General features: G+C 37.1%; 12 protein-coding genes across 28 annotated transcripts; 6 read left to right on the top strand and 6 right to left on the bottom strand.

The window, feature by feature from the left end:
• Positions 1–4,188: 4,188 nt before the first annotated feature.
• Positions 4,189–17,215, bottom strand: marchf9 (membrane-associated ring finger (C3HC4) 9). Its single transcript, XM_077218728.1, has 4 exons — positions 15,720–17,215; positions 7,789–7,944; positions 7,478–7,670; positions 4,189–5,217 (listed from the first exon to the last, which is right to left on the bottom strand). The coding sequence occupies exons 1-4, from the start codon at positions 16,062–16,064 to the stop codon at positions 4,883–4,885; spliced, it is 1,029 nt and encodes a 342-aa protein (XP_077074843.1). The 5' UTR covers positions 16,065–17,215; the 3' UTR covers positions 4,189–4,882.
• Positions 17,216–23,218: 6,003 nt separating this feature from the next.
• tspan31 (tetraspanin 31) lies at positions 23,219–32,127 on the bottom strand. The gene is made up of 6 exons (XM_077219046.1): positions 31,912–32,127; positions 28,265–28,432; positions 28,049–28,129; positions 27,804–27,944; positions 25,658–25,768; positions 23,219–24,881 (listed from the first exon to the last, which is right to left on the bottom strand). Exons 1-6 carry the CDS (start codon positions 31,972–31,974, stop codon positions 24,807–24,809), a joined length of 639 nt encoding a protein of 212 aa, XP_077075161.1. The 5' UTR covers positions 31,975–32,127; the 3' UTR covers positions 23,219–24,806.
• Positions 32,128–33,875: 1,748 nt separating this feature from the next.
• agap2 (ArfGAP with GTPase domain, ankyrin repeat and PH domain 2) lies at positions 33,876–56,966 on the top strand. Of its 9 annotated transcripts, XM_077218563.1 has the most exons (19): positions 37,217–39,174; positions 42,533–42,591; positions 43,200–43,287; positions 43,386–43,471; positions 46,260–46,401; positions 46,490–46,624; positions 46,715–46,830; positions 48,014–48,157; positions 48,617–48,697; positions 49,159–49,263; positions 50,626–50,809; positions 50,894–51,001; positions 51,630–51,767; positions 51,994–52,053; positions 52,307–52,455; positions 53,450–53,540; positions 53,646–53,868; positions 53,959–54,226; positions 56,199–56,966. In XM_077218563.1, the coding sequence occupies exons 1-19, from the start codon at positions 38,154–38,156 to the stop codon at positions 56,403–56,405; spliced, it is 3,405 nt and encodes a 1,134-aa protein (XP_077074678.1). In that variant the 5' UTR covers positions 37,217–38,153; the 3' UTR covers positions 56,406–56,966. The 9 variants fall into 9 exon arrangements, with proteins under 9 accessions (XP_077074684.1, XP_077074685.1, XP_077074686.1 ...); XM_077218569.1 differs by lacking the exons at positions 37,217–39,174; positions 51,994–52,053 and adding an exon at positions 33,876–34,388; XM_077218570.1 differs by lacking the exons at positions 37,217–39,174; positions 51,994–52,053 and adding an exon at positions 34,024–34,388 and having other exon boundaries at positions 50,638–50,809.
• An 814-nt stretch (positions 56,967–57,780) lies between these two features.
• zbtb39 (zinc finger and BTB domain containing 39) lies at positions 57,781–66,134 on the top strand. 2 transcript variants are annotated; one of them, XM_077218712.1, is made up of 3 exons: positions 57,781–58,079; positions 60,935–62,449; positions 63,351–66,134. In XM_077218712.1, exons 2-3 carry the CDS (start codon positions 60,968–60,970, stop codon positions 64,242–64,244), a joined length of 2,376 nt encoding a protein of 791 aa, XP_077074827.1. In that variant the 5' UTR covers positions 57,781–58,079; positions 60,935–60,967; the 3' UTR covers positions 64,245–66,134. The 2 variants fall into 2 exon arrangements, with proteins under 2 accessions (XP_077074827.1, XP_077074828.1); XM_077218713.1 differs by having other exon boundaries at positions 57,791–57,960.
• A 72-nt stretch (positions 66,135–66,206) lies between these two features.
• ackr5 (atypical chemokine receptor 5) lies at positions 66,207–69,494 on the bottom strand. Its single transcript, XM_077218726.1, has 2 exons — positions 68,406–69,494; positions 66,207–67,849 (listed from the first exon to the last, which is right to left on the bottom strand). The coding sequence occupies exon 2, from the start codon at positions 67,844–67,846 to the stop codon at positions 66,770–66,772; it is 1,077 nt and encodes a 358-aa protein (XP_077074841.1). The 5' UTR covers positions 67,847–67,849; positions 68,406–69,494; the 3' UTR covers positions 66,207–66,769.
• Positions 69,495–71,284: 1,790 nt separating this feature from the next.
• pip4k2ca (phosphatidylinositol-5-phosphate 4-kinase, type II, gamma a) lies at positions 71,285–85,278 on the bottom strand. 2 transcript variants are annotated; one of them, XR_013198357.1, is made up of 11 exons: positions 84,873–85,278; positions 83,596–83,693; positions 83,241–83,337; positions 82,003–82,149; positions 79,759–79,905; positions 74,945–74,983; positions 74,745–74,858; positions 73,285–73,549; positions 73,060–73,163; positions 72,813–72,963; positions 71,285–72,315 (listed from the first exon to the last, which is right to left on the bottom strand). XR_013198357.1 is itself a non-coding variant. In XM_077218725.1 (11 exons), exons 1-10 carry the CDS (start codon positions 85,032–85,034, stop codon positions 72,883–72,885), a joined length of 1,254 nt encoding a protein of 417 aa, XP_077074840.1. In that variant the 5' UTR covers positions 85,035–85,276; the 3' UTR covers positions 71,285–72,315; positions 72,847–72,882. The 2 variants fall into 2 exon arrangements, 1 of the variants encoding a protein (XP_077074840.1); XM_077218725.1 differs by having other exon boundaries at positions 72,847–72,963; positions 84,873–85,276.
• Positions 85,279–89,158: 3,880 nt separating this feature from the next.
• igfbp6b (insulin-like growth factor binding protein 6b) lies at positions 89,159–92,578 on the bottom strand. Its single transcript, XM_077218735.1, has 4 exons — positions 92,060–92,578; positions 91,227–91,261; positions 90,635–90,754; positions 89,159–89,857 (listed from the first exon to the last, which is right to left on the bottom strand). The coding sequence occupies exons 1-4, from the start codon at positions 92,427–92,429 to the stop codon at positions 89,744–89,746; spliced, it is 639 nt and encodes a 212-aa protein (XP_077074850.1). The 5' UTR covers positions 92,430–92,578; the 3' UTR covers positions 89,159–89,743.
• On the top strand, positions 90,656–148,182 carry spryd3 (SPRY domain containing 3). 2 transcript variants are annotated; one of them, XM_077218724.1, is made up of 11 exons: positions 90,656–90,757; positions 96,983–97,119; positions 104,269–104,344; positions 110,817–110,941; positions 111,583–111,718; positions 113,356–113,544; positions 127,544–127,693; positions 136,856–136,913; positions 144,158–144,277; positions 144,438–144,571; positions 145,863–148,182. In XM_077218724.1, the coding sequence occupies exons 2-11, from the start codon at positions 96,992–96,994 to the stop codon at positions 145,995–145,997; spliced, it is 1,251 nt and encodes a 416-aa protein (XP_077074839.1). In that variant the 5' UTR covers positions 90,656–90,757; positions 96,983–96,991; the 3' UTR covers positions 145,998–148,182. The 2 variants fall into 2 exon arrangements, with proteins under 2 accessions (XP_077074839.1, XP_077074838.1); XM_077218723.1 differs by lacking the exon at positions 90,656–90,757 and adding an exon at positions 95,637–95,779.
• Positions 148,183–148,420: 238 nt separating this feature from the next.
• lima1a (LIM domain and actin binding 1a) lies at positions 148,421–169,325 on the bottom strand. 4 transcript variants are annotated; one of them, XM_077218716.1, is made up of 11 exons: positions 169,046–169,325; positions 167,241–167,392; positions 165,500–165,542; positions 163,353–163,658; positions 156,537–156,600; positions 156,148–156,254; positions 155,419–155,496; positions 153,547–153,592; positions 151,483–151,526; positions 151,204–151,337; positions 148,421–149,991 (listed from the first exon to the last, which is right to left on the bottom strand). In XM_077218716.1, exons 2-11 carry the CDS (start codon positions 167,360–167,362, stop codon positions 149,040–149,042), a joined length of 1,896 nt encoding a protein of 631 aa, XP_077074831.1. In that variant the 5' UTR covers positions 167,363–167,392; positions 169,046–169,325; the 3' UTR covers positions 148,421–149,039. The 4 variants fall into 4 exon arrangements, with proteins under 4 accessions (XP_077074831.1, XP_077074832.1, XP_077074835.1 ...); XM_077218717.1 differs by having other exon boundaries at positions 169,052–169,303; XM_077218720.1 differs by lacking the exons at positions 165,500–165,542; positions 167,241–167,392; positions 169,046–169,325 and adding exons at positions 163,923–163,940; positions 165,076–165,197.
• A 1,351-nt stretch (positions 169,326–170,676) lies between these two features.
• On the top strand, positions 170,677–176,024 carry LOC143725670 (uncharacterized). Of its 2 annotated transcripts, none has more exons than XM_077218251.1 (4): positions 170,677–170,866; positions 173,182–173,563; positions 174,498–174,566; positions 174,653–176,024. In XM_077218251.1, the coding sequence occupies exons 2-4, from the start codon at positions 173,239–173,241 to the stop codon at positions 174,931–174,933; spliced, it is 675 nt and encodes a 224-aa protein (XP_077074366.1). In that variant the 5' UTR covers positions 170,677–170,866; positions 173,182–173,238; the 3' UTR covers positions 174,934–176,024. The 2 variants fall into 2 exon arrangements, with proteins under 2 accessions (XP_077074366.1, XP_077074368.1); XM_077218253.1 differs by lacking the exon at positions 170,677–170,866 and adding an exon at positions 172,417–172,577 and having other exon boundaries at positions 173,207–173,563.
• A 1,019-nt stretch (positions 176,025–177,043) lies between these two features.
• On the top strand, positions 177,044–187,188 carry csad (cysteine sulfinic acid decarboxylase). Its single transcript, XM_077218240.1, has 14 exons — positions 177,044–177,189; positions 178,822–178,952; positions 179,353–179,479; positions 179,639–179,729; positions 182,102–182,324; positions 182,416–182,495; positions 182,578–182,632; positions 183,422–183,538; positions 183,697–183,761; positions 183,865–183,946; positions 184,132–184,331; positions 184,945–184,996; positions 185,098–185,187; positions 185,276–187,188. The coding sequence occupies exons 1-14, from the start codon at positions 177,174–177,176 to the stop codon at positions 185,447–185,449; spliced, it is 1,503 nt and encodes a 500-aa protein (XP_077074355.1). The 5' UTR covers positions 177,044–177,173; the 3' UTR covers positions 185,450–187,188.
• Positions 187,189–187,229: 41 nt separating this feature from the next.
• Positions 187,230–195,950, top strand: znf740b (zinc finger protein 740b). 2 transcript variants are annotated; one of them, XM_077218245.1, is made up of 7 exons: positions 187,256–187,363; positions 189,876–190,030; positions 191,217–191,426; positions 192,106–192,240; positions 192,362–192,491; positions 192,584–192,702; positions 194,599–195,950. In XM_077218245.1, exons 2-7 carry the CDS (start codon positions 189,986–189,988, stop codon positions 194,767–194,769), a joined length of 810 nt encoding a protein of 269 aa, XP_077074360.1. In that variant the 5' UTR covers positions 187,256–187,363; positions 189,876–189,985; the 3' UTR covers positions 194,770–195,950. The 2 variants fall into 2 exon arrangements, with proteins under 2 accessions (XP_077074361.1, XP_077074360.1); XM_077218246.1 differs by lacking the exon at positions 189,876–190,030 and having other exon boundaries at positions 187,230–187,363.
• The last annotated feature ends 17,047 nt before the right edge of the window (positions 195,951–212,997 follow it).

The following is a 212,997-nucleotide window of genomic DNA, read 5'->3' as shown; positions in this document are numbered from 1 at the left end:
GTAGAGCGGTTCCTAAGATGCCCTTCTCCATTAGGGATGATAGGAGGATCTGGTGGTTAAAGGGATAGTCCACCCAAAAATGAAAATTCTGTCAGTATTTCCCTACAGCATTCAAGCAGGCTCGGGTAACTCCACTGCTTAAAAAAACAACATTAGACATCACTTTTAGAGAATTACAGACCTGTCTCTCTCCTACCATTCATTGCGAAAACACTTGAACGAGTTGCTTTCAACCAAGTGTCATCTTTCCTTTCACTGACCAACCAGCTAGATGTCAACCAATCTGGCTTCAAGAAAGGCCATTCAACCGAAACTGCACTACTGTCGGTGCGGATCGCAAAAGCTGCTTCCAAATCTTTAGTTCTCATTCTGCTGGATCTTTCTGCTGCCTTCGACACTGTGAATCATCAGATCCTGTCCACCCTCTCATCACTGGGCATCAAAGGAACTTCCCTCCACTGGTTTGAGTCCAATCTCACAGGTAGGTCCTTCAGGGTTACATGGAGAGGCGAGGTATCCAAAGCACATCAACTGAACACAGGGGTTCCTCAGGGTTCAGTTCTTGGACCACTCCTCTTCTCCATCTACACCACATCATTGGGACCCATCATACAGGCACATGGATTCTCTTACCATTGCTATGCTGATGACACACAGCTCCACCTCTCATTTCAACCAGATGATCCCACAGTAGCTGCACGTATCTCAAGCTGTCTGGCGGACATCTCGGCATGGATGAAGGAACATCACCTGCAGCTCAACCTGGCAAATACTGAGCTTCTCATTCTCCCTGCCAAACCGTCTCTACAGCACGACTTTACTATCCAGCTAGAGTCATCCTCAATCACCCCATCAAGGTCGGTCAGAAATCTTGGAGTAATATTTGATGACCAGCTGACCTTCACAGACCACATTACAAAGACAGCTCGATCATGCAGGTTTGCAATGTATAACATCAGGAAGATCAGGCCTTTCCTAACTGAGCATGCAACACAACTTCTCGTCCAGGCCTTGGTTATTTCTAGGCTTGATTACTGCAATGCTCTTCTGGCTGGACTTCCATCATGTGTTACTAAACCTCTACAAATGATCCAGAATGCTGCAGCCCGCCTTGTCTTCAACGAGCCCAAAAGGGCTCACGTAACTCCTCTGTTCATCTCACTGCATTGGCTACCACTCGCTGCTCGCATCAAATTCAAAGCTTTGACGCTTGCTTACAGATCTACCACAGACTCAGCTCCGTCCTACTTTCACTCCCTACTACAAGTCTACGTCCCTACCAGAAGCCTACGATCGGCCAAGGAGCGACGGCTCGTGGTGCCATCACAGCGAGGCACTAAATCACTCTCCAGAACATTCTCATCCACGGTTCCATGCTGGTGGAATGATCTCCCCACCCTCGTCCGTAATGCAGAATCCCTGACATCATTCAAAAGACAACTGAAAACTCATCTCTTCCGTGAGTACTTAACATAAGAAAAAAAGAAAGAAAAAAAAATTAAGAAAAAAAAAACTTCCCTTTTAAATCTTTCCTTCCCTTTTAAATCTTCCCTTGTCTGGCTTTTGCTACTCTGAGCAATGCCTGAACTTTGTATTTTGAGCACTTCTTGCGTTGTTCTTCCCTCTTCACGATGACTCGCTTGCTTTAGTCCTCAGATGTAAGTCGCTTTGGATAAAAGCGTCTGCTAAATGACTAAATGTAAATGTAAAATGTAAATTTACTCACCCTCATGTTGTTCCAACCTCATAAGACCTTCGTTCATCTTCGGAACACGAATTAAGATATTTTTGATGAAATCTGAGAGCTGGATCACTCCTCCATAGGCTACTAAGGGATTGAAACTTGCCAGCCCCGAAAAGTTATTAAAGACATCGTTAAAATAGTCCAAGTGACTACAGTGGCTCAATCTTAAGTTTATCAAGCGACGAGAATACTTTTTGTGCGCAAAAAAATAAAATAAAAAACGACTTTATTTCAACTTTTCATTTCCTTCTCTGTGGGCCTCGAGTCAGTTCACTAGTGTAATAGCGCAGTTCTTCTGTGTTGTACGTCACACACATCACTCACATGACCAGCGTCGGCCAATAGTGAGCCTACGTGCGACGTAGCACTACGCTATTACACTACGACGTGAACTGAATGGAGGCCCACAGAGAAGGAAATTAATAGTACAAAATTATTCTCGTCGCTTGATAACCTTAAGATTGAGCCACTGTAGTCACTTGGACTATTTTAACAATGTCTTCAATAACTTTTTGGGGCTGGCAAGTGTCAATCCCTTAGAAGCCTATGGAGGAGTGATCCAGCTCTCAGATTTAATCGAAAATATCTTAATTTGTGTTCCGAAGATGAAAGAAGGTCTTACGGGGATGGAACAACATGAGGGTGAGTAATTACTGACAGAATTTTCATTTTTGGGTGAACTATCCCTTTAACTGTGTCAAAACAGCAGACAGATCCAGCAAGATGAGTACTGATGATTTGGAAGCTGTTCTTGCCACTCTCAGAGATTCAATAACCGAGTGCAGGGCAGTCTCAGTTAAGTGGCTGCTTTTGAAACCAGACTGGTTATTATCCAGGTGGTTGTTCTATGTAAGAAAGGAAGACACTTGGTTGAACGTGACTCGTTCAAGTTTCTTAGCAATTAATGAAAGAAGGGATCTGTAGTTTTTTAAAAGTGCTGGATTTAGAGTGGGTTTCTGGAGCAATTGGGTTATCTGAGCCTGCTTAAATGCTGTGGGAAATGTACCAGAGTAAAGAGAGGTGTAGATTATTTGAGTGAGTGCAGGTACAAATGAAGAAGAAATGGGATCAAGCGGACAGGTAGTAGTGGGATTAGAAAGGATGAGCTGGGAGACTTCTGCCTCCGAGAGCGGAGAGGAGGAGGGGGGAATGTGTGTTAGCTGTAAAGATGTGTGTGTCAGTTTGTGGTGTGTAAAATTGGCCGCTGATGGTTATTTTATTTATAAAGAATGTGGCAAAGTCGTCAGCTGTTAGAGTTGATGATGGAGGGGGACGAGGAATAAGAGAGGAAAAGGTTTTGAACAGCGTGTAAGAGTCACAATTCTAAGGTAAAAGGACAGAATATTGAGTTTGTAGCTTTCAATTCTGATATTCTTCTCAGAATACCTCGAAATTACTTTTTTATTATTTTATGCCATGGCTTCCATAGACTGCTACATCAGAACTGTCATTTTCTACCACTGTTTGAAAACACCCAAATGGTAGAAGCCGTCACTTTAGAAAAATTTCGTAGGAAATAAATAGTGTAGCGATGAACAAAGCACAGCTCACACAAAAGTCACTTTCAAACCAAGTAGATTTATGTTGGTCAACGCAAGTAGATTTATGTTGGTCAACGCAACAAATCTGTATGACCAACTTGAACCCGGTGCGAAATCTTCATGGGAAAAGCTTTCACCCTGTGTGGATTCCTATTGAAATTACTGGATTTTCCTTTAATGTCGGCAAGAAACAGAAGTTGTGATAGTGTTTTCCTCCCTATTGTAATATCGTAAATCTGAGTAAAACGGCTTCTCTGAACTTGATTTTGTCCATGGGGAATTGATTGGATGGTTGTGGTTTGCTATTGGTCGAACTCATGTGAGTGACAGGTTGCCCCGCCCTCATGGCAGTAAACACGTCATCAGAGAAAGAAAAGAGGGAGGGGAAGTTATTATAAAGATTATGAGGGCACATTAATTTATAATAAAATAATATAGTAATCAACATTATGAAACACATTTTGTCAATTGAGCTCCTGGAATTTCTTTTACAAGGTAAGTTTTAATGAATCTCTAACCGCTTTATAAAATAAATCATACAATTATATTCTTTAGAATCCTCCACAAAATGTCCGCATTTACTTCCATTGTTGTTGGTTTTTGTTGTTGTAGTTTGTTTTTTAAGAAGTGGTAATTAACATGATTCTAAATCCTGCTCAACTCATTGCATTTTGAATACTAAGGCTAATCAAATGTCCTTTCAAATCGAGGTGCATTTAGCACCTTGTTGTGCGTTATGATAAAAATGTTTGGAATTCACTGGTGTTCATATTGAAATGAAAGCTCTGTATGCGAATCTTCCAAACCGCAAACAAAAAAGTAGTGTACTGTAGGTGTGTGTCTGTAAGAGTAACCCACTTAAACCAACAAAAAGCCTGTGTGTGATGATGCATTTCACAAACAGCAGATGAATAGTAGTGTTTATTCAAACGAGCACCATTCTGAATAAAACAAATTCATCATGTCCATGTGTCGAGGAGGCATAAAACTCTACCCTCATGCAAAGGTCACTGTAAAATGTACAGGTATCTTTATTGCAAAGAAGATCAAATTATTTTAAATGTTTGTCTTTTTATTCTCTGTTTAATCTTATTATGTCTTATTGCACCCTCCCCTTTGATATATTTTAGTATGTAACAATTCGTATCTCATTTCCCTGGTTATTGTGTCGTGATCGTTTGGTTATGGTTGGCTTTCTTGCTGTGTCAGAAGCATCCGTAAACATCATATACAATAGGTCCATATGAGTCGACATATACATCACATGTCGGTGTCACTTCATGTACCATTCTCCCTTAGAAAATCAAAACGTTTTAAAAACCGCATTGATAAAAAAACAACACCAGCGAGGAAATCGAACTAAAAATGCAATAGTGTGCTAGATCATGAGAGTCTCGCCAATAGAAACTCCAGGTATTAATGGCGCCAATGTCTTACGCATTGTTCGTTGCGCTCCCGTCCGTTTAAAAAGTCGAAGTGAGACGTTATGCAAGGAAAAATCGCGATCATCCTGGCATCGCGAAACTGTCTTTTCCAGGAAAAGGCGCTTGGAGCCTGAAACGCGGTGGCATCTTTTTCCCCCCTCTCCGGTCCGACCTCATACGGTCGTGACCCGCATGACCACCTCGCGGTTGGTGGCGGTGCCGAGCCGCGGGTCGCTGGGCCGCAGTTGACTGAGGATGTGGAGGATGGTGTATCCGCAGTGGTGGTTGAGGATAGTCCTTAACCTGCGCACTCGCTGGCCCCCCCTGCTGCCGCTGGCCAGGCCGTGCGTGTTGCTGCGTGAGCCGCGGTTGCCCGCCTTACTGCTGGAGCTCAACGGGTCTCCCAGGTCCTTCGCCTTCTCATAGTTCAATACTTTCCACTGCTGGTTTACAGCTTGCCATCGCTTGAAGATTCTGTACACGGATGAGCCCTCGTGGATTATTAGGCCTGTGTGGAATTATAGATTAGGGGATGTTACTTATTGATTCGACAACACTTTACAAAAAAGTTCAATTGTTTAGGCTACATGAGAAAATGCACTATCATGAACTAACAATGAACACGATTTCTAACATCATTTATTCAACTAGGACTAGGTTAATAATATTTTATAATATATATCACATAAATTAACCTGAGTTCATGTTATTGATAGTATATTAAGATTAGTGTAGTATATAAAAAATATATAGTTTAATTATTTTATATGCATACATAGTAACATTACATAACCTTTATGTTATGTAATGTTACTATATATCATACATGTAACATGCGTTACATAAATTATATATAACAAAACAAAAATTAATTACTTTTTTAAATATTACAATTATGTTTATATAAATTAAACTTTATATACTATTGTAATATATTTTTATGTAAATGATTATTTACATGATTTATTTAAATATTTAATTTAATTATTTTGTATTAATTTGAATATTACTATCAATAACTTAACTGATGTTCATTCACAATATAGGCCTACTCAAACTTGTAATATTATTAATATAACATATTAAAGTGTAGCCTATTAGTGTTTTGAAATTATCACCAAACCAAGATTAATAAATGCTTAAAAGTATAGTTCATTGTTAGTTCAAGATACCTAATGCTTTACTATATTAAAATTATTACAAATTATATATACATATATAAGTGTGCATATAAAATTCTATGAACATAATTTTTAATAATATAAAAACAATTTTACATAATATATTGCATAAATAAACATCAGTATCATCAGTCCATTTATTGTTAACGAAAGTATCATGAACGTTATTAACAATAGTATATTATATTTATACTATTTATTGTTAAAAAAATACATATTGTTTCATTGTAATGTTAAAATATATCAACATGTGTAGAAATTAACAACCATCTAAACATGGTAACCATATATCATTCATTGTTAGTTCAAGATACCTAATGCATTAACTGTTAGCAAACCTTATCGTAAAGAGTTCCCTTAATTTTCCCATAACAAATTTACATTTACACATATCCAGTCATATGCAAATGTATGTATATATTCAGGGGTGCACATTACTGGTACGCAGGTACGCATGCGCGACAAAAATCAGGAATGCGTAATGCCACTTGTGTTACTACGCGCCTTGGCGTACTTAAAGGGTAACTGCCGCCAAAATGCAACCTAGGGTCTTTTTGTTAATCTACTCTAGGCAAACTTTCGTTTAAAAGCATAATTAGAATGGAAATGCCACTTTAAAGTTTGACCGTATTTTTGTTTTCGGTCAATTTGCCTTTTGAATGGGAGAGCTAGGGGCACGTATATGATAGCATCAAAAATCGCTATATTTAAAACACTAAGAAGGCTCGACACAACGTGAAACTTTGCTCGAAGAATCACCAGGGGCTCTACACATGAACTTGATCATTGAGAACATTGTTTGTGGACACAGAGTTTACTAAAAAGAAAGAATTTGAACAACTCACTGTAGCTGTGTGCGCTGGCATTTTGTCAGTCAAAAATAGTCGATCTCCGAATGCGAATGAACTGACTCAGAATTTTAGTCTTGTTTCTTATACGAGGATCCTTTTTCAAATACAAGGTCAATATTGTTTTTCACTTATGACAAAACAACAAATTATCCGTGAATTTATATGGAACTAAGCTTTAGGAGCTTTCCGTCTTTACTCTCCTCCCTTTTAAGTTGCATTCGGAGATCGACTATTTTTGACTGACAAAATCGCATACCGGTTGACAGCTACAGGTTGTTCAAAATTCTCCCCATGAAGTCTAAACAACACGATGGAAACTAAACAATCAAATTACACTTCAAATACATTTTTCCAAAGATGTTTTCTGTATTTTAGGTAGTTTTTTCACGCTGATGTAAATTTAAGTGCTCGTATAAAAAAAAAAAGTTTGGTTTTTAGTTAGTTATAAGCTATAAAAACGGGAATGTGACGTCATGATTGACAGCTGTGATTGACAGCTTCTACACTGATGAGGAGGACAGTGAGGAAGAATGCACTTATTAACACCACATTACATGGGGTGAGTACCAAACACCATCTCCTGGTACTCACCCGAGTAACTCACTGAAAAAGTTATGTGCACCCCTGTATATATTAGTCTATATTTAGTATATATACGGAGTCAAAAAGAGGTCCTAAACGTTATAAAAACAAACATGTGTTTGCACTGATCTATCCATGGGGTTGTGTTTCCCACCTATGCACACGATGTCCATGAAGCCGTACATGCCGTAGCAGATCTGGAAGAGCAGGTCCTGGCGCTGCCACTTGGCAGACGGGCTGAGCGAAGACCACACCAGCCACGAGATACTGGCGATGAGGAAGAGTGAGCCCAGGATAATGGCGGCAATCTGCACCTTCTCGATCACCGTCAGGGAAATCGCCTGCCACTGAAACACAAACATTAAAAAAAACACTATAAGATGACATTTTCTTGCTTCGCTAGTAGAAGCCTATAAATAGAGATGCCCTGACCCAGATACTTCACAAACGGTGATGAGCAGATACCTGCAGCGGGTTCTTGGTGCTGATGGCCAGGACTTGGTACTTGAAGTAGCAGAGCTCACAGCTCCAGGATCCTCTCTCACTGATCCAGCGGATGAGGCAGGGCTGGTGTGTGCAGCGCACGGAGCCGTCGCAGCGGCATGGGCTCAACAGCTCCCCCTGCAGGCAGGACAGAACACAATCAATACTATTGTGATTAATCTTCCTGGACCTTATGCACCAGAGAAACAACAGCGCCGCCATTTTTAGAATTTTGTCTTTGAACTTCCGTTTTTGCGGTAGCTCTGTTTATTTCTATGGCATCGCTGTTGAAGAGTGATCCAACAGCTGGTGAAGTGGGTTTACTTATTGTAGAGTTAAAGGTGCATTGTGTACTATTTCTGAGGATCTATTGACAGAAAGGCAATATAAGATCCATAACTATGTTTTCAGTGGTGTATAAAGACCTTAATACACCATAATGAACCGTTATGTTTTTATTACCGTAACTTTTGTTGGTTGCAATTCGTAACCTCACCACTAGATGCCGCTAAAATCACACACTGCACCTTTAACTATAGTTATCATGAGCTTTGTAATGTTTGAAGCGGATGTCATAACAAATGTCAGTAAGACCGGGAAGATTTTAAAAACGAGCGGTTCTTTCATAAATCTGTAAGATCTTGCCTTCATGCTGTGGAAATACAAACCCGGAAGACAGAACACAGCGAGCAGCGCTGAAAAGAGGCGGAGCTACATCAGGTCTATTGTGGCAGGAAAATATGTTTTGTCAGTCATAATAACTTTCTCTGCTTCTGAAATAGCCTCTTTTCTGCTGGTGTCACCAAGGGCTGTGAGTAGGAAGAAATATAATTAGCCAAAAATATCATAGCCTAGCTATTATGATCCAGTCAAATCCCGATCAACACAATTAAGTCCAGACCTGCATTATTTCCAGCTGCATATTCAGTTTTACTTGGAAATGTAGACGTGAATTTAACTGGAAATGCTATGGTAACACTTTATTTAACAGGCGTCCTCGTTACATATGTTACATGTAGTAATAATTATAAATTATGCATAATTACATGTAACTAACCCTATTCCTAACCCTATAGTAAGTACATGTAGGTAATTATTATTACACAGTACTTAAAATTATAATTGCACTGTTAAACGGACACCTTAAAATAAAGTGCAACCAATGCTATTATATTTTTTATTTACTATTTTTCAATAATTAAAAAATATGGTCACACTTTAGTTTAGGGTCCAATTCTCACTATTAAATAACTAGGTAAACTCCTAATTACTGCTTATTAATAGTCAGTACGGTAGTTGTTAAGTTTAGATATTGTTATTATTAAGGGATGTAGAATATGGTCATGCAGAATAAGGCATTAATATGTGCTTTATAAGTAGTAGCCTACTAATAAACAGCCTAGGATAAATATCCTAGTAATATGCATGCTAATAAGCAACTAGTTAATAGTGAGAATTGGACCCTAAACTAAAGTGTTACCAAAATATGAACACTCTAACATTCAAAAGTTTGAGGTTGGTAAGCATTTTTTTAATGTTTTTAAGAAAAATTCTTATGCTTACATTTATTTGATCAAAAATACAGTAAAAACAGTAATATTATGAAATATTATTACAATGTAAAATATCCATTTTCTGTATAAATATATTTTAAAATATAATTTATTCCTGCTATAGCAATGCTGAATTTTCAGAATTTCCAATCTTCGGTGTCACATGATCCTTCAGAAATCACTCTAATAGGCTGATTTGCTGCTCAAGAAACCTTTCTGATTATTATCAATGTTGAAAACAAGTGACCTGTTCAACTGACCAATCAGAATCAAGTAACCAAGACATTTGTGTAACAAAACATTACAGATGAAACTTTTTTTCCTGTTTTATATTCCGGCATATGCCTAACATAAACAATCATTCTGATTTAATTTCGTCCAGTGCTTCCAAACAAAGATTGTTTGGTTTCCAGAGTCTCAGATAATCATGTGAGCGTCCAGTGGGATCACAACACAACACATCTGCTGAAAGCCTCTATGTGTTTTACATTCCTGACATCGGTTGCCTTCTAAAGCTGCATTACAGCCGCAGAACCAACAATCCTCATGACTGGACTGCCCTCCAGGACAGTGCTGTGGTCCAGTTGATTTACGTAAATGAGATATTACTCATGAACCTGTCCGCCGTTACAAATGATAAATCGATCCCGGACACAGTGTGCATGCGGCTGCTGACGTGAGCTTTGGACTTCAGACTTATGAGCGTGTGGAGGATCTGAAGAGTGTGCAGTTAAAAGACGGGTGAGTTATTCTCTCCTCTACTTCTCCAGACACTCAATCAATACACACCTCGGAGAGTCCTGCAGCTCCAGGATTGCTGGGGAAAAAGCTTTTGAGAAATTTCATTGGGAAAGCAGCAGCTTTTGCAAACTGTCACTCTGGTGCATTCTGTGGTTGCTATGCGGTTGCTAGGCTGTTGTCAACAAAGGAAAAGCTTTCCCTGCAGTTTTCCAGCAAAATAAAAGCTTGATGGTTTAATGTTTGAAAAATAATTAAGACAGCTATAAATATGTTGTTATTATTATTATTATTAAATACAAATATTAAACAAAATAATAAATATTAATGTTGAAATATTTAACTGTAAAATAAGTATGTACCTTATTTTAGTATGTATATTATACTATTATTATTTATTATTTTTGCTGTCATTATTTTTATTACTATTCTTTTATTGCCATATTGATAAAAATATTAAACAAAATGATAAATACTATAATATTTCACTGTGAAATAAAATTGAGTATATAAAAAATATTTATAAATATACTGAGTGTATATTATTACTACTAATAATAATAATAATTATTATTATTATTATGTTGATATAAAAATAAAAAAAATTATAAATATTACTAATGTAATATTTTACAGTAAAATAAATATACAGAATATATAATACGCATAATAACACAAATAATTATTATATTATTATTGCTGTTATTATTATTAATATTATTATTGTCATATTGATATAAAATATTAAACAAAATAATACATAGCCTATTACTATTATAATACTTTACTGTAAAATAAAAATATATAATAATAACAATAATTATATTATTAATATTGTCATTATTATTACTATTTTGTTTTCAATGATATAATAATATTATTCAAAATAATAAATATTACTATTGTAATATTTCACTGTAAAATATAATGGGGTATTTAAAAAAAGTTGAGTATTATATAACTATTAATATTATTATATTTTCATATTGATATGCAAATTGTGCAGCCCTACAAACAAGCACAGCAAACCTGTAGCCTTTTATTGCATTTGTAATTTTTTATCAGAAAAAAAAAATGTACCCAGACTTTGCAGCCCTAACTAGCATGTGCAATTTTCTAGAAAAATAATATCTAAGATTAGGGGTTTGTTCAAATCCTCAACCCTAAGTATGAGCAAGAACCACTAATAATACAGCATCCAGCAAAACCACTGAAAATGAAGAAACCATGAATCAACTAACATTACAGATGTAAGAGCAGCATTTAGAGAGATGCCAAGAGAGCATTCAATAGATCCAATGTGAATAACAAGTGGAGGATAAAGAACAGGATGTCCAACTGTCTGTGGGGCAGAGATAAAGGACTGTAAGAATGATATAATCTTTAGAGAAAGACTGAATGGCTTCTAAAGTACTCAGGTACTGCGGCATAAAAGAAGAAAAAGGAGGAAAGCAATCTGTGGTCATTAATTGCATCGATTCTTTAACTGTGGTTCCAGCGTGTCTAAATGCAATTTTGAGGTGGGACTAGAATGAGAACTACTTTAAGCTTAATAATCACTATTGATTCTGAGAAGAAACACAGATTTATAATGTGTTCATCTCAATTTGTCTGATAAACACAGAAGCAGGCCAGTAAAGAGATCAGGCTTTTACTAGTCGGCCCCGTACGTGAAAAACAAACAGTTGGATCTACTGTGTCCACAATAAAAATCTGAAATATATATATATATATATATATATATATATATATATATATATATATATATATATAATTAATTAAAAGTTTATTATTATGAGTCAATTAAAATGTATAAAAAAAAATTAATTTATATATATATATATATATATATATATTTTTTTTTTAATTTCATTAATTACATTTAAACTTAAATGAATAAAAATAATAATAATTTCAATTTTAATAAAATAAATAAATGTAATTAATTTGATTGTGGAAATAAATATTTAGTTTGAACATTTGAATGTTAATCACATAAAATGAATACGAAATATTTAATTTATGGGTTGTTTTCTTGCTTCCATTAAGGCACAATCACACTGGAGAAAATGGTCATCAGGTCTGGATCATATTAACTTGTTGCTGACAATCAAATGGTAATTAATGTATTATTTTCTCAACCTTTCACTTCTATTCTAATTCAAAATCTCAAGTTATGCATCTAATTAAGAATGCAAAAACAGAAGCATTTTCACCCTTGAACCCAACGGTATCTCTCCCGCACATTTCCCGTCAAGTTCTCCCGTACAGTTGACATCACGAGTCTGTCCAGTCTGATCAATGTGAGCGTTACGATACGTGGACCTAGATGAGTCACACTGTGCTTTTAAAGTACAGCCTGTCGTCCTCTTGTTGTTTCGGTGTATCTAGCTGTTATCAGAGATCCGAGGCCAGATTTGGTTCAGCCAAAATCAAGCAGAAGCTCTCAGAACAACCAGCCTAACGTCTCTACATCTGTAAGTAGCGCTCAAATCATTCTCTCCACATAGTAATCATGAACAAAGAGCTTTGTTTCATGTGTGAAAAGAGACGCCATCATCATGGCAGATCACGATCAGTGAAATATTATTAAAAATCCCTCTCAGCTTCATCTGATTAGAGGCCGTATCAAGCACAAACACATCAAAACAAATCATTTTTACATGTTCCAGAAGCTCTGAGTAATGAGGACTGATATCACACGTCCCCCTTTCATGTTTAAAGCAAGGTCTATCATTCCTGGAGCTATATATTTGCATTATCATCCATCTATACAGCAGTGTGCGATTTGAAACGTGACATCATTATGCAGTCGGGTCGTGAGCCAATAACCTTAACCGCAAATGCTGACTAATCACTAAATAGAGATGTGAAGTCAAAGGCAGCAAACAAGGAACAAATATTATAATCAAATTATGTATGTACGAGTTCATTTAATGGTCATAAGAAAAAAAAGAAGAAAACACAGCATTGTAAAATAATATTGAGTATTTACGAAAAAAATTACATGGTTATTATGATTTTGTTGTCATATGGATATATAATCACACATTTTTGGCCGAGCACAGCAAACTTTTTAGTCCATTTTTAATCACAATTGCAATTTTTATCTGAAAAACTGCAATTAAATTTTTTCCCCCTAAATCGTACAAAATAGCACGTGCAATTTTCTAGAAAATTATCTTGAGCTGTGATGTCAAAGGGTGCAAACAGGGAAAAAATATTCTAAAATATTGTATTCTATTAAATATTGTTTATAAATTATATAATAGTGCATTTAATTTTTTAAGAACCTCCCAAAACAGAATTATGCATTGGTAAAATATCTACAATAATATAGTACAAATATTTTAATACAATTAAAAATTCAGAAAAATATACAGCTAATTTTAACTCGACACCAATGTAGAAATATTTGTTTTTATTCGTTTTTTTTTTTTTTTCAATGAAAGTCAATGGGGTCCAATGTTGTTTTAGAGTACAATATTCCTAAAAAAACAAAAAAAAAATCTTTTTTTTTTTGGCACAAAGTCATGTAGGTTTGGAACAGCTTAAGAGTAAGTACATGATAGAATTGCCATTTTTGGTTGAACTATCGCCAAATGGTCCAGTTTGGACCATGACCATCTAAACAATAACACTGAATGGCAGACTCACACAGACCCTAAAATCCTGACAGTGAACTCCTTATGTCTTTATTCTAGTGTCTGTTTTTCTTCTGTCAGGCCGGCACTTTCAACAGCTCATTAAACACTCTACCTGAGAGGCAGGCTTACACACTCAAATGCATCTCGCATTGAAAAAAGACACCGAGGCTGACATAATCAGATGGACTGCCAGATGGATTGTGTTGGTACATCACTAACATCTCTCCATATTAGCTAATGACTTCGGCTAACTTGCAGCAGACGAGCTTTACAGGTTTCGCACATCTGTTGTTTCGAAGCTTGGCTGCTGACTAAACATCCATCCCGTGTTCCGCCTATACGATCCAAATAAAAACGCACGCTGATTTATCCATGAGAATCTGATTACACTCATACAGACGTTCAGCATATCGGATGTCAAATCACGCAGGTCATCCATCATGCGATATAAAACATCGCTCATATATGACCAACATCCTTTTTGCTCCAGAACATCTTTACCATTAAAAAAAAATTAAGCAAGATGTACTTATTATTGTTTTTCCAAACATTTCAGTCTTCAGAGCATGTGAATCCAGCTTATATGCTGTGTGAACAACTGTCTTTGCATTGCAAATGAATCAGCCTCTTTAACACGCACACTAGGATCGATACATTTCCACACAGAGACGTCTATTGCTCATAAAAAAGCAATCGAGAGGTTAATTGTGTGGACATATTGAACCTGTAAATCGACACGCTCCAGTGGCATACCTGTATCCCATCAAAAGAGAAATGCATTGTGGTCATGTGTTGCCGGCGGTCTTTGTTCCGTGAGCTAAACATGTTGCCGATACTTCACCAACAATTTCTTGCAACTTTCAGACTATTTACATGTTTTATATTTATTGTAAGCAAGCAATACTACAGAACAATATTAATAAACACAATATTATGCATACTTTGTGGAACTAAATGCATATTTGCAGAAATAGTTAAGCCGTGTTCCAGTTAAAGTTCTCGTGATAAAACTATTAGACTGCACATATTTAATACCAAAATATTTTTCTGCGTATAATCATTTTTTATTATTATTATTATTATTGTAACAAATCATATTAAAGTGTTCGGTTACACTTCGTTTTAAGGTGTCTTTGTTAATTATACATTTAAGTACTGAATAATATTAAGTAACTACACATACTTACTATAGGGTTAGGATTAGGCTTTGGTTTGTTTTAGGGTTAGTTGCATGTAATTCTGCATCATTTTTATTTTTACTACTGTAACTGCATGTAACATATGTAACAATGACACTGTAAAATAAAGTGTTACCAAGTGTTCATGTACATAAAAATATATATATTTTGGACAAGTGCATAATGCAAGGAGATATTTTGGAGTGCATAATTATATTTAAATTATATGTCAGTGCATTGACAAAAAATGAGGGTAACATTTAATTTTACAGTGTCCTTGTTACACGTGTTACACGTAGTTACAGTAATGACTATATTATGAATAAATACATGCAACTAACCCTAAAACAAACCCCAATCCTAATCATAACCCTATAGTAAGTACATGTAGTTAATTATTATCACACAGTAGGCTACTTAAATGCATAATTACACTGTAAGATGGACACCTTAAAATAGTGTATCATGTTACATGCTTTTACTGTAGTAATAACTATAAATCATGTATAATTACATGCAACTAACCATAAACCAAACCCCAGTCCTAACCCTATAGTAAGTAGGCCTACATGTAGTTACTTATTATCACACACACAGTACTTAAATGCATAAGTACACTGTAACAAGGACACCTTAAAATAAAGTGTAACCAAAATGAGCGATGCTGATGAACATGTACTTTGTGGAGCTGTAGTGATTTACAGTAACAAAGAAACAAGTAACAAAATAGCAAATATGGCCATAATAAACTAAAGCAAGTACACACACATGCCTTGTTATTGTGGGAATAAAGGTACCTGCTCGGGCCCTTGGAAGCAGATTCGACACTGGGGTGTCCTCATGCCGCTGGCCGTGCTGCTGGTTAGGCTGACCGCGTCCAGGCCCGCCTGCAGCTTCGGGTCTTTCTCCTCAAACGCCAGGCTCCTGGGCCTGGGGTCGCTCCCGTAGTATTCTTCCTCATCATCGCGGCTGGAGCAGTCAACGAAGGGCGGCCATCCGCAGCCGCCCATCCCGAGCCCCCTCATTCTGTCCGAGCGTCTGGTCGGCTCTGCGTCACTGTCGGAGCGTCGAGAAGAACCGGATCGCATGAAAACCAGCACCTTCAGTTCGTTAAAAAACATGCGGATCCGGTTCTTGAACATGTTTGACTACATGTGTGTGTTATATGGGTGAAACGAAATTGTTTAATTGTTAACAGAAAAATATGATTGTATATGATGATTATTATTGTTGTTGATGTTATTTTTATATATTGTTATTAGTATGCATTATTGTTTTGATTTGTATTGTTGTTGCTATTGATTCGTTTAGGCCTGTTATTAATATTTTATTCGGCAGAAATGCAGTTGCTACCCTAAAGCCTCAGAGGAAAGTGTCCAAACCAAAGGTAATTGGTCAGAAAAATCTCTGTGCTTGTTGTTTTCCGTCTGATGGCATGTATGTGCTTGTTAGGGCCGATGTTGTTTCTCTAAATGTTGTTACAATCATCACAGGTCGACAATAATAAGCCTATGGTATTGCAGTGAATAGCCAGCAACGCATTGTTTCAGCTCTAAAGAGATGTAATTTTCATAAACTCCCAGCAACCCAAAGCCTGGATGCACGGATGAGAGACGAGGAAGATGCAAAATGGCATTTCAGAGCATCACTGCCACATACAGTCATCGTCGCGGATGCTTCAGCATAAAAACATAATCCAAAAGAGCTGGAAGTGGGATTCAGGTGCAATCCTATAGTTTTGTTTATTGTTCATCAGAGGCATCATGACGAAGCTTTCACATCATTTCCTTGTGCATCTCCCCATTGACATATTCCAACGCCACCTCCCATCCCGAACACTGAGCTCAGAAGAATCCATTAGGTTGGTGTTTTAAAAACAGCAATAATAATAATGGGAGTGTTGGCTGAGGAGCAGTGTGGAAATGCCAGCATCTCGTCTCCATTTGAAGTTCATCACCATCCCCCTCCCGGCCCGATATGGTTCCTCGCCACGTTCACGTTCAAAGGAAGATGGAGCTTCCAGAAAGGGGAAAATAAAAGGCACCGTGCGCAGATTCGCCTATTTTCCTTCTTCGCGGGGTGTAATAGTCAGTCGGAGCGGCTGATGCTGTGGATCGTAATGTGATGGGGATGCTGAAGCTGATGCTGCTCCCCTCTGATTCATCCTCGAAATGGACGTTCTGCCGTGCGCATCAACACACGGCCCTTGTTTCCAAGGCGCGCTCTCGCCCAATCAAAATGATTCATTTACAAGCGCCTCTCTGCCGTGCGCGCTCCTGCTCGAGTCTCCCGTGGGAGAATCCAAGTGTGCAGATTTTTGCCGGGCGCCGCTGTCCAAGGTGCTGATCTCTAGCCGTGACGTTTCCCCTACGTGTCAAAGAGACGCGGGAAATATAGATGAGTTTAATGGGTCATTCATTCCTGCTATGCAACACAAAGTGGAAGAATATTTATAAAGATCAAACTATAATTACTCAAGCTCAGGCAACTTTACGCGAGATAAAAGAAAACTAACATATGAAAGGGTCATAAAAAATGCTCTGCATAGCAGGATTGACACATGACATAAAGTTAGGCTTTAGCTGAAGGGTCAGCTCTCTAATGCAGTTTATTGATTGAGATTCTTGTCAATTTTTGCCTTACCAGGGCAGCCCTAAAAATTGATCTTTCACACTCCGCCATTACATTTATTGCATACTGTGTTAAGCTAGGACCTAGAAGAATGAAATGGCAATTGTTTCTTTCATTACTGCCTATTTGATGTACTGATACTGATACAGATTTACAGCTACTGTGATTCGTAAATTTACAAATATCAAAATTAGTCATCTAACATAAAAGTTTGATATCAGTTTTGTCGAATCGATTAATCGCGATTAATCACATCTAACAAAAGTTTGCGCTTATATATGTGTTAGAGTGTCATTTAGATTAATCGTGATTGTTTACATCTAAAAAAAGTTTTATATAATATATGTGTTAGTGCTGTCAAATTGATTAATCGTGATTAATCACATCTAACATAAAAGTTTGTTTATATGATATATTTATAATTATATTTGTGTATGTGTATATATATATATATATATATGTGTGTATAAAATGTGTTTTATATATATTATATAAAAACAAACTTTTATGGTAGATGCGATTAATCACGATTACTTGATTTAACAGCCCTATCAAAATGCAGTAAATAGCTATTATTAAACAGCTGAATATAAAAACAAGTTGCATTTATTTTAAAGACATTATTTTAAAGCACATAAACACTTAAAAAAACATTGTCATTTGTTGTTATAAATTCTTAAAAAGTTTAAAATAACAGGTTTAACTACGGAACAAACAAAGAAACTGACTTCATCCACTAAAAATCACTGCCACAGTTAATTTAAAGCCAAAATAAATAAAAAACGTAAGTATAAGGTTAGTTGACTAAGATGTCACTTGGTTTGATATTATGTAATTTAATAAAATGACATTCAAACATTTAAAAAAAAGAAAATTCTGTCATTTACTCACCTTCATGTCGTTCAAAACCTATATGACTTTCTTCTTTGGAACACAAATACTTATGGGGCTATACTGTACATAAACATACTTACATAATTTTGATTAATCCTCATCAGTTATAATGGACAGTGAGTCAGACTGAGCTGTCCTCTCTGGAAGCAGATCAATCTCAAGCAAATCAGCACAGACATATTGTTGATTTATTGTTATGGCATTAATATGCTGCACAGAGGCATATAGTGTGTCCGTTTTGCACATCAATAATTGAACTGGAACCAAGTGAGTGGACGCACACACGTTTTAATACAGACAGATACGTCCTGGGAAATATTTATATGATAAAGTTTTAATACCTTGTTCTCACTGGTGAACACTAAAGAGACACTAAAGATGCAAGGCAACTGATGGGCTTTTCACTAGCGAAACTATTACATACGTGGTATACTAAACATGCAAATTATTTATGTTTTGAATAATAATAATAATAAAAAACTTTTAAATAATACAGTAAAATAAAATTGATTCAAATTGTATTATATTTAACCATTTATTACAATTTAGGGGAAGTAGGGTGTGTGATGCCATTTCTTTTGCATATATGTTTATTCTATGTTTTGGTTTAAGGAGTTAGGGAAGTTGCGTTGTATTTTTCTTTTAATGTGATTTTTTAAAACATTTTTAGGGAATTTAGAGGGTACTAAACTAGTTATTTTTGTTTATTATTTTGGCCTTGTCCACTCCTGAACTGAACCCCTTTGTTTCTGGTTTTCACTTTATTTTTGTTAATAAATGTATACTTGTTTGAACATTATCTTTGTGAGAAGGCGAACATTCATTTATGTTACGACTGGCCCTAGATGGTCGTAACAAAATCACGCGTGATTGTGCATCATATGGATGTAACAGATTTAATCATGTAAATCCAACATCCTTTTTTAGTGTATACACTAAAAAGGGTGTATTGGATTAACATGAATTAATAATGTACATTGGTCCCACATGAAGCAATTAAGTTTAACAAACATAATTTGTTTCACATAATTTCAGCATCAAGGAATTAAGACATTTTAAGTGACTCAATTAAGAATCTTATGATCTTAAGTGATCTTTGTTTCCCTGACAGGATTTAATAATTCATTTAATTTTTTTTTCATTTAAGCTGTTAGCTTACTACAATCATTAAGTACCAAGCAAAGCATGCTGGGAACTACAGTTTCATTAAAAAATATTTTCGAGTACATGATTGGTTTACGTTCAAAATAATTGAATCTAATAGACTGGACATTTTTAGAGAATTACATTAATCAAACGCAGATAGATAGATGGATGGATAGATAGACTGAAAGATGGATGGATAGACTGAACGATAGATATATAGATGGACAGATAGACTGTACGATGGATGGATGGATAGACTGAACGATAGATAGATAGATAGACTGATAGATAGATAGACTGAAATAGAGATAGATTGAATGATAGAGATAGATACTTACAATGGAAGTATCCAATTATTATTGGATCCAAGGATCCAATTCATAAAGACTAAAATACTCAATATATAGCCACAAGATATAAACAATATGTGTGCTATAATTTCAGTTTGGGGAAAAAACACTAAGCCTTTGTGTAAAATATCCAATTTTACAACTTTGCAGCTATGTCAAATTTTTTTTTTTAAAGGAGGTACAAGTCTTTTTTTCTTTGTAGTAATCAATATTATGCCATATATGCTGTCGGTTGAGCTTAACTTGTATTGAACCTGGAATGTAAATTTAGAAAGAGTTTATAAAGTGCACAGGTTGGCTTGTTGGCCTCCAAACACTGTCCTACGACCGTCCTCTCCAAAAAGGTCATGCTGACCAATCAGTGTCCAGTACACACTCAATGCTGGTCACGCCGAGCAGGTCCGTCTTCATTTGTACTAACAATATGCATCTAGTGCGTTCCATTATTTATGCTGCTATTGACCCGCTTGCCTCCCCGTTCTGATGGGAGAGATTACTCTTCCTGTTTGTCCGACTGGATCTGCATGAGTCGTCACGATCAGCTCCATCATCTGTCCGGATCAAACTCAGCCACCAAATATTGCATTGGTCATAGCAGACAACACCAGGTCAGGATGCAGAGATGTTTTCCCATTACTAGTCATAACACTCTATATGTTGCGCTACTACATTTAGGTCCTTGCTTCTCAAACATCTCATAGACCTTTTGCTATATCTGTCTCTTGACAGGTGGTCAGACTGGTTTGTGCATATGGACACTCATGGAGAGGAGGGAGAACTGGCACGTGTCCCAAACTGAAGCCTGAGTGTGCTGACAAGATAGGGGTTCGCTTTGCTGAGCATGACCTAAGTCCTGTTGACCGGAAACTCGAGGAAACCGGACACCTTACAGTGCACATTTTACTAACATAAGCACCCAGCAGCACAGAAACACAAAAAAATAAGCAGTAACATTACCATTTAAAATATAAGACCAGCTGCATAAATTGTACATTTTGCATATAAAACGAACACAAAACTTGTCCAACTCTAACATTAAAATGCACCGTTCTTCCATTTTAAATCCAGCTCATGTGCTTATGGTTTGAGCTGTGAAGCGTTCGATCTATTTGTTGTGGCCACTGGCAACATTTATTGATGCGCTGAAGCTCATCAGTGCAAATGATTCAAAGATTGAACAAGTACTGGAAGGCTTTGCATAGATGATACTGCAGACATTTATTTGACCTTTGTATCTTTCCCCACCAGCATTTTTGAAAACATATGTGAAGCTTTTACATATTAGACCAGTCTTTGCTTTTTTGGTCATATATATATATAGGGTTTGTTGCTTTTGGTTAATGTTCCAGTGGGCACCACATGAGGGCAGTGTATTTTGAGATACAAAGACACTTGCCTTATAAACCGCCTTATAATGACTTCAAAATCACAGAGCATGGGCACAATATAAATCAGCAGACACACAGCAGGAAGTTTGTTGTTGATGCTGAGAGTTGAAGTGGAGTATTACACAAAGAAATGGTTTGTCTCTGAGAGACATTGCAACAAGAAAATACCTCTACAGCAAACTAACAGTGTTTTGTCTCTCACTAGGGGAACATTTTGTAAGATAACAACATGAAATATTTTTTCAGGCCCTGTATGAATCATTTTACGCACTCATCCTACACAAGTTGCATAATCTATATATAACAGCTTAGTGTAAGTTGTTTGCAAGAAAATAAGCAGCTTAACACTGAAAACAAAGGAAGTGATCTCACACAGACTGAGCTGGAGAAAAAAAAAAAGTATTTTTTGTCATAACGGATTATTAGTCGTGGAAATAAAATGCTGTAACACTAATGCATATAAAGTCGATATGAACTGTAACTGCTGTTTTTGTGTGATTTCCAGCTAAAGTAAATGACAACAAATGGCAGTTTGCCTTGATATTCTAATCCAGTGGTTGTCAACTGATAAGTTGCAACCCATTTTTTGCTGTTGGGGGTGAGACAAAGATAAATACAAATAATAAAATGTCACAATGCACATTAATCTTGTTCAATTCAAATGCAAAATAAAATCAGCATATCAACTTTTAAAATGGAGAAGAAACTCTTCCCATGTTTTTTTGCGGTTGACCTCAAAGGCTGTGTGTCCCATCAAACTCAAATTCACTTTGTAAAAGTAGGACCACAACAAAAACACTTAGATTTAAGCCTTTAAACTATTATTAAAGAAAATCGACGAGTCAAAGCAATGTATAACTCAGCTTCGTTTTTTAGAAATGCGACTTTGAAAGTATAATTTAAACACTATAAGATAAATATAGTCATAATTCATCAACAGTTGATCATAAGACTTCGCTTATTCATTGAGTGCAAACTGCTCTGAAACTAAGGTTTATAGAATGCACAACAGCGCTGGTTTTGATTTAAATCGCCTTTTTAGGATTCAGAAATCCGTGTTATATTAGCGACACCGGTGGCTGTTAAGTGAACTGCAGCCAGCAACTTATGGCTCATGCTCGCACTCAAAATGTACAAGAGACTGAATGTGATTCAATAACCTAATATACTCATGGAATATTTTTCGTTCTTCGCTTACAAGTAAAAGAATTTGAAAATACCTTTGCAGCAATAAACGTCGTCCACACTGCTGAGAGTGAAGTTTAGATGAATATGTAACTATGTTCTGCACGCTTTTCTTTCAACTACATCAAAAGCGATATCAGTGAGAAAATAGCAGGTTAAATGATCATAGCGATGTGGATTTGCACCAGCTCTGCAATTCACAGGCATCATGTCGACAGATGAGGTAATTCAAATTACACTATTATAGTAGTTTGGTTATAAAGTGGGTTTGAGACTGTAGATAGACTATAGTTTGAATTAATATCCTTTCTTTGCACGACACATTGACATGACAGAGCAGAATAGCTCTTTCGGCATTATCCTGGACATTGTATAAGCATTCGTTTCATATGTCATAGAACGGAAAAGAGGCTCTCTGGAGCGTAAACTTCACATAAAAATCAGGTAGGTCTTGTTTTGTTACAAGCTGTTCACACATCGGCAACAAAGAAGTGATTAATACAGGAAAATTATTACATATAGGCCATTTAAATTTGATACAACTGAATTTAAGATGTTTAAAAGGGCCTTAAAAACAGGTTTGGTCTTATGTTCGGTCGTCAATTGGTCAATGTAAAATCTAGGATTTGGAAGCAAAATCAGTTGAGAAACACAACTCACGATGAATGCATGAAGAAGAAGAAAAAAAGAATTGCACAGGTATTGATCTTAGAATATTTAATTGGAAAAGTCAGTTTCAAAAATACAAGGCAAATCCAGGGAAAAGGGTGCTTACAGCTCACTGAGTCGGGTACTGTGGCCTTCTCATAATGGCAATAAATAACTATTATAGCGCAGACATTGATTTCACCTCTTCAAAATCCATCTGAGAAACACTCATAATACCATGACCAACTGAAGCAGAACACATTTGAGCTGTACTGAGTGATGGTTCAGTGTTCCCATTTTCTCGATCATGCGGGGTGGAAACCAAAGTGGTTAAGACTGAGTATTAGCCAATATGTTCCTCTATTAATATGAGTAAGCAAATTAACAAGAACATATTGGACATATGGAATCAACATATGCACGTGCACATAAGCGGTTACAAATGATCTATCTATTACAATAACAATGTTCAACAAGGCAAAAATTTGAAACGCAACAAAAAACGAGAGAAAGATTTGGCAAAACACAAAATAAGAAGGATTTGAATTGAAATGGCACATTCAGTGCTAAAATTATGGACCCAGTGCTGTTAGTACTTTTTTTTAAAACAGCTGAAAAGAAGCGTTACATGATTGCAAATAAATGGCACGCCGAGATTATTTCAACAAACATCCACAAAACAATGAATACGATCTTAAAACATTATATCCTTGAGTAATACTAAGCTTCAAAAGGACATGGAGAACTTAAAAAGTCCAGTGAGAATGGCGAGACTCGGCTGAGGCGGTAGCGTCTCTGTTTTAAATAAGGATGGAAAAGATGCGGTAAATCGGTGAACGTCGACCCTGTCACTGTAAAGACTATGTACAACAGGAAGGCTGCAGTCCGTCGGCAGGGTAAATCCTCCTATTCACATGGCTCAGTTACACAAGTTTTTATTTTATTTTTTTAAATATTCACGTTCTACGTCTAATATTCCTAAACTAACGCCCCATAGGCTGGACAGGTCACCTCATTGAGACGGATTCCATAAAGCATTGCACAAAACACTGATGTTTATCAGGTCTGCACTCATTCAAGGCAGACCTGGATGCTGTTTTCCTGGGAGATACGCGACAGAATTTCACCCTAACTGATACTAAACATTAATATAGTTTATGTGGGATAACTTTCTGAAACTATTTCAGCACTACGTACCTGGTTATGTGTCCATAAGTGAGCTGACCATGTCACAGGAAACCATTCTGAGGCTATGAACATGCAGATATCGATGGCTTTTACATTGCAGATTTTCGGTTTGCATACACAGAACAGGAAGAGCTTCTCACATCAAGGATGGGGGGAGTGCCAGAACGAACATCCTATCATACATGATCCCTCCTCCTGCAGGTTTAAATTAGCCCTCTGCAGACCTTGTGTGGAAAATGGGTCAGATCTACCATCAAAATGGATGTGTTTGTATGTGGTATGTGGAGTGTGGTGCGTTAGCTCATGTGTTCTGAACGCGGTGTCGGGGATCTGCGGTTGTGTTCGGTGATTAATGCTTGAAATGTCTCTTGGTGCGCTCCACTCTACCTGTGCAAAAGGGAACTGGAATAGCTGGACTACACTAAACGTAGTTTAGGACAGACGGTCTGAGAGACTATAAGAAAGCACTGGGGTTCGCTCTCGGGTCCTTTTGGTTCCTGTAGCGCATGGCCAGCCAAACTCCTAAGATCTGAGAAAAAAACGGTGGAAAAAATATTATGAATACAGTACTGGAGTATAATATATAGCTATAATGTGATAAAATTATTTTATTATTACAGGCAAATGAACACCAAAGCATGACTGGAAGTGACATTTATATATCAGAAATATTATAAAAGACATCAGTGTTCAATGAATATATATAATCAGTAATATTATATATATTCTAACATTATTTAAATGTGTGTGTATATATGTATATATAATGTACAGTATATATATACACACACATACATATATACATACATTCAGTACCATATGTGTATGTTTGTGTGTTAGTATTGTTAACTAAAACTATTTTAAAAATTCGTTATTAGAAATATAGAAACAATTTTGTTATAAAAATAAAGATAAAAATAAAGCCGAAATAAAATAAAAAAAATATTAGATGAATACGAAAAAGTTGAGATACAATTAAATTACTAGGAAAAATTATAAAAAATAGAAAATAAACTAAAATGAAGGATGAGCTTTAGAATTTAGATGTGTGATTAATACTTTATGTATTTTACCATTCTAATGAAGATGTAGTTTGTAAATTTATTTTTTGTAGGATTTCACTTTCAGGATCACTTTCTTAATTACAACTTATTTCTGATCAATAACAATTTATTTCACCCTTTATTCTCTAACTAACATGCCCAGACCTCGGAAAGACAGGACACATAAGTAGTCCAGATCTCCAGTTTCCAACTTTTTTGTGGCATTCACATGCGGCCCACACATCATGTGATCTGAACTAACCTCTGTGAAGCTGAAAAAGAGGCCGACTCCTCCGAGAATCTTCAGAGCTTCTGATGAATGTTGGAGCATCTTTTCACCGCAGGTGAGGCAGGATTTCTTTCCTACACAAGGCTGCGGGAAAAGAAAGCAGGGGGTTAATCTCTCATTTTTCACGTTTGGTTAACTCAACATCCATCATCCAGGCTACAGGTTATCATCAGATATAAATGGTCCATTCACTGTTCATCTTAGCACAAAATAAACGGTAGTTGGACCCTTTACCTGTTGGGTCAGACAATTTCTTCCTGTCTAAAGGCCCGGGTTCACTTCATTTTGTCTTGCGAACGGTCGTGTCCAAACAGTTTACTCAACCATAGATGAGTGCGGACGGACAAGTTCTACACGTATGCGAAGTACAATTGCTTTTTTATACTCTACCAGAGGTCAGAGTCGTGTAAGGATGGATAGAAGTAAAGTAGCGGATCCTTCACTGAATGCAAAGTTTAGAACAAGAACCAAAACAAAAACAGAAGGATATGCTGTGTTTACTGTTTTGTATCACTCTTTGTACCGCACTCTTTTTCGGCTACTGCACAGTACATCACAACTGTGCATATTGTCACCTAGTGGACACTTCTGTTTCAACATTTACCTTGTGCAAGTCCTGTCGTACAAAAACTGGGCTGCATGTGGACGGTGTGCGCCGCGGGCATGTCCGCGGACACTGCCAATGACTTGTCACAAATTATGTCGTGTGGACCGTCGCGGAACGCCAAAACTTAAGTGACAGTTCTTTGCTAGAATAATAGTGCGTTCAAGTCCTCATGGGAAGTTCATATTTACGAGGTGGGAAGTTGTGTTTACGACGCCAGGTGCGTTCAAGTCATTTCAAGTCGGAGTAAGATGGCGTGTACACTCTTTTAATTAACTACACAAAAATACAGCAAGGTTGCTCAATACTTCGAGAAAATAAAGAGCAAGAATGTGCATCACATGTGTTTTGCTTTTTTATGTTTTTAATTAACTTATGAAGCCACTGTAAACTTTATCGTTACATATTCTGTTGTTAAATTACAATGCTCTCATATTTTATGTAGGTAATTAGCTTACATCGTTGTACATAGAAAAGCCTGACATTAACAATGCTAAACCCAAGAATGATTCCATGATTTAGTGACCTGCAAGCCATCTTAGGTGTATATGACTTTCTTAATAAAGGCCCTTTGAAGCAAAGCGATGCAAGAACAATATCCATATTTAAATCTTTATAAAGTAAAATAACTAGCTTCCGGCAGACAACCTACTTAAATAGACTTACGCCAAAGGAGTAACCTCTGACAAGCGCAGAGGATAGAGCAAAACAAAACACCGGTCACGAGTTAGATGTCTAAAACGAGAATTATTAAAGATTAATATCAGAGGATTTTGATGTAAGAGAAGAGGCGCTTGAGTTTGTTGCCCAACCCTATTTGTTTGAACGGTGTCAAAGCTTACGCTACTTCTACATCGCATCAGAAGTTACTCTTTTGGCACACGTCGACTAGCGTAGGCCGTCTGCCGGAAGCTAGTTATTTTTCTTTATAATATATATGTTGCTTACAAAATCGCATTGTTTCTCATCAGAAGGCCTTTATTAACCCCTTGGAGCTATATGGATTACTTTTATGATGGATGGATGCACTGTTTTCGATTTCAAAATCAAGAGCACCATTCACTACCATTATAAAGCTTGAAAGAGCAAGGATATTTTTTTTTATATAACTCCAATTGTATTTGTCTGAAAGTAGAAAGTCATATACACCTAGGAAGACTAGAGGGGGAGTAAATTATGGGATCATTTTAATTTTTGGGTGCACTCTTTTAAGTATTGTGGAATTCCATCATGTTTCTCACTGACTCGCCCCCAACCCGTAAACATCGGTGCTTAAAGAAAATCATGAGCTTCCCGCTCGTATTAACGACATTGTGGTGGCGTTCATGCGCATTCAACTCGTAAATACAATCTTTCTGACATGACTTGAACGCACCCTAAAATCAAACAACATTTTTTTGGGAACTCATGATCATTGTATCTCCCTTTTCTCAAAATCCTGTCCTCTCTCAAATTCTCAAATGTATCTATCCAATAAGAAAACAAAAAAGGAAAAGACAAAGAAGGTATTCTTACAGCTTCACAGAGGCTTAGGTCAGACACAAACTCTGTCTGGGGATGAGTGTTGTTGAACAGGCCACAGCAGTCCAGTTTTTTCTCAAGACTAATTCTTGTGTTGTTACTCATTATTCCCCAGGACGAGTTTAGCAGCTTCTCCTGTTTTGGTAATGGGACATGACAAAAACCAGGAATCACTTTCAGTTTCTCAACAAACAATTGTGCAACAACAACAAGTGTGCTTTAAAATGAATTAGGTCTACCTGCTGACCCTGGTTCATGGCCAGGCAAGAACAAGAAACTCCAAACTGGAAGAGGAAGACAATGAAGAGAATGACCATGTACTGTAAAAAAGCATTTGTGGTCAAGGACTTAACAACATTCGGATGGGAGCACTATTAAAATATTTACAATTATAACACCATTTTTATGGGCATAGAACTACAAAAAGCATGCAGAACAAGGTTACTAAAGGATACAAAGAAAAGCATGACTTGGTGATGGTGGACGGCTCCAATGAGCCCCACAATGGAGATCAGTAGCAGAAAGAAGCCCACGGCAATCACGCCGCCAATGATGTGGATGCTGGAGACGATGCCAAAGCCTTTCCCCCACGCGGCTACTACAATCAAAAGAAGACCCACCAGCTGAGGATGAAACAAGAGACCAATCAGAAACATGTCACAACAGTACAAACCATTTACAATATGTTGGAAATAACACTATATTGTGCTTAAAGTCAACATGAAATGACATTCACAACCCATTTTACTTACATAATGTGACATATTATCAAGTTGAACAGAGTAATTAATGAGAGAAAAAAAGGGACTTGATTTTATCAATAGATTTATTTTTTTAAATAAAACTAAATAAAACAAAACTAAATAAAATACAATACAATAAAAATAGTACACTGGCAAGACATAAAACAAAATGTTACAATTTCATTTTAATTCAGGTATTTTATTTAATTTTGTATTCATTTTTTATTTAACTTACCTCGAGTTAGTTCACTAGTGTAACAGTGCAGTGCTTCTGTTGTTGTACGTCACACGCATCACACACATGGCCAGCGTCGGCCAATAGTGAGCCTATGTGTGACGTAGCTCTATGCAATCACACTAGGTGAACTGACTCGAGGCCCACAGAGAAGGAAATAAATAGTTGAAATAAAGTCGTTATTTTTGTTTGTTTTTGCGCACAAAAAGTATTCTCGTCGCTTGATAAACTTAAGATTGAGCCACTGTTGTCACTTGGACTATTTTAATGATGTCTTTAATAAATTTTCGGGGCTGGCAAGTTTCAAATCCCGAAGAAGCCTATGGAGGAGTGATCCAGCTCTCAGATTTCATCAAAAATATCTTAATTTGTGTTCCGAAGATGAACGAAGGTCTTACGGGGTTGGAATAACATGAGGGTGAGTCAATACTGACAGAATTTTCATTTTTGGGTGAACTATCCCTTTAACCTACAATCGATTAAATATAATAAATAAAACCAGACTAAATAAAAAGTATAACCAAATAAAAAATAGTATACTGGCAAGACATTAATCAAATAAATTACAATTCATTTGTTGCTTGCAAAAATTATTTGGCAAGAACTGATGGCAACTTATGAAGGTCATCAATGGAAAAAGATGCTTTTTGTCCACAGATAGTGTAGTTATGACTACCAGCAGCGCTAACCATATTATCATGTTAATCGAATGCTAGCTGGGCGTGGACTCCATATGACAGGTAGTTGGAGAGGAGGATTTAAAAAAAAAAAAAAGATGACAAACATTTTACTCCGTAATGCTCCGATAATGCATTCACAATCAGACCAGTAAATATGGTCAAAGTTGATTTCTATGTTGACTTTAAGTGATGTCTGCAGTTTTCTATGCCTCAAGATCACTACTTAATATTGTGTTTCAATTCATTACTGTGACAGCAACATAAAACAAGTCAAATGCTGTTACGCTTCTAAAGCGTGCATTTGTAATTCACTTGACTAGTGGCAATCTACAGTTCAAGGGTTTGTCTGGAATCTATATAACCCGAATAAAAGGGCAGCAGGATAAAGATTGCAGGTCCAGAGAGCAACATATTTACCAAACAGCAGCACATGGGTAGCAAATCACGGGCCAAACCCAAACCCGAACAATGTACACAGTGTACACAGACACACAGTCCTTCATTAAATGCCAGCATGAGGGGTACGATTATGACACCATGGAGAACCAAGCCAAATACACAACAAAATGGTCTGAGTAATGGCTTCTGTGCAAACTGCATATTTAATTAATCATTTTGCTTTATTGTAAAGTGATTTACAGAAGGGTGTTCAAACTGGGGTCCGCAATGGAATTCTAGGGAGCCCGTGGAAGACTTAAAGAGTAAAACTGTAAAAAAAAAAAAAAGAAAAAGAAAAAGACAATAAGATTAAAAAATATATATTGATTATTAATATAAGTAAATATTAATAAATACATTTAAATAAATTAAATATTGCAGTACTATGAGTAGATACAATTTGAAATGTAACAATGGAAATTATATTCTAAATATATATATATATATATTGTTTTTTTGTTTTTTTACAGTATAAATTGGGTTTGCTAGGCTAGTAAATACTAAATGTAAAAATGTAAAACAACAAATGAATACATAAAAATAAGATTATACAAAATAAATAAATGAGTAAAACAAATAAAAGAAAGAAAGAATGAAAGAAAGAAAGAACAAAATAAAGGAAGGAGAAAGAACAGAATGTACATAATCTAACAGCACAGTACTAGTAGTAAGCAGAATTTTTTTAAATAATGTAACATAATAGAAATGAATTTGTCAAAATAATATTTCACAATTTTATAATATTAATTTTCACAGTATAAATTGGGTCTGCTAGGAAAAAAAGATAAAAAGTAAAATAAAAAATAATATAAGCATTTTACAATTATACAAAATATACAAACAAATTAAACAATAAATTTAAAGAAAGAGAAACGTAAATGATCTAAAAGTACAGTATTATAGTGAATAGAAAAAAGTAATAATGTAACAATAATATTTGTTATAAATAGTATTTTACACATATTTCTATTTTTTTTCACAGTATAAATTGGTTCTTTTATACATGAAAATATATAACTGTCTTTTAAAATTTAGAATGGGCATTTCTAGCACAAGGATGATCATATTTGGGGCTCTGTGACATCTAAAAGACTAGAAAACCCTTAACGTACAGTACACTACCAAAAGCAGCCCCTGTGGTGTAACCTGAGGTTAAGTGTCTTTAAGGGTTTTAACCTTTGGGTTACTAGCACAGATATTGAACAACTACGCTACACCACCCAAAGTCATTTAGCACTTCTCATTTACAGCTCTGGCTGAATGCAAAGTCCTTTATTTTTGGCTGAGTGTGAGTGTGACTGTGCCACTGTGATCTTAACCCAGTATTGTCATCACATGTGAGTCAGAGGCATTATAGATACATGACCAGTGACTCAGTACTGTGTGTATCAAGCATGAATATTAGCCTAACTCAACAAAATCTGAAATGACATTTGAGTTTTGACAGATACATGCATGAAGCTGCCAGACCAAAGTCTTTCAAAGCAATCAGGCTAATCAGTCGTGAAATAGACATAAATACACAAATGTTTTACATACCTTAAAAATACACTTTATCCATAGAGTAAACAAAACGAGTTAATGAAAAACAGATTACACAAACAAACCTAGGGACGATTATGCAACACTGCATGGCGAAACATCAAGGAGATTCTACAAAAAATAAACTAAAAAATAATTTTAATATTAACAGTTAAAACCGATGTTTTCTTTCACTAATAACACTAAAACAAGAAGATGTTATTTAAGTTAGTACAACCTATGACGATAAGTAACGTTAGCTAGCTGATTCATCTAACGTTTCTGTTAGCAATAAATAAAATACCTCACCAACGACCAAGCAATAATAGAGACCAAGAGAGTAAATATTAAGGAATAAAGTCCATAACACGCCTTATATCCAGTATAAATGTAGAACAAAATCTTAAGTAATTTTTACAGGATTAGCCGTTGCTAACAGGCTAGCTGCTAGCTAAGCTATATATATTCATGTATGTGCGACTCACCATATAAACTACATTTAGCGAACAGAGGGCGTTTTTCGAGCACGTAAATCCTCCGCAAACCATGTTGAATCTTCAGGCATTTACCGGTGAGATGAAATGATGTGCTGCTGCTGATGTTTTCGCTTATGTGAGTATGCTATAAACTGCTCTTCTTCTCTTGTGGTGAGCAGAAACGATGTCCGATTCGTAAACGAATCGTTCATTTCACTCGAATGTTTTTGATGAATCAATTAAACCGGTTCACAAAACCGACTGAACTGAATCATTCGCGGTACCAAACGCGAGTCAGCGACTGAATTAATCTTGTTTAATTTGGTAATAATAAATAACTATGTTTCATGAGTTGAATCACAGCTGCAACAAACTGAACTAAGACACATTAATTCAAAATAAATTGCCTTGTTAATGAACCTCAAATAAAACGTAAAAAGCAGAAACGTTTTGGAATGAACGTCTACGTGAAGATGACGATTTTGGGTCATGAACTAAATGAATTGCTGAATCGTTTTAATTGATTCTTTGTAATGACTTTTCAAAAGAACTGATTCGCGGAAATCGGTTCCCGTCACCTGGGCTGAGCTAACCGTTGACGTCACCGGAGCCGCAGACCCTCTAGCGGCAGACCTTTCACTCATGTGCTTTGTTTGTAGGAATTTCCTAAGCATACAATTTAAACATGTTTTTTTTATTGAAATAAAACCTGCTAAATTAAGATTTTTACAAACAACAGCCAGAGTGAAAAAAAGACCTCAAAATCTTACTTCCATTTTTAATCTTAACATATTTTTAAATAAAGGAAGTTACTAAAATGTAATTGTCATTTATATATTTTTTTATATCACACAATTAAGTTATTAATTTAATTATGAATTCAGTTAATATTTTAAGCACGAAATTATCATCCCACTAAATTATCATTAAATCTAACGATAGCAAATACCACGCGCATGTTTTCATACTGTAATTCCAAGTTAATTAGCCTAGAGCGGTCAACATACTCAGTTAAAGACATTTAATTGAAAACCTTAATCGTATTAAGAGACATGATCAGGGACAATTTTATAGTACATTTGCTCTCCTGTCTGCACACATGCGTGCTTCATGAAAGGCAAGTATTTTACACAAAGCTACCATTTTCATGTTTAACGAGAATTTGTTTATAACGCTTCTGAATATTACTGTTTCTGATGTGATAATAAGGGGGCGCTGATTTAATGATTACAGTAAATACTGAACCTTGTGGACTGATATTTAAACCAGCGCTGAAGCGTCACGTGTGTGCTGCTTGAGCTTCATTGGCTGAGCAGAGTAGCAACAAACAACGTCACACTTCGCCCCACCCTCTATCGTCACGGCCGTGTTAGACCTATGTGTTAGACACAGGATGGTGCATTGAGGACTGATGATGGCCCTTTCTACATCAGACACAAGGCCTCAAGACACTACGACATTTATGTTTATGTATGTATTCTCATCTCGTGCAACAAATTCCCGTAAATGCCAAATATCTTAAATTTCCATATTTTATGGAACTGTATGGGTGAGGCTGAGACTAATTGTCGCACTTTTTTTTAGTTCAGACAATATCTCTCAGGATAGGTTTATTTTTGAATGTCAATTTATGTTTAGGCACATACATTAAAAAATTTGTTACAAAATGAACACATGTTGACACTTAATGAGAACATTATATTAAAAAGCCTGTAATATGAAATCAAAATAAAAATCTAAGCATTATTAGGATAACAACATTTATTATACTTAATTAATTGTATGAAATTACTTTTTTTATATAAAAAAAATCCTGCAAACACTTGCCCCCAGTATTAATGTGACAAAATGTGGCATTTATGAAAAATTCACTTCTGTCCAACAGCATGTGGCAACTAGCCCCAATTTCCTCATAATGTATTTATTTTTCATTATCAGTGCTTAGGTTTTACCATTCCAGCTCTAAATCTGATAATACATTTGAGCCTGCCTTTTTGAAACCCTATTTTTTTAAACGGTTGTCTTGAATTTACCACAAAATCCTGTTTGCGAGAGAGCAGCCTATGAGATGGTGACACTTTTTAAAATCAGGAAGTGAATTCGAATAGAAAGAGAAAAAGTGAAAGAGACAGAGAGAGAGAGAGAGAGAGAGAGAGAGAGGAAATTCATGCGAGCAAAACTACTTCTGCTCTGAGCTGCATGCTTGAGAGTTTGAACAACTTTTTGCTGCTGTTCGTGACATTGACATGAAAGAACGGGCAGGAAATGCTGATGGGTTACAGGAGAAACTCCACGCGTTTTAAGCAGTCACATTGGTTTAAATATGAATAGCACAAATAAAGTTGTTAATTCGACTGCAATTAGAGCTGAGGTGAGAAGACATGAAAGCTTGCAGAAAACTTTAAACAAATTTCTCAAACAGCTGGAGAGGGTTGAGGACCAGCAGCTCAGGATAGGACTAAAGGTTTTCCTTCACAGCATACAAGGTGAGCCTTAATTGAAATTAACTTATTTGAGTTCATTGGAAAAGTCTCATAAATATCATGAGATTGTTTATTTTGTCCCCTAGAAAACTTGCTGATAGATTCCTGTGTCATTTTGCAAAGTGTGATGTTTACCTCATGTCCTTAGGGGCCCTTTACTTACCGAGGAGACTGACTGGCACGTAAACAGCATGTTGTTCGAGTTGAAAATCTATTTGATAGAAAGGCATATCTAAATTATTCTCAAAGAGAACAAGTTTACTAATCATTCTGGAAATGAGTTAATCACAGCTCCTTGTGTGAGATAAAAATTCAAGGAATAAGGCTTTTTTACATGGTTTGACTGCTATTGATTGTTCCACTTTTGTAGTATTATGTGCATTATCTTGAGCTTTAAAATAATATCAAATTCTAAAATGTCCCAACTGTATATTTTAGAGAAGGCAGACATATAAAAAGGAATATAAATGCTTTAACTCGTGTTAAATTGAATTATATAACCAGCAGACGTCTGCAAATGCAAATGCTCCACCAATAGACTGTGATGATGAACTGTTACTACAGTCCGGATGTTGAATCAGAATGGTGGATGTTAGTTTAAAGAGGCCCAGGTTGAAACATTAGCACCATCTTAGAGACGTCGCCATGGTGGCAGTCTTTTGAACACGAAGTGCTGGTCCATTTCCTGTCTGACGCTCTCTTGCGACCCACGAAAGCCACATCCTCTTCATCTCAGTCACCACCTGTCTACAGTGCTACTCTTAATCTCCATATCTGACCCCATTATTTTTAGTTTTCCATAATATTCCGTTTTTTTTTTTGTTTGACTTTAAATAATATTGCATCCACTGAAGCGCTAGCCAAATGGGCCGGCTGTAAAGTTTAAGCAGTTATTTTAACATGCAACTTTTATAAATCGTTTTAGCAGAAAACATCCGCGCTGTGCATATTTTTAGGTTGAAACTTATGGTAACAGTTAACTCTTTAATATAGTGTTTGTCAATGCTCCTTATAATTTACTTCCTCCTCACACTTCCTCTTGTGAGCGTTAATGCATCAGTCACTCAATCCGTCAGCTCAATATGAAGACGCTATCATTTAGCATAATCTCACCGACATTTTGTCTCTTTAAACCAAAACCAAAATCAAACAAGATTTTTATGGTACTTACCCATGCAAAACTTGGCACAATGATGCTTCAGTATTATGGATGATTGCTAGGGTATTCTGGTTGATTACTGTGGCATTCTGGATGCTTATTATATGGATTTCTTGTTTCTTTGATATTGCAGTGCCTAGATATTGCTCGAATTTTTTCACCCATTTGATCATTTTCCAGGAGAAAGTTGTTCTCTTGCATTAACCTGAATCACTAATGATGTTCTGTAAACAAAGTTGCAGAACAGACCAGATGAAATAGTATGGATGATCTTTGAATATATTAATTTAGCCCACACAGTCATATGATGATTCAAATGATGCTTGATGGGAATAAAATAAAAGGAAAGGAAACTGTAAAGGGGAAGTCATTGCTGTTGGCTTCTGAGCATTGGGATTTGCGAATAGGACTGACACATTTAAATGTTGATTACTGCAGGGAGCCAAGAGAGTGGGAGACAGGCGAAGTGACAGCGATTTAGGGGAGAGAGAGAGAGAGAAAGGGGAACATATATTTATGAGTGCAAGTTCTCTAGGAAAGAGAACAAGGTCTTCTGGTTGGTTGCTTTGGGTAATTTCTGTCATCATTTACTCATGCCATTCCAAACCTGTTTGCATTTTGTTCTTCTGTGTAACACAAAATAAGATTTTAAAAAATCTTATGCTGAAAGGGTTTCTATGTTATTTGGTTCCAGATGTTCTTCAAAATATATTATTTTGTGTTCCACAGAAGATAGTAATGTTTGGAAGGACATGAAGGTGAGTAAAAGATGAAGGAATTGAACATATTGAGTGTAAATAATTAGCAAATAATTTGAATCCTAAATATTGCTGAATTGTGTTCTGTATGACACCTGTCTTCATGAGTGATAGCAATCAATGTAATATATTATTGATTTGTGAACTGAATGCTAATTAACATTTTAAACATTAAACTCCTCCATTTACAAAATTATTTTTTGTAATATATGTCCTACACAAGACTATATATATGTATATATATATATATATATATATATATATATATATATATATTCTTGCGTTTTGTGTAGGACACTTTTTTTTTTTTACTCTCATCCTAGTTATTGAATGAATTCGAGTGTAGTATTGACGCCAATCAAGCATATTTGAACAGATCAATCAATAAATTGTCAATAATATTGCATGCCCTCACTCAATCACCTACTCATTCATAGACACCTTCGCAAGGACAGTTGGTGCACATAGCAGGTGGTTAGATATGGAGATAGCGAACGGGAGACTAGATAGAATCAGTGCATGAAGGAGGAGGAGTTTAGCCTCGGAATACCTTGGTAACAAGCAAGCTCAGTGTCTAGGACAGGAAAGGTGGGGGGACACGGCGGCTCTTGAATCACTGTACTGACTGTGACTGTGATATGTGGCACATTGCTGCCTGATACAGCACTGGATCGAGTGAAAAATGTGCCTCATTGATGTGTCAGTCTTGATTAGCTTTGCACGTAACCAATTATATTTGTGTTTTTCTTATGCTGCGTTGACCTCTTTTCCTTGTCAGAACCTTGCAAGCTTTACAGTCTGTCTTTATTCCTCAACACATCACTGATTCTCGCTTTTTAAGCAGGAGAGAGCGTGCAAGCGAGAGAAAAGAGAGGGAGAAGGCGAGGGAGGGAGGGAGAACGAGAGGAGGGGGTAGCAGGCTGTGGAAAGCAGGGGCTGGGAGCTGTCTGGCTGGTGACAAGGGCAGAGAGAGAGAGAGAGAGAGAGAGAGAAGCAGGAGATGGAGAGAAAAGCAGGGTATTCCTGCACGGTGCCGTTCTGCGTGGGTTTGAAGAAGACCTTCCACTGGAGAGATCTGAGAGATCCTTGTTCATGATGCGTGACTCGTCGAAACCTTTAGCGTGAGATGCACCTTCTTCTCTAGAATGAAGCATGATTGTCTCGCGCATTTGCATTATTGACATCCCTGATTACTTGACGCACCGATCACCGGAGGCGTGATGGATAGACTCTGTTTGGGGACACTAGGATCTCTCTCTGTGGACTTGCTGTAAACGTTTCCACCGATCCATGTGGCATGTAGACTGACTCCTCAGTTCGACTCTTCGGTCTGTCAGCGTCTCCTCCACACACTGTGGAGCAGGTTGGTGAAACGATGTGCCTTGATCTGAGGTTAACAGCTCTGCATGTCTCACAGATGTAATTTTACTCTTTGTCGTCCTTGAAGGAATTTTCGATCCTGTTTCCATCTTGTGCATTGTCATTTTTGCCATTGAATCTGCCTCTTGTTGAATGTAGTCAATGGAATCGGGAGAATGCTTTTCATGCAGGTGTGGAGAGCTGGGCACATGTCTGCATGCTTAAAATAGGTGTGAGAGGACCAGAGAACAGCAATACGAAGTCTGGGAAGAAAACATGAAGGTGTGAAAGAGCACAAAGGACATTAGCTAATTTTTTTCCCCACTTTAGGGAACAAGGTCACGGTTTACTTCTTTTTGTCACACTTGCTTGAACTGTCTTTTTTTCTATGAATTCCGTGATTTTTTCTGCTGTGGAAGCCATTGAACAAGTGAATAACAAGATTATTTGATTAATTTTCTGTCCTTGATCTGCTGAGAAATTCTGGACCACATGAACCGAAGCGGGACGTCACAGTCAAAAACCACCTACCTTATCTCCCTCACCTTGGTGAAGGTAGAAACCACTGAGGAAAATGAGTTGGAGAAGTCCAGGCCAGCTGTGGAGGGAGCGGTGTACGATGCTGATGGAGCGAAACATCTCAAGCACCCTGGATCCAATAATGAGGGCCAGGAACGCCAGAAAATGGGTGAGGCTGTGGAGCTGGAAGCTGGAGAATCTGTCAAATTCTCGGTGGAACAGGAAATACTCCAAAGCCCAAGGGAGGACAAGGCACTTTTTGCAGATGGTGTTCACCCTGGGGATAGGCAAAAATCAATGATCTCACCCAGCACAGAGAATGGAAGAGCAAGAGAATCCACCGGAATGTCCCAAACCTCGTTTCCCCGAGATATAGCCAGACATCTGGGTGACATCCCGGTCCGTGCAACCCAGCGTCCCGTGTCTCTCCTTAAAGCTCATGGCGGTGGTCGTGAATTTAAGGAGTCTAGGGAGAGCATCCATGCCTCCTCAAAGAGCCTTGACCGTAAGGACAGTCGGACCAGGATTCAGTCCCCAACCAGCCCGACTCCTGGATCTTTCCGGGCATCATGGGCTGTAAGTGAGGTGAAAACTTGCGATGAAGACCTCAAAGGGGGTATTGGGATGAAGAGGCCCACTGAAGGGGACATCATAGCCATGCGAACCCAGAGCCCTCGAGCCGAGAGATTAAAGGCAGGATCTACATCTCTTCCGACCCCTATCGCCTTGATTACCAAGCCTCAACGCAAAGGAAAGAGTCGCACCCTGGACAACAGCGACTTGAATTGTCTGTCTGAGGACCTCCTTAAGTGCAAAGGTGGTCAAATGGTATCTGACTTTAGAACAGCTCAGTCCCAGGGGGCTTCAGCACGTGACCGCAAGATGCTAAGATTTATTAGTGGCATTTTTACCAAGAGCACTCCAGTTGCAACCAGTGCAACCATTGTGACCCCAGTCTATAGCACCATTCAGAGGGAATCCAGTGAAGAGGAAGGTAGGAGAACATGGCTTATTCACCCATACACTCAAACTCTCAGATAAGTAGAAGCAGGATGGTTTCTGAAAATGGGAGGGGAGCACACTATAGGTAGATTGCACATTTTGAAAATGAGGGATTCTTTGCATAAAGAATGTGTAATGTTTTCTAAATGTTATTTTTATTTTAAAGGGATTGTTCACCCAAAATTATGTTTTCATCATTTACTCACCCTTCATGTAATTCCAAACCTGAATGACTTACGTTCTTCTTTTGAAAAATGTTTTAACCATCTTTTTTTGTCTATGCAATGAAAGCCATTGACTTTTCTTGTCTGAAAAAAAGAAGAAGAAATTTTTGAAAGCATATTTGTGTTCCACAGAAGATTGAAATACATACATGTTTGGAACAAATTGAGTCTAAGTAAATGGTGACAGTTTTCAGTATTTGGTGAACAATCCTTTTTAAGTAAAGTATCTTGATGTTTTAGTTTGCATTAATTTAAAAAATTGAGTCTATACACAAATTTAATGAATTCTGGTAATTAATTCTAATGCCTAGGGTTGTAGAGTTAAGATGCTGAAAGCATACTGGTCTTTTATTTACAACCACCCCCTACTGTTTCTGTTTCTGCCCTGGAAAAATTGAAATGGGAACTAAATTTGATAATACCCATGCCACAGGCAGCATAATTTTGCCCAACATCCTAATCCCATCTTTGATGTTCCGCCCACTTCCTGTATTCTGGTCTCATTCTTTCACGGAAGCTTCAATCCTTTCATCACCAGTCTCTTCATATAAAGCCATATCCAGCCAATTCTAGCACTCTAAACTGAAGGGAAAGCACTGATTTCTGTAGTGAAGAAACTTTTTATATTACATAAAGCAGTAACTGAATCAACAGGCAATTGAATGGATGAGCTTACATTTTGCCACATGCTTTTTAAATACACCCAAGCAAAGTAAGTCTGTTTTTCTTCAAATGATCTACTATGATATTGCAGATATGCCTTCAAGTTCAACTAATTTATACGCAGAGCTTGTTGAACAAAGGCTTCTTTTCAAACGTCTGTATTTCTCGACACAATATAGATTTGATAATTAGGTTTCCTATTTTGTAGGATGCGATTGATAATTGCACAAGTGGAACTCGATATAGGTGTGTGTGTGGTCAACATGCTACGAGCAAAAGGTCTGATGTGTCTGCACACACGACGCATGCGCACACAAAATATTTACGTATGTGTTCTCCGACTGAACAGAAGCAGCGGCTGGAGGTGGGGTTGTCATGGCAACAGGGAGGGCTGAGAGAGTTGCCTGTTGTGTGGCTGTGTTATGCGAGGGAACGAGCCACACATGAAATGAATGGGAGTGAGGGTATGCGAGGAGGGGTCCTTTTGAAAAAGAGAGAGGCCAGAATGTGTCACATAGAGCGTCCGTTTAGATGGAGGGGGTGGCGTGTTGTATATGGCACATAAGGATCACACTGTCTAACCGCACTGGCTCGACTCCTGATGTGCCCCGCCGTACAATGACCTCATAGAATTACGCTGAAATCGGAGGGGGTTAAACCTCTTCCGTTTGTGTCGTGGGTGGCGTGTGAGAGAGGAAACTGCAAACGGCATGAGTGCCAACTCAGATCGTACGCCGATCTCCTGCATCTGTGTGTCGTGAGCTGCTTTAATCAGTCCACGCCAGTCACAAGGGTGTATCGCACCGATCCTCCCCCCTGAACAAAAGCATCTTTGCCTCTCATCCGCCGCTTGATGCACCCACAGCTGTGCAGCTACACAAAAAACAAGGTGACATGCCCGTCTATCACTGGGTGCCGGGTCTGAGGCGCTGGTGAAAAATAGTGAGAGTGTGCTAAGACTTCCAATATAAAGCAGAGAGGGGTGTGGGTGCTCCATGCTGCTCGGATACACCTGCAGTCCTTCACGCCCTGTGAATTACCAGAGATTTATAACACCTCCAGATGAACTGTCATCCGAAGCGAAGGTGCAATCAAATTTCACTTTGATGCAGAATAGAAATGTGCAACAAAAGGGTAACGCATGATCTGTGTTTAAATGGTCACAGATTGGCGTAAGAAACAGACAGCATCATTGCGCCTGTACTGACTTTAGATAATGTGGCTTGACGTGAAGGCAGGTGATAATGTTATTAACTCTGCTGCTCAGTGCTTGGAGGTTCTGAATGTTGTGACCACTGTATGATCATTCAATCGTGTCAAACTCGCTCTTCCTGTAAGTGAGTCATCTGAAGTTTCACGTCACTGACATCAAGGGTCAGAACGAGGGGATTTAAGCTGTAGATCAATATGAGAGATCTTTTTTTAGAAAACAAATTCAGTAGCTGGCCCACCCATACATTTTTTTTTTGCTAAGTATACTGCAAATACATTCACACATACACATACTTATAAATACCCTGCAATTGTACTGTTGGTATACTAAATTGGTATACTTAAAATCTGCTAAACTGGAAAAACTAATTTTGTCCTTAATGCACTTTAGTTATCCGGAAATAGTGCTGAGGTCCAACTAAAGATATACATAAGTATATTTGATTGTGCTAAAGTGGAACTATTGCAAGTATACTTTATGTACACTTTAAATATCTGATATTATAGAGAGATCAAACTATCCTTATCCTTACTAAAAGTGATATTAAAACACATTTTTGGCTTAATATTAAGAAATGTGCATTGTTCAATAAAGAAGTCCTCCAAATAAATTTTAAATATAAAATTTATATCTGTAAGTGTCAGTAAATATGTTAATGGGTTTTAGTATACTTAGTATGAATAAATGTGTTTTAAATATTAATATATCAGCACATATTCCATCTCTTTTTTTGTTATGTGATTGATTCATCTATTTTTCTGTTGACAAAGTTTGATGATGATCACATGAATCCCATTGGAGAAGTATTAAAAAAAAAACTCATTAAAAAAATCCACATTCAATCCAAAATATTTGACCTCCTGTTGGGTGGGAGCTAATGAATGTAATTTAGAAAGTTTGTTGAGTTCAGTATATGTATCGAATTTGGTAACACTAACCCCACCACTTCAGTTAAAAGGGGGAAGATTTTTTTATATAAAATATCGAACTCGGGGACTGGCTCTTTTAACTAGGGCAAACACTTAAAAGACCCTAGCAACTGCATAGCAACACATCAAAAGCCATTTAAAAGACCCTTGCAACTGGATAGCTAGCAACACATTAATAGCCACTCAAAATATCTTAGCTACTGCATAGCAATGCCCTGGAAACCTACAAGGCAATAGAATACAGTAGGATGGCTTGTTTTGTGCAAAAATTGTCTTCATTGTTTTGAAGTTAATACTTAACTTTGTCTTTTCTTTTTTCAGCATCATGTTCCAATAGCCAGGAATGGACCTTAACTCGCGCTATTCCAGAACTGCGATTGGTGAGAACACCTTAACAGTTTTTTTATTCCTGAAGGATATTAACAATTTTTTTTAGGCATACATCTATAAAAACAATATTTAATCTGGTTAAGGTTGCTAAAAAGAAGATGGTTGCACTTTATTTTAAGGTTTCCTTGTTACAGTGTAATTATACATTTAAGTACTGAGTAATGTTAATATTAATTAATTTATATTAATTACATGTACTTACTATAGGGTTAGGATTGGGATTAGGTTTGGTTTAGCGTTTGTTGCATGTAATTGTGCATAATTTATAGTAATTACTATAGAAACTACATGTGATGTGTAACAAGGACAATATAAAATAAAATGTTTTCATAAAACTCATAAAATTAAGATTTATTTTGAATTTTTGTCATGCTGATGAGTAAGCATACATATTTGACTGTAGGAAGAAAAAAAGAAGAAAAGATCTGAAATTATTTCTAAACATTAACAAAAATTAAAAGAGCACAAATAAAGACTTTTGCTTAAATTTCAATTAAGTCTCAGATGTGTCTCCTCAGGAGTTTCAGATGAGATCTCAACAGTGTCAGATCATGATTAAAAGTGATGATTAAAAATATATTCTTTCTGCCGCATGCAGGGGGTTCTGGGTAGCCTTCGCAGTGGAAAAACTGCTCTGGTAAACAGATTCATCACAGGAAGTTACCTTCCACTTGAATCGCATGAGGGTGAGAACTTTGTTCTTTCTCATCTCCTTTTCGAAGACTGTCATTTTAACCATTTAGAGGCATTATAATTGTTCTCTTTTCTTTTTCTTCTCTGGAAGGAGGAAGATATAAAAAAGAAGTGTTGGTGGAGGGACAGAGTCAGTTATTGCTGATTCGAGAGGAATCTGGTCCACCAAGTGCACAGGTGTGTGAATGTTTCCCTATGAACACTTAAGTCAGGAACATACGGATTTTTTTGTTTCATCTGACCATAGAACCCGTCCCGTTTGAAGTACTAGTAGTGTCAGTTACTTTTCAAACGTTCTATGGACAGATGAAACAAAACAAAAAAAGAGCCAATGCACAACAAAAATATTTAGCCAATGCATGATGTGTGCATCTCCTGCTTTTAAATACTTAACATTAGTGTGGCAGTAACAAACCTACAGCAAGTTGTCCATGCCATTCATTCCGTTTTTAGACTTTTGAACTTCAGAAAGCATTTCCCCTTTGGGGGAATCCCCACCTCTACTTTAAAAAGTGTGTCCAACTTCGTTCAAAAGTCAGGGGAAGTTTATTTGGACAGACCCTCGACTTCTTGATTTTGACCGAGAGAGTGAGTCTCAATATGTACACTTCAGGCAGATCCATAGACCAAAATGCAAAATGATTGTGACGCCAAAGCAGATCACACTTAAAGGGATAGTTTACCCCAAAATTAAAATTGTGTCATCATTTACTCACCCTTAAGTCGTTCCAAACCCGCAAGACAGTAAGTTCATCTTCAGAACACGAAAAAAGATATTTTTGATGAAATCGGAGAGCTCTCTCCCTTCATTAACAGCTACGCAACTACCACTTTGTCGCTTTAAAAACTTCATAAAGAGATCGTAAAACTAATCTGTATGAATTGAGCGGTTTAGTCCAACATTTCTGAAGAGACTTGATCGCTTTATATGATTGAATTTAGGCACTTTTTTTCACATAAACATGAACGGAAACATGTTCAAGCATGTTCGCTTAACCTGCGAGAACCATTAAGGTTTATTCTCGTCACGAGTTTGGAGAACACCTGACCAGAGATCAGAGACCATTCCTCTATACAGAATCTCTCTAGATTCCCAGATCCATGTTGGTGCTTCTTCTCTTCAGTTCAGCCCACTCATTTTCTATAGGGTTCAGGTCAGGGACTGGGATGGCCATTGCAGATGCTTGGTTTTGTGCTCAGTGACACATTTTTGTTTTGATTTTGATGGATCACTCTCCTGTTGGAAGATCCAAACATGGCCCGTTATAAGATTTCTAGCACAGGCTGTCAGGTTTTGATTTTTTATCTGTTGTATTTGATCAAATACATGATGCCATGTATCTGAACAAGATGTCCAAGACCTCCAGAAGAAAATTAGGAAATCCACATTAAAAATGCAGCAGTGTATTTAATTTTACACATAAGGTACTTTTTTATCCCTGTGGCACCAAACCCATCTTAAGTGTTTGCTGCCAAAAAAGCTAATTTTTTTGTTTCATCTGACCATAGAACCAGTCCCGTTTGAAGTACTAGTAGTGTCAGTTACTTTTCAAACGTTCCATGGACAGATGAAACAAAAAAGAAAGAGCTTTTTGGCAGCAAACACTTAATATGGGTTTGGTTCATACTGCGATAAAAAAGTACCCCATGTGTAAAATGAAATACTCTTCTGTATCTTTAATGCTGTGGGCCTAATTTTCTGCCAGAGGTCCTGGACATTTTGTTCAGATACATGGCATCATGGATTCGATCAAATACGAACAGATAAAAAATCAAAACCTGACAGCATCAAAATCATTTATTTCATAATGTGATTTTCCCCCCACTTTCAATTCTTTTAATTCAATAAAATGTTACATTTTTGCATTTTTTAAAAATAAAATATCAAAAGGATAAACAATGTAGATTTATTTTTACAGCCGTCTTTGATCATATTAACCAAGGGGGCAAATAATTCTGACCAGCACTGTGCATGCCTATAGAATGGTGCTTATGGAAAAAAAATGTATATTTAAATTTTTTTTATAATAAATCAGCTTCAAAGCGGATTCTAAGTGATCATGGCGTTCCATTTAAACACATTGCAAGGGTTCTGCCAGTAATGGGCACTTGTGCAAGGAAGCAATGACGTATGTACAAGTGAACCAGACAGAGGAAAGTTAGCGAGGGAAGTGCATAAAAAATGGATTTAAATGCAACCACAGATGTGGTTAACTAACTTTAACTAGAAACTGAAGAAGAAGACAGTTCATGCAATTACGCTATAGTGCCCATTGTGGAAAGATTGAGAATGCTGCTTTCTCTCGTTGTGTTATGAATTGCTTCTTACACATTTTGTAATGATGTGTGCAATTGAGCTCGTGTAACAGGAAGCACTTGCCTGCACCCACTTGCGAAGAGTATATTTGTATGTACACTACCATTCAAAAGTTTGGGGTCTGTAAAAAAATTTTACATTATTGAAAGCAGCCATCAAGGCTGCATTATTGTGCTCAAAAATACAGTAAAAACAATAATACTGTGAAATCTTATAAAAATTTAACATAACTGTTTGAATATATTTTAAAATGTAATTTATTCCTCTCATCAAAGCTGAATTTTCAGCATCATTACTCCAGTCTTCAGTGTCACGTTATCCTTCAGAAATCATTCTATTATGCTGATTTGCTGCTCAAGAAACATTTATTATTATCAAAGTTGAAAATAGTTGTGCCGGTTAATATTTTTTGTAGAAACTATGATAATTTTTTAGCCTTCTTTGATGAAATAGAACATTTAAAAGAACTACTTTTATTTGATATATAATTTTTATGTAACATTATAAATATATTTTCTTTCACATTTGATAAATTCCAAAATTATTAGTTTCTTTTAAAAAAAATACTGACCCCAAACCTTCGAACAATAGTGTATTCTGCATTATATCCTTCCGCCCTGTTTTTCATTCCTAAATTTGTGATTGTAGATCTGCAACTGGCTCGATGGTGTCATCCTGGTTTTTAGTCTGGAAAATGAAGCAAGTTTCCAGGATGTGTACAAGAACTACAGTGAGCTAAGTGCAAATCGTAACATAGCAGAAATCCCCATTATAGCGGTTGGAACGCAAGGTAAGAGATACACTCTTCTTGGTTTCAGGGATGTTTAATTGAGCTATATGGTGTTGCGTACCAACTCTGAGTGTTTTTCTTCCTGCAGATAAGATTAGTAGCACTAACGCCCGTGTGATTGAGGACAAGAGGGTCCAGCAGCTGTGTATAGATGTGCGTCGCTGCACTTACTATGAGACCTGTGCCACCTATGGACTTAATGTGGACAGAGTATTTAATGAAAGTGAGTTTCATCTCAAAATAGGGGCTAAAATAGCATGTTACTTCCAAACAGGATGACAGTTTTGATTGGACAAACTTGTTTCCCTCTTAGTGACTCACAAGATTGTTGTTGCCAAGAAGCAAGCCGCTCTTCTGGCATCCTGTAAATCACTCCCAAACTCCCCGAGTCACTCAGGGGCCTCGACTCCAGTGTCAGGGCCCGGACAGGTATCTCAATGCTTATGAGTCTCTCTGCTGCATGGATGAATCTCATAAAAGACATGTCTGGGTCAATTCTGGGTCATAGAAAATCTCATTTTCATTACTATAATGCAAAAAAAAGTACATTTGTGAAGTGCAGTTGTAAGTCATCATTATTTATTGCCATGAATTGAATTTAAAAATTGATAACACTTTACAATAAGGTTTCATTCATTAACTACATTAGTTAACATGAACTAATAATAAACTGCACTTCTACAGCATTAATGTATCTTTTATCAAATACATTATTAAAATCAAAAGTTGTATTTGTTAACATTAGTTAATGCACTGTGAAGTAACATAAACAACAAACAATGAACGGCAGTATTTTTTTATTAGTTAACGTTAACAGACTAACAACTACAGTAACAAATGTATGGCTCATGGTTAGGTCATGTTAGTTAATACATTACCTAATGTTAACAAATGAGACCTTATTGTAAAGTGTAACCAAAAATAGTTTTTTTTTTCATTACAATATTGTGAATTTGGGGAGAAAATTGTGATGAGAATAATTGTCACAATGAAACATCTTAATGGCCCTACTGAATATATATATATATATATGTATATATATATGTATGATTATAAAATATTTTAATTTAATAAAATATTATTAAATATAATATACCTATTTTCTTTATTCAAATTTGATTTTGTTTTGTTTTGTTTTGACCTAGACATTTCTTTATCATTATAATTCTTGTGAAATATTTGAAGGAATTAAATACCATCATGGTGTTGTTCTTTTCAATATTCTTGAGTATTGTTAGGGTGTAAAATATTACTTTGACAAAATTTCCGGATCTAATTAGTTTCATATTCTTTGCTTACTTATGTGCTGTGCATTACACAATAGTATTAATATTATTTCAACATTATTTACAAATGTAATCATTATAATAAAATTAATAAGAGTTAAAATGACATGCTTATATTTTATTGTAGATGAATTATAAATGATAAAATTCCATATCAATACATACATTTTAATTTTAGATTGATGCATTACACATTGTTATACCCCTGTTGTTGAGTATTTGACTGTTTTAAATGATTATGAAAAATGTCATCAATCTGTCTGCACCATTCACCATTCCACCAACCTCTGTCTCAGTCTTCTTAATGTCCCATCATCCTCTCTTAGGCCAGTAATGGGGGTCAAAGTAGTGATTACCCCTCCTCTTTGCCTTCTACCCCTGTGATAAGTCACAAAGACATACGGGGTGGGGCAAGTGGAGACGGGGGCTCGCAACGAAATCCGCCCCGACGACGGACCTCTTTATTTGCGGTTAGTTCTTTGAGCTCATTACAAAGAGTGTCAAATCTTGCCAGTTACATTATGTGCAACACCAGTGAAACTGTGTGTGGAAAATGTTTTATTGTATTATTTATATTTTAAAGTATAGTTGGTCTTATATCTAAATGATTATAGTAATCTGAGGTGATGTGTGTAATATTTTTATAGTAAAATAATTTCTTCCATCCAAATTTAATATGTGACGATTACTATTAATCGTGGCAGATGGGGAAACTTCTTCGAAAAAGTTTTAGTGATACTATTGAAATTACATACGTCACCTTTAAATGTTGTTACAAAAAAAAAACAGAAGTATGACAGCAGCCTGAGATTCTGTTTGTGAACTCTCTATCACACTCACTTCATCTCATGAGTCACATCTGTCTTCCTTCCTTTACGTGTTTCGCCTTCCCCTCATCTGTACTTTATCTAACATGTTTGTGATTTTAGAACCGTCGTGGAAGTGACTCTGAGAAAAGAGCTTCAGATACCAGAAGTGACATGAGCGGTCGGTCGGTTCCTATTAAACAGGTACGTGTGAGATCTCAGCTTTGAGGATGTGTCGTGGGGCTTCTGTGGAAGTAAAACAATGACAAATGTTTTTGAAACAAAAAAACTTGTTGAATTGCACTACTTGGAAAAAAAATGCATTGTATTTTTTTCTTGGTTATATATGGAAATGTTTTGAATTGAAATATTCACAGTTTAAATATACAACCCATATTGAATTTCATCCCATAAAAATGCAAGCCTTAAATACAATGCATTCAAATACAAGCAGGGTTAATGCAATGCATATTTTTACAAGTAGTGCAAATCAACAAATTTTTTTGTTACAAAAACATTTGTCATTGTTTTACTTCCATAGGCTTCTGTGAACTGAAGTGGCCCCGAACAGTGTTTTGGACACGTAGAAGGTGCTTGGAAAATGTATGAATCTCATTGCATTAGAAGAATAATTAAAATAAATCGCAGTTTTTTTTCTTTGTTAGGGAACTTTGTGGAAACGCAGTGAACGTTCTTTAAATAAGGAGTGGAAGAAGAAGTATGTGACGCTGTCAAACAACGGCATGCTGACGTATCATTCAAATTTAAACGTGAGTAATCCTCTCTTGTAATCCATTCTGTTTTCATCAGAGCAGTAGTGTTTTACACATCCTTCATTAACAAATACTTATATGCTTCTGTTTTTATAATCACATTTTGTGTTTTTTCCTTTTTTGTACGAAAATGAATACTGCTGTTCATCACTGTGTTTTTGACTTAGTATTTCTTAGATTTATTAGTTTATTATAAAATAGTGTTTTCAGATGTGATGCTGTAACTGTATTTAATAATATTGCCTTTTGCCAGGAAAATAACTCATACACTGCAAAAAATTATTTTCTTACTCTGTATTTTCATCTTGCTTTCCAGTACAAATATATAAACATTCTTAAATCAAGATATTTAGTAGAGAAGCAAAATGACTTAAGGTATTAAGTCTTGTTTACAGAAGTTAAGCGTGTTTATGCCCAACACAAGACAAATATTCAGTTAAGTACGATAAATAATCTTGTATTCCCTTTGAATTAAGTTGATTTTTCTGACCCCACTGGCAGATTTTTTTTAAAGCATAAACTCACTTAATTTTGAAGATTAAAAAAAATGTTCTCAAGTAAATGTACCTTGATTTAAGAATTTTAGACATTTGTAATGAAAATATTTTTTGCAGAGTATAAATATATTAAATATAGTGTATAATATACAGTATACATATACATTGTGTGTGTGTGTGTGTGTGTGTGTGTGTGTGTGTGTGTGTGTGTGTGTGTGTGTGTGTGTGTGTGTGTGTGTGTGTGTGTGTGTGTGTGTGTGTGTGTGTGTGTGTGTGTGTGTGTGTGTGTGTGTACAAACAACACACACACACACACATATACATATTATATAAACGAAAACTTTTAGGTTAGATGTGATTAATCGATTTGACTGCAGTAATGAAATATTTAAATATCATATTATATAAGTAAATTATAATTAAACAATATATTAAACCAGACAATTTTAATTGTCAATATTATTATATTATATAATAATATTATATAGTAATCAATATGATTATATTTTTTACAAATTAATACAAATTATATCATTATATTTTGGGTGTGGATTTACAGCTAATCTGTGTTGTAATGATTCAAATCCAGTGCAGAAAATGTTTTGGCCGACGCAGGACTGGGTTGTTAGGTATAAAAAAAATCAATGACACTTTGATGAAATTGCCTGATAAATTTACGACAACCTAAAAGCTTGAATGTTTTGCTATTTTTGGCTGTAGAAGAGAAATGGCGTATTTGTGAGTTAGGTCCATGGATTGTATTACTCATAATAATAGTGTTGACATACTATATTATGAGCAATACAATCCATGGACCTAACTCACAAATACGCCAGTATTATGCATATATTTATGATTTTAGGAGTTTATGCAGAATGCTCAAGGGAAAGAGATGGACTTATTGCGAGTAACAGTAAAGGTGCCAGGAAAGCGTCTTCATCGCGCTGTCACTCCCGGTGGGCCGTCCTCTGGCCCGGCTCTTGTCCCTGTGCCAGGTGTAAATGGACTTAGTAAAGACAAGCAGTCATCTGAAGGGGGCGCTGCATGTAAGTGATATCTTTAAAATGTACTCACAAATGAAATAAAATAATTTGAACGATTTCTCACTGTCATGGTTTCTTTCTTTCCAGCAAATCTTCTGACTGTAGAAGAGGCATCCAGAACTGGCTTGTCATTTCATAATGATCAAAGGGTGAAACGTTGCCCGTCGTCTGTGTCTAATAAAGGCTTCAGTGTGGGTGCGTAAATATGTTGTTTACACCTTCCATTCATTCCTTCTATAACAGTTTTGGAGAATAATAAATTAAAAGTAGCAATGTTACTAACCTGGAAATGAAGGTAGCTTAGCATTGTTTTCTAACTGCAAAGTGTAGTGATTCATTTCAGTTCATATCAAGTTCATATGCAAATCTGATCATTTTGACAGTTCATTTTAAAGATTCATATCACTTAGTGGTGTTACCTTTTCTATTTACTTGGCCTTTTTTGCACTGAAATATTTTGTTAAATAAATACACCAGTCCATGACTGCTTCGATTCAGTATTTTTCTGTCTGATTCAATATTTTTGACTAGTTACATTCTTTTTTATTACAGGAAAATACTTAATATAATGATATTAGAAAATTATATTAGAAAACAAATGCAATATTATATAATTATATTATTACAAAATAAATATATATATATATATATATATATATATTAATAAAATTACATTATATAATAGTATTATATTAATTATATAATAATATGTTCAAATATACTCAATATATTTAATACATATTTAATTATTTTGAATATTTAATTGTTAATACAGGAAATGTTTTGACAATATTCTGTCCTCTTTTTTGTATTATCTTAATAGACTCAAGCATTGAAGGGGCTACAAGTCCTCCCTTAGGAAAAGAACACATCCCGTCTTCTCCAATGACTGACAGGAAGAAGAAAAAACGAAACAGAAGTATCAACCTGAAAGGAGACGCAGCGGCTGGACAGGCTGAAGGTAAGAAATCAGATTTATGAAAGATTAACAGACGTCACTGACAAAGCAATCAGATGTATTATTGCGAAGAGTTTGCAAATTTTCTTTCCTCTCTTTTCCTTTATGATTCCAGTATGGACCTGATTAATTGCTTTCTGTTAGGTCCTCTTACAATCTCTTTTACTTCTTCCTTTCTTCTTCTTCCTCTTATCCTCTGCTGCCCTGGACTAATTTCTTGCACCGCAAGCCAAGCGCAAAATGTGGAAATTAAAAAGCTTTGGTAGCTTGAGAAACATTAATAAAACAGGTAACCTGAATGTATGAAATGTATGAGTGGCTGAGCTGACTCCATCTTGCTGTCTTTTCTGCAGTATGTGTCTCTATGTCCATCTCTTGTCACATCATTGGATTACAGCAAATGGATCTGAGTCTATCTGTCTGAGTTCCTGTCTCCTGAAACACATAATTATACTGAGACGATACATTAGACTGAGGACACAGTGGATGTTTTTATTGATCCCTTCCTCTTGTGTAAATAACTGTTGCTCTCGCCCATACAGAAGAAGAGAGCGCGGACTTCATCATCATATCGAGCACAGGACAGAGCTGGCATTTTGAAGCCCAAAGTCAAGAGGACAGGGACGCCTGGGTTCAGGCCATCGAAAGCCAGATCCTTGCAAGTCTACAGAGCTGTGAGAGCAGAAATAAGGTAAAGAGGGCAATAAATATGTATCTATAACAAGCAGTCTGTCATTATTAGGAACATCTTTTAAAGTTTTAATTTTTGAGAACACTTTTATGTTCACTTATATGCATCAAAAAATGCATTACATATTTTTTTTTGCCAGGAGGTTTTTAAGTGCCCCTAATATATATATATATATATATATTTTGATATTACCTTTCATGTAGCGTTTGTGAGTGTAAACATCTGCAAAGTTTCACAGATCAAAGTTCACAATAAATGGAGTTATTGTCTCCCAAAATAAAGAACCGATTCTGAACTGCCTGAACAAGGTCTACTTTGACCCGCCCTCAAACGCTGTAGTTGTAGCTGAGAGTGGAAGAGTTTAGTTGGTGTTGTCGACATGTCGAAAAGATTATGTTTTCTGCGCTGCGAAAGCAAATCCACTTTGCTGCCAAAAGATGAGAACTCACACTGGAATTGATATAGTAAAACTGACGCCATTGTTACTGTTTATATCACTGTATCAAGTGCTGAAGAAGATCCGGAGCTTAAATTCAGATATGGGAATGGAAATTTTGTTTCCGACAAGTGCTGTAAGCGGTAGACCAATCAAAATAGACTGGGTCATCTGACCAATCAGAGCAGAGTAGACTCTCGAAAAGGAGGAGTTTAGAGAAACCGAATCCTTTATCAAACACTGTGAGAAAAAAGGTGATGATGCAATGTATATTATGAGAAAATGAAAGTGTTTTCTGTTGTTGTTGTTGTTGTTTTTTACCTTGAATGCATGTAAACCTATTGTAGGAGACCTCAAAACAAAATTAGGAACCTTTAAAATAGCATAATAGGGGCACTTTAACATTTCCATATCCCTAAAATCGATTGGTTAATAGAATCAATAAAGGACACTGATTCCTTCTATATACGTAAATCATGATAAGAAACAATATACTATACATATTAACAGTTTGCTCTGTAATATCACAAAATAATGGACTTAATTTTTAACTCTCAGGCTCGAAGGAACAGCCAAAGTGAAGCTGTTGCCTTGCAGGCCATTCGAAATGCCAAAGGGAACGACCTCTGTGTGGACTGTGCAGCACCAAGTAAGTGTCCTGGAATTATGCCTTATGAAAATATAAACCACAAAATGTAAATGTTGAGATCTCTGTCATTGTTCAGTATATGAGAAAAGTACGCTCTCCTTGCAGATCCAACATGGGCGAGTCTTAATCTTGGTGCTCTGATCTGCATCGAGTGTTCGGGGATACACAGGAACCTGGGGACGCACCTGTCCCGTGTGCGCTCGCTAGACCTGGACGACTGGCCCAGTGAACTTACAAAAGTGCTTTCGGCTATAGGCAATCATATGGCCAACAGCATTTGGGAGACCTGTACCCAAGGGTGCCAGAAGTTGACACCTGAGGCAACAAGGTGAGCTGGCTTTGACCGTGAATGTCATTGTGGACAATGGTTCAGAGCCACTATGGTAATAATTTGGCCTTTGCTTGGTGTTTGTTTCAGAGAGCAGAGGGAGTCGTGGATCCGTGCCAAATACGAACAGCGGGCATTTGTGTCGCCCTTGCCCGCTCAGTGTTCAGAGGACACAATGTCGACTTGGTTGCTAAAAGCAGTAATCGACAGGGACCTTCCCAGACTTCTGCTGCTTCTCGCGCACAGCACCAAGGAACTGATCAACATCCCGCCTGAAGGAGCAGCGCAGCAGCATCACAGCGCATTACATGCGGCCTGCCAGCTGGGCGACGTGGTCATGACACAGCTGCTGGTCTGGGTGAGTTATTGAGCCTGACATGTGATATAAAAAGCCCAAAACATTTTTTTGAATAAGAGATATTAATTAGACAACATATTTTTAATCCTCTCCTCGCGTTCTGTAACAAATCCTTCCCTAGTGGGTCAAAATGACCCAAAGCCCTAGAATTATACTTTTTTTTTTTTTTTAAGAAAGCTTGTATCATTTCATTTTGATAATATTTTTTCTATTTTTATTGCAATGTTTTTATATTTTTATTTTTACAAGTATCCTTTAAATTACTAGATTTTATCAATAAATAATAGAATTCAATTCAACTCTCCAATACATGCATAACCAGCTCAAATCAGCTCACAATATTTCACATTGGGTCAATTTGGGTGTCTCTACCGACCTCTTGTGGAAAAAAAAATAACATGATATTCATGACTCTTGCCACTAGATGGCCTTATAGCTTTCTGGAGCAAATTAGTTTTCCCCTGGGTCCTAAAGTCCTTCCTTGAGTCTGTCTCTTATCTCTTTTTTTGTATATTCGTGATTCAACGATTCAAAGGTCTTGGACCACTCAGATAAACATTACATTAAAAAAAAATATGGAATATATATATATATATATATATATATATATATATATATATATATATATATATTTTTTTTTTTTTTTATATTAGTTCCGGGTCAAAATGACCTGAGGGAAGGATGAGGGTGTGTTTTTGTTGAGTATCATACTTGATACATCAGGCTTTTATGGCTCAGATAGTATGATATAATATGGATATAAGATAAAAAAAAAAAAAAAAACCTATATTTTATCCAGAGGCCCAAACTCAGCATAACATTTAATGCAATCCAATGATTGAGAGAAATAAATGTTCCTCAGAAGCCTGATAGATCATATTTGAGACTCAAATTTTAACATGATTTTTCTGAACAAAAATACATTTGGGTAATCAAGCAAACCTAAGTTGCTTCTGTCCAGTAAATGTTCATCTTAAAATACTGATAACAATGTAATAGTCATGCTTACGTTTACTTTATAAAAATCATTTGATTTCACAGCAGAAAGTCACACCTTTTACTTGCTAAAAATAGAATCTATCAATCGAACGACAGAAGGCATGTTGTTTGTGTACGACAGTATTTTTTTTAGCAAAGGTCTAATCATGTTGATAATTAGAAATGTGCATATCAAAATTGAGATACTGTAGGCTTATAGTGTTAAAGGGGTGGTTAATTATGATTTCACTTTTCTAACTTTAGTTAGTGTGTAATACCGCTGTTTGAGCATAAACAACATCTGCACAGTTACAACGCTCAAAGTTTAAAGCAAAGGGAGATATTTGCTCTTAAAGAAATCGTTTTTTTAAGGACTAACAAACGGCTGGTAGGGACTACACGACATTCCTCCCGGGTTGATGACATCACAAACCCTATAATTTAAATAAACCCCGCCCCCGGAACACGATTTATAGATTATCATGACAGAATATATGTGAATCAATGACTAGAAGATAACTACAGATAAGCTACATAAATTCATCATCTAACCATTCAGAAACGTCCCGTTGCTTCTACATGTTGTCACTTCTTCTTAAGTCTCTCCATCATTGTCCGACTCCGGTTTGAACATAAAAGGCTAAAGGTTTTTGAAATTTCCAGTGCATATCTGTGAGAGCGAGCTCTTGAAGCTCCGCCCTCTGTGCCGGGAGCAGCAGCTCATTTGCATTTAAAGGGACACAAAAACATGCTATAAAAAAAAATCTGTGGGGTATTTTAAGTCAAAATTTCACATACACACTCTGGGGACATCAGAGACTTATTTTACATCTTGTGAAAAGGGCATTATACCAGCCCTTTAAATGACAAGTTTTTATAGACTTTTCTTTTTTGTGTGAACCATTCCTTGTAGCTTTTTCACTTTCAGTACTGCCTTGTTTGCGCATTTCTAACAGGTACTTTCTTTTTGTTTTTGCTTAATTGTACTCTACAGTACAGCAGTGATGTGAAGTCAAAGGATCCACAAGGTCGAACCGCACTGACGTTGGCGCGCCAAGCCGGGAGCAAAGAGTGTGCTGAGATTCTTGTCCAGCACGGCTGTCCCAGTGAGACGTCACCCACCTCCCCGACTCCTGTTCTCTCCCGCAAAAGTAGCATCACGAGTGTTGGACGTGTCAATTCCAGGAGGAGGGTCTCGTAACCCATGAACGTTCATGATCACATAAACATTTTCAACAGGGCCATTTTTATTTCTTCATAGAGTTGTGTGTTCTGTGCGTCTGTGAACCCCCCAGAACCCCCACCCTCCCCCGCCGCCCCCCAGAATATCGCCTACAACGCTGTATTTATATACTGTACGTATATCCTTGCGGATTCCTCAGAAAAGGGAAAAGGAAAAAAAGAAACTCTTAATTGTCCTTATTAGAAGGCTTAGAGTGACAGCTACAAAATTTCAACATGCCTTTTGAAAGAAAATGGAAACTGTTTTACCAACTAAAAAGCAATATTATTTATAATATGCTGATAAATATGTATTATAGATGCATTACATGGAAAATGTAGCTTGAGAGTTTCCCAAAGCAATCTGAGGGAATGTATTTACCATTATGACTGTCATTACCATTGTTCTTTAAAATAGAAATCATGGCTGAGGGTAATGTAATGTAAGAACATGTTTATATTCAGACTCCAGAAGAAATAGTATTTGTCATTGTGCATCATTTCTAAATACTATAGACAATAAACTCTGATCTTCAACCTCTCTTTGGTACTGCTTGTTAAGTTTATATCTGTTTTTTTATCAAAAATCTAATGTTTCCACATTATAATGCCTCAAAACTTTGCTGTCATTGAAGGCCTGTTTGATTTCAGAGAATTCCGCTGGTTAAAATAAATCGTGCTATTATATGTGTCAGAGCAAGTGACAGAGCTCATGCTATAAATGCAAGATTGCCTTCATAGACTAATGTTTCTTGGTCTTATTATCTCATATTTGCATTTTGATTTAATTTACACATCTGATAATCTTCATGAACATAGTTTGCTTAGCTGCAGCCACTCTTCCAAAATGTTTCTAAATTGACCACTTCTTAAATTAGACCACTCCTTCAAATGACCACATTAAAATGTGGCTGTTACTTCAACATGAAACCTGGATGACAACAGAAGACTGGATGCCTTTAATTACATCTGAACAAGTTTGTGCAGTATTGTTTTTAAATTTTTATTTGTGTGGGTGTGTGTGTGTGGTTCGGGTATTCCCTAAATTATAGGGACAAATATGTCCATCGATCTGTCGCCATAATACATTATACTTAAAATCCAGTATCAATTCCTATTTGGGCCAAATAGATTTTATAAATAGCTATATTTTTCTTAATGAGACCAAAAAATGTCCCCCCAATGACAAGGATTTCAGACATTGTTATATCTTCGTGATCTTCGATGTTATGGTTAAATACATTCATGATATTACAAAAATATGAACGTAAAACCAGCCAGTTTAATAACTGCTAAACGCAATTTTGAACACAAACAAACATGTTTGCTCAGGGAATGTGGACGTGTTTTACAGTAGCACGCGAAAGCAAGATCCATGGATTTCCATGGGGGGCGCTCCTTCTTAGTGTTCGTTGTTGAATTTGTTCAGTCCTTTATGGCACAATGGCCGTGTATTAAAAAATATAGTGAGCACTTTACCTTGGACAGTAGTTTTGGGCATCACAGATACGCCCTGACACAACCGAGTGATCTAGGTAAGTTAGGCAGCTTACTAGGCTTTGAAACACCGCCTTGTCAATGCAGGGACGACTGTCTGGGCTAACAGGATCCGAGTTGGATTATTTATCTATCGCAACCTAGGAGCTCTCTCTGGGTTAGCAAACATTTGAGTTGTTATATGGTTTCTGAATACTAGTTAGTGGCACATCGGTCTGTTTTATTGCCACTGCGAGAGATGATGCTTACGTGCTACTTAGCCACACATGCTAATGGAATCCAACGGTAACCGGTTAGCTACGACTAAACGAATGTACTTAATAAATATGCATTGAGCAGTATTATTACACCCTAGATTGTGTTCTGCACATATTTAAATATACATTTTCGTTACGGAGGGATGGCACATGTTGTGTTAACCCCCTAAACACAAATCCTATTTGTGTGTGGACTGTCTTTGTTAGGACACCAGTTGTTCAGTATCGTTCATGTGTGAATTTTATTTTTTACATTTGTGTATTTATGAATTGTGTGTTTGTGTATTGGTTTTTAATTACACATACATCAAACATATCTAAAGCTATCCTGACTTTCTGTGTTGAAACTAGTTGGTGATAAATGTAAACTTAAGTTAAGTGTGTAATTTCATGTGTAACGTTAGTGGAAAAAATATATTTTATTAAACGTTAGTTAGTTTTTAGGGGGATATTGGCAATGTTTTATAAGACGTGCACTTTATTTCAAAGAATGTTTGACTTCATAATCTTTCATCACAATAATTGAACTAATTGAAATAATTGAATCAGTAATAACTTACTCTGAAACGACATTACATTTGGCTGACGTCACCAAGCCCTCTTATTTTTCAAGCACCGGTCATATCGGCGATTATCTTAATACAATAGGGCTTCTACTTAACTAATTCTGTGCAGCATATACTAATAATAACAGATACTGTTTAAAAATAAATAAATAAATTAAATAGTAGACATTATTCTACGCTAAATGTTTCAAACATAAATCGGACGGGCTGAGTGATTAGGTCATATGACAACAATGTAGTGTAACGTTACTACCCATAAATACCACGGCCTTTGCCTTTCCAAATACCCACACTTGCGGTCTTTGTACTTTTAGACCATTTGTCTACTTACATGACGTATTTCCTGTATTTGGCAAAGTGTTCAAGTAGGCTCGAAGACCGCAAGTGTCTGTAGAACGTTTTATTACCCGATGGGACACACTTATAGTGTTGCAAAAATGCAAGTGTTTACAGAGCATAATTTTGATTTTCAATCGTTTTAAAATAAACTTCTAAATGTCTGGTCAGTAGTCCCTGTGTAACATAAGACACCATTTCAAATTGTGGTGCTTCTAGTGATAAAAAGCAGTTGCAAATGTTGTACAAAATACACACAGCCTACTCCTCTTTGCACCCATAAAATTGACACTTTTACAATTTGTTTTACTACCAAATTACATGTAATATCTAATTAATTTAACTTGCAGTGGAATGTCTTCCTCTTTATCTGGCGATTTCGGGGCACGTGATTTCCCGAACGTAATGCATGATGGTATACGGTTAGCCTTGAATACCACTCTGATGCAGCATTAGTGTGAGTTTAGTGTGCATTAAGGGCACTGCACTTTGGCATTTTTTAGACATGGGACAGTCTTGCGCACTTACTTCCTGTCGTGTGCATGCGCTCTCAAGTGGCCAAGACCACAAGTGTTGGTATTTGGAAAGGCCCTACCTATACCGTACTATAGGTGTGTTCATGCCATGTCATAATTACATAATTCAGAAATCACTACACTTAGCTTCATTGCTTTCCATTCATATGCAAAAAGTCTTGCATTTCACTGTGTAAAAAAATTGAAAAGTTTTGCATTTCGCTGTGTTCCAAAGCTGTCAATTCACATCACGTGAACGTGTGACCAGTAGAAGATCGATACGTCATGGCGTGACCTCTTGGCTGAATTGATAGAACAACATTTTTGTAAAGTCGAGTAGATTGTGTATTTTTTTACATTTTGAGTGTATCACTATTTGATATATATAAATTCATGTTTATAAAAAAGATGCCATATCACGACCGTTGCAGCATCCAAACAAATTTTGCATGCTCAAAGTCTAGTGTAACCGGCGCTTTATACGTTTCTCTTGCACTATTAACTCCAAAATAAATTTGCAGTTGTTCTCTGGTACAAGGCATAGTTTTCAGATATTGTATTCTGAAAAATTTCTTAAAACTACGCCTTGTACCACAGAACAACTGCAAATGTATTTTGGAGTTAATAGTGCAAGAGAAACGTATAAAGCGGCGGTTACACTAGACTTTGAGCATGCAAAATTTGTAGTTTTCAGAAATTGTATTCTGAAAAATTTCTGAAAACTACGCCTTGTACCACAGAACAACTGCAAATTTATTTTGGAGTTAATAGTGCAAGAGAAACGTATAAAGCGCCGCTTACACTAGACTTTGAGCATGCAAAATTTGTTCGGATGCTGCAACGGTCGTGATATGGCTTCTTTTTTATAAACATGAATTTATATATATCAAATAGTGATACACTGTAAAAAAATACACTATCTACTCGACTTTACAAAAATGTTGTTCTATTAATTCAGCCAAGAGGTCACGCCATGACGTATCGATCTTCTACTGGTCACACGTTCACGTGATGTGAATTGGCAGCTTTGGAACACAGCGAAATGCAAAAGTTTTCCATTTTTTTACACAGTGAAATGCAAGACTTTTCGCATGACACATTCACATGCATATGAATGGAAAGCAATGAAGCTAAGTGTAGTGATCGAATCCAAGGACGTGTCGCGAACAGCTCCAAGTACACTGTCATGTGTTGTCATCTCTTATTAACGGTAATTACGGTGAAAGCAGCATAGTGATATTTCGCTCTTAAAGTACTGAATATAAGTGCATCTTACTATTATAATTTCATCTGAATCTTATGTCATAACCCTTTTTGATTCACTTCTCTTTGTTTCAGTCCAAATCCTGGCTTTGGTCATTATTGCCAGGCATGCGGATCAGGCTGCAGGGCTCTGGCCACGCGGCCCGTCTCCTCTCCGAGCTCAACCGCTGCCGTCTGTCTCGCCTCCTGTGTGACGTCATCCTCCAGGTTGGGGGCCGTTCCTTCCCGGCCCATCGTGTAGTACTGGCGTGCTCTTGCACGCACTTTAACAGCCTCTTCTCCAGAGGTTCCCGCAACCAGGATGGCGTTCCCACCACCTTCTCTCTGGACTTTGTCTCTGCCGCCAATCTCGAGAAGGTGTTGACTTTTATCTACACGGGTGAGATTTTCACGGATTTGATCAATGTGGGTGTGCTGTATGAGTTGGCGGAAAAGCTCGGCGTGAGGGAGTTGGTGAGCGCATGCCATGCCACCTTTCCTGACCTGCAGAGCTCCAGCTCTAGAGACCCGGTGGCCGATGGGGATACGGAAAGTGACATGGTGTCCGCCAACGCCGTGGCTGTGTCCGTTTGCTCATCCTCCGCAACATCCTGTTCCTCGCTCTCCTCTTCAGCCGCTCCTACGCCTGTAACTCCATCTCCGGTTTCTCAAGGCAAGAACGGCAGGTTGAATCGCTCCCACTTGGCCACCCAGTCACCTAAAAACGAAGACTTGCAGGTGCATTTGGGTTACAACCAGCAAGTGACCAAAAAACTGAGTCCTTCGGACAGTAACCATTCTGCAGATGCTCTTCCTTGTCTTGCTTTGCAGCTCAAGACTGAGCAGGAGGATGAAGAAGAAAATGCAGGAAGCACCTCAGTGGACCAGCTTGTTGTTAATGGTAGCAAGTCAACGTTTGGGTCTCAGGAACCATGTTCCATTCCTGATTCTTCAGCCCAGCTTGGAGGTGAAACCTGCGTCCCTTCGTCATCCTCCAGTGACCCCTTGGACAGTTTGCAGCTTGGGGCTGTTACAGGACCAATCAAAGATTCCGATCTTTTTGAGGAAGATGATGCTAGAAAGAGGCACTGCCTACAGGAAGAGCATACGGAAAGTGGCGATCAGTGGCGAGCACTTTCAGAGGACATTATTGAACTGAGCGACGAGGAGGAGCACTTCATCGTGGAGGATGAGGACGACGAGGACTTGATGTGCATTGAGAACGGTGAAAACGGGGCATCTCTTGGCCAGTTGGCGTCATCGCAGCCATGCAAATCATGCGGGATGCTGCTTCCGGTGGAAAACGACATCATACGAACTCACGCTGAGACGCACCTCTCGGAAACGGGTTCGTGTCTAGTTTGTGGCGCCTCCATCTCGGACCGTTCTGCTGGTGTTGCACACGCCCTCACACACGTGGGCATCTTGCTCTTTTCCTGCGACGTTTGTGAGGACCAATTCCGGACCGAGTCCGCATTGATTCTCCATAGACGTCAATCAGCAGCCAAATGCATCCCTCAAAATCCCGACCAACTGAACGGAGCCTCCCAAGGGCAAGCAGGGGAACTGCAGTGCACCATTTGTGCTAAATCCATGGCAAATGATTTCAAAGTTAGTGGAGCATAATTTTTTTATGTTTATAAGCCTTATACCGTGTCCTAATCAAGTGCAACGTGACAACTTTGAATCATAATGCTTGCGCCTTAATCATTAATTGAAATAAAACTGAAATTGAATAATATATAATTTAAATATAGAAAAATATGAATATATATATATATAACTTATATTTTTATATAAAAAAAACTTATTTACTAAATTAACTAAACCTAAATTAAATAAATTGCAGCTAAATAGAAATATAAAAACTAATACAAAATGACAAAAGCACCCAAAAAAATTATTAAAACAAACTAAAATGAGAATATAAAATAAAAGCTAATTCAAAAAATTGATAAATACTCAAATAGTTTAGTAACATATTTTAAAAAGGTACATTTTATAACTATTTATAAATTAAACATGATATTTATGTTTTATATACATATAATTAATCATTATGAAATGTCTATATATATATATATATTAATTATATTATTAATATTAAATATATAAATATTCTAAGTAAACATTGCTTCAAAGTTTTTCAGCTACTCAACAGACAGTAAACAGATAAAACAGCTGTATCAAATCATAGAGTAAATATTACAGCAACCAAACTATTTATTTTTATTTCATATTATTTCATATAGCATATGAGCTACCACTCTGTTGGTTGAATACTGCTAACTAACTTGTATGGAAGAAAATTACTTCAGTGAGATTCACAACTATCAAATTTTTGTAGATTAGTGTGTAATATTGCAATATTTTTATGACTGTAGAAAAATTATATTGTTTACAATTTTACTCCAGAAATCAGTTTCTTTAACTTTAATATGTCAATGAATTTTATTGATTTGTCTATATTGTCTATTGATTTGTCTATACTGGATTTGTTCATTTTCTTCAGGCGGTGAGGGACCACGTTCAGAGCCACGCATGCTTGAGGACATTACGCTGTGGAGTATGCCAGCTGTCTCAGCCCTCTCGATGCGCCCTCCTGTGGCACACACTAACACACCTTTTTCCAATTTACACTTGTCCAAAATGCGCCAATCCCTTCCTGGAGAGTGCACTGCTGGAGAGACACCTGTCTGTACACACAGAGGAAGGAGCGTCAGCGAAACGGGGCGACGGCAGTCCGGAAACCAGCGGTGAAGGCCAGGCCGAGCTGCGCTGCTTCCTGTGCCCGCAGACCTTCCCCTCCGAAACCGCGTTTCATTACCATCTCAGTGTGCATTCCAACGAGCTCCAGGGCAGCCAGATTTGGCCGGCCAAGCGCAAGGCAGACCAGCTCATCGAATACTCCTCATCCTCCTCCTCGCCTTTGGAGGCGAGCGGCTCGGGTAAAGCAGGTTTCAACTTGAGCATGGGCTTCAACCTGCAGGACAAAATGGCTCACGGGGGCGTCCCGTTTCCAGCCGGACTCGTACTGAACGGCAACTCCGGTGCTGGCACGGGGCTTAGGGAAAAAGTGTATCGCTGCCGGTATTGCGGCAAGCATTTCGCACATTCGGGTGAGTTCACCTACCACCTCCGCATCCACACAGGTGAAAAGCCCTACCAGTGCAAAGTATGCCTGCGCTTTTTCCGTGGCCGATCCACCATGATCTGCCACCTAAAGACGCACTCGGGCGCCCTCATGTACCGCTGCACCGTCTGCGGATTGTTTTTCTCCACGCTTAAAATGGTTTCCTCACACATGGAGGTCCATAAAGACCAGCTGCCGCCCGATTTTAACATCGAGGAGACCTTCATGTATAACGACCACTCTAAAGAGCCTGTCCCAAACCTGGACACCTGAACAACGTCGCCCTCCAAACGCTCCGTCACACTGTGTGCCCACGTTTACTTATTCAGTAAGTTGTCGAGGACAAGTGACCGTAGACCTAGAATGTAATGAAGTGTTTAATGTGATCGTCTTTGTGTTGCTGTATACAGAATGAGATTGATTCTTGTTTTTTAAAGACTAAATTAAGGGTAAAACTTTATTTTAAAAATGTAGTGCTGATTCTTGACCACTTGATGGCAAGAGAGACTGAGCAAAGTTACACGGCCGATCAAACGTTTGGACACACCTCTTCATTTTTAATTCTTATTTCCATTCTTTTTTTTACATTTTAGAATAATAATAAAGTCATAAAAGGTATGGAATAAAATGTTTTAAAAAACATATCAAACTATCTTATATTGTAGCTTTTTCAGACGTATGCCAAGAACGTCATGAGGTGCAGTGTTTGAACACTGTTGAAGGAGTTTACATGTGTGCTGAGCAGTGTTTGACACTTTTCTGGTAAAAGTTGTTCATTTAAAATGACCAATTAACAAAGAAATGCTGTTTTGAAGAACCATGTATAAACACATTATTATTTTCAGCCATTTAAAGGGATAGTTCACCCAAAAATGAAAATGTTGTCATAATTTACTTTCCCTCAAGTTGTTCCAAACCTGTATGAGTATCATTCTGCTGTTGAACATAAAGAAAGAAATTTAAAGATTGACGATAATCAAACAGTTGATGGACCCATTGGCTTCCATAGTAAGAAAAAAAACATTTGATTTGTAGTGTTTTAATAACAGTCATTTTTAACAGGATGTTGTTCCAAGTGCTGATGTGCGATTACCTCTATATACTCTTCCGGCAACTCTATCACAATAAGCTAAATGTCTCTGGTTATTCTAAAAAAAAGCACAAAGTAACCTTTGTGCTTACACGACGTACGCGCAAGTTGAGAATAAACCAAGACTTTGTTTTTACGTTTTCTGATAAATAAAAAGCAGTTCTCTAGGTCAAGAATATGAATAAATAGGTCCTTTTTTAAAAATAAAATAAAGGTACTTTTCTTTTACAGAATAGTTGTTATTTTTATAGTTGTGCAGTGTATCACTTGACGTTGACTAAATTAGAAATAGTTATGAGATGCAGTATCATATAGTTCGTATGTTGGGCATAAAGCAAAACACTTTGTTCACGTTGTTCATTTATTTCATTCGGAAAATTAAGAAAAGAGAAGTGAGTCAGACTGAGGTGCTAATATATCAGTCGGTTCACATGGCAGTGTTCACCTCCTTCACTCGGCACATATAAGTATTTTGTGCAAATGGTATTGTCATGAATAAAAAACAAATATTTTCTGAAAGCTGCAATGTTCTTCAGTATCGTTTTCCCAGCAGTTATATGCCCATTTTGTTAAGTACACTTCTTTCTTATATGGAACACTTTTAAATGTTTGTTTAAATATTTTTTTTGTTCACATCAAAATTGATTTGGTACCACAGTCCATTGATAATTGATGTTATTGATGAAACCACAAAGTATGTATTCAAAGCTGCTGGGACGTTGTGTTTGTTATTACCTTATTTGCAATGCACCACAGAAAAATAATGGCTGAAGAGAATGGCCTTATAAATTGCCTAGTTTTATCAACTATTTCACCTTTATCAATCAGTTTTATTTTTAGGAAGAAAATGCATATTATCAGTGCTTTCTTTGCAACTCTCTTTGATGTTGAACGTGTGATAGGAATGTCATGTTCATGCTACATTTTATTTTCAACATGAAACAATTGCCTTATATAACTTCAGTGTTATTTATATAATTTATATATGTTCAGTGTCATGATCAGAAAACTGTTAACTTTTACTACAGCTGCTGTTCTTGTCTTCTGAATAAAAACGGTACTTACAAAAACTAGTCAGGGAGTCTTGTCTTTTTTTAACAGTGAAGTTTGGTCATGTTCACAGAATTTAAACACAAGACCACAGATTATCAATGGTAAAAGCATTTATAGGGTATTTATACTCAAACATTACTATGATGGATAATGATTTTCCAGACATCGGTGCAGGACATGCTCAAAAACAAAATGACATTAACCTCCACGATTTGCTCCTCCTTTAACTCAAACATGAGTTTTAAAATAAATTTTATAAAATTTTTGTGACATCACATCCATTACAATATGTACAAACAAGTTGCTGAGCTCAAAAAAAGTAATTTAATCATCACTATAGGTGTTGTGATTGAGCGTATGGACAGCTAAGTGAAAGTTTCTGTCGAGTAGAACAATCAAAACAGTCTTTGAACAAACACTGGCATGTTGTTAGGGTTTTTATTACTAAGTTCCCAGATGTGACAAAAGGAACCGGTGGAAATAAAGGTTACGAAAGGTTGACAATATTTCCTTCCTTGCACTGTTAACAATACTGGCGTGAGAAAAACAGGAGACAATATGGCTAGTTACAAAGCAAATGACCAAAAACATTTGCCTCAACAAGGCCATTTCATGTGCTTTAATTCACAAAATCGTCATTTAGGAGTTTCCCTCTTCACGCGCCAATGTTGGAGTGGCTCGTGCTGGTGTTGCTGAGCTTCCGCTCTTTCACCGCAGCCGTCTCTGTGTTGTCGGCTACGGCATTAGCTGGCGTGCTGGCTGGCGGTGAAGAGAGGCGGCTGATCACTGTATTTATTAGATTGTTGCGGAAGCTCTTGCTGAGAAAGTTGTAGAGGATTGGGTTGGCGATGCAGTGAAAGAGCGACAAGCATTGCACGAGGCTAAACGAGAAGTACAGCACCCCGACTGTGTTGCAGGAGAACAGGTGCGGATCCAGGTCGTCGATTGTCAACAAGAACAACACCAAATGGTACGGTAGCCAGCAGGCCACAAAGACCAGGGAGTACACGTGCACCAACCACACGTCCCGGCGATTCTGGATGTCCGGGGATGAGTGGACGGCTCGGGCGATCAAGACGTTGCAGGTGACGATGACTGATGCCGGGCCCAGGAACTGGAATATCAGGCAAAGGAAGGAAACTGAGACGAACCACTCTGTGTAGTACTGCTCGGGAACCATATAGCAGCCCGGTTCATCCCACTCCAAAAGGTCAACGTGGACGTTCTCCAGCAAGGCCAGCACAAGCGACACGAGCCAGATCCCGGCGCAGAGCAACCAGCGGCGTTTTTGGTTTGGGGGAAAGCAGGCGGGTGAGTTAGGACGTGCCAAGGACAAGTATCTCTCAAGGGTCATGAAGGCCAGGAAAAGGGAGCTGCTGTAGAAGTTAATGACGTACACGAGGTGCGTGACCTTGCAAAGGAAGCGGCCCCACAGCCAAACCTTGTTCATGGTCACTTCCAGCATGAAGAAGGGCATGGTGAAGATCACCATTAAGTCGGATAAGCTGACATTGATGACGCAGAACAGCACGCCATTCGCTGAATGCCGCCTACGCCAATTCACCCACACCACCACAGTGTTCTCGGCCAACCCTACCATGAACAGCATCAGGTAAAGGAGGAAAAGAGCAATCCGTCGGCCATCCTCGTCAAGGTGGATGGTGCACTCGTTGACAAACCAGAGCGTGCCGTTGTAGAAGTCGTACGACGAGTTGTGTGGATCGAAGCTCATGTTCTGCAGACAGAAACAGACAGTTGTTCACTTGACCTACTGTACGGGTAAAAATTGCTACGCATGGAAAGGGCAAGAGGGACAGATTTTAGTGGAAACATTTTGTCACACAATCGTCTTAAAGCAGGGCCAAACAACTTTGGCCCACAATATATGCTGTCCTGCAGAGTTTAGCTCTAACTTTTATTGAACATACATGTCTGTAATTTTCAAGCAATCCTGAAGACTCTGCCTAGATTTTTGGGTTGCAGCTAAACCCTAAATTGGACCTCGAGGGCCAGAGTTGCCTGTCCCTTCTTTTAGAGAATTGTGTCTCAGATATTTTTTCCTAAAATCTGTCCCTTTTGCCCTTTCCCTGATCAGCCAGTTTTTAACAAGCAAGGTCCAGAGTTGCCCACCCCTGCTCTAAAAGTATTTTGGCACCAAAAATATAAAAGATTACCTAAGTTTTTGTTCCCCAATTAAAACATTCAAGCCAACCTATCCCGAGCAACTACATCGGGGATCAATGCTAATCAAATTATTATAGTTTCTTAAATGACAAGGCTAGGCGACCTACCTTGCTGTGTAGTTGCTGCCGCTGATGCTCTCAGGTTCGACCCCTATGTAGAAGCAGTCCTGGAGAAATATCACTGGAGGCTTTGCTTGACTGGAATGTTGTGTGGGATCTAGCCATACATTGGCCTGTGGGGCAAAATAAGCTCTTCCCTCTCACGTGCCTGGTTGCTCCACCGTCACACTGACAGTACATCCTCACAGGACAGGAGGGGGCTGAATCTGACAGGAAGAACTCCGAGAATCTCTTCATAGCAGATAGTATCATCCATATAACCGGAGAGAATATTTGTTTTTCTGTGAGGTATTGGTCTGAACAACGTGTGGAGCCCAGATGGAATTAAAGTGGTTGCAGGAGGGTGTGGCGCAACAACAAAATGAGGATTATGCACAAGCCCCAGGGTGTATATGTTACACGTTACCCTAAGCACAGCAAATCTGTACTAATAAGCAGGCACATGATACTCTTATTGGTCGCTAAACACATTATGAATTATGCCTGCTAATGTGTTTGAAGCGAGATTCACTGTTTTAAACAATTGCAGTACATCTCTTGCATTTTCTTCTCAATAACCAAAATTTTGCACATATCATTAATTAGTATTTTTTATACAAAGTGGAAACTGTATGTGTATAAAATAAGCTTTTACATGTGCTAATTAGCATATTAATGAGATCTACATGCAAATTAGGCAAAACCAAGCAATTTATAATTAAGATGCAAAATTCGCAATACTACAATACACATTTTTGAAACATAATTAACGTTAAAACTTTATATGTTGCATGATTATTATAGCAGAAATCGGTTGTTCGTGTGTCTAAATGAGCTCAGTCCAATTTTATTAACGAAAAAGTGCTTTTTATGATTATGAATTTAGGTGCTTGCTGCAGGGTGTCTCTACACAAATTAATAAATTAATTAAATAAAAAGAAATTTACAGTGTCCAATTGCTGCACACCATAATAAACACCACAGTTCAACTGTGAATTATTTAGATATGCTTGACTATTTTGTTCTAATCTGAACACAAGTTAAATCTGTAGGGGCCTCTGGGAGTTTTCCAGATGATCTTTTCACAGTTCTGAAAGTCTAGAAGGAAAAAGAAATATTAGCTGGTTTGTGCCTGATATGCTGAAAAAACAGAGCCCTCAGCAAGACAATACCAGGAAATGCTTTGGTGTTCGAGTGGCAGGCAGAGCAAGAGAGAGGTAGGAAGCCAGCCGTACATCAAACCCCATCACAACACCCCCGGCATACCCCACTGACCATTTCAGCAACTGCTACTGAGGTTGAGAACACTACAGAACGATCACTTATCTAATCTGACTTAAAGGGATAACTCACTCAAAAATGAAAATCTTGTTATTTACTCAACCTAATGTTGTTCCAAACATGTATGTTTCTTTCTTCTGTTGAACACAAAAGAAGATTTTTTTTTAAGTCATGTTGGGAACAAGACAGTTGACGGTAGACATTGACATCCATAGTATTTTTTTTTCCTACTATGGAAGCCAATGGCTATCGACAACTAATTGGTTCCCAACATGACTTAAAAAAATCTTCTTTTGTGTTCAACAGAACAAAGAAACTCATACAGGTTTGGAACAACATTAGGGTGAGTAAATGATGACAGAATTTTAATTTTTGGGTGAGCTATCCCTTTAAAGACACCCATTTCTGCCTAACAGTTTATGGCTTCAAAGAACAAATGTCTGAAATGTTGTGGTTGGGTTGACTTTAGCGTTTAGACATTTCTGTTTAAATAATACTTTGAAAATGTTAATTTATAACAAGTCCATCAGCAAAAAATGGATTACTGCTTACTGAATATTATGCAGTATACACTGCAGACTACTTACTACTAAAACGTTTTTTTTTTTCCTAAAACACATAGAGATTAACATTTGAAACAGTTGTATGCTACAATATCATCATACAGGTGACACTGCTACTGTAGGTTGCATTTAATTGTCAGTGGAAGCCAGTTTTAATAAATCCATTATTGTTTTTAACCCTTAAATATTAACCCTCAATTTTACTTGTATATTTACTTTATGATGGCCTTTTACAGGGCTTTAACCCAAATCTGTATGAGCTTCTTTCTTCTGCTGAACACAAAAGAAGATATTTTGAAGAATAGTTGACGGTAGCCATTGACTTTCATATGAAAAAAAAAAAAAAACTATGAAAGTCAAAAATTCTTCAAAATATTTTCTTTTGTGTTCAACAAAGAAATTCAGAAAGGTTTGGAACAACATGAGGATGAGTAAATGACAAATCATTTTTGGGTGAACTATTCTTTTAAACGAGGGTTAAAAATTGGCCTTAACCCAGCACAGTATGAAAAGCCTTTAGGAGAATAATGTGACGCTCTGAACTCCGTGTCCCAGCTACTCTTACGACCACAAGAATCCGTCAGCAGTTTGTTAGACGATTAGCTTTCCCCCCTGCATGCTCCCCATTGTTTAGAGTACATATTTTTGTCAGTGAGACAGGAAAGAGTTTGTCAGCAAAATCACAGCTCCTGGAAAGGCCTATAGGTGGATCCTATCCTTGACCCTCTTCATATGCGGGTCCAGATATCACGGAGGCCCCGGTTAAACTACAACGACCTTATTTTAGTTCTAAAATGATGTGTTATTTTAACATACTGTATACAGTATATACATGCACACACACACACATATATATATATATATATATATATATAAATATAAAAAAGCAAATACTTCTATTTGTTATTTTATAAATATATACTATTATTTTAAAATGTAGAAAATATAAATAATTAATGAATAGTTAGTCCAAACGGTTGACTAAAACTGTATACAAATCTAGTATATGTCAATGTGGACTCAATTTCTGTTTCATCCAATACATAGCAAAAAAAAAAACATTTTTATTGTAATTACAGTCGTTATGTGCATTATGTGAGCACAATGTAACATCATCTTAAGGTGTTAAAACAGCTCTAAAAATACAGTTTACAATTACAACTGTTATGGATATAATTGTGCCATACAAACCTAAAATGAATAAATAACAGAAACCATGTTTTTGGAAATTTCTGAAAAATATATTTGGTCCAAACACTGATTTGCAAATAAATAAAATGCAACAATAAGGCATTTTTTTATACTAAATCAGCTCTGTGTTGCTAAAGTATTTCTACTACAAAATACCTCTTTTCGACATTAAGGCTAACTGCGTAAAATAGCTCAAATAAGAGAAAATAATAGTGTGTGCTCCATCCGTTCATACAAACAGTCAGCATTCAATTCATAATATTACTTTAATCTAGACCCTTACTGTACACTTAGGGTCCCCAGCTGGTCTTTTTTATTTTTATTTGTTATTTTTTTACAAAGTATCTTGTTTCCCTCCTCACAACATTCTTGTGCTGCATATCAAGTGAAGCTAGCATGCACTTAAAGCATCAGACAACATGAGTTTCTGCTATTCCTCCAGAATCGGTTCAGCAAATGGTTAAGGCGGTGGATTCTCTCTCTGCCAATCCAAAGTCCAAAGAGAGAGAGGGAGAGAGCACACCAAGAACAAGTTATGTCACTGCTACAGGTTTTGGAGTCATATCTCCTTAAAAGATTAGGCAATGTTCCCATGTTTGTGGGTTGTCTCACATGGGTTACGATTCGTGTGAATCTAGTTCTATTAATTTGTGAAGATGCACTTAATGAATGTAGATGTAGTGTGGATGAGAATGTGAAGTTCCCATCAACATATCATGCTTAAATATTGTGCTATGAAACTATATGAAAATATGACAGCACAGCCAACAGGCGCTAAAAGATATCAACTAATCAATATGACGACAGTAGATAGAAACTGCAGAAAAATGTTGAGTGAATCTGACAAAGCCTGTGAAGTACATGTGTCCGGTGCATATTTCATCCTAAAATTCAAAAGAAAGAAATAAGATATTATATTTTGATTAAAAATTAAGCCTGTTAAGTCCATTAGTTTTTTGTATTCACAAATTATTTTCATTACAATTAAGCACATTTCTCCTCCAAATTCTCATTATAATGAAAAAAAAAAAAATTGTATATCTGAATAAAAATAATTGAACATGCACTGTATTATTGTAATTAGTATGTGTGTTTGTATTATATATATATATATATATATATATATATATATATATATATATATGCATATTCATAGCAGTAACAGTATTTTTTATAAAAAGTATGTGTACTTGTGTGTCTGTGTACGAATGCATGCAATGAGATTCTCAAAAAATAAAATAAAAACATCTGGCCATATTACAGTAATGACAATTTTGGGGAGGGGGAAAATGTGTTTTATTGTCATAAAAATAATGTTCCAATTAAATATAACTTGATGGATCTAAATAGGCCTAATTTCTGCAATGCAAAATATAATTACATTTTTTTATTTTGATTTTGGGGTAAAATGTGACCTTGTGATAAATGTGGATAAGGACACCCAGAGTTGGTTACGCAAAAATGTTGGAGATGAATTCCCGGAATCGTTTGGCATACTGCTCTGGGTGAACCGTAGATATTTCAGCACCAGCCTGAAAGGAAGGAAAAGAAAGAGTCATGTATACTTTAACCTCCCATATATCTGAATTATATTGGACAAGTGTGCATTAAAAGTGTTTTTCCCTTACGCCATGTTTAACGGTCTTTGCTGCGTGGGCAGCTTTCTTCTTAGTGTCATACTGTGTCAGCACGTCAATGAGGCCCATGAAATACACCTCCCTGCGTGGCGCTCCTGGAATCCAACACAAACACACGTAACATACTTTTCCCATTTCCCTCTTTCATACATGCTTAACACAGGGTGGGTTTCGATGGGTCCCTCCCCACCCTCCGTTTTACAGGCCAGAACTTACCTGTTGCACTTTTGACAGCGTATACGTCAACGTAAGGGTCAAATTCTCCAGGGCCCAGGGGTTTGAAGGAGTTCATGTAACCAGCGATGCCCTCCGGCGACGTGCCGTAAGAGCCGACCTGTGCAGCCGGAGCAAGGCCGTTCTCGGGATCAGTGTCATCTTCACAGCAGGGCTCCTCTGCATCTTCATCGTCCCGCTCGCCACGGACAACGTCATGGATGCCCAGCAACAGGCTGTAGTCCATTATCTTCAGCTTCACCAGGAACTATCATCATGGAAAGATAAATGGAAATATTAACATCACCATTTTATAACCTCTTTGCGGTTCATGCTCCAGTAGTTAGTTTGGTAACACTTTACTGTAGTTTAGGGTCCAATTCTCACTATTAACTAGTTGCTTATTAGCATGCATATTACTAGGGTATTGGCTGTTTATTAGTACTTATAAAGCACATATTAATGCCTTATTCTGCTAACCATATTCTACATCCCTTAATTCTACCAATACCTAAATATAACAACAACTTTACTTACTATTAATAAACAGTAATTGGGGAGTTTATTAAGGCAGTAGTCATAGTTAACAGTTAATTAATCGTGAGAATTTGACCCTAATTTAAAGTGCGTTTATATGCACTAATTTTCATCAATTGGAAGGAATCCAATTTTTATAAACCAAAGACTTTAGGTATGCAAAGACGGTGCACTCATATTACTATGAATGGGAGAAAGTGCAACGTGTAATATGGTGAAATAAGCCCCGCCTTCTAAATAAGAGAACCAATCGTCAAACGCAAACTGCAGTGACGCACATTGGCTGGACCAATCATGAAAATGCAGATTTCTGTCACGATTTGAGCGTTTAGAAACAAAATGTAACAAAAATGTAATTGGAAGCTTTGTGAACAGCTTTGGAGAATTTAATGTTTCCCAATTCAAAGAGATAGAAGCTGCACTTGCATGACTGAAAAAGCTGCTCAAGAAGCGCTTCAAAGATGACCTCCGAGTGAAACGACTTGCCTTAAAGCGACTTTGTAAGGAACCCCAAAGCCTGGTTTCACAAACAGGCCTTAGATTATGCCAGGATTAGGCCTTAGTTCAATTAGGACATTTAAGTAGTTCTAATAAATGTGCCTTAGAAAAAAAACATTACTGGTGTGCATCTTGAGACAAAACAATGGCTCTGTATGACGTAGAATGTAGGTAAACAAATGCATCATGGCACTGCACATGTCCGATTGAGACAAGAGTCCGATTCAAGCTTTTGCATCCTTAATTTTTTCCTGTTGAATGGATTATTTCAGGTGCACACCACCCCTTACGATCTGATTAAAATTTCAGTTGGATCGATCAAGGTGTTTACACGAAGTCTGTTCAGTCCCATCAATCCAATTACTAACAGATTATCTGAGTGCATGTAAACATGGCTAGAGTAAAATACACATTTTTAAAAAGTTTACCTCTACATCTCGGTTTAGCTTCTCCATAATCTTCTCTTTCTGTTCCTCTGTCACATACACCTTCTGCATGTTATTTCTGAAATCCACATCTTTAAAAGTGGGCAGCTCTTTTACCTGCATTAGAAGAAGCAAGAATGTCAAGACCGAAGAGTTTGTGTCTGATTTTGTATCAGGTAACTTTACCTGGACTGATGTCCTACCTTCTCTTTGTCACTGGCCTCACGATCTACCAGGGATCCCTGAAGAACACACAAAGTTAGACACTTCATGACAGTCTTGAGTGTCTCTTTCGTTAAATGCATCAGATGCTCTAACTAACAGACAGTTGATGTGGAGTTTTAGTCTGTTGTACATCATAAGTGCAATCAGGATCAACATAGCAATAAACAAGGTAGTGGGTGTTAAATGTAGGGTAGGCAACTTGTTATAATACACTTTTTGTTATACTGGATGAAACTCTCTTCACATTGCTTCACATGATAGCAATCAATAATAGAAGTGGTAAATATTAAAACATATTATCTTCTTTGGAAGTCTCAGAATCAAATATTTTTACAGTTCCTCCTCAACCAAAAACAACAAGCTTATGTTGCAATCACGCCATGTTGTAACCGTAATTGTACGAGATGGCAACCCCTGACACTCTACCCGGATCTGTTTACGTCCTTGAACTCGGATTTATGTAGGGCCGAAACTAGCGATTATTTTTTCAATGGATTAATCTGTTGATTATTTTTTATGGTTAATCTATTTCCTGAATGGTCAATTAATCCTTTAGTTAATTTACCCAAAAAATAGCCAATAATTTCTATTCAATCTCTTTAAGAACTTTTATCTAATGATATTATTTATCACAAAAGATAAGGTTTATGCAGTGTAGGCCTAATTAGGAAAGGTGTTTACTATGGCTGGTTCACGGTCACTTTTTGGGATTTACAGCAGCAACTGCTTACAAGTGTGAATCCTGAAATGTTTTGTTAATTCAGGAGATTAAATGGGAACTTGGCAACCCTAGCCATTTCTTCGCTGATTTTCACTTTTGTTGTCGCATGTTGTCACCCCCTACAGCTGTGGGGCGTATATTTCACAAAACTGTCGTAAAAAAAAACTCACTTGCGGCCCCTCCTCCTGCTTTCTACCGCTGCTCATGTGCATTTGTTATTATCGGAGCCGGCCAACTTTATCGTGTGGAGCGGTGTCTACCGAGGTGGGTAATACATCATGCACATTGAGGGGGCCGCGTGTGTTTGTCGAATTGCCGTAAAGCAGTTTGTGTTTCTCGCTCGTTCTCGCTTCTCACGAGACTTCCTATTTCCAACTTACCGGGACGTTAGTCCCCATGTTGTAAGGTTGGTTTTCCACCTGGGAGTGCTGGGGGGAGCGGGAAAAGTCATCATTTTCACCAGAACAGGTTATTTAACCATCCAAATGATTTCTAAACGGTTTTATTAAGTTGAAATAGTTGCCAAGTTCCCCTTTAAATTAGCTGATTCAGGTATGACATCACTTTGTAGGCCAAAACATGGAAACGAGTTAGCATTTTAGCACTTCCGGTTCCATTGTCCCGAAGTCAATGGGTTTTTTTAATGGGATTTTTGTAAATGGCAAAAAAAGGTCTGTGGTTAACTCAACCTCAAGACACTTTCATGTTTTATTCTACTACATAAAATACATCAGTATTACCCCACTCTGGACTTTTTTAAGCGGTTACATAATTGTAATGAAAAAGGTGGTTGCTAACAAGTGGCTAAATGGGACTACAGAGGCGAGGAGAGAAAACATCACGGCGAACATGTAAACTCAGTCCGCTTTTACAGCCTTGTTATGCTTATAATTGTGCTCTTATAAACTATTCTAACTCAAACTTTCTGCTAAAATGTTTTCAGATAGAAACTGAAAGAGTTGTCAGAAGCTTTGTGATAGTGAGGTTGAAGTCGTGGGATCGTGGTGTAGTTAGTTTATAGCCTAACATTTAGCTTTTTACTTCTGGGGACTGCATTTAGGCTTCAAAATTCATGAAAGTTGTGTTCATATTCATAGCTAGCTTAATATTTGTTAGCCTCTCTGGAATTGCCTACCCTACCTTTAAGGTCTGTTCACACAAGGTGCAAAAACAAAGATACTCCTGCCATTCACATACTTGATAATAGTTATAGCATTATTATTATTATTATTTGGGGTCAGTCAAATTTTACTCATGAAAATAATACTTTTATTTAGTAATATTGATTTAAAAAAGTGACAGTAATATTTAAAATGTTACTAAGGATTTCTATTTAAAATAGATGCTGTTATTTTTTTTTATATTCATCAAAGAATCCTGAAATCACGGTTTCCACAAAAATATCCATTGAAATTAATTGAACTTATCAAATAAAATAATAATAATAATAATTTACTAATATATATATATACATATATATATATATATATATATATATATTCCATTTAGGCGTTTGTGGAAGAAGCCTATTTGGTGGTAGAAAGTGACAGTTCTGCAGTAAAAGTTTATGGAAGCCACTATGAAATAGTAAAGGAAGTAATTTTCGAGTTTATATCTTATTCTGATGCCCCCCCCATCCCGAGATATGAACTCTTTTTTCTCTCAGAATTGTGATATAAACTCACCATTGCGAGCTATAAAGTCAGAGTTGTAAAAAAAATATGTTTTAGGTTTAGATCTTATCTATGTAAAATGTTAAAGGTATTGTAGGTAGAAATCCCCAAAAATACTTTTTTCCAAATTATTTCAAACTGTCTTTATATATCAATGCATAATTAAAATGTAAGTACTCTGGAAAAGAAATTATAAAAATCGAGTGTCTGTAGTCCTCTCAGGACTGTAATAAACACATCTCATTATTCCATTCGGGACGATGATTGGCTGGGGCGACTGTCCCTCTCCCTCGCTACCATGGATACCACCTCTGCTGATACAGGAGCAGCCCAAATGCGCGCACCCGTTTGAAGAGGCACGGAAGCTAATAATAACAATTATGGCAGAGAAAGAACAGTCAAAATTCTCAGTACCTGCAATGAATGCATATAGAGGCAGCGAAGTCAAACAACTTAAAAAAAGGAAGACAGTATTTGAAAAGGCTATGAACAAAAAGTCTTTGGATAAATAAAGAAATCATACGAGAGTCAATATCGGCGGGCTTTTCCAGCGGTGGCGACAACTGAGGGTTCTCAAGGGGCTGAAAAATGACTCCATGATGGCTCTATTTCTGCTGGACAGGTAATCTTGCTGTTTTCATTTTGATTGCATTTATTTTTTCATGAAGCATGTCTCACTAGCACACGTAGCTACCTAATATAGCTACCTAACGTTACGTAGCATAACTAACATTACACTGGCTCAGCTATGACAGTGTAACTTTGGTGTCGACTGGTATAACGTTACTGTAAGTGAGCCAGGGTTGAGACGATAAATAAGCAATAGGCCTATCTGCAGTTGAAAGCTGTTTTGTTTAATTTCGCCAAATCTAACTTTAGGTTACAAAGTTTAGGGGATCTATTTTTATACCTAGCTTTACCCTCTGCCTAAACTTTGTTCCTATTTTCACCGTGAACTCTACCTGCTCCGTTTTTTCACGTTTGGTTTGTTGTTATATGCTCTACATATGTTTACCTATGTCTTTATGTTGTATCTGTATGTGCTATACAATATATGTTGTGTGTGTGTGTTATATTATCTTGGGTCTGCAATGCAGTTGTGAGAAGGTGTTTGAGTGTATGTTACTCAGTTTATCTGTAAACAATCTTATGTTATGAATCTTACAAATTCACCTTCATCACAGTGTAACTTATAGTAACGGCAAACGTGTATCAATGAAGCTATTTATAGCTTTGCCTTATATTGAGTTTGATTCCGTTACAAGCTAGTACAATATTTTAAACTTTACCAGTAGCCTATCGATATGCAAGCTTGATGGTGAGTACTAACAGCCATGTTAATTGTTTATATTCATACTGATACAGTTAGTTATTTTATTACTTGTGATTCTGACATGATGTCACTACATCTTGTAAAGCTGGTAAACGCGTCCGACTCTTCCAGCTGAGCGAACTGCCGGGATCGCGCGTTCATTTGTTTTGGGGGCGTGGCTTTGGAAGGAGCCGAGAAGGGAGGGGGTGGGAGTTAATGGAATAATGAGCTGTGTTTATTGCAGTCCTGAGAGGACTACAGACACTCAATTTTTATAATTTCTTTTCCAGAGTACTTACATTTTAATTATGCATTGATATATATAAAGATAGTTTAAACAAATTTGGACAAAAAGTATTTTTGTGGATGTCTACCTACAATACCTTTAAAGAGTAACTAAACCCTAAACAAACTTTTTTTAGTTAATGATCTGTAAGAATGGGGCTTTATTAGTACTGTTCATTGATTCGAGTAACTTTTTTGACATTTGTGTATAAAGTGTTTTAATTCTACAATATATGGTGTAAAAACGTCTGAGTGCTGCCCTCTTCAGGTTGAACGGTGGCTACTGCAGTTTAATTTTCCTATTGGATGTTTGGGGTGGTTCGTGACGTAAGGGGTTGTTGGTGAGGTGCACGCCCCCCTCCGCTGGGCTCTGCCCACTTTACCAGCATTTTTCAAATATTGCCAGTGGGTGGAGTCAGGCTCTGATCAGGGGTTTAGTTACCCTTTAAGGGTTCAATATATGCACATTTTTTTTGTCCTTTTTTTTGTTGAATTTCCTCCACAGGAATGTACTGTTTCAATTTACAGCTTTGACAGTGAAACCCAGCAGTCAGTTCATCAATGACAGGTACATCTGAGATACTATTCATGAACTACTCATCAATCATGTCCACCTAAATCTCTTAAACCAGGTCTAAGGGGATGTGACGCATGATGTAAGTGCTGTTTGCTTATTGCTCAAGAAGTTAATGATTTGCAACGACAAATATCAATCATGCTATGAAAAGTTAAGTCCCACAGCATCAGTCATAAACATCCTGATGAATCAGCAACATCTCAGCTGCGAGGAACTGCCCCTACCTTCAGATCGTATTTCCTGTGGACAACGAGTCTGTGGCTGAACATGTTCCTCATGACGATCAGGTACGTGTCCTCACTCTCCACCGTAACACGGTACATGCCCAGAAACTGAGGGAGAAGTGTACTGCCATGACACTTCACTATATGCTGTGAGACACAACACAAAACACAAAGAATTACATTTCGTGAGCTTTACCCATAGAGTTTATGGTTAAAATGTTCATGCAATGGCACATAGTTCATAAACAATGAACTTTGGATAGCATATGGTATCCAGTACTAAAACATACCCACAGGCAAAATAAATTAATGTTTTTCTCTGTCTGCATCATTGACCAACTAAACTAACTTGATATCAGCGCAGTGCTGCACTAAAGCTGCATGGAATATGAAGGGAAATATTCCATGCAGCATGTCAATAGCACTTAAAAGCAAATATCAGCTTATAATTTAATAACAATTTTGTTGAGACGTGAAACGTGTGCACCCTCAGGACATGTCGTGTATATAAAGGCAGTGCAAATGCGGAAGCACAGTCTAGATTAAAATCTACTCATTCAGCTACAATGGAAACTGTTAAACAAATTCACACATACTTTTCTCATGGCTGACATGGCACTGTAAACAAGCCAGAAGCACACAAACGCTAAACTAACCTATAATTCACATGAACGCAGCCACACTGCGTTAACGTCTTAAAGAACTCTTAAAATGTTTTATATATATATATATATATATATATATATATATATTAAAAACATAAGTCCCCTTATTTTTAAGACAATTCATGACAAACACACCTAAGAATTTAATTATACAATGGTAACCCAGAACTTTATCATGATGCCATATGCGTCATTATACACATCGCTGTATCCACTATAAACATGACATACTGCACCTACTACACCTTTAAATAAGCACCCAGAACAACAAAGCTCATTGTCAATCATAAAAAAGGAAATTTACCTAAATCAAGGAAGTGCGATGGAACATGAAAATGATTTCAGTGACTGAACAAGTTTGGATGACAATGTAAAGAGGAAATGAACGAAAGGGCGTGTGGATCACAACTGGGAAAAACAAAACATAAAAATAGCTGGAGTCTGAATTCTTTGATGGATTATTTCTCCAACACAAGCACAATTGTGTAATAAGTAAACTACACTGCCCAGCCAAAAACAGAAAAGTCGCTGTTTGGATTTAAATAGGACTTAAGAGTCTTTGATTGGATCATTATTTCAGTGATAATTATGTTTCTAGCATGGTATATGTTTGGCAACAGTTCTTCTAACCCTAATTGAGTAAGTGTGTAGCTTTTCATTTCGTAGACAACCATTTAGGAAGACACATCATGGCCAAATTCCAGGATGACAATGTCAAGATTCATCAGGCTCAAACTGTGAAAGAATGGTTGGGAGGGAGCATGAAGAATCATTTTCACACATGAATTACCACCTCTGAGTTCAGACCTTACATTTATTTAAAGTCTTTGGGATGTTGATCTTTACCAAATAAATCACCTCTTGATGGAAATAACATAACATTTATTTCCATCAAAAGATGCATCAGGTTTTGGTAAAGGTCTTGTATTGACAATGCAAGAGTCCAGCACTCTGTAGAGTCTCCTCCAGCACATCCCAAAGACTTTCAATGAATTTAAGGTCTGGACTCAAAAGTGACAATTCATTTGTGAAAATGACTCTTCATGCTGCCTCACACTCCATCAATTAGGGTAAGAAGAACTGTTGCCAAACATATAACATGCTAGAAACATAATCATCACTGCAATAACGATCCAGCTATAGACTCTTAAGCATTTGCCTATTTAAATCCTTTTTTTTTGGCCGGGCAGGGTATAATGACATACAAATAAGTATAAGAAAGTGGACAGCAAAAAAAAGTTCAAAGTATAATACAAATGCAATACAATGTGTCTGTATTTTTTACAACCAGCTTTTAATTTTTGAAGCTAAAGCTTAATAAATAAGACAAAGCCTCCTGACAGTTTTGTTGGCATACTTGTTTTTGTTGGAAAAGATATCAATTTCATTTAAACAGATGATTGGACTGTAGCAGTCTTACCTGACCTGATCTGATAACTCCCTACATAAATACCAATGTTTTTAAGACACTCAGCTATCACATTTTCATGAAAGATACAGCTATTGAGCAGATATTAATTATCTGCATATGTTGGAATAATGATTCATGACCTGTCCTGACCAGAACATTGTGAGATACCTGGTGATACTCGGACAGAATGTTGTGCATGTCGGCTACTTCTTCGCTGGAGATGTGCTTCACTATCAGCGTACGGTCATAGGACGTGAAGAGAAGACCTTCTCCCTGTCCATCGCCTTTCATGGGCGCACTGCGGGCCAGGGATACCTGATGGAAAACATCCATGCACACATGAAAACTTCAGACCAAATTTATCAGTAGTATTAAGAAGAAAATAAATAATAAAATACTTTTGAGAAATGACAACAACTGCTTGTATATATTTGAGAAGTTTAAAATGTCCAAATACAAGCTGATTTATCAATAGGGGCTTTTGTACCGGGTAGTTCTAGGAACTTAGTTCAAGGATCTAGCCACCAGGGTGTTTCCCCGAGAACGAATGGTTCACCCTAGGAACATTTTCTTGGTTGAATTCGCACCGCCAGTAGGAACTCTGAAGTGACGCAAGCCACGCTTGTTGTTGTGACTTATTTTGACGGCGATGAGAACGCCACAGCCTGAGAACACACATGCTCGCAATCTCCGTGTTCATTAGTTTACGATCTGTCTGACCGTCCTGTCTAATACGTTATTAGATAGATCTGTTATACGTAGGAAACAGACAGTATATGAAAAAAGGTATTAGCGTATGCTGTGTGGTTCATGTCCAGTGTTGCTAGCTGAACAGAAATACATAATCATGTGTCGCTGGGTCCCCTCAAAGTTGTGTTGGATTTTCTCCTCAGTATAAAAGTTAAGAGGCCCATCTATCACTGTTTTCCATGTTCATAGAGTTAGTTTCTGTAGTAAATATATAGGCTATAATCTGTGATTACACAGTTTTTTTTTTTTTTTTAATGGCGGGTGCAAGTGTTTCTCGGGCGTTTGGCCAATCAGCGTACATTAACGTCACTGGTAGTTCATATCGTGCGGGTTTAGACCCTAATCTGAAATAGGAACTAAATTAATTCCTCCAAAAGGAGTTCCTAAAACTAAAATCGTTCCTAATTCCTGCGGTGTGAACATGCCAACAAACGTGTACTTCGGCCAATAGTTCTAGGAACTATCAAAAGGTTCCTCTGGTGCGAAAGCCCCTAATGGCTGCATTGCATCATATTTTTTAAAAAGTTTCACCCTAGTTACGAGAATATTAAAGTGTTTTTTGGATGCATGTAATGTAAACGAATAGTAGGAGACCTCCAAAATAAAACTAGGAAAATAACATACTTGGGCACTTTAAATAAAGGAAAAAAGGTCACCTGGTAATCAAGATCTTCAATTCCAAATCGCTCCCTGAGGTTCCTGAAAACTTGTGGACAGTACTCCTTAAATTTAAAATGGCCTGGAAGATTCTCCCTGTAAGGCACAGAATGGTCATTTTACACTTGCATTGAAAGCCTTTTCAGTATACTGCATTTCACACTCTGCATTTCCCATCATCTGAAGGTAAAATGCTGCATTAATGTGGCTGTTTTGCAGAAAAGCTGCCAATTACAACCTTTCAATGTCATTACATCAAAATAAGGGTAAACATGTTCCTACTGCAGGTGTAGGCACAGCACACACTGTGCAATGACAATGTGTATAAAATAATGATGTGCTTTTGATAAATACTTGTTGAAGAGATGGTTGTTCACTTTAATTTTGGTGTTGGCTTTGAAGTCGTCAGGGAGCAGCATGACGGGCACTGGAACTTGATTTAAATCATTTATCTGGAAAATGAATTTAAAAACATTATCTGAAATGAATTTTGCACTGGCAGATTTGAGATCCATAACCCAACACTGAATGGCTCAATGTATGTATATGCCCTCTTCTGACAAGTCACTGCATGAAGATTTCCCAGGCTTCTAATTATGTAACATCCAAATGCTTCATAACACAAACTTGCAACTAAAGGCAATTACTTCCCAATACCTCGAAAGTCTTAAAGGAATGTGTACAGGATTCCTGTTGGAATTTCAATCATAATTTGAACTGCATTTAAATCATTTGGATTGACTGCATGGTTAGTGTATTTTGATTAAATTGTTTCTAAACATGTATATGATCATATGTATATATACATATATAAATAGGGAAAAGTATTATATGGAAAAGAAAATTTAAGATTATAAATGTATATTTTTACAATATTGACTTTCTCTGAAACAGTTAGTGATGAAAATTCGGAGTCTAGTCAAACGGTTCTTTCGAACAGTGACAATGAACCGTTCAAAGCAACGATTCAGTGATTCGTTTACCTCGTGACATTATTATTACATTACGTAGTCCCTGTCATTCCAGAGTGGCATATTACATCCTCTAAAACGTCACAATAAAGTCATATATGGGCACATATGTTTAATACGTTTAGTAATATGGGTGATTTTTGTAATTAGGATATACGTGTGCCATTTCAATGAAGCCGCGATTCAGATAACAAAAAAACCCGTTTCAGAATCTAACAGTAAATTGTATTTCAATTAAACTTTACTAAAATTAACAATACGAGTCAGACATGTCATAAACAGCCGACTACAATCGGTTGAACGTGTCGGACTAGGACCAATTCAGTCTGTGATTCGTTCAGGAAACGGCGAGACTGTTAGCTGATGCTTTCAAAGATTCGACTCAAAAGAACGATTCCTTTACAAATCGGACATCGCTCGCTAGCAACAGTTGCAAATCCGCCGCGTGCATTGAAACAATGTATATCCGGTTTGCGCGTGACCTCATATGTCAATACCATATCAATAACAGTGCACACTAATCTTGCATTTTATTAATATTACTATAGACAATGCTTTAAATATCTCATATCCCCAATATACGTGATCGCAGCTAACTGTTAGCTTATAAAATGGCAGTTGTGTGATGTAGGATGTAAAGTGAATCAAAAACCACCTTACCGAATGATTAACGCCCCACATGAACACGCTGAGCATCGGGTCGCTCGCCCGGAACACTTTCACCTTCTGCTGCACGAAATGTTTCTTTTTGGTCTTGGTTTTGGGGGCGAGCATGACCATCGGGCTGGAGGCGCTGCCGGTGTTACCGAGCGACGCCATCATCACTGTCGGTCACTCCCCTGTAACGCAGCAGCAGCGGTCTGATTTCCTCTCGGATCTCCCTTGGTTCCTGCTCCGGTTCCTCTAACTGACAATCAAGGGTCGAACAGCACAAGCGCTAAGCTAATCCGCGGGGGCCGGTTTTCCGCTGTGTTTTGCAGGCCCAGATGGACCGATTCTCCATGGAAGTGAACAACACTAGGTTGCTGAAGTGTGGCAGTGATCCAGATGCTCCTCCCACAAGTTCAGAGGAACAAATCTTGATGTATTGTGACAGCTGGAATGTGTGTCAGGCAGGATCTCACCTGTGTGTACGTCACGGGTTTTACAGGTGAGATGAGACAGTGAAAAATATAAGTATTTATCTAAACATAACTATTGAACTCGTTCTTGCTAGTGACATGAATGACATATTATTTAAACAAACCGTTCATTTTGAATTGGATCTTTTCATTGATTCAGTTGAACCGATTCACAATATCGGTTCGTTCACGAATTGGACTGGATCGAACCTTATTTATATTATATTAAAAAAGGGATTCATGTGTCTTTCTTGATTTTTGGTTTCGAATGTCATTCTAAGCAAATGTCTGTTTATGAACTTTTTAAAAGATGGCTTCCCTGTCAAAACATACAATTATGGGAATATAGGCCTACTGGAAAATAAAATGCTATACATTAAATAACACATTTCCATATGGAAATAATAACAAACGGAGCAATTCCAATAGGGTCCTCACACCACCTATTGCTTGTACTTCAATATACAATATACTGCAATATATGCATGAATGAACCATGTATGGCTATACTATATATATATATACTACAGGGCCGTTGAATGCTTGAATCTGATTGGTTGACGAACGTTCTGGTGTGTAATTATTTTCAAGAAAACGCAGGGCTAAAGTAGTTCCAGGCAGGTCTTGACCGCATTACAGTTCCATATCTCTTCGCGTTATTTATCACAATAAATAAAATATGTAGTCCTTTCTATAATCAATAAAAAAATTAAACTGAATATATAAATAAATTGATAGTCCTGCTGCACGGGTTTTCGTAATTATTGCAGATAATATAACAAATAAATAATTATTATAGGCCTACCTATTAAAATGGCTTTGTGTTTCATTTATTAGACTAGTCTACTGTCAATAATAGAAAAAAAGAATGAACGAATTGAAACGAATTGAATAAATAAATTAATAATAATATTGACGCACATGCTTTTCTGTCTCATTAACATCTCTCTCTCTCTCTCTCTCTCTCTCTCTCTCTCTCTCTCTCTCTCTCATAACTACATTAATAATAGCGCGTTCAGTCTGTGTTCATAGTCGTGTTTAAAATCTGCTACTGTCGATGGAAACAGTCAGTCTTCGAAGGTTTCAGCAAGTCGTTATAAGTGCGCCCCACTGATAGGGCTCAAACCTCTGTTAATTACTCCAAAATGATGCGTTTTGGAATTAGCAACGGAGGCATGTGATTAGATGCGTAAGAAATTAGTCCTACATAAAAGAGTGTTTTAATGACAAAAACCTGACAAACGTCTTGAAATACATCATCTGAACAATGCTTCGAGGTGTGGTAACTGTAGAATAAGCGGAATAATTGACTCCGGGCCGTTGAATTATTAGAAAAATAATGCCAGCCGAGGTGGTAATGCAGTCACGACGCGGAGGATGTTGTCAAAGGATGTCGCCTTAAATATAAAATGAAGACAAAAACTGTACTAGAATTTTAAATTAATTAATTTATCTTTCATGACTTAATGCTTAAAGCTAAACACATATTCATACACTTTTATCTCACTTTATTGATTAGATATATAGTTACACATTTCATAATGTCATATTTTTCAATATACCAAACGTGGCGATTCCTTATGTATTATTAAACATATTGTAATATATTAATACAGTATATTATTCTGAATATTCAATATAGCCTATTAAAAATAAAATTGGATATTGGTTGTTAATCATATAGGCCCGCAGGAAATATATTTTGGCGCATAGCTAAGGCGCAGCTTTAGTCCATTTTCTCACATTAATATGATACTTCCCGAGACAAAAACATTTTATGACAAAATAAATAATAGACTACTGTTGCAATTAATGTTTAGAGCATGTAATATATGCCAATATGTCAGTTGCTGTGTAATGACATCAAGAATAAACGATTTGTTCGAAGGAACCGGAATTCGTGGAATTGAGGACTTCCAGTCACTGGAAAGAAAACTCAAATCGAAGGGCGATTTGTCATGATTTATGGAGGAACTCGAGGCGTTCGGAGATCAGTATAGAGACTTGGGGTTTGACTTTTGACTCAGGCCAGTAAGCAACTACCCAAAACCTGCATAACAACGCCCGAAATGTCACTCAGAGGGCTGTTTGAAATACTCGTATAGCAACGCCCTGACAACCTGCCATGCCATCTTGACTTTAATGCATCGTTTGCACAGGTAAGCACTATTCACTTTTTCATAAAAGCTGTCGAAATCATTTCTAATTAATCGAAATCAGGTCTTTTTTGTTTTTGTCACTCAAATACACTCAAAGTGTATTTCCCTTACCTTTCCCTTGCAATAACATACAGTTGGGGTTGTCTTTTGAAAAGTCATTATCCCGTTTGATGCCTCTAGTGGCGCAGGAATCTTAAATTTTAAGAATTAAGGAACTTTTGTGTTTTTGAGTTACTGACCTTATCAAATGTCGTGAATATGTGTGGGTAAAAATGTCATATAGGCCTATATTTTTTGCCCATATCACCCTTGCCCCGAATAATACATGCATACATACACAGTGTACATCCAAGTCACAGTGAAAGAAAGTAGGACATGATGAAAGCACAAACATATGCTATATTCTGCTATAGGCTATGTTGTTACCTTGGAAACAAGCATATGGATTGCTGTGTGAGTATACATGTGCATGAATCTGTCTTGGCTCAAAAGCTCCAGCACTCAAAAAATTTACTCTTTCATTTTTATGATAATTGAACTGTATAAATAACATTATATGTATCTACTTGGCTGATATAACACGATATTATACCCTGATACAGCATACAGACATTCTTAGTAAGCAAAATCTGCTCTAGGCTCACAGAAATGCACAGTCACCATAGCTCAATATGCACAAGGCAATATTTAAATGATGACATTTTCATGACCATATGGCTGTATTTTTGCTGCCAACAGCAGCATCTGCTCTTTCTTGTTGCTTTTGCTAATTCATCGCTTTCTATCATCTATTTCAGTGGTGCACGTATATGGTTTGATAGTAGTTTTCACATTCAATTTCATGCATGTGAGTTTCTAAATGAGATTCTGCAAAGAGTCAGTTTTTATATTAACATATGCATTTATTTTTCTCTGTATCCGTTTTTTTTCCTCTTTTTTTTCATAGTTCTTGCACACGTTATAATTTTTGCAATGGGCTCCTTTTCAAGGGCCCACAACTACTGGCACATATATTGATACAACAAAATCATTGTGAGGTACATTGATCAGACATTATTTTGTGCACTTTTTTTCTCAATGCATTGTGGAAATGAGAAAACACAGCGTTCTGAACAAATTACCCAGAATACAATCTGAAATATTGAAAATTAAGCGATATAGTAACACTTTCCAATACTGAAGGATCAACATAAATAATGAAACAACTGACAAGAAATAATAATAATAATATAAAAAACACATGTACAGCAGTAAATGCTCTCTAAAGTGTATGTTTGAATTGTGTTTTGTTTTTAATCCCTTTGTACGGTGTCACCAACATATGGCACTCATTCACTTAGCGAATAAAATAAGCTCTGTTTTGACAAAGAAAAACTGCTGACAATATAAAAATACATGGCATCGTAGTTCATTAAATAAATCCACAATTTATATATATTTATATATATATATAAAATAGCATATTGAAATATATAAAAATATGCCTAACAACTTCTCAAAAAGGTAACAGCCATCAGCATTCAAGAATATTCCACCTCATGACACAACCAACCACAATAAACTCACTTATGTACAAATAATCCACGATGTGTGTTTGCAGTCAGTGTCATATGAATGAAAAAAAGAGTACTTTTCCGAATGTGCACATTATGATAGTTTTTAGATGTCGATTACATGACAATGTGTACAGATCCTCAAGGAAAGTATTCAAGGAAATTTAGTAATACTCCAGAATAAATTAGACGAGAAGGTATATTCCGTTTTCTTAAGTATACTTTAGTCAGTGTATCGTTGGAGAAGGGGAGAGAGGATGGTTTTAACAGTATAACAGCCCATTGAGAAACAAACATAGCTATCACACACACACACACACACACACACACACACACACACACACACACACACACACACACACACACACACACACACACACACACACACACTCACACTCACAAGAAGTTCTACTGTAGGACAAGGAATTAAAGATCTCTCTGTAAATGCTGACCTATCTCAACTTAAGCTCATGTGGTGTAGTGGTCATTATTTGTGTTCTGATGCTGATGCTCATGATGGTCGAGTTTATGGCAGTGAACGTGCTCTGGACGTTCTGAGTTAGGGCCCGTTCCCATGTGAAGTGGTTTATCCCTGGTGTGTCCTGGTCAGGCAGTGTCTTGCACCGAGCTGAAGTCATCCCCTCTCCCTGTACCCCTCCTCTTCCTCCAGGCTCAGAGCTGTGGGACCGTCGCTCCCCTCACTCTCCATCACATGGTAAAATGCCATCCTCCCCGGCACGTGACGGCACGGTGTTGCCCTGCTCATCCACGCACCAGCAGTGCCCGCGCTGCATGCCCTTAGAGGACCGACACTGCAAAACCACAGGAGAATGTTCTTTTTTTCTGATATGTCATTTTTCTGTGCTTTACTACCCTTTTATCTGCTTGACATCACACTGACATTCGCAATACAAAGCGTCTCATAACAGTGACCTTCAGATATCAAAAATCAAAAAAAGAAGGAAAAAAAGTATTACTAATATTGATAATTATGGTTAAGATTTATACAAAATAGTATATATGACCACTAGTGAATGAAAATAATAATAGTTATAGTTAAACTTTATACAAAATTATATATGACAACTAGTGAATAACAATAGTTATAGTTAAACTTTATACAAAATTACAAATGACCAGTAGTAAATATAATAATAGTTATGGTTAAACTTTAAACACAATTATATATAACCACTAGTGAAAAAAATAGTTATGTTAAACTTAAATAAATTTTATATATATATATATATATAGTGAACAAAAAATAATAGTTATGGTTCAACTTTATACTAAATTAAATGACCACTAGTGAATGAAAATAAATGTAATCAACTTGGAATACAAATGTTATACTAAACAATTAATCTCAACAAACATACAGGAAACATGACGGTCTTAATTCTTCACTGAGTCTCTTAGGATGTATAAAATTCATAGAATAAATACATTTAGCTTCACAAAAGTCTCTTTGATAACCATCAGATATCAAAACCTCCTCCTCAGTTCATTTATTAGAACTGAAGAGGCAAAACCAGCTGCTAAACTTCCGCAAGGTCAAACAATACCTGCCTAATTTATTCAACCAATACCTGCTTTTTCCTGTAGAACCCACGCGTGTCACAGTTCGGGATGTAGATGTCGCGATCAGACTGGAAAATGGTGAGCTCAAGACCTCGTAAGACAGTGTTGAGCAGCTTACGACATGGAGCCTGGTGAGGAAATGTTGAAAACTACATATTGGAATACTGCATATCATACCTTTGAATTTGTATTATGGATAATTCTAAGAGACATTTTGATCATTCCATTCTATTTTGGCAATGATTTTTTTCCATAACACAACCCAGAGATACACAAAAGAGTTTGGTGTAATAAAATCATAAAATAAGATTTGGATTTTCAGTATTATAGAATGTTTTAGAAGCATTTAAGTTCCATTTAAATAATACAGCCACAATCTGACCTTTCTTGTACATTTATAAATTTATAAATGCAATATTGCAATGCTTAGAATAAATTATGAAATGTTTTTATCAGAATGTTTTGAGCATAAATCATATAAAACAAAATTAATAATAAAACACAATCAACCCTATTCCAGTATGTATTATTTTTTTGGTCTTTTGAGATTGAGATAGTAAGAATTAATTATAGAAGTCAAAAACCAAAGGATAGACTCACCTTTTCTATTTCACCACCGTTTGAAGGATGTGAACCTGTGAGAAAAAGGAACATCAAAACTGAAAAATGACTGCATTTTTGAGAAAAAGACATTGCAGACAGCGATTTGACTGCATTAATATATTTGGCTGTATTTTTTAGAGTATATGTTGTAATATATACAGTAAACCCCCTACATTTTTAGGGAATAAATACTCAAATTATTCTCATGAATTGACAATATAGGCTCTCTTAAATTGTAATGACCTAAAGTAAACAGTAGATGGAGACATGAAATGACACTGTCAGAATGTGGGTGACACTCACATATACTCAAGATCACACACACTACTCTCGCTCTTTATTTCCTCTGTTGCTCTTCTCAATAGTTCTGATGCCCATATGCATGACCTACGTGCACAATTGCAAATACATACACGCACACAGACACACATCTGTACTTGCATACTAGCCTTGCACATTCATACCCATGACCAATCTTACAAGTGATCTTAATCATGCACATTTATGATGTGTGAAAGCCTCAAATCACAGAAATGCCTTTACACCCTTCAGGAATTTACAGCCATCACATGCAAACCCGGCACTTTATGCACATGTCCTTGGTTCAGTTACAGTTTTGTCATCCTACCAAGCATCTGATATGGATACTGCAGCACAGCGGCTTGCAGCACATCCGTGGAACCTGAAATGCATCCTCGAGCTATCTTGCTTTGGCACTTAAAGCAGATTACCGTTCACCGCATGCGGCACAGCGCGACGCCGCTGAAAAAGAGCACGCCGAGAACACGGAGGAAGGAACCGCAAAGGCATCCGTTGGCTGAAACTCTTACCTGTGGGGCGGGGCTTCTCGGTGGGACTCGTCCTGCTCTGTTTGGCGCAGGAGCCTCTGCCCTGCAACAGAGCCTGAAGAGGGCTGTGTTCACGCGGAGGGGGCACGCAGCGAAGACCCCTGGCGCAGCTCAGGGTGTACACCCCACAGGGCTCCCCCGACGTCAACACGGTCGTGCTGGCCGTCCCGGCCGGGTCCCTGGAGGCCCGGCCCACGCCCGAGGAGTGCCCGTCTTTACAGGTCAGGCAGTTTTTGTGGGGGCCCAAGCGACCCGCCAGGGACCAGGATCCACAGTGGACGATCAGCAACAGGACAACGGGTGTCAAGTTGGAAAGGAAAGACATCTTGCGTCTGGGTCTCAGGTTCTCCATGCTCGGTTCTGTCGTACGTGGCTGATGCTATTTCTGGAAGTCTGTTTCTTTTTCTTCCCCTCTCTGTTTCTTTGCTCGCTTTTCAGCTTTGCTTGGTGAGGCTGCAAGCCGGGAGTCCCCTGCAGTGCCAGAGGATACAAACAGAGAACGAGTGAGAAACGGCAAGCAGCGGCTTTTAAAGATCTGAAAGGCGGTGATAGAGAGCGAGAGGGAGAGAGCACAGTTATGACACCTTCAGGGGCTGGGACTGAGAGAGAGAGAGAGAGAGAGTGAGAGTGTGTGTGTGTGTGTGTGTGTGTGTGTAAGGGGGGGTGGAAAGAAAGAGAGAGAGATTATTTTTCCTTTTAGAAATCATCAAGCACTGATCCAGCTTTCCCTCACCCATTATTGTATCTGGAAACATTCCTTTGCCCAGGATACTTACTCTGGCTATGATGGTTACTTTTTCTGCATCATCTGTGAAAATCATGGTAATCTTTTCCATGGTAACAATGAAGATTCCATTTTTCTGGTCATTACACGCGACTACGTTCATTTGCTTGTGGGAGAGTTGCTCCATTAACCCTGTTGCTTCTAAGAATGCTAAAAAGCTCAGCCACTTCTTAGAAGTCAAGCTTTTTAATGTAGCATCGTAGTATTAGTAACTTTTTGAATGGTTTTATGATATTTCAGATCCAGAAAAAGGTCTTTTTAAAGTCGTGATGAAACTTAATTAGCAACAGGTCTTTTCTTCCATATTGCACCGTATTATCATAATGAAGGGCGTGGACTTGGTTCAATGAATGGGTTTTTGGCTTGTGATGAATGTGATCTTGCTGGGGCGGGTTTTATTCAGAGTAAATGATTGGCATACGTCACCAGAGAGAAATCTACCGTTTTTACTGGAAGGTTATAACATTTTGATTAAACATGGCCAAAAAGTAAAAAAAATAATAAAAAAAATGAAACATTTTCATGGATCAAACGTTCACAATCTGCTTTTTAAGCCTGACACCGTTTCCAGGTCCAATCTCTCTATCAGGTGCCAAAAGCAAAGAACAAACAAAGCTAATATACACTCACGTGTGCTGTAAAACTTACTGAAAAATCATGATCTAACTTTATCTCAATGCCGAAATGTCACATGTCCTTTGTTTCATCTGTAATGAATGGACGCGTGAGCCTGGAGACAGTAGTACACTCTGAGTTTCAAAAACTTGTGATATGAATAAATAGGGAATAAACGGCTGTTGAGATTGTACTCTCAACTGAAACGAGTAGAGGCTTGGACCTTGAAACAGTATTCCTTATGTCATGACTTAACAAGTGGATAAGATCAATAACATGCATCTAGAAAATATATAGAATTTTCATTTTACGTGACTTTAAGTGAATGTGAACTCAGAAAGGTACCTGCGTTGACCTAACTGAATGAGCGCCTGCATTGCATGGAGAAAGTTGTCTTATGATGGAGTGATTCAACCAAGGGAGATTCTGCCACTTAATAGTTTATTTTGGAGAAGGGACCATCTGGATAATTGGAGCAGTGATTTCACTGGAATGTACAAAAGACGGTAAATGCCAGCAACTAATAATGCAAGCCATCAGCCCACTCAACCAGATAAATCTGATCTCTTTGGAGGACTTCATAAAGTTTTAGTTGTCCTTTGGCCCAGAGACCGTTAATCGAGAGTTTAGTTGTCTTTTAGTGCAAAGATGTCACAGAGTGCTTTTGTAGAAGACAATAAAAATTCCATACAGTTGCCAAGGGGCTTTATACTAACTATTTATACCATCAGGATGCACCAAACAGATGTGTCTGATGGGGTCTCTGCAAACGGCTGCTTTTTAGGTCACACCCAGCTGCAGGGGTCCCATAAGGACAGAGCTGTGTTTATTTGTTGTTGGCATGAAGCATGATGGAAGTTAAGATGTCAAAGATGGGCTGGTATGAGTGCAGAGGAAAACAGGATTTAGATGATTATCTTATGGTATTGACATGTGTGGTCATAGTTCTTTTTAAAACAAACATGTTTGCCTTCAGAGTCTATGTTTGTGCTGTGGAATAGTTTTCTTTATCGGTTACAAATAGCATTGAACGGTCCCGATATGATAGGCCTACTAGTTATTCAACTTCTGCAGACCACAAAAGGTTGGAGCATTCCTTGTTAGGATTGATGTCGACTGGCTGATGTTCTCTTATTAGAGTTGATTACTCTTGGCAAAGAATGCAAAAATCACCTGCCGTCTGACATTCCCATCCGCACCACAGCACGGCCTGTTCTTTGCTTCCACATGTTCTGGCTGGAGAATATTCCAAGATGTGTGCCAAACCGATGGGATATCTCCATTTTCAAATTCACCAGATTACACGGTTTTCCTCCTCATCTCTGTCTACAAGTCAGACTAGATGCTTCCAACGCAGTGTTTCTTTTTAAACCTTGCTGCATTCGTTCGTCAGCATTTTCTCAATTTAACTTAAACCAAAAATAAGATGCATGCATCATCTTGTCTTGCTGGTGTTATGCTCCATATACGCTTACAGTATTCTACTGCATTCATTATGAGTCATGATTATAAGGGGGCCCTTAGATTGTGCCAAATGTTCTGTAACCCATTTTTCAACTATTTGTGGTGATGGAATGCCACATCGTTATAGTGAATAGAAAATGGAAATAGTTGTGTCAACACTTCATAATGCTACCTCATTACGCTGCTCTCTGGAATACTTGATTCTGATTGGTCAATCACTGTATTCAATGGTCAAATATCTAAGAATAATGACAGTATAACTGGCCACTTCTCCAGGATGGATGTCTCTCTGATGTCTATAAGTAAAATAATCAAATAAATTCAACTCAAATCAGTGTTTTCTGTCTATTTATTTATGTTGTTAATTAGCTATGAAATAATGTAGTCTACAGTCTGGTTTTTATTTAACAAATATGATTGTGGCAGTATTTAAGAGATGATGTATTTTAAACCCTGATTATTTGCGATAATGACCATCTGACTGTATATTTTCCCATACATATTTCCACAATCACAGTCTTTTAAAATAAAAAACAGGATGATTCTGTGATGATACTGTAGCCTACTGTGTATGTAAGTTGTGTTGTGCTCATTTCTCGGCATTTTTCCGAGGAACGCCGACACGCTGCGAAGTTTCTCATTGGCTAAGCGCCTGTCAATCAACAGTGTGACGCATTTCATTGGTGCGCTGCGTTCATTCCTCCACTGACGCCATCCAGGAAGATACGCTCTCACTTCTGCGAAGTTTATCAGGTAGCTTAGCTAATGAAGTCGATAGCTAAAAGTAAACAGAAGTGGCCTTAGAATGTTATAACGTCTTACCTGCTGATGTACATAAGGTACGTATGTGACGTCATTATATTTAGATACGTTACTCTTTAGAGACTGTGGGCATGTAACGTTAGCGGTTGTGTTTTTGTATTTTATTTCGAGAAGGCCTCTTGTTAAGTAGCTAACGTTTATAATTTGTTAGCTATGCAAGGTGATTAGCAGTGATTGAAACTCCTGCTAACGTTACAGCTAGTGTGAGTTATTTAATCTCTTACTTAGTAATTATTTCGTTTCTGAATTTTCTTTAAACATACAAATATAATTGTAATATTATGCGGTTATAATAGAAGTTATATAATACTTTATTTCATCATTTATGTAGTCAGTCTTTACATGTTTAACGTTAAATACTTTGTATTTTGTATTTTCCCTGTAGTTTACTGTCGAAGATGACTGTAAACTGATTATGAAAAATGAATAATATATGTGATCTGTTGCTAAATGACACGACATTTAACGACAATCTAGAATTTTTCTCTGTCATGTCCTGGATGCATGAATGACAGCTGACACGTAAAATTATCTATTGAGGCCTTTGAGACTCTTAGATAACTTCTCAAAGAAGGAATTTATTGCATGCTCGTAAAGCTCAAATATGAAAATGAGGCCTTACAATACTTAGGGGGCATGCCTCCCATTTTTTTTAAACCATTGCATTCTCCAGAGTAGGTATTCCCAAACTTTTTTATTTTTTTGTCAGCTCAAGGATGCAAAAGTTCCTGGAGGGCCACCTTACTGTAGAGTTTAGCTATGTTGGAAATTATGTGACTGTAATTAAAGTTAACATAATGTACATTGTTCCCAAATGCACATTTAACTCGCAACACATACAGGGATTGAGCTTTTGAGAACCAGCATTTACTGTGGACCCATTTGATGATAGCGACTTCATTTATTTTCCGATTAACTGTGCAACCCTATTTGTTCACTTTAATTGTATATTTGATTGAATTAATTTAATATTTTTATATTTAATAACCTCATGTGGTTTCCACACAAACCCAAGTTTGGGAAACCTTGCTCTAAAGATTAAAAAACTAAAAATGAAAACATAACAATGTGGAGGGGTTAAAATGGGCACAGGCATTAACGCAATTTGTGAACAGCAAGTCCATTATTACTTATTCTTCTCATGTCTTGAATAAATTGCCTATCTCAGCTCCTCAATCTTAAACCTTTAAACCTTACGCCATCTGTTTTCTGCTCCACAGCCCTCTGAGATGGATGACATCAATTTACACTACAGATTTCTGAACTGGCGGCGGAGGATCAGAGAAATCAGGGAACTCCGGGCTGTTCGTTATCAAGAGCGATCCAAACGAATGTTGAAGAATGGAGACACGCTAAGGTAGATTTGCCCAGTGCTTGACCCTTTCAGTGCGTAAACCACTGTGAGTGCGTGTATCTGAGTCATAAGTCTGTGCTAAAGACGTAATCAGCCTTGACCTCACTTATTGAAACAATTATAATTTCTGAGAAAGTCAGTGGCTACTTGTTTTTATTTGATCAGAAAAAAATGAAAAGAAAACTTGATCCATCGGAAAAATAAATAGTTCTCCCACATGTGATGTTGTAATTCTTTTTTTTATATTGGAAGTCTCCAGCTTTTTCAGAATTAATTCGTTTAACTATGTTTGTCCAGTTTGAGGAGTCAAACAGTGCAAAACATGTGTTCAGTGACTTCAAACGAACAGTTCACCCAAAAATATTAAGGGGTTTGTTTGATTTTTAAATTTTTTTTTTAAAGAATTCTCTTAAGCTCAACAAGGCTGCATTTATATGATCAGAAATACAGTACAAAAAAAAAGCAATATTCTGAAATATTATTACAATTTAAAATACCTGTTTTACATTAAAATGAAAAATGTAATTTTTCTAGTGATGGATTTTTAGCATCATTACTACAATCTCACATGATCCTTCAGAAATCATTCTAATATGCTGATTTGCTGCTCAAGAAACATTATTATTATCACTGTTCAGTTATCAATTCTGCTGCATAATAATTTTTAAAAAATAATTTTTCTTTTATGATTTCTTGATCAATACAAATTTCAAAAGAACAGCATTTAATTGAAATATAATTATATTTTGTGTGACCACCAGGTTATTGCTCTGTTGCAGGACGTATACAGGTGCTGGTCACATAATTAGAATATCATCAAAAAGTTGATTTATTTCAGTAATTCCATTCAAAAAGTGAAATTTGGATATTATATTCATTCATTACACACAGACTGATATATTTCAAATGTTTATTTCATTTAATTGTGATGATTAAAACTGACAACTAATGAAAATCCCAAATTCAGTATCTCAAAAAATTTGAATACTACTTAAGACCAATACAAAAAAAGGATTTTTAGAAATGTTGGCCAACTGAAAAGTATGAACATGAAAAGTATGAGCATGTACAGCACTCAATACTTAGTTGGGGCTCCTTTTGCCTGAATTACTGCAGAAATGCGGCGTGGCATGGAGTCGATCAGTCTGTGGCACTGCTCAGGTGTTATGAGAGCCCAGGTTGCTCTGATAGTGGCCTTCAGCTCTTCTGCATTGTTTGGTCTGGCGTATTGCATCTTCCTCTTCACAATACCCCATAGATTTTCTATAGTGTTAAGGTCAGGCGAGTTTGCTGGCCAATTAAGAACAGCGATACCATGGTCCTTAAACCAGGTTCTGGTAGCTTTGGCTCTGTGTGCTGGTGCCAAGTCCTGTTGGAAAATGAAATCTGCATCTCCATAAAGTTGGTCAGCAGGAGGAAGCATTAAGTGCTCTAAAACCTCCTGGTAGATGGCTGCGTTGACCTTGGACCTCAAACAACACAGTGGACCGACACCAGCAGATGAAATTGCACCCCAAACCATCACTGACTGTGGAAACTTTACACGGGACTTCAAGCAACGTGGATTCTGTGCCTCTCCTCTCTTCCTCCAGACTCTGGGACCTTGATTTCCAAAGGAAATGCAAAATTTACTTTCATCAGAGAACATAACTTTGGACCACTCAGCAGCAGTTCAGTCCTCTTTGTCTTTAGCCCAGGTGAGATGCTTCTGACGCTGTGTCTTGTTCAAGAGTGGCTTGACACAAGGAATGCGACAGCTGAAACCCATGTCTTGCATACGTCTGTGCGTGGTAGTTCTTTAAACACTGACTCCAGCTGCAGTCCACTCTTTGTGAATCTCCCCCACATTTTTGAATGGGTTTTGTTTCACAATCCTCTCCAGGGTGCGGTTATCCCTATTGCTTGTACACCTTTTTCTACCACATCTTTTCCTTCCCTTCGCCTCTCTATTAATGTGCTTGGTCACAGAGCTCTGTGAACAGCCATCCTCTTTAGTAATGAACTTTTGTGTCTCTCCCTCCTTGTGCAATATGCCAATGGTCGTCTTTTGGGCAGCTGTCAAGTCAGCAGTCTTCCCCATGATTGTGTAGCCTACAGAACTAGACTGAGAGAGCATTTAAAGATGCAGTGTGTGACTTTTAGCGACATCTAGCGGTTCGGTTGCGAGTTTACACTAAGGGCTCAGCCCACCACTCACCCCTCCCTTCCGAAGAAGCTACGGTGGCTAAAACGGGACAAACATCGTTGTCTGAGACGGCAGAGAATAGCCAGAGTAAACCAAGTTTCTGTACCACAGTCCATTATAAACCACATCATGGATAAAGTTTACAAAGCCATAGTCAGGTGAGGATCAAGGGTCTTAATATATAATATAATAATAGTAATTAGTTGATTGTCTCACGAACGTAACCAGCACATTTCTACCCACATAGCAAACCCATAATACAGCGAGGGAGAAGAACCACATGAAACTATGAAACTATATATTTTTTCTAACAGGTTAGTAAAAGTTTAGCTGGCTAATATGAGCTGTTACTGTGGCTGAGCTGGTTAAAGCGTTAAGCCTTGTTTATACTGGTCGCGTCCGCATGAGCCCAAAGGTGCGTGCGGCAAAAATAGCGTGATTGTAACAGCGCGCGCGCCTCCGCATCCCCTAGACACCATTTACTACAAACAATAGGCTTTTTTTCTCTGATTTTGGAAACTCGATCGACTTAAAATGCTTCCAAGATCGACGGGTTGGTGATTCCTGTAACTGTTTTACGGTCAATGACAAGAGTACTAATCAGCTGTCTCACGAACGTAACCAGCACATTTATCCCCACATAGCAAAGCCATAACACAGCGAGGGAGAAGAATTAAGTTACATGAAACAATCCAACTACATATTTTACACCACTGACAAGGGAAAAGTCACTACTCACGGTGTTTATGGCTAGCTTCTAGCTTTCTGCGGCTTCTCTTTCAAGGTAGTGACGAAACGCGCTCTGTAACGCTGTTTGTTCGCTGTCGGCTACGGTAGAAACATGACGTCACAATATGGCGACCTTCATAGGAGGGGATTCCCGCGCCTATGTAGATATAAATGCCTCATTCTAAGGTAATAAAAACATTACGGTTTATTAAGTAAGTTCTTTATACACCACTGAACACATAGTTATGGATGTCATATTGCATTTCTGTTAATAGATACTCAAAATATTTACACATTGCACCTTAAAGGCCTTTGCAGGTGTTTTGAGTTAATTAGCTGATTAAAGTGTGGCACCAGGTGTCTTCAATATTGAACCTTTTCACAATATTCTAATTTTCTGAGATACTGATTTTGGGGTTTTCATTAGTTGTCAGTTATAATCATCAAAATGAAAAGGAATGAACACTTGAAATATATCAGTCTGTGTGTAATGAATGAATATAATATCCAAATTTCACTTTATGAATTGAATTACTGAAATAAATCAACTTTTTGATGATATTCTAATTCTATGACCAGCACCTGTATGTGATTTTGTGAGACAAAATGCGGGACACGCGTGAGAGAGATACATTTGCTAATATTATACTATGCAAATATTGTTTTACACTCTTTGGAAAGCCTATTTGCCATTACATTGGATGATAACATGTTTGCGAGATGATCAGATTCATATTTCACAATACGAGTCATTTTAAATATCTGAAATTTCACAATAACCGATACTTCAGCAAAAGGTCCTCAAAAATCATAACATAAGACAAGTAAACAGTCAGCAATATAATAAGAACAAAGAAACTAATTACAAACAAAACAGACAAATAAATACAACAGAATGAAAATACAAATTAAATAATGTGTTTTAAGTTTTACAGGAAGATACTAACAGTGGTATTCAAGTAAGTAATAGCCTACAACAAAAATGTAGTAATCATATGTAAAATAACACTGCATAGTCTTACTGTACAAATATACTGTAGATTAATCCTTATTAAAGCCACTTAAAGGGCACCTATTATGCCCCTTTTCACAAGATGTAAAATAAGTCTCTGATGTCCGCAGAGTATGTATGTGAAGTTTTAGCTCAAAATACCCAACAAATACATTTTTACAGCATGTTTAAATTGTCACTTTTTGGAGCTCAGAAAAACGCGCCGTTTTAGTGTGTATCCCTTTAAAAGCTGTTGCTGCCGGCCCAGAGGGCGGAGCCTCAGGTGCTCGCACTCCGTCAGGACAATCTCATCTCACGGAATAATAATATCAAAACAGAAACTAGGGCTGCTCGATTATGGAAAAAATCATAATCACGATTATTTTGGTCAGTATTGAAATCACGATTATGTAACACGATTATTTCACATGACTTTGGGAACGTGTTGCATTTATTAAAAGACACCTTTCAACAATTCTTAAAAAAATCTAAATTTGAACATTTATTGTAATTTTTGAAATATTAAACAGACCTGCAAACTCACGAGTGGTGAAAAAGTTGACATGTTTACAAAGTAATTTGTTGTAGGTCACCAGGGCGTTATTTGCCTTTATAAAGGACAATTTATTAAACCTTACTAAATATATGTTTCATGTCAAATTCTTACATTTGATCAAATTCAGTTTTAATAAAAAGGGCTGTTATCCATTAAATTAATTTACACTGCAAAATCACAACTGTAAAAATATTATGAGATTAATGTTTAAACAAATAATAAAATAAAAAATAAAATCAATGATGCCTTTGCCTTTAAACAATAAATCAATAGATGGCGACAAGTGACAGTCTTAATAAATGAATCATTGAGTCATTCATTAAAACGATTTGTTCAAATGAATCATACAGTAACAAAACACAGTGCTTAGTGATGCTTTTCTTTTGTAACTATTTTCGTCGGTGAAATGGAGCAAAACCAGTCAATATTGCGTCTAAAATGTAAGTTACTACATATAAACTAGGCTACTTGTTAACAAAACTATAAATTCAGTGTAACATTTGCAATCGTGATATTATAGAACAGCCCTTAGTCGTGTTATGTTACTTAACTATCATATAGCCTATTATAAATAAATAAAAACTCAACATTTCTACCTCAGTATGTTTCTTCTGTAAGTTTTTGTGTGAGCTGTTAGGCTCATTTGTTTTGATTTGTCCACTAATGTCTCTCTCACAAAGGCAGCGCAGCTTCCAGAAACTATCCATTACCAATCTTTGTTTACACTGACTCTACAAGATCAAAATCATCTCGCATATCGATCGGTCGGGCAAGTAAAACTCTCTTTCACTTGAAACTTAAAAATCCCCTTCTCCCGTACAAGCAGACACGTTTTAATGTCGCTCCCTGTGTTCATTCTCGATTTGTTTCGTGCTGTAAAGCGGAACAGATGATCAGGTCACGTGCGCTCGCTGCTGTTCGCTTGAACTGAGGCGCTACAGTGATCGAGTAGAAAGAAATCGCGACAGCTCGAGAGACGTCTATGGTCTCTCTCCAGTCTATATTAAATAAGCCAATTGTATTGAAGTTTATTGTGCTTGCAGTTTATGACTGTATAGGCTGAGAGTGTTTATGGCTACGGGAGGGGCGGATGTGGGCGTGCGCGAGTCTTTCAGAACACAAGACAAAATAACATGACAAAATAATCGTTTTTACTCGATTGTACTATTTTGGAGATCGTTGGGAGCCAAAATCGAAATTGAAATCAAAATTCGATTAATTGCACAGCCCTAACAGAAACTCTCAGTAGCGGTTAGGGACGCTCTGATCCGATATTTTGGCACCGATATGGAATAAAATTGTAGATCGGGTATCGGTGACAACGGGCCTGATCTGTAGGGACATTAAATTACAGTTAGAACGATTCAAAAGCTTACAAAGCAGTCACTCTCTAAACGCTCTCGCGCAAGTGTGTGACATCATGCGCTAACAACATGCATGCAACATGCACGCAGACGGCAGGTAAACAGTTTCCAATTCAAACAAGCTAACATGCACGGAGCATACCTGTCAACACTCTAGTTTTCCCGGGAGCCAAAATGTCCGTTTTGTCGAGTATCCTCATGAGCAGACTGAGCAGTCTTAAATGAGTTAAATAAAGTCTTAAATGAACATATAGAGTTGTGAGAGAATGAGGCGCGTGTGAGATCCGTGTTTCTGTCAGCAGCGGCTGCTCTTAAAGGGCCAGCAGCCAATAAAGCTGTCTGTCAGTAAAGTTAAACAAAGAACAAAGGGAACAGAGAAAATTACTCGTTGCTCTTGACTAAAGTAACTTTTGTAACTTTAATAAGGAGTAATCTATATATAATTTCAAATGTATGCAGTGCAAACTGTCTGATAACTTTATTAAATTTCTATATATTTCCTACCTGTTAGAAAAATATTTTAAATATACTTTCTTTGTTTCTACATTAATTTGGAGATTAACTGTGAAACTATTACATTATAAAATATTTTAAAAACGTAACTTTTTTTAATGGTGATTAATCGTGAATAATGACAGAACTCTCAAAAATAATACTCTAAAAAATGGCATTTTGACATTTATGTGTGTACGAGTTTAGGCGAAAATCCGAAGCCTGTTTGATGATCCGTGTTCGACTCCGACTCTGAGCACGCACACAGAAAGCCGCCTGGGGAACAGTGTCTCTTTTGCGGCTTAATGCGCTTTTAATAACACTGTTTAATATCAAACGTCCTGCAGTTTTACAAAACTCACTTATTTGGCTGATTTTAATGTTAAGTTTGGGCTTTAAGGGAGAAAATGTGGAATGCTGCAGTGGCACAATAATCGTTTTACCTTGATTATGTTGTTTTCATAATCGTTGGAAGCCAAAATCAAAAATCAGTTACGATTAATCCCACAGCCATACAATGTAATTTATTATATTTAAATGGTAAAGACATAATTGAAATGCTTACATTATCCCACTGCTTGCCAAGTTCCCAAGAGGTCAGGTGACAGGGACAGGTGGTCACCTTAATATTATTTTGATTTAAATTAAGATGTGGAAGAGGTTATAACCGTCTCCAAAAGAAGCTCTCATCCATATCAGTGTGAAACATGTAGAAACACAACTGAACCTGATTTCAGCAGCTAGTCCACTAATCACTGGCCATTTTAATAACGTACCTATAGCAACAGTGCTCTGGTTATTAAAGATTAAGCTCTTTATTACTTCCCTGCTGTAGTTACCAAGGGAACTCTGATGAAGTTGGCTGCTACGTGGCTCCACGCCCCTTATCAAAAGGAAACTGTTACTTCGAGGTAAGACGCACACCTATGTTGTCGGGTTGCTAAAAACATTAGAATCATTTCAACACCCTTTCTGTTGCCTTTGTTAAAAACAAAACAGTATCTTATCAGTGTCTTATGCTGTAGTCAGTTCTAGAATTTTTGGTTTGTTTTTAATTTTTCAAATGTTTGTCTTGCATCTGGTTTTTGTTTATCTGCCTTTTTCACATGACATTAATAATAATGAAGATCTAATATCACACATTGACACTTTTATGTCTTTTTGTTTCTGAATTTGTAAATAGTGCACATTCACTATTGTAAATCACTTCAGACAGGATTAGTTTTCTAAATTACATTTAAGCTTTTACACTGGATGATTTCATTATCTGATTTGGACAGGATTTATAAACTGGGAGTCAAGCAAGGTTGTGTGTGTGCTTGAATGAGTTAAAAATCACTTACAAATTCATAGTTGTCAACAACAAATTTCAAGAGCTGCTAGTCGTTTAGACGGCTCACTGACTAGTCTGTTTTTATAATGTGTAATGTTTCCTGTGTCCCTCCACGTCAAAATAGACAGTGCTTTTTGAGTTGATGTAATCCGATATAACTGTTACCTCTCTAGCAACTTTGCTATAAAAAGCAGTTTGAAAAAGAAGCTCCCAGGTGATTTAGTACCGGAAAACTTGCAGGGATTGGGCTATAAATTAGTCTTTGGGAGGGGGCAAGCGTGATTTAATTTATGGAGCTCAGTAGAAGCCGTCTAGTTGTGTATCTGAGGAGGGAGACAGCTCTGATGGGTTTTCTGCTGCTGGCAGATTGAGATGGTGTGATGAACTTCCTCTCTGGGGGATTGGAGCGGGAAAGGAACACCCTGTACGTTACCCTGATGAGCCCTTTATACAGCCAATGTTTTTTGTGTCATAGTTTGAATTTTGTAAATATTTTGTCATGTCATATTGAATCTTTTTTGTCCTTTTTAGGCCATTTAAAATGCATATAATTCTAATTTCTGAAAATAATAAATTACTATGTATTAATTTAAACTTGTACTAAACATATTTTTATCAACATAAACAAGTATTAGCTACTTTAAAATGTTCTCAGTTTTAGAGACCATTTATATATCTTATTATATTTATCATGCAATGTTGTGGGAGTGACTCCACTACGAGAGGTGTGCATTTAGACTCATTCTCTGTGCAGATGTGAGTGTTTGTTCACCCAAAAATGAAATTTCTGTCATAATTTTCTCACGCCGTTGTCGTTCCATCCAAACCTTTAAAGGGGACATATGCTTTTAAATCGTTCCTTTTTACATATAAATCATACATTTGTGGTCTATATAAAGCGGAACTGCAATGCTTGGGTCTGAATTCCTCATTATTATAGCTCCACAGGCCCCTTTTCTACCCCTTTTCTGATGTGCGTCTGAGAGCAACTCGTTTGGGTGTGGTCTCTTTAAATGCAAATGAGACACTTCATACCCCGCCCCCTCTCCAGGTTGCAGAGGTGACACTCGTTTCAACTTCACCCCGTTCGGCCATTTTTGTAGTTTGATAGCAGAGATACGATTATCTAGCGGAACAGAAACTTTTTATTCACACGTTATTAACAAAATATGGATGTATTGCAATGATATGTTACTGTATTTAGAGTAACTTATCCATCCATGCCCACTACTACAATACTGCATGTTCTACAACGACTATTTAACACTATTTAAAACAAAATATAAGTTATATTATAAACAATTAAAGAAAAGCACGTTATTATTGCACGTAAAAACATTATTTACAGGCTCAGCTTACCGAAGTGCTCTGTTCGTCCTCTCCAAAGATAGAAGGAACTGACCCCTAAATCTGACAAACTCTATCCTTCTTTATACTGGTGGAGGTTGCTGAAGTAGTTATCCTTGAAGTGCTTCGTTCGTGGACACAAAAATGATTTTACCCATAGATGTGGGTACATTTCCATGAAAAATAAAACTCAACCAGGCACTTGGAAGAGGTTCTGATCCTGGGAGACGGTGTAATCAAGCGTGTGGGTTACTACATCCAACAACCGAACATTTTGACTTACCCTCTCGTAACTTCTGGATCCTTGAGCTTGTAGGCTACTATTAAATCGCAGCGAGAAATAAAAATGGCGGATTGCTTGAAGTGTTGGGCCGGGAGTCGATTGTCCTTATTTGGCAGTTCTGCTGCAAATACTGTGACGTAATTGTTCAAAAAACGTCATAGAGAATAGAAAAATCGGAACAGGTTGCAAAATATAACCAAAACAGAATATAAAGTTATCAACGAAGCACCTGAAGAGACTAATTTCAACTTTTCTGTACTTATAAACACTCTAAATATACAACAAAATGCATTTACGGGATAAAAAGTGGATTTAGCATGATATGTCCCCTGTAAGACTTTCGTTCATCATCGGAAACTCAAATGAAGATAATTTTAATGAAATTGAGAGATTTCGGTCCCTCCATTGTCAGCTACGCTACCACTTTGATGCTTCAAAGAGTTCATAAAGAGATAATAAATGAATTGAGAGGTTTAGTCAAAATTTTCGGAAGAGACTCGATCACTTTATACACTGAACAGATTGAATTTTGGCTTTTATTCACATATTAAAGGGGTAGTAAAAACACGATTTCACTTTTCTAACTTTAGCTAGCGTGTAATGTTGCTGTTTGAGCATAAACAACATCTGCAAAGTTACAACGCTCAGAGTTCAAAGCAAAAGGAGATATTAGCTTTTTAAGAAATCAATTTATAAGGACTACAGCAAACGGCCGGCAGGGACTACACAACATTCCTCCCGGCTTGCTGACATCACTAACCCCAATAAACCCCTCCCCCGAGAATACTAAATAAGGGGGACGAGGCCATTTTATATTGCTTTGGAGAAGAGCTAAACAAGTTGTTGTGGTATAGTAGGCTGGAGTGTTGTTGCCACAATGCTGTCAAAACATTGTTATTTTCATCCGGATTGCAGGTCCACTTTGTTCAGCCTTCCTAGGGAGGGGGGAGTTAGGGATCAATGGTTAAAATTGATTTTTAACTCTGTCCCTCATAATTATTACCCAAATCTCGCTCTCTCTGCTGCACACGGAGGAAAGCTTCCACAATCGTGGCAAGCTCAATGCAGGATTCGCACATCGGCTTGTCCTGAAAGATGGAGCAGTTCCAACTTTAAGAACTAAAGCTGTTGTTTACGTGCCACAACCTGTAAGTATGATTTATTTTTCGTCGATGTGTTTTCCTGTAATAGTTCGTATTGTTAATTGTACGTTGTAGCAAGGAAGTAAACAAATGACAACGCTGTTTGGCTCTGCAAACCAGTTTGTTAAATGCTCATTCATACTTAACGTTATCCAACAAACACCTAATGTTACAAACTTTTTTTTAATCTCAACAGCGAACTTGGAATTAGTGTAAATTATTCTTTGATTAGAGCTTTTATGTATTGTTTATCTACATGCTTGTTTATCTACAGGCATGCTAAACATGGTTCTGTGTTTGATTTGGCTACTGTAGTAAAGCCAATGTTTTGCGTTCGTTTTGGGTTAATAGTTCTGGCGACAGATATTTGGCTACAATCGTTCTAAAAATACAAAAGTAACGGTGCCAAACAGCCAGTAACGATCAATATAGATCCGCAGTCTTTACTAAAAAAAAATCCCTTTGAGGACTGTAGTATAATTTGTTAGAACGATTATATGAAATTCTTGTTTATCTAGCTTTTTTTTTGTGGTCTAATGATTATTTTCCAGTAATTAATTTTTTTGTTATAAATTAAACATCAAGTATAATAATTAGTACAATTAAATAACAGCGTATCTAAAAAGTAATGAGACAACAACAACAACAAAAAACAAACCATTCTGAAACGTCGTTTAACAGCCGTTCTTGAACAGGTTCTGCTCGATCATCTTCACTAACATTCTCTGGGTCCAATTCGGCTCACCAAAGCAAAAACTACCGGTAAAGGTACGGGGCGTTACGTTTCCGAAAAAAGTGCACTAGGCGGTAAGAGAATCACAACACACTGGGCCAGCTAATCAATCTGAGTCCATTGCGTATTTTTGAGGGACTGTGTTCATAGAACCCGGAAACCATCAGACTGTTTTTACAAGGAGGGACAGAGCAGTGTAGAATAAAGGTAAAATATATGAAAAATAATGCTTTTTTTTTTTAAACGAAGCATGAACACGTTACAGTGCACCCCACAAGCCTTCGAAAAAATGTGTTTTACCACCCCTTTAACATTGATCAGCGAACATGAACAGAAGCTCAACCGAACCTGCTTGATACGTGAGAACAAACCTCATTGGTTCTTGCTGAAGATCAGACGTGCTGTGTAACACAAGAATGAACCTCATTGGTTCTCGCACGTCAAGCGAACATGCTTGAGCTTCTGTTTACCACAACTGGTGTGTGTTGGTGAAAGTTTACATGTCAATAAAAGCCCTAAATTCAGTCTGTTCATCATATAAAGCGATCGAGTCTCTTCAGGAAATTTGGACTAAACCGCTCAATTCATATGGATTAGTTTTACGATCTCTATGAATTTTTTGAAGCGTCTAAGTGGTAGTTGCGTATACTGTCAATGGAGGGACAGAAATCTCTCAGATTTCTTCAAAAAGTTCTTCATTTGTGTTCCGAAGATGAACGAAAGTCTTGCGGGTTTGGAATGACACAAGGGTGAGTGATTAATGACAAAATTTTCATTTTTGGGTGAACTATCCCATTTAGTCAAATTAATTTCATTACACTTTAAAGTAAAATCAATTTAGTCACATTGCTTTTTTCCCTGGTCTTCATTATCAAATATAATCAAAGAGCTCATTTTCATTAGTTAAATACAGTCCATCCATGACTGGTTGATTTTGAAAATATGTATTTTTGCACATCCTCCTTGTTGTCTCCTAAATCTAGGACTGTTTAGTTTGGTTCTGCCCAGCTTTGAAGGAATTATTGAGACTGTAACATTTATTCTAATTTAATAATCTAATTTAAAAAACATTGGCTTGTAAAAAAGGCTATTTCTTAAAGCAGATGTCTTATACTGAACTGTATTGCAATCTTATTGACCAAAAGCGTCACTCCATGCGTGAGTGTGCACCCTGGGAATATCTGCAGCCAGTGGAAATGAATGTGACATCTGCAGCAGTGAGCTATGAGTAATTAATAAAGAACTCAACATACACTCAACATCAACTGATAGTGACTTAGAATCATTCAGATTTGCAAAGTCTGGGAACTTTTTTTTTCATCTCCATAAAGGTCATCTGCCAGTCGGGATATGCGTCAGCGTCTTGCTCATGTTTCCTTTTTTCGCTTTCACAGGGGTTTCATTTTAGCCCCTGTGGGCAGAGAGGCCAACGCTCCATCACAATTGGACTGTGTTGATGCACCTTCAACGCCTATTTCAACATTGAAGTGCCATACAGTGATTAACCCCTGCTTTGTTTTCTCAGTGTGCTCACATGTGCATGTGCAAATCAATTTTGTCCTTAGTCAAGTGGAAATATCTCTATTAGTGTAATTGATTATTTTGCCTGGAGCTTCGACGTGGAATTTTGTAGCCACAAGGTTCATGGCACGGTTCTTTGTTGAAGTTGCGGTAATATAATTGTGTGCCCTTAAATTAATCATTGTGCAGCATTGAATTTACAGCAGAAAAGGCTTGGAACCAGCAGCAAGCATTCGTATATAGGCTTATCAGGATTTACGCTAGCATTATAAAGCTTGGAAAGCAAATCCGCGAAAGAAACGACAAGGAAGATGAGGAAACTTAGACTTAAACCTCTTGGAAGTGGTGCGGTCGCTTTCTAAGTCCGTTTGTGGTTTTAGATGAGTGTGCAGAGTTAAGTTTAGTTTGTGGTGCAATAACTGGATTAATTTGTCTATGCTTGCCCCTTCCAAGGGTACGGCTACAACAGTTGAGTCATGTGTGGCTGGAATAATCCATCTTTTTTGCATGGTAGTCCTGCAAAATCAACAAATCCTATTCCATGTTGAATTTCCAATAAAACTAATCGCATGGTCTGTCTGAACTTGATGAATGAGCACGAGAAAATTATCAAATGGGCTTTGGCAGTTATTTCTACATTTCATAGCTGTATGTTGGAAATTTACTGGCTTTGAGGAGGTTGCCGAGGAGAGGGTGTGGAAGTTGTTCGGAGATGCTTTGCATACAAGGGAGACATAAGTAGTAGCCGAGACGTTAAAATTCTTAATAACAGGTTACCTGACATTTCCATCCTGTGACTCAGCCGAACGCTCCTTGTTAACTCTTGATTCCTATACCGTCTGTTATTTTGGAATCAGTGCTGCTTGTGACGCACGTAACCGTTGGCATTTGCTTAGAAGTCCCTGAAAGACATCTTTTGCCCTTTAGTCATTTAAAAATAAACTCATAAAAAACAGAATTGCTCAGCTGTACGGCACATATACTGAAGCTCATGTGTTTTTAATTGTTTTTATGATATTTCAAGGTGACCATTATGGATACTGGAGTGAGAGGGACAATTGCTGTCGGGCTGGTTCCTCAATATTACAAACTTGACCATCAGCCTGGCTGGCTTCCGCACTCAATTGCTTACCATGCTGATGATGGAAAGTAAGTTCACATTAAGAGTTGGTACTAATTTATTTTATTTACTACTTCTACCTACTTTTGCTGTTTATTGTCTAAACCCTTGGGTTTAAATATTTATTTTGATATATTATATTTTAATATATTTCAATATTTATTATTAATACATTTGTCTTTAACCAACTGCGTAAACTTTGTTTTGTTGGTTACCTTGTGGAATTTTTTATTAAAGGTGCTCTAAGGGATGTCACGTGTTTTTTAGGCTAAAACATTTTTTGTCACATACAGCAAACATCTCCTCACTATCCGCTAGCTGCCTGTCCCCTGAACACACTGTAAAAAAAACGCGGTCTCTGAGGACACCTCAGGCTCCACAAACGGAAAAAAAAACAAACTGGCTAACCCGCACCACGAATCATAATAACACATAAAACATAATCCAGCCAATAACAAACTAGAAGGATTTGGGATGGGGTTTGGGGGGTTAGTTTGCAGATGAGGAGGAGGGAGGGTCTATCTAGCCTCCGTTTGTTTGACAATACTTTAAACGGCAACAAGAAGTGACGTCACCCAACATCACTTAGAGCACCTTTAAATATCACTTCCTCTTTCCATGAACCTTTGCAGTTACGAGTCATAAATGACTATATCTCTCCCTTTCACAGGCTGTACAACGGCAACCCTGTCGGTCAGCAATTCGGTCCTAAATGTAACCGGGGTGACCGAATCGGTTGCGGAATCTATGCAGACACTTTGGATGCCGGACTCATCACTGTGTTCTTCACAAAGAATGGAAAAGAGGTGAGTCTCCATGCCTTGGTACTGAAGTCACTGAACAGTAATGTTGTCAAAAATATAGATTTTTCGACACATATCGATCCTTAAATATCTGGTTCCAATACTCATTTCCAGCAGTATCGATACACCGATACCAGCTGTGCATTCTCGCTCTCCTCTTTTTTCTATAGAGTTAATTCTCTGTTGCGCATAATTTTTTTCATTATCAAAATGTGTACCATATTAAATACTTTTCCCCGGCTTATTGCACTTAAACGGTCAAATACACACAAAATTATGTGCCAATCTTTGTGAATATTTATGTAAACACAACCAGTTATCTTAAGTGAATGTAAACAAATGCAAACAAAGAAAACATGTATAACAGTACAGTCTTAAAGTGACAGCAGCCTAATAATACTGCTTCAGTTTGTGTCATTAATGTTAATCAAACAACAAAAGAAAAAGAAAGGATTGTATTTAATTTTTACAAAGAAGGCTATCCAATGTTATTTTACATTTAATTACTTTTTGCAATGTCCTGCTACAGAAACTAAATATACTTTTTGAGGGTCAGTGGCCCAAACAAAAAAAAAAAGGGGGGGGGGGGGTGATGGGGGTATTTGTTCTTATTTTTACCACGTTATTGATATTCATTTGAAGCTTAATATTGATTTCCTAGACTTTCAATGGTTGGACAAATTAGATGATATTTAAAATATTTATATGGCAGTATATAGGGTAGTTTTCCCCCATGGTATCAAAAATGTAATTTAATATCGATATTTTTTAAGGTATTGAAGTTAGAACACTACACAGTCACTCTGATGCACATTACTGTTCAAAAGTTTGGTTCAATAATTTTTTTTTTGTGCAAGAAATTATTACACTTTCTGTTCATCAAAGAATCCTGGAAAATGTATCATGTTTCCGCAAAAAAAAAATTAGCAGCACAACTGTTTTCAGCTGATAACAATAAGAAGTGTTTTTCAAAAAGCAGCAAATCAGCATATTAAAATGATTTCTGAAGGATCATGTGACACTGAAGACTGGAACAATGATGCTGCAAATTCAGCTTTGATCACAGGAATAAATTAGATCTCGTAATATTTTAGAAAACAGTTATTCTTTACTGTATTTTTGATCAAATAAATACATTAAAATTCATACTGACATATCACCATGTATGTATGTGTGTGATATATGTATAGGCTATATATCATAAACTGTCAAGAAAGTTAAGTAAATGCATTTACAGTGTTAAACACAGTTAATTAATTACTAGTGTAAACATTAACAGCACTATGTAAATATAATCAGACACCATATAGTTATGAATTCTTTCACTAATTACATAACATCTACATCAAACTATGAATTCTATGGACCATTGTGTGTAATGGTTTTGTTTATTACTCCATTATAGTGGTTACAAGAATCTGTAGAGCTAAAGTCTTTGAACACACAGTAGTCTAGTCTTCTAATTGAGGGTTGTTTTCTGATGACTGGTTTTCCTGCAGGCCAGATAGAAGGACCAGGAGTGATACAGACATAATTTCAATGAGCAGTCTTTATTCTCAGTTATAATGTGCTGTAAAATAGTGGTTGACTTTATGGAATGCTTTAACAGAGCTCTCTTTATGTGTATGTGTGAATGGAAGGTGGGGTCAGTGGTGGTGCCGGTGGCTCCAGATGGGCTTTTCCCTGCCATTGGCATGCACTCCCTCGGCGAAGAGGTACGGTTGGACCTGCAGGCGGAATGGGGTTCAGAGGAGGAGGACAGCGTCATGATGGTGGACAGCCATGAGGATGAATGGGCACGCCTGTATGATGTCAGAGTCAGCGGCACGGTGAGTGTGGGGGGGCTATAGAAAACCAGACCAAATGTGAAGCCAATTAGTTTCAGAATCATTTTTTAATCTACAGGCCCTTGGAAAGTGTGACGGGTTGAGTGCAAGCATGGTGAAAGACTCTAAAGTAAACCATATTTTACACTGGGTTAATGGGAAGTCATATATGTTAGGTATTAGTGGTGCTTCCTAAGTTATTGCTGTTGCCATATTGAGGGTTAGGGTTTGTAACAGGCCTCAAATCTCAAGTATTGAACCTTGGTGCAGGACTCGACAATAAGGACTGCCCGATGGCCTGGGGTCAACGTGAAAGACGCTCGAGCCAGTTGACGGAACAGTCACTTGCCCGATCAGGCCAGTTTAACTTGCCAATTTAAATATTCATGTGCATGTAGATGCGAAAGTACCTGGCTCTCTGTTTCGTATTCGCGCGCCGTATGATAAGTTTTGTGTGCGCAGCATCACGCATCCAAAGTGTGCGCCCAGAACACTGTGTGACGCACCTCACAGAATATTCTTTCAACATTCAACGTTAACATGTAAGATAAGATGCATGTGTGACGGTATATTGGGTCCGTGCAGCTCTTAAATTGACAGCAGCCTATATTCCTGATGCTGTCTGCTTTTATACGTTAATCAAACAAAAGACAGAAAAAAAACGCTCACTGCTCTTGACTGAATAACTGTAATTAGGGTTAATCTATATTTATACAGTGAAGAAGACTGCAATGATATTTTACCTTTGTTTACCATTTCTGTACCTGAAAATCTAGTTTAGACCTACATGAAAAACCTGTAAAGAACTGTTTATTTAATTTGTATATGTTTTTTCTGTTGTATTTATTCGTGCTATTGCTCGTAATTTGATTATTTGTTCTTATTTTATTATTGACCACATGTAACAATATTTAAAATTTTGTCTAGTTGTGTTTGGCTAGTAGTTTTTAGTGTCATAACCTTATTTATTAAGGTTACATGGATCAAAAACAACTAAAACAATTAACAACTAGGCCTATTTTATTTTATGTATTTATTTTTGTGGTGGGGCCTGGTCAGTAGAAAAAAATTCCTTTGCGTTGAGCCCTGTTTGTTGTGGAACTAATCCTCCGATATTTGCATGGATATGAATGATGACGTTTTGCGATTAGTTTCTAAGCAGTTGAATGTACAGTTTCTGCCTGGTGTATGATGAAACTGGTTCATTGATTTGCACTGAAAGAGGAACATGAGCCACATCTAGAGACTTTTTGGTGGCATGTTTTGCACAGGGAACTACCAGCCACATTTGCAATACCATGTTACTGCACTATATCCACAGTTCCTAATAAAATGTCCCAAAATAGCTTATTTCTTAGCGCCAATTACATGGCATTGCACTCCACCACATATTTACATGGCAGTGAAGTCAACCAGAGAATCATGACCTGTTTTCCTGGTAAGAGAGGATGATAGCCATTGCCATAGAATTCTGATTACCACCCACATTTGCTTTGACTTGTAAAATCAAGTCCTGCTATTTTTGTTCAGATTTTCCTTAAAAGTTTGGGGTCAGTCATTTTTTACCCACGATTTCACAGACAAGGCTTAAACATAGTCCCAGACTAAAATGTAAGTTTGAGCTGTTTTGTTTTAAGATGGACACCAGTAATGTTTTTTTCTAAGGCATGTTTATTAAAGCTACTTAAATGCCCTATTCAAACTAAGGCCTAATCCCGGCTTTATCCCTGTCTGTGAAAACCGGGCCTTAATATTAAGTCTCATATGCTTTTGATAAATGTAGTGAAATGTTGTTACAAATAACTGTTTTATTTTAATGTATTTCAATTTATTTAAAAAAATATATTTTTCAGCTGTTATTACTCCACTCTTCAGTGTCACGTGATCCTTTAGAAAATGTCTTATCAATTTTGAAAACAGTCATAAGCTTTTGACAGAGCTGCTTAATATTTTTGTTGAAACCATGAAAATGGAAATCTTTTAAAACATTATAAATGTCTTCACTCTCACTTTTGATTAATTTGAATGTATCTTTGTTAAACAAAAGTATACATTTCTTTAAAAAAAAAAAATCTTACTGACCCCAGACTTTTGAACGATAGTGTTATTGCGATAAATAAGGTCTCTGTTCTCAGCACTCAAGCCTTTTAGTGTTACTTTGATGTAATCCTTGCTTGAAGTATTTTGAATCATCACAGGTTTGCCCCAATAAATTCTGACATGAATGATGTGAATCCAAAAACCACACATTACTTTACTTCCTGTCAGCCATTCTCTAAGTTGACATTATCATTCTTAGAAAAAACACCTGGAGGAACACAGTGATAGAAGAGTCTGCCGAACTCAAGCGTGTGTGCCGTTGTGACTGAGTGGAGGGAATTGCTTGCTGGAGGCAATGCTTTTTCACCCATAATTCCTCAGAGTAGTGTTTAGATAAAGTTGAAAGGAACAAGCAGTCTTGTGTTTGGGTTGGTTATGGAGCAAAGACCTCTCAATAGAGTGAGACTCCGGATCCAAGAGACCAAAAAGTGCAGGGTACAGATGTTCTTCTAGGAAAGGATTGTGCGCCCATCAGGCTCACCTTCCCATCTGATGCCTTGGACCTTCTGAGGCCTATTAATGCTATATGGGGTCATGAAAGCATACAGCATGAAGTGCCGCACTGTCGTTATGCTTTACTGGGCTGATGGCACGAACCGGGCAGCGCAGACCAGAACTGGCACTAGACCAGCTTGTAAAAACTCAATAAGAGGACTTACGGGGTGCCAATGAATCTTTTTGCCTGTTTAAAATGTGGTTGAAGGTATGTGTGCCTTCTCTGTGAGTCCTGTTGGCTTGGCGAGAAGGTGTCCCAAGACTTATAGATTCTACTGATAAGGGCATGTTTCGACAAGATGGAACCAAGTCCTAATGCCACATGGTTTAGTTTCCACATTAGTCAGCATCAAGTAAGTTTCTTTGAGATTGACGATCTCCCTACAAGATTGATTTTGTGCAAAGCACTCCTCGCCATCAGCGGTATGCTAATAGTAAAATGTAGGTTTAATAGCTGAGGTTCGTCAGGCAGCTTTTGATGATACTCATCTCCTAGTTTTAAGGCACGATCTAATGTAAACCAAAACTTAGAGTTCTTTAGCAATCTGTCACAAGAGTCAGAGTCATTTTGTGGTCTGTCTCTGATGGATCCAACATACTGTCTGCGTTTTTCAGAAGTCCTCCAGTCATTCCCTCCATATATATACAGTTCTTGTCTTTCAGTGATAGTTTCTAGTAGGAACACATTCTCATTCTGTGGTAAAATTAATTAGAAATGTCTGTCTTTCAGTAAGCCTTTGGAAAAACAAGTATATCAGTATAGATCTCAACATCAGTATCTTTGTTAAACCATCTTTGTTTATTTATCAAACAACGCCAGCTGATTTTTACGGAACTTTTACGTGATGTCACCATAGAACTATGCAGTGAATTTATTACAAGGACAAACCTTAAACGACCTGGGGAAAGGTAAAGGAGAAATTCACCCAATGATGGAAGCTCTGTCATCATTTAATCTCTTTGGAATACAAAATGAGACATTAGCACATTTGCTCATTTATACTTGGTGAGTCATCCTGGGATTGACGTCAATGGCACCAAACCCTATTGGTCCTATTGGTGATCGGACATGGTAAGAATCGACATGCAAAACTGGAAATTAGCATTTTAGGACATCACCTTAAAAAAAGAAAGTCATACTGGTTTGGAATAACACAAGGGTGAGTAAATGATGACAGAGTTTTCATTTATAGGGGAATCATCCCTTTAAGTGCTCTTGCGTAAGTGCCGGCAGATCTGATTACAGTTGCACTAATTTGCTCTGTTCTTCTACTGTTCATGTTAACATTCATTACAATCACAGGCCCACCCCTGTTTAGATAAGCAAATATCACATTCTGACACGCTGCTAACCGCCATCAATAGCGTTCACACACTCCCTGACTTTTTTTTTTTTTTTTTTTTTTACTGTCTATGGTTTGTCATCCGTCTTCTTGCATGTGATAACATGGAAATATTTTGATGTGTGATTCACTGTTATAATAGGTTGTGTGAGATGTCTCTTACAACAGCTCATCATGGCCTTCCCTTCTTCTGAGCGCCCACATAGCTACAATAAACTTTATAACCTGTAGTTGATGAAAATGTAATGCAATGCACTTACTGTCTCAGATGCAGCCGTTCTAATGACGAACTGGTCAAAAACCTTGTAACTTAACTTTTGGTAAAATGTTAGTAATATGATGACTCATGCAAATGTCTGACCATATATAAAGCCACAACATCAACTCTGGCAACACAGGGTTAAAACATTTTTAAAGCATTTTTTCCATTTCCTGAAAATTAGCATTTTTGGATATATACAAGGTTTATGAAGCGACAATATATAGAAGATGTTCCTAGAACTAAAATCGTTCCCAGTTCCTGCACAGAACACGCCAAAAAGCAGATATTTCCGCGATTAGTTCTAGGAACTTTGAGAAGGTTCCTCTGGTGCGAAAGTCCCTTTTGTGAGCATAAGAGACTTCTTTCAAAAACATTATTATTTTTTCTTTGCACGATCTGGGATATCACACAGATCAGTGCTGTCCAGATGAGATTATTGTTTTCAGTGGAAGATCCCTTTCAAAGATGAACTGTGGGAAACTGAAGAATTGCTGACTCCTTCACTTCTCTTTCCAGTTAGCCAGTGTAAAGCCACTAATTAGCCTATTCCCATCTCATTTAAGTGGTCTATCTGGGTTATTCTGGAAATTCTGGGTTAAATTTAGCATTAGTTTTACTGGATCTGGCAACTTTAAACAGTACCATGTCTGCCGCCGTTTCTGGTTACAATTAATGCATGAAAACAATCATCAGAAAGAGATAATTGCAATCAAATGATATGAAAATGGTGGATTAGTATTATTTACTCAGACCCATAAATCTTTAGATTAGCCCTGATATGTGTAGCCAACATCTACAGCATGCAATCTCGCATTGAGCAAAATTGAGCAATGAATTGTCACACATAGGTCACCCCTGCCTTTGTATGTGTGTTTGTGTTATGAGGAGGCGGTTGGCTGGCGCCGCTGTGTACGTGCGGTTTTATGCGAACGCAGGGCAGAGATCAGTTTAGCTGTTACTACAGCAGAGCCTCTGCCCACCGACTGATCTCCCTACGGCTCTGTGGCCGCTAGACAGCAACCTGGACAACTGCTCGCTTTACCCGGCATACACATCCACACCAATGCTAGCTTACACATACTCACTTCCAGGGCCTTACATACTGTTTTATACTCATGCATACACATCCACTGACTCACACGCACGCTTATGAGCTGGTTGGGAGTGATAAAGTCTGAGAATCTGGCTTCAGAGCAAAGATTTATGGTTATAGCCTCTTTGGCCCTTTGTCTTTTTTTAAAAAACGCTTCAGCTCAGAGTTATTGTGGTTTCATCAGGCCTGGCAGTGTTGCTGAGTGTCTGAAACTGAAGGGGTGACTCAAAGGGTTCAGCCCATTACTGTACATTCCCCCGTCCCAGTCAGAGAAATGATTTAATCTTAATGTTGTACACAAGAATGAATGAGAGTCCTCAAGCCTTCTGGCGCGTTAGATGTGACTGTGGCCTGGATAATTCTGGTTAGGCTTTTGGAGACACACTCATTCAATTAAGTCTGGATGGGAATACATTATTCATTATCTCTATGGCCACTTTAATTGTATTACTGTAACACTAACCACTGTCAGACGTGTTTCATAGTTTCATCTTGAATAATCTACCAGGGGAATCTGTTCTTTTCTTTTTTTTTACACAATATCCCTACAGGGAAGTTGGTTACAGTTTTCTGTATTTCCATTCGGTTTTGAGTTCATCTGATAAACCTTTAGTGTCCATATCAATGAACAGTCTTTTTGGTTAGCCTGAGTTCATCTGTTTCCCACAACAGGACGGTTTCAATTGAACTCAATGTGTGAGAACACTGGATCATCACTTCAACCCTTAAACGGAACTTGAAAGTGTGAGAAAAAAGGAAATACTGACTTATCTGTAGCAGGGAGAGGCTGTTAACCTTCTTTAACATGTAATATCTGTTTGGTTTCCATCCTTTTTGATATAAAAAAAAGATATGACTGTCAAATGACATGTAAGGCAAAAGGAAAAGGGCTAACTGCCTAATATGGCATCAAAAATAGTTTTAGCATGATTTGAGCCAAATAATCACAATTTATGGGACCATTGTTATTTTATTGGTCATTTGATTTCATGTTATTGAAGCATAGCCGTTTTGGAGATTTGTGAGTAGATAAGAGCTGCCTGCATATGTAAGTAGTGAACTGACCTGGTAATACAGACGTCACTTGCACACGTTTTGCATGATTTGTGTCATGTGATTTGAAGTCTATGGAGTGATGTGTCAAGCTGCTGCGTCATCCCTGGTGCTGTTTTGTGTGAAGGTCAAGTCTGCAGCTTAAAGTTCAAACTAAGATTTTTTTAGAGTCCCTTGATTGGTTCTGGTTGTTCTTGAAACTTAGCAGGTGGAAATATAACTGTTAGCCTGCAGCTGTTGGCAGTTATGGACCAAATTCAGAAAGCATTCAGGGGTAGTAAGTAACCAGAGGCTTCTGGTTCAATACCCATAAGATCCATCACCATTGTGTTTTTGAGCAAGGCGTTTAACCCCAGGTTAACCCTAAGTTCTCAGCACCATTCTGTTGTGAAATCGCATGAAAATTGCAAAAATAAATTCCAGACCTTGTCAGAAATCCAACAGTGATCCTCATTGCAGCAGATCTTTGGGAAAGTAAATATTTGTAATTACTGGCTTTATGGGTGGTTTTGATTCTAACTTCTGTTAACTTTACAACAAGGTCTGATTTTTACAGCCAACATGAACTAACCATGACAAATATATTTTTTTACAGCATGCAATTAATCTTTGAAATGTTAGTTGATTAAAATAGTTGTTCATTATCAATTTGTTAGGTCACAGTACATTAACTAATGTTAACAGATGCAACGTTTGATTTTCAAAATGTATTAGCAACTTTTGAAATTGATGTTATTTCATGTCAACTAATATAATCTTAAAAGAAAGGGTTACCAACTAAAATGTCATTAAGAAAAGTTTAATCATCGATGACCCCTGTTTAGTTTTGGGGTCTCTTTTTTTTTTTTTTTTTTTTTGAATATTTCTCACCATCTGGTTAAAAGTGACTATGAAAAACATTTTTACATTTTTGCATTTTTTTTCTTCAGTGAGCCATTGCCGTTTCGGGTTTTGACAGAAAAGTCAAATATGTAGCAGACAGGGCTCCAGACTGCAACCAAATGCATTTTGTTACCGTTTTTTTCCTTCCTGTGCGACTAATTTTGTTCGAGGTCGCACTGGTGCCATCCACCACATTGTCCAACTGATAAGACCTGCCATTTCTTCTTGAGAAACATCAAAAGGCAAACGGACCGTTTATCATTTTGGAGCAATAATAATGCAGCACTAGCTCAGAACAGGTTTTACATTTAGTCATTTTTTACTTGCGTACCGATCTCGATCACACAACACTGTTACTAAACTGTGCTGTAAGATCCTGTGAGAAAGCTTTTACATTTTCTGCAGAATTAATAACATGCTGCGAGATCTAGTGGGAATCATGATCTATAACACTATGGGGTGATAGACCATAGATATTAGATCAAAAAGGGCTGACGTGGAAACCAGGAGAAACATTGTCGCTTGAACAAACAATTTATAGAAGGCTTTTCAATCGACAAATCACCAACGTTCACCATGGATTTAATGTAACATTTCTGACTGTAACCATGGTATTGTGACAGAAATAGTAGAATTTTTTTTTTTTTTACATTATTCATATCAGGGTTTGTACAACCTTTTAAGAGTGAAATTCAAGCACTTTTCAAGGGCTTTCAAATGCTTCACACTTTTTCCACCACTTCAAAGCTCTAAATAACATCCACTTTTATCTTTATTTATAATGTGATGATTTGTAAAACTAAAAGTTTAAAGATGTAGGAAAACTAACACTTAGGGCCAGATTTACTTACATCTTGCGCCAGCACAAACCCTCTTTTGGTGTTAAAAAACTACTGTCAGGATTTACTAAAGACACGCAGTGAAATATTAGCGCTGAAAAGGCGTGGACACAGTAATTTTTGCGGCTGACCTTATTGCATATGCATTTGTAGGAGTTTCCCTTTCAGGCACAAAATTTATGGGAGGAGAGTATTTAAATGAATCCGCGAGGGGATTTACTAAAGTTTGCACTCATCAATCTCCTGTTGTTTGCGCCATTATTTACCGTCCAAAAAAGCACGTCTTAAACCAGACACTACCTGGTAGATTGCGTCATTATGGAAATGATATGACTGCGTCTGTGTTCTTTAATTTGCGCATCGTCAGTAGATCACGCACAGAACTTTCCACTCCCATCGGTGCTGTTTTGCAATTGTGCTCTCACGTTAAATTGCCCTGTTTAGTAAATCTGCCCCTTAGTGGGAAACAATTAATTTTATTTAAAAACAAAAAGACATGAAATTGCCACCACCATCTACTGGTTATACTGATAGAGTAGCACTTATTTTCTATACATAGAAATTTACATACAAGCTTTACTTGCTTTCTATGTAAAAAAAAAAAAGTGTGATACTATAGATTAGAAGAACAATAGTACATTTAATAAGAGTATAATAATACAATTTTTATGAAAAAATATTTAAAAAAAATTTAATAATTTGTTTTTGCACGTTACAGTTAATAAAACTTAATTTCATCTGCATCTCAATTGAAGCTCAGTGCTTTACTATCAAATTTCCAATAAAAAACATGTAATATTAGTATTAGCTGCACTTATTAATGTGAAACAATAGTTATTTTATTATTTACATCATCTTTATGATTAAAAATCCACCAAGCGCTACCGAACAGGTGTTGGCACCACCATCTGTAGAACTTAGTGGCACCGGTGCTACTGCTCTCAAATGTTAGTCTGCAGCCCTGGTAGCAGTTTATTTTTAACTCCTCCGTCATTTCAGCATGAACTAATCAAAAGGAAACTAAAAGAATTTTGTGGTTGATATTGTTTTTCAGGGTTTTTTTTTGTGTGGGGATTTGCAGAGCCATCTAATTATGTAAAGTCTTTAATCACGCCATGTCCAACAGCATCAGTTGCAGCAGTACTTTGGCAGGAGTGAATGATTATGGTTGTGCAACATCTTCCCTCCTGCAATAACTGGTAGTGATAGCTGGATCTATTAAAAGGTGATGAAAGACAACACAGACCAGGCCACCGTTGAGATTTCCAGCTAAACACTAGTTTTCCTTTGAAGAAATGCATGGGGCTCAGTTTTGATTACATAATATTCTGAGCTCTTTTTTATAATCAAAAAAAAATTATAATAATAATTTTGAGGAATACCGAATCTGTTTTTGTGAAGTGAGATGAGTTAAAGCATGCTAACATTTAGTCTAAAACGAATCATGTTTACTTCAGCGCTCACAATGCCTCTGCACTTACTCCCGATTTCTCTCAACATTGGGACAGGAGAGCTGTTGTTCAATAAATAAGAAAACAAAATAACTTGTCCTTATTTAAAAAAAGTAACTAAGATATTTTGTTGTAATGCATTACTCGTTTCATGAAAAAGTAATCTAATTATATAACTAACATTTCTTTTAATGCTGGCAGTGAATACATTTTTCACTCTGTCTCTATCAATTTAAACGTGTGGCTTCGGTGCTGCTAAAACACCCACTGTTATGATTGGCTAATATCTTTGCATAGGAAATTAGTATGCTGTCAACATTTAAAATTATCCAGTCAAATGGTGAAGGGTTTATAAATCTGTATGTAGCTGTTTATCTAGCCCAGGTAGTTTTACTGCACCTTAAGTCATTAATATTAAATATCCATCAACAGGTGCTTTTCATTACATTATAGCTTGGCTGCTGGCAGTCCCTTTTAAGGAAAGTCGATTCACTCTGTGGCCATAATTGCAACACTATCCAAGACCAAGTCCTATCTACTTGAATGGGGGGAATCCTGAAATCTTATGAGTCTCCTTCGGAAAGTCATGCTGGTTTACACAGCCAGCAGCGGCAAATTTATCTTAATCTCTAAACTTGTCTTTGCATCTTAAAAACGTGCTAGCGAGGCACACAGTAATGGTCAAAAACATCCGTCAAGTGCATATTTATATAGAAAAATAATTAAAAACAGTGCTGACTGACATGTTTTTGCTTTCTCGCAGCTAGACACTGCAGCGTGGACGTGACATGCTGAACTTCTTTTAACTTGAAAATTTGTGTCATATCTGAACTAACTGTAACTTTTTGTATGTAGAAACAGTGGCTGTTCTACTGCTCATTTATTATTTGACCTGCTGAGTACCAGTGAACATGATGATGATGATGTGAATGTAGACATTGATGTGTCCTTTATCTAAAAATAAATGAATCCTGCCACATCTTGTCCTAAAAACATTTAAGAATTGTACTGAGATAGCATTATGTAAACATACCAAATACTTTTCTATCATAGATCATATGAAATCATTTTGTTTTGCTTTTTAGGACCGTCTTTGGAAAGTGACAGGAATTCCCAGCACTCCACAAAATGGAGTCTGCATGTTTAGGCTTTTAATATATTGTTGTGTCAATTAGACCAGCAGCTGAATGCCAAGTTCAGCTTAACACTATGAAGAAGTAAGGATAAATTGTGTTTAGACTGACTGTTAGTAACTGCTAGCCGACAGACAACTTGTAACGACATCATCTGATGCTGTCAAAATATTGATCTTATTTTAAAGGCTGAAGACAAGTGATGAACGAGACAAACATCTCAGTGGCTCCAATTGTAGGCGTCTCCCTCTTTCTGTCCTCCACCTTTTCCACATTCTCCGTACTCTGACAGGAAGTTGTGGGGCTTGCTCGCAATGTTGCACCTGTTGCCGGGGCAGCGGGTCAACAAAACAAGCTGCCGCCTCAACGCAGATCTGGGGATGGTGACGTTCGAGAGCATATCAGATCTGTCAGCGCTGTCATTCAAGCATGCTGGGAGCTGTCGAGAGCCGTTAGGAGTGGTATAAAGGTAGACAACCTCCCCATTACTCAGCATCAAGGAGGCAGGAATGTGTGACTAGGTGCAATTTTGCCTCCATCTTCAACTGAGCTGGCAACTGTCCTGGCACGAAAACTTGAAGATGTTGATGTTGAAAAGAAGAGTCGGGTGTTGGCAGAAAAAAAAGCACCACTTTGCGTCTATAAAAAGCAACACATGATTAATACTGATTAATGGATTTCAGCCCTTCGGTGGGTGCATTCTCCAGTGAGCATCAGGAGATGAGAAGAGAATAACTTCTGTTTGAGAAACACACATTCTTCCATATTGAACACTGATCAGTTTAGTTGTAATGATCAAGCCTGCTTTGATCAAAGTGTTGCCTGATTGTGCGTCTTACTTTCTGTAGTTCATCAGTGTTTTTGATTTCAGTTTGGGATATTCTTGGACAACTCACAGCAATCTGTTCCTGCCAGTTTAGTGGCTGCGTTTGCCTATTGCACGCACTTTTCTGTGTTTTATAAAACGTGTGGTCATAACCAGCATGTTGCTGCTCCTTCTGACCTGCAGTCATTTACCGGTGTAAACAAAAATAGCAAAGATTGTTGTAGATGGCATCAAAGGAATCTTTCCATTGCACCAACAAAGTGCTGATTCTGTCATTGCAAATGGAAATTTTTAAGTAATTAATGACAACCAGTTGTAATCTGAAAGTAATCATGATGCTGTGTTGTGAGTTTAGAAGCTGTGTGGCCAGAAACAGAACATGAGAGAAAGGCAGTAGCATTTTTAGGCATCATAGGCATGTGATTCCCAAAAGTGCTGTCTAGGTTGTCAGCTCATTAGGCTTAACTTTGTGTCCTTTTTGATCATCCAGAAGTCATATAACGGGCAAAAATATTATCTAGGTTTTAATCTGAAGATGAGATTAAGCTGACGTTTAAGTTGAACCTTTGAATGTGCACATGATGCCCAAAAATGATGTCTATAATGGTAACTTTCTAATTCGAACTGTAGAAGTTCGAGCACTCATATCATGCCAAAAAAATGTTGTTTAGGTTATAATCTGAGGTGTCAAAGTTTAAATTGAACACTTGTGCATATGATGGCCAAAAATGTTGCCTGGGTTCTTAAGGTATTCTTAAGTTTAATGATGTCTATGTTGGCAGCTCACTAGTGTTCTTCTTTTTGACCATTTAAACAATTATATCATGCCCAAAATTGCTGTTCATGTTGTAACCCGAGTTAAAAAGTTAATTTAATGTCCAATAATACAGTCTTAAGTAGGCAACTCACTAGGTTTTAACTTGTTGAAGTTTTGGCTGTTCAAGAATGCATTTGATAACTAGTCTAGTTTTGGGCTTTAAATTGAATGTTCCAGAAGTGCATATGTTGTCCAAAGAAGCCATTTGGGTTGGCAGTTCATTAGGTTTAGCCACATTTTTGTCCTTTTGATCATTTGAACAGACATATGATCCCTAAAAGTGTCATCTAGTAGGCAGTGTTGAAGATTTGGCCTTTGAATTGAATGTTTGTGCCTGCATTAGGCTAGGCCAGGTTGAGATGGTCTATAGGAGATGGCTCAACCTTGCATTAATAGTAGTTTCACAATCTTAAAATCCAGTTACAAAAGTAAAAAAGACCTTCATGCATGCAAGTGATGAAATGTTTTCCATCTGTATTTCATAATATCACATATGTGACCATGGATCACAAAACCAGTCACAAGTAGCACGGGTATATTTGTAGCAATAGCCAACAATACATTGTATGGGTCAAAATTATCGATTTTTCTTTTATGCCAAAAATCATTAGGGTATTAAGTAAAGATCATGTTCCATAAAGATATTTTGTAAATTTCCTTCAGTAAATATATAAAACATTTATTTTAGTGAGTGAATGCAGCACAATCGCGAATATAAATGAACAACTTTAAAGGCGATTTTCTCAATGTTTCGATTTTTTTGCACCCTCAGATTCCAGATTTTCAAACAGTTGTATATCAGCCAAATATTGTCCCATCCATCAATGAAAAGCTTCTAATTTATTCACCTTTCAGATGATGTACAAATCTCAATTTCAAACAATTGACCCATGTGACTGGTTTTGTGGTCCAGGGTCACATATATGACAGAAATTTGACCTCTTGCCATGTCAAAATATTTCCATTGGTGAATTTCTTTTCGTAGGTTGGGCTGTCGATACCTCTCACATGTCTGTAATTGAAACACCTTGCCCCACCCTCTGTATTCCATGAACTTATTGAAGACATGTCAACCTTTTTGTCTTCTCTAATAATCTTATTACACCTTTCCTAACACACCTGTTGGAAAAAATCAGTCAGAATATGTGTCATCACTCCTGTGTTTGAGTTTGCCCATACTTGTAATTTATCGTAAATTATTTTTCTAAATATTATTCTCTAAGTGCCTTGAGCTCAAAACACCACTCAAGGGTTTGTTTTTCTTTATATATATATATATATAATTTTTTATTTTATTTTTTTGCAGCCTTACTCTCACCAAGGCTGCATTTATTAGATTTTAAAAATACAGTAAAACGGTAATATTGTGATTTTAACATAAGTGTTTTCTATTTTAATATGTTTTAAACTGTACTTTTATTCCTGTGTTGGCAAAGCTGAATTTTGGACTGTTTTGAAAAGCTGGGCCTCGGGTAAACGTCTCCACCGCAGGACTACTCACAGCCAGGCTGACTATTTTTGTAGATTAATTTGGGTTATGCCAAGTTAACCCTTTAAACTGACCAGATAATCCACCCAACAAGATCCTGTTTACCTCTATTTGAGCAAACAGTGGAAATCTCGAGGTTACAACATTTGTAATAATGTCTAATATGCTATAATGTAGCTAAATTAAGTCTGATTAAGGCTATAATATGTTCTGCCACAGCTTCTGGAATATGTTGGGAAAGGGAAGAGCATCATGGACGTGGGTCTGGCCCAGGCCCGGCAGCCCCTCACAACACGAAGTCACTACTTTGAAGTGGAGATTGTGGATTCTGGAGAGAAGTGCTATATCGCCCTGGGCCTGGCAAGAAGAGTAAGTCAACTGTGTTATTATTCCTCATTTAAAAGTTACTTCTGATAAAAGTGTTCGCAAAATCGATTAATGTAGGGAAGTGCATGCACACATGCATAATATTTCTCATCCTTTGTTATATTCTCCTAAATGCTCTGTAATACATGTCACATTTCATCATGCATTGCAAATGCCATTTAGTTTAGTTGTTTTTTTTAAGTTATTTTTGGCAATGGTAAAGTATTTTGATCAAATTCCCAGTGGTTTTGGCCTGAACAAGAATGAATGTGGGTACAGTTAGCTCTAGATATACACCAATATTGCAAATGCGGCTCCACAACAGTGCAACCTCCTAACAGATACAGTTTGACAGGACCTGAGGCACAGTATGCAAATAAAACCGTGGTTTGAGAGAATCACCTTGCTGTCACCTCAAATGAATAACTCGCTCCTCTGTCATCATTTACTCATCCTCTAGTTTTTCTCATTAAATTTTTTCTGTCATAACTTTTCCATAACTTTGTTTCTTCTGTCAAATGAGGGGCTTTCGCAGCACAGGAACTTTTCACAGTTTCTGTAACTAATAGCTGAATGTACGTCACGATGACGCTCTTGAATCAAAACAATAGTTCCCTATGGAGCTATTCAGACCTGGTGCGATCAATCGCAGCACATTCAGTGTGTCGATTTCAGAGAGCTTGTCTACTCTAGAGCCGTCAATCATATGATCATAATTCCTGCCCTTCCGAATGATGACGTTGTTTTAATTTCTGCATGGTTCCTTTCATAAACAATTTAGAGATATGTTTCTACAGATGAAACATGAAGCCAAATAAATATATGATTACGGCGATATTTGTTCTGTATGTTTTTCCATGCGGCTCGGAGTATTTTTATAACAATGAATGAGAAATGCTTTCATGAGAAATGCTAAGCAGGTGTAGCATTGTTTATTATAAAACAATAATGCATGTATGCCCATTATTTAATTAAAATCCACTTTATTGCACGCACGCACTCGATGATGGTTTCTGACTGTGTAGTACCAAACTTTACTTTAATTTAAATCGTATGTTGTGCAGCAGACAAGGTTAAAGCTAAATGGGAAAACCTAAGCGATGCATACTTGAGGAATCCTCAGCGCCATCTATCGTCCAGGCATGAAATATCTGAAGGCAATCCGTGTTTTCCTGTTCAGTCTAATAAAAAACTCTGTTCGTCGGTGATTCGCTTTATCACGCCATGCTCAGTGTGAAAGGGCCTGTATTCCCTCCTTTTTTAATCTTTCAATCGCAGAACTTTAACGACTACATTCCATCTCAGTTATCACGAAACCCACGACACACAACAAAAACACAGCTCTGATCACAGCGTCCTACATCCTACAGTTGTTTATGTTGTTAATGTCGCGCTTAAATGACGCCGCTGTCGTTAGCTTACGTCACTTTAGAGTTCCTACTGGCGGTGCGAATACAACCAGGAAAATGGCTCTAGGGGAAATGCAGTTTCCTTGGGGACCACCCTGGTGGCTACCATCCTGTTTGAAAGCCCCTATGGTGACCAGTGGCTGTCAAACTCCAGAAATGCATTATGAATGGAGTCCAGATTGCTCAATGTGTAAAGTCTTTGTTAAAGTCATATATGAGCAAGAGACATGAATTCTTAGTCATTATTTACTAAAAATTTCCCTTCTGGCATAGCTCTCAAATCTCAGAATATAATTTAAGTCATTTTACTACCTTTTTAAGGTGTTTTTAAGTCACTTTTTGCTATTTTTGGTCATTCATTTTTGTTGTATGGAAAAGAGCAGCTTTGTGAAAGAATCTCATACAGGGATCATGACAGTATTATTTACAGTATATACCATTGTAGTTTTATTAATACTTTTATTTTTATATTTTTAGTTTTTCATTTAATTTTAGTAATTTTATGAGCTTTGTAATTTTTATTAGATTTTATATCTTATTTAGGTTTAAATTATTTTTTATTCCATATTCATTTGTTTAGATTTAGTTCTTATTTCCAGTTAGTACATTTAATGCTTTAACTTAAAAGAATTAAGTTTTTAATGTTCTATTTATATTTTATTTCAGGGTTATTTCAATGACCAAAAAAATGTTTTTAATAGTTAACAATAATAACCCTTGTTCATGAGCAAATGATTTTTGTGTGAACTTTTCCTTTAGTCAGTAAAAGTCATGTAGTGATCATGCAGGGTTGGAACAGGAAGACTGCACTGTGGTGTTCTCTCTTCCTGACGTTCTGTACAAGAAAGTGAAGGGGTGATTAGTCTCCGGCTGGGAACTGCAGACAGTAGACAAGTCTGCTGTGTCGAATCGTGGAAAGGCCTTTGGTTGCTCACAGAAACAGAGAGATCCAACTCATCCCCAACCCCCACCCCCCTAATTTTGACTTTTTCTGGAACTTTTCATCTGTCTATCATTACATATCAAATATCAGGTAAAGCATAGCTGCCTAATTACTGTTTACTCTCATTAGATGTGTACCCTGTGTTCCCTCCATCCTGTGTCTGGAGAGATGTTTGCAAACAATGTGGTTGTTAATTGTTAGAACATCAAGTGCGCCTATCACCTCTGCCGTATGAGGAACAACAACAAAATGGTGACCAACCTTGTTAATGACTTAATCTCTACTGCTGTGGGAACATCAGATGGGCCGAATTATAAGCTAGTCTGCTCTCTGATAGTCCCGGTTTCGGTCTGAGGATGATGGCGGATATGGAGAGGAAGAGCCAAGCTCTTATCTGCGATCAGTGAACTCTGACCCCCTGTGAACGGGGACTGGACCTGGCCGTACAAACTTTTGCGCATACATCCGGAATATACACTGGGTTGCTAGGATGCAAGACAAAGATTTTCTGGGTTTTAACAAGGGGCGGAGGTGCGCACCGGAGCCTCGGCGGCCACGTCTACGTGAATGGGTCCAACCCTTATCACCTCCTGACCTTCCCTTCTTTCACCAGCCCTTTCCTCTGCTCTCATCCGGCACCGCGGCTTCGGTTTCAGCTAGCTCTCTAGCACTTCCCATGGAGCAATTGAGGGAGTGTGTGTTCCTGACCCTGGTGTCCTCATTTATTTTGGAAACATTCACAAGTGGAGATCAACTTTTGAAGTGTTCGGCAGGGAACGCAATCTGTCTATTTGTCACCAATCCATCTGACCTATTCCAGTGCTTACAGTATTTACTTTAAAGCACTTAAATACATAATTATTAAGGCCAATCAGATACAAGGACTTGAACTAACTGTTTTGTGTGTATATATATATATATTTCACTTGTGATGAATTTAATGCGTCCTTGTTGAATGAAATTGAGAAAACTGAACAGAATTTTATTGTCATTTCTGGCCAATCTGTAATTTTATATTAAAAAAAAAATGTTGAATGTCATTTCCACTACCATCATTTCTATCACAGATTATTGAAACAAAAGACATTTCCAATACCATCATTTCCATCACCGATTATTGAAACAAAAGACATTTCCACTACCATAATTTCCATCACCGATTATTGAAACAAAAGACATGTAAAATTTAAAGTGCGGTGGAAATGACAATTGTCCCGTGATGTATGAATATACACTGTCAGAGGTCAAATTAAAAGTGTTTTAAGAGTTAATTTTCTAAAAGTGCTCATAGTTCATTGTTTCGTGATGACAGGAGCTTGCACAGATGCCATTCCAGCGCCCGTATTGTGGTGTTTGGGGGCAGGTACCCTCTTGGCCTAATCTCTGCTCTGTATGTCATGTGCAGATGTGCATCTGCCTCCACCGGCACCCTCTCTGCTACTTGTTGTCTTTGCCACAGTGTGGAAATGCAGGCAGCTCGAGTATCGCACATAAAAGCCCCGGGTGGATCTGATATGGCTCTGCCACGGATACATATGCTACTGTTTGTGTTTCTTGGAAGCTCGATGCTTCTCTGTAATGGCTTTTGCAGTCTCCTCGGGGGGCCAAAACACTATATGCGTGAATAGCTCCTCTTCTCAAACAGGAGTATGTGGTATATAATTTCATTTGACAGATTTAAAAAAAAAACTGTTATGTGGGTCGCTTGGGCGAGCGAGGTGATTGATGGCTTGTGTGCTTTGCGTGGCATGTTGAAGTGTCTGTTTGCTTGTGTGTTTATACATGGTACTTGATATAGAGCACAGATGTAATCTTACGAATACACGGAATGCACTATCATTTTTCACCTTGTCAGGGAGCAGATGTAAACTCAATTGAAATTAAGTAATGTTTGCAAACAGTTTACTTTCTCATGTGTTGTTCCAGAGAACGCCACTCGATTGTCTCTACATGTTTAGATCTGTTTGTCAGATTCGCCTAAGGTATCATCATCATCCTCGCGCGCTCTGTTGCACAACTTCATTGCGCTGGAGCCGATATAGCGCTTCACAACACTAGTGGGGTGGAAAGTGACCAAGGGATGTTAAACACGTCACCTTATTGTGGCTCTCATTTAAATCATCTGTCTGTTTTGGGTCCGAGCTTAGATCACGAATAAATCAGTTTTAAGTGGTCTGTTTACTCCTCTTACTTATTAGATAAACAGATTAAAACATCCGAGCCATAACACAACCCTCTATCAGCCTTAACCAAAACAGATCCCCATGTAATCCTCTGGACCAGATTACAGAAATGCCAGCACACGGAGACAGTAAAGACATTTCTAATATTACAAAATATTTATTTATTTCGAATTTACACTAAATCATAAATGGATTTAGCAAATAAAAAAAAAATCTTACTGACTTTTGAACTGTGCATATGGAACGAATTACCTATTGTTACATAATATTTATTACACAATATCTTAATGTATATAATGTTTTACTCGTAATTCAGTTAAGAATTAATGACAAATGTTTCAGCAACACTTTAAAAGACTTTACAAAACTTTATACGGTTCAATTCATTAACGGTACTTAATGCATTAGGTATGGACTAGCAATTAAAAATACTGTATAATGTCGTCTACAATATTATAGATATTGGTTAATGTTAATTATTACATATGCATTTTTAACCTTTTAAGTTATATAAATAAATTTGAATGTATTATAATCAAACATGAATTAACATTAACATAGGATTAATTCTGTAAAATATTGTTTATTCATGATACAAATCGGCATGAAATGGAAGTAAGGATAGTGTTTTCTTCTCGAACAAGAAAAGATTTTAGGGTGGGACTTGTTTTTGTCTGTCAGGAATTGAAAATTGATGGTTTGATGGTTGTGATATTGTTATCGCTGGATCTCAGTAAACAGTTATTTTAATTAAAGATTACAAGGTCACATGAATTTAAAAAAAAAATAATGATATGCACAAATAAATCATTTATAATTAATACTGCAATATTACATTTAAAAAAATAACAATTGTCAATTTTAATTTAATTGTGACTAACAATTTGGATCTTTTGAAGATTTTATGGTGTATTATGAATGCATTAAAATGCTTTTTAGAGTACATTACATATACAGGCTTCAAGGGAATTGTTGCTACAATTTTTTTATGTAAATAGGCTTTAATAGTCTCTTCAAATGACAACAGAGAAATACCAAAAATATCTTTTTGCATGTTAATTGCATCTCAGATCTTATCAAAATATTGTCTTCTCCTCGTGTTTGTGCTGGCATGATGTATCTGTATATATAAAAAACATAACCTTTGCTGCTATGTGACTGCAATTCTTAAACCTAAAACAATGAGCTGTGTTGCTGTAATCGTTTTCTGGCTATACACGGGTTTCTTATATACAAACAATACCGGATGCGCGCGCATCCAGGGGCAAAAAAAACGCTATCTGTTATGCCGGGTTCTGTAAAAGAACATTGTAATTAACATAGATTTCCCATTGTTTGTAATTTCTTGTTGACTCAATAATAAATTGCAATTTCAGAGTTGGATCTGTTTGTTTGTGTTTCATATTAATATAACATTATGTAAAACGTCCAACTGTTTACGAATCAAAATCCGGACATACTGTGATGCATGTATGAATTATCATGTTAGACTAAGTTAGTAATGTAATAGCCTCTATAGAGCCCGAATTTGCTTTTATATAAGTTAACCTTGTTTACGTTACTTTACGACCTGCAACATATCATGACTGCACACATATAACGTTACTTTACTGTAAATCAAAGATTTGACGATTGATTATGTGGGAAGTAGTACCTCCGACCGTGACGATTATATTAAAAAACTTACTCTCAGCAATGGTGAGATCTTGCCGGATCCCTACCCAATACCTGACGATCTTTGGATTGTGGATGACAAGAAGTGGCCAGCAATTGTATGGCCTGATATATATATAATTGTCTAATTCAGACACCAAGTGTGTATACAAGAGAAATGATTAGAGCGTACAAATCCCTTGATGCATACAACTACGTGCTATGTGGTCATGTGCAGCTTGTCAAATACTTTGATGCTGCACTGGATTTCTGTGTGTTGAGGTCAGATGTGCTCCCTAGTCAAAGGCAAGGCATTAAAGCCAAGCCTTGTGATGCCTGGGTGTATGTCCATAAGGGCCTTGGTCACATCCTTACGGCTAACTGCAAATGCATGGCATGGTACGTCTATCAAAATGTATCTGCCATCAGAAACCCTTTACTCCGGTATGAAGACCGCGGGTCTTTTGCCCCCTGGCTGCGTGCGCAAGCAGTGATGACGTCGCAGAGAAATCCATGTATAGAGCTCAATTGTCTCTCCACCACATTAAAGGGATAGTTCACCCAAAAATGAAAATTCTGTCAGTATTGACTCACCCTCATGTTGTTCCAACCACGTAAGACCTTCGTTCATCTTCGGAACACGAATTAAGATATTTTTGATGAAATCTGAGAGCTGGATCACTCCTCCATAGGCTTCTTCAGGGATTGAAACTTGCCAGTCCCGAAAAGTTATTAAAGACATCGTTAAAATAGTCCAAGTGACGCATCAGTGCCATATTAAGGGGCAATGCCAATCTGTTTTATAATGTTTGGCAACCTTTTCTTGACTACCTTCCTGGTGATCTTGCTGGTTTGCTGCAGGATGGGAGACCACATTTTGTCTTCACCAATAAGTCATAAATTCTTTTGAAATTTCCCTTTTTTTTTTTTTACTTTTTTTTTTTTTATGTATGTGTTTTGTTGTAAACAATAATGTAGATTATGTGACGTAACATGTGATGTGCAATTTGTGTGTGAAAATTATTATTTTTCTTTTTTTTTTTTTTTTTTTTTTTTTTTTTTTTTCTCCCTGTTTTGTATGTTGGTAATAGCTGGGCTTGTTTGTTTATTGTTTGTGTAAAATCAATAAAATATATTTAAAAAAAAAAAAAAAAAAAATTAGTCCAAGTGACTACAGCGCCTCAATCCTAAGTTTATCAAACGACGAGAATACTTTTTGTGCACAAAAACAAACATAAATAACGACTTTATTTCAACTATTAATTTCCTTCTCTTTGGGCCTCTAGTCAGTTAAACTAGTGTAATTGCGTAGAGCTACGTCACACGTAGGCTTACTATTGGCCGAAGCCGGTCATGTTGGTGATGCGTGTGACGTACAACAACAGATCATACGCTGTTAAATAAAGGTGTCACGATTTTCGATTTTAAATCGAAATCGATCGAAATTAATTCACAATCTCAAAAATCGAAATAAAAAATGGAATCATCGATGCTGCCACGCCCCCATGTTGCGCCCGTGATGGAAAGTTTTACTGACTCTATTGTTCAATCTCGTTCATCAAAATTAACAAATCTTTTTTCTAGTCATTTCAGGGGCTTTAAATGTTATACTTTTAACAGGCAAATTCCCCGAACACATCCACCTACGCAATCTTGATCATATTCTGAATTAAGAAATCATTATGATGCAGTCAAAAATAATTTACAGGGAACATTAATAATTACTCGATCTTCCGAGTCTTTTGTTCATTTGTCACGTGACAGAGGCAATGAACGGATCGTTCATGAACGACTCATCACGTCGCGGAAAAAAAACACACGTGTTGAAAGGCTGTCTACACTAACTTAGATTCTATGCCCGAGGCCCCGAGCCCGAACTAGGCCCGACCCGGGACGATATTTCCCGTCACTATCCTCTACCCTCGGGCCGGGCTCTTGATCTACAGACGTGCACTCCCAACGCAATAGAGTACGGCGTGGGACTAGATTTGATGGCCGAGTGCGAGCACGGGCGATAATGCACTCACTCTGTGTGTGCAGGAGAATAAAACATATAAAACTAATACATTTTTATTTATCTGTTGCAGAAATGCAACAAGAACAACTAAAACAAAATAGAAACTATTTACAGGCCAGAGTTTCTATTTAAAACATGTTTGCAGCGTTGAGCGATTTAGCTAGACTCCTCACCGCTCAAAACTGACTTTTTGTTCAGTGCTGAATTCTGCAAGCTGGCAAATCCTCTAATTATAACAAACAAAGTGTAGGCTATATATTATGAAAGATTCATTGTGCAGTCAGCTTCATTGATAATAACAGAGATGTGTGAGATCGCGATGAACTGATGTCAGCTTTTTAGGAGCAACAGCAACCTGTGCTTAAAAAAAAAAGTAAAAATCGAGAATCGAATCGAACCGTGACCTTAGAATCGAAAATGTAATCGAATCGAGGATTTGGAGAATCGTGACACCCCTACTGTTAAACTAGTAACCTGACTTAAGGCCCAGAGAGAAGGAAATGAATAGTTTAAATAAACTTGTTATTTTTGCTTTTTTTTGCGCACAAAAGGTGTTCTCGTCGTTTGATAAACTTAATATTGAGCCACTGTAGTCACTTGGACTATTTTAACGATGTCTTTAGTAACTTTTCGAGGCCGGCAAGTTCAATCCCTCAAGAAGCCTATGGACTAGTATGGAGGAATGATCCAGCTCTCAGATTCCATCAAAAATATCTTAATTCGTGTTCCGAAGATGAACGAAGGTCTTACGGGGTTGGAACAACATGAGGGTGAGTAAATACTGACAGAAATTTCATTTTTGGGTGAACTATCCCTTTAATATGAAAGTGTTGAGTGAGATTGTTGAAAGTGAAAGCTTCGCAAGTTCGTGTTTGCAGTAAATCCATCATTGGTATCTATAAAACCAGACTGTTGTCTAATTATTAGAATTTGTGTTTTATTCTTCCTCTCTTTTGTCAGGATTACCCAAAGAACAGGCATCCGGGCTGGAGTCGAGGTTCTGTTGCATATCACGCAGGTGAGTTGTTGATCATTTTCAAAGATCTTGTCGTTAGAACAGTCAGAATGTTTACATGAACCGTTATTTTCGAGCTACAGTATTTTGTTTGTGTAGCCAATCTAGTCTAAATGCATAATACAATGCATAATCAAATAGTTTGAAGGATTGAATGCACATAGTGCTTAAACTTTTTTGTCACATACGCACTATTGGTGTGTTCAAGACCTTGACATTTTCGGATATATGAGTTAGGAAGTCGTAATTACGACATCAGATGAGTTCAAGTCACTTGGTTGGAGGAGGATGGCAATGTACTACCTTTTCTACAAAGATCAGCAAGATTTTTAACTCCACAAAATGACGAATAATGAATGCACATAAGCAGTGTTTTTAATTTATGTTTTACTAATTTATGAAGGTGCAGTAAATTTATCACAGCATCATAATTTTACAGTACTTTCGCATTTTTACATGAAACTTAGCTAGCTTTATTAATTTAATTAATTCCAACAAATTTACAATCAATACAGATGCAGCATCTGTTAGGGAACATGGGGTAATGGCAGTTTCTTTCAGTTTTTTCTCCTCTGATTGGCCTAAAACAGAGGTTTTTCAGATTTTCCATATCTGTGTTATTTACGATAATAATTTTATTTACGACTCTTTGCAGCCTTTTGCCACTGCCTGTTACGTTCTGGATCCTTCACTAAACGTTTACTCTTTGAATTTTTGTACCTGAACAATACAGGTTGACATGGTTATGACAAAGTTTGCTACAAAGTATTTCCTACTAAAGCAAAGCGATATTTGACTATGGTAAGCGTATCCATAGCAGACTGGTGGGAGTGGCCTTGGACGGCAACAGTAACCAGTGCATTAAGGGTGTTGGAAGTTTTCCTTCCTATTTGGCAAGGTAGCACTAGTCAGGTAGCACCGATTTTAAAAAAAAAATCTGCTTTTCTACTGCTTAGGCAGCCAAGTTTTATTGAAAACCCATTTTGCCAGTGAAGTACCCAATTAAAGAAAGTTCCACTCTCCAAAGTTGTGGCGTTATAAATATGATCTATCTGTCACGACTTGAACACATCTTAAGCCCAGGCCAATTGTAGCCTGATGAACATGAACACATGCTGGACACCGTGATCTTAAAACACGTTTGTTCACTAATGAATAAAAGTACAAACAGTAGAGCAATGTATTCAAACCATCTGAATGGTGCTATTATTGCTCATTTGCCAGGTTACAATCACATTCTGTAGATCTGTTAGCCCGACATCGCAAAAATTCCATTGCCATGATTTAATTCCGACTAAGGACATATAAAAAAATATATACATATATCTGTTTTAGTCCGAAATCTAAAATTAAACTTTCATGTAATGTAGAAGTCCCATATAAAATTATTTTTATACACACATCCATATCCTGTTTACATAAAGTTTGTTTTGTTTTCTCCATTTTGTCATCTCTGGTTGTATTCCTATCACAGGTTACGCATGGATTACCCAGGATTCCTGCAGGTGGTGACTTTTTTTTATGCTTTATTATTTGGCTCCTCTTCTCTTTTCAAGCCTACACATCTATGGGCACCATCTCTACCTTGTGTGGAGGTCCTGGATGATGATAAGAGGAGTGTAGAGATGAGATCAGTGTGTTGATTAGAAGAAAATCCTCTTGAAAATGGCATGAGGATAAATAGCCCTATCTCACTCCACAGGTCCCATCTTTCAAAACAGCTCAAAGGAAGTCAATATCGGATAAGATTGCCTCTCAATGTAAAGATGGCAATCTTTATACTCAACCCCTTCATGCCTTCATGCCACTCCACATAACAGATTAGTCACTGAGTATCATCCTGAATGAAACTGTGCTTCTGTGGTGACTCAGAGCCTATTGTTTAAGGGTGAGGGATTTTGCCTGTAAGCCAGATAAACAGTGACGGTTCAGATTGTTTGATATATATATATAATGTAATGTGGCAACGTTACTTCCTTTAGTGTGTTATTTGGGTTGTTGCTGCAACAATAGAGATGTTATAATGCACTCATTAATCTTTTCTGATAGACTGGACATTGATAGATCTGTTTTCCAATACACTACTACCAGATCAGTGAAAATCGCTGTGCAATTCTTGTGACTTTAACTACTTCAATTTGACATTAACATACCGTTGGATATACTTGAAGTTTTTGTATGTGTTTATTTATTTATAACAACCGATACTCAATGTTTAATTGTGCATTACTATTCCTTACATTTTTACGTTTAGATTACATTAGGGATGTGGCCGAAGCCGAATACTGTGTTCGGTAAGGAAATTACTCATTCTACGGAGCTCCTAAAGGAACAGGGTGATGGGAGAAAATATGAGATGGGAAGAAAAATTATATTTCAATGCTTTTGCGGTTTCTCGCAATGATATAGTTGGGTATATTGTATATAATTTGCGGGAATCAGGGCGTCACTATCAATAAGCAGGATATTGAAATTGCTTTTGAATGCGCGCTTGCTTTTTTACTTTTACTTTCAAATTCGGGATCAACCATACTCTGAGTATAGGGAGCGGCAGTACTGACCACACTTAGAAAATATTTCTCAATGACGCTCAGGATCTGCTGCACATTATATCCTCCAACAACATCCTGTCAGTCATCTCTCCTTACTGTCTTCACGTGATAAGTGAAATCTGATGTACTGTAATGTAGCAAGCCTAACCATGTGCCTTCAGGGGCTTCGTAGAGTGTTACTCATTTTCTGTGCCTTTCTGAATTCGCAATTAGGCTTAGAGCACATCCGTATTTGCCATCATCTAATGCTTACTTAAACTTCAATAACTCTAATAATATAAAAACATTGTTAAATACAGTATATAATATGAAGCAAATCTCAAAATAAATATCCAGTTTCATAGCACATTGTATTTCATGATGATAAATTCATTGAATTCATTTAGTTTAAAATACATTTTAAATTTGGAGATATATATATTTGTAAATATATGTATATATACATAATATGCATACATTTATAGCTATGTGCTTTTTAGACAAATTGTTGAATTACATTTTTTTATTAATTTTAAATATATATATATATATATATATATATTCATTTATAGATCTTAAAATATAAATATTTATATATGTTTGTGTTAGATATAGATAGATAAAAATATATAAACTTGAAATACAAATATTATATTTTATATCAAAATAACTATATATATACTTTTTCTTTTCTTTTTTTAAAGCACATATATGTATATATGTATGTGTATTTATAAATGTATGTGTATTTTTCTTAGCATTAGTATCCTCTATTTAATGGTTGACCATAACGTGACAATAATTATTCTATCGATCCAAATTTTGTGCATCCAACGGTGCATCCATAGTGATGGAAGTTTGTTTATTTCCTAGTGAATTCACCCAGGTCTTGTGTTCTTCTTGACTGTGAAGAATTCAGCCATATCATCACTCGCATCAGGGCGATTTAGTTTGTCAAGCCCTCTTGTCAGCTTTTGCGGAGCTGCATTTATGGGGCATATCTTTTCTGCGCCTCATTGCGGCACCCGCTGATGGAGGTCTGACATTGCCACAGAAGCGGGTCAGATTAGGGGGGCATGACTCATTGTCTTGCCCTGATCTATAAGAGGCCCGCATCTATGACTCATAATCCAGTTAGTCATCACGTAGAGACGCGTTACGGCCACTGATATGTCGCTCTGAGGGTCAGTGTCCTCACGCGCATCATAGCCAAGGACAGAGGGGCTATTATAATCTCATTTGGATTGAGAAATGAAGTCGGAAGTCGTGTGATACGTCTTTTTTTTTTAAAGTTTTGAACACAGATTTTATGCCGTATACGATCCCCTTTCCTGTTATAATTCATCTTCTGACTGTGCGAAGTGTGCCAAAATAGTTGACAGAGTGATAAAAATAGTGATTTGGGGTAAAGCGACTATGTTCAGTTCACGTTTGGTAATGCAATAGGGTACGTGACCTTTCCCTGTTTAGGTTACTTTAAAATGTTGACGACAAGCAAATAGTTTTTCCTTTCTGAGCGCCCAGGCTCATAAAACTGCCTTCTTGTTTGCGGAAGCAAGTCTACATTCCCGGTCTTTTCCAGAAAACAGCTCTGACATTCGAGGAAAGCCCTCTCTGCACTCCGGTGTAGCGTTTCCTGCCAGAGAGCCTGAAAGCTCAGGCTTGGTGAAAGCGTGTGCCCAAGCCCCCGTCTATTTTTAGTCGCCTTCCTCTCCCACAGTGGTCGTGGAGTGTGGTGTTGGGACAGAGGCCCACATGGGAATCATAATGATGCAGTGTTTTCATCTCCCTCCGCGTGTTCAGATAGGGATTGTTTAAACAGTATCCTGAGCTGGGAACGGGTCCCATGACAACTCGACAAATATTTACCAGCCACACACTGCAATAAGTTTTTTTTGTCTGCAGGTTACCTTTCCGTGTTTTTCTTAAACTTGCTCTTGATTGTTGTTGTCTCTTTGTTTTGTTATCTTCTTATATAAGGAGAATTTCGACTTAGGAAAAAAGAATTGTACAGAGGCATGAAAGCACATCTCCTTTCATCCTGTCAGTTTCTGGATGAAGAGTATAAGTCTTCTCTGGATCATTAAGAGCAAATGTGTGAGGAATGCAGCATTAGTGCTTGCTTATTCAGGTTCACTTCAGGTCTTCACAGTGCTCTGATGCCAAGCACTAACTTTATCATTGCTTCTTTATGTCCTAAAATTCATTCAGATGATGAGTTGTTACCTCCGTCATTGTACTATAAATGAATCACCCAAAAAAGAGGCTTTAAAAAGATAATCAGATTAGATACAGAAACGCATATTATGAAATATGAGCTCTAGCACTCATTTTACCTACAGTGATACTGTCCAACAGCGACACCAGCAGATTATGATTCTGGTGGAGGTGAGACTCAAATTAATAGGGCACCTTTGGTCCTGTGACTCATGACATCTGTGTTTACCATGGATTTGCTGATTTAATGGTCTGAAAAGAGATATACAGGTGCTGGTCATATAATTAGAATATCATCAAAAAGTTGATTTATTTCAGTAATTCCATTCAAAAAGTGAAATTTGGATATTATATTCATTCATTACACACAGACTGATATATTTCAAGTGTTCGTTCCTTTTAATTTTGATGATTATAACTGACGACAAATGAAAACCCCCAAATCAGTATCTCAGAAAATTAGAATATTGTGAAAAGGTTCAATATTGAAGACACCTGGTGCCACACTCTAATCAGCTAATTAACTCAAAACACCCGCAGAGGCTTTTAAATGGTCTCTCAGTCTAGTTCTGTAGGCTACACAATCATGGGGAAGACTGCTGACTTGACAGCTGCCCAAAAGACGACCATTGACATCTTGCACAAGGAGGGCAAGAGACAAAAGGTCATTACTAAAGAGGCTGGGTGTTCACAGAGCTCTGTGTCCGAGCACATTAATAGAGAGGCGAAGGGAAGGAAAAGATGTGGTAGAAAAAGTGTACAAGCAATAGGGATAACCGCACCCTGGAGAGGATTGTGAAACAAAACCCATACAAAAATGTGGGGGAGATTCACAAAGAGTGGACTGCAGCTGGAGTCAGTGTTTAAAGAACTACCACGCACAGACGTTTGCAAGACATGGGTTTCAGCTGTCGCATTACTTGTGTCAAGCCACTCTTGAACAAAACACAGCGTCAGAAGCGTCTCGCCTGGGCTAAAGACAAAAAGGACTGGACTGCTGCTGAGTGGTCCAAAGTTATGTTCTCTGATGAAAGTAAATTTTGCATTTCCTTTGGAAATCAAGGTCCCAGAGTCTGGAGGATGAGAGGAGAGGCACAGAATCCACGTTGCTTGAAGTCCAGTGTAAAGTTTCCACAGTCAGTGATGGTTTGGGGTGCCATGTCATCTGCTGGTGTTGGTCCACTGTGTTTTCTGAGGTCAACGCAGCCGTCTACCAGGAAGTTTTAGAGCACTTCATGCTTCCTCCTGCTGACCAACTTTATGGAGATGCAGATTTCATTTTCCAACAGGACTTGGCACCAGCACACAGTGCCAAAGCTACCAGAACCTGGTTTAAGGACCATGGTAACCCTGTTCCTAATTGGCCAGCAAACTCGCCTGACCTTAACCCTATGGAAAATCTATGGGGTATTGTGAAGAGGAAGATGCAATACGCTAGACCCAACAATGCAGAAGAGCTGAAGGCCACTATCAGAGCAACCTAGGCTCTCATAACACCTGAGCAGTGCCACAGACTGATCGAGTCCATGCCACGCCGCATTGCTGCAGTAATTCAGGCAAAAGGAGCCCCAACTAAGTATCGAGTGCTATACATGCTCCTACTTTTCATGTTCATACTTTTCAGTCTGCCAACATTTCTAAAAGTCCTTTTTTTGTATTGGTCTTAAAGGGTAACTTAACACTGAAACAACTTTTTTTAGTTAATGATCTGTAAGAATGGAGCTTAATAAATGCTGTTCTTTGATTTGAGTAATTTTTTTTACATTTGTGTATAAAGTGTTTTAATTTTCAAATATATGATTTAAAAACGTCTGAGTGCTGCCCTCTTCAGGTTAAACGGAAAGCTCCTGTAGTAGGGGTACTCTGTGATGTAGGGTACTCTATGACTGAACTCTGTCACGCGAGCTAACCTCGCCCTTGGCAGCCCCTGGTATAAAAGCATCTGGTTCCGTCAAAACTACTGTAGCGAGTCAGGAGTTGGAATTACGAGTATTTAAAACGATCGTCATGATGTGAGTGAGCATATATTTTTAATCACAATTTATGTTCCTTAGGCTAAAGTTAACACTGCCAGTGATTTCCCAGAATCTAAAGTGAAACTAAGTGCGTTCACACACTTCCTGTAAAGATCCCGTGAAGACACGTGAGGTCAGGATGTGACGTGTAACATACGCGTTGAAAACATGTACACTAATGCATCGCGTACCATTCCGACACACCCCTTACGGCATTGGGCCTGGCTTTTGTTCACACAGGGTGCATTCCGGGACTGATCCCGGCAATGTTACTAGGTCCCTATCCCGGCATCGATCCCGACATCAATCCCGGAACGTGTTTGCGTTCACACAGAAGGCACTCTAGCAATTTTACAGCAATTTGCCAGGATCAACGAGCCGTTTGAAAGGGGCTTATTCGAAATCTTGTGTATTTTGTTTTAATCTGTTGTATAAGAATTGTTTTTCTCCAAATATTCATAGTATATTCATATCTGCTCCATAGATGATGGGAAGATCTTCCATGGAAGTGGAGTAGGTGACCAGTTTGGCCCTCGCTGTTTCGAAGGAGACATCATGGGCTGTGGAATTATGTTTCCTCGCGACTACGTGCTGGACCATGAAGGTGAGAATACACATGTGGTCCTCAATAAAGGAGATGAGAAGAAGTTTCCTATTTTGCTCATTCTACTGCCAATACATACTTTGATCCATTTAGCATGCTTGTCAAGACTGTAGTCCAGGTTTTTTAGATGTCCATCCAGCTCAACATGTTTCTCTGTTAGATGAAATTGACGACTGGGATGCTGCTGATGTACTACCAAAGCAGGGGCGTGTCGAAAACTTACTGTATTTGAATGATGAAGAGGAGGAAGAGGGAGATGACCTAGAACAAGAACATGAGGGCCGGAAGGTTATGGTGAGTATTTTATATATATATATTATTCCGTTGATGGCAAAGCTGAATTTTCAGCAGGGTCATATGATCCTTCAGAAATTCTTATATTCTGATTTGGTGCTCAATTATCGTCAGTGTTTTAAACTCGAAGAAGATTAATGAATCAAGGGCTCTGTTTACATCTGGTATTAAGAAGCATTTTCATCAATCCGATCACAAGTGTATGGAGCTAAATACACTTCCACTTCCAGAAGTAGTCAAAAACACATTTGACCGGATTATACTTTCGTAGTGTAAACGGTCATGTGGTCGAATGCGTTCGAACAGCCACAAAAGATGCCAACTCTCTGCCTATTGACCTAATGCGTAAACATTATGGGAAGTGCGCTAGTCAGACGGGATTTAGACTTTGTCGGCTAGAGACCCAAGTTTGGTTTGAAGATGAAAAACGTACCAAACTCAATGTTCTCTCACCATTCCTGATTTCTAACACACACCTCACAGCATTCGGCTGGTCTTGTGGCTGTCAGAGCAGAAACTAAAGGTGCTTCTCTCCGTATATTTTTCTGTCGTCTCTGGGCGCATTCAAATGTAAATTGCACAAGCTTATTTTGCCCTTTAGATCGAAAGATCTGACGGAGCCCATACATTTGTCCGCCCATAGACCCTCCCTTCGAAGAAATCAAGACAGAAGTGTTTGAAAGTGGACAAAAAAGACCGATTAAAACACCAGGTGTAAACAGGAATGTGTCTCCCTCATCTACTTGTGATCCGATCGACCAAAACATCTTAATACCAGGTGTAAACAGGGCCAAGGTCTCCCAGTGGGACGTTACACGATCAGGATCGCTAGGTGCCAAAAATTGCACTGCATGACTCTGTAAATACCCAGTTTCCGGCCGTAGTCTGGTCAGTTTTCACCCCACTGGATAAGGCTTGCTTACAACTTGTGCAAGATTATGGATGACCTCGATGTGAAACTCTCTCATGAGAGGTGTCTTTTTAGGGTACAGTATATCCCAGATGGGGTCAAGACGAATTAGCATGCAGATATTTCAGTCACTCGTCTGGAAAGGCTTATTGGAAATAAAAGAACACAGTATACCCTCGGTGCTCAAAAAACAGATGTTTGCAAAGTGTTTTCTTGTGCTCATCTCGTGTCCTGAAGTAGCCTGGAGTTTTTGGCACTAGTGTGTACTAGGACTGTCTGATACCCTGTCTCAGCCCTGTATCTATGGAAATGCTGATTCACTCTCTTCCCTCTCCAGCTGTGGAAATGCTGACTCACTGTCGCCCCTCTGTGCTCATCTAGGTGTTCTTCACCCGGAACGGCAAGATAATCGGCAGGAGGGAGGTGGTGGTCCCGGTCGGAGGGTTCTACCCCACTATCGGGATGCTCAGCAGTGGGGAAAAGGTGAAGGTGGACCTCCATCCACTCAGCGGATAAAACAACCAGGAAAAGAGCTAGAAACTTGTGCTGAGATTTCTGTTATTTCTTTATCTCTGAAGGCACTTCAAAAAAGTTGAATCTGTCTAACACGTTCACTCCAGTGCATGTCTCGCGGTAGATCATATCTACAGCGTTCACCTCGGCTTAAAAACGGTTCACTGTGAAACCACAAATGTTTAATATTAGGCCTCAAAAGAACTGTTTCAATGGTGACTTAAATAATGTTGTACGAAGATACATTTAGTTTATTAAAAATGCATAGAAAATATTGAATTCTATATTTTTAATGTACTTGTACAAATGTAAATGTATGTATTGGCTGCTACACAAACATTTATTTTGCTAAATCAATCATGAATATTAATAAACAGACAGACACCCTAGAGAAAGTTAAAGATTAGGCATGAGGGGGTTGAATTATTATAATATTGTTAAAGTAACTTAACAGCTTTCCACAAGCACTCCCTCTCACAAATGACTTGTGAAGTTGGTGAAAGCATATTATGTTTGTTTTTGTTTTTTTCTTATTATTGTGATTTGTCTGAATGTCATATTTAATCAAGTGCCATTTTTTGCTGTAATTTTTTGTCTGAAAATGAGCGGTCGACGGGAATGTGCTTGCCAGTGAATAGCATGAATTAATTGCGATGTCAGCTGAGGCAAGTTGTATTGTCTCCGGTTGTACATCTTACACCGTCATCAGGAAAAGCCATACAGAAGCTCCAGACCAGAGTGGAAGACGACATCGCATCGGCTACTTTTTGTTTATTTGTCTATGAATGCATCTTTACAAATCAATTGAAGTTAATTTAGCCTTCATTCAGTAAATGTAAAATATTACTTTAGTTTGTGGACGTTTTATCAGATATTTCAGTGCAGCCGCCACTTTGGAGTCAGGTTTAAAACAATGGAGCTGTTTATTCAGGCATTGTCCACTGTAATGTGAACTCGTCCGGTTCACAAATGCCACAAGCACTTTAGAGATGCCTCAACTTACAGCTGGTAGTCGGATGGGCGAGCGGCCGTGATGCTGCCCTCCACACTTTTTGCATTTTGCACACCTCGCTGTTGCAATAATGCGCTTCCTATTCTGTTCTGTTACATATCACTTATGGAACAAAAAGCTTTCATATTACATGCGTTGCCAAATTTAATATCTAATTTTGTCCCTTTCAGTATGGTTTATCCTTCTTGTTTTATATAAATGGAATCTTTCAGTGATATTAAACGTTTCTCTATATTGCCCTGATTTAGGTGCCTCAGTTTCTTGAGTTGCATCCTAAAGTTTACTAGCCTAATATCAGGACATTGGTTATGTTTGTTTACTGCAGTGTATACTCTGTTTATAATTAAGTGATTTGTGCTCATTGGCTGCAGGAAATGCAAGGTCAAGATGAGTGCATTGCATTATGGGTCACCGCACCCAGTGCAGTGTGCACGTTTTGCCATTTTTAGGTGTGTTCTATGCATAAATGTTAATGCTATGCACAGTATTCTGCAGAAATGGAAATAGTATGCTATTCTGAATTTGCCATAATCTTATTTGACACATTAGTTTTCAAAGGGCATCATTGAATAATGGGCTTTGGTTTATTCATTTGAAAGATTATCAGTGGTTTATAATCCTGCATGTTTATCATAGACTGTTCTGCAACATTTGTTTTGAAATATATTCTGTGAGAATCATGAGGTTGTTAATGAAAAAAAGAGTCTCTTTAGAGAGAGGAATGGAAATCGGAGTAAACTAAAGCGCTTCAATTTAGTGGTGAAATGAATATTCCAGATCAGATCATTTAACATAAAGAATTGCTTGTGTTCCAGACATAAATTGACAGCATAGGGAAGCCAAAACCAAATACCTCTATCAGTTAAGCTTATTCAAAAAGCCAAGTGGTTGTCCTCTCCAAGATCATCTGAATTCTTCGACTGGAATGTGGTTGCTTGGCGCATAAATGGGTGATGATCGTTTCGTTTTGGGTTCACACAGTCTTACTAAATGTCGATTTGCATTGAAGATGTTGATACGTTGTTTTACTTGTAGCATGCACTCTTTTGCTAATGAGTATATAATGAAGAAATAGTTGTTTCCACACAAACTGTACTTGGGTTGCAGTGAAATTCCTTTTTATACATTTTCATGTAAGCACATTTCAAATAAACTTTAACCCATTTGATCCCACCAGATAAATGGTATGTATTGTGTACATATATACACACATATACTACATTTAATATCATGCAATGTTATGTATATATGCAATTTTATGAGTTTATGAGACTGATTTTTCACTGTAGTTCCCCCATTTCTTACAATTGCTACCAAAAAAAATCTTTATAGCTTTATAAGAACTTTTAAAAAGGGCTTGCCATTGAATTAATTGTGGGGACATTTTGAGAAAACAAAGCTCACTTGCTCAAGATTTTGTAATAGTATATTTATTTGAAAACAAAAGTATTTCAGGATATTTGGTCCCATGATAAAAAAAGGTGACATTTAAAATAGTTAAATACAATTTTGCAATAAAACATTCAAAGGTTGCCAATTCAATCAAATGTGGTACAGCCAGGGTGTTTAACATAAAGTACATCCAAGTGCATTACAGTAGTGATAAAAAAAATATATATATTGGTGATTGAACTAAACGTACTAAGATTGGCCTAAGAATCCAATTTAAACTCAAAGCAATATAAAAAAATATTTCAATTGCTTTGAAATAAGATTATTTTGAAATTGAACAGCATCAGAATAAAATATTCCAAGTCTATTAAAATATAGAAAAAGTACCAAACTATTTAAAATATAACCCTAGGCTTGAAATGACTGTAAGAGCTCTAGTGTATTGTCTAAACTAGAGAAGCCTTCTGAATAACCTGACAACTACTTGGTTTTTAGTTCATTTACATTTGTAGGCACATGTAAAAGCTGAAGACATGAAAAATTGCACAAAAGACAGACGGAGACCCACAACGCAGACTACATGAAAATACGCTGGTGCTTCTGGGAAACGAAAGTCCACGGACATCTAATCTATCGCTCAGTCAGACCACATCATCTTCATCCTCGTCCTCAACGTCGTAATGCCGGTTCCTCTTAATGAGGTCCTCCACGGACACATCAGCTCCATCTTCCTCAGCTTCTTCTCCATCCCAGAAGCCCACATCTTGTGAGGCCTTGTTCTCCTCGGGATCCAACCCGGACTCGCTGTCGGGCGACGATGGAGGACTGATATCCGGTGAGCTGCATTTCAGAGAAGAAAGTTCCTCTTCCTGGACATCCACTTTCTCCTCCTGTTCCATCCTTTCCTCATTGGTCTCACCCTGTTCCTCCTCCTCCTCCTCTTCTTCTGATTGGTTGTGTTCAGTCATGTCCTCGGAAGAGATCAGCGTGTCTGTGGTGGAAGAGACGGGTGACATCTCCTCAGTGGAGTCTGGCTTCTCACTTGAAGGAGATCTTTGGCTCTTGTTGGGTTGAGTGACCGGTGCAGAGCTGAAGATGGAAAACGGTTTGCTTCTTTCCTTGAGAGAGACGCTCCTGCGAAGCTTTGGGAAATCAGATTGGTCCGAGTTGCTTGATACAGAGTCGCCCTCTGGAGGCCATTTCGGGCGGATGGGTTTGATGCCACTGCCATCAGTGGCTCCACACACATGGGTCCCGCTATCATCCCCTTCTGACTGTGGAGGCCAGGATATCTTGAGTCGTCCCGTCTCCAGCGGCTTCTCCACCCTCTCAGAGGCGACCTGCTTTCGGGTCTCTAAAGTGGCCGCAAGCACATTAACCTTTACCAGTGGAGACTCCTCCACTGTTGGGCTGGAGGTTGTTTCTTGAGGTGAGAGCTTCACTTGCTCCTCGGCTCCTTCTCCTCGAGTCTCCCAAAGCTCCTTATGGGGTCGGTGGCCGAAACCCTCGTCATAGTTGCCCTTGGCTTTAAACAGCTGGCAGTAGTGTGGCTTGCAGTAGACGTTGTTGTGCAAAGAAGCATAGTTCACCAAACTGTCCAAAAGAGGGCGGCAAAACAGAGTGAGAGATTAGAAACAAACCAAACTGAGCATCAATCCTGTTCTAAATGCCATAAATGTCCTAAATTAAACCATCTTAGTACTGCAGGAATGACGTATTTTTGTAGGCCAAAACCAGGAAATGAGTTAGCATTTTAGCACTTCTGGTTCCATTGTCCTGAAGTCAATGTGACTTTGAATGGGTATTTGGTTAAATGACTGAAAAATGGCTGGTGGTATAAAACAAGTTAAAGATATTTTCATTTTTATTCCACAACTTAATGTACAAAAGCTATGCACCCTTGGGATTTTTTAAGCTTGTCTTGAAGGTGGCGACCAACAAACTAAATGAGTCTACAGAGGTCATCGGGAAATTTCATCACACTGAACAGGCAAACTCATCTACTCACTCATTGTCATTCATTACAAGAGGTTAAATGCTGTATTGAGCCTCCACAGTAACCGACGTCAACCCTTTTTTATTCTCACACTAAGCGAGAAGTGTAAGTCAGTAAGTTACTGAACACACATGAAATAAACATAGGCCCACTAGAAGTGGCTGTCTCGTAGTCTCAGACAACCAAGTGGTCCTGTTCTGTTCACACAGCAGGAGTTCGCTGAAAATGTATGGTTGTGAGTTTGGTTGCAGAATACGGTTACTGTATGTTGACTCAATTTCGTAATAATTGTATCTCATATATAGCTGTAACTTTATGTCAACGTATTAAGCACTTAAATACATAACTGACAACCGTATTCTGATGTTATGGACGTAACCTAGGCTGGCTAGCCTATTATTGCTTCAAATAATTAAATTTATTCATTAAAAAATATTAAACTAAACAGTAAAACAATTTGTTAGCATGTTAATTAGCCTAATTAACCAAACACGCATTATATTTATATATATATATATATATATATATTTATTTGATTTAATTCAGCATCTCATCAACTAAAATGTTACTTATGCGCATTCAAATTTGATACCATTATAAAAAGAAGACTAAAATAAATTAATATGATGAAACCAACTAAATTTCTGCAGTAGAAAAAAAACAGTAAAAAGTAACATTGGCTGTTGAGCAAGCAAATAGGGGACACTGAGCACCCCAAAAATTTACAAATGAGAGACCCAACAGTCTTGTGTACTACTGCTAGTCCACATCAAGTGTGGATCAGAGCCATGGTAGTCTCTTGCCCTCACCTGAGTTTAGTGTTGCAGTAGGCACAGCGGAAGCAGGTGTTGTGGAAAATCTGCTGATTCGCTACAAGTTTCTCTAGCGGGTACACAGTCTTAAGGCACGTCACACAGGTTTCACGGACAGGCAAACGGAACTTCTACAAGTGCACAAAAATCTTTTAGCCAAAGTGACAAGCCATGTCTGTATTTTTCAATGACACTTCACAAAATACAAAAACAGATATAAAACTATATGGTAAATAAATAAATGGATATTTATTTATTTATTAACAGAATACTCACCCTAGCAGTTTTAGACTGGTTTTGTTCTGGACTTATAACAGAGCCTGTAAATGGAGAGAACAGTAATTTTTGACATTGCAGCAAAATAACCACTAGAGGGCGCTGGGATTCAAAGTAACTAACTGTACACACTGTGTCAAAATACTTTAAGTGCCCCTATTATTCTATTTTATAATTTCCTAATGTTGCTTTGGTGTCTTCTTCAACAGGTATACATGCATCAAAGGTAAAAAAAAAAAACGGTTTAATTTTCTCATAAAATACATTTGCACATAACCACTTTTCAATGATTCTCAAACAACTCATCAGATGTATCAAACTCTAAATCCCTCCTTTCCTCGAGCTACTCTGCTCCGATTGGCCAGACAGCTCAGTCCGTTGTTATTGGTCTACCGCGTGCAACGCGCGTCAAAAACAAAAAACGCCCATTGCCATAAGTCAGCTCTGCTTGTCCTGAGGCTTCCTACACCGTAACTAAACACAGTAACGAACAATGATGTCGATTTTATCATATCAATCTGAGCGCGAGAACATTGGAACAACTATTCATTCAACTTGAACCTCCATCGCAAGGACAACTCAACCAGGAGGTTTCTCAGTGATACACTAATTTACTCATGGTGAGGAATTACAGTTGCAACATCTCATAATTTACCTCAAACTAAGCATTAACAAGTGCATTTCCATCAACAAAACGATTTTTAGGGGCCAAGCACAGAAGGTGTGGAGGCACCTATTGAAATCGTTAGCGTTCTTATTATTCTTTCTTTCTTCCTTCTTCCGCTCTGGAAGTCTATGGCAGCCCTTAGAACTGCTTATGGGAAAGTTATGATTTGGCACACTGATAGAGGACAGTCTGAACTGTCACCATAGAAAATTTGGAGTCTCTAACTCAATCCCTCTAGGGCCACCAACTGTCCAAAGTTTCCTTCATGTTCATGCTAATAATTTTTTAACCATAAGGACTAAAAACAAAAGTCTTGTTTCCTCTGGTTCCTTAGCTCAAGGCAATTCAACTGCACCCTATGACGTCATTTTCCGCCTGACGAAGACCCTTTGGGTCGAAACGTTGTTCATATGAATAAATCCTTGGGAGCAGAAGTGGCAGTGTGCCGATTCTTGTTTATTTTTTATTTGATGCTTCATTTGATCGAGCACCTGCCAAAAGTTTTTTGGATGTGCGCACAATTTCTTCTTTTTGAAGTAATTTTCCATCATGACAATTTGTCCGCCATTTTGAATTCAACGGAAAAAACTACTTTTTCTAACCCCTCCTAGACCATTTATCCGATTTTCACCAAAATCGAACCCAATCATCTCCAGACAGTGCAGACTAACAGTTATGGATTTCGCGTCGATAGACAAAACTGTTTTTTGAGGCATGATGCCAAAATGACTATTCATTTTGGCATCTGGCTTTATCTTTATCTGACTTTATTCATTTGGCTTTATGTCTGCAATGCCTTGACATATTGACACCAAACTTTGTATGTTTCATTGTCACCTCACTCTCACCACACCAAACACCACATCAATTTCGTCGCAACGCCACTTATTGGTCGAAAGTGATAATTCATTAAGTCATACTTTTAGTTACTGTATATATGACTATTCAGCTATTTTGCCTTTAATCATCTTAAAATATATTTTATTGCTCGTTGCTGCAGTTGGTCTGAGACTCCCAGCCATGTTGGCATGTCTTCTTGCGCTTTGCGCTTCGATACAATCTGTATTGTAAAAATCGCTGTATAAATAAAGGTGACTTGACGGTAAAACAAATCTTGTCAAATCTTGATTTTTCCCTGGTGTCTGGATGTCAACTTTAAAAGGATACTTCAAACCAAAATGAAAATTCTGTCATTAATTACTCGTCCCCATTTTGTTCCAAAGACTTTCATTCAAAAAGATATTTATTTGTGTTCCGAAGATGAACAAAAGTCCTGCGTGTTTGGAACGACATGAGGGTAATTAATGAAAGAATTTTCATTTTCAAAAGTACAAATTTTTCACTCATGATTTGTAAAGTTTCATTATGGATACAAGAGACCACAAGCAGAAACTCACCATTCTTGTCTGTAGTGGGACTTTTCATAGTGTTGGATTCAGAGCCCTGCAGATACAAAGAGTAAGGCAAGTGCCAGTTTTTTACTACTTAAAAAAAAAAAAAAAAAAAAAAAAAAAAAAACTGTATACATCCCTTTTTGCTTTCATAATGTGACATCACAGTGAAAGGGAATTTTAAAAGGTAAAAAGGATGAGAATTGATTTTGTCGACAGAAAAATTGATTGAATCATGAATAGTGAGTGAAGGAGACAGGTTGAAAAATAAAAGGCATTTAGGAAGTCAGCCAGAAATAAAAAAGTTTATGTGGAGCAAGTTATTCGATGAAAGATTATAGAGACAAACATTTTTTTGTGCACAATACAATAATCATGTATTCAAGTGCCCCTTTATGCTATTTTAAACATTCCTAATTTTGTTCTGGACCTCTCCTAAAATAGGTTTACATGTATCCAGGGTCAAAATAATAATACTTTTTTTTTTTCATATAAACTCCTCCTTTCCATGCCCCTGCTCTGCTCTGATTGGTCTACTGCTTACAGTACGTTTCGGAAACAAAACTCCAATTAGCATATCTGAATTTCAGCTCTGGATCTTCCTCAGAACTTGATTCATGGCTTGATACATAATGGCGTCGGTTTTACCACATCAATTCCAGCGTGAGTTCTCATCTTTTGGAAGTGCAAACAAAGTGGATTCGCAGCACAGAAAATACTAGGGGTGTGCACAAATATTTAAATTTCGATCTGAAATTATTATTTGAAAAATAAAATACTATTCGAATTTTACTTTTTCTTTATTTTTTTTCACAGTTATAATTAAATAGACCGGGTGGCGCTGTGGAGCGTGTTTAACAAGTGGACTGTATTTGATCACAATGTCGTTGTCTGCCTTGCGAAGTTTGGAATTAATTCATTTCATTAATAATTGATTAAAAGTAATTTCATTTCGTAATATAATTTTTCATCTGAGTTATCATAATATCACCACCACAATGACAAATCACATGAAATCCATTTCATGGATATGCTACCTTTAAGTTTCGTTGAGGGAGACAGGTTTAAGACCAGAAAATGCAAAGTGCTGTAACTTCACTTTGCACACTGTGTCTCCGCAAATTGCATTTTCTCACTCGAGCATGTGGATATTATTGTGTTTCTCAACATGAACGTGAAACAATATAAACATGATAATGCTGACTCGAGTGCATGTACGTTCAGTATAATAACTGCGCAGTCTGCTTTATTAGCGTTCTTTTCCGTTGCTTGAGCTTAAATGCTTTTGTTCTTTATATTTTTTGTATAAACATATTCTTAAATGTTTTCAACTAAAATAAAACCTTAAGATATAGTAAGCTTGTTGTGTTTATTGCCTAATGTAAGTTTGTTCAGAAATGGTGACTAAAACAAACAACAACAAAAAACTTTAACTTATTTCTCGTTAAACAATATTTAAATAAACCAATATTCGATTTTTATGAACCCGAATACAAGTTTTTTTGAAAAATGCCCATCCCTAGAAAATACCATCTTCTCCATTTCGATAACATGACATGTTGCTTCTCAGTTCTTTGACCTTCCCTCAAACACTGTAGTTGTAGCTAAGTAGGCTGTTTGTTACAAACTTACGTAGATATGTTACAAAAGTGAGACTGGAATTGGAGACGACTCGTTTCAGCAATTAAGAATTGATACTTTGTTTGTCGTGCACATTGATCTTTAAAACATTGCAGACCTTTTACATTCCCAAATAGCCATTACACACTGCATGAAAGGTAATATTTGAAAAAGCATAGTTGGGGCACTTTAAAAATGTAAACGTTTTGTCAATTAATTCACAGGATTTCACGTTACAAAGAGCCTAACAGTTCTTACCACATCAGCACACACTGGTGGCACATTTTCCTTCTGCTTCCCACTCTGACTCCGGACTTCATTGTCTGCTGGTTCACTCTACCAAAACCAGGAACACAAAAAGGGAAAAGGTTATCAGTGAGCATTTGCTCCCTTAAAGGAACAGTTCACCCTAGAATGAACATCTATCTTAATTTATGCATCTTGAAGTCATTCCAAACACATGACTTGATCGGCATGCAACATGAAAGACATTTTTTTATTAATGAGGACTAAAGACATCAAACCTCAGAAAAGTATGCAAAATTATTACTATTAAAATATCATGAAATGGTAAAGTCATATGGCAGATGTAAATGGGCTGAAATGTACGTCATTATTCTCTGATGATCATGACATCCTCCCCTCCCTCTCTCAAACCAGATCACCCCAATTCATGAATAAATTATTCAGATGGGATTTGTGAACATTCATTTATTCATTCTTTCCAGCTTAATTTTTTCCATTAACATACTGGACGTCCCCTACTTGTAACACAGTGTTTTCCACTGAAATAAGCATTAAAGTCATATTGGTTTGGAACTAAATCAGAGCGAGTTAATGACATCCGTTTCATGTTTTGGGCGATCTATGCCTTTAAACATGAAACAGAGTGTCAGGTCAGCAGACATATTGCATCTGATGAAATCATAAGAAGTGACAGTAATTGAGGGAGTGTTTTATTGTGAAAGGGGTGAGGGTGAAACTCACGGTGGGGGAGGAAGGGAAATCGTGCTTAGTCACAGCTGCCTGGTACTTGGCCATTCTGTCCCTGAGAGGGGTTGACTCCACCATTTTTACTCCCGAGTCAAGACTTTCTGTGAATTAAGAAAGAAAAGAGAGTCAGTGGGGTCTCTGATAAATCATACAATGAAAAAGAAAAGAAAAAAGAGCAAGAGAAAATGAGAGCCACAAGGTCAAAGTGGGAATGGGAAACGGGAATTTCCACAGAACTGCTATCAGCACTTTCCAGAAAGATCATTCTTACAGTGTTGCAAAAAGGAAGCAGGATGTTCAAGATGTGAAATCATTTAACTGAAAACATATTGCACAAACTATTAGACTGGTGTGTTTGTGTTGTGTTGTGTTTGATTCTGTACCTTTGTCTCCTGGTTCCATATTCTCAGATCCACTGTCTCCTGTCTTCCCTGGTTCTCTGGACACCTAAACAGACAAAGAAACGTGTGTTAATGAGGAGTTCTAAACACAAAGAGAGCATTAAAAAGTCCTAGTTTTTTTTTAAAGTTAACATGAATGGCAATTCACCACCTATTTTACTACTTTACTGTGATGCATTTCATTTCAGAAGAAAACAGGATATTTACTGAGAAACATAACGGATTTCATATAGAGCCAATGAAGATTTGATCCCATTCCCCCTTCTCTCTCCCCAATAATTTCAAGTCTAATAATTGACTTTATTAAAATTAGGGATGCACCGATATGAAATTTTTGGCCTATACGATTACTAATAATTTTTTATATTTGAAAGCCGATAACCCACATGTTGGCCGATAAATTTAAATCCAAATTTTTATATCATTTTGAGAGCCTGGTTACAAAAACAAAGGTCTCACCATTAAAAGCCATGTCCCAAACACACATCCATTATTTATCGGCCAAATTTTCTTATCAGGCCGATGATGGTAACATTAAAACCGAGGATATATCGGCCGATACCGATATGGTGCATCCCTAATTAAAATATAACGTTTATTAAATATTTAAAAAGATTATTCATAGCAAATTGGCTCATGCTTCCATCTTCAATGTATATAAACAATTATTAAATGTTATTTACAAAAGTCAAAGAATGCTATATGATTGAGATGTCAATATTTTATTGGCAGTCATACACAAATTCTGTGTGGGATGAGTTACGCTCCAGAGTTTAATACTCTGGGACGGGTAAGGGGTTTGTTCAAATCCCCTAACCCTAAGTATGAGCTAAAGTAATAATGATGCTTACTTTAGCAAACAGCACTAATTAGTAAGGTGACGAGACATTTAAAGCCATGACAGCAGTGTTTAAACATGTCCCCTGCCCTGGCTGGCCAGATCCTCCACTGCCTTCAATAATCCTCTAATGAGCTCTGAGAGAGCTGTGGACAGACACCAGCGTCTGGCTTTACTGCCACAACAACTCCAGCACACACACAGCACAACAGCTCTCATGCAATTCAATACACCCGCTGGACAGACACATGGAGACCAGAACAAACCAGTGGACAACACCACCGTTACTACACTAACCCAACAATTTGGTGCCCTGTTGATACAGCTGAATTGTATTACCTGTAATTAAACAAATAACAATTCAATAAAAAGAGCTGCTTTTGTCACAATGTTTGGTCCATAAACTTTCCTGTAAGATTATTAATTGTAAACATATTAGTCTCTATATAAAGTTCGTGCACCATATTGCATTTTTTAATTGTAGTGGTATTACTTACTTCTCCGCTTTTGTTTCAGAAAATAACACGCACAAAAAACACATTTACTCTTCAAGAAGTGCCTGGCACATATTGTCCAACAACACTGCAATCAATCCCAGCACAAACACATCCTCCAAAAAGTCTGCTGTATCCATTGTTCTCAGGAAGGCAGTACAACAGGAACTAAAACTGACATCATCCCACCGAACAGAGAGTTTCCACACGTAACAATATCAGTATCGATCTGAAAGCCCCGCGTCTTACCTATTTAAAATCAGACAGGCAGCAACGGGAGGTCCGCAGTGATTCCTGGAGATTTACAGAGCCGAGTCTCTCTAACTAAAAGCCGGCAGTGCTCTGAGAGCAGATTAAAGACGGTGAGCATGCCAGTGTTTTGCTGGCAGCCGCGGGAGAGATGGAGAGGGGGAGGGCTGAGAGGGTGGGGTGGGGTAGGCAGCTGGCTGAACCTCCAAATCCAAACAGGGCGCTGAAACCAGCCCACCCCCCCAGTCATGGATTAGCCATCAGCGGGGCTGTAAGGGGATCCAGCCGGCCAGGCATCAGTGCAGCGTCTCCAGGGTGGTGTGCGGACACAAGGGGAGCGCCAAATAAACACAGTACAAAAGGCAAAGGCAGCGAAGCCACTGGGGGCATTAGCCCAGACAAAAGACCCTTTATTAATTCAAAACACACAAAAGATGGGAACATTGAGCCACGGCCTGCCAAAATGAGGAGCGTCCTTTCCTTAGATTTTATTCTCTGATAACATGTCACAAAAGATGAAATATATGCCTACTATATCTTTTAGGGATGCACGATATATCGGCCACCATATCGGTCGATAAATGTTAATTTTTAATATTATCGGTCCGTTAAGAGGATTTGCCCGATATTTTAAAGCCGATAAATAATGGATTATTTCCTTCAACGGAGACATGATTTTCTGATTTTGAGAAGAAAGGTTAGCCAGAGGAGTGTAAAATTAATTGTAAAATTTACACCGGTTCAAACTAGCCAACTGTGTTTTTTTTGTTTGCTTGGGACATGTATTTTAATGGTGGAAATTTTGTTTTTGTAATCAAGCTCTCAAAAATGATACATTTGGATTTAGATTTATCGGCCAATATATCAGATATCAGCTTTCAAATATAAAGAATTATTTATCGGTTATCGATGTCGGCGCATAGCTAATATCCGTCACATTTATATATAATCTTTGTCTTCATAATTTTGTTTCAGTATGCTTTCATTTTATTTTTATCCTTGAAATAATGTCAACTATAAAAACTATCAGTATTAATAATAATTAGTAGGATTATTAGTATTATTATGACACAAAATTGCTAATAAATGTATAACAGACATAATATTATAGTCTGATTATTCATTCTGCCTCTTCTTTCTACAACTAATGACGTATCCCGGATGGCAAAACATCTACGAAAGTTTAGCTTCTTACGAAATGTGTCCTCCCTACAGACACTGTACATAACGTCTGATCTTATCTAGAACTTTTCTTTATGAACTGCTTTTTACAGTCAGTTCAACTCTCTAAGCACCCCAAATTCAATATCCACCCTCATTTATAAAACAAATCTCTGCAGGAGATGTTTTTTTGAAAAATGCTGGAGGAGGTAGATGATGAGTTCATTTAATTTCAGTCTCTCTCTCTCTCCCTCGTGACTATCCCCCAGGTTAAAGGAGAGAAGTTTGGCTTTGATGAGAGCAGAGAGCTCGAACCCCGCAGTGATCATGTGGATGTTCCTCTCATGACATCAGCCCCCCCAGTGAGAACAGCAGACTTTACATGAGAGCAACCTCATCCCTGTCTAATGATGGAAATGTCTTTTGAGAGGTAGAGAGGTTTAACCCAAACATGAAACTATGTGGCTTTGCGTGAGAAAAAAAAAAAGTAGATTAATTTGAGAACTGCTGCAACCAAATCATTGAGTCAGTGAGCTGAAGAACCAAATCTGTGACCAGTGTTCTTTGGAGACATTTCTTTTCCATGAACTGGCTGATCAGACCAAACAATTAAATGATTCACAAGCAGTATTGGGTGTAATGCATTACTTAGTAATTCATTACTGTAATTTAATTACTTTTCCCTTGATAAAAGTTAAGGGATTACTCTTAATTTTACTGTAATTTAATTAGTTACTTCTGATTTAATTGCATTAAATACGGTGTAGAATAACTCTATATAAACCAATTTAACATCTAATGTTAAAATGTATGTTTTTAATGTAACCACCTCCCTTTAAATACTTTGGTTAGTTCAAATAAATAATATAAAATTTCATAAATTATCCTTGAATTCATTAAAAGTGCATGCGCTTTCATGTCTGTCTTGAATTGTTCAAATAGTTGTGGTTGATATAGGATCTAGAAAGTAATTACTTAGTAATTCGACACTTTTTAGAGAGAGTAATTAGTACAGTAATTGGATTACACTGTTGAATATGTAATTAGTAGCTAGTAATTAATTACTTTTTCAGAGTAACTTACCTAATCACAAGTTCTAATCACTGATTCAGTCATTAAAATCACAGCAGCTGAAAGTATAATGCTCTGGATTGGGGAAGTGAAAAGCCCCTAGTATGAGCAATGATGTTTGTCTTTAGAAGAAGCACCACATATGGTGTGGATCAAAACATTGTTCATTTCATGCTGGGCCGTTTTGAACCACTGGTGACAGTAAATTTAATTCAGTTTCAGTCTTTTCCTCTCCTCCACCCACGCTCTTTTAGCTTACTTTTTTCCAGATAAAATATTGGGCACGATTCCCTTTGCAGTCCGCAAAACAAGAGAAACCATTGTGTATGGTGAAGTCCCGGTTTATTTTAAACGCATAACCTTCGACTGTTCCAATTTTTTTTTTAAGAATAAACAATGTCAGATGAAGACGAGGTGTGTCTAAAAAGACACCACAAGAATGTTCATTTTATCTTTGACCACACAGACTAGTAGAGAACAATAGATGAGAGATTCAAGACAGTGAAGTACAATGGATCTTGTTTAAAAAGAAGCTTTAGAAGAACTGATTTTTACATCTTCTGACAGAAATGTGAGTGGTTTTTGGCATTTAAAACATCACAACTATGCTAGGGAGTTGTGAGTTTTGCTATGTGGTGGCTAATATTTTCTGACTAAGTGATTTTTAGTTGCACTGCTATGCAGTTACTAAGGTGTTCTGATTGGTTGCCTGCATGCCCAAGTCAAAAGAAGCCACTCCCATTTCTCTATGCACTGATTTTAAGTCAGTTTAGTGTAATTTGAAGTTGCAATGACTTAAATTAAGTACAATCAACTTAAACTCGGTTTAAGGCAGCAACTTTTTTACAGTGTGATGTTCTATTCAGTAAACAGTTTTTGGCCATTTTACTGTCTGTCAGGCAAAAATCATAAGTCTAATCACTTAGAAAAGCACTGTAATATTTCCATTTACATGGCATGCCAACGTTTAATACTCAGGGATAGCCGTTTAAACAAATCACTAACTCAAAGTAACATTTTATACAAAGTTAGAGAGCACAAACTGACAATAGTTGAACCTGCAGGCTGTTTAGAAGAGCAGTGAACCTACTGAGACCTCAGAACCCAGAGAGAGAAGCACACTGGTGTCTTCATGACCACAGACCATGTGACTCACAGCATGACCAATCTCTTGAATGTTTTCAATATAAGCAGATATCCAGCAAGCAGAACAGACAGATACTGTTTGATCAAGTCCTCTTGATGACTGCGAATAATCAAACTCTTACATACAGTAAGGAGACGACATATGATGGAAAACAGAACTTCAATATTTTACTATTAATAATTTACTATTATAGATCTAATATGTACACATAATACAACCCTCACAATGCAAAGCATCCTTCCCAGTCCACTTACAATTTATTCAGACACCTTCAACATTTCTCACATTATCACTGTTTATTTGCTATAGTTTAGAAAATGGTAATAAAATAATGACAAGAACTTACCTCAACAAATTACCCTGCAATGCATAATTTTGTTCAGTCTGTAGTGTAATAACGTTGTATTCGCAATTAAAGAAAAAAACACTTAAGCAAAACATGGTCAGGTCAAAGTGTCTGAATAATTTTTGGTCCCAAATGTTTTATTTTTACACGGAAGTCCACTGTATAAAGAATTACGGGGTATAATATGTCACAGTTTACTTTATTTTGCTATACATAATTAACTATAGTGTCCTGCACCCACTAGTAAAAAAAAATATTAAAAATTCTGAAATAATTTTTGGTTTAACTGTACAATATTTATGAATGTGAACTAAGCAAAAACATTCCGTTCAGAAGTTTAAGGTTGGAATGACTTTTAAAAAAAAGTCGCTTTTGCTCACCAAGGCTGCATTTATTAAATGAAAAATACAGTAACAGGATCAATGTGAAAAATTATTTCTTGTATATCTTCTTTCTATTTTAATATATTTTAACGTTTAATATGTTCCTGTGGTTTCAAAGCTAATTTTTTTCCATCATTGCTCCAGTCTTTAGTGTCACATCATCCTTCAAGAAATATTTATCATTAATGTTGAAAACAGTTTTGCTACTTAATATTTTTCTGGAAACGGTGTACAGGATGCTTTGATTAATAGAAAGTTCACAGCATTTATTTGAAATAGAAATCTTCAACATTATAAATGTCTTTACTGTCAATTTTGATCAGTTTAATGCATCCCTGCTAAATTAAAGTATTAGTTTTTCAAATAATAATAATACTGACCCCAAACTTTTTTTGACATTATTGTCTGTACAAAACCAGCAGTTCATTAACATACAGAAGGACCACCATAATTTACATATCAACACCTCCATGTTTGCAAAGGTTAGCCAACCATAACAAAGGTCATTTACATCGTGAAGTCCTAAAACTACAATAGTCAAAAAGGGTTTTTATTCTGAGGGTCAGAGAACAGGTAAAACTGGTCATGTAAAACTATATATTGACTGGTCATGTAAAACTATATATTGACTGTCAATGAACCTTTTTTATAAGAGGAAACGATATGAAAAGTAGGAACAATTATGTAAAATGTAAAAAAATACATAAATAAAAAACAGATTGCACACGCAAAATTCCTTCATACACACCAAAGACTGTTGGTCAATGTGATTTCACCTAGTGCAACATGTTCCTGAATAAACATCTTGTTGATCCTGGAACAACATTTCAATCAACCAATCAGATTTGAGAGCTTATGTCAAGTATAGGCTTACAATCAGGTTTATGTGCTTCTACATCAGTGTCATTCACCTATCATTTCTCTCTGATTTTAGGGATAAGTTATGGTAGGATTAGCTTTAGGACAACATTTATGGACAGGAACAAAATATGTTGATCCGGGAACATGTCTTACTTAGTAAAACCACGGTAACCGAGAGGTGTTATCTACTAAACCGACAAAATACCATAAGATAATATGTACCATTTTAGATGATTAGTTGTACTTACATTATTGTGAAGGGTCTCTCCTTTCTCAAACATCATCTTCAGGCTGTTGAGAGGCACAGTGGGAGTCTCCACATCTCTTGGCGTCCACTTCTCCATTGGCTGGTCACTGTCGCTCAACAGCTGGACGTCTGTGGATTCCAGTGGAGTGTCAACACTGAGATCTAAAGGCTGCTGCTGATGGTTCTCCGTCTGTCGGGAGTGCGTTTTGGGTTCTGGAGATCTAGGCGTCTCGGCTGGTTGTTCCCAGAGCTGCTTTAGGACTCTCAGATTGCCGTTGCGCATGGAAGGAGTCGACTTCTCCAGAGACTGTATCAGAACAAAGAGAATTTCAGAAGAGCGTTCACACCCTGGGTTTCTCAACTTCTTATCTTTAATCTTGGGACAAGACGATCAAGACAGTGGACTCTTAACTGTATTGATACATTCCTAAAATCTAAAACATAAAACAACACATACAGATTTAGCCATTTCATTGTTGAGAATTGAATAAGAAATAAACTTAAATTCTGATTAAAAGTCAAAATAAAAAGTACTAATAAAAATATTCATGATTAAAATTACATTACTCACTGATCAAGTCTTTGAAGCCTTCAAACAAGGAAAAGCAGTAAACAGATTGAAATGATTGAGTATCTTGTCATTAGTTGGTAGATTAGTAGTAGTTTGTTAGAAAAGGTTGACTACAAAAGCTTCAGAAACCCTGCAAATGGAAGGAGTGGCTCCCTCAGTCTGTTCTGGTGGAAATGAGGGGGGAAACGCAGCACCAGATGCTAGTCTTTTAAAACTATCAGCATGAGGGAATTAGGCCAACCCCCTTACAACGGGACGGACAAACCAGGAAGAACATAAATAGAGGAAGTAGTGACAGGATACGGGAAAAAGGAAAGTTTGTGAAAGACATTACATGCGTAGTCATTTGTCCAGGTTGTGTGAAACAATTAACATATAAGCTTTTTATTACCCAACATTTTATATATATATATATATATATATATATATATATATATATATATATATATATATACACACACACACACACACACACGTTTTAACCATTAATGAAATATAAACAGACAACAACAGACTATAAAATTAGTGTTAAAGTATTTAGAATTCTGAAAACAGGCATAAATTACTTTTAAAACAAGTCATTGATAGCTTAATCTCAGAATACTAATGACTGGAAAAAAGTATGTGATGTTTCCTTCATTTTTTAAAGTAGCGCATACTGGCACAATATGACATTATGCACACTACACTATTATATTCAACAGAGTCATTTGACATCATATTATATTCATGTATATGCATTTACCACTTTTCATGCGTAAATGTCAACTACACAAAATACAAATCTAGAACGTTTCAATAAAAAACTAGTTTCTAGAAGAAGAAAAAACAATCAGCTAGGGATTTGAATATAAATCTATTATTTAGCAAAAAAATCTATCAAGCACTAAATGTAATCCATATTTCTTGTGTGCTCACATACTAAAGCAACTAAAGCATGCTATTTTGACCCTAGTTTTGACCCTGCATGCTACAACAGCTCAAATACTTCTGGCTCAAATTCCAGGCCTGACACAAAAACTCTGAACTGTCTGCTAAAAACAATGCAAGGCCCTCACAATAGTGCAGAAATCAAAACCTTTCATTTAATTTATCATTTAATAAGTTTAACAAAACATGACGTCTCTTTCAAATCCACTCAGATAGCTCATACCTACATCCTTCATCCTGCGCATCATCATTTCTGCAACTCCTTCATCTTGACAAACACTACAAACACACAGTTTACTGAAGTTTCCTCACAGTATTTATGAACACACACACACACACTCTTACACATTCAGGAGGGCACAGATTGACTGAACCAGTTATGTAAAGCGCATGGGAATTACCTGCAGATTAAGACTTCTAAATAAGGATTAAGATGACTGGACACTGAATGTGTGTGTCTAAACAGCAGTAGCTCAGAGTAGTGTTACAGACAGATTTATATAGACAGGCAGATAGATAGATAGATAGGCAGACAGATAGATAGATAGACAGGCTGACAGATAGACAGACAGACAGACAGATAGATAGACAGATAGATGATGAGTCATTATAGCAATGGAATGAACAACAAGATGGTGAGAACTCACTTTTTTCTTGTCTGAACTTGTTTCTTCTGCTGCTTTCTGGTACCTGGAAAGAAATAAAGTGGAAAAATTGTTCATTCAACTGTTTTCTAGTCCTCAATGAAGAGTAGCTAGTTTCTGTGCATTTTAAACACCATAATATAAATCCGGCCGATCAACAGATGGTGTTTTTATTGTTTGGCTTATGCTAGTCTGTGTCTCCTTTTATCTGCCTAAAAACGAAGAGATTACTTTTGATCATTGATGACCTCTCCTGGTCATACGTAGCAGTGCAAACAACTGTCTTGATTTTAATTCGTTTTAATTGTATGAACAGTCAAAAAAAATAAAGCTATGGGCTTTCTACAATTACTGATTTGCTTCAAGGAGACACTCAACAATTCAGCAAATGCTGTATGCACTTGTGTTTAAACGACAGGAGAACAAAAAGAGGGTCAATGAAGCAGAAACATCACACTCGTGTCACATCAACACTTCAGCATGCTCAGACAAGTCTCCCAGAAGTTATCCTCAACTCACAAAAAGGCAAACGCAATGTCTACCTAGTCTATAAATACTGTTCCGTGTTTAAAGGTTGTATCTCCTTTTATCTGCCTAAATAAAAACTAAAATATCACTTTTGATCATCGGTGGCCTCTAGTGGTCACATCTAGCAGTGCAAACAACTGGACTGTCTTGATTTCACTTCTAGTTTTATTTTTATGACATGTTAAAAAGGAAACTTGAAAGCTAGCCTGAAGGATTTCCTGATACACCAACCATCTGTTGGAGGGACTTTAAAAAAAAATTCCCAACCACTGAAAGCAGGAAGTTCAATCTGATTTTCAAAGGAAATCTACGGCATACCGATTCAAACTAAAGGCTGGCTCTGAATGAAGGTTAGCTGGAAAGATACGCAGATAAAGACAATAATCATAGCCCTGCATGTACTGCAAATACAACAGTTGAACAGTTTAAAACACCCAAACGCTAAATGCACGATTTATATTTGCCCACATCTGTGATCATCAGATTAAAAACTATTTAATCTTTCACTTTGATGCTCACTATTTCAGCGGGCAAATCTACAGTTTTGAGAATGTGGAAGTCATTGATGTATGTATAGAGAGGAAGCCTGAGGCAGAACCCTGGAAAAGACATCAGAAAATCTGACAGGAGATGCACTGGAAAAACTCCTGATGCTTGGAGAAATTCCTCTGCACAGGAAACACACTGACTGAGAGCCAACAAAGATGCTTATAATGAGTCGGGCAGCAGACATTCAGCTGTAAATCAAACATGTTTCAATGAGAGAATTCAATATGGAACTTGCATTTAGAAAGCTTTAGGATTCTGAAAATTTCAAAATAAGAAATGAAGAAGAACTTAACACTTGTTTTACGTCACTATACTTAAAAGTGGTATTAAATTACATTAAAAATACAAAATGGATACATTTTTATCAGTGGTCTCAGACTTTTGGACCCCACTATACCTCTGTGTCTGACTCCATTAAAAGATTTGACGCCACTTTCATGCTGAATAAAAGAATGAAGAGAAAGGGAAAACCTCCCAATAATGTTGGAGCAGAGTTTTGAACATAAACCAATTTAGAACAAAACGGCAGCATTTAAAACAGAAGTGCCTTGTTAAAAAAGTTGTGCAACACTGTTTAAAGAGCACTAAAAGGGATGCTAAAGTGAAAGCAAATAATAGAGGTCAATTGAGATCAGCTTAAGATATACAAATCCTGTAATTTGCTTACTTGGAAAATCGCTCCGCAATGGCTGTGCTTTTGCCTCGCACACCAACAATGGAGAGCTCCTTTGCCGTAACTCTCAAGGACTGTGAGGCCCATTGCCCACGATGAAATGAACTGACTGCCATCTTGGTATCTTGATGTCTTCAGTAGGATTTCTGTTAGGACAGAGGCATTTAAAATATGAACAAAATGAAGACAAAACAGCTTGCATCCCATGTTGTTGATAAAACCAAACCAGGGGTTTTCAAAGTTTACAGATTCAGTGAACTCCACAGCAAATATGGAAGAAGAAAAAAATCAGTACCATGTATATTTTTCTATATTCCATCACAATACGCCTATCAGAAATTAACCAATAGGAATAAAACCTTGGAACCAGACTTTAAACTGTACAATGCTCAGTCTGCACTAACACTCATCCAATTATACTGAAGGCAACCGTGGGATTGCACAAATCAAATGCGTCATGAAATCTCCAAAACACCTGTGGAACATCTGAAAGAGGAAGAAAACGTTTTCCCATATTACTCTTGAAATAAATGAGTCATTCGGTTCCAGTGCACAACACCTGAAGCCGCTCACATGATCATTCAGACATGCTGTGACTTATGCCTGATACAGGAAACAGTGGAGCAATATTGTTATCTCACATGATCTCATGCCTGTTAAGGTTCTCACGAAACTGATCATTTGGGGGCAACCACAAACCTGTCCTTAGCCGTGCCTTTAAAATGATAGACAGAAATGTTCTGATTAGGTTTCAGTGATAAAACTGATTCCAATCAACCAGTATTTTATCTTTTCAAGCATGTTCTCCCACCCTTTAGTGAGCCAGGCTTTGTTTTTGGGTGATGCAAGGAAAAAGCATCAGCTGGAACGTCAGTGTCCGTATCACTGAAGCTGCTGAGACAGTAACTGAGTCATCATTACCTCAGATTACTCATGCTTTACAGCTATAAAACCAACACAACTAGTTGCTTGCTATATAGTCTGGGAAAGAATCATGTTAAAGTGGCCTTTGTTTGGTTAAGTTTTATTAATTAAGAGATCTCAAAGGGTCTGTTGTATAGAGACAGGATGTGACTCTCTCATTCAGAAACTTCCTAAATGTGAACAAATGAAAGCTGAGGGCTTTCCACAATTACTGATTTGCTTCAAGGAGACACTCAACAATTCAGCAAATGCTGTATGCACTTGTGTTTAAACGACAGGAGAACATAAAGAGGGTCAGTGAAGCAGAAACATCACACTCGGGTCACATCAACACTTCAGCATGCTTAGACAAGTCTCCCAGAAGTTATCCTCAACTCACAAAAAGCAGTGTTTACCTAGTCAAAATACTTTTCACTGTAGAGATTTATAAATTGACCAGGCCTATTTTAATATTTCAATGACAGTGGGAGCCCTGCATAATGCAATGATGCACTAATATATGTGCTCATTAAACTCTGCTATGATCACTAATCAGCATATTTCATTTTAAGCTACATATTAAAGCTCTTAAACTTTGTATAACACACAAAAAAACACTTTCTAAAATCAACAACTTGATGTATTACAGAATGAAAAAGCCATTTTAAGTTTTTTTTTTCATTTCTTGGTATTTAAAAGAAAGCTACCCTTTTTAAATTAAAAATCTAATCCAGAGACTCATTCAGAAACATATGGCTGGTGAGACCATTGAAAAGTGGGAAGCAGCTCAATCAAACAAAACCACAGAGCATGCAGTCAAAATGCAAAACAACAAGCCCTATGAAGACATTAACAACAACAAAAAGGCTCATGAAACACAATCAAAACATACATACTCTTACGTTTGCAGTCTGTCAAGCCTCCTCTTGGAATCTTTCAGTGGATGTGTCAAAGAGTTTTTTTGTTGGCCTCTCAGTCCTCTCAATGCTCTGAACACTCTGCTCTGCTGCTCACTCTCACATTGTTAGTAAGTGAGGAAATATACTGCCTCCTCTCAGCCAATGGGAAGAGAGCTGCTTTGCACCTAGCAGGTAATGCCCCTCCCACTTCAGGGATCAGCAATTCCTCATCAGACACTCATAGAACAGACAAAGTGAATCAACAAGGCTTCTACTCAGTCTGGGAATCCCACAGAATTCCTGGAAGTGAGCAATAGTCCCCTCCTTCATGCCCAGCTCATATTTCACCCCAAAATCAAAAGACAAAAATAAAAGCCATATGGACAATAAAGATTGTAAAAAAAAAACAATAATAATAATTTGTAATTCACATTTTTATTTATTTTTTATGTAATAATCTTTCTCATCAAATTACATATATACCATATACCAAAAACAGTGGGAACACGAAGCAGCGGTGTCTCACAGAGACAGCTTCAGGCTCACTGGATCACTTTCATTAATCCCTGTCACATGGAAGTCTTGCTGGAGAATAGGCACAACATTCCACATATTAGATTACGCCTTTTTGCACATTACTAAATATTATTTAAACATATTGTATATATACTCTATACGTGTGTGTGTGTGTGTGTGTGTGTGTGTGTGTGTGTGTGTGTGTGTGTGTGTGTGTGTGTGTGTGTGTGTGTGTGTGTGTGTGTGTGTGTGTGTGTGTGTGTGTGTGTGTGTGCGTGCGTGTGTGTGTATGTCTGATTAAACATACATTATATTAAATATATATTTGTGTGTGTGTTCATATATATATATATATATATATATATATATATATATATATAATGTAAAATAAAAACTAACCACATGTTCCCTCTGAATCGTGTTTCAAATGAATTCATATTTCCTTCTAAATTGCACGTTTATTTCAAGTTTAAGTATATTAATAAATAATCAAATCTAAATAAAAAATATTTAATAAAATAATCTGAAATATGTTGTTGTTTAGTTCGCCTATAAAAACATGGACAAAATATCACATGAAACATTTCAAATAAACATCATACACACTTTAGCCCTAAGCAAAAATCAGAAATCAGAGCCAGGCAAAAGATGGTTATTATCATCTATTTTTATTTCCTCTGCTAGTGCTATTTCAGGTAATAAATGTCAAATACGGAATATAGGCTACTTATTACTTTATAATAGGCCTAAAATATTTTCTATTTTATCTAAAATCATAGGCAAGGTAGAAATGTAGGTTTTGATTTTGAAAAAAACCCCTGAAATTATGCAATTAAAATAGGTTAATATCTATAAGGCAGACATGAACAAAACTTCTCAGAGACAGAGAGTTTGCAATCGCCACTGGAGAACAAATTTCTTCATAGTTTACCAGTTCATTATTTCTATCTCAGCAGTTTATTATGATCACTTCCCTTAGGCTAGATAGACTTAAGTGCAGAAGTGTAGATGTTTCATCACACTCCCATTTATGACTCATTTTAAAGTGGGTGAATCACAAATTCAGGGAAATTTTAAGTTCAGTATGTCAAATCTGTAGAATAGGATTAATTAGAATAAAAAAGAAGGGGCACTTGAGTTGTTGATAGTGAAAGTTTGCAGACAGAAATAGCATTAGTTGTAGGTAAATGAATAACAATGCCTGTCCAGAAGGCGGCGGCAGCAGCAGTAGATGTTTTATCAATATCAAATTACATGCGGATGAAGTGCGGATGAGACATCTTTTCCCGCCGCCAAACTGAGGTAAACAAAACTGATTTACGTGCTTAATGACTTTCGAAATGTTATTTCATTAATGTGTGTAGAGTAGGCTATACCCTTCGGCGATTTCTATTTCTCTGTGTAAATGAAAAAAGCGATGAATTTCAAACTTTCAGTTTCTATGCTACAATAAAAGATAACATGAAAACAACCGCGCGCAAATTTGCAACCCGTAACAATAACGCTGTTTTATTTTAAACGGAAGTAGATCGGAACTGAACGCGCGTGCTGCATCAGTTGATGAAGTGAGTATCTCTTTGTTCTTTTCCGTTTTTCGCGCGTCTTTTTGCTTCTCTAATGATGCGAGTGTTTGCAAGGTGTTTGTAATCGATATGCCCTTGTAAAGGCAGTTTAGGCTATTCTATTAATCCTGAGCAAATTAAAGCTCTCAAAACGCCATCGGTGTTTATTGAATGTAAACAAAGATGACGCAGCTGTGATAGTGAAGCACTAAACTGGAAGTCCCCTACTGATAATGCAAATGGAGATGCGCCATTCACACTTATACCAACAATAAAAGAAACATTGCAGCAGCATCATTCGATTAATGTGTGTGTAATCAGCACGTGCATTTAGCCTCGAAATCAATAATATGTAGGCTACTTCATAATCTGGAAGTGATTGTGCGGTTGTTAAAAACAACTTGTCAATGGGAGGGACTCATGATGAAGATACACACACTTCCTTCAGCTTCACCGCTACAGTCATAGGAGGTCATCTGTTGTTCTGTTATTATATAGCTGCTTCTTGCCACAACACCAAGTATTTTATTACACATTATGCTATATTTTAATTGTTTAATCTTTCACTATATTATTGTATTGTATTTTATTATAACTTATTCTCATTTTTTATGTCTATTAGTGCAATGGCTCAATTTTGCCTAAGGGGATCAATAAAATATTCTCCTATCCTATCTATCAAGTCCTTTGGTTCAGAATTTTTCAGTGTTTCATATAGGTAAAAATGGGGTAAGAACCATATCGGGGAAAAAATATTTATTTTTTCAAATAAATTTATGAACAGATCAGTGTTGAGTGTAGTGTATTACAAGTTGTGTAATCAGATTACTTTTTCAAGTAACTGAGTTACTATTTCAAATAAGTAACACAACTTGTTTATTGACTGACAGCTCTCTTGTCCTGAGAGAAATCAGGAGTAAGTACTGAGGCGTTGTGTGTGAACATGGTTATTGTGGTTCTAGACTAAATGTTAACATGCATTTACTCATCTCACTTGCACAAAAACAGATTCAGTGTCCCTCAAAATGACTAAAAATGGGAGTGCAAACTCAGAATCTTACACAAACCTGCAATGATTAAGTATGGTAAATAATACAAGTATACTTCATGTATTTAATCTCACTTTATTAAACAATGTCTTTGCTGCTGACCTTTGATGATCCAACCATACTAATAATAAAAAAATATTTTAGATAAACATCACATTGTGTTTTATTTTCTTTGTTTGTATTTATATTTAGTAAGAGTGTCAAACTTTCTTTTGCTTTGTCCTATTCTTCTGCGTTCCAGAACAGCCGCACAACTGAAAGGGTTGTTTGAGTTGCGTCTTCTACTGTACAGGAGTGAATTTGCATTTCCTTCAGTCTGAGGCTTATTCATTTCACTTATAGTGAGAAAGGGCCCCTGGTGAAAAAAATGCATTACGTTCCATAAAAAGGAATGCAATTAAGGTACGTTTACACGACAACTATATACCGTATTTTACGCATGCAGGTGACACCATTGTCAAAACATTCTCCGTTCAAATGGATTGCGAAAATGACTAAAAACGCTGTATTATTCATACCAGGCCTAGTAAAGAAACATGTAATACGCATGCGCATGACGTCACTGTTTTCACAAATTCACGTTTTTGTAGTTTACACAGAGACGATAACGGTATTGTTTTCAAAAACGTCCTCTTTGAAACCCGTTTTCAGAAGTTTGTTTTCAGGCCCCCAAAACGCCATTGTCGTGTAAATGAACAGCCCAAAAATTCCTCCATTTTTAGTTGAAAACTCCCTTAGTTACTTTTTAAGGGAGTAACAATATTGTAAAAAATTACTTTTAAAAGTAACAGATATCAAAACTGAGTTGTTTAAGGAAAAATAAACTTAAATATTTATTTCGCTGATCCCATTTATTTGCATTTCTTACAGATATTGATTAACCAGTTGGAAAAAGGATATGAAATAATTAGCTGTAGTTAAAGTGTTGTGGTCATTAATTTTTATAATATCATATAATTATATAAGTTTGTTTTTTAAAACAATTTAATTTCTGGTTTTGTTACAGCCTTAATCTTCGTTTTCAAAACCAGGTTTTCACATCACTGACCAAGCACAAGAGGCGATGGATGGACCAGTAGATGGCACCAAGCTCATTCAGAAACACAAGCTAGTTCTACTGCAGGCCCTGATGGGAGATACAGAGTTCCTGCTTCAGCATTGCCATGCCAGTGGCATACTGTCCAATAATGAGTACAACAACATCAAAGACATTAACATACGTTCAAAGCAGGTACGGGACATCTTGGATTGTGTGATACACAAAGACAACAAGCATGCTCTGAGTTTCCTCAAATTGCTGAAAACACAAGACATGCAAGAGACATTTCCTAAACTGCAATTCCTTCAAAAATTGCAAATCAACAAACGCAAGACACCAAATAACACAGGTATGATCTTATAAACTATCCGTTATCTACTATGAAGACATTAAGACTTATTGTAATGTCAAGTAATTAAAAAAGAAAAAGGTTTTATTTAGAATTTCAGCTGAAGATAATTTGCAACTACACTTTTTTTTTAATGAAAACTTACATTATAACAAACAAAAAAAGATTCACAAAAGTAATAATTGAACAGAAAGACTGAAATAAATAAATAGAGAGAGAGAGAGAAAAATCAAGGTTATTTTCATTTTTAATGTTTCTCATTACTGGATAGTCAGTTTTACTGTATTATAGTAAAAAATACTGTCTCGCAATGATTTTTGATAATTACATTTAATTAAGTAAATGCCCTCATAATGTATAAATACTTTTGATGAGAAAGATAATATATATATTTTATGTAACAGTTATGAGATTTAAACCCTGCACAACTTTGCGTTACATTAATGAAAACTGGGGGTTAAAATGAGTTTAATTGTCATGAAAATAATGTCAATGCAAATAATTGTAAAGGCCCATTGACAACAAGGACGATAACTATAACGATAAACACATAGTTCTTAATGTAAAAGAATAACACAGTCCACATCACAACCATAATGGAAACAGAGAAACAATATCATTGGAATCACTTTCAGAATGATATTTTCCAGCTGATGAAAGATAAAAACATTGACAGCCAATCAGAATCCATCCTGCTTAGAATAAACAGAACGGTATTTTGCGTTGGTGTGGACGCTAATATAGTTATCGTTCTTGGTGTGAACGAGCCTTAACGGTCCTATTAGTACATTTTTTTCTTTGCTATATATATAGATATAGATTCCCTTTTAATTTAGGGCTTAAAAATCCCTGTTCACCCTATTGCCTTCAAACTTTCAGTAATGCAGTACATGCATAATCTATTTGTAATTTGAAAATGATGTTGGTTTATCAGAGACGACAGCCAAACGAAGGCATGAGGTGTTGGAAAACGATGTTCTCCAGGAGCAGCTGTCTATAATCAGTGAGTCACATACACACCTCTGCTTTGCATCTTCTCTTCAGCTTCATGTTCGCACGGCTGCATTACGTAACTTTGCTTTTTCTCAGAGTCCAGGATGGTGAGTGAGAAGGAGATGATGAAGGTGGCCGGCAACATTGGGAACAGCTGGAGGCAGGTGGGCATAATGGCACTAGGTATGACCACCACCACTCTTCAGCAGATAGAGGAGGATACTAAACTACACCAAGAGCGGGTTTTCGCCATGCTGCGCAAATGGAGCATCCGTGAGAGGGACCAAGCCACAGCGGCTCGTCTCTATTCCCTACTAACCCAAGAAGACAACGGCGTAGACCCCCGAAATATCAACTTCCTGATGGAAAACAACTGAGTCCACAGAGAGGACTGCATTTATGTAGCACTTTGCATACTTAGACATGCAAGCATACCACTAGAGGGAGCTATAACTGCTATTCAGTTATATTGAAGAATGTTTACTTAATTCACTGTTCATTTTTGTTGTTTTGTTTAGTAAAAGCCATGTATAAGGTCAGCTAAAATCTTGAAATAATATGGAAATGTATAAACGCAACAAGCTGAAATGCGGGTTTTTAAAATATTTTTCTTAAACCTTTTTTTTTTTAGATTATTTGAAAACAAAAATATATTTTTTAAAAGGGGCAGGACTGAATAAACTGTTTTGTTTGTTGAATTTTTTTATGGCATTATTAATTATTTGTTTTTCTATTCATCTTATTTTCATGTAAGATCAATTTCCATTCCTACCTTTAAGTTGCACTTCACTGTGTGTGCTTTCTGGAATATAATAATCTTTACCTAACAATATCAGATGAGCCTGATTTGTAACGTAGCAATTTTTTTTTTTTTTTTTTTTTGTAAATGAATGTGAAAGCTTTTAAAAAGCTTTTTTAAAGCTTATCTAAGTCTTAAAACTTGAACCGATTCCATGAACAGATAAGGAAGACTCATGTTTATGGTGGAAATTTACAAAGATTTATCGTCCAATAGTCCGCTATCTGGCAACATAACGGCGAACTTCGCTCTCTCGGCAAGTATCACGTTATTTCACCCTGATGCATTTTCACCCTGGTGTTTCACCCTTGTTCACCCTTGTTTTGCATGCCAAGCAGGTGATAGGATTGGAGGCGGAGCTTTGTACAATTCCATTGCACAGGCCAGTCGTTAAACAGCGTCTAGTTCCCTACTTGCAGACTTCAGGGAATCTTTTATTATTTGATAGATTGCAGCCTAATGTGGGAACATTTCAAATTCTATCATGCTTGCATTGATTTGACTGTTGTACTTTCTCATGTGTTTGTAATTTTATATTGATACTTTTTTTTGTCCTTCTAAATCTCATTTCCATTTTGTAAATAATTGATCGTAGCCTACTTCTGGTGTTGGGTTATTTTCAAGTAAATATAAATAAAGAGAAGAAATTATTCATTATGATGAAAGTTCGAGGGTATTTTTTGTTGTTGTTTTATAGCCAGTTTTATTGTGTAATTAAGATATTTGTCAGATTTATAGTATTGTGTTTATTGTTTTATAGGCTATAAAATTCGGCTCCTGGGGAGTTTTTTTTTTTTGATCAATCTATCTCACCTGTTCCTCAGAATCTTTGAATCTCATTTACCTCTTTAATTTCATATTGATTCTGCTTTGATCGTACAAGTTTTAGTTAACCCTGGATCGTGTAAGGTTTGTACGGACAAAACATTAAAAATTAGATGGAATTGTAATAAACTTTATCATGAGGTTGATATCATTCTATTTAATTTACATTTTTTTTATTTTTCAAAATGAGTATGAGCTGATGGCACCAATGTAAAATGTGCATACAACAACTATTCACGAATATTCCATAGGAAACACTGTCTATAAGATAACAGATTATGTATTTATTTTTGAACCCTGTGACATTCCATTCCTCTCTTGTGATTGACTGTGTGTGGGATCATTGTGCAATCTGACAAACATACGTGGAGGGATATATCTTTCTTTCATCAGCAAACTCAGTCTCATTTGAACTTAGAACAACACCCAGAGTTTGGAAGATGTTGAACGTTGTACTCCTGTTTTTCAAAATGCATTTCCCAAATTAATGTGTGTGTCCTTACAATACATGTAAAGCTGTTGTACCTACTGGTCATTCTTATTGGTTGCTTGTGTGCGTGTCAGTTTTAGCACTGTAAATATATCTGGCCCCCTTATCAACTAAGATGCGGGACCCTGCCAATAAAACCAACCAATGGTTTCGCAGAAGGTAAGCATACTCGAGACATTTGAAGATATTAAATAAACTATAACAGCCACGAATAATTATGTTACTCAAATAACTGCATGCAACTGATAGCCTAAATACCTGGGTCTTTAGAAAGCTTTTTTTTCTTTTTAAGTTAAAGATTGATTTTTTTTTTGTTGACACCCATAACACTCTAATCCAATTATAGGATGTCACTTGAATGACGAATCGGGCGTGTGCATCACGTATATGAAGGCTGAACCCTGAATTCAACCGCTGAGGGTCTCGAGGCATCCTAACGACATCAGATACAGGCTACAGTAGAATTTCATGTGCTAAGTGCAGAAAGGACACGATAGATCACAATGAGTTCATCTAAAGGTGAGAAGTTGGATTGTTCTGTTTTGGATGCACGCATGAAGTTTATCTTAAATGCACTATTTCTTAGTTTTGCTGAATCATGCGTTTCAATATGATGATGTAATCTACTGTCCGCGTGCAAAAGTTTCATTATAATTAGAAGCACGGGGGGAAAGTTGCAGTTAACGTTATGGGTTGTTATGGGGGCAGTCGCTGAATGATGCATTGTTTAGAAACCATTGCATAAGTTGCAGGAATTGCAACGTGTCTTCCCTCTAAGCACATTGGGATGATCAAGAACTTCTTAAACAGGAAAAAGGCTGCAGAAAATATTTTATTCCGCTAGTTTATTTCTTAACAAAGATTGCATATTGCATATAAAAAAAAGTTGCATATTACAGTTAATTCTTTCTGTCTTTGAATCTTTTTACAGCCATTTTGCTCTTTGGTGTCACATTTCCAAAAAGAAGAAAATAATTGGGTCGTCAATGACGCTTTTCTCATGAAATATCGCGATTGCTACAGTGGATTAATGCTGCCTTCACGTGCTAACGTAATTATCGCAAATACTAGTTTCCTTGTTTAAAACATTGACAAGACAAGATTTGAATACGACAAGCTCGTAATCAAGACTTCGAAACTAGGACATTTTCAATAACACGTGAAGGCAGCATTTTAATGCTTATTGTAAAATTGACTCTGTTCTGACTGAATGTGCAAATCAATAGACATTTATCACAGTGGAATTGGTCACCGGAAGTGGTCGTCGAAGCAGTGTATCGATTCTTCCGGTTATTTGAGTCGCGGCGCTGCTTGGCAACCGTAAATAGCCAGTAAAAGTGAATCTAAAGTGGAACTTTAGGTGAAGAAGGACAGACGCGTTTCATGCTCGATTGCTATTTAAACATAAAATACACGAATTATATATCTATATCATAATACAAGGCTACAATGTAAAGAAATATACAATCATCCATTTTTTTATTGTGTTTTTAAAATTAAATGGAAAATTGAATCCTGTTTAAACAATGTGCAAACTGGAAGATGTTGATATTTTTAGCAGAGACATTAACCTAATTAAACTTTTTTTTAAAAGCTATTTCCCCAATACCAATTAGCATGTTTAAATACTATGAAAACAAGAATTTTTTTAAACACTACAAAAACATTTTTAAAAAGCAAAATCCTTCTATATAAAATTGACAAAATATAATACAAAAAATTATATTATATATAATACAAATATATAAAATGTAATGATTAAAAAAACCTGTATCGCTTTATATTTACTATTTTGTCGCTTTATAGAAAACTTTTTTGTAAATTTGAATTGAAGAAAAATGCTTTTAAAATGTTTTTCATTGTATTTAAATGTATTTAGTCACTTTTTATAGAAGAAAATTGCTTTACAAAAATATTTTTTTTTCAGTATTTAAACATATTTGCTTTAATTGTAAAAGTGCTGTGCCACAAAAAAATTTAAAAAAAATTTTGTTTAAAATACGTCATCACATAGAAATTACATTAAATGTATGTATGTATAACATATTTAAATATTTTTTATAGGGTTTGCAAAACACCCATGTATAATATTTGATTAAGGCATATAATGGTTTATTTTGTGATGGATGTACCTTTAAATGTATTTCACAGCATATATGAATGGCCATGCCCACCTGGAAGAACCAGACATGTACGAGTCGGATGGGAAGCTGTTCCTTACTGAGGCTTTCAAAGTGATTATGGAGGAGATACTTAACAAAGGAACTGACTTGAAGGAGAAGGTTGTCTTTTAAGAGTTTAATTTCATTTAACAACTTCTGGTTGTTGTTCCCTATCTTATCATGTTTCTTCTGAGATGTTAATAGTCTTAAAAAGGATAGTTCACCCAAAAATGAAAATTCTGTCATCGCTTACTCACCCTCACGTTGTTCCCAACCTAGTATGAATTTCTATATTCTGCTGACCACAAAAGAAGATATTTTGAAGAACATGGGTAACCAAACAGTTGATGGGCCCCATTGACTTCCATAGTATGAATACAAAATTCTATGGAAAGTCAATGTGGCCCAGAAGAAAGAAATTCATACAGGTTTGGAAGAACTTGAGGATGAGTAAATGTAAATATGAGTACATTTTTGGGTGAACTATCCCTTTAAGAACTGCGTGTCTTTGCATTCACAGGTGTGTGAGTGGAAAGATCCAGATCAACTGAGAGCTCTTCTGGACCTCGAACTCAGAGAAAACGGAGAATCTCACAAGCAGTTATTGCAGAGGGTCCGAGATGTGGCGAGATACAGCGTTAAAACCTGTAGGTTGGATATGTTGGGATCGCATTCCCCCCATTTATTCATATTAGCTGTCGTCCTGCATGGGTTTTTCAGTGGTTTATTCTGAAATTTTTACATTTGTTCCTCCCAAATCTTGAATATGTGGTTACATCCTGATCCAAAGCCTTTTCCCTTCACAGGTCATCCTCTGTTCTTCAATCAGCTGTTTGCTGGGGTGGACTACCATGCATTGACAGGACGGCTCCTCACCGAAACCCTCAACACCAGCCAGTACGTGTTCATGTTAATATGTTACAGTAAATGAGCCATCCTAGGTTCTCAGGAGAGAGTTGTAAATGAGTCTATATGGGTCTATATGGCGTTTTATTAAACTTCCTGTAAACTGTTACACAGTTTTGCTGAAGTGTTCCATTAAACCCTGTTGTAATAAGTAACTTATCAGAGCACTTGAAGTTATCAGATTACACAATTTGACAACAGCATGGAGCCATATAATCATATAGACTGATCAAAAAAGTGTATTGATTAGAGATTGATGAAATTAGGGTCTGGAATTTTGAGATAATGCAAACAGTGTTGTTATCATTAACTAAAACTACATATCAGTGCTGTCAAATCGTTTAATCACATCTTACATAAAATTTTGTGTTTATATAATATATGTGTTTATATATGTATGCGTGTTTGTGTGTATTTGTGTGTACATGTGTGTATATATGTGAAGACTTCAGATGCAAAAGCCTCTAAATTTGTGCCATTTCAGTGCCATCGGAAATTTTCTTGAAGAATTCTAGAAGAAAATTTCAGATGGCACTTTTGCACCTGAAGTCTTTATATATATATATAAATATATACCCACACACAGAGATGCACGCACACACACACATATATACACTCACCTAAAGGATTATTAGGAACACCTGTTCAATTTCTCATTAATGCAATTATCTAATCAACCAATCACATGGCAGTTGCTTCAATGCATTTAGGGGTGTGGTCCTGGTCAAGACAATCTCCTGAACTCCATACTGAATGTCAGAATGGGAAAGAAAGGTGATTTAAGCAATTTTGAGGGTGGCATGGTTGTTGGTGCCAACCGGGCCGGTCTGAGTATTTCACAATCTGCTCAGTTACTGGGATTTTCACGCACAACCATTTCTAGGGTTTACAAAGAATGGTGTGAAAAGGGAAAAACATTCAGTATGCGGCAGTCCTGTGGGCGAAAATGCCTTGTTGATGCTAGAGGTCAGAGGCGAATGGGTCGACTGATTCAAGCTGATAGAAGAGCAACTTTGACTGAAATAACCACTCGTTTCAACCGAGGTATGCAATAAAGCATTTGTGAAGCCACAACACGCACAACCTTGAGGCGGAGGGCTACAACAGCAGAAGACCCCACCGGGTACCACTCATCTCCACTACAAATAGGAAAAAGAGGCTACAATTTGCAAGAGCTCACCAAAATTGGACAGTTGAAGACTGGAAAAATCTTGCCTGGTCTGATGAGTCTCGATTTCTGTTGAGACATTCAGATGGTAGAGTCAGAATTTGGCGTAAACAGAATGAGAACATGGATCCATCATGCCTTGTTACCACTATGCAGCCTGGTGGTGGTGGTGTAATGATGTGGGGGATGTTTTCTTGGCACACTTTAGGCCCCTTAGTGCCAACTGTGCATCGTTTAAATGCCACGGCCTACTTGAGCATTGTTTCTGACCATGTCCATCCCTTTATGGCCACCATGTACCCATCCTCTGATGTCTACTTCCAGCAGGATAATGCACCATGTCACAAAGCTTGAATCATTTCAAATTGGTTTCTTGAACATGACAATGAGTTCACTGTACTAAAATGGCCCCCACAGTCACCAGATCTCAACCCAATAGAGCATCTTTGGGATGTGGTGGAACGGGAGCTTCGTGCCCTGGATGTACATCCCACAAATCTCCATCAACTGCAAGATGCTATCCTATCAATATGGGCCAACATTTCAAAAGAATGCTTTCAGCACCTTGTTGAATCAATGCCACGTAGAATTAAGGCAGTTCTGAAGGCGAAAGGGGGTAAAACACAGTATTAGTATGGTGTTCCTAATGATACTTTAGGTGAGTGTGTGTATATATATATATATATATAAAATAGAACATATATATATATATATATATATATATATTTTTTTTATATATACTCCGCTAAATGCAATGGTGATGGACAAAATTATGTCAATGCTTTTGCATTCTCTCGCAAATATTTTACGTTCCCCGAGAAACTTTGTGTGTGCTCGCAAAAGTTTTGTGTTCTTTGGACAAAAGTTTTGCAAGGGAATGCAAAGTTTCTTAGGGGGACGCAAAAATTTAGAGTGGTGCGGGGATGATGTAAATTTGTAGGCCAATCTGCAGTTAGCATCACACTGGTTCCCTCGACAAAAACCCAATTGGCTTTTGGATTATTGCAAAAAATAAGCTCTGTAATCAACAAAGGTATATGATCATTTTCAGCAATAACCAACAACAGCAGATCTATTCAAATTCGTAATAAATACTATAATAGTATATTAATGATACTAAAATAAAACGAATACAAATGCATGTGCATATCATGCCTAACCAATACGCAACATACTGAGTGAGAAGTTGTTACAGATACACCTATGAAGTGGCTCCGGTGTTTGTTCTGATGGAGGAGGAAGTGCTCTGTAAGCTCCGCTCTCTGATTGGCTGGTCAGAAGGAGATGGGATATTTTGTCCCGGAGGTTCCATTTCCAACATGTATGCCATGAACGTCGCACGATACTGGGCCTTCCCTGAAGTGAAGACAAAAGGCTTGTGGGCCACACCACGGATGGCTGTATTTACATCACGACAGGTACAAAGACAAGTATTACTAATTCTAATCTTAGATTTAAAAGGGCATATAAAGCAGTATTGTGTAATATTTTTTTCTTCTTCTTTTTCAGAGTCATTACTCAATGAAAAAAGCAGCTGCTTTTCTTGGTATCGGAACTGAAAATGTTTTCATTGTACAAGCGGACGAGAGGTACAGGATCTTATCTCTCACATATTTTGGAAAGCCAGTGGTTCACATTAAATTGTTAAAAAGTTTCTTTGTTCCACCACAGTGGCAGCATGATACCAGAGGACCTGGAGGCTAAAATCGTGCAGGCAAAATCACAAGTAAATATTTAAATTATATGGTAAATAAATACATTTAATATACAGAACGATTTAAAAGTTTGGGATCAGTAAGCTTCTTTTATATGATAAAAAAATCCAGTAAAAACAGAAACATTATTACAATTTAAAATTGTACTTTCTATTTGAATATATTTTAAAATATAATTTATTCCTGTGAAGCAAAGCTGAATTTTCAGCATCATTACTCCAGTCTTCAGTGTCACATGATCCTTCAAAAATCATTTTAATATGCTTGGTGCATTTCTTATTATCAGTGTTGAAAATAACAGTATTAATTTACCCCAAACTGTAGTGTATATAATATTAAAATTAATTATTATGGTTAACTGAAATATTGTGTATAATTGAGAACATCGTTCACTATAAAATTAAAACTCTGTAATGATCTATTATCTCATTCCAAACACGCATGACTTTCTACCTTCCGTGAAATTTAAAAAGGAAGTGTTTTGCTGAACATCCAAGCTGTTCTTTTGCATGAAGTGAAAGCGGGCAGTGACCATAAAGTCTTCTGAAGACATTTGATAGCTTTTTTGAGGAAGATCCCTAAATATATGTCTGCGTTCTTGATAAATGACAAAGAGCAGCGTGAACTTTACGCTAAACATCTCCTTTTAAGTTCTGTGAAAGAAAAAGTCATACAGGCTTGGAACGACATGAGAGTGAATACATGCTGGCAGAATTTATTTTTAAATTTTTGCATGAACTATCACTTTAAATATCCAAGAGTCAAAGGTTAATGGTGTTTGGTCAATGTGTCTCCTTCAGGATGCTGTTCCATTTTTTGTTAATGCCACAGCGGGTACCACAGTGCAGGGCGCCTTTGATCCTTTGAACCGCATTGCTGACATAAGTGAAAGAAACGGCATGTGGATGCACGTAGATGTAAGTGCAGCGCGGTTACCTTATGCAACATCATTGTGCAACACGTCTATATGCTTGTGGACCCCACTTTAAAAGTATCCAGTTGTTTGCACTTCAAATATTCACATACCATTTCTCCCTTTCCTAACTGTTACAATCTGGATCTCTCTCCTTTACAGGCCGCTTGGGGAGGAAGCGTGTTGTTTTCCAAGAAACACAGACATCTGGTTGCAGGACTAGACAGGTTTGAGCTCTGAGCTGATAGAATGAGCCCTGGATAAAATGTGCTCTGAATAGAGAAATAGCCTGACTGAATCATTTAATATTTCTCTTTTTTTAACGCTCAGAGCAAATTCCGTGACTTGGAACCCTCACAAAATGCTTCTAGCGGGCCTGCAGTGCTCTGCGATTTTGTTCAGAGATAACACGGTATGAAAGCTTGTGGAATCTCTTTTTTCTTCTTTTCTTTTTTACTTACTTCTAAGCACATGTAAGTCAATTCATGCAATGTTTTTGCTTATTAGTCAAAAATGAAAGTAGTATATTGACTTGCCCACAAATGCATATTTAAAAGTGCAGTTTACTCATTTTATCCGCTGCGTCTCAATCTGTAGGATTTGCTAATGCACTGTCACAGTGCAAAAGCATCCTACTTGTTCCAGCAGGACAAGTTCTATGATACAAGTTTAGACACAGGAGACAAATCCATCCAGTGTGGCCGTAAGGTGGATTGTTTGAAGCTCTGGTTGATGTGGAAGGCAATAGGAACGCACGGTCTTTCAGAGCGAGTGGATAAGGCCTTTGCCCTCGCAAGGTATTTAATGCATCGGTTCGATGTTGTTGTTGAATAATACATCATCAATCTTTTTTTAATGTTGCATATTGTGGAACACTATTGACTTTTTTTATTATTAAAATGCATTGCAATATATTATATAGAACACCATTAAAAAGGTTAGGGTTGGTAAGATTTTTTTTTAATCATTTTGAAAGAAGACACATAAAAATGCTCACAGAAGCTGTACTTGTTTGAATCAAAAATGCAGTACAAACCGTTATATTTTGAAATATTATTGCAGTTTAAAATAGCTTTTTTTTATATTCTAAAATGTCATTTATTCCTGTGATTTAAGCTGAATTTCAGCATCATTCCTCCAGTCTTCAGTGTCACGTGATCCTTCAGAAATAATTCTGATATGCTGACTTGCTGCACAAGAAACATTTATTATTATTATCAATGTAGAAAACAGTTGTGCTCCTTAGTATTTTTTGATGAATATAAGTTCAAAAGAACAGTATTTATTTGAATTAGAAAATTTTAAATAAAATAAAAGCATGCATTTAAAAATAACAAGTACTGACACTGAACTTCTGAATGAAACTGTAAAAATAATTTAATATATTTATATGTATTTATTTTGCTCCAGGTATTTAGTTGAAGAAATGGAGAAAAGGGACAATTTCCAGCTGGTCTGTAAGGTACAGTGTTGCACTGCATACAAACCAAAAACAGCATTCTTATGTTTATGTAAATATAATTCATGTTTATGTATTTTTCTATGGTGTGTTTTTTCCAATAGGGGCATTTTGTAAACGTTTGCTTTTGGTTCATTCCACCCAGTCTGAGAGGGAAGGAGAACAGTGTGGATTACCAGGAAAGCCTATCAAAGGTCAGCTTTGCTTAATTGTTGATGTAGCACAGAATTGAATTATTACAAATTTTAAATATTGCATTTCATTTTCAATGTACACCATCAGGTGGCGCCAGTCATCAAAGAGAGAATGATGAAGCGTGGAACAATGATGGTGGGATACCAGCCCATGGACGAACACGTCAACTTCTTCCGTATGGTTGTTGTTTCACCTCAGCTGACCACCAAGGACATGGATTTCTTCCTCGATGAGATGGAGAAACTAGGGAAGGACCTGTAATTAGCTTGAATATGAATGGTCTACCATTATTCCCTCTCATTCTGTCACTTTTAAATTTGCGATTTTCTAAAGGTTGCTAAAACCTATTTTTGACTTATAAATAGTGCATAATACTGACTTCATTGAAAATGCATGCAAAAATGTTTGCATCTACAGAGGTCATAAAGTGAATGAATCTCATAGATTCTGGCCCACATACACTACCATGTAACACTACACTAAGTTTGGAATAATAGTTATAATTAATGAGTTTCTTTAAAAAAATTAAAAAAAATTATGCTCACCATGGCTCCATTTATTTGATCAAAATGCAGTAAAAACTAATGTTGTGTTTTTTTCAAATTTTTTTCTTTTTTTAATATATTTTAAAATATAATTTATTCCTGTGATTTAAGCTGAATTTTCAGCATCATTACTCCACTCTTCAGTGTCACATGATCCTTAAGAAATCATTCTAATATGCTGATTTGCTGCTCAAGAAACATTTATTTTAATTTATTTTATTATCAATGTTGAAAACAGTTTTTACTGCCTAATATTTTTGTGAAACTTGATACACTTCCATTAAAAAAACAATTCAGCAAGGGTGCATTTAATTGATCAAAATTGACAGTAAAAACAATTATAATTTTACAAATATTTCTATTTTAAATAAATGCTGTTCTTTTGAACTTTCTATTCACTGTTCACTAGTTTTCAACATTGATGATAATAATAATAATAATAATAATGTTTCTTGAGCAGCAAATCAGCATAAAAAAATGATTTATGAGGATCATGTGACACTTAAGACCGGAGTAATGATGCTGAAAATTCAGCTTTGAATCCCATTTTTAAATGGTTATTTTAATTTGTAATAATATTTAACAATATTACTGTTTTTACTGTATTTTGGACAAATAAATGCAGCCTTGGTGAGCATAAGAGACTTATTTCAAAAACATGAACAAATCAGAATTTGATTGAACAAAACTTTTGATTGGTAGTGTAAGTATTTATTTCATTTGGCACACCTAATTAGTGTCTCCACTAATGAGCTGACTATATAGATCAGGTGTGTTAAATAAGGACGACATCCCAAATGTGCAGTACAGGGGCCTCCAGGACCAAGTTTGAGAACCCCTTTTGAAACTGTACGTCTGTAAACCTGATGTCAGCAAACCTGAATGGGCAAAATTATTTACTGGCGGAGAGCATTTCTGATTGGCTAAAGCTTGGGCCGGTCCCCTTTTCAGAGCCTAGAGCTGTCACCGAGACAGGTGTGATTTTGTTAGGACACTCATTTCAGTGAAATCTGTCAGATAATAGGGTGATTTTTATGTGTGCTCTTCCAAAAAGTAGCTTTACATTAAGGTATGCAAAATATTTTTATTTTAGTGACTTTTTTTTATTTGTTTTGCTGTCCATAATATTAAGGCTATTTTAAAAATCCGATGATTTTATAAGTGACTAATAAGAATTTGCTATAATTTGTGACTGTTATTTTGTTTAACGCAATATATGGGTATATAGGTCATATATAGGTCAATATTTGAAAGGCTGAATATTTTCCTTGAAGTTGAAAGCTTTATTTTGTGTTTTATTTTGCTTTGCTTTGCAATTTGTAAATTAAAACACCAATATTTGTCACAAGAACGTTTGCGTTATAAAGAATATAAAATATGTTTTCCCGTTTTTAAAGTCTAATTTCGCAAGCAGATCAACATTTTTACACATTAATAAAATACATTTCTTCATAACACTCGTGGACTTTATTTACACCGGAAGCTTGCAATCGTTTGCCAGTGTGGTGATCACGTGACACTCGCTCTCCCCAGAGAGCACTTCCGGTAACGTTTCCTGTGTTTGTAAACTGGAGAAAAAAAAACTGTTCGACAAGAATATATTGGGCTACGGTAAAAGAAGAAGAGTAAGGTAAAATAAATACATGCAGGCTGCGATACTACGTTTATTAAACCTATAACAGCATTTAAGAAAATACTTAATCGCTCTGAAATGTGAAGTTAAATAGACGGTGAACTCACGCCCTGTTGTGATGTAGGATGAATGGAGGAGTTCACATCAGTAATGTGTTTACAGTTACAGACTGAAGAAGAATGAATTTCACTCGAATATTGAGATTATTGATATCTGAATTCACGCCCTTTGTTGCTTTTAACCCGTTAACACCTGAATCTGTTCCACAGACACAGAGAACAAATATAACAATGCATTATCTATACTCTAAATTCAGACATGTTTTGAAATGTCTTATTTTATATGATTCCGATTATTGTAATAGTTATTTCTGGTGTCCACAATGGACACTGGTTATGAACAGTAGCAACATCCAGATAACTGTACACATGGATTTGATATGTTAATAAAGAAAACTTTAAATACATTGGTAACACTTTACAAAAAGGTTTGATTTGCTAACATTTGATTACTACTTTAGTTAACATGAATTAGCAATGGAAAATATTTCTAAAGCATTTATTAATCTGAGCTAAAGTTAATCTCAGCATTTACTTAAACTGGATTAAAATCAAAAGTTGCATCTGTTAACATTAGTTAATGAACCTGAACTAACAATATGCAGTCGTATATTTTACTAATTAATGTTAACAAAGATTAATAAGTACTGTAACGACGATTGTACTGCTCATTGTTAGGTAATAGGCCTATTAGTTAATGCATTAACTAACCTTAACTATTGGAACCTAATTGTAAAGTGTTACCAATACAAAAAAAAACGGTTAGGCCTAACACTAAATTATTGTACTTTTCATGTTTTAATTAAAATGTTTTCCTAAAGGGAAATAGGGAACAGTTTTGACAATACGGTCCCATTAGTTAATGCATTAAGTTTAGAAATGGGCATTACATTTGTTTCAGTATTTATTAATCTTTGTTACAGTTACTTTATAAAAATACAATGGTTCAATGTTAGCTCAAGTCCATTAAGTAGAATTAGCAGACACCACTTTAGTTTTAATAATGTATTAGTAGGCCTACTAATAAACCTACTAATAAATTTAGTAAGCCTAATATATGCTTTAAAAGTATCATTGTTTTTTTTATGTTAAGCAATGGAGTTAACATGTTTACAAATGAAATCTTATCATAAAGTGTTATAGAGCAATATATACATAAATATTCAATTTGAATAAAATAGTAGCTAAACTTATATTATTGATTATGAATTTGACAGTTGGGTACAGAAATGACTACAGGTAAATGATTATGTTTGTAAGCGAAAAAAGACAATATCATTAAAAACTCTTTGTGGTTCAAACCTGCATCCTTTCGGATCATGTCGCCAACTCTGACGTGTTTCTAACGAGGCCAGTCTTCTGTTGTGGTTACAGGCAAAAAACCTAGCAGTTTACTTTTATGTTGACTGCTATATGAACCTGGGTAGTTATGACATTTATTGTGCCATGGCATTAATATATTAAATAAAATAAATAAAAGAATAGTGATGTCTATTGTAATAGTCACTGGGCCTGAACGTGTTAATACTTGCTTTAATTAGCATGCATTGTGGTTTATAAGAAGCACACCACACTGCAATGCAGTTAAATGTGTTATAATGAAGAGTATTACACTGATGCAATTGAGTTGTTCTCCTAAAGGTTGTTTTCTTTGGCTTGGTTTGCTTTAGATTGCTTTCTGTTTGCCATGTGATTAGACTGATGTAATTTTATTTTCTATGTCCTGAAATTAATTTGACCTCCAGGACCCTGTTGGTTGCCAAATCCATTCACTAGCCGAATAATGCTATTGAAAATCACAATATACAATATTCACCCACTCACCTTGATATTTATGTCTTTTGATTTATTGCAATCATACTATGTTAATTTTGTGGAGTGCAAATACTGTCCATGTCCAGTGCACTATCCATCCATGGCTTCCATGCCTCATTTTGTTCATTCATTTATATTTGTGTTCATCTGGATCTTTGAGGGTGAGTTAGTCAGACTAATGCACGGGAATAAGCAGTGGAAGGGAAGGTGGTGGTTGAAATAAATCTGTTTTTAATTCCAGTGAATCCCAGAATCCGACCAACCAAATCCAAAATCAACATGGCATAGCCGCTCGGATGTATTCCTCGGATTTCAGTTTGACAGAACCAATGAGAATCCACTCCAATCGGTTTCAGTTTTGAGCTGGTTTGTTTCCAGATGTCATTTAGGGACTCTTGACGCCTGGAAATGTGACTAGCTGAAGCCAAACTCTTATGGCTTTAAAAACACAGCCCTATAAGCCTGTATAAACAAAAGCTTGGCAATGCAGACATGGAAAATGTCTTATTCTAGCGAATAAAAGCTGTGATTTGTCCACGGTTGACAACTTCTGTTAGTGGTGGGCTGGATGTGTGGCAACATCATAGACAGAGATGGATATTACCCTGGCTTTATATCCCCCCTTCTGTTTCTAGGCTTGGGCCCCTGATGATTGGGGCTTGTGTGGTCTCTAAACATTCTCGCTGCCCAGAGCGAAGCTCTCTGTAGCCCAACACACACACACACACACACTCTCACCACAGCGATGTCACACCTTTCCAACAGCTCAGTGCGAGATCACATGAAGTGGGTCAGTGTTTTTTTTCTCTTCTTCATTTGCATTTTCTGCATTTGTCCACATTTGTTTGAAAAAGATATCCTTCATTTTCCTTTGATTGACTTTTCTGTGTTTTAACATTTTGTAATTCACTTCCACAGTCAGACTCTTGTATGTGACACCAGTGTTTAAGAGTAATGGGATAGATCTCACAAAAACTGTTAAGAATGTGTGTCAGTTATATTTCACCCCACAATTATATTTTGCATGAGGAAAATTAAGCAATTTTTAGGACCATTTAAGTTTTTAATTATTATTTTCATGATAATTAAGCACATTTCTCCTGTAAAATGAATTTATACATCATTGTAGTATTTTTAATATATATATTTTTACATTGTTATAGTATTTTTTTAATGCAGTACACTGAAAAATGTATCTATTGCAATAATGGGAATCATCTTTTTAAATCATGTAAATTAGATTTTAAAAGAAAACACTGGACTGAGATTTTATTAATTTGCTCAGTTATGAAAATGTCATAATTCAAAAAATCGTAATAAAACTAAAAGTATGATTTTATTATTATTATTATTTACGTAAATCATATATTTTAGGATCATTAGAACAACAATGTTAATAAATGTATATTATTATTACTACTAATATTAATAATAACATGAAACATGAAAATGTCGTAATGCAAAAATCTTAATAATCCTAAAATACTTTTAATTTTATTTCTGTAAAAATGTATTATTTGTATTATTTACATAAATCATATATCTATGTAAAATATGTAGTGATTAATCACTAAATATACATGATTAATAATTTATGTAAATAATAATAGTAAATAATAAAAAATAAATTGCAGAAATAAAATTAAAAGTATTTTTTAGGATTATTAAGATTTTGTGCATTATGATATTTTTATGTTGCAACATAATAATAATAATAACATATTCATTATAATAACAAAAACATAATTATAAATTATCATTATTATTATTATATTTGGTGGTATAATTTTCCCTGGGCACGTTCTTGACATAATTGCACTGTGACCGCTGAATTAACTTGACATGTCTTGACTGAAAAGTATTAGTTATGTCTTAAACTGGTCACATTTGTGCCAGATTTCAAGCCAAATTTCCAACCCATCAGATTAGTGACATTGAGAATAATTTTTAAAAGTGTATGTTTGTGTGTCACACAGGCTGGGTTGCTGGGCTGTGAAGCGGTGCTGTCCAGCATGGCACTCATGCAGGCTGGCTCCATGTCCAGTCATAAGAAGATGGGCTCTCATGTGGGCCAGGGACAGAGAGAAAACCATCACAGCCACAATCACAGCCAGAACCACAACCAGGACACACACAGCCAACACGGCCACATGGTGCTGCCCTCAGGAGTCAGCTGTCCACCACTTGTAAGAGAAAAAAGACATGGATCACATTGTAAAAGAAAGTCACATGAGTTTGGATGGGTTTTTAATTTGTTTGGTGAACTATTCATTTAAATGTTGAAAGTCTGGAGCTGATGCTAAGGTCATGGGCTCAATTCCCAGGAAAAGCTCACATTGCCAAAAAGCATTTCCCAAATGCATAAATGTACACCATTATTTAAAAGGTTCAGAACAGTAAGATTTATTTTTATTTTTAAATACTTTAATTGTGGATAATAAGGATCCATTAAATCCATAAAAAGACACTTATACTTTTATGAAGAATTTGCATTTTAAAAATTATTTCTAGTATAGGCTTCTTTTTTTTACTTTAAACTTTAAAAAGATCTGTGAAATTTAAAAAATATATTAACAGAAAACAAATAGAAATTATTTTACACGATTACTGTTTTTACTTTTTACTTTTTTATATATAAAATAAATGCAGTCTGGGTGAACATGATAGACTTCATTCAAAAACATTTAAATTCTTAATGACCCTGAACCTTTGAACTGTGGTTTGTATTTAAAATATAGATGCTGGATATATTTTGTTAAAAGAACTTCTGAAACTGTACTGATTTAATGTGAATGTTAACATCGAATAGCTTGAATGTTATTTTTCATTCAATCCCGTGACCTATATTCTTTGTTTTTGGGGCAGCTCATTCGCAAGGATGGAGAGTTTCACTCATCCAGGCTCTTGGATGAAAAAAACATGCAATCCAGACAGAATGTGCTGCCAAAGAAGAAGAACAGGAAGTCTGGACTTCCCACCAAATTGAGAGAAATGCCCCAGGCATGCGTTCAAATCTATCTGCAGGATTGCCCTGCAAGTGTGCCTGTTTATCACATTTACACACTTCCGCTTGTATTCGTATCCCTAATGACTGCTCTTTTCTTCTGTATGTGACGTGAAGGTGGAGATTCCGGAGGTTAATGACGATAACTCACTCAGCTCTCAAGTGCAGAAGAATTTCATATGTGAGCACTGCTACAGTGCTTTCCGCAGTAGCTACCATCTCAAACGCCACATTCTCACCCATACGGGTATGCCTCTAGCCTTTCCGCTCTCACATCATCTTACGTTTCATATAAAGAGATGCATTGAGTAAATGTGTGTACGTTTGTGTGTGTTTTAGGGGAAAAGCCATTCGGATGTGATATGTGTGACATGAGGTTTATTCAGCGCTACCACCTGGAGAGACATAAGCGTGTTCACAGCGGTGAGAAGCCTTATCAGTGTGACCGCTGCCAACAGGTGAGACGTGACAAACACAGGCTGTTGTATTCACAGAGAGCGTGCTTTTTGCTTATTACATGCATAAATGTATGTTTTATGATAGTACCGCGACATAATGGGAGCTTACCGTTATATATCATATCATAATGAGAGCTTACCATTATGTAGGCTGCAGCAAATTACATTCACAAACCATTTTACATTCATAATTTGGCACATTTCTCAGTAAAACATATTATTCATCAGGAATGAATTTAATCATGAAAATTGTTTATGTTGCCAGAATGAATAGAGGTGGTTGAAGGGGAGGAGCTGAAAAATAAGATAACTTGGTGATGCTAGCTAAAAAAAAAGAAAAGTTGTTTAAGAGTAAAGCAAGATATTACATTTAGAAGAACAAATTAATACATTTTTATTTGGAATGACGTGCACTGGATAAATTGTGCACAATAAGACCAGAAACATTGAATGAATAGAACATAAATATGGTCAGTTTTGATTTCATGTTGACATTTCATGTTGATTTTACTTTTATCTTATTGCTGCTGTCACTGTGACAGCAGATTATTAACAAATTCATCTAAATGCATGAACTTTTATTAGTGACTATGACTAATTTATGTCAGATTCAGCCCGATTATGAGTGAACTGTGAAACGGTTCTTTTTACTTTTTTATTTGTACGGTTTCTCAAAGTGTTTAAGATTAAGGATTAAGTTGAAGATTACGTAGTAGACGTTTATGGTTGCAAGCCATTAAACTGACAGGCCGGACTGACGAAACCTGCTATGATTAGTCTACTATTAAAGCATGAATTTGATGTAATCATACATAATATTCACATATGCAGTTCGTAGTATGGATTACAGCATAATGGATTACAGCATGAGATAATATTTAAACCTATAACATTTTGCATGTATAACTTTTATACCTATGACATTTATCTCAAAATTCTGACATTTTTCTTTATATCTCCCTTTAGTTTGTATCTCCCAATTCAGACTTTATAACTCACAATTGCGAGTTTATTTCAAAATTCTAAGGGGGGAAAAAGTCAGAATCGCGGGATATATCGCAATTCGGAGGAAAACAGACTGAATTTATCTTGCAATTCAGATTGTTCTTTTCAGATTTGTGAGATTTAAACTTGGAATTGCGAGAAACTGGAAACACACCACCATTCAGAAGTTTGGGGTCAGTAAAAAATGTAATAGTTTGATTCAACAAGGATGCATTAAATTGACCAAAACTGACAGTAAAGACATTTATAATGTTAACAAAGATTTCTATTTCAAATAAATTCTGTTATTTTCAACTTCACAACTGTTCATCAAGGAATGCTGAGGAAAAAAAACGTGTCATGGTTTCCACAAAAATAATAAGCAGGAACTTTTTAACATTGATAATAATATTAAATGTTTCTTGAGCAGCGAGAAGCACAGAAGGATAATGTGACACTGAAGACTGGAGTAATTCAACTTTACATAACAGGAATAAATTACATTTTAAAATATATTTGCACAGAAAACTGATATTTTACATTGAAATAATATTTCACAATATTATTGTTTTTACTGTATTTTTGCTATAAAAAAATAGCTTTGGTAAGTATAAATATCAAAAACATAAACATAAAAAATATAACTGACCCCAAACTTTTGAACGGTAATGTGCATTTATATTAAATGCACTCTGTAATTCATATAATTGAATACATAGTGATTATAGAAGTAAGAAACCAAGTAATTACAGTATTTACAACAAAAGAACACCCTAAATGGCATGCGGGAGCTTTTGACTCTGAGAATCAGTGAATCAGTTCATTAAAAGCACATCCAAAAGAACCAGTTCATAAAACCGCCTCTTCTCTTGTCAAAAATGGGACTAACTCCGAACCCCTTCTATCACACAGAACTTTTCCAGAACCGACCGGTTACTACGGCATCGACGTTTGTGTGCCGTGGGCATCCCTAAAGAGGAGAACCAGCCGTGCTGTGAGGGACGGCCATATTCTCAGGACCCCTCCCAGCACACGGCGTCCTGGAGCCCACTGCAGACAAACAACAGCAGGCTGGCGGTGTGACCGCCTTCCGATCGCTCGTAGAAACCTCTTCCCAGCAAACACCACCCGGTTTGAGCCTGTAAACTGTTTAAAGACTCCAATATCTCCAGCTCTGATCCATGTGGCTCAACCCCAGTGGACTCTGGGAAATAGCATATTTTGTATTTTAGATGGTACTGTGATCAGCAGGTGGGTTAGTTGTGCATTCAGTCCAGGCAATAATGACGTCCAGTAGATTAGAATCACTTCCTTTTGTAGTTCCCTTTGGAGCGCTGTAGATTGTTGGGATTCTCAGTGCTACAATATTAACCTGTGAACATCTTGAGCCGTAGCGCGCGTGGCCTTTTCGATCAGAGAAGTTAGCCGTAGTGACAAGTAGACGCATTCTGATAGGAAACTTTCTCAGTGTGCACATCAATTAATCATTTCCTATTCTCATTAAATGCTGTGATAACGGCTCGTGACCATTGACCGTTTTACACGGGCTTGTTACGGTTTTAGCAGAAACATCTGGAACATCATCCATCCTACATCCACAGGAGAGCTCATTTTTTGCGAGCTACATTATGGTGTCAAGCTTTTGAAGTTGGCCTTTAGGTCAACATGAACACTGACTTTTCTTTGGGTATTAGAGAATGAATGACAAATTTCATCACAGTATGATGTGACTCATGCGGTAAGTCTGCTAGCATCTCAGTTTCTCTTCTCAAAGTCACTGGATCGACAAAGCCGAGCCAAGAATAACAAAGCAAACCTTTTAACAGGTTGTACAGTTCATAGAGAGACAGATGTTTATATAAAAAACGCTAGTTTATCGCAGAGGTCTCGTTATATGTTTCATATTCTGTCAACCTCGGCCCTTGAACATGGACTTCTGAGGCAGTTGAGCTTGAGTTAATATATTTTTTCAGCGTTTTAAATAATTTAATTAGAAACCGTAGTAGTATTAGACAGCAGTTTCACTGTATTTTTTTACATGTACATTTTGCATGATCCTTTCGTTAAGTGAGTACCGTAAAAGGTTCTTGTATTGTGATTGTTTAAAAGAATGAAGTACACTTGTTTTTGTAAGAACATTATTTTGATCCATTTGTTTGGTATTTTTTACCAATCTCTAATGCGAAGTTTATTCTTATCATGTTAGACACCTTTTAGTGAGGCCCTCAAATTGACAATAAATTTTCTTTTTCTAAAAAAAAAAATGCAGCTTCTGTTTTACTCCACACAAGCTTATTTGTATTTATTTGTACTTGTTCTTTTTTTAATGAACTGGTAGAGCATAGTGCTCTTTGTTAGCACAAAGAATATGAATTCTAAATAAAAAAAGTCATCACAGGGAGTAAATTGATCAAATGTATACATTGAATGCACTGCAAGTTATTTTGGATAAAAGCATCTTCTAGATGCATTAAATATAAACTGTTCTTTGTAAGAAATACACTACTATTCAAAACTATGGGGACGGTAAAGTATTTTATTCACACCAAGGCTCCATTTATTTGATGAAAAACAATAAAAACAGTAATACTGTGAAATATTAATACAATTTGAAATAACTGCTTTTATTTGAATATATGTTAAGCTGTAAGTTAGTCCTGTGAGGGCAAAGCTGAATCTAAGCAGCCATTAGTCCAGTCTTCAGTGTCACGTGATCCTTTAGGAATCTATTAGCAGTGATGAAAACAGTTTTGCTGCTTAATATTTTTGTGGGAACTAAACCTTTTTCAGGATTTTTTGATGTTTAGAAAGTTCCAATATGGCATTTATTTAAAATAGAATTATTTAGTGACATTTATAAATGTCTTCACTGCCATTTTTGATTCATTTGATGCATCGTTGCTGAGTAAAAGGATTTATTTTTAAAAAATCTTACACGCCACCAACTATTGAAAGCTAGTGTCCATGCTTACCAGCAGGTGGTGTAATCCACCATCTTTCATTGTGTACCAAGTCATATAAATCCTCTTAAAGTCCTTAAAATGATTTAGCAAAGTTTTTTGGGGATTTTATTTCCGTTGTCATCATTCACCTTCTACATTACTAGCATATACACCTAAAGGATTATTAGGAACACCATACTAATACTGTGTTTGATCCCCTTTCGCCCTCAGAACTGCCTTAATTCTACGTGGCATTGATTCAACAAGGTGCTGAAAGCATTCTTTAGAAATGTTGGCCCATATTGATAGGATAGCATCTTGCAGTTGATGGAGATTTGTGGGATGCACATCCAGGGCACGAAGCTCCCGTTCCACCACATCCCAAAGATGCTCTATTGGGTTGAGATCTGGTGACTGTGGGGGCCATTTTAGTACAGTGAACTCATTGTCATGTTCAAGAAACCAATTTGAAATGATTCGAGCTTTGTGACATGGTGCATTATCCTGCTGGAAGTAGCCATCAGAGGATGGGTACATGGTGGCCATAAAGGGATGGACATGGTCAGAAACAATGCTCAGGTAGGCCGTGGTATTTAAACGATGCACAGTTGGCACTAAGGGGCCTAAAGTGTGCCAAGAAAACATCCCCCACATCATTACACCACCACCACCAGGCTGCACAGTGTTAACAAGGCATGATGGATCCATGTTCTCATTCTGTTTACGCCAAATTCTGACTCTACCATCTGAATGTCTCAACAGAAACCGAGACTCATCAGACCAGGCAACATTTTTCCAGTCTTCAACTGTCCAATTTTGGTGAGCTCTTGCAAATTGTAGCCTCTTTTTCGTATTTGTAGTGGAGATGAGTGGTACCCGGTGGGGTCTTCTGCTGTTGTAGCCCTCTGCCTCAAGGTTGTGCGTGTTGTGGCTTCACAAATGCTTTGCTGCATACCTCGGTTGAAACGAGTGGTTATTTCAGTCAAAGTTTCTCTTCTATCAGCTTGAATCAGTCGGCCCATTCGCCTCTGACCTCTAGCATCAACAAGGCATTTTCGCCCCTAGGACTGCCGCATACTGGATGTTTTTCCCTTTTCACACCATTCTTTGTAAACCCTAGAAATGGTTGTGCGTGAAAATCCCAGTAACTGAGCAGATTGTGAAATACTCAGACCGGCCCGGTTGGCACCAACAACCATGCCACGCTCAAAATTACTTAAATCACCTTTCTTTCCCATTCTGACATTCAGTTTGGAGTTCAGGAGATTGTCTTGACCAGGACCACACCCCTAAAAGCATTGAAGCAACTGCCAATTGATTGGTTGATTAGATAATTGCATTAATGAGAAATTGAACAGGTGTTCCTAATAATCCTTTAGGTGAGTGTATGTGCCTAGATGTACATATATGGTCTACATGCTATGTAAATTACACAGCTGTTTCTGTATGATCCAGTAGAGGGTGCTGTGTTCTTTGGCATGTAAATATTACTAATGTCAAAATAACTGGGACTAGTGTAGTGTAGTTATAATCGTTTAGCTGTATTTTGACTGCAGACAGCAAATAACTCTATGAAATAGGACTTTATAATGCGTATGTATTTACTAACCCACTATAGAAGCAACTATTTTGCAGTTTGGGAATATGATGGAATTACTTGTATTGGAAAAAAGAGCTCAATGCTGGCAAGACGAACTGATATTTCCAGTAGAAATGTAATGGAGTGAAACGTTCAAGGCAGCTCAAGCCGCATTGCCAGCAAGGGAGACAGAGTTGGACAAAGAGTCTGGCTTTGTGTTGCTTCAGAGAGGCCATAGTCCTCTCCTCTCTAGCCTGACTGCTGATCCTGATTTATAACACCCGTGGGCTGAGAGCACTTAACACACTCGCTCTCAAAGCCAAGGCGGACGAGAAGAGAATTTAGACATGGCAGTGCTACGTTCATACAATTCGAACGGTTAAGAGAGACCCTCAAAACATTGTTGAAGGTTGGCTTTGTGGCACAGAAATGTTGTGTGTGCAACCATTTGTATACCAACGACACATTATTATTTGAAGTCCAAATTAGGCCTACCTTATTTCACATGCAACCCTCCTCAAAACCCTTATCGTAGGGCCTATTTCACGTCAAATCGCGTGTAGAGCACCATTTAAAGTTTAATTCGTAGATTAATCAACCTTCTATACGCCGCTGCAGCCATCTGTCATTCTGCTGACAGCGTACCTTTACATGTTAATTAGCAATGATATTTAACCAAGCAGAGGTCAGCGAGGTTGCCATCTTCATTAAAATTTCAGTCTTCCCAGATACAGCTACAATCATGAGGTACGGATTAATACAGTGGGAAATATTAAAGTGTTGCTCCTTCTTTTGGAATGGTGTAGCCTTGTGGTTAAACATATGGGCTATTTACCGTAAGTTTGTAGGTTTAAACTGTCGATCTACAATAGATCTTGAACTATAATCATTGTTATCTTGAACTTTTATCATTGTGCCTTTGAGATGTTTCAGGATCTGAGTGTGTAATAGGTTTAAGGCCTTAGCCACCAGACATTAAAGTGGTGGTTCAGGATTTTGGACATCGGACCTCATTTCCAAGTTAGCCTCTGTGTTATTTATCAGTGGAGACAGTTTTCAAAAATTTTCATCCAGTCTTTCCAGTTGCATTGTTCGCCGGTGCTAGGCTAGCGCGAGTCAACGGTATCTGCTAGCCTGCCATTAAAAACAGTTTTACCCACTCCACAGTACACCAAAAGCAAATGAATTATAACGCCAGACTATCGATGTAAATGTCTGTTAAGGGAATAATGTTAGAAATCAAACTACCCTTTCATCGCATTGCATTAGTTATATTTTGTTCCCTGTATTTATTTGCACAAGTCTACAGCAGCGTCGGAGTGATATTAAGTTACCTAGGCAACCGAGAGAGCCGGTCCACATGACAATCACGCAAGTGTATTTCCCTGCCGCTGAAACTCATCACTACAGAAGCAGAGGATATTACCATGTTGCCAATTCCTTCGTTTACAATCGAATGTTTCAATATCGTTGTTCAAGGCTACTACTAGCTAGCTAGACATCCCGACTGTAGTGCGCTTCTGTTCTGTGTTTTCTTTTCGGCGCAGTACTACCAACCGGAGCAAAGTAATGTTCCGTCGCGCCTGAGAAACTAGTTCCTGTAAATGTAATGCGATCACTGAGATGCAACAGTAGTTTGATTTCTAACATTATTCTCTCAACAGACATTTACATCGATAGTCTGGCGTTATAATTCATTTGCTTTTGGTGCACTGTGGAGTGGGTAAAACTGTTTTTATTGGCAGGCTAGCAGATACCGTTGACTCGCGCTAGCCTAGCACCGGCGAACTATGCAACTGGAAGGACTGGATGAACATTTTTGAAAACTGTCTCCACTGATAAATAAAACCCAGGCTAACTTGGAAATGAGGTCCAATGTAAAAAAAAACCTGAACCACCCCTTTAAGGGGCTTCCTTTCCAGTTTTCAGATAGTGGATGATCAATACGGCTTTTTCAGTCACCAAAATTACCTTTGGTTTCCCTCCAATATTTAATATTGGTTATTTTTAATATAATTTAAAATAGAATTAATTCCTGTAATGCAAAGCTGAACTGTCAGCACCATTAACTCCAGTCCTCAGTCTTTTTTTTTTCAGGATTCTTTGATTAATAGAAAGGTCAAAAGAACAGCATTTGTTTGAAATGGAAATATTTTGTTGTAAATTATTATAAATGTTTTACTGTCACTTGATCATTTTAATCTGTTAATTGGTCAAAATTATTAATTTAATAAAAGCATATTTTATGTTAGGTCAATCATGGCACTCGTGACAGAGGAAATGTGTTATAGAATTGCTACAGAATTAATTGTTTCTAGGTTGTGTACACTGAAGGAGTGCAAAAACCATCAGTCCATGTGTAAAATACATTTATGCATTTGCCAGATACATTCATCCAATGTTGAATGAATGCTTGTGATATTTTTTATTTTTAGGTTGTCATATAAATTACAACTTTTATATATATATTGCAGATTTTTGTTAGTAGTTTTTTAAATGGAGGATGCAGAAAAAAGTGTGAGAGAACAAAATACGGCCTTGGAGCTGATGAAGATTAATTAACCAGCTGGGTTTTTTTTTGTTTTTTTTTTGCCATGTGTTCTCAAAAGAATCAATGTCACCGACTGCTGATGGCAAACCGGGGAATTCAGAACACATTCTTTGACCTACTTTTCTGTCCAAATAATTCATGAATATTCATGTGAAAATTTCACTTTTCTGTGCAATGGCACAATTAGTTTCCTTTCAGCACTTTTGCAGCCCTCACACAGAGCAGGAAATGATAAATGACACCCTCACATTATTCTGACTGCTGTTGGGTTTAATGAAGAGAAAGAAATCACAGTGTTTTCTGCTGTATCAACATCAGGATCAGAATTTGATTAACCCAACTTTAATTAATAAAATCTGCCACGAGGGGCAACCTATTGGCACTGAGTTTTAACCAGGTTACACCACAGTTTACAACTATATATATTCACGAAACAAAAACAAATTTGTACTTTTATTTATTCAGCAAGGATGCATTACATTGATCCAAAATGACATATAATGCTACAAAAGATGTTTTTATTTTAAATAAATGCTGCTCTTTTGAACTTCCTATTCATCAAAGAATCCTGTAAGAAATGTATTTCAGTTTCAGCATTTCATAATGATTTCTGAAGGATCATGTGACTGAAGACTGGAGTAATGATGCTGAACATTCAGCTATGCATCACATGATTAAATTACTTTTTAAATTATATACTGTTATTTTAAATTGTAATAATAATTCACAATATTACTGTTTTACGGTATTTTGATCAAATAAATGCAGCCTTGGTGAGCTTACTGTGTTTGAATGGTATACTTGTATATTTATTGACACACATGATTGTCTAATACCTTACATGAATGAAATGCTAATTTGATATTATTTTACTAGTAACTAACTAAATGAACGATTGTGACAGTATACAACACTTATTATCAAAAATGCGTAATCATCATGTCCATGATGCTAAGTAAAACAATTACATTTTACATATTTAAAAACAACAGCAAAAAAGCAATGGCAGTACCACACAACAGCTTTCATTTCCTCTTACCCTTGCTGTTATGTTTGAAGATTCCTTCGTCAAACCCCCTTAAACTCTGTTTTACGAGGGAAACCCAAAGTGCCGGGAACGGCTCAGTTGACCAGCGCCTCATTGTCAAGATTTATCTTGCTCGAGAGTCATCCACATTCCTGATGACAGGACGAATGCCTCGGCGTCCTGCCGAGAGCGTTAAAATCACTCTCACGCTGAAGCACATTTCGCCTCGACAGATACATTAACATACAGTGGCCCCGCGCCACCCCATCAATCTGTAGCTTGTTGGGTCCCACTATAGCTTCTTTGGGCCTCCCTGTAGACGTCCATGGGCTTGTCTTGGGCAGTGGTGGCCCTCTTTGAGTCAAGGGTCCACAGATGATATGGTCTAGGTCACTGGAACTTTCCGGAGGCCTCGATTTAGGTTATGAGAACTTAAACTCAATCTGGATGCAACTAGCGCATACACTCTTAAAAATAAAGGTTCTTTATTGGAATCAATGGTTCCATGAGAAACATTAAACTTCCGTGGAATCTTTTAATTGCTCAAATTGTTCATCAGATTATTAAATGGTCTTTATACTAAGAAAAAAGGTTATTTGGGGAACCTAAAGTAGTTATTCTGTATGACATAGCTGCGAAAGCTCCTTTTGAAACCTTTACTTGAGTGTAGATGTCGAGTTTGGGTGTTATTTAATGTTTCTGTGCTCTTTATATTGCCAAGATCCTTAACCACAAGACTACTGCTAAAGCTGCTATATGTTTTTTTGCCATACCAGATTAATACCAAACTGGCCTCTCTGAACATGATATATCTTAGACGGCTACCTTTTCCCTGCGTGAAGTTGTGCTTAATGGGAATTTCTTAACTTATCACCATGTTCTTTTGCAGTAGATCAAGTGTCTTTATGAGCTTCAGCAGTTTTGCCTCAATATCGAATAATAAACTTGGCAGAAGAAGTTGTTTTTTTTTCTTTGCCATTTTCATGAGGATTAAACAATGTTAAATGTTTGCCCTATTGACTGCTGATTCTAGTTTTTATTTTTGCATGAGCGTGATTTCTTCTCCCAGTTGTGATTTGTTTATGGACTGTATGGAAAAATTGATTAAACTAATAAAGGTTTGAACATTCGCACCTCCCTGACCTTCCATAAACAGCTTGTGTCATTGTTTCCGCCACTGAGATGTTTATGAGTCCTGTTTGCTCAGAGAAACATAACGCGGAGTGCGCAAGTATGCAATATGCCTCCAGCAGAGACCCGACGAGTTCACACTGCGATTTGCATGCAGGCGTGCATGTTAAAAAGGCCTTAATGCGTCTCTTTAGATGCCATGCAATTACATGCGAGCATGGGAAGGCCTTTGTGTACCTCCATTTCGTCCCATTGCAATTTTCCACCTGAACAGACAAGGTGAGGCGAGAGGTGAGATGGAGGTGCACGTCTTATGAATCCTTGAGCTTTTGACAGACGGCAGCGGCCTTGCTATTTACCCTTAGAAATTTTCACGGGTCACGGCTGTTACAGGGGGTTCGCGCACGCCAGCGCTGATCTCCTCGTGCGACTGATGCACAGATAAAGGGGATAGATGGACGAAGGGAAAGCGTTTAGGGAGATGAGAGTACAGATAGACAGTAGGCCTAAGTGACTTTGGCAGTGGGCTGCTATTGATCAGCTTTATGATTCATTGATTTATACCAGACAGTTTCAAGTGCTTTGAAAAGATATGAGTCATATACATCCACGCTAATCTCAGTGGTTGCAGGAGGGAACAATGGTTAAAAACTGTTTCTGAAATGAGCAGACATCCTTATGTCTTAAGGCTAAAGCCGCACGGTCATGCGATGCAAATATCTGTAAGTAATCAAGGTGCATGGGAAATAAATGGCCGGAGAGCTGCTTTTGATCATTTTAGGGAAATTATAAGGGATAACATGATATGTTCTCATCTTTCAAAGGAATATGGGTTTGCGAGGAAGGCGATCGCAAGGCGACACGCCCTCTCACAAATACGCCGACACACAGATAAAGAGATCGAGTGAAGATTTATGTGACAGTGAGCTAATTGCATGCTGCCATTTGTCTTCAAGAAGTGACACCCGATCCTTTCTCATGGTTTTTAAAAATTATATCAGAAGAAATATACTTTCTGCACACAGTAATTATAAGCTGAAGTGCAACAAAAGGCATTAGGCTGGAATTCCAATCGGTTTGGAAAGAATGTTGGAAATTATGTGGTTAAGAATTGCACTAACACTAATTTAAAAGAGATATTATAATAGAACTGTCCTTCATGTGGTAACATCGAAATTAAATGGTTTTATTCATTGCAAAAGTATTGTTTAATATGACAACATTAGGAAGCACTAACAAAGTCATTGTTAGATGAGGAAAAAATTGCATTTTAAAGGAAAAGTTCACACTAAAATTAAAATTCTGTCATCATTTACTCAGCCTTCATGTCACTCCAAACCTATATGACTGACTTTCTTCTGTGGAACACAAAAGAAGATATTTTAAAGAACATTGCATGGGGTCCAAACAACATTGGTGCCCTCATTGCATGAATCTAGTGAACTATCCCTGCTATTTACTGCACATGTTCATTTTTTATGGTGTACTTGAGTGAATTATCTGGTATCACTGTGAATGTTGTTTCAGAAGAGGCAGAGGAAGTTGAAACAGGTCGAGAGGTCTTTCATTGCCAGTGTCAATTGTAAAACAATCTTTCCGCATGGAAGCAATATGTTGCAATTTAAAAGCCAATTTAAACACATAGGATACCGTATAGTGCGTGTTATTTCAACATAGCATCGTATTAAACTGTAAAATCGCATTAGAAGTGTTTGATAAAGCAAACATCTCCATTACTATTTCTCTAACTTGCATATTGTACTTCAGTGTGCAGTTCATCCAACACTTACATTTTACATTTATGCATTTGACAGACACTTTTATCCAAGGTGACTTAAGCAGCATTCAAGCTCCCAAGCATTCCCCAAAAATTTAACCCATAACCTTGGCATTGCTAACGCCATGCTCTATGTTTGAGCTACAGAAAGACATTATTTGTGACACCTCAAATCACGTTGCCTGTTGAGGAGAGGTGTGCGTTTTATGTTTCTAATGGCCCAGACATAAAATAGTTGGAAAATCACCTAGAACCACCTAGAACAATTTAGAAACCCACATATCAAGACGTTAAGAACCCACTAAAAGTGAAACCCCCCCTTAAAATGATCACTCTTTCATCGTTTACTCACCTACATGACTGACTTTATTCTGTGGAACACAAAAGAAGATATTTCAAAGAATGTTTCAACTGTTTATGTCCATCCAGTCAAAGTCAATGGGGTTCGAAACAACATTGGACCCCAATGACTTTCTTTGTATGGACTATAAAACACTGACATTTTTTTTTAAATATCTTTGTTTGTTACACAGAATAAAGAAAATGATGACTGAGTGTTCATTGTCGGGACAACTATCACTTTAAACACTATCTTCTTTAAAAAAAATCAAGTACTATACTATATTATAGTTAATTTAGGTAAATTGGGGATTCCTGAGAATGCAACTTTTGCCTAAATGCCTCAGATTTAATCATGAGAATTATAACATACGCTATACGTGGTTGGTTATCAGTGGCAGGCCACAAATTTATTGTGAGCAAACATCACCCCCGTAATGGGATACGGCGATGACAGTCATGTTTGCATTGCTGATGTGCGTTGATTGAGATGAATCGTCTGGTCGGATCGTCAGCATTTTTGCGTCGCATAAGATATGTTTTCTTTGAGTGTCGGGTGTTGAAACAGGATATTATTTTGGAGTTGGAGAGTTAGATGTGAACGCATTCCACAAAGAAACTGCAGCAGGCATGTGTGAGTGAAAATGACTGCAGCTACAAATCATTCCCTCTCTCTCTTTCTCTCCTCCTTCTCCTCCTCCTCCTCCTCCTCTTGCTCTCATGACGTCAGGAATGTAGAGCACTCCCTGCTCCTTCCCTTGGGGAGAGGGTTTTACGATTGAAACCTGACACCGTTTCTGTGTCCCATAAGCAACAGAGCGGTAACTCACATCAGAGACAGTCAGCGTCGAATCACAGCACGGCTATAAATTAGCTTGTCGTTCCCGGACCAACCAAAAACGAGCATTAAATCAACTCTGTCATGCTGGCAGCCAATGGTGGGACTGCGGCGGTAAATCTGTCAAGCGAGCGTCTGTTAACGGGCGCTGTGGTGCAGATGGGGAATCCACTAGGGTGAAGGGGGGGGGGGTATATATGAGAGAAAGAGAGAGAGATGGAAAGATGGAAGGAGGGAGGGGAAAAACTGAGCATTTAGAGCTAAATCGTGCAAAAAATCTTGCTTTGGTTACCCAAAGATTCATTTCTTAAATCCATAATGGCTGAAAATCAAAGTGTTTTGCAAGTGGTAAGCCGTGAAAATTCGAGTGGAACAAGACCAAACACGACCGCATGAGAGAGCGAACACGCAACCCAAAGAAAAACGTCATAAAGCTTAATTGCTATACACTGCTGTGTGACATTGAGTGTCTACAACAAAAGTGAAATACGGCCTCGTCTCACTCTAAAATTACATCACTATCTTAATCACCGACTCTTGTCTCGATTATTTCAGTTCACGACACTCGTTATACACATTCGGCCCATTTGAAATGCGCGATAGCATGTCAAACGCAAACCTCAAACACTTCTTTATATGATATGACATAAAAAAGGAGACTGAAGCATGTCGGAGTGTGTGAAACAATGACCTGTTGGCCCTTTCACGTTGCTGCAGGGGTGCAGACCAGATGTTCTCACACGTATGGATGTGCACGGCTAAAAGAGCCTGTTTGTGTGTAAATGCATGTGCGTGTGCAGATGTAACGCAGCGGGACGGACTCTTCTGGGATTTGAGTCTCGTTCTAAATCACGGGGAAGGGAAAGAAGGGCCTCGTCTCTTAAAATGTCAACAGGCTGCAGCTTATACTCCGCAAACATCTCCAGCTCAGATCGACGGCCCCCGTTTTCAACGGCGGACAACGGCCAAATTCGGTGACTAATGGCGCAGGCGAATCGAAAATAGAAATGTCTAAACAGGCTTGTGGACATATCCAACTGCCTGGCTGATAAATGTAGCGTGCCTTCGCTTGAATTTATGTGTTTTTAAACTCTCCGTCATGTGATATGAAAATAAGGTGTACTCTTACCAGCCTTTCCAGCCAGAGGAATAACATCTTAGCCTTTCTGAATGGCACGTTTGAAACGCTTAATGTGCTGTTGAATAAATATTGTGCAATTATGGATTTAATGCAATACTTATATGGGAGTTGAGAAGTTGGGGTCAATATATAAAATTTATCTCAAGTCTCTTCCACAGATTGTAGACCTGCAAAAATTGACAGCTTCTGATGATTTCAAGAGACAAATAACTGAAGTAAAATACTGCAAAGAAGATGTTATTTTTACACCGGATAGAATAGCTTGTTGAAATACTACTGGATCAGCAAAAGCTGCGGCATTGCTGTTGATTTTGGCCGCCTCTGCCTCCAAGGTGAAATGATTTTCTATTCGACGGGAATCCATAAACAGGCCCTGTGAGGGCAAGAGGCGCCATAAAACACATCAGGCCCGTATGGAGGCGTTTCCGTTTGCGACCAGGCAGACCTGGGGACGGGGGCGATGGCAAGCAGAGCTCTTATCTCGGCCTGGCGGTGACCAAATCCATTCGTGCATTACCTGTCCTCTACTCTGAGCCATTTTCTATGGTTTTGATGAATTTGGCCTGTCTAAATTTGCCTGTTCCGAGAGCATACCGTAATTTACCTACATTTATCGCAGGCGCGCTGTTTGCTCAGCTTCAGCCCTGGGCGGCATGCATGATTAATGTGAAACACTGCTTCTGTGTCGCCCTCCCCCTCACCTGAGAAGAGGAAATGACTCTGATTGCAATAAGCGTGCAGATTTTTGTGAAAAAGGGCAGTCAATGTGGGCATGTGAATCTGGAATACTCATTTGGTGACATACAGAAGCTGTAAGCTTGCAGATAATGATAATTTATTGAGTGCTGCACACATTCACCACTACACACACACACAAGCAGCATCTATCAATTACAGGCCTCTAGTCCACACGCCTCTGACAATTTTACTGCGCATTTTGTACGGCGTGTCAAGCCGCGCTGTTTCAGTCTATTATACTCATTCCTCTATAATTAATATAAATTACCTTTTTGCCTTTTTACAGCCGTGCCACTGTAATTAGTCGATGAAAGGCATTCATCGGCTGCCCGTAGGCGCTGCTGAAATATCCAGATGAAAGGCCGCTGGAGCATCAGGCATGTTAGCTGGCTGTAATAATTCTTTACATTTATATAGCACTTTTCTACTCAAAGCGCTTTACATATGGAAGGGGGAATCTCCTCAACCACCGCCAATGTGCAGTATCCACCTGGATAGACGAAAAGCAGGGGTCAAATATAACCTCATTACTGGCCTTCTGGAGTCATACAGAAGGCTGATCTCAACATCTGCCCTTTTGCTATTAATAGAGATACATATATCCGTTTGACACCGCCCCATACCTCTCATACCACATAAGGGGTTAAGAACATGGTATTCAAATCAGCTGCACCAATATAGTGATTGCTTCAGGTCATAAACACGACCATCCGAAGGAACGTATTGTTCCTGAGGGCAATACACTTTTTCAGGTGTATTAGCATATGGTCATGGTATGTATAATTTTTGCTCAAAAATTTATTTCAAACAGGTCTCTTTTCACTATTGCTCAGAGAATCAGGGGCCTTAAAGTGTATTTGGACACTTTTGGAACTTTGGATGTCTAAATTTTAAATGGTCTAAACTTCATAGAAAAGTTTGCAATAAACTTAAAAAAACAAACACATATATATATATATACAATCAGCATTTTATTGAGTAGTATTATATTTCTCGATTTTGCCAAGGCTACCTCACGGCCAATTCGTACGAGTGAGTAGGAGGTGGCTAATTCATACGACCTCACTCATACGTATTTGTACGAGTTGTCAAACCCCAGTGACGGGTAGGTTTAGGGGCGGGGTCAAGGGTAGGTAATTTGTACAAATTCCTCCAAATTGGGCAACTCGTAAAATATGTACGATTTAGCAAACATCGTACGAATTCGCCACCTCATAAAATATGTACGAATTGCCGCGAGATCGGGTTGATTATGCTGTTAGCAAATGGGATTGAGTAGGCTACACGGTCTTGTACGCCTTTGTATTTTTGTCCGATTTTCAAATACTTTTTTGCAAATCAAAGTTTGTAATGTTATGATTCACCTCTGTCATGGCTTTAACAAATACTTTTTTTAAATCCCTAATGGAGAAATGAATGGAAAAAAACTACTTCCGGAATCAACGTTGCTGAAAAAGGGGGTGGGCACAAACAGTTCGGAAAACTTTCATTTTCAACCCTTGCAGGGGTTAATTTCAACGCGTTCTCATCCCAATGCGTCATATACGACGCTTTTGCCAACGCGTAGGCCTACATATCCTACGCACATGGCACCCTTTAGCGTAAATATAACACGCACAGAGTATGGGTAGGTTTAGGTCTGGGGTAGGGTTAGGGTTAGACCACTAGGAGGCGCCTTCTGCCCCATATATATCTGCGTCTCATATTTACGCTAAAGGGTGCCATATGCGTAGGATATGTACGCTTTGGCAAAAGCGTCGTATATGACGCCTTGGGATGAGGACGGGCACTTAATTTACTACCCATTCAGCGTCTCAACCAGTCCGACTCCTGAATGAATGAATCTTATGTGCCGATTCTTTTTTAATTAATCAAAAACATACAGCACGACCAATGTCATCTGATTGCCGATCGATTGACTCTTTTGTGCCGGTTCTTTTAGTGAATCAAAAACATACCGTGCAACCAGTGTAGTCCGATTCCCAAATTAATGAATCTTATGAGCCGTTTGCTTCGTTGAATCAGAAACATATAGCCTACAGCGCTACCACTGTAGTGAAATTACAGAACGAATGACTCTTATGAGCCGGATATTTTTTGTGAACCATGAGACTTAAATCAGTGTGTGGTCACTGACTAGTTTTTCATATGATGTATGGTTAAAGATACACATTGTTTTTTTCAACAGGCCTAGTATGAATTATGTTAACACATTGTTTGTCATTTATGTGATCTATGAAAAGAAATTAAGAAAAATTCTTTGTAAACACACCTTTGGCAAGAATTGTTTTAAATATAAATTCATTATTGAAATGATATGCAAAATCGAAATGCAGTTGCCATTGAAATGCATGCATGCTAACAGATAACTTTGGAGATCTTCTTGAGCTCAAACAAACAGAGCAGTGTTTTATAGCACTAGAATCAATGGCTTACTTATAGTTGTCTCGGCATAATTACCTCGAAATGGCACACTTTACCTTTTATGTTAGATTACTATTAACACAAAGACCGTTGTACATATCCTTTCAGCTGTAACCCACTGACTCTTGATTACCCTTTTCCCCTTATTACAGATGATAATATATATATTTTTTTTTAAACTTTTCCACGATCCCACAGCACATTGCTTTATTCAATGGGAATATGTTGTACACTTCATAACACACAGATGAGCGAGACATCTTAAGGTTTTATCTGTGACTCTTACCCATTCACTAATGAATCATAATGAATGACCTCATAATGAAAAAGCTACTTAGCTCAATTGGTCAAATAAATTTTGAGCTGAAGGCTCTCATGCTTTGGAGATAAGACGCCACCGCTCGCGCGCCTCTCTGAAACGGGGTTAGGGAACTCCCTCTGGGAGGGTGGGACGCTCAGGGGCCAACGTCATGTTTCATTCCTCAAAACAGCACCCTTTAGGATATCAGCCGAGACAAAGGAAACTTTCCCAACTACTTTCATATGGATGCCAAAGCATCATTAAAGAGGAAGATGGAGAGGAATAGAAGGTTGTGGAGGTGTGCTAAATCAGTGCCAAGAAAGATCTCCGTCTGAAGCTGTGTGTTACAGACCCAAACTGGCCTAAACAAGCCCTGTCCTCTCCCATTACAACTGCATATCCCACATGGCGGTGAACTTTTGTAACCTGCAGTCAAAGCCGCTGAAGATCGGTTTCCATTCCAGCTTCTGCAGTACGAATCAGGAGAATGGATGTTAGTCAGGATAGAAGCCATATTTAATTTTTCGCGAAGGAAAAGAGGATGTGAGGAATATAAAAAAATTAAAATAATACTTTCCAAAAAAGAACAACTAAATAAATCCTGATGGAAAAAGTGTTCTTTTTAAAAACTGTATAAAATAAAGTTAAGCTATGCTGCTTAAAGGTAAATGTATGCACTCATTCATTGATTTTTAAATCTTAATTTTTTTTCAGCTTATGATACCATTTCTATCGCAAAATATTAGTTAAGTATTGCATTGATAATCTCTAAACCTCATTTGAATTTGTTGGTGGAAAAATAAATTAGGATTGTGATAAAGAAGTTTAAAGTAGGGTTATTATTTTTTACTAAAATTGAAACCATTATCACTATTTCACTATATAAAATAAACATTAACTGAATTTAAATAGAATATAAAAAAATTTAACATTTTATTTCAACTACTAGCCAAAGAATTATTTCTCATTTTCGCTTAATTTAAGTTGAAGTACTAAATTACCTACAACTAAATAAAATTAAATTAAAAACTAAAACTTAAGAAAGACTAAAAATTAGACATTAAAAACTAATAATAATGACAAATACACTAAAACTACTTATGATTCTATTTCTACAGGGGAAACAGGCATTAAAGTCATTAAATATTTACTTGGTGATATTAAATTTGCTCTGCTGGGTTTGGTGGTTGGTGGAACGAATAAAAATGGACGTCTGATAAAGCAGAAAGAAGTCAATTCATTCTAAAAAAATTGTTAGGTTATGTCTGGTAATGTCTAAAGCTCTCTTTAATTTGCTGTAGATCATTAGATGAGCCATTATGTTGCTGAATACAGTAACTGGTACAAAATAAATAAATAAAAATGTGCTTTCTAAGTCATTAACGGACTGGGCAGCTCCCTTCGGTTTCAGACAGCCATTGCATGGGCTCTTTTCATGTACCCTGATAAAATCTTAGTGAACTCTATCAAAGCATTGGTCACAGTGACCCCTGATATTGCAGATGTCTGGTCTCCGCCCCTAGACCGATAACAGTGTCCTAGGTATGATTCTGAGGCACGTACGTGATATACTACTATTTTTACAACCATTTCTCCAGGGGGAACCTTTCATTTGCATTAACATGCGAGACGGGAGGAATCCACCAGAGAAAAAGCAGGCATGCAAAGCTGTCAAACCTCCTTGTAACGTTTTGCCTCACACACACACACACACCGGTTGTGTTTTCATGTTTTATGGGGACTTTCCATTTTAAAAAAGTCCATATATATATCCCCTGACACTAACCAAACCTAGCCATCTCAGAAAACTTTGCATTTTTACATTCACAAAAAAAACCATCACTTAGTATGATTTATAAGCCGTTTTCCTCATACGGACCCAAAAATGTCCCCAAAAGGTCAGGGATTATGGATAATGTCATCTTTGTGGGAACATTATGGTTTACCTGAACCACACACACAAGCCATGGGTGTTTAGCGACAACCAGTTTTTATTCCAGAATATTTAGTGGAATAAACACTTTCCTCATGCAGTGTAAGAGGGCTTGTGGCCAAAAGAGCTTTTCAGGGTTTTTAAATAACAGCCTGTTTTAGGACCTCTTAAAAATGTGCCATTTGTTGCACATAATTTACAACCAATTCAAAATTGACCATAAATTTAGAGGGGGAACATTCTTTGATGTATTGTATTGTGGATGTATTAAAAACACTTGTAATTTTACATGCATGATGTAGTGCCTACCAAGCATAAAAGGGCAACAAAAACAAAGTTAAAACGCTGTAGTAAATGTTAAGTGCAGTTCAACCTCAGGATTGTCTCATTTACAACCAGGAGAGGGCGCTATTGCATTGTCTTTGAGTCATTGATAGGGAAACAGGCACTTCAATTGGAATTTATACAGTAATATCTGTCCATTTTAAAAGAGGTCTAAATTATGAGTAATAAATGTTGTAGCATCTCTAATGTTCTCAATGTCATAACAGTTCCTATTTTGTTTCTTTTATAAATCTGTTTAGTAACTC

Source organism: Siphateles boraxobius, unplaced genomic scaffold (genome assembly GCF_051911475.1).
Source record: "Siphateles boraxobius isolate OS27281-9 unplaced genomic scaffold, OSU_SipBor_1 77, whole genome shotgun sequence".
Classification (NCBI taxonomy): domain Eukaryota; kingdom Metazoa; phylum Chordata; class Actinopteri; order Cypriniformes; family Leuciscidae; genus Siphateles; species Siphateles boraxobius.
Note: the sequence above shows the minus strand (reverse complement) of the source record. Positions and strands in the feature narration are given on the sequence as shown.

Excerpts from the sequence above, each read along its gene's own strand:
- csad (XM_077218240.1), top strand. Across the intron at positions 182,325-182,415 it reads CTGTATTTACATCACGACAG|AGTCATTACTCAATGAAAAA; the intron begins GTACAAAGACAA and ends CTTCTTTTTCAG. Across the intron at positions 185,188-185,275 it reads ACCAGGAAAGCCTATCAAAG|GTGGCGCCAGTCATCAAAGA; the intron begins GTCAGCTTTGCT and ends GTACACCATCAG.
- agap2 (XM_077218563.1), top strand. The coding sequence starts at position 38,154 with ATGAACCGAAGCGGGACGTCACAGTCAAAAACCACCTACCTTATCTCC. Across the intron at positions 46,625-46,714 it reads GGACAGAGTATTTAATGAAA|TGACTCACAAGATTGTTGTT; the intron begins GTGAGTTTCATC and ends TTTCCCTCTTAG. Across the intron at positions 51,768-51,993 it reads AGCGGCTGGACAGGCTGAAG|CCAAGCGCAAAATGTGGAAA; the intron begins GTAAGAAATCAG and ends TTGCACCGCAAG.
- lima1a (XM_077218716.1), bottom strand. The coding sequence starts at position 167,362 with ATGGCAGTCAGTTCATTTCATCGTGGGCAATGGGCCTCACAGTCCTTG. Across the intron at positions 156,255-156,536 it reads TATGGAACCAGGAGACAAAG|AAAGTCTTGACTCGGGAGTA; the intron begins GTACAGAATCAA and ends CTTAATTCACAG. Across the intron at positions 151,527-153,546 it reads TCCCACTACAGACAAGAATG|GCTCTGTTATAAGTCCAGAA; the intron begins GTGAGTTTCTGC and ends CTCCATTTACAG.
- LOC143725670 (XM_077218251.1), top strand. The coding sequence starts at position 173,239 with ATGGATGGACCAGTAGATGGCACCAAGCTCATTCAGAAACACAAGCTA. Across the intron at positions 173,564-174,497 it reads CAAGACACCAAATAACACAG|AGACGACAGCCAAACGAAGG; the intron begins GTATGATCTTAT and ends TTGGTTTATCAG. Across the intron at positions 174,567-174,652 it reads GGAGCAGCTGTCTATAATCA|AGTCCAGGATGGTGAGTGAG; the intron begins GTGAGTCACATA and ends GCTTTTTCTCAG.
- pip4k2ca (XM_077218725.1), bottom strand. The coding sequence starts at position 85,034 with ATGATGGCGTCGCTCGGTAACACCGGCAGCGCCTCCAGCCCGATGGTC. Across the intron at positions 83,694-84,872 it reads TGTGGGGCGTTAATCATTCG|ATAAATGATTTAAATCAAGT; the intron begins GTAAGGTGGTTT and ends TTCATTTTCCAG. Across the intron at positions 74,984-79,758 it reads ACAGGAAATACGATCTGAAG|GGATCCCTGGTAGATCGTGA; the intron begins GTAGGGGCAGTT and ends TGTGTTCTTCAG.
- marchf9 (XM_077218728.1), bottom strand. The coding sequence starts at position 16,064 with ATGTTCAAGAACCGGATCCGCATGTTTTTTAACGAACTGAAGGTGCTG. Across the intron at positions 7,945-15,719 it reads GCTTCCAAGGGCCCGAGCAG|GGGGAGCTGTTGAGCCCATG; the intron begins GTACCTTTATTC and ends TCCTGCCTGCAG. Across the intron at positions 5,218-7,477 it reads CATGGACATCGTGTGCATAG|GCCTAATAATCCACGAGGGC; the intron begins GTGGGAAACACA and ends AATTCCACACAG.
- igfbp6b (XM_077218735.1), bottom strand. The coding sequence starts at position 92,429 with ATGGAGAACCTGAGACCCAGACGCAAGATGTCTTTCCTTTCCAACTTG. Across the intron at positions 91,262-92,059 it reads CGAGAAGCCCCGCCCCACAG|GTTCACATCCTTCAAACGGT; the intron begins GTAAGAGTTTCA and ends TTTTTCTCACAG. Across the intron at positions 90,755-91,226 it reads ACGGTGGTGAAATAGAAAAG|GCTCCATGTCGTAAGCTGCT; the intron begins GTGAGTCTATCC and ends TTTCCTCACCAG.
- tspan31 (XM_077219046.1), bottom strand. The coding sequence starts at position 31,974 with ATGGTTTGCGGAGGATTTACGTGCTCGAAAAACGCCCTCTGTTCGCTA. Across the intron at positions 28,130-28,264 it reads ACCAAGTCATGCTTTTCTTT|TACATGGTCATTCTCTTCAT; the intron begins GTATCCTTTAGT and ends GCTTTTTTACAG. Across the intron at positions 25,769-27,803 it reads ACCTAAGCCTCTGTGAAGCT|CCTTGTGTAGGAAAGAAATC; the intron begins GTAAGAATACCT and ends CTTTTCCCGCAG.
- zbtb39 (XM_077218712.1), top strand. The coding sequence starts at position 60,968 with ATGCGGATCAGGCTGCAGGGCTCTGGCCACGCGGCCCGTCTCCTCTCC. Across the intron at positions 62,450-63,350 it reads CCATGGCAAATGATTTCAAA|GCGGTGAGGGACCACGTTCA; the intron begins GTTAGTGGAGCA and ends CATTTTCTTCAG.
- spryd3 (XM_077218724.1), top strand. The coding sequence starts at position 96,992 with ATGGATGACATCAATTTACACTACAGATTTCTGAACTGGCGGCGGAGG. Across the intron at positions 104,345-110,816 it reads AAGGAAACTGTTACTTCGAG|GTGACCATTATGGATACTGG; the intron begins GTAAGACGCACA and ends TGATATTTCAAG. Across the intron at positions 127,694-136,855 it reads CCCTGGGCCTGGCAAGAAGA|GATTACCCAAAGAACAGGCA; the intron begins GTAAGTCAACTG and ends CTCTTTTGTCAG.
- ackr5 (XM_077218726.1), bottom strand. The coding sequence starts at position 67,846 with ATGAGCTTCGATCCACACAACTCGTCGTACGACTTCTACAACGGCACG.
- znf740b (XM_077218245.1), top strand. The coding sequence starts at position 189,986 with ATGTCACACCTTTCCAACAGCTCAGTGCGAGATCACATGAAGTGG. Across the intron at positions 190,031-191,216 it reads TGCGAGATCACATGAAGTGG|GCTGGGTTGCTGGGCTGTGA; the intron begins GTCAGTGTTTTT and ends TGTGTCACACAG. Across the intron at positions 192,703-194,598 it reads AGTGTGACCGCTGCCAACAG|AACTTTTCCAGAACCGACCG; the intron begins GTGAGACGTGAC and ends TCTATCACACAG.